The sequence below is a fragment of the Stenella coeruleoalba genome, assembly GCF_951394435.1.
Source record: "Stenella coeruleoalba genome assembly, chromosome: 9".
Lineage (NCBI taxonomy): Eukaryota > Metazoa > Chordata > Mammalia > Artiodactyla > Delphinidae > Stenella > Stenella coeruleoalba.
Window position 1 is genome coordinate 16,391,825 of NC_137155.1, and position 288,358 is coordinate 16,680,182.

The 288,358-nt window shown below is 41.2% G+C and overlaps 2 protein-coding genes, 1 long non-coding RNA gene and 2 pseudogenes across 9 annotated transcripts; 3 read left to right on the forward strand and 2 right to left on the reverse strand.

The window, feature by feature from the left end:
- Window positions 1–4,327: 4,327 nt before the first annotated feature.
- Window positions 4,328–40,776, reverse strand: PIK3CG (phosphatidylinositol-4,5-bisphosphate 3-kinase catalytic subunit gamma). Of its 4 annotated transcripts, none has more exons than XM_079931245.1 (11): window positions 40,633–40,776; window positions 36,465–38,471; window positions 33,335–33,400; window positions 32,997–33,222; window positions 31,400–31,503; window positions 28,806–28,952; window positions 27,315–27,405; window positions 26,262–26,392; window positions 25,171–25,282; window positions 23,819–23,976; window positions 4,328–8,086 (listed from the first exon to the last, which is right to left on the reverse strand). In XM_079931245.1, exons 1-11 carry the CDS (start codon window positions 40,675–40,677, stop codon window positions 7,808–7,810), a joined length of 3,366 nt encoding a protein of 1,121 aa, XP_079787371.1. In that variant the 5' UTR covers window positions 40,678–40,776; the 3' UTR covers window positions 4,328–7,807. The 4 variants fall into 4 exon arrangements, with proteins under 4 accessions (XP_079787371.1, XP_079787372.1, XP_079787373.1 ...); XM_079931246.1 differs by having other exon boundaries at window positions 40,557–40,677; XM_079931247.1 differs by lacking the exon at window positions 40,633–40,776 and adding an exon at window positions 40,191–40,246.
- On the forward strand, window positions 7,964–228,521 carry LOC307191291. Of its 2 annotated transcripts, none has more exons than XR_013829681.1 (4): window positions 7,964–8,329; window positions 33,560–33,661; window positions 66,800–66,930; window positions 228,439–228,521. It is a non-coding gene; the product is annotated as an uncharacterized lncRNA (long non-coding RNA). The 2 variants fall into 2 exon arrangements; XR_013829682.1 differs by lacking the exon at window positions 228,439–228,521 and adding an exon at window positions 151,819–152,203.
- On the forward strand, window positions 110,313–110,983 carry LOC307191469 (ret finger protein-like 4A-like protein 1; annotated as a pseudogene). Its single transcript has one exon. The product of its transcript is annotated as a ret finger protein-like 4A-like protein 1 (transcript).
- Window positions 206,509–210,896, forward strand: CCDC71L (coiled-coil domain containing 71 like). The gene has a single exon (XM_079932300.1). The coding sequence runs from the start codon at window positions 206,651–206,653 to the stop codon at window positions 207,362–207,364; it is 714 nt and encodes a 237-aa protein (XP_079788426.1). The 5' UTR covers window positions 206,509–206,650; the 3' UTR covers window positions 207,365–210,896.
- Window positions 219,566–219,967, reverse strand: LOC307191721 (large ribosomal subunit protein eL31-like; annotated as a pseudogene). Its single transcript has one exon. The product of its transcript is annotated as a large ribosomal subunit protein eL31-like (transcript).
- Window positions 228,522–288,358: the final 59,837 nt, after the last annotated feature.

Genomic DNA, 288,358 nt, shown 5'->3' on the forward strand with positions numbered 1-288,358 from the left:
AAAGATGCTATTTAGATTTCCTTGGTATCTGATGTTGGCATAGAATAGAAATTATTTCTCCTTTGAAGTCCTACTCGGAAGACACCATACTTAGAAAGTTGTTAAGATTTCCATCACTGTAAATACTCCTGAGGAGTATTTACTCCAAGGATGATGCCAATTGAACTTTTCATTTCGATTTCTCAAGATTCTTCAGCCTTCCTTGAAAAGGAGCAGAGAAAGGGCAGCTTTCATTTATTGAGCAATAACAGTAATGTAGAGCCAGACACTCTACTTAATGCTTCACTTTCATTATTTCATTTCATCTGCACAGTAATCCTGCAAATGAGGTACTGCTGTCCTCCCAGTTTACAGAGGAGAGGGCTGACATTTAGAGAGATTAGACAGTTTTTTCAAGTGACAATCAGTGCTTGAATTTGGAATGGTCTAATGCCAAAGCCACTTAACTACTCTCTTTACTGCCGCACCTACTCCAGACTTCTCCTGCAACATCTGGCACAGACTCTCGAAAGGATTACCGCCAAGGTACTGGCTAATCGTCCAGCATTTCCACTAGGAGCTCTCAAGGCTCAGACTCTTTTCAGTCTCCATAGATTAAAGGAGTCAAAAACATCTACCCAACGAAACCTGCAGAATATTCTCTGTCACCGTGAAGAATGATTGCCTAGGGCTTCCCTGGTGGCGCAGTGGTTGGGAGTCGCCCTGCCAGTGCAGGGGACACGGGTTCGTGCCCCGGTCCGGGAGGATCCCACATGCCGCGGAGCAGCTGGGCTTGTGGGCCATGGCCGCTGAGTCTGCGCGTCCGGAGCCTGTGCTCCGCAACGGGAGAGGCCACGACGGTGAGAGGCCCACGTACCGCAAAAAAAAAAAAAAAAAAAAAAAAAAAAAGATTGTCTAAGCAATTGGAGGTGCTTCCAATAATTATCTTCTCTGGTTTCCAGAACCATGAGTTGGAGAGAGGTCAGCGGTTTGGCAGTGGTTTGTGGACATGGGATTTCCCCAGTGGAAGCCCTCAGTAGCCACAGGCCGGTTGTTTTGTAGCACAGGTGCTTGGTGATGATGCAAAGGCAAGCTGCTGGGTGGGAGGCCCGACTGGTCCCTAACAGCTGGTGTTATACATCTGGCGATGGGAGGTGCTGTTCAGCCACAGACCTTGCACGTGGCTGGAAACGGTGGAGGTAATGGTGGGTGCATCTCTGCAGACAGTAGGGACCTATTTTACCTCTTCAGTGTAATCAAAAGAATTCTGAGTTTCATTCTCTGAGTATAAAACTTCTCCGATGACTGGCCATCTGCTGTGAAACACAGAGGAGTGCTTCTGAGGTGCTGCAAGGGGATTTTATGTTCCTTGGCAGGTCCCCATCCCCATTACATCCTCCAAGTTAGATCAACCCGTGCATGATGAACTCAGACTCAGAGCCCAGCTCCCAGAAGAGAAAATTCTTACCAAAACAGCAGGTAGTGAGATTTAAGCTGCACTAATAAGCAAACATGTAGGAAAAAAAAATCTGACATTCATGAGAAGTGAAAATGAGGCAGTTTGCACCTCCAAGGGGAGCCTTAACCATGAGCTAGAGAGCTCAGCATGGCCACACGGGCTGCACAGGTTTGAAGAGCTGAGAAGAACTGAGCCGGGCAAAGCATTGCTTAATGATTGAAGAGAGCAGCGCTGGAGGCCCCCCTCCAAAAGCACTGACAGCCTTAGCGTAAACAGATCACAATCAGGCAGGGTCCTGTAAGACAGGAGACTTCGCCATTGTCGTCTTGATGCCAAGAAATTCCAACAACAGCTTTGATGTCAGTGCTTGATAATTATTGACTTTACATGATTATTTTCCCTCTGAGAAACAAAATTTTCTGAGCTTTTAATGAGGCTCCATGTAAGCTAAAGGATAAGATTATCATGCAGACTGCATTTTTTCCCCAAAACTGAAAGACTTAATTTTTCATCCCTTGTTAAGAAATTCAACTAATAGAAAGTCAAATTCCCCAAAATGCAAGAGAAAAAATGAATGCAAGGTAAAAAAAAAAATCACTACTAACCGTTTGGTGTGAGTATATCCCCCAGCCTTTAATGCATGTGCAAACCTACATGTTAGCTTGAACGTAACTTTGATGTAACACTGTCCTGTAACCACCTTGTTTCACTCCTCAGCAGGTCATAGATGTACCTGGATGTCAATAGATTTTGATCTGCCTTTTCAAGGGCTTCACTGCAGTCCAGCATATGGATATGATTTAATCAGTGTGCTATTGAGGAGGGGCTTTTCAGTTGTTTCCAATTTTTGGTTATTACAAAGAGTGCAGGCAACTGTTTTTATCCATAAGTCTTTGCGTACTTGTCCAAGAATTTCTGAAGGATAAATTCTTGGATGTGGACTTGCTGGCTCAGAGAATAGATACCTTCTTCATTTTCTAAATTTTGACAAAATACCAGGCATGAATTTACCAACATACTCTGCTTTCAACAGTGTGATAGACTGCTCTTTCAAAGTATCACGATCTCTGGGCATTACCAATATTTGCTTATCTAATGGGGAAGAGGAACTTAGGTTTTAATTTGCATTTGTTTAATCAACAGTGATTTGGGGTCTGCTGTCATATGCTTAATGGCCACAATGCATTTTCTGTGTGTGAATTGAATATTTTCCAATGAGGTATTTATCTTTTACTTACTGAATTATTATAAATTTTTAATATATTAAGAATATTAGCACTCTGTTATGTATTTTGCTCACAATTCAATCTTGTTGGTAACAGCAGAAAATATCAAACAGTTTTACTTACCTAAACTGTGTGATCCCCTAACCCCCAAAAAACCCCCACAAAAATTTTCATTATTGACACTGTATTAGTTTTCTAGGGATACCATAACAAAGAATCACCAACTGAATGGCTTAAAACAATAGATATGTATTCTCTCACAGCTCTGGAGGCTAGAAAGTTTGAAACCAAGGCATTGGCAGGGCCATGCTCCCTTGGAAGCTTCTAGGGGAGGAGGCTTCCTTTCCTGTTCTACCTTCTGGTAGCCCCAGGAGTTCCTGGGGCTTGTAGACACATGATTATAATCTCTACCTCCGTCACAAGGCATTCTTCCTTCCCTTCTGTTAAGTATACCACTCATAATGGATTAGGGCCCACCTCATCTTTTTTTTATTTTCTTTGCAGTACGCGGGCCTCTCACTGCTGTGGCCTCTGCCGTTGCGGAGCACAGGCTCCGGACGCGCAGGCTCAGCGGCCATGGTTCATGGGCCCAGCCGCTCTGCGGTATGTGGAATCTTCCCAGACCGGGGCACGAACCTGTGTCCCCAGCCTCGGCAGGCGGACTCACAACCACTGTGCCACCAGGGAAGCCCCCACCTCATCTTTTTTATTTTTATTTAAAAAATTTTTACATTCTTTTTTTAATATTCTTTTCCATTATGGTTTATCACAGGATACTGAATATAGTTCCCTGTGCTATACAGTAGGACCTTGTTGTTTATCCATTCTATATATAATAGTTTGCATCTGCTAATCCCAAATTTCCAGTCCACCCCTCCCCTACACCCCTCCCCCTTGGCAACCACAAGTCTGTTCTCTATGTCTGTGAGTCTTTTTCATAGGTAAGTTCATTTGTGTCATGTTTTAGGTCCCACATATAAGTGATATAATACAGTATTTGTCTTTCTCTGTCTGACTTACTTCGCTTAGTATGAGAATCTCTAGTTGCAGCCATGTTGCTGCAAATGGCCTTATTTCATTTTTTGTGGCTGAGTAGTGTTCCATTGTATACATGTGCCACATCTTCTTTATCCATTCATCTGTCGATGGACATTTAGGTTGTTTCCATGTTTTGGCTATTGTAAATAGTGCTGCTATGGACATAGGGGTTCATGTATCTTTTTGAATTACAGTTTTGTCCAGGTATATGTAAGGCCCACTTCATCTTAATTTGATTACATCTGTAGACCTTATTTCCAAACAAGGTCACATTCACAGATACCAGGGGTTAGGACTTCAACATATGTTTTGGGGGGACGCAATGTAACCCACAGCAACCCCCATCATGAAGTGTCTACTCTCACCAGCAAATTATAAACTTTTTAAGGACTGGGACTGGGTTGGTCTAGTATTGGATATCGTTGGTCATCTCCAATACATCACACAGTGTCTAGTAAGTAGTGGGCACTCAGTAAAGATTCCTTGAAAGAAAATTTGAATTTTAGGAATATCTGAACCTTCAGACATTGAAAAATGTATGCAGAGAACACACAATGTCAGATTCCTTCTTTTATTTAAATTTACATTTAACAATTTGCAATGAAAATATAAATGCAAGTGGGGAGGATGAGACTGTCCGGAAGAGGGAGTGGCTAGCTCTCTGGGCTCACTTAAGCTAAGGTGTGTGCTTTAGTTCCCCAGCATCTGTCCTGAAGATGAGTTTTTGGCAAATGCAGACAAGCACCCAGACTAGAACCAGATTTCATGACCTGAATTATTCGGTTGGATTAAACAGAAAATAATACAGCAGAAACTTTAAAAATCCAAATTTCTTTTTTCTTTACATAGTAAAATATAATTGACAATTTATCTCACAAGTCAAAGAGAGCCTCACTTACCACATAAAGGCCAGGATTTGCTGCAGAAACTTACTTTCTAAATTATATTTCAGACTCATTTCCAAAAATAACTAATTTCCATTTATATAGCACTAACAGCCTCCAAATTGTACAGAATTCCGACATCTAACCTTTCTTTAAAAAATAATTCGACTCTTGTAAATGATATATTTAACAAAGTTAATTTTTTAAAATTAAGAGTTTGCTCTAGGAGTTGATATATTTTATTGCAGTTTCCACTTCCCCCTACTCTCACCGAAGATTCACCAAAGCCAGTCAAATGCAGTCATGTGGGACTAGGGCTACAGTATCCCCTTTGCTTTCCTTTAGTGGCCATAGTTCCAAAGCCATGGGCCTGTGTTTTAGGACTTCACGTACAGCCGTAGAGATGAGGTATTTCAATTAGAGCAGAAGCAACATTTTGATCTGGAACGTTAACCTGCACTCACACAGGCGTGGTCTAAATGTAAGCTGAGCACCAAAGCCATCGTTCACACGTGTCCAGTGTCAGCTCCATGGGCTTGTGAGCTGGGTAGTGACGCACGCTCAGAAGGTTTAGTGCTCTGCTGTTGCTGTCTTGAATTTTGTAATGATTTGTGAACCACAGCCCCTGTGTTTTCATTTTGCCCTGGGTTTGCAAATTATGTAACCCATCCTGGATACACATATAAGCTGCTTTGACCTGAACCATCTGACTTGTGATCTCTGTTTTCATCTGGCACTGAAGATAGAGTAGGCGCAGTTCCCCAACATCTCCTCCCGATAGCAAGATGACCCAGGTTCTACCACATTTTCAAAGATACAGAAGTTGTGGGTCATTGGGGATGATGAGGGAAGCACACAAAGGTGATTTTTGTTTATTTGTATGTCTACAGAGTTAAAATTGTACCTTCACTCGAATATGGAAGAATCAACCCCAATGTGATACATATATATACAAAACAGCGTAACAAAAGAACTTGTTCTTTGGAAGAGCAAATTTGTACACACATGCACCAATAGGTTAAATATAAATACAATCCTCTGTCATTCTTCTGTCGTTGAGATGATTTCTTGAGCAACTCAAATAACAAGTGGAATTTGTGCAAGGTCTGAGCTTCACTGTGCTATGTAAGAACAAAGAAACATCCTCTTCTGAATGAGAAAGCATCATTCCTTTTGTTCTTCAAAAGAATGGTGGGGGGCTTCCCTGGTGGCGCAGTGGTTGGGAGTCCGCCTGCCGATGCAGGAGACACGGGTTCGTGCCCCGGGCCGGGAAGATCCCACATGCCGCGGAGCGGCTGGGCCCGTGAGCCATGGCCGCTGAGCCTGCGCGTCCGAAGCCTGTGCTCCGCAACGGGAGAGGCCACAACAGTGAGAGGCCCGCGTACCGCAAAAAAAAAAAAAAAAAAAAGAATGGTGGGGAATAGTTGGTTTAAAAATGCTACAAAATGTCTATTCTCCATTAACACAGAGGAATAAATATTTCATTACAGGCATGGTCCTCTGTACAGAGTGATCAGTGTAATTTTAAAAGGATGAGTTGTCAAGGAAGAGGAGCTTTTTCTGGATACCTTAGGAGCTGGGAAAAGGATCAGTAGAAAAGGAAGCAGTGTCACCTGCACCTTCAAGGGTCGTGCAGGGCTTTTGAACCCTGCTTGCATATTAGAATCACCTGGAGTACTTAGGCGACCACTGATGTCTGGGCCTCATCCCAAACTAATGGATTACAAGCTGAGGTGGGTGCTCAGGCAGGGTACATTTTTAAAGTAACCCTGGTGATTCTGATTTGCAGCCAGAGTTAAGAACCACTGGGCTTTTGCATACTCAAAAGGAAAGGTTTGGGCTACACCAAAGTCCAACAGGTATCTATTTAGAAAACTTAAAAATTAAATATATATTTATATCTCATTAAACTTAAAACATAGACACCATTAACAGAGTTATTTCTAGGTCAAGTATTAACTATAGGTCATTTTAAGATATTTTATAAATAATTTAATGATCTTTCTCTGTTAACACTTCCAATAAATAGAAAATATTTAAGAGATGAAAATAGATTTTAAAGAAGACATTTGAATTACTTTTAGAAAATGTGAAGAATGTGTTGGAGTGTAAAAGTCCTTTAAACTGCAAGATGCTTAGGGCAAGTAGTGTTCTTCCTAACTTGGAGAACTGTTTTAGGTATTAAATATCTTCTTCCATTAAAAAAGAAAGAAAAAACTGCTGAGACCAAAATTTGAAATGAAGGCATTTGGAAACATCCATAATTTCAGGAATGTCTCCTTTAATAATGTACTTTTTAAAAACTCCAGCAAACATCTTTACAAATAAGTACCTAAAATTCTAGTATCCCTAGAGGAGAAATTCTTTTCAACTAATTTTGAGTTCTAGGGTAAAGGTATTCTTGAAGGTTTCACAACTCTGCATAAAGAGCTGTGAGAATGTGGAGAGTGAAGAAGAAGAGAGGCAGTGTGGGGGGGAAATATAAAGGCCCCAGATGAGTCCCTTTAGTTATTTCCTGTTTCTGTGCTGAGCAGGCTATCATAATTGCACTTGAAAGTTTGCTCTGTGGGCAGAGTTGAGACAAATTTTGCTCTTCTTAACCCTGGAACCAGACCAGCGGAGAAGGGCCAGGGCACAAAGGTTCAGATGTTCCATTTTGTGTTTGTGAGTCTCAGTGGTAAGAGAACCTAACTACAAAAGACCCTGAAAAGACTAGCTTGCTTTGCTTACTTTTAGCACATCACTAACATCTGCAGCCATGGAGGGGCTGTTCGGAAGCGTCATTTACGGAATGAGACAAAGGTTACAATGATCATATTTTTTTCTTCTGAAAAGAGTTTGAGAAACACAAGGATAACCCAAATTGAGAAGAAGCCCAGATGAAAAGAGATGTTACCAATTACTCTAAAGAATTTCCAGAAGTACTCAATAGTATGATAGTCAAAACATCAGCCACAATGAGGGAGGAATTAGGCTGTTTAAACTTAGAATGTTCTCCAACATCATGGAGACAAATGAGAAAAAAACAAACCTGCAAATAAGGCTGAAATTGAACATCACCTAAACAATCAGACGTGCCAATATTTTTCTCCAGTGAAGAGTTCAGCTAGAGAAAGAGCTATATTTCTCAAGTGGCAGCTTTCATAATGTCCTAGGACATTTTAAATCAAGTTTGATGACCGCCGTACAGATCTAAAGCTTTTAAATTCTAGCCCAAAGTATTAGGCAGAATGTTTCTCCCCTTGTTTGATGCCAAGAACAAGATGTAGGAACCAGTTAAACTGCACAGTCCATCCTTTGTCTCTGCAAACTTCAATCTGATCTAGAAAATACTTTTTAGCATCCTCCTCGCTCTTCCCCACTGTCAGGGCGTCCCGAATGTATTCGATATCTTCTTTGCTGGTTAACTGGGGCATTCCTGTCATCAACATCATGGAGAAGAGGATGATCAGTAGGTTTGTGTGATGACGAAGGGCTAGGTAAGCCTTGACGCAGACATCCTGGATAAAGGGAAAGAAAACGCTGTTAACTGTTGTTATGGCATCGAAGTAGGCTGAAGACCAGCAGGATGGTTTGCGATTTACATGACATTATCCTGTCCCTGCGAGGAAATCATCACAAGCAAGGCAGGTCCCCTGCCTCAGATGAAAAACTTGAGAACACAGACTGCTTTTATAATCTCTGAAGAAACGTAGCTTGGTTGCATACACCCAGGGTGTGCTCAAGGAAAACTAACTGATACAGTAAGTTTCATCTTATTTCTTACTCTTTTTACTTCCATCTCTTTTCTAGGCAAATGAGGGTGGAAATTTCTGTAGTCCCTGAAGAGGAATGAGTCAGTTTTTGAACACCAGCCAGGCATCACATAACTTTATGTAAGCATAAATAATGTTTGCCAAGAGCTAACGGAATCCAAAGAAGGGATGGAAATGTGGTGTTTGAGATTTAGGTAGTTTTCATCTTTATTTTCCAATGTGTCCTATACGAAGAAAACAGATGAATTAGTCTTTCATTGTCTGACTCTCAAAATTGTTGAATGACCTTTGGAAATTTAAAATAAATTCTGAATACCGAGTGAGAGAGGGCTTTCAACAATGCTATGGCTGGTGCCTTCTCTAAAAGCCTTGGAGTAGGTGACAGGTGAGTTAAGCCCACTTCTGAAGCAACAGGCATGCTCATGCCAATTAAATTGTTCCAACATGAAGAAAAAGTTGCAAGGTTCCCAATTTTACAAAATCAGAATAGTCCAACCTTAATATCATAATTTGGCGAAGATGGCATATTAAAGAAAACTGAAATGAATGATTACAGGTTTAAATATTTCAAATAAAATACTGAGTAAAATGTTAAGAGAATAACACTCCATAGGCAACTAGGGTTTATCAGAAACTTGCAAGAGTAGTTCATCGTAAGGTACTGGATAAAAACACACTTTTGATTTTTATAAAAGTAACATGTACTTTAACATGTGACAAAAATGAAATGACGTGAAGAATGATCTGACATTACCAGTCACAATCATTCTGAATAATGAGTCTGGGAAAAAGAAATGTATAAGATCAGAAGAGTGAAGGTAAAATCAGTAGTATTTACAAATAACCATTGTCTTCTAGGAACACTGAAGGGGAAGAAAATTAAAATACTATTGTAACTAGTTTTTATTAAACTAGCTTTTTATAAAATTAATAAATAGAATGCTATAAGTAGGAGCAACCAGTTAGAAAGTAAAAAGAAGGATGCTGTGAATAACGGTAACAAAACCCCCATGATTCCTGAGATAAACACCTGAGATACATAAATTCCTGAGATACACAAAACATGCAGAACCCATTTTTTAAAAACTGTAAACATTTACTGAAGTAAGTAAAAGAAAACTTGAACATGTTGAGTGACATGGCATGTTCCTCAGTGATAAAACTATTATAAAGATAAAAATTTTTCTCAGATTAATCTATAAATATAATGAAATTGAATAAAAATTCCTATTGGATATTTAAACCCAGATATGTTTTTAAGTTCATCTGGGATAAGTAGGGCCTGAGAGAACATTCTGAAAAAATATAGTAACGAAAAACAGTGCTTGCCATCCTAGATATTAAAGCACATTATAAAACTATAATATTTAAAACTGTGATATAGTACCTATTCTTCTCCAAAAAAGATAAGAAATTTTGTGGAACACAATGGAAAGTTCAGAGACATATCTAAGTACATATTAAATATATAATAAAGGTGACTCAGATTAGTGGGGGAAAAGATTATTTGATCACCAGGGGTGGTACAACTGGCTCATAATTTGGGGGGAAAATAAAGTTTCTCCCATGTGATATACCAAAATAAATTCGAAAGAAGGGAAAATATTTAAATAATCATGGAATGAGAAAGGAAGGACTTTCTGAAGCTGATTTCCAAGGTGGAATCCATAAGGAAAAGATAGATTACGGAAACTTCAAATTTTTGAGGAAAAAAAGCTATAAACAAGATTAAAAGAGGCAAATGACAACAGAAAACATTTGCAACATGACAGATCACTTCTTCATCCCTAGCCCCCGATAGCTCTTACAAAGCAATAAGAAAGAGATAAACAGTGGGCTAGAAATGTAGGCCAAAGATATAGTATATCATACTATAAGACATAAAACCAGATAGCAAACATATGAAAAAATACGCAACCTCATTAGTAATCAAATAAATGTAACTGAACATGAGATGGAAACATTCACATACCAAATTGGAAAATCTTTTTTTTTTTTTAAATGTTTAAGGATAATCTCTAATGTTCACCTTTCATAGCCTGATGGTAGATGGGACTAGATGGTAGATGGTATACTTTTCCTAGCAGATGACTGACAACATGCATCAAAAGCTTTAAAATACTTATAAATGTTATATAACTTAATTGTGGTGGTGGTTACATAACTTTGTCAAAATTCAAAGCACTGTACACCTGAAAAGGCTGAATTCCGTTCTCTCTGAATTATGCTTCAATAAACTTGACTTAAAAAATGTCAGAATCCTTTTACCCAGCAATTTCCAGGCTAGGAATTTACCTTTAAAAAATTTAGATAATTTTGCAGTGATTTATCTACAAGAATGTTCATTAGAACATGGTTTAACATTGTGGAAACTTGAAAGCAACTTAAATATCCTACACTCGGAGATCGATAAAAAGGGTTTATGAAAGTACCTACACAGCTCTGTAACTACTACAATTATCCTGTAGAAGAGTATTTAATAAGCATGTAAAAGCAAGTTTTAAAAAGCAACTATGAAACACCACATGCAGTACAATCCCATTTTGGTAAATGGGCACAAAATACTTACATAGGAATAAAGAATATAAGTTTACCAGTCAAAATTTTAATAGTGATTTTGCTTTTAGATGATCTTGTCTGTGTCATCTGCACGTGGCAGGGTAACCCCAATGATAGTGGGGGTCAGGCCTGTGTCATTCTGTATGTCAAGACTGGATTGTGTACGCATCACCCTGTCCAGGTACAAAAACCCATGGACTATTCTGGCATTTTTTAAGTCAGACAATATATATAAAATGCTCAACATAGAGGGTGGTACATAAGGAGCATTCAGTAAATGTTAGTCCTGTCCCTTCCCTACCTGGAGGGGAGATGAACTCTGCATCTCCTCCCTGCTTACTTACCACAGAGCAGGAGACTCAGCACTATTTGGGCTGTTCCTGCCTTGGTCCAGGCAACTCTTGCGCCCTGGAAGCGGCTGTGGTGCATTAGCGCCCTTGCATTCTTAATGATTCCACTTACGTCCGGAAATCATTTTCTTTTGCTCATCCCTAGGACCCACTGAGGTCTCTCTCATTTCTTGGCAATTACACAGGCTAGGGGCAGACTTCACCCCAGGCAACAGTCTCATTAATTGGCCAACTCGCACAATTTTCACAAGGGCAGATAGGGGGATGCCTTTCGATTTTGAATTAGAGGACATTCTGATTTTTAATTATTTTCTAGCCTTCTGTACACTGGGGGCTCCGGGCAGATCCCCTGCGGTCTGAGCCCACTGTGTGGTCAAACTCTTTAACAAGAACATTTTGAGGAGGAAAATTAATCTGGGGTCAAGTCATTATAACACCAATCCATGGGTGCTCAGTAAATATTTAAGTGGCAATGCCCCGATTCACCAATCGCTGTAGCCACAGAGAGACGTATGAAAGGGAAGAAACTGTCCTGTTGTTCTCCAAGGCCACCTCTCCTATATAAAGAATTTCTGCTGGCTTGAATTTATTCGGTTAATTCTAATTTTCACACCCAAGGGTCACTTCTGTGAGAACGAAATTTCACCTCCAAATTTAACCATACGCTCCATACTGGTCAGACACACTGTGTAAATTCTGTTCGGCGGTGCAGACTTAGAGACGTGGTACAGACTTAATTATGTTTTGCTTAAAGGTGTGTGGAGCAGGGGTTAAAAGCACGCAGTCACACCTCACTGCCTGGACTCAACTCGTGGCTTTATTATCGACAAGCTGGTTGTCATCAGAGAAGTTACTTAACCTCTCTGGACCTTGGTTTCCTCATCTTAAAATCAGAATAATAATAGCAGCAGTACCCGTGTCACGGGATTGTGGTGAGATTCAAGGGCTATGTAAAGGGTTGGCTATTATTATTGACAGTGTAAGAAGTCACACACTTCTCATCACTGAGGAGGTCACCTTGCCATCTAGACCACCTGTCCAAAAAGTCCCCTCAGACAGCAGAGACCTAGGGGTGGGCTGGGCCAGGGCAGGACAGAGATGAGCCCCACTCCCACCAGGGTCAATGGAGGGGGTGTCTTGACGCTGGCCCCAGGAGGTGAGGGGGATGGTGGAAGCATATAGCACACTGGCTACATAGCAGATGGTTCTCTCGCTAGGAGGGGCCCAGGTGGGCCCTTGCTCTGCCTGCTCAAGCCCCAGGGGTTTCATTTCTGCCCTTGGACTCAGCCATAGGGTCTGTCTGAGCTTCCTGACTGTGCTGCCTCAGCAGAGGCCTGTGGTTTGAGGGGCTGTGGGGATATGGCTTGGGGAACTCGGGGGGAAGCACAGAACACAGAAGTTACTGGCTGTAGCAACAGAATTTTCCCTTCTGCCGGGGCTGCCGGCCACTGACCACATGCAACCTCATCCTGTCCTTCTCAGCTGCCGGTTGCGGCTCTGTACTATGGAGCAGAGAAGAAGGGGGAAAGGAAGAACCTGATGTCCAGGACTTGGTTTAAGATACTTGTTAACTAGTGTGAATGTGGGGAACAGTGTAACATTGTTACTGTCATTGGCTGGACCACTACCCATTAGTAGCTAATAAGTAGATTGAGCCTATATAGTAGGCAATCTGCTCTTTATTTCAGAGTTGATTCAAATGCCTTAATTGCAGCAACCAGTACCAAAGGAAAGGTTGCTTTTTACAGAGCTACCCCTCTCCTAAGTCTTAAGAACAAAGGAAACTATTACCATTTCAGGGTCAACACTTTGACTTGATTCGTTCACTGTCCCAACTTATCAGTTTACTATACTGAAAACAAAGTCCTCTCTATGCATAGTCTATTAATTTTTTAACCACCAATGAACTGTGGCTGCTTTAGACAGTCCAAGGTCATGTGTAATAGTCCTACTTTTTCTTAAAACCAAACGCCTCCATTCTCATCTAGAAACAAAGTGGAAGTGAAATATTAGTGTACACAGCTACAAAAATAAGGAAGTAACCTCAGGGCCATAAAACACAAACTCCAGAAAAAGAATCCAGGCTGAGAGGAGGGAGAGACAACACTCACATATACTCATCAATGAGAAGAAATGTCCTCAGCCACCTACTTTTCCTAAATAATAATGCAGCCTCTGTCTGCCACATTACTATTACTATTAGTTTTTCTCCCCTGTCTCCTTCCTCAGAGACAGGGGAGAAAAAATAAGATTTATCAAAGAGAATTTCATTTTTTTAATAAAAATCAATGAGTTGGCTAAGCAATGCCTTTAGAAGTTATTTTGGCAAAACAGAGAAGGTCAGTGGTTAGGACCTAGTAATGCTGGAATCTGGTAAATCTGAAAGAAGAGTGTGTCTGACGCTTGGACTTGCATTTGTGGAGTTTGACTTAGGATTGCCATCTTTAAGGACTTAGAAATGATTCCCAGACTAGCTCTGTCTACCAGGGGGAAGGGCTGTACTGCCATCTTCTCAAGTGTTTAGCTAGAAGCTCATTAGAAACCTAAGGGTACAATTAAACGGTTCTACTTTAGTTAACTGTTCTAAACAGACTGTATGTATGTGTGTGTGTTTATTTGTGCCTTGTTCCAAAAAGGGTTGAAGGTGCAACATTTGGATACACAAAAGTCACAGTAACAGGGCTTCCCTGGTGGCGCAGTGGTTGAGAGTCCGCCTGCCGATGCGGGGGACACGGATTCGTGCCCCAGTCCGGGAAGATCCCACATGCCACGGAGCGGCTGGGCCCGTGAGCCATGGCCGCTGAGCCTGTGCGTCTGGAGGCTGTGCTCCGCAACGGGAGAGGCCACAACAGTGAGAGGCCCGCGTACCGGAAAAAAAAAAAAAAAAAAGTCACAGTAACATTAATTAGAAGTGGGTAGAAAAAGTAAAGGGATCCACAATGGGTTTGGAAAAGAGACTAAAGCTGTACATCACACATCCTATATTCTTGCTAAGGGTGGCCTTCAAATGTATCTTCATCCAAAAGGGAAATCGAATCAGTTACTTCATCCAATGTTCAGAAGATTTAAAAAATCTATTTGTTTAGGAGAAGCACAACTTTTCTAAGACCTGATAGAACTTTTGCAAGAAGTTCTTTATAAAAAGTACACTTTGTAACGTGGTGAATAATGTCCTCGATAATATTCTGTTACAAGACAAAACAATTCTCTAAGAGAAACTAAACACTGTGAGAAGGATGCCAGTTAGAAGGTTAATCTCGATAAATGTTTAAAAGTAACAGGGGTCTAATCTTAGGAACCGAGTGACACCGCATGCTGGTGGATTAAGGCACAAATCCAGTCCAAGGCCACGTTTCCAGTCTTGTGCTCATATGTTTTCCAGAAAAGTGATAAAATTTGGCAAGCTTATCTAAGTCCTAACAATTCTACAAGCCCACGCAAGTCTGCAGCTGGCAGAGAAATCACGCTGACATATGCAGGCTTCTACCCATGGCTGATGCGGACACTTCTCTGAAGGCATCTTCTGATGGAGAGTGTGGAGAGAGGAGGAAGTACTGGAGCCTTCAGTACTGGAACACGGGAGGCTGAGCTCGACCTCGTTAGTGGGCCAGGATGTAAATCCCAAGAGGATGCAAATCCTTTAACAACTCAATATATTAGGAACAATTCAACAAACTCATCTCCCTGTTGACTTATAATAGGCCTTCATTACATTAATTTGTGATTAATCATTTGAGCTCCAAGTGACTTTTTTGCTTGGCTCTCTACCCCCTAATGCAGCCCATGCACTGCTTCAAATTGGATCCAAATTTCCCTTCTCGCCTCAAATTCCACTCCACACGCCCACGTATACCTAGGTTCCATCCATTCTGGACGACTGTACTCTTTGTTCCTAAAATACTGATACTAAATCCTAACGTCATGCCCTCGCTCATGTTCTCCTTTCTGACTTCCTGCATCTGCCAGGAAAAATGAAGATGAACTCGGACCTTAAGGCCCCGGATAAAAACATTCCCTTCACTCCACGGCCCTCTTCTACCTTCCAGGACAGGAATCACTGCTCCCTCCGCAAACCGTTGGTGAAATCCGCACTACAGAGCTATGTGCGCATCTCTTTGGCTGAGCTCTGGGGCCACGCCCCTGCTCGCGTCACCTGGGCCCAGCAGTGTGTCTGCCACACCATAGATAATCCGCAAATGCAGGACGAATGAATGCTTCATGTGCCGAAGTCAAGGTCAATGTGGGGCAAGATTCATTGCTTTAAAATCGGTGAAGGGCTTCCGTGGTGGTGCAGTGGTTGGGAGTCCGCCTGCTGATGCAGGGGACACGGGTTCGTGTCCCAGTCTGGGAGGATCCCACATGCCGCGGAGCGGCTGGGCCCGTGAGCCATGGCCGATGAGCCTGTGCGTCCGGAGCCTGTGCATCCGGAGCCTGTGCTCCGCAGCGGGAGAGGCCACAGCAGTGAGAGGCCCGCGTGCCTCAAGAAAAAAAAAAAATCAGGGTGAATTAGGGAACAGTCATATCTGAAGGGAATTCAACTGTAAAGACATGAGCCTTCCCTGGGCTCATGTCGACTACCTCTGAGGTAGTCGTGTGTTGAATTGGCTGTGCCGTGTTGGATAGGGACAAACAGGATCTGGTGACTCAAACAGGATGGGGCAGGAGGCTGAGAAAGCCCAGCCAGGCAGGCGCCAGGTACAGGCAGTTGGAGGTATATACACGTGCAGGCGAGTAAGGGCAGTCAGAGCCTAGGACTGGGGAGTACCGCAGAAGAGTGTCAGAGGTAAAGTCTCCGTGGCCCCCCGGTCCCCGTGTCTGGGTTAGGGAGAGCACGGGAGTTTCCAGCAAGGTGAACGGCAGGAGGCAGCAGGGCCTCAGGCCTAGGGGCAGGTTAACAGGCAGGGTTAATAGGTTAATAGGAGGAACTGAGGCAGAAGTAGTTACAACAGCCTGGCATCTGAGGTGAGAGCGAGACCACTGCAGAGATGGACTCTGAATGTAGGTTTGTCGGAACCCGAGCCAGGACTCTGTGTAGAGACTGGGGGCAGGGCTGAGCCTGCTGGATGAGGGGCCTGGGGACGTCCTGCTTGGGGACAACCCTGCCCATGGTGGTGACCCGGCTGGGGCTGATGAAACTGGCCTCCTAGATTAAAGCAACACCGTGTAGGGGCTCCAGACTTCTATCAAACCCTTCTTAAGAGTGACATCACTGATGAACATAGATGCAAAAATCCTCGACAAAATACTAGCAAACAGAATCCAGCAGCACATTAAAAGGATCATACACCATGATCAAGTGGGGTTCATTCCCGGAATGCAAGGATTCTTCAATACACGCAAATCAATCAATGTGATACACCATATTAACAAATTGAAGGACAAAAATCATATGATCATCTCAATAGATGCAGAGAAAGCTTTTGACAAAATTCAACACCCATTTATGATAAAAACCCTGCAGAAAGTAGGCATAGAGGGAACTTTCCTCAACATAATAAAGGCCATATATGACAAACCCACAGCCAACATTGTCCTCAGTGGTGAAAAACTGAAAGCATTTCCACTAAGATCAGGAACAAGACAAGGTTGCCCACTCTCACCACTCTTACTCAACATAGTTTTGGAAGTTTTAACCACAGCAATCAGAGAAGAAAAGGAAATAAAAGGAATCCAGATCGGAAAAGAAGAAGTAAAGCTGTCACTGTTTGCAGATGACATGATACTATACATAGAGAATCCTAAAGATGCTACCAGAAAACTAGAGCTAATCAATGAATTTGGTAAAGTAGCAGGATACAAAATTAATGCACAGAAATCTCTGGCATTCCTATACACTAATGATGAAAAATCTGAAAGTGAAATCAAGAAAACACTCCCATTTACCATTGCAACGAAAAGCATAAAATATCTAGGAATAAACCTACCTAAGGAGACAAAAGACCTGTATACAGAAAATTATAAGACATTGATGAAAGAAATTAAAGATGATACAAATAGATGGAGAGATATACCATGTTCTTGGATTGGAAGAATCAACATTGTGAAAATGACTCTACTACCCAACCTACAGATTCAATGCAATCCCTATCAAATTACCACTGGCATTTTTCACAGAACTAGAACAAAAAATTTCACAATTTGTATTGAAACACGGAAGACCCCAAATAGCCAAAGCAGTATTGAGAAAGAAGAACGGAGTTGGAGGAATCAGGCTCCCTGACTTCAGACTATACAACAAAGGTACAGTAATCAAGACAGTATGGTACTGGCACAAAAACAGAAAGATAGATCAATGGAACAGTATAGAAAGCCCAGAGATAAACCCACGCACATATGGTCACCTTATCTTTGATAAAGGAGGCAGGAATGTAATGTGGAGAAAGGACAGCCTCTTCAATAAGTAGTGCTGGGAAAACTGGACAGCTACATGTAAAAGTATGAGATTAGAACACTCCCTAACACCATACACAAAAATAAACTCAAAATGGATTAAAGACCTAAATGTAAGGCCAGACACTATCAAACTTTTAGAGGAAAACATAGGCAGAACACTCTATGACATAAATCACAGCAAGATCCTTTTTCACCCACCTCCTAGAGAAATGGAAATAAAAACAAAAATAAACAAATGGGACATAATGAAACTTCAAAGCTTTTGCACAGCAAAGGAAACCGAAAGGCCAAAAGACAGCCCTCAGAATGTGAGAAAATATTTGCAAATGAAGCAACTGACAAAGGATGAATCTCCAAAATTTATAAGCAGCTCATGCAGCTTAATCACAAAAAAACAAACAACCCAATCCAAAAATGGGCAGAAGACCTAAATAGACATTTCTCCAAAGAAGATATACAGACTGCCAACAAACACATGAAAGAATGCTCAACATCATTAATCCTTAGAGAAATGCAAATCAAAACTACAATGAGATATCATCTCACACCAGTCAGAATGGCCATCATCAAAAAATCTAGAAACAATAAATGCTGGAGAGGGTGTGGAGAAAAGGGAACACTCTTGCACTGCTGGTGGGAAAGTGAATTGGTACAGCCACTATGGAGAACAGTATGGAGGTTCCTTAAAAAACTAAAAATAGAACTACCATATGACCCAGCAATCCCACTACTGGGCATATACCCTGAGAAAACCATAATTCAAAAAGCATCATGTACCAAAATGTTCATTGCAGCTCTATTTACAATAGCCAGGAGATGGAAGCAACCTAAGTGTCCATCATCAGATAAATGGATAAAGAAGATGTGGCACATATATACAATGGAATATTACTCAGCCATAAAAAGAAACGAAATTGAGCTATTTTTAATGAGGTGGATAGACGTAGAGTCTGTCATACAGAGTGAAGTAAGTCAGAAGGAGAAAGACAAATACTGTATGCTAACACATATATATGGAATTTAAGGAAAAAAATGTCATGAAGAACCTTGGGGTAAGACAGGAATAAAGACACAGACCTACTAGAGAATGGACTTGAGGATATGCGGAGGGGGAAAGGTAAGCTGTGACAAAGTGAGAGAGAGGCATGGAAATATATACACTACCAAACGTAAGGTAGATAGCTAGTGGGAAGCAGCCGCACCGCACAAGGAGATCAGCTCGGTGCTTTGTGACCACCTAGAGGGGTGAGATAGGGAGGGTGGAGGGGAGGGAGATGCAAGCGGGAAGAGATATGGGAACATATGTATATGTATAACTGATTCATTTTGTTGTGAAGCAGAAACTAACGCACCATTGTAAAGCAATTATACTCCAATAAAGATGTAAAAAAAAAAAATTAATAGAAACCCAAAAAACTGAAAGACTACCAAAAAAAAAAAAGAGTGACATCTAGGGGCAAGTGCCTTTTAAATACGCTCATCGCCGCCTACTGTGCAGAGCTGTGCATGCGAAGAGGTTACTTGACTCCCCTGATTTCTTCAGCTCCATCCGACAACACACATTTGCTTAGTTCCTACTGTGTGCAAAGAACATCTTCAAAATGCTTGCTTGCTTCTACAAGGCCAAGTTTCACACTCCTTGCAAACTGTCCTATGTTGAATGTACACTATAGGTTTATCCTGAATGCCCCATCGGCATGACTACTGCTCTGACTGGGGAAAAACAAGTAATGTTTATGTCACTAAGGAAATCGCCACACAAATATGACTAGGCACCAGGTGACACAGGTCTGTATTATTTACCAAAACATTAGATTTCATAATTAGACTTACTTCCTCTCTGGATGTGTGGCATTTAACCGCATCTTGAAGGCTTATTAACTAACAGCCATGCAATGGCAGCTTGTCAATCTGTGTGTGAGTTACCACTTCATAAACTCACAGAATACGATGTATTGTGGGGAAGGAAGAAACCAGAGGGGCTCTCTAGTCTCATTCATCTCCTCCCCGGGGCAGGAATTGCTCCTCTACCGACTGGTACCTACTGAGGGCATCCTAGGTCTCAGGACCCATGTGCGGGATGCAGGTCAGACATGGCCCTGCTGCCCAGAGCTGCCTCTGGGAAGGGAGAGACAAGCGGCAGATGGTGCCGAGAACTACCTGCTGTGACGGATGCTCTGAAGGCAACACGCGGCGCGCTGTGGCCAGGATAACATGAGGGGCCTCATCTAGAAGAGGGCTCTGAGGAATGACATTTGGGCAGAGGGCAGTGAAGGGCGTTCCAGGGAGGAGGCCCGGACTGGGGGCAGGTGCAGAGGAAGGCCGCCCTGACCCAGTGAGAGAAGGAAGGCTGGTGCCATGGGGAGAGGCTAGAGGGGGCAGGGGCTTGTAGGGTGAGCTTAGGTGTTCAGATATGATTCAAAACGAGATGAGAAGCCACTAAATGGTTTAAAGTAAGGGAGTAACATTGTGTCTGCTGTTTAAGTTCAGTTTTTAACCAAATTCTGATTAATTTGGTCTTTAAGGTGATAGTGGTTGAAATGGGATTAGAAGTCAGATTCAAACTCAAATTCAGAGTTTTTCCAATTATGATGTCCCCTCTTCATTCCTTTCCTAATCAAAACAACAAGTGAGAAGTACAGAGTTTGAACATTTAAAGCTACAGTGATACCACTGATGAAAGAGCTTATTTAGGTAAAAGACCAGATATTTACAGAATGAAGGAAAACCACTAAAATGTTGACCGTGTTATTTTTGGAAGTTGGGATAGTGGGTATTTTATATCCTGATAGTTTTAATATTTTGCTGGCTTTGTTTTTTAAAGGAAGCATTTGCTACTTTTAAAATTGAGGGAAAAAAACCCGCACGTTCTTACATGAAAGTAAATGAGAAGCCAAATTTCATTTGCCAATGATATCAATGTATTTGCACGTGAGTGTGTTCTATAATTGGTCAGGGACATTTCAAATAAAGTGGTTCTAAAATACATGACCAGTGGGAAAACCATTGTTTAATTTTTTCTCTCTTTAGTAAGGGAGAGATTTTTTTTCTATAGAGAATTGATTTATCAAAATCATCATCATTGCGATATGTCTGTTTAGCGCCCTGTGTCCGGGATGCTGTTCCAAAGGCAAACAGATAATCTTGGGTTCAAATAGTAGGCTTTGCTTTTATGTCTTGTTGTCTTATCATGGCTTGTTTGTGAACTCTGCCCTCTTTAGAAATAGCTCATGAATCTGGTCCTAGGCTAACCGAGCTACCTTGGAAAGAAGAGGGAGGCGGGACAGAGTCACACTTTCCTGTTTCAGTTCCCCTGACGCTATCCTCTTACCACGAGCTGGGTAGGTTTTTAAGTCTTTGTGGAGAAGGCTCCCCTCATGCTCAACAAAAAGTGGGCTGTCTCTTCTCCACCCTTCCCAACAGGTGATTCAAATATGCTGCGTGCATTCATGAACCTTATCAATGCAAAATTAGCGTTGCTGGAAACGAGGATACCTTTCATTCAAACAACATCTTCCAGCCTACCTAGAAATGGCAGCTTTGTTATCCAAGATACTGGGATGCTATTTAGGGAGTTGAGAGACGCGCTCCCTGACCTTGAAGGACTTCATCTCAAAAAGAGAGCACAAGACGAAGAAACAGAATATCTTCTGGAAGGCTTAGTAGTATGTAAAAAAAAACACAAAAAACAAAAAACTGTCAGCAGATCTGAGTCAAAAGATGAAAAAACTCGCTGCTCATCTTTGTCAAGCTAGAAACTTTAGAAATTCTGCAGATGTAGCATTGTACACATATATGTATATGTGTTCAGCCTTTTTCCTGATGTGACTGAGGAGGGTGGGAAAGGCTTGGAGACCAGCAGATAAGGGGGCAGGTGGGGGAGAAAGAGCCTGAACCCCTCACTTGCTCTTCCACGGGAACAACGCTACTTCGTTGTGTTTTATGTATTACAGACCTGCTTGAGGTCTCATTTCATAGAGGGCTTCTCAACCTAAAGGTTTTCAAAGTCTGAGGACCCCCTGTGATGGATATGACGATGGAAGCTCCGTTGATAGAGTTCCTGCTGTGGACTAGGCACTAGGCCAAGCTTTCTACATATTTCACATAAAAAATCCCTAAAAAAACCCCCACATGCGGTGGGCCTTAGAATTCCCGCCGCACAGATGAGGAAACCAAGGTTCTGAAAGGACAAGCAATTTGCATCACATCCATAGCGATTAAGCAGCAGAGCCAGGATTCAAGCTCAAGCTGATCTGCTCTGAAGCCCATCCTTTCAACTACAGTGCCGGGCTGATCTGTGTTTAAGGCTAAAGTCCGTACATTCAATCAAAGCGTATGCCAACACTGCAAAGCATAGACATATATAAGTACAATAAAATTTACCAAGGGGTGTTTTTGGCAGTACACATGCTGCCTAGATGTTGCTTTAGTGAAAGAGGTTCTAAATGCTAAAGAAACAAGCTTTGGTCACAAAAAGGATGGAGACATGCTCCCAGACGGAGAGGACAGACTCCCTGCAAAGAGTTGTTGCTTTGGGCGGAAGCTGCCCAGATGGGGAGGCCTCTGGGGGGCCTCCCCAAACCCCAATCTTTTCATTAAAGAATATTTTGAAACTTAAAATGACAACAAAAAAGACTACAGGAAAAGTACTGCTGGGATTTTAGGAGTGACACGGGTACTATAGGGTCTATGGGAATGTTGTCAACAACAGGACAGATGGGCAGTCGTTCTGGAGAAAACCACTGGCCAAAAAGACCTCGTGTCTGCCTGAATGTTCAAATGGCACTATTGCTGCTGTGTTTGTTCAAAGGAGATGAACCCCACCTCCATGAGAGGAGAATTTAGTATTTCCCACCTCCCCTTTAAATGGTAAAACTCTTCCAGGTTTGTGTGTGTGTGTGTGTGTGTGTGTGTGTGTGTGTGTGTGTGTATGTAACCATTTTTCTCTTCCAGGAAATTGTCACAATGTGTGACTTTTAACCTTAAAGAAACACAGGACTGAAACGTGTCAAATCCCTGGAAATAGTCTGAAACCCAGTTGAGTTTATGCAGAAAAACACACTAAAAATCCTAAGACCATCTGGCCACAGAGATCTCAGTTTCTCTGACAACCACCCCTGGAGCTGTGAGAGGGGAAGTGTGGTAACCACCACAACGAAAATCAGCCAGGAGAACAAACAAGCACAGATAGGTTTCAAAACAATACATCCCAGTTCCTGTTCCACTGAAGGTCAAGGCGCATGTCATCTCTCAAGGTTAACATGGTCCTCAAGTAGACACGCAGGAGGAAGAGTCAGTCCTGAAATGCTGGTACAAATCAAACCATGTTTCAGAGGCGCTAAGGGAGGGGGCTATTTAAAGGGAGCCCGAGACCAATGTGCACGTAAAGTAATCACTTGTTGCCTCGACTGATCTGTTTTGTGTTCATATGGCTCTAAAATAGGTATATTGCGGTAGCAATGGCGACTTTTCTGAGTTACGTTCATTCACAGTTATTAAATTTGCAACAGTGAACATTTTACTCCTTGGGTATTTGAAATACCATTTGATAGTCAAAAGTGAACGCAGACCAGGAAGGAATAGAAAGAGAAAGCCGAATGTGGACGCCCCCCACCCAGGGAGCTGGGAGACCAGTGGAGGAGCTGGTGGACAGGTGAGGTGGGACAAGCCAGGGCTCTCAGGACAACCTGTAGTTGAGCTAACGAGGTTTCAAATGAGAGAAGGGACCTTCCTCTACAAAAAGAGACAAGCAAGCATTTCCTGTGTCAGTAACTGATAAATACACACCTGGAGCAAAAATCAAGAGAAGCTCACCATCATTGGCGAGTCCTGAAAAATATACGTAAATTTGCATCTTCTAGGCAACGTCCTGATTAGGTAAATATTCAAAGGCTAAACCTGCCTGCCAGGAGCTCTTCCTTAAAGCCCTGTCCTTCAGGGCTGTGTCATCCTGCTGTTCTGTATTTGCCAGTCTCACTGATTATGGAATTCTTCTATTTGCTGTCTGGTTTTAGGAGAGGGGCTTACTGAGAAGCATCATTTTGCACTTGGGGAAGGAACAGAGGCGACTGGGGGCAGGGGGTGGGTCACACCCGAAGCGGGTGGGCAGAGTTGAGGGCTGCAGGCACCATCTGGTTGATGTTCCCAGTAGGTGGTCGAGAGGGAGGCCAATTACCTGAAATTTCTGGAAGTGTCGACTCGTCTTCTTTCCAGAAGTCCCCATCACAAACAGGAAGTCTGGAGTTAGCACAAATGGTACTCTCTCTTTATTAATGCCCAGGAAACTTTTGTAATTCCCAAGAATGTGCCCAAAGTCGATATGAAACAGATTTCCTTAAGAGAAGAAAATGTCTGACGTCATTATACTGGCCTCAGCAGTTGCAAACAACACCCTGGTTTGTTCACTTCTTGAAATATTTTGAAGTTGCCTGAAAATGAGCTATCTTGGGTGGGAGAGCTATTTTTACTCTTTGCTTGTGATGTATTTTGTCTTAGCAGGTGTGTGTAGTAGTGGCCACAAAGCACTCTTCGAAACAAGCGTAGTTTTGATATCCTTCTGGTGTTCTTTCAATGACAGCCAAACACCATTAAAAAAATTCTTGTCTCAGAATTATTCTTACAAATATAAACCAAAACTCTCTGGCTTATATGTCATCATTATGCCCAAGACTCTCTTAGGCTCTTTCTGTAACTCAGGAGAGACTGATGTTTTGCTCTGTTTGGGGGAGGGGCAGTCACCTTTTATTTTTGAGTAGCAGGCTAGAAATAAATCATTTTGAATCTCCTTTGGGTCAATTTCTACCACTGTCACCATCACCACCACAATTCCCTTCCTCTCTTCTCATTTACAGAGCTCTCTATCGTATGAAGGTTCCATAAATGCATTATCTCTTGATTCCCACAGAGAGTTAGCGATTTACCCCGATACGGTGTTTTTTCCAGACTCTACTCTTAAATTGGTCCAGATTTCTTAGAGGAAAATGTCATGGTATGCAACCAGTACTGACCACTGTCAGAATGGACAGTGACTCAGTGAGGAAGGCACGGCACTTCAGATTGGAGGGTATCAAGAAAAGGTGACTCTGTTTGTTGCTTCTCTGCACCATCTGGCACTGTTGATCACGCCCACCTTCCTAGCTTTCTAGCTCCTGTCTGGCTTGTCCTTCTTAATTCTCCTTTGCTGCATCTTCTTCTGTTACTCACTCCTGGGTCCTCCGTAGGGTGGTCACAGCCTCTGTGTCGCTATACAATAATGACCTCTAGATCTTTGCTCCAACCTTGAGCTCCATTTAAAAATTACTCTGTGCTGGGGAAGGCAGGGATGGGGGGTTAGTGTTTGGTGGGTACAGAGGTCCATTGGGGCAGATGAAAAAGTTCTGAAGGTGGATGGTGGTGACGGTTGTACAACAATGTGAGTGCGGTTAATGTCACTAGAGTACACACTTAAAACTGGTTAAAAGGGTAACTTTTATGTTATGCATATCTTACCACAATCAAAAAACATTACTCTATCAAAAACAAACTCACCTGTCTCTGAGATCATAATATTGTCATTGTGTCTGTCACCTATTCCAAGAACAAAGGTTGCCACACAGTAGCCAGCACAGGAATAAACGAATCTCTCCACCGCTGCCTGAAACTAGTTAAAATGCAACCAAATATTAGTCGTGTCCCAACTACAAAGAGCAGCATGAGTCTGTTACAAAGGACTCCCGAAAAGACACTGTTCTGGGAATCATTTTCAGAGAGCAAGTTAGTGGTACCTCATATCGTTAATGTTCTGTCTATTAGGAGCCAACTTGCTCATTGCTCTACTTACATGTTAGGTGAAGATACAATGAATCACAGTAGCATGAGGAGGAAACGACAGTCAAAGGACAACAGTACTTTAATCAAAGGGTTCACTGCCTTTCCATGCATCGCTTGCCAACGCCAACACAGAACCTGTAATGATTCCTCCTTCGTTGGTGAACATATGTTTTGCTTGTGACCACTTAAAAGTACGCACGGGTTCACAAATCCACATTTTAACAGACTAATAAATGCTACTAATTATATTTCCTCCCCGAAAGACTGCTACCCACGCAAATGAGAAGTGCTAATCCTCTACAACAGAATTTTAACCAGCAGCTGAACAGCTTGTGAAGGACTCAGCGGATGTACTTCCGAGGAATGGAAGTGACATTTTGAGCATCCGTAATTTACCATTTAAATTAGGGTGCAGTGGTAAATTATAAATTACTTTTTAGGGTCTGTAGTGTTTCCAGGTAGTAAAGAGTTTATCTGTGGTAACTAAATTTTTCTGCTGAACGACAGAAATAGATGGTCATAAAAAATGCTAACAAGTTATTTCCCAGAACCAAATTTTATGCAAAGCAGGCCTGATAATCAAAGGAGAAGCAAATGCTCAGCGAGGTCTGAGTGAGCACCTCTGTTTTGCACAGATCTGCTGTGTCACCAGGGGAAATTGCTTAAACCCCAAGGAGCGCAGGAGGAAGGTGCTTCACCAGTGAGTCAGGAGGCATGGCACTGGTAGACCCCTTAAAAACATGTCATTATTCTGCTGTATCATGATAACTTGTCAGGAGCCTTCAGAGTAGGGAGAAGCAGGAGCCCACCTTTTCTTCAATAGGGCATTTCTCTTTGAGCCAGTGATTCAGCACTTCATCTTTAAAGGCGCCCGTGTTGCCCACTGTGCTTTGCTGAATCTTGGCAATCGTCGTGGCGTCTTTCACGATCTCGATCATTCCTGCGGGAAGATGCAGAGTCTGATGTGAACTGGGGCTGAGTGCCTGACCCGGAGGAGGAATGGCTGTGTCTTTGTTGAGTGGAGGGCAGAGAGCTTTCTTAACCACAGGGTTATTTTCCACGTTTGTGCTGGTGGTTTTCTTAGGAGGAAGAGAAAGAAAAGGAGGCGGATAGGGAAGTTGTGTGGGACCTGCTTTCACTATCCCTGGATGAAAAGAGGAAAGGGTTGGTTTTGAATAAGCAAAAGCATTAATGTGCCGAACACATCCTTCTTCCCTTGGCAACCTTTGCCTTTTCCTTTTTTAAATTTCAGGGTCAAATGGGAATGATGTTCTCTACTTCTCAAATTGGAAACTTGACTAAAAATCGGTTTGACTGAAATTAAAATGTGAAATGTCTGTAAAAGCACCTAAGAGGAGAGTATGGAATAGCTTTGATAATGTAAAGTCTGGGATGGTGAAACAAGTGACAGATCTTTCCCTCTACTTTGAAATGTTATTTGTGAGAGAGAAGTTTACTGTGCAATGAAACGAGTGAAAATTTAGCGGTGGAGAAGTCAAGAGGAAGGAACAAGTTCTCACTAAAATCACCTCCATGTACAGTCAGTCACAAGGAGTTGAATCAGGCATTCATATATTTTCAACATGTCCGTATTAAACTGAGTCACATGCACCAGCCTTGGAACATCCTCTTCCTTTTTATATGTATTATGATTGTAAATTTTCTGTTATTAAATGCCAACACTGAAGGGATGATGGCCGCTTGGCATGCGGGATCTTAGTTCCTCAACCAGGGATCGAACCTGTGCCCCCTGCAGTGGAAGTGCAAAGTCTTAACCACTGGACTGCCAGGGAAGTCCCATGGGATGGCGGTCTTTTAAAATGAGACGAGCAGTATATTCATCTTCTGAGGTCCCCACGTACCTATTTTGTCGCCAGTTGAAATGCAACCATATGGGAGGAGGCACAGATCCAAAGATTCAGTCTCCCAAATGGACTCCATGATTCGTAGAATCTGGGCATCAAAACACAAAAACGTTTCCATTATAAATATGTATTATTCTTCTCTGTTAAAAACAACAACAGTCTTCTCTGGTAACACAAAACATTGAAGTGAACATAAAATATGTAAGTAACAAATGTACTTTTATTTATCAACCTGGTACTCTAATGTTTCCCTTCCTCGGGAGCCTGTTAATTTCGGTCCCTGAGAGGCACCTTGGGGAAGAGAATAGTTGGATTTCTCTGGGCGTAGGTTTTAGCCATGATTTATCTATTATTCAAATGTTCCTAGTTATGTGTATTTTACCACAATAGAAAAAGTTCCACTCTAACATCTTTACACATTTCTATCCATAAGGCACTCTTGGGCTACAACCAAGGCAACAGTAACGGCGATGATAATGGTAGCTGACATTCACCGAGGACTGTTTTATGTTGATCCTTTTTATTAACCCCCTAGTGTGGGTATGATTACTTTTCCCATTCTTTTTCAGATTCTTTTCCATTATAGGTTATTACAAGATATTGAGTAGAATTCCCTGTGCTGTACAGTAGGTCCTTGTTGTTAATCTATTTTATATATAGTCGTGTGTATCTGTTAATCCCAAACTCCTCATTTATCCCCCCTACCCTTTCCCCTGTGGTAACCGTAAGTTTGTTCTCTATGTCTGTGAGTTTATTTCTGTTTTGTCAATAAGTTCATTTGTATCATATTTTAGATTCCATGGTTTGCCTATTTTAAATAAATCACATGAAATATTAGAAACGGTGTTACTTCTACAGTATTAAACTAGGGTATAGAGAATATTACTTTACAAATCTGCAAAGCTAAAGTTTATGTTAGATAATATGAAAATGATCAGCATTGATACCTTCACCATCCGTCTTCTGTTCTAGTAATCTGTTCACTCTTGTTACGTAACTGCATAAATTCTCCAGTCACCTACCTGTTCACCTTCTCCCTCCTTCCTATCACATCATTCACTTCAGTTTGTGTATGTGGATGTGTACCAAAGGTGATGTATCTAAGGAGAGCATCTGAGAGTGTGTGGCTATGTCTGTGGATATGAATAAAGTGGATACTTGGGGGTAAAATAGGTTTCTATTCCATGTTGCCACACTAGGAATGCGTTGTATAAGAAAGAGCTTAGGGCAGGGAAGTGCATCTGGCTATTTGGGAATGCTGGGTATGCATCTCCTCAGGAATGGACAGAACTGTGAGGCTCACTAGATTTCGTATCTAATGGTCCACGACTATATTCCCCCAGTGAAAACTCTATTATGTCACCTTTGATCACTGTTCATCATACAAAATAGGAGAATGGAACAGGGTCAGTAGAAGGCATTTTTTTAGATCTAGTACAGAATTCTTGTTTCAGATAGCTGAAAAAAAATTCCTTAACAGCGGCACACCTGTAAAATCAGCATGTCCTGGCGCAGATCGTCGCCGTGTTTAAAGATAATTCCAATTGTTTCATTTGACAGAGCTGTAGGGTCGGCACATTTAAACTCAAGCCACAGGGGCTTTTTCTTGGAGGCCATCACCTTACATTTTTCAATCTGTAAGAAGACAGCCACATGTTTCCCACACACAATTGAAGACACATGGTGGAGATGCACACCCTCTCGCAAAGCATCTCTGTAAACATCTAGGACAAAGTCCCAGTTGGAAAAGGATTTTCAATGATTTGGGTAAAAATGCAGAAGGCATTTTCACCAAATCCAAAAATGCTAGTGAGAGCAAGTTACAACACTTAAACCAGTGGTTCTCAAAGTGTGTTGCAAGGAACCCTAAGCATCTGTGGGGGTGCCTAAGAGGTGTGGCATATCCCATCCTCTGCATACCCCCCTCCCGTAGGACTCTTGTCCCCTCTAACAAAGAGCAATTGTGCTGTTGTTTGTCTATACATATCTGGCCTCCCTCTAAGAATTAGTTTGAAAAAAGAAAAAGAGTTCTATTGCTACCATAGTGTCTAAAAATGGTTGTCAAAAATCAGATGCAGTCTAATTCCAGGCCAAATGCAACAAGATGAAATTTAACAGCAAAAGATGAGACTCTAGCACTCCGGCACAATGCCTGTCCCCTCCCCCAAACCCCCATACGTCGAAATAAATTCAAGGTGGGAGAAAGGTGGTTTAGCAGCCACTCATTCAAAAAGAGAAAATCTTAGGAGTTTTAGCCGAAAGTGAATTCACCAAGGGTCAAAAATGTGACGTGGTCTTTAAAAAAACAAACAAACACAATTTGAAGCTGTATTAATATATCATTATTCCTACCAATTTCTGACTTCAAAAGGACAGTGGATAGTGTGTGCTTTTGCTAGAGAGCGAGTTTACTGCTAATTGTATATAAAATTAAACATGGATCAAAGACTTAAATGTGAGATTAAAACTTCTAGGAAAAAATATTTGCTACATTGAATTAGGCAGTGTTTCTCAACTTTGGCACTGCTGACATTTGGGGCTGGATAACTGTTTGTTGCAGCGGGGACTGTCCTGTGTATCGCAGGATATTTAGCAGCACCCCTGGGCTCTACCCACTGGATGCTAGTAGCATTCTCCCGGTTGTAACAATCAAAAATGTCTCTCGGGCTTCCCTGGTGGCGCAGTGGTTGAGAGTCCGCCTGCCGATGCAGGGGACACGGGTTCGTGTCCCGGTCTGGGAGGATCCCACATGCCGCGGAGCGGCTGGGCCCGTGAGCCATGGCCGCTGAGCCTGCGCGTCCGGAGCCTGTGCTCCACAATGGGAGAGGCCGCAACAGTGAGAGGCCCGCGTACCGCAAACAACAAAAACAAAAACAAAAAATGTCTCTGGACGTTACCAAATACCCCTTGGTGGAGGAGGTGGAGGTCCACCCCTGGTTACTGGATGAAGCAAATATTTCTTAGGCCACGAAATTCATGAAGCATAAAAGAAAAAGTGATAAATTGGACTTAATCAGAATTAAAACCTTCTGCCGCAGACTGGGAGAAAATATTTGTAAACTATATGCCTGATAAAGGATTTGTATCCAGAATATATAAATAACTCGTAAATAAGAAGAAGGTGGTAACCTAAATTAAAAGTGAATGGAAGATATGAATAGAAACTTCTCAAAAGAAGATGGAAACTTATCAAAAGCACATGAAAAGATGCTCAGCATCACTAGGGAAATGCAAATAAAAACAACAGTGAAGTGCCACTTCATACCCATTTGAATGGCTAAAATTAAGAAGACTGATGATAACAAGTGTTCTCTAGGATGTGGAACAATCAGAACTTGCACACATTGTGGTGGGAAGATAAAATGGCACGGTTGCCATTATAAAATGGAAAACCAGTTTGGCAGTATCTTATAAACACACACGTCCCTTCTGACCCAACGATCTCACTGTTAAATATTTACTCAAAAGGTGAATGGAAAACAAATTGTGGTATAACCATATAAGGGAATATTACTCAGTCATAAAAAGGGACAGATCACTGAGACACACAGCAACATGGATGGATCTTCAGAGCATTATGCTAAGTAAAAGAATCCATATACGAAAACTACATACTGTATGATTCCACTTCATGACATTCTAGAAAGGGCAAAATTACACGATAGAAGACAGATCCGTCATCCGGGATGGAGGATGGAAGGAGGAAGGGACTAACTGCAAAGGGATATGAAAGAATTTTTTCTATAAATTTCTATGGAAATATTCTATATCTTCATTGTGGCGATATGGTTGTATACGTTTGGCAAAACTCCTTGAACTGTACACTTGCAATGGATACATTTTATTGTATACAAATGTTTTCTCAAGAAAGCTGATTTAAAACAAAATGGATGGAAGATTGCCTGGTGTTGAGGTTTTTAGTATCTAGCAATTAGGGAAGGGCTTGATGGAAGCCCATCTGGGGACTTTCCACCTTCCCTGTCTCTCTATAAACGTCAGCTTTTATCCACTAGGCCCAGGAAAGCAGGCAGAGCCATCGTCAAGACATAAAGACCAGGGAGAGACATCAACGCGATACCTACCACCAGGGCTCCTGCTTTCAGTCCAGGGTCATATGGAACTCTGAAGCTTTGGGGGAGATTCAAATTCTGTAGGATTTCAAGCTTTTGCTTAAGTTGGGAAATAACTGTAATTGTCAAATGCACACAAGAGTTACATGAGTTCAAGAAATCACCAGTATCATCTCTAACATTTCCTGAGGCCGCAGGTATTGACAACATTCTATATATTTGGTAGGGTGAGGAACAGAAGAAGAGGGGGTAGGTTTCTGTCTTTGAGGAACTAACCATTGAGGGTGGCAGGGTAAGTCAGGCTTCCTGGGAGCAACAGAGCCACGTACACACACTACAACAGGGGACAGAAATATCTGAATATATATGGGATACCCAGACAGTCAGAGGGAGAAGGATGCTTTATGGATAATGGTAAGGAATTACTGTAGTTTTCTTTCCAACGTGTGAAGCTTTAAACTGCCATCTGATTTGGGAAACAGGTATCGGAAGACCATATTAAATGGAATTCGGTTAGGGTTTGGGAAATTCTTTTCAGAAGAGGAAGTTAGGTTGTGTGGAGGCAATATGATAGTCTCAAAATTGTGAAGGCAAAATACATAAATTAAAAATTACTGCCTATTCCCAATAAAGATGTTAAAAAAGAATAAAATTACTGCCTGGGTACCAGACAGACTGGAGGCTGGTACAAATGTTGCTCTTTCTTTCTTACAATAAAAATAAAAGCAAGATTATTATTACCATTATTATTTTTAGAAGAGACCATTATTGGTTTATTGGAAAAGATTCAAAGGCAAAAATGGCAAGTCAAAATATTCAGAAGTTTAAAATACTCGCTGAGTATGTTTGTGAGTGTCCATTATGAGCCATAGTGGTGGATCGAGATATACAAACGTGAATAAGAGATAATTCCTAGCTTCAAGGCTCATACAGTTTAACAGACCAGAAAGATGTGTTAATGAGTTTAATTTAATGCAGTAACAACCAAAACCTATGGGAATACAGATAAAGAGTGATTAACTTTCCTAAAGCAGGGGCTGAGGGACAGGATTTCTTAGGGATAAGACGACAACATTGGAACACAGAGGAGGTGATATATATGTTTTTATAGAAAGTACATATATAAAAAAAATATATGTACATATAGCTATATATGATGTATATGTATACATATACACAAAAAATTTAAAATAACTTCTCAATAATTCATTACTTTAAAAGACTGAGGACTTGAAAATTAGACGCATGTATTGAAAGATGGGGAAGAAAAGATATTTGGAAATAACTAATCTTTTTTGTGTGTGTGCATAGTTGCTCTTAAAAAATACATCTTACATCTGCATAATGCTGTTTTAAGTTTTCAAAGAGTTTAACATCTATTATCATACGTACATCGTTAAAATATATATGTAGTTTTAAAAAATATTAACTTGTAAAGGGGGAACTTTAAATTTGCTGACTCCGTGAAGACAGAATATTAAAAAATGTATCCTTGGCTACCTTGAGGAAGGTGCGACTTGCGTTCCAGAAGGAAGAAGGATCACAGGAACGATGGCATTTGGAGACAAAGGCATTTGGAAAGAGAACCAAGAGAACAGAGCCACCGTACCTTGGGAACTGACGTCATACTTTTCTGCAGAGAGCGATTTAATATCCATGGTGACCTTTTGTAACATGTCAATTACTTGGACTTGCTGGGTGAAGTCGTGCAGCATGGCCGTGCCGCAGCCCCTCAGATAGGCTTCCAGGATCACTGCAAACCTCTGCTGATAGTGTCTGGACTGGGCGATCTCACTTCTCAAGAACCAAAATAAGAAGTGACCAATTCGTTTGTTCTGAGGATGAAACCAAGAAGGTTGCCATTATTATGACTAACGCTCTAGATCTATCAGCCAATTCTCTGTAACTTTTTAAACGTCACGCTCTTATCGAAATGGAAGTACTTACTCTTAAACCACGCTTCAGCAGAAATCTGGCAAGGGCACTGTCATGGTATGGTTCAAATTTCACAGCCTAAAGGAAGAACACATTGGCATTTGTGGGATTGCATTCTCCATTGATTAATCGGGAAACAGGAAAGGGAGAAAAACTGGTGCTCTGCCTTAGTGGGTTTGTATGGATAGGGCGACGAGAATCTGAGCAGTCACTTAAGTTCAATCCTTTCTTTTCAAGGACAGTTTGGGCCAGGGTGAACCACTTGCGGAAGGACCAGGATTGGAAGCCAGAACTCCTGACTCACAATCACGTGCTTTTGATGACTTCAGAGGTGAAGAGGTGAGGGCTTTTGTTCCCATGAAGGCTTACCTGATTTGTTGGAAAGATAGAAGGGAAAGATGGAGATGGCTATAACACATCTATAAAGGTGGAAGGGAAGAAAGGTTGTTGGAAAGAAAATAGACAGTGGGGATATTGTACATGCAGGGAGAGAAATGTTTGTTAGATGTGGAGATCCTAAAAATCCTATAGCTTCTCTTCTCAAGTTGTGTGGTTGGCCTCTCACTGGCAAGTCACTGTGCTGCCTCCCAGGTTCTTACTGCAACTGGTCATTACTCCCTGCCATGACGCAGTGCATACAGGGCTATTGGTCTGAAAATCTCTTGTTTTATCTGGTTCCTCAGGTTCAGCAGTGTGTAGTAGTTTTCACATCACTTGGCTAATAACAGAGATAGTCACATAGGTGGCAGCTCTGTGACTGAGGAAAAAGAACCAATGACAAGTGAAAAATAGGGGCTGGACCGAGAACAGGGCCCAGGTGGGTGGCTGTCCCCAGCTCGCCCCCCACCCCCACCCCCGCCCGCTGCAGCCTAGCCAATTAAAAATAAAAAAGAATTAAATCCTGGTGGGTGCATGGGTATTTGTTACACCGGTCTCTACTTTTCTGCAAGTCTGCAATAGTTCATCATTTTAAAAGCAGTAAGACTCACAAAAATTGATTATTAGACATGCACATGTAAAATTATAGGGTAGATGTCATGTATAAGCATAAAGAGAGGTTTAAAATTAAATATCTCAGAGTATCTCCTTTATAAATAGATACGGTCTATCCTGTTTTCCTAAGAAATAAGAGATATTCCCATTCCACTTTATGTTTTAGGGCCTGGGGGCGTTTGGGTATGATTTCCAATCCTTACTCTGGTTTTTCAGTTTGGAAATGATCAGAACAATCCTAACTGGATAATATTTCAGTTATCCCCATGCTTTCAAAGGTGAGGTGTGCTCTCATTGGTGCCACGGTAGCTGCAGCTAAGCTCTTCATTCTGAGCCTGTGGCTAGTTAGCCACCAGTAGTCACTTCAGAAATGTTAAGTTTCTAACCCAAACGTGAGCCTTTCTGACATTCTTTGTGTTTCACTTCTGTAAAGATGATGAAGATCTCAACCAGGAGACCATTTTAATTAGGAATGAATGAGTCATTTGGCCATATCTGCAGTGTCTCAAATAGTTTTACAAATGACTACTTCTTCAAATTTAGGACCACAGATTCAATGTTAATATTACTTATTGACCTCTTTCATTTAAACATTTCCAAGAAGAACACTATTCATTTTCCAACTCTGCAAAGTTTACTTGTGAAAATGACAGTGGAAAATAATTCATGATCGCCTTGGGACTTGGAACAGATCTCGTGCAAATTTGTTTCATGTTCTTTTTGTCATGGAGAGCTAGAAAACTGAGGAGACTTTGATTTTTCTAAAATTTTCAGTAGCGTTTATGCCAGCCTCTGAACTCATGGAAGATAAAAATATCGGTTCTATTTGATAGATGAAAGCAAAGGCCAAATATAACGTTTCAAGTATCTGCCTAAGGGGAAGGTGAAGATTCAAAGTTGAGAGTATCCAAAATTCGCATCAGAAAACTTCAGAAACTTCCTATAAATACAGATAATGATTAGACAGTTTGGTGTCCACCAGTCAGCCTGGCTAATCCTAACCATCTCAGATCAAACATCACCTACTCAGAACTGTCCCTGGCTTCCTCAGTCTCAATCAAGTGTCCCCAGCACCCCTGACTCTGTAGCTTTTCCCCAAAGTGTCTGTCACAACGTGTTACTCAATATCTGCCTGTATGTGTACTCATTTGGTGTCGGTCTTCATGCACCACAAGCTACACTAGGGCAGAGTCCAGCCCTGTTTTGATCACTGCTCTATATCCAGCAACCAGAACCGAGGAAGCATTCAGTCTGTGCTGTTGAATTCATGAATGAACACTTCTGCTCTCTAAAATTGAATTCCCTTCCAAGTCCTTTCCTTCCTCCTGTCAAGCAGCACAATATGATTTGAGAATGGCTATCGTGAGCAAGAGAACTCTTCCTCCTTTCTTTAACGTCCTAAGGAAACCCTTGATAATTTAGTCGAGGGTTTAGCAAATGATTTAGTCTCTCTGGACCCCAAGGAAAGGCATGTGGAGAGCAGTGGACACACAGTACCAGACCTATCTAAAGAGAGCGGCTTTCAAGGTCCCATGCAGATATGAGATGTTACTCTATGAATTGTGATAAAGACAATCAGAGAGTATGACGTTTTTCCTCTAGGACACACTATCCTGACACTGCTGGGTTGATGCCAGATATTGGGACGCAGTGAAAAGAGCAGGGCCAGGAGTCAGACCTCCTGGGTTTGAATTTAACTTTCAAAGTACGTGACCTTGGGCACATTACTTAGCCTCTCTGTGCCTCAGTTTCCTGATATATAAAATGCAAATATTAACTTGACCTCTATCATCGTTGTTGGGAGAGTTAAATGTGATAATACACGAAAAGCATGTAGGTCACCTGCAGCCTTGGCACAAGGGAGCATTCGATAAGTCAAGTCTATCATTGATACAGTAAATGAGAACAAAGTATTCCCACAGGAACGGTTCTCCTAAAAAGCAGAAATATTAATGTCATCAAAATGCTTGTCAACAAGCCCTCAAAGACAGTAAAAAAGTAAGTGGAACAGTTTACTACTTTTTGAGGTAGTTTCATTAGATCTCCTTTGACTGGTCGTGACTCTCTAGACGAGGGGCATTGGAAGACAGCTGAATGGGGCACCTGTGCATATGCAGATAAACCCCTTGAGATGAGTGCATCCCCCTACCTGGACCAGCTGCAGCAGGTAATGTAGCACGTCATCGTCTTCCAAGCTCTCCAGTTTCTGAACTGCAATGGCTCTTACGTTTTCATCCGAAAAGTTGCAGTCCAGGAGTTGCATTGTTAATCCAACATCCAAAGCACTTTGATCCCAGACCTCCCTTCTGGCTAACAGTTGATACGTTTTGGCCACAATTTCTTGCTGTCCCCATTTCACTGAGCTAAAGAGCTTAGGATACGCTTTGGGATCCTTCAGACTTTCATATCTGAAATGCCAGAGCAACTCTTTGTCTTCGGCTGTGAGAGGGTTAAGGGGATCAGTGGCTATGATCGCCTCTAGTTGCTTCCGAAGCTGATTGGGCATTTCTGCTCGAACCCGGTCCCCTTCCGGGTCAGGGGTGGGCCGATGCTTAGGCAAGGCTATGGGGTGACAGTAATTGTCCAGAAGAATGGAGATGGACATTGAGTTCTCCTTGTCCGGGTTGGTGGCAGACGTGAGCTTGTCAGCATTGATGCTGCCATGGTCTTCCGCCTTCCCGGATAGCTGCCACATGTGGAGCACGTACTCCCCGTGGCGCAGGAGGAACCGGTGGTCTATGAGCAGCAGGTTCACGTAATACAGAAGCTGAGCTTTGCCTCTGGACTCGGGACTGGGAGTCTCCGCAGAGGCCTTACCAGACAGAGCTGGGGCTTTGCCGCAGTAGATCTGGAGGTTCAGCAGAGCCCCTTTGGGTAAGTCTTTGATCTTGATACTGAACTCAAGCCACACATTCCACAGCACCTCCTCCGTGAAGGGTTTGGGGCTGGTTCTCCTTTGGCAAAGGACTTGCTGCCCATACTGGATGTTTGCCTCCACAAAAACCGTGAGGTCCGCGTTCCGGGGCAGGACAGGGATATCAATGCCTCTGATTTTTACCCTGAACTTGCGGTCACAGTCCCACAGGGACACGGTGAACACGCTCTCGTGGTCCTTCCCGTGGATGGTCAGCTGCTCGTGGTAGCCGGTGACTCCCATGCAGTCGTCCACCAGCGGCCACTCTTCCTTCCTCACCTCATCCAGGGCTGGGTCCGGCGGAGTGTCAAGCACCAGGTGAATCTCTTCCCCGTTCTTGAGGCACTGCCTCACCCACTGGAAGTTTCTGATGGGCGTCTCACCCACCAGGTACTCATCCCGGCCACAGACGCGCAGCACAAAGTCCTGTTCGTTCTGGCTTTCAGGGATATCCATCAGGGACTTCTTCTTGGCCATCTTGGTAAAGAAGCTCTGGAGGATGGTGCCCGGGGTGTCATCGGCTGAGACCTTGATGGTCTGGCTGGTGGTGCTGCGATGAATGACAATGAAGATGTAGTTGTTGGTGATCTTCTTCAGCAGGTACTCGGGGAGGGGCTTGGACGTCACCCAGGGGTGCATGGCGTAGAGCTTGGTGTCGCGGCCGGCCACCTCGGCCATGCGCGGGCTCACCAGGCGGCGGCGTGTGAACTCCAGCTCGTCGTCGTGCACGTTGCTGACGTCGGTGACGTCGTAGCCAATGAGGGCCGTGAGCTGGCGCTGGAAGGCCAGCGTCTCCTCCGAGGGCGCGAGCCTCTGCACCACGTGGATCTGCCCGGGGCTCCGGTGCAGCACCTTCCAGTAGCGCAGGCAGTCCAGGGTCTGCACCACCTGGTACTTGTCGTAGATCTCGTACCACTGCCCCTTCTTCTGGTAGAGCAGGAGGAAGTGGTCGGGGCTGAGCCGGTGGTAGAAGTCGGCGGCCACGCTGGTCTCCAGCGCGCGCAGCCACACCTGGGCCTTCATCTGCTCCACGTTGCCGTGGCCAGCCACGTGCAGCAGCGCCGTTTCGGGGGTCTTGGTGTTGCGCTGGCTGGTGGGCAGCACAAACTCAATGGGGATGAGCTCCATGGAGGACAGGCTGGCCGCCGCGCTGCGTGGCTTCATCCTCCGGCGCCTGCGGCGGTTGTCCTCTCTCAGCACCACGTGCTGTTCATGGTTCTCCAGCTCCATGCCCTCTGCGACCTGGGAGCAGAGAAACAGAGGGCTCGGTCACAGGGCAGGTACTTGCCCTTTATGGTTTCCCGCGAGCTGGCAGAAGGAGAAGGTGTAGACGAATGACAAGGACGTGCGCACGAGGATACCGGGGCTTTGGAGTCGGGGCCCAGGAATCCTGGTCCCCAACACTTAGAATCTGGGGGATGAGCCCTTTAAATAATCTCTGAGCCTGTTTCCTGTCTGTCAAATGGGGTTAGCAGTGCCTCAGAGGGGTGAGTAAGGTGACAGTTAAATGAGGTAATATACTTGTTGAGTATGGGCCATGGGTCGATGGGGATTCAATAATCATTCTCTGTGCTTTCATTGCGTTTGAAAATTGAATTTTAAAAGAGCGAGGTAAAGCACTGATCTCGCACTGTGTCTGACCTGCTGTAGTAGTTCTCAGTGGTAATTGTTGTTAAGCATGCTGAATTGCATGGATGAGTCAGATTATCCAGTTAAAGGATCATGTCCTGGTTTATAAGGTGCAATGTGAGGTGCTGAAAACCCCCCTCTGAAAAGAGGCCTTTGACTTATTTCCTCTTCGTTTAGTCTCATTTGTCTCCTAGGGGACCCAGACACCTTACCCAACTGGCCTCTCAGTCCCTTTTCAAACTTTCTGGATCAGGTATCTCCTCCCTAGTCAACTTCCTGTTTTTGTTTTCTTTTCATTTTTTTCTTTCTTGTTAGGAGAGGTAGTCATTTCATTGATAAAACTCAGAAAGATCAGAATTGGTGAAGTTGCGCTCAAGAACATTTGCAGATATTTAAAACTGTGAATCATGAAATGTGTAAGCATCGTGGCTGTCACTGCTCCGTTAGGGCAGTATCTTAGGGGAGTCCCCAGGGCTGTACTTTCCAAATATGAACATTCAGATAATTTTAACTTTGTAACCAGTTCATCCCATCTGCCTCTGGAGAAACCACAGGATGGAAGGAAGGACCTGCTTTTGGGCCCCAATCGATTATTTAACTTCTTTTTGCTCTAATATTTTCATCTCTATAACGAGAATTCACCAATTTATTCTCAACAATTTATCCACTGTACCTTCACAAAGCATTTAAGTATAAATGTGACTTATTGCAGTAAGAAACTCTCCAAATAAGGATTGACATGCTAAACATCTTAAAATTGAGATATGAGTAAGGTATTTTGACTTTACTATTTAGTATCCTTTAACATTTTGTAAGATGTTCTAAATAAGAATCAACTAGTGAAACAAAAATTAATGTTTCAGAAAATATTATTTACTTCTTAAAGGACTAATGTTAGTGACACTCATATATACTTATTTCCTTAAGAAATAGTGGAGCATTTGACACATACCAGAAAGGAGAGTTTGATTAAAGGGTAAGAAAGGCAGGTTTCATTAGATCCAAACTTCTGTACTCGGCTTAAACTTACTTTTAAAGTCAGTAGTCCCTCTCTTAAAATATTATGAAGTTACACTTAGTAAACACATGAAATCAACTGTCCCAAAGGACTGTCTCTTACAGCTTAAGACCTTCACTATTTGCTCTTTTGCTACTTTACATAATAACAAAGAAGAGAACTGTAAGTTATGTGAATATTGGCACTAACTTGAAATAAAATAGGTCCAAATTTAGGCAACATGCAAATACACAGCAATCACTTCTGCCTCCATGACATCAAGTAGACTTACAAGATACGAGGTGCAGAAGAAAACTGGCTGACTCAATACTCACTGCTTTCCTTCATGGTTGAGGCTGTGAAGCTTTCTCCTTTTACGAGAAGATGTTAGAAACACTGTTCAGTACACTAATCGCGAAGAGTGCACTTGTAAGAACGTGAAGGCTGCTGACACAGCCCCCCGTGCCCTCCCTCTTCCTCCCAAACAAAAACAAAAAAGGACCGATGCACCTGCAAAGCTATTGCCGGAACCTTGTGGATATCCACACACAAGGGTTGGACTAGACAATGAAACAGACATTCAGTGGCAGTATCATCAGATGAACGACAACAGTTCCAGATACAAATCTTCTGGCTGAGAAGGAAGTGTCACTATGCCGAGTCAGACCCAACAAAGGGCAAAAAATAGAAGGAAGCAATACCTGATAAAGCAGCGGAGGTGATGATGTTGAAGGATCATTTGTTTAATTTCTGAAAACAAAACAAATTCAAACCTACCCAGTGTGCTTCTAAACTCTTCCGCTTTTCTGGGTCTCCCTTCATATCCAGATGCAGAGGAAGTGTTGCAGTTACCAGGAAGGAAGTTTTAACCAAGTTGATTATACGTGTGATTGCTCATTTAAAAAGTGTCAGAAATGCACTTCCTGTTGAAGCACACACAGCCCAGCACGAACGTGAGCTAAGTTGACTATATATTTTTTACTCTTTGAACTAATTTTGTAAAAAGTGTGAGAGTGGAAATGAATTAAAATGATGTAGAGCTAAATCAAAAATACATTCATGAGACACAAACACACAAAATGTCTTTCTGGCTGGTTCACAGTAGAAGGAAAGGCCTCATAGCCACAATATTAGAGAAACAGCCCGGTGGGAAGATTTTTACTTATATTTTTATTTTTTAAAAACATCTTTATTGGAGTATAATTGCTTTACAATGTTGTGTTAGTCTCTGCTGTATAACAAAGTCAATCAGCTATATGCATACGTATATCCCCATATCCCCTCCCTCTTGCATCTCCTTCCCACCCTCCCTAACCCACGCCTCTAGGTGCTCACAAAGCACCGAGCTGATTCCCCGTGTGATGCAGCTGCTTCCCACTAGCTATCTATTTTACATTTGGTAGTGTACATATGTCCATGACACTCTCTCACTTCATCCCAGCTTACCCTTCCCCATACCGTGACCTCAAGTCCATTCTCTATGTCTGCATCTTTATTCCTGTCCTGCCCCAGGTTCATCAAAACCTTTTTTTTTTTTTTTACATTCCATATATGTGTTAGCGTACGGTATTTCTTTTTCTCTTTCTGACTTACTTCACTCTGTATGACAGACTCTAGGTCCATCCACCTCACCACAAATAACTCAGTTTCGTTTCTTTTTATGGCTGAGTAATATTCCATTGTATATATGTGCCACATATTCTTTATCCATTCGTCTGTCGATGGACACTTAGGTTGCTTCCATGTCCTGGCTATTGTAAATAGTGCTGCAATGAACACTGTGGCACATGACTCTTTTTGAATTATGGTTTTCTCAGGATATATGCCCAGTAGTGGGATTGCTGGGTCTTATTTTTAGTCTTTTAAGGAACCTCCATACTGTTCTCCATAGTGGCTGTATCAATTTACATTCCCACCAACAGTGCAAGAGGGTTCCCTTTTCCCCACACCCTCTCCAGCATTTATTGTTTCTAGATTTTTTAATGATGGCCATTCTGACTGGTGTGAGGTGATACCTCTTTGTAGTTTTGCTTTGCATTTCTCTAATGATTAGTGATGTTGAGCATTCTTTCATGTGTTTGTTGGCAATCTGTATATCTTCTTTGGAGAAATGTCTATTTAGGTCTTCTGCCCAAACTTGTATTGGTTGGTTGGTTTGTTTGTTTGATATTGAGCTGCACGAGCTGCTTGTATATTTTGGAGATGAATCCTTTGTCAGTTGCTTCGTCTGCAACGGTTTTCTCCCATTCTGAGGGTTGTCTTTATGTCTTCTTTATGGTTTCCTTTGCTGTGCAAAAGCTTTACATTTCATTAGGTCCCATTTGTTTGTTTTTATTTCCATTTCTGTAGGAGGTGGGTCAAAAAGGATCCTGCTGTGATATATGTCATAGAGTGTTCTGCCTGTGTTTTCCTCTAAGAGTTTTATAGTGTCTGTTCTTACATTTAGGTCTCTAATCCATTTTGAGTTTATTTTTATGTATAGTGTTAGGGAGTGTTCTAATTTCATTCTTTTACATGTAGCTGTCCAGTTTTCCCAGCACCACTTATTGAAGAGGCTGTCTTTTCTCCATTGTATATTCTTGCCTCCTTTATCAAAGATAAGGTGACCTGACGCACGGCTCGGTGGGGCTCATCATGGTGGTGGAGAACCAGCACCCCAAGTCTTACCTGCACGTGCAATGCTACTGCTCAGACAGCTTCAACGTGGTGTCCACGCGTGGCAGCCTGTGCACCCAGGACAGTGTGCCGGCTTCTCCATCACCCACCGCCTGGTGCACTGCAAGGCGGCCCAGGCCTCCCTCAGTGACTGGACGGCCTCCGAGGGCAGCCACAGCCCCCCATTCACGCCCAAGGTCGCTGGCCTGCATGGGCCCTGGCCGCTGTGACCACCCTGCCTGCCCCCATACACACTTTATGAGGGAAACCCCAACACAGGATGCTTGAACCGGAATCTCAGGATCCCCACCCCGGGAGCGCCAGCGGCATGGCGCAGCTTCTCCTGGGCCTTCCTTCCTGCCCCTCCCTCCTACCCAGGGCCTCACAGCCACCAAGCAGAATACCTCGAAGCGGCCTCTAGCTCGAGGGAGCTGTGTGCCAGCTCCTCTGACCAGCCCACCTTGAGGTCTGGCTCAGACTGCCAGGGCCAAGGTAAGACTGCCCCTTCCCATGGCCTGGGGCCTCCTGCCCGGGTGAGGCAGCCAAGAGCTCCATTCACAAAACCAAATCTGGGGGGTCAGAGGCCAGGACCCTGAGGTGAGCAGGGACCACCCCCGCACCTTGTGGGGTCAGACCAGGACCCCAGGTGAGAACAGGGACAATCCCTTTTTTGGGGGGTCAGAGGCCAGGACCCCAGGTTGAGAGCAAGGACCACCCTCTTGGGAAGGTCAGAGGCCAGAACTCCAGGTGAGAACAGGGACCACCCCCTTTGTGGGGCACGAGGTCAGGAGCCTTTTCTCCCCAGTTTGCCCCTAGGTCCCATCTCCCCCCAAGCCCTCATGAGGCAAGCAGGGGTTCCTGGAGTCCCCGCAGTGTCCCAGGAGGCAGGTGCCTGGTGACCATGGGCTCAAGCAGGGGTGGGGAGGGACACTCTGCTATTCCTGGAGCGCCAGCCAGGATGGAAGCCATGCCCCAGGCTGGGGTTGTGGCAGCGGGTCAGGTGGACCTGAGCCTGGGCCCAGCCCTGTGCTTGGTGAGGGGGTTTGTCCTCAGCATCACCTGACCTCTGCTGGGAGGAACAGAGTCCAGGAGAACTCCTTGGCCAGCCCTGTCCAGGCACATGCAGGGTGTAGCCCCTCCCAGCCCCGCCCCACCTCAGAAGCCCAGCGTCCTCCCTGTGGCTGCTCAGCCCTGAGTTCTGTGTCTGCCCCAGGATGACTGAGGCTGGCTTCCTGGGCCACCTGGCCTCACTGCCCTGCAGCCCCTAGGCAGCAGGTGGCCAAATCTATGGCCTCTGGCTTCCCATGGGGCTTGTGGGGGGGTTGGTTTACACCTGGAGAAGCACCCAAGAGCACTAGACTCCCCTTTGGGCCTCCTTTATATTCCTCCTTCTACTCTGAGCTGTGGATATTTTTAACCCTGTACATACGGCAGCTCTTCTGACACAGAGGCTATTTTATCAATTGTCAGTACCATCCCTGTAGGATGATTCTCCATGGGTGTTTCCAGACTCAGGCTCCAATGGACCAGATAAAAATGTTTTGTTTAGTTAAAAAAAAAAAAAAAAAAAAAAAAAAGGTGACCGAATGTGCATGGGTTTATCTCTTGGCTTTCTATCTTGTTCTGTATTTCTGTTTTTGTGCCAGTACCATACTGTCTTGATTACTGTAGCTTTGTAGTATAGTCTGAAGTCAGGGAGCCTGATTCCTCCAGCTCCGTTTTTCTTTCTCAAGATTGCTTTGGCTATTTGGGGTCTTTTGTGTTTCTATAAAAATTGTGAAATTTTTTGTTCTAGTTCTGTGAAAAATGCCATTGGTAGTTTGATAGGGATTGCATTGAATCTGTAGATTGCTTTAGGTGGTGTAGTCATTTTCATAATGTTGATTCTTCCAATCCAAGAACATGGTATATCTCTCCATCTATTTGTATCATCTTTAATTTCTTTCATAAGTGTCTTACAGTTTTCTGCATACAGATCGTTTGTCTCCTTAGGTAGGTTTATTCCTAGGTATTTTATTCGTTTAGTTGCAGTGGTAAATGGGAGTGTTTCCTTAACTTCTCTTTCAGATTTTTCATCGTTAGTGTTTAGGAATGCAAGAGATTTCTGTGCATTAGTTTTGTATCCTGCTACTTTACCAAATTCATTGATTAGTCCTAGTAGTTTTCTGGTAGCCTCTTTAGGCTTCTCTGTGTATAGTATCATGTCATCTGCAAACAGTGACAGTTTTACTTCTTCTTTTCCGATTTGTATTCCTTTTATTTCCTTTTCTTCTCTGATTGTGGTGACTAAAACTTCCAAAACTATGTTGAATAATAGGTCTGAGAGTGGAGAACCTTGTCTTGTTCCTGATCTTAGAGGAAATGGTTTCAGTTTTTCACCATTGAGAACGATGTTGGCTGTAGGTTTGTCATATATGGCCTTTATTATGTTGAGAAAAGTTCCCTCTATGCCTACTTTCTGGAGGGTTTTTATCATAAATGGGTGTTGAATTTTGTCAAAAGCTTTCTCTGCATCTATTGAGATGATCATATGGTTTTTCTCCTTCAGTTTGTTAATATGGTTTATCACATTGATTGATTTGCGTGTATTGAAGAATCCTTGCATTCCTGGGATAAACCCCACTTGATCATGGTGTATGATCCTTTTAATGTGCTCTTAGATTCTGTTTGCTACTGTTTTGTTGAGGATTTTTGCATCTATGTTCATCAGTGATATTGGCCTGTAGTTCTCTTTCTTTGTGACATCTTTGTCTGGTTTTGGTATCAGGGTGATGGTGGCCTCTTAGAATAAGTTTGGGAGTGTTCCTCCTTCTGCTGTATTTTGGAAGAGTTTGAGAAGGATAGGTGTTAGCTCTTCTCTAAATGTTTGATAGAATTCACCTGTGAAGCCATCTAGTCCTTGGCTTTTGTTTGTTGGAAGATTTTTAATCACAGTCTTGACGTCAGTGCTTGTGATTGGTCTGTTCCTATTTTCTCTTTCTTCCTGGTTCAGTCTCAGAAGGTTGTGCTTTTCTAAGAATTTGTCCATTTCTTCCAGGTTGTCCATTTTATTGACATATAGTTGCTTGTAGTAATCTCTCATGATGCCTTGTATTTCTGCAGTGTCCGTTGTTACTTCTCCTTTTTCATTTCTAATTCTGGTGATTTGAGTCTTCTCCCTTTTTTCCTTGATGAGTCAAGAAAATCAATTTTGTTTATCTTCTCAGAGAACCAGCTTTTATTTTTATTGATCTTTGCTCTTGTTTCCTTCATTTTGTTTTCATTTATTTCTGATCTCATCTTTATGATTTCTTTCCTTCTGCTAACATTGGGGTCTTTTTTTTTTGTTCTTTCTCTAATTGCTTTAGGGGTAAGGTTAGGTTGTTTGAGAGTTTTCTTGTTTCTTGAGGTAGGATTGTATTGCTATAAACTTCCCTCTTAGAACTGTGTTTGCTGCATCCCATAGGTTTTGGGTCATTGTGTTTTCTTTGTCATTTGTTTCTAGGTATTTTTTTATTTCCTCTTTGATTTCTTCAGCGATCTCTTGGTTATTAAGTAGTGTATTGTTTAGCCTCCATGTGTTTGTATTTTTTACAGTTTTTTTTTCCTGTAATTGATATCTAGTCTCATAGAGTTGTAGTTGGAAAAGATACTTGATATGACTTTAGTTTTCTTAAATTTACTGAGGCTTGATTTGTGACCCAAGATATGATCTACTCTGGAGAATGTTCCTTGAGCACTTGAGAAGAAAGTGTATTCTGTTGTTTTTGGGTGGAATGTCCTATAAATATCAGTTAAGTCCATCTTGTTTAATTTGTCATTTAAAGCTTGTGTTTCCTTATTTATTTTCATTTTGTGTGATCTGTCCATTGGCGAAAGTGGGGTGTTAAAGTCCCTTACTATTATTGTGTTACTGTCGATTTGCCCTTTTATGGCTGTTAGCATTTGCCTTATATATTGAGGTGCTCGTATGTTGGGTGCATATATATTTACCATTGTTATATCTTCTTCTTGGATTGATCCCTTGATCATTATGTAGTGTCCTTCTTTGTCTCTTGTAACAATCTTTGTTTTAAAGTCTATTTTGTCTGATATGAGAATTGCTACTCCAGCTTTCTTTTGATTTCCATTTTCATGGACTATCTTTTTCCATCCCCTCACTTTCAGTCTGTATGTGTCCCTACGTCTGAAGTGGGTCTCTTGTAGACAGAATATATATGGGTCTTGGTTTGTATCCATTGAGCCAGTCTATGTCTTTTGGTTGGAGCATTTAATCCATTTACATTTAAGGTAGTTATTGATATATCGTTCCTATTACCATTCTCTTTATTGTTTGAGGTTTGTTTTTGTAGGTCTTTTCCTTCTCTTGTTTCCTGCCTAGAGAAGTTCCTTTAGCATTTGTTGTAAAACTGGTTTGGTGGTGCTGAATTCTCTTCACTTTTGCTTCTCTGTAAAGATTTTAATTTCTCCGTTGAATCTGAATGAGATCCTTGCTGGGTACAGTGACCTTGGTTGTAGGTTTTTTCCTTTCATCAGTTTAAATATGTCATGCCACTCCCTTCTGGCTTGCAGAGTTTTTGCTGAAAGATCAGCTGTTATCCTTATGGGGAGGGTGTGGGAATATTTTTAAAGAGCCAAATTAAACCCATTAGTCCTGCAAAGCCCATCAATTAATTTTCCCTCATGGGAGTGCACGTGACTCCTTATTCTTCCCTGTAACAGAGGGGTAAGGGAAGAGAAACCTAGTGATCCGGGGGATTGAGTTATGAAGCTGAACGTTTTCAAATACAAAGTCTGGAAGTTCACTTCCTTAGGCTGGTGAGACAGTTCTCTATTTTTTCAAAGCATTTGGTCTCCAAAATATCACTGGCTCAGACTGAAAGTACAGTGTGCATGTGTTTGTGTGTCTGCCAGGGGTGGAGACTTACTGAGAGCAATGATTGACTGCAGACAAAATAGAAGGAGGTTTCTTGGTGTCCCGGGGATTGGGGGCTGAGCACTGCCCCACTGTCAGCCAGAGGGTCACTGGGAGATGGGATCCTGATTCCCAGGCGAGTAGAGAATCCATAGAAAAGCCATCCTCCATCACTTTTACAGCAACTCTGTATCTCCCAGGTGACCTCTCTTCCTTCTGGATCCTGAACCAGTATCCCCTCTCCTTCATCCCAGGATTTCCTATACTAGAGTTCATCCTCCAACCTAGGCTCTTATGAACTCCAGCTGAGGCCCAGGACAACAGGGAGAATGGCCTTGGCCTCACTGGTTTCTTGGAGATGGATAATTAAGAGTTCCTCTCAGTTATTCTGACATCAAGATAAATGATTGTCTCATCTGATCTATTTCCTTTCACAGTAGTCCTCTTGGATTTTAGCCTTCTACAAACAGTGCTGTAATAGTTGACATCAGCACGCAAACTATTTAACTCAAAGGCTGCCTCCCTCCCAAATATTTAGAGCGATCTTACCAGTTTCCCAAAGTATATAGGAATACACGCTCAGGAAACTGGCGGCTTTAGAAGCCTTGAAGTTGGCATTCTTGGTTGATTCAAGGAAGGGACTAGGGAGCCACACCTTAGAAGTTTGCCAAGCTGTACTTCACCCAGAATGGGAGGGATAGGTGGGCTGGGTGGGAGTTTGGGGCTGGTAGGGCTGACCACAGGACCATGAGCTTGTCCAGCTCTGTTCCACAGATCATTCAACAGATTCCTTCCCTGCCCTGGCTCTGTCACACCCAGGAGGCCAAGTCCCAACCAGACACCACATACACACACACACTAATTATTTCAGAAATGCTAGACTCCAGCTCTTGGGTCTCCTTGCCTCTGTAGGAACTAGTTAGCTAAGTCCAATTATGCAAAGATTGTCCGTTCTATGACTAAGCTTGCAGATACTTCATGCTTTTTTGGTGGTTTGAGATTAAGTACCCTGCTCTTCCCCAAATCCTAATATAGCCACTAAAATTTGACTATATGTAGTAAATGTTTCAGGGGAGAAATAATGGCCAGATTCTCATTCCTGTATGTGGATGTTTCCTCCATGCAGAAGAATTCTTTACTAGTTGGGGCCTCTTGTATCCCCAGATTTTTCAGGTTAGAAAACCCCTCAGCCTTATCACTATCTTGTTTTATTACTGTGTTTTTCTCTTTTCTTCTTTTTTTCTCTTCTGGGAATCTCCATACATCCAGCACCATGTTTTCCATGTAGTAGACATACACAACATTTTGACTGGAAATAATGCAATCAAATAGCCTGACCATCTTTATCACATCCAACCATCATGGGAACAATGAGATCAAACAGATTAGAAAATAAGAACAGAGTAAGAGGTGACAACAGTCTAGAAACAGATGAAGAATGAATTATTTGCTATGAGGAAGTCTGCTTTGTGACAGCCTTCAGAGAAAGTATTTGTGGTCTAGTTAGAGAGACAAGATATGCAGATGAAAACAATAATGTACAATGTGATAGTATGTATAGGCCGAGTGGTTTTGAAAGTGTATTATGTAACGGTCCTTACATAATACAATAGTTTACTGGAGGAGGTCACTTGGGGTGGGATTTCAAGCATTTTAAATATGCAAGGGGAGGTCCAGGATTTAAGGCAAGAGGAATCAGCGGGGAAAGTCTTCAAGCCAAAAAGTATTTGAGGGACAGTGAACTGATCAGTTCCCTGAACTGGAGGGTTTTTGAAAGACAGCATTGGGAGATATGGGAAAGACATAGGAAGGCAGGCCTGTGTTCTCAAACTTATTTCATGTCTTGGCACATGTAAATAGTAACAACATTTGTGTGGTACACTGGGTGCAGTGGATTAAATGTTTGTGTCCCCCCAACTCCCAATTTGTATGCTGAAATCCTAACCCCGCAATGTGGTGCTATTAGGAGGGGGGGGCCTTTGGGAGGTGATTAGGTCATGAGGGTTGTGCCCTTATAAAAGGGTCCCCAAAGAGCTCTCTTGCTGTGTTTCTGCCCTGTGAGGACACAAGGAGAATATAGCAGTCTGCAACCCAGAAGAGGACCCTCACTAGAACCCAGCCATTTTGGTGCCCTCATCTCAGATTCTTAGGGACTGAGATGGAGGACTATCTCAGCTGTGAGAAATAAATTTGTTGTTTATAGCCACTCAGTCTATGGGACTTTGTTATAGCAGCCAGAACTGACTGTGACACTGGGATAAAGTGAAGAGGTTTCTCAAAGCATGAGACAATGCCTGTATCTCCAAGGGCCTGGGTTGCCTTTGAGGCACACTTGTTGGGAAGCTGTTATTGGTTATTGTTCCTGGGTAGAGTAGCTATCTGACTCAGACATGTGGGTATCTCGCAGCTTGACAAAGGATTGGAATCCATCTTTTCATATTTTTTAGTTCAGCCTCAGATGTTTGAAATGAAGGAAATGATAGCAAAGATCAATAAAACTAAAAGATGATTCTTTGAGAAGATAAACAAAACTGATAAACCGTTAGCCAGGCTCATCAAGAAAAAAAGGGGGAAGACAAATCAACAGAATTAGAAATGAAAAAGGAGAAGTAACAACTGACACTGCAGAAATACAAAGGATCCTGAGAGATTACTACAAGCAACTATATGCCAATAAAATGGACAACCTGGAAGAAATGGACAAATTCTTAGAAAAGCACAACCTTCTGAGACTGAACCAGGAAGAAAGAGAAAATAGGAACAGACCAATCACAAGCACTGAAATTGAGACTGTGATTAAAAATCATAGTAAAAGTTTAGAGAAAAGAAGCCACAGGAAATCAGTCACAGTCAGTGCAACCCCAGGGATCTACAGTCAGATCCCGGTGCTTGTGGGGACATTCCATTCTTATTATCAGAAATCGACCACTGAGGGCACTTTTCTCAGTTTCCTTGTTCAGCTCAACTTGGCTGATAAAGTTTAGTAAGCGCTTGACAAATTTCCAGAAAAGATTTTTCTGTAAATTGATTTTTAGAAGCCCACATTCCTTGGCGTGATGCATCAGACCCTTTATGATCCATCCCTTAGAGTCTATCGACTGTTCTACGCCATTTTCTCTAAGGGACTTGAGCATCCCTGGAGTGCGGTATCTGCTGGGGTCCTGGAACCAGTGCCCTGAGGATACCGACAGACCACTGTATGCAGTTTGCATAACCTCCCCTGGGAGGGCTTTCTAGATTAGGGTTAGGAAAGCTTTCCTCCATTTGTGATCACCACAGAAGTAACAGTAACATCAACACTACCAAGAACAAACTCTTCCGTAGCTCTTTCCACGTGTCTTATATTATTCTAAGCACTTTAATATTAATTCATTTAATTCTCACAACATTCCAAGGAAAAGGGCGTTACTATGACGCCCACGGGCAGATGTTGAAAGTAAGGCACAGGGGAGTTCAGTGGCTTGCCCCAGGTCCCACAGCTGCTAAGAGGTCATTGTCATAGCGCTTCTCCGGGGTGACAGCTGTTTACCGGGCTGCCTCCTCCACGAGGTTGTGAGTTCTTGGGGGCTGTGAGCGCTCTGTTCACCACGGAATTCCCCAGGCCTAACATAGTGCTTGGCACATGCAAAGTGATGGCCTCAGTAACTATTTGTGGATTAGATAATCTGCACAGAATATCTCTTCTTGGAAAGTCAGTGGATTCCCTTGAATTTACAGGAAGAAACAGGGATATTGGATGATACCCCTGAAGCCTCCCAGATCAGCAGAAACCCAGGCATCCCCTCCCTCCCATGGAAACTCCTAACCCAAAGCCCTGTAATCTACCTGCTCTCAAAACCTCAGCACAGAAAACTTGCGAGGATAATGGTGTGTAGAGTATGGAACTTGGGAAGGACCCCAGTTTGACTAATGTTAATTATAAGGAACTGTTCAATACAATGCTTGAGAAATATTCCCTTTATAGCCCCTTTGCCTGATCCAGTTTATTAGTTCTCTTTGTTGTTCCCTTATTAATTGTGACAGAAATATAAGACTGAAAACTGCCTGTACCACATCCTTGTGAGCAAGAAATCCTCCCATATAATGGATACCCAGACCCATCCCTGGGACTCTGCCTTCTGAATTACCAGCAGACTGTCTATAATTTTAATCTGTCTGCCTACACACCTGTCCAATCACCTACCTCTTCTCTATCTACCTCTTAGACACGTCCCATGATCCTGACAGAGACAAAGCTGTTTGCAATAAACAGGGAGTGAAGTTTCTAAGCCAGGGACGGTTCCTTCATTCCTGGGATTTTTCCTGTTCAAGGGCAGAGCACAGAGTCCTAGGAGAGGGGAAGACTTAGTAGACCGGCTTGGATGGAGCCTGCTCTCAAAGCCCTGGTCCTGAGGCTCCAGAGGTGACCAACTATCAACAGAAGCTGCTTCTCTGGCCATTATACAGGATGTTGTTCCTTCCAAAGCCCTGGATCCTGGCATAGAGTCTGGCAGGGGTCACATCCCGCTGGAAGGAAGCACAGAGGGTGCCCTGCCTCTCCAGGTTTCGAGAAAGGGTGCAGGGGCACGGACTGGGGGTGGGAAGGGTTTGGGGGCGTGGGTCCCGAGCCAGCTTCTTCCTGGCTAGGGACACGGTGGCACGCGTTCCGTTGCTCTGTACCTGGGAGGAATCCTCTTCCTTCCAAAGCTCAGCCAGCTTTTGCTGCAGTTACCCATGTTGTGGGTATGTTTAATGCCACGACAGTTTTCAGCAGATTGGGAGAAGCCCTGATGGGTGTATCTCAGTGAGGCCGTGAGCCCCCCCCGCCAGCGTCCCCTAGGCTCCCCGCCTGCCCGCCGCAGCATTTCTCCTTTTCTTTTAAAGTGGATGCCTGGCCACCCCTCCCCTCTCTCCTTCCTTCCTTCCTTTTCTTTTAAAATAGTATTTACTGACTCGAGGGGGAGGGGCTTCTGTGCTGCTGATAATGGTCTGTTTCTTGATGAGGTGCTGGATGCATGGTGTGACCAATTTGTGAACTGTCCCCAAGCTGGCCACTTCTCTGTATGTGTGTTATACATCAGTAAAAGTTCAAAAATTAGTACTTACCAAAATTATTTTTACTTAAAAATGTATAAAGTTTAAGTGACTTCTCCTGTTTTCTTAATTACCGGGGGTTTATTTCCTTCTTTTTTCTCCACATTCTTGCAGACTCCTCTCTATCTGAATCTTGATATTTCAGCTGGAGGCCGGTGCTGGACCATCGTGTCTGCCTCTCAAAGCAGTGACCTCTGCCCAAACACTCCATCTTTTTATATAGTGGAGGGCCCTCGGGCGGGGCAGAATGTCATAAAGGAAACATGGTCCCATGTGGACTCATTTGGAGGGAAAGGGGTCTCTGATCCAAGCTGCTGTGTGGAATTCCACTTAATTATTCATTGACTTGTGCGTTCATTGCCATTTGTTCATGCGTTCATTCAACATTTATTATCGAATGTTAACCAAATGCTGGCTCATGGATTTCTGTCTGCAAGGAGCTTGCAACCTAGCAGGCAGACAGGATGTCCACCTGTCATCATCCTGCAGCGGGGAACATGAGCTGGACCCTCAGAGCTGCACAGGAAAAGGGTAATAGCAGTTGGCAGCAGGAGCCTGTCTTTTCCAACCAAGCCTTCCAAAGGGAAGGCCTCATTCGGGGTGGTAGGCAGAATGGGTAGAGCTCACAGGCAGAGGTGGGGGGTGAGAGCCGTCCGGCAGAAGGAATAATATATGGTGGTCAAAGCTCAGAAGAATGACATTTCTTCAAGTAGTCCAGAATGGGAGAAGAGGCCAAGAGAGGGTGAGTTGTGGCCAAGTCATGGTACTCTTGCCCTGGCCCTGGCAAGAAACATTCTGGAGAAGGTGTTAAAACAATTGGGAAGAGCCATATTTAACAGGGTCGGGGGAGGGGCAGGGTTAGAGTACATCTTTAGGGGCCCCTGGTCTTTCTTCTTTCGATTAACAGCTTTATTGAGGATTACTTGATTACACAGCATCCCGTTCAGTTTTAACCTTTCCCATGGTTCTCTGATGCAAATGCAGCAGTCCTGATGTATCCATGTGGGTATGATAACTGTGCTAGTCGCTATAACAAAATCTCAGTGGTTTCTTTCTTTCTCACATCATAGCCCCAAGCTGGCTGGGTGGGGCAGGTGCTATTCTAAGTATTCGTTCAGGACCCAGCTCCTTCCAGCTCATGGCTGTGCTCTCGCCTTGGGTCTTGAGTCTTCCACTGGGTCTGAGAATGGCCCGCATCTCTTGTGCCCACGTTCCATGGGCCAGCACTCTGTCATGGGAGCCACCTAACATGAAGGGTGGCTGGGACATACAGCCTATCCGTGTGCCCGGGGGGAAAGAAAGTAGGTTTGGCCAAGCCATAGCACTATGTTTGCCACAATATATTAGAGATGATAGGGCTTTGATGAGCATGATAAAATTTAAGTGCTATCGTATATCTAATTTCATGCATTATGAATGATTTCTATCATGAGACACTTAGGATATGACCCATCAGCCTTAGGCAGTCATTGATGTTGTGATTATATCTTGTTTCTATGTTGAGTGGTTAGTGATAACTAAAGGCTTTTACAGAACCAGAAACTGGCAGTTCTCTCTCTTGCTGTCTCCAAATTCCTCTATAATAATTCAGTTCCTTCTTCACTCGCTGGGAAATTCTCTTCTAATCAGACAGGGCAGTAATCCAGAGGATACACAGAGATGACTGGGGAGAGATTAGTAGAAAGCTAAGGAATTATATTAGCTGACTTTGTCATTGTCAAGGCCAACCAAAAAATTCACATTTTTGGAGTAGCGTTTTGTCCATTTATCCTACTACCCCATCACTATTAGAGTTTACTTCTCATAATAAAAGTTCATTTTCATAAACTTGAAAAAGAAAACTATTTTTAATAAAAAGTTTATATGTATCATCAACAGGGTGGGTGATTGGTGGAAGGTCTGGGTCGTGTAGTCATTTGAAGACCAGGCTGAAGGCTCTGCCGTCTCCAACATGGGGCTTTCTAGGTTGCCTCAAGCATCAACATCCAGCCAGAAGATGAGAGCAGTGGATGGGGCATGTTTATGGGTTGGACCTGAAAGTGGTAAATGGCATTTCCATCTCCATTTCATTGGTCAGAACTCAGTCATGTAACCCCACCTATTGCAAGGGTCTGAGAAATACAGGCCCTGTTGCAACTCAGCAACTCTATCCTATGTGGTGGAGGGAGGGTCATCAGTCTTTGGTGAACAAGTCACCTCTGCCACAGTGGGGCTACCAGCTTCTCTTTCTTTAAACTTACATGCAGCACCCTTGCCCTGACAAAATGAGCTGTACTAAGGATGGTGGTTTCAAGAAACAACAGAGACCTTGCTTGAATACTGTGGTTCTAAAAGAATGAAATGCTCTGTTGTCATTGGATTGACAATATAAATTTGTTGGATTGATAATATGGGTCCCAAACAGGGGGATAGATAGTGTAGATTGTTATGCGGCACAAAGGTCCAAAGGAGGTAAAAGGCAAAAGCAGATGTGATAGTCAGTCGGGCTGGTGACAAACGCTCCAGTCTCCTAGGAGGCGGCCGGTAAGATGATATTCCCCACCCCCTTTGAAGTTAGGATGATCACTGATTTGCTTTGACCAATGGAATGTGGGCAGAAGTGTGTCACAGGTTGCCATGTTTCCTTCCCTGTGCTGTGGAGAACTTGGAAGCACATGTCGAGATGGAACCTTGTCAACCCGGCCCCTGAAAGACTGGGATCAGCAGAACTCTCCAGTTCACTCGTGGTGAGTCAAGCTGCTGAAATCTCGGAGTGGTTTGTAACTGTAGTCCAACCTAGTATGTTCTGACTGTTACATCAGGTAAAGGCTCTTCTTGAAAAAATAGGCTGACATAAGATTTTGCATCAGATTTTAAAAGGTTAAACATCACCCTATGGGGTTTGAAATCTAAACTTGCTTTGGGTGGAAGACTTTGTTGATATCAACATTAAGTGGTATGAACCAGTCCTATTCATTAAAATACAATATTTAATTTTAAAATGCTTCAAAAGTGATGCTATAAACTTCATTTTTTAGTTTTTATTTATTTATTTTCCTTATTTTTTTGGCTGTGTTGGGTCTTAGTTGCGGCACACGGGATCTTCTTTGAGGCATGCAGAATCTTTTGTTATGGCACACGGGCTTCAGAGCGCGTGGGCTCTGTATTTTGCGGCACGTGTGGGCTGTCTCGTTGAGGCACACGAGCTCGATAGTTGTGGAGCAGGGGCTTAGCTGCCCCGCGGCATGTGGGATCTTAGTTCCCCGACCAGGGATCGAACCCACGTGCCCTACATTGGAAGGAGATTCTTTACCACTGCACCACCAGGGAAGTCCCCAAACTTTTTTTTTTTAATTAACTAATTTATTTATTTTTGGCTGCGTTAGGTCCTTGTTGCTGCGCATGGGCTTTCTCTAGTGGCAGCGAGCGAGGGCTACTCTTTGTTGCAGTGCACGGGCTTCTCAGTGAAGTGGCTTTTCTTGTTGCGGGGCGTGGGCTCTAGGTGTGCAGGCTTCAGCAGTTGTGGCACGCGGACTCAGTAGTTGTGGGTCACGGGCTCTAGAGCGTGGGCTCAGTAGTTGTGGGACACGGGCTTAGCTGCTCCGCAGCATGTGGGATCTTCCCGGACCAGGGCTCGAACCCGTGTCCCCTGCATTGGCAGGAGGATTCTTAACCACTGTGCCACCAGGGAGGTCCCCCTAAACTTCTTTATTATATAAAATATCAGAGAAAGAGCAAACATTTTATCTAATGTTTAAGTTACACAGTTATAGACAAAAAGTAGCTGATTTCTATTTCTAGCTGTTTTAAAATAAGATATAATCATCAGAGGTTTCAATGTAGATTTTAGTAAAAGTAGATTTCATATAATTCTGTCTTTTTTTAAGCTACTGTTCCTCTTTCTCCTCAGAGATTTTGTGTGGCTTTTCTTAGAACCTCCTCCTTCTTAATGGTATTGAAATAACTGGAATTCATACCAGAGGCTCTTCTTCTTCTTTTGTTTCCTCAATTCTACTTTAAAAATTCTATGATTACCATATGTAAATTGCAATATCAGTCTATTAGCCACCAGTGCCAAGATTCACCATGGATGCCTTATATCCTCTGCTCCAAAATGCCTCACGATAGCAGAGATGATGACAATACTAAACCATTTGCATCCACCTTAGTGTGAGGCAGTAGTTTATGAGACCTTCCTATTTTACAGGACAGCAGGAAGTTCAAAACTTGGCAGGAAACAGGGCTATGCTAGTGTTTTCCAAGGGTCAGAAAACATCAGAACCCTCTGGGAGACTTGTTCAAAATGTGGGTTCTTAGTTTCACTCCAGTCTCCGTGAACCAAAACTTCCAGAGAAAGGACCTGGGAATGTGCATTTCTAACAATCTCTCCAGTTGATTCTGGTGGACAGCTGGGTCCATCTCAGCAAAGGCCAGAGGGGACCCCAGAGGCCAGCACAGGGCAGCATGCCCTCCCTGCCCTTCCTCTGTGGTGAGGATAAGGGCACTTCCATGTGCCCATAAACCATTTGGGATGTGAGAGATGGTGAGACTCTTCAAGAGGAGAGACTCTCTGATAGGGAGTTTGAGCTTCGAGTTAACTAAATATTTACCCAAAGGAGACTTTTTACAATTGATAAGACTGAGGGACTTTAATTGGCAAGTTAGTTTTTCCCTGTTGGTGGAAGTAGACGCTCAAAGGCAAAATAATTCAGTTATAGGAACGAGATACCTTTTTTTCTTTGCACAACAGAATCATGGTCTATAAATATATTCCCGTACCTTGTAAACAACCCAGAATTTCCAAAATATATTTGACATTAAAATGTTTTTTCAAGTAAAATTTATTAAAATTCTGCAGAAACTACTGTTCTCGGCAGTACATTTTGGGAAATGTTGCCCCACATTATTTTGCATCTTCCTGTTGTTGACTCAAACTTGGGTCCACTTGCCCACGCACAATAAAGCCAATCTACTGATACCAGGTTGGGATGAAGGAAAGTACAGCATTTATTGCAAGGCGTCCAAACTGGGGCCAAAAGGAGAACGGGCAGCTTATGCTCAAAGGAGCAGAACTCTCTGATGGCTTTCAGGGAAGAGTTTTCAACACAGTGTGAGGGAGAGGGTCACAGGGTGCCTGATCAGCTCGTGGACATTCCTCTGATTGATTGGTATGAGGTAACAGGGTGATGTTTAGCAAATCTCAATTATCAGTTTTCTGGCTCAAACCAGTCTGGGGTCTACATGCTTGTGGGCAGCTAACTTCTTCCACCTGGTGGGGGCTTCAGTACCTGCCAAACAGCTCAAAGAACGTGGCTCAGAATATTATCTATAGTCCTTGAGGAGGAACTAAAGGTCCTTGACTTTTTTGCTTTTTTTTTTTGCGATACGTGGGCCTCTCACTGTTGTGGCCTCTCCCGTTGTGGAGCACAGGCTCCGGACGGGCAGGCTCAGCGGCCACGGCTCACGGGCCCCGCCGCTCTGCGGCATGTGGGATCTTCCCGGACCGGGGCACAAACCGTGTCCCCTGCATCGGCAGGCGGACTCTCAACCACTGTGCCACCAGGGAAGCCCTTGACTTTTTTTTTATGGCTAAATTATTATTATTTTGTCCTGCTTATTTTCCTTTGTTTCCGCATTTTCTTACTTCTCTGATAACATACTTTTAGAAATCAGGGAAGAAAAGCTTTAGGAGGCTAAAGCTTTTCAACAGACAAGAGGCAGGGGACACAGGGGTTTGTCCCAGGAAAGGCCCTGCGGGTCCTGCTTGGTTTCAACCTCTGTGTGTGTGCACCATGTGTAGTTTTATAATCTTACAAAACAATAGGGAGGAGCTTCAAGATGGCGGAAGAGTAAGACACGGAGATTACCTTCCTCCCCACAGATACACCAGAAATACATCTACATGTGGAACAACTCCTACAGAACACCTACTGAACGCTGGCAGAAGACCTCAGACCTCCCAAAAGGCAAGAAACTTCCCACGTAGCTCGGTGGGGCAAAAGAAAAAACAATAAACAGAGCCAAAGAATAGGGACGGGACCTGCACAAGTGGGAGGGAGCCGTGAAGGAGGAAAGGTTTTCACACACTAGAAGCCCCTTCACGGGCGGAGACCGGGGGTGGGTGGGGGGAAGCTTCAGAGCCGCGGAGGCGAGCACAGCCACAGGGGTGCGGAAGCCAAAGCGGAGAGATTCCCGTACAGGGGATCAGGGCTGACCGGCACTCACCAGCCCGAGAGGCTTGTCTGCTCACCCGCCGGGGCGGGCGGGGCTGGGAGCTGAGGCTCGGGCTTCCGTCGGCCGGCCGGAGCGCTGGGAGAGGACTGGGGTTGGCGGCGTGAACACAGCCTGCAGGGGAATAGCGCACCACGGCTAGCCGGGAGGGAGTCCGGGGAAAAGTCTGGACCTGCCGAAGAGGCAACAGACTTTTTCTTGCCTCTTTGTTTCCTGGTGCACGAGGAGAGGGGATTAAGAGCGCTGCTTAAAGGAGCTCCAGAGACGGGCGCGAGCCGCGGCTAACAGCGCGGACCCCAGAGACGGGCATGAGACGCTAAGGCTGCCGCTGCTGCCACCAAGAAGCCTGTGTGCGAGCACAGGTCACTATCCACACGCCCCTTCCGGGGAGCCTGTGCAGCCCGCCACTGCCAGGGTCCCGGAATCCAGGGACAACTTCCCCGGGAGAACACACGGCACACCTCAGGCTGGTTCAACGTCCCGCCGGCCTCTGCCGCCGCAGGCTCGCCCCGCACTCCTACCCCTCCCTCCCCCCCCCCGGCCTGAGTGAGCCAGAGCCCCCGAATCAGCGGCTTCTTTAACCCCATCCTGTCTGAGCGAAGAACAGACGCCCTCCGGTGACCTACACGCAGAGGCGGGGCCAAATCCAAAGCTGAACCCTGGGAGCTGTGCGAACAAAGAAGAGAAAGGGAAATCTCTCCCAGCAGCCTCAGGAGCAGCGGATTAAAGCTCCACAATCAACTTGATGTACCCTGCATCAGTGGAATACCTGAACAGACAACGAATTATCCCAAATTGAGGAGGTGGACTTTGGGAGCAACGATATACATATTGTTTTCCCTTTTTGTGAGTGTGTATGTGTATGTTTCTGTGTGTGATTTCGTCTGTATAGCTCTGCTTTTACCATTTGTCCTAGGGATGTCTGTCCTTTTTTTTTTTATTTAGTATAGTTTTTAGCACTTGTTATCATTGGTGGATTTGTCTTTTGGTTTGGTTGCTCTTTCTTTCTTATTATTTAAAAAATTTTTTAATAATTATTTTTTATTTTAGTAACATTTTAATTTAATTTAATTTAATTTTATCTTCTTTCTTTCTTTTTCGCCCTTTTATTCTGAGCCGTGTGGATAACACGCTCTTGGTGCTCCAGCCAGGCATCAGGGCTGTGCCTCTGAGGTGGGAGAGCCGAGTTCAGGACACTGGTCCACCAGAGACCTCCTGGCTCCACATAATATCAAATGGTGAAAATCTCCCAGAGATCTCCATCTCAACACCAGCACCCAGCTTCACTCAACGACCAGCAAGCTACAGTGCTGGACAACCTATGCCAAAAACTAGCAAGACAGGAACACAACCCCACCCATTAGCAGAGAGGCTGCCTAAAATCATAATAAGGCCACAGACACCCCAAAACACACACCAGACGTGGACCTGGCCACCAGAAAGACAAGATCCAGCCTCATCCACCAGAACACAGGCACCAGTCCCCTCCACCAAAAACAACAGGAACTATGAACATGCAGCCTGCAAAAAGGAGACCCCAAACACAGTAAGTTAAGCAAAATGAGAAAACAGAGAAACATGCAGCAGATGAAGGAGCAAGTTAAAAACGCACCAGACCTAACAAATGAAGAGGAAATAGGCATCTACCTGAAAAAGAATTCAGAGTAATGATAGTAAAGATGATCCAAAATCTTGGAAATAGATGCAGAAAATACAAGAAACGTTTAACAAGGAACTTGAAGAACTAAAGAACGAACAAGCAGTGATGAACAACACAATAAATGAAATTAAAAATTCTCTAGAAGTGATCAATAGCAGAATAACTGAGGCAGAAGAACGGATAAGTGACCTGGAAGATAAAATAGTGGAAATAACTTCTGCAGAGCAGAATAAAGAAAAAAGAATGAAAAGAATTTAAGACAGTCTCAGAGACCTCTGGGACAACATTTAATGCACCAACATTCGAATTATAGGGGTCCCAGAAGAAGAAGAGAAAAAGAAAGGGACTGAGAAAATATTTGAAGAGATTACAGTTGAAAACTTCCCTAATATGGGAAAGGAAATAGTTAATCAAGTCCAGGAAGGACAGAGAGTCCCATACAGGAAAAATCCAAGGAGAAACACGCCAAGACACATTCTAATCACACTATCAAAAATTAAATACAAGGAAAAAATATTACAAGCAGCAGGGAAAAACAACAAATAACATACAAGGGAATCCCCATAAGGTTAACGGGTGATCTTTCAGCAGAAACTCTGCAAGCCAGAAGGGAGTGGCAGGATATATTTTAAATGATGAAGGGGAAAAACCTACAACCAAGATTACCCAGCAGGGATCTCATTCAGATTTGACGGAGAAATTAAAACCTTTACAGACAAGCAAATGCTAGGAGAATTCAGCACCACCAAATCAGCTTTACAAGAAGTGCTAAAGGAACTTCTCTAGGCAGGAAACACAAGAGAAGGAAAAGACCTACAATAACAAACCCAAAACAATTAAGTAAATGGTAATAGGAACATACATGTCGATAATTACCTTAAATGTAAACGGATTAAGTGCTCCAACCAAAAGACATAGACTGGTTGAATGGATACAAACACAAGACCTGTGTAAATGCTGTCTGCAAGAGACCCACTTCAGACCTAGGGACACATACAGACTGAAAGTGAGGGGATGGAAAAAGATAGTCCATGAAAATGGAAATCAAAAGAAAGCTGGAGTAGCAATTCTCATATCAGACAAAATAGACTTTAAAATAAAGACTATTACAAGAGACAAAGGAGGACACTACATAATGATCAAGGGATCAATCCAAGAAGAAGATATAGCAATTATAAATATTTATGCACCCAACATAGGAGCACCTCAATATATAAGTCAAGTACTAACAACTATAAAAGGGGAAATCGACAGTAACACAATCATTGTAGGGGACTTTAACACCCCACTTTCACCAATGGACAGATCATACAAAATAAAAATAAATAAGGAAACACAAGCTTTAAATAATACATTAAGCAAGATGGACTTAATTAATATTTATAGGACATTCCATCCACAAAGAACAGAATACACTTTCTTCTCAAGTGCTCATGGAACATTCTCCAGTATAGATCATATCTTGGGTCACAAATCAAGCCTTGGTAAATTTAAGAAAATTGAAATTGTATCAAGTACCTTTTCCGACCACAATGCTATAAGACTAGATATCAATTACAGGAAAAAATCTGTAAAAAATACAAACACATGTAGGCTAAACAATACACTACTTAATAACCAAGAGATCGCTGAAGAAATCAAAGAGGAAATCAAAAAATACATAGAAACAAATGACAGTGAAAACACGATGACCCAAAACCTATGGGATGCAGCAAAAACAGTTCTAAGAGGGAAGTTTATAGCAATACAATCCTACCTTAAGAAACAAGAAACATCTCAAATAAACAACTTAACCTTACACCTAAAGCAATTAGAGAAAGAAGAACAAAAGAAACCCACAGTTAGCAGAAGGAAAGCAATCATAAAGATCAGATCAGAAATAAATGAAAAAGAAATGAAGGAAACAATAGCAAAGATCAATCAAACTAAAAGCTGGTTCTTTGAGAAGATAAACAAAATTGATAAACCATTAGCCAAACTCATCAAGAAAAAAAGGGAGAAGACTCAAATCAATAGAATTAGAAATGAAAAAGAAGTAACAACTAACATTGCAGAAATACAAAGCATCATGAGAGATTAATACAAGCAACTATATGCCAATAAAATGGACAACCTGGAAGAAATGGACAAATTCTTAGAAAAGCACAACCTTCAGAGACTGAGCCAGGAAGAAATAGAAAACATGAACAGATCAATAACAAGCAGTTGAAATTGAAACTGTGATTAAAAATCTTCCAACAAACAAAAGCCAAGGACCAGATGTCTTCACAGGTGAATTCTATCAAACATTTAGAGAAGAGCTAACACCTATCCTTCTCAAACTCTTCCAAAATATAGCAGAAGGAGGAACACTCCCAAACTTATTCTAAGAGGAAACCATCACCCTGATACCAAAACCAGACAAAGATGTCACAAAGAAAGAAAACTACAGGCCACTATCACTGATGAACATAGATGCAAAAATCCTCAACAAAATACTAGCAAACAGAATCCAACAGCACGTTAAAAGTATCATACACCATGATCAAGTGGGGTTTATCCCAGGAATGCAAGGATTCTTCAATATATGCAAATCAATCAATGTGATACACCGTATTAACAAATTGAAGGAGAAAAACCATATGATCATCTCAATAGATGCAGAGAAAGCTTTTGACAAAATTCAACTCCCATTTATGATAGAAACCCTCCAGAAAGTAGGCATAGAGGCAACTTACCTCAGCATAATAAAGGCATGTATGTCATATATGACAAACCCACAGCTAACATCGTCCTCAGTGGTGAAAAACTGAAACCATTTCCACTAAGATCAGGAAGAAGACAAGGTTGCCCACTCTCACCACTAATATTCAACATAGATGTGGAAGTTTTAGCCACAGCAATCAGAGAAGAAAAAGAAATAAAAGGAATCCAGATCGGAAAAGAAGAAGTGAAAGTGTCACTGTTTGCAGATGACATGATACTATACATAGAGAATCCTAAAGATGCCACGAGAAAACTACTAGGACTAATCAATGAATCTGGTAAAGTAGCAGGATACAAAATTAATGCACAGAAATCTCTTGCATTCCTATACACTAATGATGAAAAATATGAAAGAGAAATTAAGAAAACACTCCCATTTACCATTGCAACAAAAAGAATAAAATACCTAGGAATCAACCTACCTAAGGAGACAAAAGACCTGTATGCAGAAAATTATAAGGCACTGATGAAAGAAATTAAAGGTGATACAAACAGACGGAAAGGTATATCATGTTCTTGGATTGGAAGAATCAACATTATGAAAATGACTCTACTACCCAAAGCAGTCTACAGATTCAATGCAATCCCTATCAAACTACCAATGGCATTTTTCACAGAACTAGAACAAAACATTTCACAATTTGTATTGAAACACGGAAGACCCCAAATAGCCAAAGCAGTATTGAGAAAGAAGAACGGAGTTGGAGGAAGCAGACTCCCTGACTTCAGACTATACAACAAAGGTACAGTAATCAAGACAGTATGGTACTGGCACAAAAATAGAAATATACATCAATGGAACAGTATAGAAAGCCCAGAAGGAATCCCACGCACATATGGTCACCTTATCTTTGATAAAGGAGGCAAGAATATACAATGGAGAAAAGACAGCCTCTTCAATAAGTGGTGCTAGGAAAACTGGACAGCTACATGTGAAAGAATGAAATTAGAACACTCCCTAACACCATACACAAAAATAAACTCAAAATGGATTAAAGACCTAAATGTAAGGCCAGACACTGTCAAAGTCTTAGAGGAAAACATAGGCAGAACACTCTATGACATAAATCACAGCAGGATCCTTTTTGACCCACCTCCTAGAGAAATGGAAATAAAAACAAAAATAAACAAATGGGACCTAATGAAACCTAAAAGCTTTTGCACAGCAAAGGAAACCATTAACAAGACCAAAAGACAACCCTCAGAATGCGAGAAAATATTTGCAAATGAAGCAACTGACAAAGGATTAATCCCCAAAATTCATAAGCAGCTCATGCAGCTCAATATCAAAAAAAAACAAACAACCCAATCCAAAAATGGGCAGAAGACCTAAATAGACATTTCTCCTAAGAAGATATACAGATTGCCAACAAACACATGAAAGAATGCTCAACATCATTAATCATTAGAGAAATGCAAATCAAAACCACAATGAGATATCATCTCACACTGGTCAGAATGGCCATCATCAAAAAATCTACAAACAGGAAATGCTGGAGAAGGTGTTGAGAAAAGGGAACCCTCTTGCACTGTTGGTGGGAATGTAAATTGATACAGCCACTATGGAGAACAGTATGGAGGTTTCTTAAAAAACTAAAAATAGAACTACCATACAACCCAGAAATCCCACTACTGGGCATATACCGTGAGAAAACCATAATTCAAAAAGAGTTGTGTACCACAATGTTCATTGCAGCTCTATTTACAGTAGCCAGGAGATGGAAGCCACCTAAGTGTCCATCAGCAGATGAATGGATAAAGAATATGTGGCACATATATACAATGGAATATTACTCAGCCATAAAAAGAGACGCATTTGAGTTATTTGTAGTGAGATGGATGGACCTAGAGTCTGTCATACAGAGTGAAGTAAGTGAGAAAGTAAAACAAATACCGTATGCTAACACATGTATATGGAATCTAAAAAACAAACAAAATGGGCATGAAGAACCTAGGGGCAAGACGGGGATAAAGACGCAGACCTACTAGAGAATGGACTTGAGGATATGGGGAGGGGGAAGGGTAATCTGGGACGAAGTGAGAGAGTGGCATGGACATATATACACTACCAAACATAAAATAGATAGCTAGTGGGAAGCAGCTGCATAGCACAGGGAGATCAGCTCGAGTGCTTTGTGACCTCCTAGAGGAGTGGGAAAAGGAGAGTGGTAGGGAGGGAGATGCCAGAGGGAGGAGATATGGGGATATAAGTATATGTATAACTGATTCACTTTGTTATAAAGCAGAAACTAACACACCATTGTAAAGCAATTATACTCTAATGAAAATGTTAAAAAACAAAACAAAAAACCCACAAAGCATTGTCATGCACAATTGTTGGCTTCCCCAAGTGGGAGACTCAAAGGATTGACTATTAGACGGCTGCTATGGGGAGTATGATGCCATGTTGATTTGAAGATTGCAGCCTTAGAAACTGAGATAATGGAGTGAAGAAACTTGGAATGGAAGGTTCAATATCTTAACTTATGTTCCTCCAAAACTGAGACAAAGATTTGGGTGCAAATAGTTTATTTGGAAGATGATCCCAGGAAGCACGGTGAAAGAACGAGATGGGCAGGCAGAGTAGGGGGGGAAATCAGTAAGCGCTATACTGATGACCACCTTGGGCATGGGGGCTCAAACCCTCTGGGCTGCTCCAAGAAAATGTGTAGAACATGCCCCCTCGCCATCCTACTGACGGAGGAGGAAGTTGTTTATTTATCCCTCATTTGTTGAGGGTTGCTCCTGGCCGCATAAATTCTTTGGCATTTCTGGCCTATGCCATGCTTGGGGTGAGCATGTCTTTGGGCAGAGAGAGACAGGTACCTGCGGTTGGAAGCTGTTGGTGTTGGGGAACTGTTTCCTGAAGACCTCGGGGGTGGGCCAAGGGCATACGAGTGGGTCATTGACAGTGTCTGCTATATCCAAGTTAACTCCCATCTTTTAAGGTCATTGTTTCTGCTCTTATTGGCAAAAAGTTACCTCTTGTTCTGGGGTTATGCTACCAGCTGGAACTGCCTATTTTGATCCCGACTGTATGATCAGTAGTGATGCATTTTGAAAGGCTTGCTCACAGATTAATTCTAAAGACATCTGTTCATCTTGCGTTGCAGGAAACAGTCATGTTCAAAAAAATCTGAGCTGTGAGTGATTTAAAGTCTACATATAGGATGAAGCATAGAGAGGACATTTGGTGGCCAAGTCAGTCCTTGTGATTAGAACGTATCACTAGTGACCAGTAAAATGGTCTCAGTCAAATCTACTCCCTCACGCTTGTACAACGTGACAGGCCATCATGGTAATGAAATGCAAATGAACTGAAAAGTAGTTGATTCATTTAAATAAACATTTAATGAGTCCTTATTGTGGCTTATAATAAAGAGCACACTGAAGGTGATATTAGAATCATAGTGTTTTAGAGCTGCTGGGAATTATGCAATATGTATTATGAGTCTGTTTCGTGTTAGGAGCATGGACTTAGGAACCAGACTGCTTGTGTCTAAATCCCAGTTCCAGTGCTTGCAAGTCTGCCTTGGGCAAGTTACCTCCTACTTTTGAGTCTTAGTTTATTCTATATAATTGTACCTACCTCATAAAATTTTCAGGGTTCAGTGAATGAACATATGTTAAGCTCCTAGAACAGTGCCAGGCACATGGTAAGCGGTAAGTAAATTTTAGCCATTAACTAGCTCTTTCCTGTTTTACAGATGAAGGAAATCCAGCCTAGAGATGCTCGGTGACCTTCCCAAAGAGATGAGACTGGAACTCATGTCTCCTAATTTCCACAGTGACTTGTTTTAAGTTCAAGCTGCAGAATGATGGCAGACAGCCTCTAAAGGTGAGATCTTTATTATTATTTGAAAGACAACGTGGGTAACATTTTGAGAGCAATTTAAAAAATCATAAATCTAACATAACATAGTATGTCCTATTTATGAACATTAAATGTAGACGGAATTAAAAGTAACGCGTGGAGATCACCATGGCATCAAATTACCATAGAAGCTTCCTGAAAGAGAAGAGCCTTGAGCCTAGTGCCTTTAAAAAACATTGCACTTGGTTGGGAAGATAAAATGGGAAGAAAGGCCTGGTGGGAGAAGGGTACAATAGTAACAACGACCGGGTGTGTGTGAAGCAGTGGCTCCCGAGGAGATGGGCTGTGTCGTAGGAAACTGAGTTACGTGGCGGTAGCTTGCCAGTAGGGTTCATGCGTATGTTTTCTTTGGCCTATAGAGTTTGACAAAAATTTGAGTCAGTTACTTTATCTGACAAGGTTCTTCAGAGAAACTGAACCAAGAATATGTATATACTACAGGTTCTATTTCACTTCTAGTGATTGGTCTGCTCAAATTATCGGTTTCTTCTTGATTCAGTTTTGGTAGCCTGTATGTTTCTAGAAAGTTGCCCATGTCTTCCAGATTGTCAAATTTGTTGGCATATAATCGTTCATAGTATTCTCTTATTTTTTTTCTATTTCTGCAGTATCGGTTGACATTTCTCCTTTTTCATTTCTTATTTTGTTTATTTAACAATATGTGTGTGTGTGTGTGTGTGTGTATACACGTGTGTGTATCTAAAGAGACTGACTGATTTTTAAGAATTGGCTCATGTGATTGTGGGGATGGTATCTGAAATCCGTAGGGCAGGCCAGCTGACTGGAAATTCAGATGGGATTTCCATGTTACGTTTTTGAGGCAGAATTTCTCATTCTTTCTTCTCCAGGAAACTGAAGATTTTTGCTCTCAATGCCTTCCACTGATTGCATGAAGCCCTCTCACATTATTGAGAGTAATCTCTTTGCTTAAAGTCAACAGACTGTAAATGTTAATCACATCCACAAAATACCATCATGACAACACCTAGACTAGTGTTTGACTAAACAATGTGGTACCATAGCCTAGCCGAGCTGACACACAAGTTAACCATCACAGCTACCAACATCAAAAAACCCCTCTAGATTTTAAAAGGAAGAGCCAGATTTCTAGCTTCTTTGGAAAAATGGAAAGAAGTTCTTTGGATGAGGTTGGACTTCTGAGTTGTCTGAATCTCCACCCTGTCCACGGGCAGTTTGGGCTTGTGTCCTGAACGCTGAGGGGGATGGAGGAACCTGAGTTTGGTAAGGGAAGACAAGACCTTGTGACAGAGGACATTGAATCTAAGTTCAGGAGAGAATCCTAGAGCATTACAACAGCAAGAAAGGAACTTAGAGATCTTCCCGATCAGTGATTTTTCTGTGGAGGCTGCCGGGCAGGGGGAAAAAGCAGTGGTGGCAGTGGTAGGATTTTGTTCCTTTGTGTGCTTTAGTCTAAGCAGCTCTCCTTTCTTTCTTTCTTTTTTTGAAATTGGGGTATAGTTGCTTTACAATGTTGTGTTAGTTTCTGCTGTACAATGAAATGAATCAGCTATATGTATACCTATATCCCCTCCCTCTTGCACCTGCCTCCCCAACCCCCCAGCCGTCTAGGTCATCACAGAGCACTGAGCTGAGCTCCCTGTGTTAGACCACAGGTTCCCACTAGCTATCTGTTTTACACATGGTGGTGTATATATGTCAATCCTAATCTCCTAAATTCATCCCACTTTTAATCTGGTTTATGTTTTGGGCTGCTCAAAAGTTTGAAAACCACTCCTCAAGAACAACGTGGCCATTTTACAATTGAAGAAACCCTAGCCTGGATTCTCAGTGTGGGTTTCATATGACAGGCAATAGAAAGCCTCTGATCGCTCTTTTTTAAAAAAATTGAAGTATAGTTGATTTACAATGTTGTGTTAGTTTCAGGTGTACAGCAAAGTGATTCAGTTATTTATATATATATAATTTTTCAGTTTCTTTTCTATTATAAGTTACAAGATATTGAATGTAGTTCCCTATGCTATACAGCAGGATCTTGTTGCTTATCTATTTTATATATAGCAGTTTGTATCTCTTAATCTCAAACTCCTAATTTATCCCCACATCCCCTTTCGTAACCATAAATTTGTTATCTATGTCTGTGAATCTGTTTCTGTTTTGTAAATAAGTTCACTTGTGTCATATTTTAGATTCCACATATAAGTGATATCATATGGTATTTGTCTTTCTCCTTCCGACTTCTTTCATGTAGAATGATAATCTCTAAGTCCATCCATGTTGCTGCTACTGGCATTATTTCATTCCTACGTATATTCCTAATATACTTGGCTAAGTAGTGTTCCATTGTGTATGTTTTACGGCTAAGTAGTATTCCATTGTGTATGTATACCCATCTTCTTTATGAATTAGTCTGTTGATGGGCACTTGGGTTGCTTCCATGTCCTGGCTATTGTAAATAGTGCTGCTATGAACATTGGGGTGCATGTATCCTATTGAATTAGAGTTTTCTCCGGATATATGCCCAGGAGTGGGATTGCTGGGTCATACTGTAGGAAAGCCTTTGATGACTCTTAAACATGGGGAGTTATGCGATCATATGAGAGATTCACCAGGCAAGAAATAACTGGAGCAGTGGGAGACTGGGAGCAGGAGCGCTATGAAGAAGCCGTTTCACTCTCCACGTTGAAGTACACAGTCTAGATCAGGTAGTGGCTCGGAAAATAAAGAAAGAGCAGGAGTGGTAATTGGAGACAAGCCGGAGATAAGCAACAAAGGCGTGAGCAGAGGCAAAGGAATCTCCAGGGTGTCAAGCCTGAGAACCAGTCAAATCATGATACTTTTCGCAGAAATTGAAAAGTTGGAAAAGGATTCAATGGAAGGGCCAACTTCTTTCACATCACTTACTGTATTTGGGCTTCAAGTTTATTTTTAACTGGGCTCAACTGACTTCATCCATTCCTTGAAACAAATGAATGTTTCACTTTGTCTCTAGGGATTCGTTGACAGCATGTGCCGGGATCAACTTAGTATTTGATAGGAAGGATGGAAAATTTGGTAATATTATCAATGTATAATGTATACTTATACTTTAGATTCTAAAAGATTTATTGAAAGACTTAAGAATCTTAATGCTTGCGGCAAACGATAAACTTTAAATACATAGCAAAATAAGCCTATGCAGTATTAAACAAATTAAATTCTTATTAAAGAAAATGTGTGTAATAAATAATGTACCTTTAACCTCTGTGATGAATTCTATTGTAGAGATGCTTTAATTAGCTTCAATGTGACTGTCTTTTTTATATATGTCCATTAGCACCTACCATAGTGCCCCCAAATTAGCGATTTAGTCCTAATAAAATTTAATTTTAGTATAATATAATTATAATAGAATATAAATGTTTTCTTAATTGAACTAGTCTAGTCCTCAGTCTGAGTTAAACTCTGCCCAATCTCATCTTTAGATAATCCTCAGATAGCCTCTCTCAAGATGCTTTGTCTATCTATATCCTAGGTCAGCATATCCTCTTTAATTCCAATATAAAGGGATTCTCTAAACTGACCATTGACTTCAACAGGCAGCGTCCTTACCAATACATTGTGTATAATATATTGAATAACTATATGTGCTGATGTTCTGTATAACTACATCTTTCAAAGAATATATAAACTATAACACCAGGGAGAAAACTGTAGAAGAGCGAAGCAGAGGAGACAAGGATGAGTTTAGGAAAAGAATTGAAGATCGAAGACGGGATTTTAGGAAACAACTACAGTTAGGGACAGAAGAAGAAGGAAAATCCAGCCATTCACAGAAATAAAGAAGAAATATATAGAGAAACAGGAGAACCTGGTATCAGAGAAACCAGAGGAGAGCATTCTAGGAGAGGGTAAAGGTAGATGGTGGCCAAGCAGGTGAGAAGCAGACAATGAAAACTTCGAAGGGATCTTTGAATTCGGTCAGAAGTGTTTGGTTCTGATGTGGAGAGAACAGTTTCAGGGGGTGATAGATGTCACATCGAGGTGACAGTGGTTAGGAGAGGATGAAGGAGAGGGAATAAAAACATTGGCTGAAATTCCGAGAAAATTTTGAGCATCTTTAACCAAGAGTTCACTGCTGGCTCCCTTGAAATGCCTCATTTACTTCAATCAACTAATCTGTTAGTGTCAATTACAGACACTAATAGATTGAAGTCAATCTATTAGCATCTGTAATTCATACTCAAAACAAACCAAAACATTTTTTTGGTTAATTACCCAAGACAGGATTTTATTAGCCAGTGAGCGTACAGCCTAATGATCAGCTGAGGTAGTCTGTAGTTGTGGTATTATTAAAATGGCTTGGATTATTAAAATGGCTTGGATTATTAAAATCCCTTTACCATGGATTTATCTGTTCATAGAGACCACAGAGGCTGTCAACTATAGAAATAGAATTTTGGTCTTTAGATCTGTGGATCTAATTACTCTAAGGCTGGCAGAAAACAAGGACTCAAGTCATAGAAATTACAGCAAATTCTCTGAATTGTAAACACTGCTAAACATGTCACAATGGGAACATTTTAGAAACTCCTTGGGGCATCCCCTCACTAGTCCTCCTGTCACAAGCCTTCTGCTGTATCTGCATGTGTTGGCCATTCTCTCTCTTGAAAATATCCTCCCTTGGTTCATCTGACACAAGCTCTTCTCTGGTTCCCTTCTTCTCTGACTGTCCCCTAAGTCTCCTTGATTCCTTTTTCTCTGGCAGCCCTTTAAAGGGCGCTTCCTCCTCCTGGCTACAGTCACCAGCTCTCTTCTTTCTCGATGCCTTTTTGTGCAAGGTCTTGTATCCTCTCATGGCATCCGCTGTCTCCTGTGCTCAGGTGATCTCAAATCCACCTGCCCTGTTCCTTTCCCCTAAACTTCATTTTCATTCAATATATTCCCAGCTGCCTATTGAACAGCTCCTCGGAGGGGCTTCCGAGGAAGCTTGAACTCAATATGTCCAAAATCAAACTTGCATCTCTTCACCCAATGCCTCATTCCCCTCCAAACCTGGTCTTCTCCCCTTGCTTAATGGCTGCAGCATCTACCCAGCCACCTGAGCTAGAAAACTTGGAGTGATCCCTGGTGCTTTCCTCTGCCCACCTCCCACATCTAATTTGTCTCTGAATTGTGACTACTGTGCCCTTTGACATTTTTCTATTCATTCGTTCATTTGTTCAGTCAACGCATGAGTCTATTGTGTGCCAGGTACTGGGGTCACAGCAATGAACAAAACAGATAAAGCCCAAGTTCTTAGAACTTCTGTATAATAGGGGGAAATAGGCGGTGGACAAATAACTATAGCTGGTATTAAGCGCTAGGAAGAAAAGGGAAGCAGGGTAAGGGGACAAAAACTCATAGAAGGGAGCTGCCAGTTTAGATACAGTGATTAGCGAAGGCTTCTCTGATGAGGTCACAGATGAACAGACGTCTGAGCAGGTAAGGAAGTGATCCCTGTGAGTGTCTGGACATAGCCCTGCTTCTGCATTCTTAGCGGCCCTGCCTGGGTCCAGGCTTCATCACTGCTCTCCTGAAAGTTTTTGGGTTCCATGCTTCAAATTTCATATTTCTGGGTCTCATGTGACCTCTCATTCCTTCCTGGCCCTGGGACGTCCACCACATGGTCCAGTACACGGAACTCTTTCTGATGCTCTGAACATACCACGCTTTTCACTTCCTTAGACATGTTTTATGTGTGTTCTTCCTTTAGCCTGGAATGCCCCCTTCCCAACACCTCTGCTGTCCTCTCCACATCCTTAGAAACAGCCTTAAGTGCTTCCTCAAGCAAGGCAAATAAGAATAAATCATTGACTAAAAATCAGTTTAAATTTTGCCTTTTTGGTGTGACATCTTTGAGATTCCCACAAAAGTTTAATTTTCCTCTCCTCAATACTGCCAAAGCATTTTGTACTAGAATCTGCTGCAAGGGTTACCACATTTTTTTCTCTAAAGGACCAGAAAGTAAATATTTTAGGCTTTGTGGGCCATATGGTATCTGTCATAATGACTCAGCTTTGCCACTGTAGCATGAGAGCAGCTGTAGACAATCCGTAAATGAATAAGAAAGGCTGTGTGCCAATAAAGGTTTATTTACAAAAACAGGCAGTGAGCTGCAGTTTGCTGGCCTCAATCTATTGTCATCTTGTGTCATATTACAAGTATTAATTGATTTTTCTGCTTGCACAACTAAATCATGAGTAATTTGAGGATAAGGACCCAGCAACTCTGTGTTATCCATTTTTGTGTCCTAGCCTGTGGTACATTGTGTTTTCCAAAGATGGGCCACAGTGACGTCTCCCATCCCATCTTCTCTTCTGCAGTGTGACCTGCCACCAGCCTTCTAGAGGTGGGGTCTAATTTCCCTCCCTTGGATCTGGGACAGCTTGTGACTCGCTTGTCATTGTAGAACATTGTGGAAGCGAGGCTGTGCAGTATCTGAGCCTCTTGTAGCGCTCACTTTGCGGAAGCTCCCTCTGGGAGTCTAGCTGCCATTCCATCAGAAACCCAGAACACATGGTGAGGCCACGTATGGTTGCTCATCTCGGCAGTTCCAGCTGAGTCCCTATTTAAGTCATCCAAGTCCAGGTGCCAAACAGGTGAGTCCAGGAGCCTTCCTGGGATTTCAGCACCCCTCCCCCTTTCATTATTTCCGGTTCCTCAGCTGAGGCCCCAGATGTCCTATTGCAGAGGGGAATTGCAGCTCCCAACTAGCCATGACCAAACTGTAGATTTGTGAACAAAAGAATTGATTGTTATTTTACGCTTCAAGTTGTTTTAAACAGATATAATCGACACATAATATTGCGTAAGTTTAAGGTGTACAGCGTTGAACGGATACACTTACCTATTGCAAAGTGATGATGACCATGGCTTAGCTAGCACATAAATCAGGTCACATAATTACCATTTCTTTTTGTGGTGAGAACATTTAAGATCTGCTCTCTTAGCACCTTTCAAGTATACAATATGGTATTATTAATTATAATCACCATGCTGTACATGAGAGTCCATTAAGTTCTGAGATGGTCTGTTATATAGCAAAAGATAACTGGAACATAGCCCATGCTCTGATGTTTTGGGTTTATTTTTAACATCAAAGCAATAACAAAATTAAGAACCAGAATGTCATATTGTCTTTGTGTGATTTTTACTTTAAAATGTTTCAGTTTGTGATTATATATAGGTTTAAGTTAACATTAACCTAAATCTTAGGGGCCTTAAACTAACATTTGGAGAAGCTTTAACTAAAAATACACCTTCCAGGCAAGGTTGGTTAATTAGTCCTTAAAGCCCACTAACTAGGAGTCCATATTTCAAGGAGGTTCCCACTAGTGTTATATATATAGGCATCTAAGCCGCACCATGGAACTTGTTAATTAGCATAGGGGATGTTAGGAATAATATTTCATTGGTGCAATCAACAGTTTAAAAAATATGTGGTTAGTAAGAAAGATTTAATGGACCCTATCTCCCTTGAAAAAGTAAACCACAAGAATCATCAGGACCAGCAGGAAAACATGTTTGGAGTTAGAACACAAGATCTAGAACACCCTTTGTCCTGGTCTCTGCTTAATGGATGCCACCTGACAGCCCAGAAGGTTTGCTGATTTTTTTTCTTGGGTTATCATTGCCTCCACCTCAGAGGGCACCCTTCTTGCAGGGTGCTTGTTGGAGTACATTATTCAGGACAGAGAACAGGGACTTCTCTTAGAGTTATCAGGTTTTGCTCCACTGGGCATTATTTGGTCTGAGCTTTCTATTGTAACGTCCAGCTGGTAGTGAGTTTGCAGAGGTGAGAACCTTATTTCCTTCTAATCTGACAGTTGTTGATTGATCAAATTAACTTAGGTTGGTTTGCAACACTGAAATATTGATATCCCTGCCCTAGAAAGGTGATCAAAATATTTTCCGGCTTATATTCGTTTCAAATTTCAGGAGAAAAGGAGGTTCTTTTTGTCAGGCAGTGTATCAAATGCGGACAAATGCTGTTGATGATGTGATAGACGATATACTTCAATGAGTTTATTAATCAGCACCATTTCTGATTGTGTCTGTGATTTCCCCTGGAAGGTGACACAGCGCTACCTAGCCCAGGGTTGAGAATTGTGGTTAATGAGCAATGACGGAGATGCATGAATAGTGTCACTTAGCATGGAAGAATCACTTATGCACCTTTGAGTGCCATTTTGTTTCACTCTACATGTTACCAAAGTTTTGATTTTCAGATGGATAGGAAATTGGCATTGATCTTTCCAGATGTGCTATTTGTTTGAGAGCAGTGTAAATAAAGAGGGCTGCAGAGTGTGTTAACGGGCAACAGCCATTCAAGGAGATGCATGCCTCCACTCTAGTGTACATAATTACCAATCAGTTGACCCGTATGTTTTTAAAAATTTATTGAAGTATAGTTGATTTACAATGTGTTAATTTCTGCTGTACAACAAAGTGATTCAGTTATACATATATATACATTCTTTTTCATATTTTTGTCCATTATGGTTTCTCACGGGATATTGAATATAGTCCCCTGTGCTATAATGGTAGGACCTTGTTGTTTATCCATTCTCTGTATAATAGTTTGCATCTGCTAATCCCAAACTCCCAATCCTTCCCTCCCCCTGCCCCTTGGCAACCACAAGTCTGTTCTCTATGTCTGTGAGTCTGTTTCCGTTTCTTAGATAAGTTCATTTGTGTCATATTTTAGATTCCACATATAAGTGATATCATATGATATTTGCCTTTCTCTGTCTGACTTACTTTACTTAGTATGATAATCTCTAGGTCCATACATGTTGCTGCAGATGGCATTATTTCATTCTTTTTTTATGGCTGAGTAGTATTCCATTTTGTGTGTGTGTGTGTGTGTGTGTGTGTGTGTGTGTGTGTGTGTCACATCTTCTTTATCCATTCATCTGCTGATCGACATTTAGGTTGTTTCCATACCTTGGCTATTGTGAATAGTGCTACTATGAACATAGGGAAGCATGTATCTTTATTTTATTTTGTATTTTATGTTAGAGTATAGTTGATTAACAATGTTGTGCTAGTTTCAGGTGTGCAGCAAAGTGATTCAGTTATACATATACATATATCTATTGTTTTTCAAATTCTTCTCCCATTAGGTTATTACAGAATATTGAGCAGAGTTCCCTGTGCTATACAGTAGGTTCTTGTTGGCTATGTATTTTAAATATAGTAGTGTGTATATGTCCATCCCAAATTCCCAATTTATCCCTCCTCCCCACATTTCCCCTTTGGTAACTGTAAGTTTGTTTTCTAAGCCTGTGAATCTGTTTCTGTTTTGTAAATAAGTTCATTTGTATCATTTTTTTAGATTCTGCATATAGGCAATATCATATGTTATTTGTCTTTCTCTGTATGACTTACTTCATTTAGTATGATAATCTCCAGGTCTATCCATGTCACTGCAAATGGCATTATTTCATTTTTTTAATGGCTGAGTAATATTCCATTGTATATATGTACCAATCTTCTTTATCCATTCATCTGTCAGTGGACACTTAAGCTGCTTCCATGTCTTGGCTATTGTAAATAGTGCTGTGATGAACATTGGGATGCATGTATCCTTTCGAACCATGGTTTTCTCCAGATATGTGCCCAGGAGTGGGATAGTCAGTATGTTTTTAAGAGGCCTCCCTGGCTGCAGAGAACAGAGGACTGCATAGTTTGTCACTCCTGGTACAGCTGGCCGCTTCTTCCTCTGATTTGCAGCTGTGTCCTCGAAGTCTGCTGAGATGTCCCATGGGCATCTCAAAACCAATGGTCCAGAGCTGAACACATCATTCCTCATATGCAAACCTCCTCTTCTTCCTGTGTTCCCTATGTCAGTAAACGACCCTGCCATCTTCGCAGATGCATAAGCCAGAAACCTGGGGCTGCTCTTTGACCCTTCCTGCTTCTCACAAGCTGCACCCAACCAACCTCAGGTTCTGTTGATTCGAATGCCAAAATAACTTTCAGAATACATCTACTTCATTCTGCCGCACAGCCACACCCCAGTCCAGGGTGCCACCGTGTCATGTCTGGATGACCTAATACTACCTAATTTCCTGCATCCTCTTGCAGTAGGATATCATTTGGGTTAAAGACATATATTTATTTTATTCCTATATTTTTCCTTTTCCCTTTTCCCAATTTAAGTATGTACAGTAATATATACACTAAGTATCTACCATAAAGAATTGGGAAAAGTAGGTGGGAGGGAGACACAAGAAGGAGGAGATATGGGGATATATGTACATGTATAGCTGATTCACTTTGTTATAAAGCAGAAAATAACACAGCATTGTAAAGCAATTATACTTCAATAAAGATATTTTTAAAAAAAAAGAATTGGGAAAACCAGGATCTAAAAAATTCAATAGAGGGGGACCTTCAAGATGGCAGAGGAGTAAGACGTGGAAATCACCTTCCTCCCCACAAATACATCAAAAATACATCTATGGACTTCCCTAGTGGCACAGTGGTCAAGAATCTGCCTGAAGGTGCAGGGGACTTGAGTTCAATCCCTGGTCTGGGAAGATCCCACATGCCACAGAGCAACTAAGCCCATGTGCCACAGCTACTGAGCCTGTGCTCTAGAGCCCACAAGCCACAACTACTGAAGCCTGCATGGCTAGAGCCCGTGCTCCACATCAAGAAAAGCCACTGCATTGAGAAGCCCACGCACCGCAACGAAGAGTAGCCCCCACTTGCCACAACTAGAGAAAGCCCGTGTGCAGCAATGAAGACTCAGCACAGCCAAAAAAAAAAAGAAAAATACATCTACATGTGGAACAACTCCTACAGAACACCTACTGAATGCTGGCAGAAGACCTCAAAATTCCCAAAAGGCAAGAAACTCCCCATGTACCTGGGTAGGGCAAAAGAAAAAAGAAAAAACAGAGACAAAAGAATGGGGATGGGACCTGCACCTCTGGGAAGCAGCTGTGAAGGGGGAAAAGTTTCCATACACTAGGAAGCACCTTCACTGGTGGAGAACAAACAAAAGCCCAGGCCCAGATAGCTTCACAGTCAAATTCTATCAAACATTTACAGAAGAGCTAACACCTATCCTTCTTAAACTCTTCCAAAATTTAGCAGAGGGATGAACACTCCCAAACTCATTCTAAGAGGCCACCATCACCCTGATACCAAAATCAGACAAAGATGTCACAAAGAAAGAGAACTACAGGCCAATATCACTGATGAACATAGATGCAAAAATCCTCAGCAAAATAGTAGCAAATAGAATCTAACAGCACATTAAAAGGATCATACACCATGATCATGTGGGCTTTACCCCAGGAATGCAAGGATTCTTCAATATATGCAAATCAATCAATGTGATAAACCATATTAACACACTGATGGATAAAAACCATATGATAATCTCAATAGATGCAGAAAAAACTTTTGACAAATTTCAACACCCATTAATGATAAAAACTCTCCAGCAAGTGGGCTTGGAGGGAACCTACCTTAACATAATAAAGGTCATATATGACAAACCCACAGCTCAGTGGTGAAAAACTGAAACCATTTCCTCTAAGATCAGGAAAAAGACAAGGTTGCGCACTCTCACTGCTATTATTCAACATAGTTTTGGAAGTTTTAGCCACAACAATCAGAGAAGAAAGAGAAATAAAAGGAATCCATATTGGAAAAGAAGTAAAACTGTCACTGTTTGCAGATGACATGATACTATACATAGAGAATCCTAAAGATGCTACCAGAAAACTACTGGAGCTAATCAATGAATTTGGTAAAGTAGCAGGATACAAAACTAATTCACAGAAATCTCTTGCATTCCTATACACTAACGATGGAAAACCTGAAAGGGAATTTAAGTAAACACTCCCATTTACCATTGCAACAAAAAGAATAAAATACCTAGGAATAAACTTATGTAAGGAGACAAACGCTCTGTATGCAGAAAACTGTAAGACACTGATGAAAGAAATTAAAGATGATACAAACAGTTGGAGAGATACACCGTCTTCTTGGATTGGAAGAATCAACATTGTGAAAATGACTATACCACCCAAAGCAATCTACAGATTCAGTGCAATCCCTATCAAGCTACCAATGGCATTTTTCATAGAACTAGATCAAAAAATTTCACAATTTGTATGGAAACACAAAAGACACCGAATAGCCAAAGCAATCCTAAGAAAGAAAAACGGAGCTGGAGGAATCAGGGCTCCCTGACTTCGGACTATACTACAAAACTACAATAATCAAGACAGTATGGTACTGGCACAAAAATAGAAATATAGATCAATGGAACAGTATAGAAAGCCCAGAGAGAATCCCATGTACATACGGTCACCTTATCTTTCATAAAGGAGGCAGGAATATACAATGGAGAAATGAGAGCCTCTTCAGTAGGTGGTGCTTGGAAAACTGGACAGGTACATGTAAAACAGTGAAATTAGAACACTCTCTAACACTATACACAAAAATAAACTCAAAGTGGATTAAAGACCTAAATGTAAGGCCAGACACTATAAAACTCTTAGAGGAAAACATAGGCAAAACACTCTATGACATAAATCACAGCAAGATCCTTTTTGACCCACCTCCTAGAGAAATGGAAATAAAAACAAACAAATGGGACCTAATGAAACTTAAAAGCTTTTGCACAGCAAAGGAAACCATAAACAAGATGGAAAGACAACCCTCAGAATGGGAGAAAATAGTTGCAGACGAAGCAACTGACAAAGGATTAATCTCCAAAATATACAAGCAGCTCGTGCAGCTCAATGTCAAACAAACAAACAAACAAATCCAAAAATAGGCAGAAGATCTAAATAGACATTTCTCTAAGAAGATATACAGATTGCCAACAAACACATGAAAGAATGCTCAGCATCACTAATCATTAGAGAAATGCAAATCAAAACTACAAAGAGATATCACCTCACACCAATCAGAATGACCATCATTAAAAAATCTACAAACAATAAATGCTACAGAGGGTGTGGAGAAAAGGGAACCCTCTTGCACTGTTGGTGGGAATGTAAATTGATACAGCCACTATGGAGAACAGTATGGAGGTTCCTTAAAAGACTAAAAATATGACCCAGCAATCCCACTACTGGGCATATATCCTGAGAAAACCATAATTCAAAAAGAGTCATGTACTACAATGTTCATTGCAGCGCTATTTAAAATAGCCAGGACATGGAAGCAACCCAAGTGTCCAGCAGCAGATGAATGGATAAAGAGGATGTGGCACATACATACAATGGAATATTACTCAGCCATAAAAAGAAACGAAATTGACTTACTTGTAGTGAGGTGGATGGACCTAGAGTCTGTCATACAGAGTGAAGTAAGTCAGAAAGAGAAAAACAAATACCACATGCTAACACATATATATTGAATCTAAAAGAAAAAAAAATGGTTCTGATGAACCTAGGGGTAGAACAGGAATAAAGGCACAGATGTAGAGAATGGACTTGAGGACACGGGGGGCCGGGGGGGAAGGGTAAGCTGGGATGAAGTGAGAGAGTGGCATGGACATATATACACTACCAAATGTAAAATAGATAGCTAGTGGGAAATAGCTGCATCGCATGGGGAATCAGCTTGGTGGTTTGTGACCACCTAGAGGTGTGGGATAGTGAGGGTGGGAGGGAAGTGCAAGAGGGAGGGGATATGGGGATATATGTATACATATAGCTGATTGACTTTGTTATACAGCAGGAAGTAGCCCAACATTGTAAAGCAATTATACTACAAGAAAAATGTGAAAAGAAATAAAAATTTAAAAATTCAGTAACTTCAGCTGTGGAGTTAAGGTTTTTCATGAGTAGTGAAACACCTGCGGTGTGTCCAGGGAGCTAGCTGGCCAGGAGTTCCGGGGTCTGCCAGGACCATCTTGGTGGTAGTGGTTCATGATAGCTTACACATCTATGGGGAGCATTCTGTGTCCTGTGCCCAGCTAGCACTTCCAGGACTCTGTCAGTGATTGTAGAAATGTACAGGTTTGTTGGCAGAAATCTACCCTCCTCCTCCCAGCTCTCCGATCTGGGGTTGCCTGCCCTCTTCTCATCCAGCCCTGCTTGCCCTTCCTAGCATATCATTCCCCCACCCCTCCTAGGAATTTATTATGATCAACCTATCCTTGTTGGAGGATGGGGGCTGGATGGAGGACTAGAGTTTTTGGTAGTCATGTTATAGCTGAATTAGGACATCAGAGGGCGTGGGTGAGGACTGCTCCCAGGAAGCCCCAGCAATCGGTGATCAGTCTTTGGACTGATATCTTCATTGTTTGGATTTATATGATGTTAGGGAAATTTATCGATATTGACATTTATGAACAGTGTTTAATTGCACATACATACACAGTAAAACAAAGAAAAAACGAAAACTGTAAAGCTTGGTTTGGTCAAGCTAATCAGCAACTTATAAAAACTGCTTACCATTTGTGCATAATTACTATGCAGCCAAATATTAAATAGACACATTCAGCAAGGTGCCGGGTTAGCTTTTCTGCACAGTTTTGATAACACTAAACTCAGGTCACACGTGTACACAGTTACCAAAGTTTTTTGCATGGGTCACGTGGTTGTCTGCATAAAATAAATTACAGGTTGCACTCTCTGTGACTATGTTAAGTTCCTACCATTTATTATTATTTTTTTAATTTTTTAAAAAATTAATTAATTTATTATTTTTGGCTGCATTGGGTCTTCGTTGCTCCACGTGGGCTTTCTTTACTTGTGGTGAGCAGGAGCTACTCTTTGTTGCGGTGCACGGGCTTCTCATTGCGGTGGCTTCTCTTGTTGTGGAGCACGGGCTCTAGGCACGCAGGCTTCAGTAGTTGTGCATGTGGGCTCAGTAGCTGTGGCTCGCAGGCTCTAGAGCACAGGCTCAGTAGTTGTGGCACACGGGCTTAGCTGCTCCGCGGCATGTGGGATCTTGCTGGACCAAGGCTCAAACCCGTGTCCCCTGCATTGGCTGGTGGATTCCCAACCAGTGCATCACCAGGGAAGCCCTCCTAGCATTTATTTATCTTCGTAAGTATTTTGCCACAGAAATTTTGATGAGATGGTTGAGAATGGATGCTCAGCTGTGGACCAAACACATAATGCCCTGGAAGTCCAACTGGGGCCCCTTAAATGTGGGGGAAGAGCTGGGGTGAAGCCAATGGGTGGGCCCAGGGCTTCTGTAGAAAAGTAAGAATCACCCCTATTGTCTTGGGTGCCAAAAGTGGCCATGGTGAGCATGGGTCCACGCTAAGCCCACAGAAGGAAAGATCATGAAGAGTTTACAACTCTTGAGTTGTAAACCCTAAGATCAGTTAATCAGAACTAACACCAGAGAGAGCAATCCCGTGAAGATGCAGTAGTATCGTTACAGTCAGGACTATGCAGGATTTGAGAAGTGCATACCCAGTAAAATGAGACACTGTGGATTTTTTGATGATCTTGATTAATATACTTTTGGTGTCAGGAGTGACACAAAGATTTTGCTAAAGTAACAGGGAGATGACTGGAGCTGTGGAGACTACACATAGGAAAACAGAAAGTGTAAAAATGGAGGCATTCTGATTTTCTTCCTAATGCCAGCTACTGCTTACAAAAACTGTCATCTTTTATTTCCTTAAGTGTTAGTCATTATCCTAAAAGCGTTAGTGGAAAATGCCCACTGCCTGCATAGCTGCAGGATCCGTAGGGCAGGAAAATAGAAACATAAGTGGTTGTCCTTTTTATTAGAATTGATTTCAGAAAATTGTATTAACCTCTACTCCAAAATGTGGCCATTATCTATTTCTAAATCTGCCAGTTATGGTTGGGGTTTGACCTTGACGTGGTGTCCTTTTTTACCACGTGAGTCCAGGAAAATGGATTGTGGGAGACATGCAGTCTAAGTACAGGACTTTTGAAGAAGCAAACCTGGCATTTAGATATTTAGATGAAACACAATTTAATCAAAATTAGTCATGCAGATATGCTATCACTTTTGCTAATGATATTCTGAAGAATGCAGAGTAAACTTATTTTACCCATATCTCGACTGAGAAGTGAAGACATTAGCAGGAAGTTACGAGAAGCAGGCAGCATTAAAAGCAAATGAATTTTTGATTTTTCTTTGTTATAGTTCTGTTGTTTTTAAAAGAGCAGTGCTTTTCAAATCATAATAATTAATCCAAAGAAGTGTAATTCTGCCTGGTTAATGGGGACTGACTCAGCCATTTCTCATTTCCAGTGCTTATAGTTATTGTTTGTGAAATTACTTTTGAAGCTGAGCCCTTGCTAAAATGCCCCATGTAATTCATTGTACCGTAGATTCAGGTGGCAAATATCCATCCATTACTGTTTTGAGTAGAACCAAGTGAAATGTGGTCGACTTTTTTGTTACTTCGAGCATTTTAAGGAATGATTTAGTTTGTATTAGATCTTATAGCGCGTGTGTTCAGTCACTCAGAGTCTTGGGTTTGGCTCCTTAGAAACAGATACTGAGCTGAGGACTCGTGGGCAAGTGAGCTGGGCTCCCATCCTCCAGTATCAGTCAGTCATCGGCTGTGGGCTGCCCAGGGGAGATGTAAATGCCCAGGCACTCAGGTCCTCTGCATGAGGTGGCAGCTCTGGTAGCCCCAGAGCAGTGCTCTGAGTATTAGTTGGAGGCGTGGGGCTACTGGAATCAAAAGCACATAAAGGGATGCCCAGAAACAATACAGGAGTAAAAAGGATATGATCAGCAAGGAGCAGCAGTGTCCACTGCACTCAACTCATATTTATTGAGCACCTGCTTTGTGCTAATACCGTTCAAAGCTCTGAGGATTCAGTCGAGTATAAGACCATGGGGCTTCTGCGCCAGCTGGGGAGACAGATAATATGATAAGTAGGTAATAATGTAGATAATATAATAGTAACCACATGATTCATGTTATGAAGAATATAAAGCAGGGCAAGGGAATAGACAATGATTAGGGGTGCTAGATTAGATATGGTAGTCAGGGTAAATTAAATAAACACATTATATACAAAATGTACTTGAGTTTCCATGGGGCTGCGCTTCGGGAAGTACTGGCATTGTGTATTGTTTCTAGCTAGCCCTGGGAACTTCTTTCACACGGAGCTGAGAGAAGGGAAGTGAGCCTCCTATTTGAATAAAACTATCACAATAGGTATTCTTGACATGGGAACAGTAAACAAAAAAGAACTTTAAATTTTTTCTCCTTTATATTTATTTCTAAATTCTGAAGTCAAATATTTGGGAAAACAAAGCCAGTTTACTTTTTCCTTTGCATGTTAAGAATTCTGATAATGTACATTGGTAAGCATCTCAATTCTGATTAAGAGCTTAAAAAAAAATCTAAGTTGTTTGGGGGAGAATGAGTGAAAAAGGAGGAAAACACAGTCATTTGGCTTAGAACATAAAACGACCTGATGTTTAAAATGGAAGACCCTGGACAATCTAAATGACACAGTAGACTTTTGAAAGAAAGATATGTGATGAGGTCACAGTGTTGCAGAGTTGGCAATCAAAGTCAAATACTGGATCTTCTGTTTCAGAGGTGACTGGACTCTTGGTCACTGACTCAAATTAAAACTCACAAGTGACTGCCAAGCTGTTAATGTCTGGGGTTATGTCTGTGGGAGATCTCACTGGGGAGTGCCATTTTAGAAATTCTTTCCCCTGATTGTTTCATCTGAGGCAACTTCTGGTAACCTCATTTTACTGTCTTACCACCCCCCTAATTTTTCTTTGGTCTTTTGGGCCAAAGGGATAGGCAAGAGGTGATGGTGGAAGGGGCCAAATAGGAATTTGCTAGAAGAAACAGAATAGTTTTCTTTCTTACTTATTCTCCATGATAAATATTTCAGGGCTCTTCTAGTAGGAAATAGAAAAGATAGGACATAAATTATAATGGCCATATGGTATAATTTTTAGTAGGTAAAGCTTCCCAGCTTTGTTTTTTTAGGAAAATCATATACGATGTTAAGAAATTAAACAAATGTGGATTTTAGGGCTTCATCAGTGAGTATTAATATTATTATTAAAATGCCAAACTTTATTATAATTTAAAAATTAAATAGCAATTAATTTAAATAATTTAATGTAACAATATTGAAACGAGTTATATGACAACGCCCTTCAGGCACCTATTTTAAAAGCAAAAAAAGTACTATTAATGGAAAATAATGTATATTACATCAAAGAGGATCAGATACTTCCCTCCTTTGGTTATCCTAATTATAAAGCAAATCGCCTGGGGACTGTGACATTGGAATATATCAAGAGCCATTTATCGCTCGACAGTATTTATTGATCACCTACTGATCTAGGTGCTGGAGATACAACGGTGAAGACCACAGATGAATCCTGCCCTCGTGAAGCTGCCATTCCAAAGGCAGGATACACACACACACACACACGTATACACACATTATGACAAGTGTTGTCGAGAAAATAAATGGAGCAATGGGATAGAGTAAGGGTTGGCAAACTTCTGTAAAAGGCCAGATAATAAATATTTTAGGTTTGTAGGTTATACGATCTCTGTCTCAACTACTCAACTCTGCAGTTGTGGTAGGAAAGCAACCACATATAATATGTGAATGAATGGGCATGGCTGTGTTCCAATAAAACTTTATTTACAAAAACAGCAACAGGTGAATAGGTGGTGGGCCAGATTTGGCCTGAGGGATGTAGTTTAATGACTCCTGGGGCAGAGCGGCCCTTGGAGTGGGGGACGGTGACTTTAGACCAGGGAGGTTCGGGAAGACTCCTCTGAGGAGAAGCATTTGCGATGACAGTAGGATGATGAGCAGCCAGCCAGGTGAAGCTTGGGGGAAGGGCATCCCAAGCAGAGGGAATAGCTGGGTCGAAAGTCCGTGGCAGGAACAGGCGTGGTCCCCTTGATGTGGGTGTCTGTCTCATTTTTGCTGTGTGATTTTGGACAAGCCACTGAATTCCTCCAGCCCTTTTCTCATGAATAGAAATGAAGATAATAATACTCTGCTTGTAGGCTTCTTGTGAAGTAGTGTGTGTGCGTGAAAGCATTTTCTGGGCAAACATTAGGTAATATTGTTAATAACTGGGATTTAGAAAAATAGGTGTGAATAAACTTTATATATGTTTAACACATAGTTGTTGACTTACTTTTTGTTTGTAACTCAGAAGCAGAAGAATATTGTGAGACTCACAGACCTCAGAGTTTTTATTTTATTTTATTTTTGGCTTCGTGGCTTACGGGATCTTAGTTGCCTGACCAGGGATTGAATCCTTGCCCTTGGCAGTGAGAGCGCGGAGTCTTAACCGCTGGACTGCCAGGGAATTCCCTCAAAGTTTTATTTCTTTTTCTCTTTCTTTAACATCTTTATTGGAGTATAATTGCTTTACAATGGTGTGTTAGTTTCTGCTTTATAACAAAGTGAATCAGCTATACGTATACATATGTTCCCATATCTCCTCCCTCTGCGTCTCCCTCCCTCCCTCCCTATCCCACCCCTCTAGGTGGTCACAAAGCACCGAGCTGATCTCCCTGTGCTATGCGGCTGCTTCCCACTAGCTATCTATTTTACGTTTGGCAGTGTGTATACGTCCATGCCACTTCGTCCCAGCTTCCCCTTCCCCCTCCCCAAAGTTTTATTTCTGTGAAAGCCTCCTGGCCAGCTGATGAGCCAGCAATCTCACAAAACTGGGCCTCAGAATTCCTTCCCCATGCTGCCCAAGGACTTGGGAGCACCGTGGCCTGTAAGTCCGTTCACGACCTGCTCTGTCGTTACAGTTTGTTTCCCCATATTTTACCCCAGGTGTGTGTCGCCACGCTCCTCTGGTGTCGCCATGCTGTGAACCCTTCTCTGCCCCACCCCGATCCTTTAAGTGTGTGGGGAGACCAGTGGGAGGAGGGAAAAGGGTACCTGGGGAAGAATATTGTCCAGCACTTAGCATCATCAATGTAGGAAGTAGCCGAAGAGACCACTGCCTCGCTTTGCACGAGGTAAGAGCTGAGCAGAATGAGAGCAATCCCACAACAAAGGCTTGTCTCAAAGCTTCTCTTTTTTTTAATTTTATTGAAGTATAGTTGACTTACAATGTTGTGTTAATTTCTGCTGTAGAGCAAAGTGATTCAGTTATACATACGTATATTCTTTTTCATATTCTTTTCCATTATGGCTTATTACAGGATATTGAATATAGTTCCCTGTGCTGTACAGTAGGACTTTGTTGTTTATCCATTCTATAGATAATAGTTTGCATTTGTTCATCCCAAACTTCCAATCCTTCCCTCCCCTTGCCCCTTGACAACTGCAAATCTATTGTCTAGATCTGTGAGTCTGTTTCTTCTGTTTTTTTGTTTTGTTTTGTTTTCTTTTTTGCGGTACGCGGGCCTCTCACTGCTGTGGCCTCTCCCGTCGTGGAGCACAGCCTCCGGACGCACAGGCTCAGCGGCCATGGCTCACAGGCCCAGCCGCTCTGCGGCATGTGGGATCTTCCCAGACCGGGGCACGAACCCGTGTCCCCTGCATCGGCAGGTGGACTCTCAACCACTGTGCCGCCAGGGAAGCCCTATTTCTTCTGTTTTGTAGATAGGCTCATTTGGGTCTTATTTTAGATTCCACGTATAAGTGATATCATATGGTATTTGTCTTTCAATTCTGACTTACTTCACTTAGTGTAATAATCTCTAAGTCCATCCATGTTGCTGCAAATGGTATTATTTCATTCTTTTTTATGACTGATTGGAGTTCTATTGTATATATGTACCACATCTTCTTTATCCATTCATCTGTTGATGGACATTTAGGTTGCTTTCGCGTCTTGGCTGTTGTAAATAGTGCTGCTATGAACATTGCGTGTATCTCAAAGCGTTTCCTTTTAACTAGGGAAGTGTCCATCAAGAATGTGGAGTGAGAAAGAAACTAGTTTATCTTCTGTGTAGTAATGTGACTTCCTGACTCTGTGGAAGGAAAAATGATTAGTAAATATTTTCTTCCTCATTGTGGGTTTAGGCTGTTCATGAGAAATCATGCTTGTCCCTGGAGGATGTATGGATGGACGTGGTGTAATGGGTCCATCTTTGAACTAGTAGGTGTCAGTAAACAGGCGAGTGCCCTCGGCTCACCCTTGTGGGGAGCTCTCAAAAGGAGAGTGAGTGGGAAGACTGTGCTCACCCCGGACACCCCTCCCCTTCCAATCCCTGGTCGTCTAGAGGAATGTGGAGACGTCAGTGTCTAATTGTAGATGGTCTTACTGAAGACCCTGCTGAAAGGCCCGGATGTCGGATGTGCTGTAGTAGGGGGAGGGGGTTGGATTCTGGGGTGAAAATGAATCCCTCTAAGTGAGGGGCATAATTTTCCAGAAGGGGTGATTTTCCTTCTGAAAACTAGAGGCAAGAGTCTCTTTGAGGGAGATGCTTAGACACGAGGGCACTGGATTCAAGACGTGATCAGATTGGGCCTGAGCCCAAGCAGAACCCTGTTGTGAAGAGTTAACATCTTAGGTTCCCATTGCCTTTGGACTCTGAAGAAAATCAAATCTAGCCCTGAGCTTAAACTTTCCCCGCCTACACTCCCTTTAAAATTACCTTGACCCTTCAGTAAAGAAGTTGTCCCAAACAGGCTGGTGTAGGTGCACTGGGGCAGCTGGATTTCATGGTCAAGGCAGAAAAGGGAGGGTCTGTGGGACCATGAGTGGGGTCTTCAGCGGAGAGAGGGGCACGAAGGTCATCAGCCCAAAGAGGAAACTCTTTGTCTCAGGAGCTTCCCAACTCTTTGCCCTTCTGTCAAAACGTTGCGGGAACTCGGAAGGTAGGATGGGAAAATTTCAAGTGTAAAGTATAATTTATTGATAACAAGATTACTTGATTTTTTTCTTTTTTTTGGCTGTACCGTGTGGCATGTGGAGTCTTAGTTTCCTGACCAGGGATTGAACCCCCGCCCCCTGCATTGGCAGCCTGGAGTCTTAACTACGAATCACCAAGGAAGTCCCAAGATTACTTGAATTTTAATTTATGATTAATACCTTAAGCTGGAAGACTATAATTCTGGTGACATTCAGACATTAGCCAAGATGTTAGGCAGAAAAGGTTGTACACAGGGGTAAGAAACTTGATTGCACTATTGGAGTCATATCCCCTGGGCCATTATTCACTGCATCTATAATGAGGCCAGTGTTGGCGGAGGGCAATGGCAGAATTTACTACCTGAAACCCAGAAAGACAAAGATGGCTGCATCATTGGCCCACGTGGTGGATAGCCAGAGAATGTGCACGTGCTGAATAGTGTATTTCTGTCTGTGCCCCCAAAGGAGGGCCTTTGCCTTGGAGTAGATCTCCAAAGAGCACATGAATACATTTAACAGGATAAGATGTAATCAGAGATGATTAGAAGCATCGGTGATGCAGATTACTAGACAGATCAACAAAAAGAAAGTATTTTCTCTAAAATACGTGGATGTTTCTACCTTGACAGCCACGGTGTCTATTTCAGTCTGCTAATGGATTTGATATTCAGTCCACACACTATACAGCCTTATTTTGAAAACCACAGTCGCTGCAGTCAATCATTACAAACACTCCCTTGCATACGTCTTCCACTTCATGCTACCTGCTTGGCAAAACCACAGTCCTGAATCCATCCAACTCTGCCCTGCACCTGTGCAGCTAAATGTGGGAGCTGAATAACGCACCATCACCTGGATGTTAATTGAATTAATGACCATTAACCTCAAGTGGGCCTTTAATGCCACACTTCTCCATCTATTCTTCCCCTCTCCTGGGTGAGTTTTCTCCTCTCCCTGTCCCACCACCCCTCCCATCCTTGTCTTCCTCTTCTTTCTTCTCCTTCTTGTTAAATTGAGGGATAATTTAGGCTCAGTGAAATGCACAGATTACAAGTTTGATGATTTTGACAAACGCATGCAGTGTGTAACCCACATACCCATCAAGATATAGAATACTACCATCACCCCCAGAAGTTTCCCTTAAGTCCCTTCCCAGTCCATTCCTGTACCACCACCCCCAGCGGCAACCACAGTTCTGAGTAACTATTTCACACTTTTCCTTTTTGAGTAACTATTTCACACTTTTCCTTTCTCCTCAAATATCCAACTCTTCTTCCCCATTTTTACTCTCAGCTGATGATCTTGTTTCCTACTTCATAGAGAAAATGAAAGCAACAAAAAGAGAAATTTAATATGCCCGCCTCCACTTCTTCCCATCCACCAGCATTGCATCTGCATCCTTCCTCTCTCTGCCTGGATGGACCATCTCTGCTCCTGTCGAAAGCGAAGCCCTCCCATCCTGTCTCAGGTAGTCAAGAATAGCACTGCAGCAATTCTTTCCTCTTTCTCTTATCTAACTTCTGACATACTCCTGGATCCATTCCCACCAGCATTTATTTCTGTGCTATCATATGTCCCATCCTAAAAGGGAAATAAAAGAACAACACCCTTTGACCCCATCACCCCTACTATCCCCTGTTTCTTTTCTCATATTAGCAAAAATCAAAGTGTAGTTTATACTCTGGCTTTAATTCTTCCCTATTCTCTCACAAATACTTTCTATTCAGACTTCACTCCTGCCACCCCATGGAAACTGCTCTTCTCAAGGTCACCAAAGGCCCTCCACACTGTAAAATCCAATAGTAAAATTCTTAGTCTTTGATAGGCGTTGACAAGATTGGCCCATCTTTTCTCCTTTGATAAAATGTCTTCATCTGGTCTTGCAACACTTCTTTGGGTTTCCTCACTGCTCAGTTGTTCTAAGGCTCAGTTTGATCTGCTGGTTCCTTGTCTTCTTCCTTAACTCTTGATGTTGGCATGCCTCTGGCTCAGCCCTGTTGATGTACTCTTAGTGATTGCGTTGGACTTGTGGCTTTAAGTACCACCATATGATGACGTTTTCCAAATTTTTGCCTCTGGTCCAGATGTCTGACCTGAAATCCACACCTGTGTTATCCAACCTCCCACTTGACGCCTCTACTTGGGTGTCTGATGGAGAGCTCGCCCCAAACTGAACTCCTGACCTTCTACTATAAACCACTTTCCTTGTAGCTTTGCCATTTGGGTTGATGGCTGTCCATCATTGTGGTTGCTCAGACCAATATCTTCAAGTCACTCTTCACACTTTTCTTTCACTCGCACCCCACATCCAATCCAGCAGGAAATTCTGTTGGCTCTCTATGGCCAAGAGTATTACTTTTCACCCAATAATCCAGTTTCCCTTTTGGCTGTGCCCCTCCTTGCAGGATTAAATATCCCCACTCTAATGAGTTTAGGAGTGGCCGTATGACTTGCTTTAACCCAATAAGTGTGGGTAGAATCGACGGATATCATTTCCAGAGGGTGCTCTAAGACCCAGCAGGTGATGGCCCACAATGGTCCAGACAGAGGCAGCTCTGCCAGGCTGGCCCCAGAGCCAAGTCACAGGGAGGAGAGCCACAGCTGACTCACACCGGCAATCAGGTGTTGTAAGCTGCTGATTTGGGGGTGTCTTGTTAATGCAGCATAGCTACTTCTTCTGAGCAATATGCTCTCCCTTCTGTTTCTGGTGAATCTGAGGTTCTTGATGTCTTGTCGCAGAAGGAATTCAGTGAGAGACAAAGCGATAGGTAAGATGTGGATTTATTTGGAGAGCAGCAACACGTTCCACAGATGGCGGGCCATCTCAGTAGGCGAGAGGCCTTGGGAGAAGCATGCTCCACAGACAGAGCATGGGCCAGCTCAGAAGGTGAGAGGCCCCAAAATGTCGTCTGGTTACTTTTTATGGGCTGTGTAATTTCATAGGCTAATGAGTGGGAGGATTATTCCAATTATTTTGGGCAAGGGGCGGGGATTTTCAGGAACTGGGCCACTGCCCACTTTTTGACCTTTTCTGCTTAGCCTCAGAACTGTCATGGCACTGGTGGGCGTGTCACTTAGCATGCTAATGTATTACAGTGAGTGTATAATGAGGCTCGAGGTCCACTGGAAGTCAACTCTTCCGCCCTCTTGGACCTAGCTGGTTCTAACCGGTTTTCATCATGTCCTATGGCTATGTCATTCTTTTAAAGGTTGTGCCCTGCTCCATTCCCTCCTGTTTCATTTCCACAAGCATCCTGACTGATCACTTCTACTACTAGGATGGTTCAGGCCATCGTCATCTCATGCCTGGGTTACTACAATGGCCTCTTAACTGGTCTCCCTGCTTCTTTCCTCAGCCTCCTGTGGACAATTCTCAATAAAGCAGCCAGGGAGATCCTGTTAAAACCTGATTCACTTCTCTGTTCAAAGCACTGCAATGGCTCTTCGTTCCACTTAGAGTAAGAGCCAGTCCATGAGGTCTAAGCCACCCAGCAGGATTGGCAGTCCTTACCTCCCTCCTTATCCCCACATGCTCCCTTGGTTCCAATCCCACTGGCCTCCTCTCTGTTCCTCAGCTCCGCAGGCAACTTCCCACCTTAGGGTTTCTCTACGAGCTCTTCCCTCTGTCAAGAATGCTCTTCCCCAGATATCTTCACACCTAACTTCCTTGCCTCCTTCACGTTTTTGCTCAAATACCACCCTCTCAGTGTGGCCTGCCCTGACCCCCCTATCAACAGTTGTACCCCTTTCCTCTGCCACCTTGGCATCTTTGACTCCCTGCTCTGTTTCCCCATAGCACTTACCACCTTTTAACATACTATATTATTTACTTTTTACACCGTATTCTAGTTTCTTGCTGGCCTTCCCCATTTGAATGTAAACTTCACGAGGGCAGATCTTTGTCTGTGGCATTCACTGATTGTACTAGTTGACTATTTCAGTGATAGCACATGAAAGCATTGAATACTTAGGCAAATTAGAGAAAATATTCACTGTAGAAGGCAGTGAAGCTAGAAGGAGGAGATGACTATGCAAATCAGCACCGTGGGACCAGGGCCCATTCTCGCACGGCTCAGAGTGCCAGGAGATGGGGTGCTGGATGGGTAATCGGCTGTGCCAGTGGTTTTATTTATGGCTCTTCTTGTTGGGAGCAAAACAAAGAATGCTTGCTTTACCACCCACATAGGTCTTGGGTTTCTTATACTTCAGATATCCCATTTTTGGTCACATAGGATGCTGGTTTTAGAGCCAGACTTGCTTATTATATAGCAGCTTCTCATGCATGAACACACAACCCATCCCCACTTTTCCTTTCCATCCATGGCCACGGATCCATAGAGGCTGAGTCCTCCCATGATGGGTAAACAACACAGCTCACCCATCTTTTGGGCCAAGAACCTAGAATAATGCCTGGTACGTAGTAGTTGCTCAATAAATTTGTTGACTAAAGGAATTCAGGAGAACAGCCAAGTCCAGGGATAAATGAAGCATTTTCTTCAAGTAAGGCCTGTCTCTTCAAGCAGGCTGCATGCTAGCTCTGTCAGACAGGACTGGGCCATGATGATTGGGAGTGGAACCACTGTCTGACTGAGGCTTGACTGCAGGCTCATCTCCCAAGAAAACAGTCTAGAATGTTTGGGACCTTGGACAGAAGTTCAAGTGCAGTGTTACTTAAGGTCTTTAAATGACTAAAATGTTATAATTGTTGGCACACAAGTTAACTTGCAGTTAGTGGTTAAGAACATGGCCTCTGGAGCCTGATTAGGTTCGAATTCCAATTCTGCCACTTAGTAGCTGTGTGATCTTGGGCAAGTTACTTAACCTCTCTGTGACTCATTTTCCTCATTTGTGAAGTGGTGGCAGTAATAATTCCTATCTCATAGGGCTGTTGTGAAGTTAAAGTGAATGCATGTTTATGCCAGACCCCAGCACATAGGAAGTAATACATGTTTGCTATTTTATTGTCAGTATTATGCATGTTATCCTACCTTCTCTTACTCATCCACCTGTTGTGCTAAGTGGATTCTGAAAGCCAGCAAGAAGACACTGAGACCCCTAAAATGCTGTTGCCCAAACATCTGTCCTCTCCTCAGTGTGCTTGGTCAAAGTTGTCCCATTAGTTTTATATTTGTTTAATTTTTGATAGGTGGGGCTAAATTGCAGAACAAGTTTTGTTCATTTAAAACAGTCTTTAGATTCCCTGCTCCCCTCAAGTCCCCCTTCTCAATCTGTGATAATACGCCAGCCTTCTCAGGAAAGAGGGGGAGGTCCAAAGGAAAAGGAAGGCTGTTGACATAGCCCCCAGAAAGCGGGATCTTTTCAGGCGTGTGAAAAAGTGCATTGACGAGGAAATGGGGATTACAGAGAAGTTTGCTTCTTAATGCTTTTATTTTCTAAAATATGCCCAATGAACATGTATATTTTAAAAGTTAGAATAAAATATCTCTTTTATAAGATAAAGAATTTTTAAAAATCCTGCCAAAATCTCTCATTAAACAGCTGAAAGAGGAGCGGATCGCATGGGATGAAGGGCGGAGCTCAGCGGCTTAGGTAGGTCTTGGAACGTGAGGGAGCCCAGGAGGGAAATAGGGGCGCAGCAGGAGTGAGAGGTAGGCTTTCCTACAAACCTCAAATCATTTGGAAGAGTAAAAAAAAGAGAACCAGGACACCAAAAAGACTCTTAGATGGCCAACCAACAATGTTTGAGCACCCACCGTATGCAAACTGCTACCCTAGATACTGTAGGAGAGATTCCAATGGATACGGCAGGGTTTCTATCTCCTGTTGCATCTAAACATGCGCTTTAGAGGAGGAAAAGAGGATGCACAGCACGTGCATCCTCCTCTTCTTTTGGAGGGAAGAAATCTTTTAAAATAATGATGCCAGTTCTTCTCAAAGTACCCTCTGCAGACCAAGCTCATCAGGGATATCAGGGCTGATTATGAAAATGCAGACTCTCAGGCCTCTCCATCCCTGATGAATCAGCATGTCTGGAGCCCGAGCCAAGGGATCTGGCTCTTAATCAGGCACTTGGGGTGATTCTTATGCACAGTTTAAAATGTTAGAACTCCCGCTGCTTTGTGGTAGCTACCAAATGAATTAAAAGAGAAATTACTTTTGAAGGAGGATGGGAATGGATGGTTTGATGGAGGAGAATTTTTTTTTTTAATTAATTAATTTATTTATTTTTGATTGCATTGGGTCTTTGTTGCTGTGTGCGGGCTTTCTCTAGTTGCAAAGAGCAGGGGCTACTCTTCGTTGCGGTGCGTGGGCTTCTCATTGTGGTGGCTTCTCTTGTTGTGGAGCACAGGCTCTAGGCACGTGGGCTTCAGTAGTTGTGGCACGTGGGCTCAGTGGATGTGGCTCTTGGGCTCTGGAGCGCAGGCCCAGTAGTTGTGGCCCATGGGCTTTTTTGCTCCACGGCATGTGGGATCTTCCCAGACCAGGGCTCGAACCTGTGTCCCCTGCATTGGCAGGCGGATTCTTAACCACTGTGCCACCAGGGAAGTCCTGATGGAGGAGAATTTGAACCGAGGCATTGGCTGGGTTTTGCTGACTGAGGCCAAAGGGAGGTGCTGTTCCAGGGTGAGGAATGGCTCGTCCAAGGCAATGACGTGACTGTAGCACAGGGAGGAGATGACGGTGCTGAGGTTTCTGGCAGTCACAGGCCCACCAGGCAACGTGTTTCCTGTTCTGCAATCTCACCGCCTCTCTTCCACGCACAACTAGGATGACGGAGCAGAAGGATTCGCTGCGGAAAGCTGGCTTGGCTTGGTGCTCATCTGCCCCTGAGTGAGCTAAGCTCATCTGCTTTTTGCCTTCTGTCAAGTCAGCTCTTCTCTGAATTCAAGTAGAAGTATGAGAATTTCTTGCCACCTCGGGCTGGAAGTTTGCCGTTATCACCGCTTGAGATACCACAAGCAGACTATTTCCAAACGGAAAGCAGCCCTCTCAACGCCTGCCTCGCCAGGGCGGGGCAGACAGGCGCTGGGGACACCAGGGGGTTTGCCATCTCAGGTGGCGTCTGCGGAGAGTGAGTGCGAAGCAGCAGGAGCTCAGATGTCGCCACGCAGCAGAAGCGCCTGGATCAGCTGCTGGGTCTGCACGTGTGTTGATACATCCCTTCCTAGGCCACCTGGACGTTGTCAATCAACAACAAGCATTTGATGACCGACCCTACTGTGGAGTCAGCACTGTCAGCCTCTACCCCTTTCTCGTTTTCTAGCTGATGCTATTTGAGGCATATATAAGGGGTGAGAGCCTGGTGCCCATTTCCCTGGGGGGCCTGGGGCCTGAGCTCACCACTCTGCACCCCGACGATGACAACTCCATCAAAGTCGACTGCCTCCCTTCGGGACCCCACCACCGTGGTGGAGCAGAAGATACATGATTCGCTGCAGTAAAATACAGACACAGTGCGCGGGACGTGGAGATGTGCTGCCCAGACGGCCCCCCCGGGGAGGAGTGTGGACGGCAGACTGTTGTCAGCTGTTAGCCCTTCCAGGTCTGCCTCAGCTGCAGAGAGCTGCCGCCCCCCGCCGCCAAGGCCATGTCCACATCCAGTGACTGACTGAGGCAGGTGTATAAAGGCCTGGCTATCTGGCCCAGGGCCCGACAACTCAGATGGGCCTCCCAGTCTTTTGGTCTCTTTGTTCTCTTCTTTTCAGAGGTGCTAATCCTAAAGGCCTTCCCCAATAAACACCCACAGCCTTAATTCTGTTTCAGAGTCTGCTTCCTAGAGAACCCCACTTGCAACACATGAGTTTGAATTTCAGCTGGACTAATTAGGAGGTCCGTGACCTGGGGGAAGCAAGAACTTATTATCGGTAAGACATCATTTCCTTATCTGCAAAATGGGAATCATAGTAACTTCTTCATACAGTTATTGTGAGTGCATTCACATACCTGGTGCAGAGTAATCACTCATAAAATTACATATCACAACCTTGGGCTAATATATAATATTATATAATATATAACTTTAGTGAGCCTTGGATCCTTTATCTAAAAATAGGACAATACACCTCAGGATTTCTTTTTAAATTGAAGTATAGTTGATTTACAATATTGTGTTATATTCAGGTGTACAGCATAGTGATTCAGTGTATCTCAGGATTTTGGTAAGGATTGTGTGACATCCTGTGTGTGTTAGGTACTCAAGAGATACACCCTTTCCCCCTATGTTTTTCTTTGAAGTATCAGTAGTACCTTTATATTGTGAATTTGAAAAATAATTCCTCTTTATTTTCTTTCTCTTTATTGCTTACCCATTATCAGAGTGTAGTACATTTGTATTTGGAGGAGAAAAACAATGTAGAGCAGAAAGGTGGGGCTAAGGCGGAGCCCTTGTTTTGTGGCTCTCTTCTCTTCCATCACAGGTCAAAGGCCACCTCCTCCAGGAAGCTCACCCTGACCGACTCAACACATTCTGCAAACCACTCATACGACCTTTGATTCCCCTCTCTTTTTCCTTGGTTCATGTTTTTTAAGACTTTATTGAATTTGTTACGATAGTGCTTCCATTTTTATGTTTTGGGTTTTTGGCCACGAGGCATGTGGGATCTTAGCTCCCTGACAAGGATCGAACCCGAGCCCCCTGCATTGGAAGGCGAAGTCTTAACTACTGGACCGTCAGGGAATTCCCTTCCTTGGTTCATTTTTGTAATCCTTATAATGATATATTTCTGTGGATTACAATATTTCTATTTTTACATTGTAAAAGCAGGGAAGGTATCTATCTTTTAAAGAGGCAGGGAAGGTATCTATTTTTTAAAGAGGGTCCATCTACCTGAACATTGCTGTCTATGTTCCCTGGGAATGTTTATTGGTTCCTATACTAGTTAACAGTGACCACCTCTTACGGAAGTGCTGAGTCTTGCTGGACGCACGGGGGGATGCTCCAGGAATTCCTGCTGACTTGACAAGGAATATGAGAGCCAGATAGGGTCTTCCCCTCGTCCAACTCTGTCATCTCACCCATGAGGAAACTTTGTTTAGGTCAGCTCTATTTTCAAATAATGTCATTTAAAGGCTCCTGTGGAATTTCTGTAGCCCCATCTTTATTATGTCTTCTCTATTTTATAACTTGACAGTAACTTTTTTTTTTCTGATTTAAAGCTTGGTCAGTTCTAGGAACACTGTCTTATACTGACACCTACTGGGCAGGTGGGAAAATAACTGATACCTAGAACACTGGCGTTTGTTAGGACTAGAAGCAGAGGAATTATGTCTTCCCCATTACATTCATTTTTAATAAGCATCTTCCTTACAACTATTCTTGTTTTAAGCTTTCATTTCCATATTCTCCTGTTAAATCTGATGGTCCATATTAGATTTTAGATTTCTTAGGTGTGATGATTCCAATTAAGATGCTAAAAGCCCATAGTACCTTTAAGCAATGTCGTTCTGTAGATATACTTAATGTTTAATGATGAACAAGAATCACAGTCATTAACTGTGACCTTAATTCTGCAAGCACTGCGGCTCTGAACAGCTGGCATGTCAAGTGGGTCCTGTGAAAATTATGAGGCCATTATTAATCCTAGATCCACCTGTTGGTGGGAACGGCAAGAGGCCACCTGATCTGGATCAAAACCTCTCACTGATAGTAGTAAGAACCATCCAGGATGAAGGACGTAAATTCTTTCTTTGAAGGTTTCTCCAGAGCTCACAACCCTAGTGAAAATGCATTCAAGTGCTTCACTATCCTAATGTGACTTGGTTATAAAACCACCTCTCTCCTGCTTTTATATAAAGTTTCTTTGTTCTCCTAAGGTCTGGCAATGATTAAGCAAATCCTACTCATAAAAACCTTACAGGGCTTCCCTGGTGGCGCAGTGGTTAAGAATCCGCCTGCCAACGTAGGGGACACGGGTTCGAGCCCTGGTCCGGGAAGATCCCACATGCCGCGGAGCAACTAAGCCTGTGCGCCACAACTACTGAGCCTGCGCTCTAGATCCCGCAAGCCACGCCTGCTGAAGCCTGTGTGCCACAACTACTGAAGCCCTTGCGCCTAGAGCCTGAGCTCCGCAGCAAAAGAAGCCACTGCAATGAGAAGCCCAAGCACCGCAACGAAGAGTAGCTCTCGCTCACTGCAACTAGAGAAAGGCTGCGTGCAGCAACGAAGACCCAGCGCAGCCAAAAATAAATAAATTTTAAAAAATAATTTAATCTTTTAAAGTACTTTCTACTGGGTGCCATACTTTTTTTTCTTGTGGTAGATATATACAATCAAATATTATTCAGCCATTAAAAAGAAGGAAATCCTACTATTTACCATGACAACATGGATTAACTTGGAGGGCAAGGTGCTAAGTGAAATAAGCCAGACAGAGAGACAAATGTTGCATGGAATCACTTATCTATGGGATCTAAAAAAGGAAGTCAAACTCATAGAAACAGAAAGTAGAATGGCGGTTGGCAGGAGCTTAGGGTGGGGGAAATGGAGAGATATTGATTAAAGAGTACAAACGTTCAGTTATAAGATGAGTAGTTCTGAGGATCTAACGTACAGCGTGGAGACTGTAGTTAATGATGCTGTATCACATGCTTGAAATTTGAAGTCTGACTCCATCACTTATCTGTTGTGGATCTCAGGCTCCTCTTTGCCTCAGTTTCTTCATCTGTACATGGGGACAGTAAGATCATTCCGTATGGTGATTATGATAAATTAATGACACAGGGCTTGACACACAGTAGGTACCAAGTTATTTCTATCCCCTGTTTCAAAGCCGTGCGGTTTACTTATGTCTGGCTCTGTATGCCGTCTGAATATCCCCCCTGTTACCAGTTCTTTCATGTGATAGATGCCACTTCTGGAGATCCTTAGGGCTGAAGCCTTCTTCTCTTCAAGTTTTCCAGTTGCCGCAAATCATCTCTGCTTCCCTCTCAAACTTCTCAGACATCCTTTGGCCCTTGAATTGTCTGTTTTCAGACTTTAAAAAATGGCCCCAGGGATTTACTTATTTAACAAACTTTTTCTGAGCTCCTGTAAAGTAGCAGCAGCATTGGTAGAATGGTGAATGAAACATACAAAAATCCCTATCCTCACAGAGCTTTTATTCCAGAAGAGGAGGACAGAAAAGCTAGTAAAGCATATGATTTGTTAGACGATCATAAATGCTAAGTTAAAAAATAAGGCAAGACGGGTGATAGGGATTGTGTGTGTATGAGCGTGCATGTATTTGGGGTGATGGTTGCCTCGCTGCTTTTAGAGCTGTTTGGGGGACAAGGGCTGCCCTGGGAGCCCTAGGCTTCTTGTGGTGACATAAACAGGGTTAAAGTATGCTGAGGTTGGTCCTGATGGTCTCAAGGAAGATAGTGGTGTGGAGTGTAGAAGCATGAACGGTCCCCTCTTCATTTCTGCCAAAGGGGATGTGGAGGGAACATGGGGAGGGCTTCCCTGCTCTTATTTGTAACAAGAGGAATCAGTGGGATTCCCTTTGATTCCCTCCTTCATTCAGCCAGGGGAACTTCGTAAATGTTGACTTCTTGAGACTCTGACCCTGACAGGCATTAAAACAAAAAAAAAAAAAAGGAGGAAGCTCAGATGTTTTTTCTTCAAGGAGCCCATCCCAGTGCTCTGGAATGCGAGAGAGGCATGGAGGACCTGAGCTAGCCCATCAGGGAATGAGCCCTCTTTCTTGAGTGGCTATCATAAGATGTGATACCAAGAAACATCGCTAAGACAATGTTTAGCAAATGTGGCAGAATGGTGGGGGGCATCGGCTGGGAGTGGAAAGCCTGCTTTCCCCTTTCGACTGACTCTTGGCTTGCTGCACTTACCCCTCCAAGTCTGTTTCTTCTTCTTCTCTTTGACGAGGAGGCTGGCCTCTAACATCTATTTCTGATACAAAATTCCATGACTTTAAGAAGTTAGAATTTTATCTGTCAGAGTTTTGAAAAGGAAATAGAGGACTTTAGAGCATAGATAGAGTTTCCATTTCATTTCATTTCGTTTCGTTTCATTTCATTTCATTTATTTTTTCGTTCCAGTTGATTTTGGAAGTAACAGATGTAGGGAAGGCAGAACTGGCTTTTTTTTGTTGGTTTAGAGAAGCAGATTAGATTTCCTGGATAATAGCCTAACATACCAGAGTGGATCTTTCAAAGACCGGGAAGAATTTGTTTGGCAGGAGAATTGCTGATTCGTTCAAGAGGGCTTTTCCACTCAATCTTCTGGACGAGGGAGAAAAAAATCCTGGTAAATCAACTTAAATGCCCCCATTATGAAGATGCCTGGTCCCTCTAGGCTGAATTAGTTGCTCCCTCCTCTGTTTCCACAGAAAGGCAAAGAGCAAGCTGGAGCCATGGGATAGACAAAGGCAGATGGCCCCCTGCAGCAGCAGTGCATATAAGATGAATACTTAATAAGTGTGTGACAAATGAATAAATAAATGGAAGACTGTCAGGAAGTAAGACCAACCAATAGGTAGGGGAACTGGGGAAATCAGAGCAGGTGACTTCAGATTTTCATTAATCCCAGATCAACTTCAAGAATTACTAAATGTGGTTTATGAGCACATACAAAAGGAATCATCACCCAGACCCATCGTGGTCTCATCAAGGACTGGTTTTGCTAGTAATCTCACTGGTAGAGTTTCTAGACTTGTAGGTTGGGGGAAGCCCGTGGACATAGTCTATCTTAATTTCAGGAAAGCAATTAAAGTTCCCCCGATCTTTTTTGGTTAAGACGGTGAAATGAAGACTTGCTGATCATACTGTTAGAGTTACAGCTGATAGAAATATCTTTATTCAAATGGTGTTGATTACAGCATTTTTGTAACTGGAATGGGATATCTAGTGGAGTGCCTCAGGGTTAAGGTCTTGGTCTTAACTGTCCAACTTTAAAAAAATTAATTACTTTGAAGTGATTATATGTTCACAGGAAATTGTAACAAAGAATGTGTAGGGAGCTTGTATGTATGCTTTAGTCCCTTTCCCCCAAAGACAACACCTTGCATAACTATAGTATGATATCAAAACCAGAAAATTGGTATTGGGACAATTGTGTGTGTGTGTGTGTGTGTGTGTATCTTTGTGGGTATCTCTGTCTATCTCTGTGTAACTTTATTACATGTGTAAATTCATGTAACATCACCATAATCAAGGTAACACTTGACAACCACTAATCTGTTCTCCATCTCTGGAATTTTGTTATTTCAAAAATGTCGTATAAACAAAATCATACAGCATGTAATCTCTTGAGATTGGCTTTTTTCACTCTTACTAATTCTCTTGAGATCCATCCAGGTTACTGTATATATAACTTGTGTTGCTTTTTTATTTCTGAGTAGTATGGAAATTTTGTATGGAAATTGTATGGAAATTTCCATTGTATGGAAATACCACAGTTTGTTTAACCATTTACCTGCTGGAGGATAGTTAGGTTGTTTTCAGTTTTTGGCTATTATGACAAAGCTGTTATGAGCATTTTTATACAGGTTTTTGAACACAAGTTTTCATTTCTTTAGGATAAACACCCAAGAGTGCATTTGCTGGGTTATATGGTAATTATATGTTTAATTTCATAACACTTCGGCAAATTATTACCCAAAGTAGCTCTACTGTTTTACGTTCCCATCAGAAATATGTGTGATTCAGTTTCTCTGCATACATGCCAGCATTTGATGTTTTCACTATTTTTAATTTTAGTCATTCTGATATGTATATAGTAATACCTCATTGAGGTTTTAATTTGCATTTCCCTAATGGCTAAGATGTTGAACATCTTTTCACATCTGTATTTGCCCTCTGTATATCCTCTTCAATGAAATGTCTGTTCGTGTCTTTTGTGCATTTTCTAATTGGAGTGAATTGGATTATTTGTTTCTTCCTGTTGAGGTTTGAGAGCTCTTTATATTGTATATTCCAGATACAAGTCCTTTATTGAATGTAAGATTTGCAAATACTTTCTCCTGGTCTGTAATTTATCTTTATATTCCCTTAACAGGGTCCTTTGCAGAGCAAAAGTTTTACACTTTGATGAGGTCCAATTTATCAAAGTTTTCCTTAAGGGGTCATGATTTTTGGTGTCAAGTCTAAAAACTCTTCATCTAATCCTAAAGATGTTCTACTGGTTTTATTTTCTGAAAGTTTTATCATTTTATATTTTATGTTTAAGTTCATAATTCATTATAAGTTAATTTGTTTAACTTTTAAAGTCAAAGATATGGTAGGCATGTAGGTGATGCAAGCAGCTGGAATACAGTGATGAAACAAGTAAGATAGAATTTATAAGCATGCAATATCAGAGACAGTTTAGTGTGGGGATTGAGAAAGTGGGGTCTGAAGCCAGACTGCTTAGGTTCAAATGCCTGAGCTGCCCGGAAGGCCTTGGGGAAGTCCCATAACCTCTCTTGTGTCTTAGTTTCTACATCTGCAAAATGGGATTAATGTAGAGTACTTACCTTATATGGTTGTTATGCGAGCTTAATGAGAAAATACAGAGCACTTAGATCAGTACTCCAAGAAATGCCACCTATTATTATCACTGCAACTTGACATTGGTTTAAACATTGGGCAGTTACAGGGGAGACATGACCAAATAGGGAGTTTGTATGAAAAAATCCATTATATGCAAAGAAGTAGAGAGGTGAACTTAACATAGTTGAAAATTTTAACTTAACTGTCTGCCCAATTTTTGTCCAGTAGTAGATGTTTATAAATATGTATCTTCATCCAGAAATGGCAAGATTTATGCAGGATCAAAATGACAAGGCATTTAAATCCATTCAGTGGAAACCAGAGTCCACTTAGGACTGTATAGATACTCAAATGCATTTTTTCATATTCTTGTTGAGACTGTACAAAGCAAAGTCATTGTTTTAGATTATCAGATACTAGAAAATGGCCAGTCATTATTTCTGTGCAAGTATAATAAACCATCAGTAGGAACAAAAGGGCACTGACAGAGTTCATTGTCGTAGTTTGATGTGGGATCATGTAAATTCTCAGCTTCTTGCAGTGGGCACTTCTGGGTCCCCAGCCCTTGGTACCACTAACAGAATGCTGGGGCACGGATTTTAATTATGGTCTCTACCTTTGATGAAAATGAGGAATGAGGGAGATGTAGACCTAGGGGGATTGACTAGATGGAGAAGGGGTTACGGGAAGTGACAGGAAGAAGCCATTACAAATATTAGACATTAGAAGGGTGGGGCAGAGGAAGCAGAGAGTGTCTCAGATTACTAGAAAGAAGTGGGACCCCCTTGGACTGGGGTCTGTCTGGTCATTACTGTGCCAGGAAGCAGCTGAAGGCCACTGGGCAATTCACCGAGTCTCTTCAGTGCCTGGGTTTCCTTTTCTGCCACATAATAAAAATGGTATCTGTTCCACAAACTCCACGGGCTGTTATGAAGAATACATTTGCATGAAAATTTCTTTAAGCAAAACATGAAAATATGACATTGTTATTGTTTCATAGTAGATCTTTGTTCATTATTTTTATGGAATATACTCTTTTTAAAAAATTTTATTGGAGTATAATTGATTTACAATGTGTTAGTTTCTGCTGTACAGCAAAGTGAATCAGTTATACGTATACATATTATCAACTCTTTTTTTAGCTTATTTCTCCATATAGGTCATTATAGAGTATTGAGTAGAGTTCCCTGTACTATATAGTAGGTCCTTATTAGTTATCTATTTTATATACAGTAGTGTGTATATGTCAATCCCAATCTCCCAATTTATCCCTTCCTCCCCTCACCCCCTGGTAACCATAAGTTTGCTTTCTACATCTGTGACTCTATTTCTGTTTTCTAGATAAGTTCATTTGCACCCCCTTTTTTTTTTTTACATGGAATATACTCTTAAGAGCTAGCCCAATCTCTCTCTCCTTCTCTTTGCTTACTAAATTCCTTAGATTTGGGGGTTCCCCACTCTACCTCATTTAGCAGTGTCTCAGCAGTGTAGTGTAACTGGCTTTACCTGAGATGCTGTTTTGTCTCAGTGACTGCTGTATGATATTTGTAGTCTAGATCATTAAGCTGACTCTCCTCTCCTAAATCTCTAATGTAGGGAACTGACCTGCCTTTTTCACTCTATGCCTTGCCACTTCTCACATGTTTATATGCCTGAAAAAACATGGATCCCAACTCTACCCAAGAAAACAAGCTTTAATTTGTCTTAAACAATAAGTAGCTGAGGTTAGCAGATGTAAGCTTTTATATATAGAATGGATAAACAAGGTCCTACTATATAGCACAGAGAACTATATTCAATATCCTATGATAAATGATAATGGAAAAGAATATTAAACAAAGAATGTATATATATGTATAACTGAATCTCTTTGCTATACAGCAGAAATTAATACAACATTGTAAATCAACTATACTTCAATAAAAAAAGAGTAAGTAGCTAAATGTTAGTTCAGGCTCCATTATGAAATACTCAAAATTACACTGAAAATTGTGTGTGTACACGTGTGAAATAGGTTGAAGAAGAGACTATTTTTTTTTAAGTTACCATAAATTTGTCTATTTCTTTGCAGAAAGCAGTATTCTTTAGGGTTTACTATTATGGTCATCATTACCTTCAATTTTTAACTATGTGGTTAATCAATAAAGGGATTTTTAGATTCACTCACAGGTTTAGACCACAAACTGAGAATTAAAGAATTAATCCTTTGGGAGAGTATTTTGGGGGAAAAAAATCCAGTGACCACAAAGTCCCTTAATTATGAAAACATGAGGAGAGGATTGCTAACAGTGGGCAAAATAAAGACCTTGGAATAATATAAAGTTTTCTTAATTCGAATGCTTATTTGTTATTCATATTTGATTTCCCCATTGCAACCTCATTAAAATAGAGTAATATGTGTATAAAGAGAAGAGAAATATGTTTATTTAATGATTTGAGGAAGTACTGGGAAGACTGTTTTGTTGAAAATATTTCTCAAAGTTCTGCCACATGGAGAACAGTATGGAGGTTCCTTAAAAAACTAAAAATAGAACTACCATACGACCCAGAAATCCCACTACTGGGCATATACCCTGAGAAAACCATAAGTCAAAAAGAGTCATGTACCACAATGTTCATTGCAGCACTATTTACAATAGCCAGGACATGGAAGCAACCTAAGTGTCCATCGACAGACAAATGGATAAAGAAGATGTGGCACATATATACAATGGAATATTACTCAGCCATAAAAAGAAATGAAATTGAGTTATTTGTAGTGAGGTGGATGGACCTAGAGTCTGTCATACAGAGTGAAGTAAGTCAGAAAGAGAAAAACAAATACCGTATGCTAACACATATATATGGAATCTAAAAAAATGGTCCTGAAGAACCTAGGGGCAGGACAGGAATAAAGACACAAATGTAGAGAATGGACCTGAGGACATGGGGAGGGGGAAGGGTAAGCTGGGACGAAGTGAGAGAGTGGCATGGACACATATACACTACCAAATGTAAAATAGATAGCTAGTGGGAAGCAGCCGCATAGCACAGGGAGATCAGCTCGGTGCTTTGTGACCACCTAGAGGGGTGGGATAGGGAGGGTGGGAGGGAGGGAGACGCAAGAGGGAGGGGATATGCAGATATATGTATATGTATAGCTGATTCACTTTGTTATAAAGCAGAAACTAACACACCATTGTAAAGCAATTATACTACAATAGAGATGTTAAAAAAAAAAACAGCTCTGCTACATAGTTCTGAAAATCCACTGTTAGAGAATCATTCTTTGGGGAGTACCAGTTATCTAGGAGGGATACTTATTAAGCTGCTGTCAATCAAGAACACATATACAAGGCCACATAAGATTATCACAAAGTACAGGCTCTGGAGTCAGATGGACCTAGGATTGAATTTGGCTTTGGCACTTACCAGCTGTGAGACTCTGGGCAAATTACTTATCTTCTCTGAGTCCCAATTTCTTCATCTGTAAAATGGGGTTAATAATGGCTCTCACCTGATGGACACAATTTAAATGAGTTGATCTATTTGAAGAACCTAATATAATACTTACTTTAAAGTAGGCTCTTAGTACATTGCAATGAAAATTATTAGCAGTAGTAGGAATATTTCATTTGAATTGGGGTTTGCATAGCTTTGGGGGTGCATGAAGCAATTCCAAGAGGTATACAGATTCAGATAATTTCAAGGGAATCAATTTCCAAATTCTCTCTCTCTCTCTCTCTCTCTCTCTCTATATATATATATATATATTTTTTTTTTTTTTCTGTATTCATCTGCTTACAAATGCACCTGCATCAAGCTGCTTCTCCTTTTCTGTCTTGCCTTCCACAATTTCCCTTCTTCTGCCTTACAGAAGAGGTCTCATCCAACCCAAACCATGCTATGGTACTTTGGCTTGGCTATAGAAACCTCTGGGGCACTGAGCAGAGGCAACTCAAACTACAGGTATTTGAGAGCCCTCTTTAAGCAAAATGGCACCATGAACTAAAGGTAATAGGGTATCATGTCTTTCTGTGTCTTATGCTTATCTCTGTTAAGGCAAAGCATAACTCTTATGGAATGAATGTGTCCCCACACAATTCGTATGTTGAAATCTTCACTGCCAATGTGATGGTATTTGGAGGTTGGGCTTTTGTAAGGTAATTAGGTCCTGAGGGCAGTGCCCTGATGAATACAATTGATGCCTTTATAAGAAGAAACACTGGAGCCCACTCTCTCTCTCAGTCATATGGGGTTACAATGAGAAGACAGCCATCTACAAACTGGGAAGAGGAGCCTCATCAGACACCAGATCTTCTGGCCTCTTGATCTTGGACTTCCTGGGCTCCAGAACTGTGAGAAATAAGAGTTTCTTGTTTAAGCCACACAGTCTATGGTAATTTGTTATAGCAGCCTGGACAGATTGAGACAATACCTTAAACAGATAAGCTGATGTATGTTTGGATGTTTTTGATTTCAAGTCTGTAATGGAATTATGTAGTGGAGGGGAGAGGTGATGGTTTTTTGTTTGTTTGTTTTTGGTCTTCATTACTGGCAAAGAAGGTATTGTTCCTGAGGAAAGAAATCGTTGAGAACAGAGTAAAAAGAACATTTCTTGGAAATATGGAAGATAGCAGCGCGTTATTCGCCCAGGTGACAAACTCATGATGGGTTTCTGTACTTAGCTAGCTAGCTGTTTTGAAATATTCAAGATTTGAAAGCAGCATGCTGGGAAATACCAGTCTGCTATGAAGCACCCTTTCTCTGCAGTTTCACCATCTCAGTAAAGAAGATGAGTTCAGTGAATATGCTCATTTATCTGCATTTTAGTCTAGTCTTACTGGTATAATTTGCATGATATCAAGGTGAAAAGACCCACATGTTCTTCCAACATGTCAACGTTTTATTTTCTAATAAGAAACATATATTAGAGGTAAGTTAGTGTTTTGTGTTCTCTTGAATATTTATTCAAATTCATAGGAGAAACATTTTCATTAACTTTTGGTAAAAGTTAGCAAAATATGAAATCCATACTCATGTTTTATGAAAGTTAAAATGTCCTGCTCACTGTCACTCATCAACCACTTTTCTGCTCATTTATTAAATCCTACCATGTACATATTAGGTATCTTAGCTTGGGCTGCCATAACAAAATACCATAGACTGAGGGGCTTCAATGACAGAAATAGACTTTCTCATAGTTCTCGAGATGGAAGTCTGAGATCAGGGTGGCAGTATAGTCCAGTTCTAATGAGGACCCTCTTCCTGGCTCGCAGGCGGCCACCTTGTCCCTGTGTCCTCACATAGGGGAGAGAGATCTGGTGTTTCTTCCTATTGTTATATGGGCATCAGCCCTGTTGGATTAGGGACCTACTCTAATGACCTTATTTAACCTTTCTAACTTCTTCACAGGCCCTTTCTCCAAGTACAGACACACTGTGGGCAGGGGGTGGGGAGTGGTTAGGTCTTCAACCTAGGAATGTTGGGGGGACACAATTCGGTCCAAAGCATTAGGTTTAAGCAACTTAACAGGAATATGTTGCAGATTATACTTTAAATAATATTCTCAACAATACTTAATGTACATTTTGTAAGCATGTACTTATTTGCACCCGAGTTCTTTTCTCTTGCAATTTGCGTAAAATATTTAAACTATACTCCTAAGAGTAGAACATCTATTTAGTTTCAAAAGCAAATAAAAAATTTCCCCAAGTGCAAATCTAGTATAAAATGACCTAAGCAAAATATGTTACACATTAGAAAACCAGCTTGATTTAATTAGTATTAATATTTCCCTCTCAAATGTTAATATACTGATTCCAATTCTGTGAAATGTGTAATTACCTAAACATAATTGACTTCAACCTATTTTGGGAAGAAATCACTTATATACAAATAAATATCCTCCATCGTCTGTCTGTATTTCTGTCATATCTTTAGTACGCATTTTGAGATGTCCTTACAAAATGAAATATGACATTAATATATGCCTTTGCTTACAGTCAAAAAGAAAAGTTCTGGGCTTCCCTGGTGGCGTAGTTGTTAAGAATCCGCCTGCCAATGCAGGGGACCCGGGTTTGAGCCCTGGTCTGGGAAGATCCCACATGCCACAGAGCAGCTAAGCCCGTGCGCCACAACTACTGAGCCTGTGCTCTAGAGCCCGTGAGCCACAACTACTGAGACCGCGTGCTGCAACTACTGAAGCCTGCGTGCCTAGGGCCTGTGCTACGCAACAAGAGAAACCACAGCAATGAGAAGCCCGCGCACCGCAACGAAGAGTAACCCCCTGCTCTCCACAACTAGAGAAAGCCTGCGCACAGCAACGAAGACCCAACCCAGCCAAAAATGAATAAATTAAATAAATTAAAAAAAAAAGAAAAGTTCTAAAATACACAATTTCAATTTTGCTTTTAACCCAGTTTCATCTATTTTAGCTCCATAAGAAAAAGGCCTCTGAGAAAAAGTTGAACAGTATAATCAGTAGCATGTGATAAGCTTTTTGGGGTCATATTTCCTAGAAAGTGAAGAACTCTAATGACTGGGTAAAAAAAAATTTTTTTTGGTAAATTAGGTCATTTTCAATTCTTTGCTTTCAATAAAATAAAAGAAGGACCTAACCAAGTTGTCAATAGGTAGATAATTAAAAATATTTCGGGGAGCTTCCCTGGTGGCACAGTGGTTGAGAATCTGCCTGCTAATGCAGGGGACACGGGTTCGAGCTCTGGTCTGGGAGGATCCCACATGCCGTGGAGCAACTAGGCCCGTGAGCCTGTTGACTACTGACAACTACTGAGCCTGCACGTCTGGAGCCTGTGCTCCGCAACAAGAGAGGCCGCGACAGTGAGAGCCCTGCGCACCACGATGAAGAGTGGCCCCGGCTTGCCACAACTAGAGAAAGCCCTCACACAGAAACGAAGACCCAACACAGCAAAAATAAATAAATTAATTAATAAACTCCTACCCCCAACATCTTCTTTAAAAAAAAAAAAATATTTTTTTTGATAATAGATCACTGCTCTTTTTGACTTGTAATTAAGAAGGCATTCAAATAGCACAGTGGCATTTCCATAGGAAAATGCCTAGAACTGAGCTGTCAGGGGAAGCAGCTGGACCTAGTTGAGCAGAGAGGACCCATGGCTGAACACTTTAAAGAAGCAAGTAAATGTATGGTTTGCCTGACTTATCCTGAAAACCGCGTGTACCTGAAATGTGAATATGTCTGCTGCTTCCAGTGCTTCGATTCACTGCAGAAGGAGCCTGATGGGGAGGGTTTATTGTGCCCCAACTGCTCTGTGGTCTCAAAAAGAATGACCTCAGGTGTGCTCTCAAGCTCTGAGCTCTGGTTTCAAAGGTTAAGGAGTCAGGGCCCCAGCTGAGAGCTGTCCTCCAGATGAACCCAAGGATGCGGAAGTTCCAAGTGGATGTGACCTTGGATGTTGACACAGCCGACAAGTACCTCATCATTTCTGAGGACCTGAAAACTGTCTGTTGTGGGTTTTTCAAGCAGAAGAAAAGGTCCTGACCTGAGAGATTCAACCATACAACTTGTGTCCTGGGATTCCCTCTGTTCACCTCTGGCCGCCATTACTGGGAGGTGGACGTGGGGTCCAGCCAAGAATGGGATGTGGGCATTTGGAAAGAATCTGTGCATTGACAAGGGAAGACTCAACTGACTCCAGATCTTGGCTTCTGGACTGTGAGCTTGAGAAATGGAGATGTCTTCTCTGCCCACACTGTGCCTTCTGCTGTCCTCAAAGAATGGTTCTTTCTGGCAATAACTGCCCAGAACACAAGGACAGGCTGATGGTCCAATGAGAGACTCAAGGAGAGAGATCCGTGTGTGTCTTAGAACAAATTATGATCTCCTTACAGAGTCATGTGGACACAACAGAGACCTGAGGATTTTGAGGAAGGAAACACTGGCTTCAAAGGAGGTATTTTCCAGATTAAACAGACCTGAGACCATAAATATCAAGGGTTGTGGAACTTAATCTCAGGGGAAAGTCCAGCCTTTGGATGGTGTGCTAATGATCAGGGTGAAGAGACTTTGGAACAGTTTGGAAAAGTGAGACCATGGAGGAAAACGCCCAACGGGAAACACAGTGAAGGGAGCCCCTGGTGCACTTTGAGTGTCCCCTCCCCCAAGTTATGACTTTCGTTCTAAACCTGGATTCTCCAACTGGGAGCATAAAATACTTTCTGTGCCCTCTGCTCAGCTGCTCACGTAGATCTTCTCAATAATTGCCAGGAGTTGTCGCTAATCCAGACATGGATGAGGGTGATTTGCACTGGGGAAAAGATTTGCTCCTCATTGGAGATGCCCCAGACTCTCCATGCAGACAGTGTCACCTATACTACAGATGATGTGATAATGGCACCTCTGTGGGGAGATGAGGTCCAGGGACCCTGTCCCTATAACTGTGGCCCATCCTGATTGACACTTCCCTGTACAAAGCTCTGGAGCCAAGTCCAGGCAGGTGAATGCTTCCTTCTGTTCAACCTCAGGGCAGAAAACAGGAGAGAAGGGCTCCCCAGCAGGAGAGGAACTCAGAGCTGTGTTAGCACCATTAGGCAGGACAGGTACTCACCCTGCCTTGTCCTGAGCTGCCCCATTCATGCCCTGGCTGGACAGGTAGAAGGTGGGAATGTTCTGGGCTGTGTATCTGAGTGGGACCAGACCCATGAGGTTCACTGCAAATCCCTGTGCCCTGGAGTCTCTGACAAAGATGGAAAGAGGGATGGGGTCACTGTGGAATCTGTGATGACCCTTTTATGGCCGGAGTCACTGAGCTTCTCAATCATGTAAAAAAGGGTCTACTGATTTTTTAGGACCTAACATATTAGGGTTGGGTGTACAATTTCTGCCAAGATATTCTGTCACCATTCTGGGTGTTCTTAAGTGGTGTGTGTAGGTGTTGCTCATATTTTTATCTAATTGAATGGGGAAATGCCTCATTGTCCTACTTTAACCTGGAGCAAGAGGAGGAAGAGAAAAGAATTTGCAGTGAGATGAAATCCAGTTAATTGTCTAGTCTGCCAAAATGGTGTGAATGTTGGAAAATAACCAGTGTATGACCTTTTTTAAAAACTGGAAATAGGATTAGAATAATGCTGTCTGTGGTAATTCAACACTGCATTTTATATTTTGAAGTACAGTGGAATGTACCTTGGGCCATGGTATTGTCTGAATGTTTCTTTCCCCCCAGATTAGTATATTGATATGTAACCCCCAGAGATGACAGTATTAGGATGTGGACTTTTGGGAGGTGATTATGTCATGAGGGTGGAGACCTCATGAACTGTATAAGTGCCCTTATAAAAGAGTCCTCAGAGAGCTCCATAGCCCTTTCCCTCATGTAAAGACACAGTGAGAAGGCGCCAGCCACAAATCAGGAAGGGAACTCTTTCCAGAAGGGGACAATGCTGGTGCCTTGATTTGGACTGCCAGCCTCCAGAACTGTGAGCAATAAATTTCTGTTGTTTATAACCCACCCAGTGGGTGATATTTTGTTCTAGCAGCTCAGACAGACTAAGGCCAGTATTGAAAAGGACTCCAGGTGGTCGTCACGGCTAAGACAGAGAGGCAACGTCTGAGAAAATGTTTAGAGATTCTTTCCTGGAAGCAACGTGTCCCCACCCTCCCCAACTCTCCCTGTGTCCTTCTATCCAGGGCCGTGTGCCTGACCCCTTTTTCCATTGTCCTGGGCACACAATGAGCTCTCTTAGAAGGATGTTCTCATTCTCTTAGGAGGTCTCCATAAACCAGCTCTGATTTCTGTGCTGACCTGGGATGAGATGAGTTACACACTCCTCTGCTGACTCAGCATCACATGAATTCCTACTCCTTCCACTGTATTGTGTGCATTTTTAGTCACAGCAGATATAAAACCCAGAAAGTATGAGGAAGCTAGTGGGGCAAGAAGTGCTCAGGCACCAGAGAGAGAAACAACTCCTTAAATTTTGTTTCAGTGAAAACAGTGCTGGGTCATCAGAAATGTTGTTGGAAAATAGGGCTTCTGAGTCACTCCTTTCGTCTTTTTCGAATGCTTTGTATCTGCTTGTCTTATCACCTGGAAACTGACCTGCCCACACTGATCCTCCCACATCTGTGGGTGAAGAGAGGCTCAGGAGGCGACAGGCACTGGGATGTGTGTTCCTGTCACAGCACAAGGGCACCTTCTGTGGCTTCGTTTGTGACTGGCTGTGGTGGTGCCTCGTGTGTGGCTGTGTGAGGCTGGGGGTCCTGGATTGTGTGGGGACAGGTGTGTCCTTTTGCGTTCTGGGTCATGATTGATGGTGTCAGGGAGGCACCTCCTCTGTGGGGTTGGTCTCTGTGTGTCCCGGGAAATGTACAGCCAGGAGGTTTGACCACATCGCTCACCCCAGTAAACTCTCAGCCCCATAGGAAGGAGGTCATGGGCCGTGTTTGTGGGAGGAGAGATGCAAGGGAATGAGGGGACCTGCATGCACTTAGGAGTCACTGGGAGGTGTGATGTAGGGAGAAATGAATGGGGTTTCAGGGGGTTATACGAGGATTTACTGGGCATGAGATCCAAGTCAGATCTTTTGCCAACAAACAGTGTTTGGTTGGATTCGTTGAGACTAAAGTTTTAACAAACTATAGAAATATGGAATTGTACAAGTAATTGTTACTCAAAGGAGATTTCTGTAAAATTAAAGTTAAATTAGAGTCTTGTATAGTACAGGTTTATCAAAGAAACTGCAGGGAAGGGATTGCTCTGTGGTGATGAATCAAGGGTAGAGTGGGATTATATATAAGGATACATTAAAAAATATATATATATCAATTTAAAAAAAGGAAAGAAAATGCCTAAAATTCTCATTACTTATTTAATTTAACAAGTTTTTCAGGACATATGTCTATAAAAATGCAAAATAGGAGTAGAATGGATGCTGAATCCTGTGTCACTCTATCAGTAACAGCCAAAGGTATGGGAACTTGTTAAAAAGAGCCATCTATTCATTTAGAACAATTGTCCAATAAAGCCTTACTTGCTATGCTTTATAATTCTCAAAATATGTTATACATTCATATTTCTTTGGTCAATTTTATACTAAAAATCATTGTAAAGATAGCTCAATCCAGAAGACTTTACAAATACAAAATTACAATGTTTAAACTTCCACCTATGGACAATTATTTCTGTTATTGTAGAGAAGTTAATAGAGTGATCATATAAAATCTTTCAAATATAAAAATATATTACATTAGTAAGATTCTTTTGGGAAAATATGAGATCAAGGAGAAAAAGGTATGATACAAAATTTCCAGTTGTCAAAAAACAGCTTCTCTGTGAATTTTTTTTTTTTTTTGGTCTGTGAATTTTTAAGTGAGTGAGGATGGTTATCAAATTGCTTTGGCCTTTAGGGTCTATTGGATACAAGGTATGACACAAGTTTTACTTAAAAGTCAATATTTACAATATGCTAGAAAGTACATTTTTGGAAGCTGTTCAAATTGTTTTAGATTTTTTTTTGAAGTATAGTTGATTTACAATGTTGTGTTAATTTCTTCTGTACAGAAAAGCAACTCAGTTATTCACACATATATACATATTCTTTTTAATATCCTTTTCCATTATGAAGCTGTTCAAATTTATGGTGAAATATTTTAGGTGTCTACTTGAAAATGTAGGGGATACATAGCTTTTCAAAATTCTTTTAGGGAGTATGAGAGAAAAAAGTTTGAAGACGAATAATTTAATGTGTCAAATCTTTACAGTTTTTTTTTGCATTTTATTTTTTTTAAACATCTTTATTGGGGTATAATTGCTTACAATGGTGTGTTAGTTTCTGCTTTAACAGTTGTTGATGATGGACTTAATGGGGATAAAAGTGGACAGGAAAATTTAGAGCATAGAGAAGGGCAGACGTGGGTGTGCTGTTGATATGAGCTCTTGTGACCGAAAAGTAGAGCAGGAGAAATAGTAACAAAAAAGAACAAAATTGTACACAGTTCTCAAAATTCTCAATTTTTGGCCAGCGCCTTGAGACATGGCCTCATCTGTTATTTATGAACTTTACAAAGCAGATTTATGTTGAAGTTGGTTCTCTCTTCGGATGGGTTTAATTATGTTGGATACCAAGACTCCATTATCATTCCTATGATTACTATGTTCCTGGAACTGTGCTGAGATGCAAAGATGAACATGCAAACAAGATTCCCTCAAGGAGTTTACAGCACAGAATAAAGCTAGAGCTTAATATAATCTTAAATCGAAAGTCAGTGATCATCTCCTCTATTTTTCATCTATATCCCATGTTTCTCTGCACAAAAATTAGAAGTAGATGTCATTTGAATTATTTTTAAAGAAGGTGGTGATGGATTTGTGATAATTGTAACAATTCCTTAGTGTATATAGTATTTTAGAGTTTATAAGGTGATTTCACACAAAGTAGCTCATTTGGTCTTAATAACAACCATTTGTGGTGGGCAAGACATGTGTGATTACTGTTGACTTAGAGATGAGAATGCTATGGCCTAGAAGGATTAGGTTTTGACCACATCATATGGCCACTAAATGGCAGAACGGATAGAGCCCAGGTCCTTCAGGCTCCTAGTTTGCAACTTTGCCCATACTACCATGTTGTGTCCTGAGTCACTAGGTTTCCTCTCCTGTATGTTGGGAAAGACCGTTCTCTTTGGGCCTCTTCTATTCCTACACATCATGCTGGGTATACCAAGTCTGCAAGGCCCTGACCACTCTTTTACCTGGACCATTTCTCAGGGTTGTGTATGCAGCTGGTAACTTTGAGAGATCAGGTAAAAAGCCCCCAAGCAGTAAGTCTTGCTTACTGTTTGCTATAAAAATATGGAGTTTTCAAACTCGGTTGTGACACAAACCTACTGCGTATTATCTATCAAGGACCATCATATTGCCTCTGTGGATCTTGAGGGCAATGGGAACCGAGGCAAATATACTGATACTCATGCTTCTTACTGTGCTGTGAGTAACAAAGCCCTTTGTCTTTGACCCAGGAGCCCCTTGTTTTCTGCCAGCAGCCATGAAATAGTAACAGGTCAACTTATTCGCTTGTAGGCAGGGTAAAATCAAATCTCAGCCCTGACACGGCAAGGACACATACTTGCAAGATGTTTGAGGGCTATGTGTAAGGATGTGGAAGGTATGACAAGCCTCAAATAGGGCTTCAAATGGGGTATAGCCCCAGAATCTGGATTCAGGAATCTGAGGGTCCAGAAATAGTTCTTCTCAAAAGGAAGCTGGTAAAAATGGACACCCACTGGTCTGGAAATAGCCAAACACAGAACAGACTAGGTCCAAGGGATTTGTTGCTTATGTGGAAGGTTGGATATTTTATCTATGTTACAGTGTCAGACTGTGTAAGCCAGGTGTGCAGATATGTAGTCTGTTTCTCTGTAATGAAATTTAACTTTGCCTTCTAGTTCTAATGGCAGTAATAGAAGCTTAATAATATGATTCATTTGCTTCAAGTTTGAAACTTAGATTCCCTCAATCCTCATTCTTCTTTTCTCCCAGCTATACCAAGGGGGTGGGGTGGGATGAAGTCGTTTCTGTCCCTGCTGGCCTCTGCTGAGGTGCGGCTTGTCCCACCCAGTCTTGGGCATCTCATCTCTTCCTGCTGCATGAACGGTGTTGTCTCTGGCCCCATCATGGCCTTCAGTTGTCACATTCATATATCCTGAGTTCCCTACCAATCAGGGACCTCTTCTGTGCCGAGTGCCCTTTCCAGGCATGTAGCACCTCTTAGTTCCACCTCTTGTGCCCTGCTGGGGTGTGCGGGGCTCTCTGAGGCCCATCTGCTTGGCTGTTTGCCTTGACCATTGCTCATCTCTCACTCAGGTGCCATGTTGGACATAGGGTTTTTCTATGAAGCTTGCAGACTCTCAGGAAGCATGCATCTCACTAGGAAGCCAGGCTCTGGTCCTTCTCCTTCAGAGCCCTCCATGGACCCATCTGGGCTTCTATCTGGATATCTAACCTGTTGTTCCCCATGTCTTCTTCAGAACTTGGTGTTGGGGATGGAGAGCTGGGGACTTTCTCAGGGACTTACCAGTGTCTGAATCCCAGTCATATCCGCTATGATTTCCCCCCCCCCCCATTCATTACATTTCTACTTACTTTTAGTCAGCATTTACATTCTTCTCCCATCAGTGGTTTATGTATAAGGTTCTCTGAATCCATGGGCTTTGGATCTTGATATTTAAATTAAGCCTCTAGTATTTAAAATATTTTAAAAAGGAGAAAGCCTCTTTTCCTCTCTCAGACACATGCCACTTACTATAGAAAGCCATGCCCTGCAGACCGCAGTCTCTGCTATAGATGAACCAAAGTCTTCCTGGTAGCTCATAACCCATGGCTTTTGTTCTGCCTGGATGATTCTACCCTGAGGGTGATGTACACAGAAAGTGCCCAATGACTGCTGAATGGTGGGTGAAAAGAAAGGGTGACAGGAATTAAAACGCACAGAGTTTAATGATAATTTAAAAATTGCCCCACTACCACTGGGAAACCATGCATGTTTCCAGGATCCTCATCAAGAGATCATGGTTCCCAGGAAGCTGGCTAGAAGGAAATTGCAGCCTACTCAATCACATTGCAACTTGCCAGGAATTAGGTCATGGTGTTCTTGGAACTGGAGAGTACAGTGTGGGCAGTGTTTATGTAACGCCGTAATGAAGAGTCTGGCCTTAGCTTCTGAAGACCAACAGGGTTATCTAGATGGTAACGTCTCTAGAATGGAGAGCAGTTCATCAGCTCCTTCAGGGGCCCAGCTTTTGGGGGATAGAGTTGATGGATTCCATGTGAAAGGCAGGGCCCTTGTTGTTTGATAGCGGTTCTCAACTTTCAAGAGTCATTTAGGAAGAGTGTTTTAAAATGTTGATTCCTGGAAACAACGTCCAGATAATCTGATTCATAGGTCTGGGTTAAGGCTCAGGAATTTACGTTTTAACAGGCTTCTTCTGGACCACACTTTGAGAAGATTAGATGCACAATTGAAGTGGCTAGGATGAAAATTAGTCAGTGACAATACCACCTTGAGATCCAGGCCAAAGGGCTCCTGCTTTCGGGTCCTTGGTCTAGAGGACCCTGTTCTGGCCATGTGATGGGGAATCAGTGAGCTTAAGGGGATATACCAGCTGGAGCCTAGGACAAACTTTCTAGACCATGATCTGGGAACTGGGCCCCTGGAATTTTCTGCCCAAATGGCACTGAGCCAGCTCCCAGGCTCTACACAAGCTTCCTCCCTGGTCTGAGCTCCAGAGGGCGCACCCTGCTGTAGGCAGCCTTCGGCCTTACTGGTGGCTGGGGGCAGCTCTTGGTGGGGCTGTGGATGGAGCTTGGCTGTGTGAGCTGCCACACCCGCTAGTGGCTGGAGGAAGCCCGCATGGAGGGCTAGCTGTGGGACGGTGTGGGCTGTGGGCTGGGAGCTGGCCCTCCCTGTACTGCTGCATTCCTATGCCTGGCATTCAGCTTCCCTTTGAAGGTGCATTTATCAGGAAGAATAATAGAACATGTTTCATTCAACAGCTTGTTAGCATGGATTATAACTTCTAAATATGTAGAAGTTTTACGTTTGTAGGTCTTCATCGGATTCTTGCCTCACGTCCCATGAACGTTAAGGGCAGACCTGATCAATGTTTTCAAATGATTATCGCCTTAGAATCGATTTCTTCTGATCAAGAAACTGTCCTTCAAGCCAAGGACCGGGGAAGGAGGACAAATGGAGGAGAAAGGAAAGGAAATGTGACCTTGGGCTTGGCCACCCTGCGGGCCCAGTCAGGGAGCGGGTCAGACCTGTGAGACAGGACGAAACTTGATGCAGCCCTTCCGAGCCTGCCCGCTGCGGGTCCTCTGACTGGGTGGGGGATCGGTGAGGCCTAATTCTATTGGCAGGGGGGGGCAAACCCAGGCTATCTAATCTCTTTCTCTCTGGGATTCTAGCCTCTCCCACAGAAGTGAAGTTGCCTGAACTTTTTCTTGCAGTGAGATAGAGTGTGGAAATGTGAACACTTTCCAGAATGGCTTTAAAATATTTTCAACCATTTAAAAAAAAAAAAGGCCTGTTCACAGTTGGATCAATTATTTTATAAGTAGATTAGGGAAAGAAACATTGACTTTTTACGTGTTTCACACAGGCTGGCAGGTGTAAAAGGGATCATTTCATGACATTCACTCTTCTTGATACCCCATACCACATACTTTAACGGAAATATTCCTTAAGATACCCAACTACTTTTGTTTTAATTTACTGCTTCCATTTGGTCTGCTATATACAGTTGTCCAGGTTGTATACTGCACAACAACACCTACCCTAAAAAATGAGTCGGGGCTGAAATCTAGCCCACCTTCTCCTTGTCAACCTAATGTGGGCCTGCATCCACCAGAAGGAAGGGTGCCTTTTCCTAATCACACAAAATCACAGTCTGCTCTTCTAATCACACACCTCCAGGCCCAGGTCCATGCAGGAGGGTCCCTATGGGTTGTCATGGTAATCAAACATTTGAATACAGCATAATGTGTTTTTCTAAGAGGATTTCCCTGCTAGAAAGACATACCTGAGCAAAGAGCAGAGCCTGCCTTCTGGTCAGATATGGTGCCTATTATAGATCAAGAAATTAATGTTCTGATTTAAAGAAGTGTCTCCTTTTGTATGATTAGCTGGAAACAGCTCCCCAGAGTCTGATCCGCCTTGGGTGAATGGGCAGAGTTGGATTTCTAGATCAACAAAGCTGAAGAGGCTACACTTGTGGTGGTGACTTTTTACAGCCTCTGATGTCCCAGACAGAACAACAAGCCAGCTGCACGAAATCCTCTGAAATCATTTGAAATCGGTTGCAGTGCGATAGGGGTTTACCATGTAGACGTGAAGAAAGGAACACTGACTGGTACCAACATATTACTCCCTGCATGTATTTTCTACCCTCTTATTCTGCTTTATCTTTCTTCATCTTACTTGTCACTACTGGATCTTATATTACATATCAGTTTGTTTATTGACACCATGCTTAATGATTTCCTGCCACTGTCTAGTAAATATTTGTTGAATGAATAAATGAATGACCCATAAAGACGCAACCCTCAGCTTTTTTAAAGTTTCTGTGAGGTTTTGTAAATTAGGTATAAAGTCTGCCCTTTCGTGGTCCATCCTAAGTGGGCATGAAATCAATCAATTCTGAGCTATTGTGGGAAAGGACATGTCAGTGCAGAGATCCCCAAAATAACTACAGAGTAGAGGATGCCAGGATGATGCCTATGTTAGAGGATGGTAGGAGTCTCTTAGGAGACACTCACCTGGGAGTTTGGTTTCTTCTTCCTCTGAACCCCATCTCCATTGCAGCAAAGAGAAAGAATGCTTTTCAGGGAAGGAACAGGCAGCCGCAGCAGCCGTGATTTCTATGAGTCCCAGAAAAGAAGCCAAGCTTCACTACTGCTTCTAGCTGTGTAAGAAACAGGTACTGGCCTTCCCTGGTGACGCAGTGGTTAAGAATCCGCCTGCCAATGCAGGAGACACGGGTTCGAGCCCTGGTCCAGGAAGAACCCACATACCACGGAGCAACTAAGCCCGTGCGCCACAACTACTGAAGCCCGTGCACCTAGAGCCCATGCTCTGCAACAAGAGAAGCCACCGAAGTGAGAAGTCCGCACACTGCAACGAAGCCCCCGCTCGTTCCAACTAGAGACAGCTCACATGCAGCAACAAAGACCCAACGCAGCCAAAAGTTAAAAAAAAAAAAAGGAAGTAGGTACTGGAACAGAATTAGCTACAGCCAGAACATGGAGGTGATGAGGGTTCTCTGAGAAAAAGTGTTTGAGTAATTACAGCTGGAAACTGGATATTTATTATATTGGCTTTTTATTACATTTAACATGCTGGCAAGTATACAGGTTTCAGACAAAGGAAGTAATTAGTCCAACTGGATCAGCATTAGTCATGAACATAGAGGAGGACATCTCCTACCCTCCCTCAACCCTGCCGTCTTCGGGGCCTGCTGAAGCTCACGGTCCGTTCTTAGCAAAAGCCGATAGCCTCCACCTCATCCCTGGAGGTTCCCGCCACCGTCTTGCTCTGATGGAGACCTGACTCTTTGCTGAAAACATTGTCTTCCTGTTCTCCTGCACTCCTGTCACGTGGTGACCCTGGTTTTCTCCACCACAGTTTTGTGCCATGAGACTTAGAGGTGGGATGCATTTCCTTTTCACTCCTCATTGCCAATTCTGGATCATTCTCTTTCCTCCCTAAAAACGTTTTGCCTTGAATGTCAGGTCGTCAGGTAATGTCACCCGTTCCTCTCGTTTTGCTGACATCCGCCACCTCAAGGTCCTTCCTCTGTGCTCCTGCCTGGTGGCCACAGTCCTATTCCTGTCTTGATTCTTGGCAGTTTCAATATGCACATAGATCATCTCGCCATTCCCCTGGCCCTTCACCTTTCGTCACTCCCATGGTCCCTCCAGACCCTGTCCTTGCCCATCCCCGTATGCCCTCCACAATTGCCATACATGCACCCCACTCTCTGGCCCCACCTCCTCTCTTCCCAGGGCACACCCTCTAGCACCCTATTTGCCAGGGCTGTGTAACAAGTCACCACAAACAGGGTGGCTTAAACAATAGACATTTCTTCTCACACAGTTCGAGGGGTTGGAAGTCCAAGATCAAGGCGTCAGCAGGTGGATTCCTTCTGCGGGCTGTGAGGGAGAATCTGTTCCATGCCTCTTCCCTTGGCTTCTGGTGTTTTGCTGGCAATCCTCGGTCTTCCTTGCCTTACAGACACATCACTCTAGTCTCTGCCTTCATGTTCACGTGGCGTTCTCCCTGTGTGTGTCTGTGTCCAAACCTTCATTTCTGTGAAGACACCAGTCATGTTGGATTTAGGGGCTTACCTTATTCCAATACGACCTCACCTTAATGTAATTAATGACATTGGCTGTGACGCTATTTCCAAATAAGGTCACATTCTGAGATACTAGGACTTCACCATATAGAATCTGAGAGGACACAAATGTAACCTATACATCCCATCTCCAGCAATCCTTCACTTCCACCAGGACCTGTAATCTTATCCTGTGTGCTCGCCGATGCCCTCCGCCCTCCGGACCCAGCTCCAATGCCACGGTATCTCACTAGAATCGCTCCCTTGCCCGCTCGTCGCAACTCTCACTTTGTTGAACTTTCTTGGTTAAGCCACACCCTGGGGAAATCAAGCTCTCCACCTACTTAGTGCTTGAACCCGGGCAGCCAAATGTGGCTGGAGAAAAATAGCCACGTGGACTCTTCTCATTTAAAATTCATGAACGTAGACGCTGGGTGGACTCCTAATGCTGCTGGGAAACACTCTCTCCTCTGTCATCATTTTCCTCTTCGCTATTGGATCATTGTTGTCACCGTGCAAACAGATTCGTATTTCTCTTCTATTAATTATATAAAAAACCTTTCTAGGCACCACATCCACTAGTGGCTCTCTCCATGGAGCTCTACTATCTCTGCTGCTTCCCACAGCACAGTGCTTCCAGAATTGTCTATGCATCTCTCTCCAGTTCCTCTCTCTGCCTGCTCTTAAATCCTTTCCAGTCAAGTTTTTGACCCCTCTCCCCAAAGTTCTCATGTCAAGGTTACCAAAACCTTTAAGATGTGATGGCTGATGGTCAGTTGTGGTATCCATTTCATACGATCTGTTAGTGACATTTGACGCAGTTGATCACTCTCCTTCTAGAAACAACTTCCTTCACTCATCTTCCAGGATGCTGCACTGTTTTCCTTTTATCTCACTGATTCATTTTTCTCAGTCTCCTTGGCTGGTACCTCCTCTTCTCCCAGCCTCTGGGATGCCCAGGGCTTTGGACTTTAGACCTCTTGTCTTCTCCATCTACACTCGCTCCCTGCGTGATCTCAGCCAGGCTCATGGATTTAAGTATGACCCAGACCTCACGTTGATGTCTCCAGCCTGGATCTTTCCCTTGAAGGATAAGCTGATATCCACTTGCTTCCTCAGTCTCTTCACTTGGCTCTCTAGGATGTCTCTACTTGACATAGCCAAACCTGAACTCTTGCTGTCACCTCTGCACCTGCTCCCCCATCCTCACCTGCTCAGGCCAATACCCTGGTGTCAGCCTGTCTTTCTCTCACAGTCCTCAGGGATTGGTGTTGACTCTCCCTTCAGAAGGTATTTGGAGTCTGAGCCCTTCTTTCCACCCCCACTGCGACCACTGGTCCACACCACACTGCCCAGATGATGGCTCAGTCTCTGCCTACTCGCCCATCCCTGCAGCCTGTTTCTAAGGCAGCAGCTGAGTGGTCCATGTGACACGTCAGCCAGATCAGGTCCTTCTTCTCCTTGAACCCTACAGAGGCTCTCTGCTTCACTCAGAGAAAAAGCCAAAGTCCTTATGTGGCCCTGCTGAGTCCGGGAACCACCGTGGCCACCTTCCTGGCTGTTCCATCTTCCTCTCCCCTCCTTTTCCCTCTCCTCTTCCTTGAACACAGCCCCCTCATAACCTCAGCCTGACCTGATGCTCCCTCTGCCTGACCTGCCCTTTTCTCAAGTCACCCCATGTCTTCTTCCCTCCTTGCCTTCAAATCTTTGCTTAAATGTCATCTTCTCAGTGAGGCCTCCCTGACCACCCTGTTTAAAATTCCAGACCCTGTCTAGCATCTTGGATCTTTCTCACCCTACTAGATTTTTTTAGAGCATGTTTTAGATTCTCACATGCTCTATGATGTACTTATTTATTACGTTCATGGGTTATTCTGTATGTCACCCTGGTAGAATGCAAGTTCCATGGTTTGTATTGGTGCTTACATTCTTTCCTGAGCCTAGAACAGTGTCGATACCTAGTATATGCTCAGTAAATATTTGGGGAGTGAATGAACGGAGGGTTACCTAGCACTTGGCAACAAAAGAAAATGGATTTGCAAAAGGAGGAGAACATGCTTGGCTGGGAGTGTTGTGAAGAAAGATAGTTAATTAATGCCAGAATCACTCTGCAGTTTTATCTGGACACCATTTGAAACCTGTGGTGCAAAGGTCAACAGGGAATTTAATTGTTCTCAACTGAGCGTGGTTCAGTCCTAAGCACAAGTCAGTGAAAAATCCTCAGTCGCTGTTGTAGAGTACTGAACCACAGAAGCCGCCTTCTTCCGCACGGAGCCCAGTCACAGAGAGGAACCAGGGTACGCTGAGCTACAGCATCTGCAGGGCAGGCAGACCCGATGATTTCACCCTCCACGTCGGTGCCTGATCGGGATCTGTTAGAGTCAGGATCTGCCCATGTTAAAAATGGGCTTTTGAAAAGCATGGGTGCCCTCGTCCCTTGATGAAAACAGAGGGCTGCTGTAACGTGAAGTGACTGTGGTGACAGGCCTCCCCTGTGATGTTATTCTAGTGTCTCTCCTGCCTTGGGAACTGATCACTTTTCCACAGAATCATAAGCCACCATTTAGGGTGAGAGCAAAGCAAAAACTGCTTGTTTCATTTACCTGTTATAGAAGCACTTCTTGGGAAGAATGAGCTGTTGCTTTATTATTTTTTAAAATTACTTTATTTACTTTTGGCTGTGTTGGGTCTTCATTGCTGCACGCGGGCTTTCTCTAGTTGCGGCGAGAGGGGGCTGCTCTTCATTGCGGTGCACGGGCTTCTCATTGTGGTGGCTTCTGTTGTTGCGGAGCACGGGCTGTAGGCGCATGGGTTTCAGTAGTTGCGGCACGTGGGCTCTAGCGCGCAGGCTCAGTAGTTGTGGTGCACGGGCTTAGTTGCTCCATGGCTTGTGGGATTCTCCCGGACCAGGGCTCGAACCTGTGTCCCCCGCATTGGCAGGCGGATTCCTAACCTCTGTGCCACCAGGGAAGTCCCTGTTGCTGCTTTTTGCATTTATAAATCATGATTTAGGTCTATGCATGTTGTTTCAAGTTCCAGAAAAGTCCATACTGGTACCAGGTGACATGTAAAATAAGATGTGGGCACGTACATCAGCAGTAAAGAGGAACGAGGCCCCTAGGCTGTGCAGCTGTATCACACCATCTGGTTGTGGAATCTCCCTCTGTTGGCTTGGGTTTTCTGATTAGCAGTAGATCTGTTAAAAGTTTGTTTTCTAGTGTTAGTGAATTTCTTCTTTTATCTTGGTGATCCCCAGCACATACAAAGATGAACAATGGAATTTACTCCAATTTTTTTGGATGTGTTGAGCGATGAGGGCTGGCCAAAGCTCAGGGAAATAACAACGGAAAGATGAAATCGTGAACAATGGAAAGATTGGCAGGACAATATGGAGTGAACAAATTGTTGAAAAGAAGGTAGTTCTTCTAGAGAATTGGCTGCTTGGGAGAGATGTGAATTTTAGCACTTTCCATTTACACTTGTTAGCCACTTTCTTACCTATTTGGAGCCCATGGATGGATTCACATGAACTACTCTGTCTTCCCCGGTTCTCTGTGTAAGGCTTTCCTGACCCCCTTAAACTTGCAATCCCAGGAGCTTTCTCGGATTATGACAGCCCTGGGGCAGCCCTCTCTAGGGCTGAGTGGTAGAGGGGGAAGATGTGGAGGGTTGGTGATGATGGGGAGGGAGCTGTATAAGCGAGTACTGGGGTCCAGTTAGTGGAGCAAAGGGATGAGAGAAGAGGAAATCAGAAAAAAAAAAACACCCCACCAGACTCAGGTAACATGTGCTGGGTTAACAATATGGTTAATAAACTCTGAATTTAAGGGAATTCCCTGGCGGTCCAGTGGTTAGGACTTGGTGCTTTCACGGCTGGGGCCTGGGTTCGATCCCTGTTCAGGGAACTAAGATTCCGCAAGCCACACGGCCAAAAAAAAAAAAAAAGAAAGAAAGAAAAGAAAACTATGCAGTTAATAAAATAATAATAAACTTAATAAAGTGTTTTCTGCAGCTGTTTGTTGGAAGTAAATTTTAAAAACACGCCTCCTTTTTAAATTTTAGTGAGCAAACTGCTCTGAAGGTGGTTGATTTTATAATTTCTAACGTGTTGTAGGGAAGAAAAAGTCCATTTAAGTACTTCGTAGGCACACTTTGCATTCAGATCTCTACAATTCTTCAGAAACAGCCGATAGCATAAAAAAGAACTCTTGGGTGGCTCTCACTTCCCTGCCCTGTGATTCACTGTGCTGAGTCACAAATGCTGGATGTGTGGCTAAGATGGAATGACTTTTGAATTTGAGGATTCATGAGCTGATTCAGTCCTGCGTGTCATTATGTTTTGACACCATTCGAATCAAAGCTTTGGGGTGTTTTGACATCACAAAGCAGCAGAGAGGTGAGGGATCAAAGGAGGAAAAATGCGAGCATGTATGAGTTTGTTATCTAAAAACATCCATTTCCTGCATAACATCAGAAAGCAAGATTAGGTAGCTACTGATAGGATGGTGATGGAGAAACCAAAACTACTTTCTGCTTTTAAACCCAAAAAGATCCAACCACTTGCTGTCATATGACAATTCTTTGAACTGATATATTTCAGTGACTACACAATGACAGCAAAATAAACATTCTTGGACTCCTCACGGGTCCAAGGTCTCTCCAAAAAAACCTTGTCATTGACAGTTGTTAAAATTCATCCAAAGAAACACTAATATTTTCCTGTTTATTTAGAAAATTTTATAAACAAATATATTAAACAAGTTATATAGTAATTGGTCACTTTATTTTAAAGTGATGAAAATTTCTGACCACTTCATTTCTCCCTGTATTTATGGCAAGAAATCAAAATGTGCAAAAAATTTAACTCTCCCAAGTCATGACATTCTGGAAATTTTCCTTAGAAAGATGTCCTAATTTGAGTCCCCAGCCTGATAGTAAAACTTGAACATTCTTCTTAGTGGAGAATGAGATATAATGAGTGAGATGGAATCACCATTTTTTTTTTTTAGTTTGTTTTTCCTTTAAAAAATTAATAGTTTGGGGGCCCAGGTTCGATCCCTGTTCGGGGAACTAAGATTTCATAAGCCGTGTGGTGCAGCCAGAAAAAAAGGAAAAGGAAATGAAAAGCTCAAGGTTATTAGCTTATACTTGATGTCTTTTTGTTTATTTGTTTTTGTGAACCAACACTTTTATTGTCAACAGAACCCCCCTGGAGGAGGTGTCTGGACAATGGGTGTCTGAGGATAGATAGGTCAGTGCAGTGAGAACAGTTCTGGGCACCACGGGGGCCTGGGTGTTTAGAGTCAGGGTCGGGGGGCCAGCAGGGCCTTGGGAGCCCTCAGGAGACCGAGGAGTGGCGTGTCAGCTCCCCCGGCTCACCTGCGGGAGGCCAGCGCGGGCCGTAAGCTCAGGCCTACTGAGCCAGGCAGTGAAGCAGCCAGGGTATGAGGTAGGGAGGACCCGGGGGACACGATACGGAGGGGGTTTTTATTTTCCTCTAGGTTATTTTGTTTCAGCTCTGCCCATTATTTCATACCATTTCCCAGGAGTTATCCTCACTAGAAATCTACTCATGGGCTTGGTAATGAGTGTGAAGGGGCTGTGTGAAGTGGAGGTGCTTGAGCAACTACCAGTCAATATATGGACTGGAGGGCCATGGAGATAGTCTCAGATTGGAAGAGTGGGTGACTGTGTATGGGTGGCAAAGTATGGAATTTGCTATTAAATCCCCCATGAGTCTTTTCTATTTCATTAAAAATTTTTTATTGGTATATAGTTGATTTACAATGTTGTGTTAGTTTCAGGTGTACAGCAAAGTGATTCAGTTATACATATATACATATATTCATTCTTTTTCAGATTCTTTTCTCATATAGGTTATCACAGAATACTGAGCAGAGTTCCCTGTGCTATACAGTAGGTCCTTGCTGGTTATCTATCTTCTATACAGTAATGTGTGTATGTTAATCCCAAGCTCCTGATTTATCCCCTCCCCCATGTTTCCCCTTTGGTAACCAGAAGTTTGTTTTCGATATCTGTAAGTCTGTTTCTATTTTGCAAATAAGTTCATTTGTACCATTTTTTTAAAAAAATTAGATTCCACGTATGAGTGATAGCATATGATATTTGTCTTTCTCTGCCTGACTTACTTCATTTAATATGATCATCTCTAGGTCCATCCATGTTGCTGCAAATGGCATTATTTTGTTCTCTTTTATGGCTAATATTCCATTGTATATATGTACCACATTATCTTTATCCATTCCTCTGTCAATAGACATTTAGGTTGCTTCCATATCCTGGCTATTGTAAATGGTGCTGCAGTGAACACTGGGGTGCACATATCTTTTCAAATTACTGTTTTCTCCAGATATACACCCAGGAGTGAGATTGCTGGATGATATGGTAGTTCTATTTTTGTTTTTATTAAGGAACTTCCGTCCTGTTCTGCACAGTGGCTGTTTCTAATTTACATTCCCACCAACAGTGCAAGAGGGTTCCCTTTTCTCCACACCCTTTTCAGCATTTATTGTTTGTAGACTTTTTGATGATGGCCATTCTGACAAGTGTGAGGTGATAACCTCATTATTGTTATGATATGCATTTCTCTGATAACTAGTGATGTTGAGCATTTTTCATGTGCTTTTTGGCTATCTGTATGTCTTCTTTGGAAGAGTGTCTATTTAGGACTTCTGCCCATTTTTTGATTGGGTCGTTTGTTTTTTTGATATAGAGCTGCATGAGCTGTTTGTATGTTTTGGAGGTTAATCCCTTGTCAGTCGCTTTGTTTGCAAATATTTGCTCCCATTCTGTGGGTTGTCTTTTCGTTTTGTTGATGGTTTCCTTTGCTGTGCAGAAGCTTTAAGTTTCTTTAGGTCCCATTTGTTTATTTTTGTTTTTATTTTCATTACTCTAGGAGGTGGGTCAAAGAAGATACTGCTGCGATTTATGTCAGAGAGTGTTGTGCCCCCATAAGTCTTTTGTGTAACAGCATATTTTAATGTTGTTGAATTCTTTGGGCAGCAGGGAAGCAAACTGCTAAATCAAAATACATGAATACAATTTAAAAGTTATAAAATTATATTCCTATTTTTAAATTTATTCCAACCAAAAACAATTACTTGGTTAAGTTTATTAGAGAAAAATATTGCTAAAATCAGACTCAGTATGCATGTGGAGTTTCTGCTGGTGGGACCTGGGTATGAATTATTAAAAATCAGTAGACAGGAACTTTCCTGGTGGTGCAGTGGTTAAGAATCTGCCTGCCAATGCGGGGGACACAAGTTCGAGCCCTGGTCCGGGAAGATCCCACATGCTGCAGAGCAACTAAGCCCATGCGCCACAACTACTGAGCGTGCGCTCTAGAGCCCGTAAGCCACAACTACTGAGCACAACTGCTGTGGCATGCGGGTGCCACAACTACTGAAGCCTGCGTGCCTTGAGCCTGTGCTCCGCAACAAGGAAAGCCACCGCATTGAGAAGCCCGTGCACTGCAACAAAGAGTAGCCCCTGATCTCCACAACTAGAGAAAGCCTGTGGGCAGCAACAAAGACCCAATGCATCCATAAATAAATAAATTAATTTAAAAAATCAATAGACAGATATCATATGATATCGCTTGTATGTGGAATCTAAAAAATGGTACAAATGAATTTATTTACAGAACAGAAATAGAGTCACAGATGTAGAAAACGAACTTATGGTTACCAGGGGGGAGAGGGGGGAGGGAGGGATAAGTTGGGAAATTGTGACTGACATATATACACTACTATATATAAAATAGATAACTAATAAGGACCTACTATATAGTACCTGGAACTCTACTCAATACTCTGTAATGACCTATATGGGAAAAGAATCTAAAAAAGAGTGGATACATGTATATGTATAGCTGATTCACTTTGCTGTACACCTAAAACTAACACAACATAATATCACCAATACTCCAATAGAATTTTAAAAACATCAGCAGGATTTTAAACTAAACCAGTTCCTCTGTGAAAGAGGAAATGCCATCACAAGTAAGCTAGGGTTCCTGATAGACAATGACTTAGAGGTGTTACAAGTTGGAGGAAACATTAGAGATCAATGTAGTTCAAGCTCTTTATAAATGATAGAATCCAAGAAATTGAGGTGCAGAGTGGTTACTTGACATGCCCAAGGTCACATGGCCCAGTGGCAGGGCCAGGTTAGAATACAACCCTGGATTTCTAGTACGAAGCTCCTTTACTATGCCATGCCGTGCCCACACCAGCATCCCAGGACTGCCTTTGCAAAACTGCATTTCAACACGGCTCTTATTTACTAGTTGCAGATGAATTTGCACAGAACCACGTTGATGGAGGTCCAAATCACGTGATTACATGTTTGACAAAATGGTGCTGAATGACTGAAATCCTGAAATAAATATGACTCCGGTCTTTTTGAAATTGTAACTCCCTATCAAGTTTTTTCTTGAATATGTTTTCTTATAAATATCATATATATATATGATATATAATCAATAATATCATATATATATATATCTGATTCTCTCAAAGAGAGAACCAAAATTAACTTTTGTTTTGTTTATTTGGTCTTTAAAAATCTTGGCAAGACCTGTTGAGATAATTGGTGCTGGGAAAGCAGTGAGGTCATAGAAAGATTACCGGATGCCTGCAGGAACTGCCTTTCCATCCTGCCTGGCCACGCATGGGCTATGGAATCGCTCCCATTTTCCAGTCAAATTAAGAAGGGATACTGATGACTGCTCTACCTCCAAGAAACACTCTAAGGATAAATGAAAGACAGTAAGTGAAGTGCTCCAAGGGTTTCATGCTCCCCTGATAGAGTTAGAATAGGAGAATTAGGCTTTAGACTACAACTTCCTTAGCTTGGAATTTCTTTATTGAATCTTGGCTTCAGAAGACTCTGAGAAGTCACCTAGTGATTTCTCCTCCTGCCTCAAGCACCCCTTCTCAGACAGTCCTGAGAAAGGCTGATAAGGACTCACTCCAGGGCAAGGTGGTTTGTTCCACAGCTGAGCAGACCCAACAGACAAAAAGGTTCATCTTATCGAACAATAATCTGTCTCTGTGTAATTTTGAATGATAGTCCTAGTTTTTCATTTTGAGCTACATGGATTTCACCAATTCTTAAAATATTATTCTTAAAATATTCTCCTAAATTTTCAATACTATGGAAAGAAAGAAGATAACATTATTGAGTGGCTACTAGGCAATATTAGATACTTTTTGTCTAGGTGTTTTCACTTAAAACTCAAAAAAGTCTATACCACATTTCCTCCGTTCCTGCCTTGATGAGAATAGGAAAGTGGGTCACAGACTCTGAAGTTAGACAGACCTGGATTTGAGACCTGGCTCTACCACTTGCTTGCTATATAACTTGCAAAAGTTATTTAGCCTTTCTGAGCCTTGACCTCTGTGAATGATAATGATTATAACTATTCTAATTATAATATGGTTATTGTGAGGTTAAACAAATATACTGCATGTGAAGTTATAATGCATAGCAACTGCTCAATACATGTTAGCTCCTGGTATTATTCTCTTTATTTTTTTGGCTTAAGAAGAGGACCTCACATTTATTCCAAATATCTTACATTTTCTTTGTTTGGCTCCTGGTTTCTACATGAAGAGATATTTTTGAATTATCTCCTGGTATATTAGCTTTCTCTACCAAATATTTTGTCTTCCAGGTATTCATAAACATGCATGCATTCTTTGATCTCCGTGTTTTTGACTACTATGTTGAACAGGAATGAGCAAATCACAAATTCTTGGAGTTCCCTTTCAAGGTTGAAGCCAAGCCTTTGACTAGCACCCTTTGGGTGATGTTAGTTGCCTAACTATGAAGCAAGCCACCCAGTCATCTTCCTAACCCTCGACCTACATTTCTTCATTTTAATAATGAAAGGAACACACCATAAGACTTGGTAAATGCTGTGTTAAAACCAGGACATTCTGTGCTCATGCCTTCCTCTGACACACCGGCAAACCAAATCAAAGAAAGGAAACGAGATTAGGTTGGCATAACTGGTTCTTAGTGAATTCACACTCATTGCCAGTGGTCAGTATTTCCTTACCATGTACTGCTTACAGATCATGCATTCTAGAATTTTGCTTGGAATCTACATGAGGCTCACTAATTTATATACAAATCTCACCCTTTCACCCGTTTGGGAGCTGAAACATTTTCCAGCCGCTGCGCACCTCTTATACTGTTCATTCTCAACAGCAGTTGTCTGATCTCATCTGCACATTCTTTCCATAGTTTGGGATAGAATTTGTAACTGAAGTTTTGAACTCATTTAAAATGGGTGAAGAGTCTCTTACTATCTCTTTTCCTATTGTACATTTTAATTATCTCGAGAATGTTTGTTCCATAACGGATGTTCATTCTCCATGAGAGAGATTACACAGAAAATCGATAAAGCAGAAAATTGATTGGGTCTTTGGTTGTGCTGTTATTTGTTAAGTTTATATTGCTTGAGATAGAGCATGGCTATTCCTTCTCTGATCTTTTCCTGGCTACAGAGATTACAAAGAAAAATGGGTTTCTTGTTGTCTTTAGTGTTTATCTCAGTCCTAACCTGCGGGCCTCTCACTGCTGTGGCCTCTCCCGTTGCGGAGCACAGGCTCCGGACGCGCAGGCTCCGCGGCATGTGGGATCTTCCTGGACCGGGGCACGAACCCATGTCCCCTGCATCGGCAGGCGGACTCTCAACCACTGCGCCACCAGGGAAGCCCAGTCCTAGCTTACTTTGACCTTTTACGTTTTCATATTATGTACTCTAAACAGTTCTTTTTTCCTTTCTCTTCTCGCACCCATGACTCTGTCCACTTCTATCCATCTTTCTGAACTCATCAAAGAACCCTCTGGGCCATAGGAACTTCAGGTATTGTGACTCCAGATCCAGTGCTTCTAATTCGTCTCTGAAAGCTGTCTGTTCAAAGGCCACCTTTATATTTATGCTGTTTATTTTTTCAGTTCCAGCTCAGGACCTCACTTACGGTCAGTTATGAGAGACTATTGATCCTTATTACATTTGCTTTCCAGGCCGCATAGTTTTCTTTCTCAACAGTATCCATTTTCTGTAATGCTGAAGGGATCTCATTTTTTAAAGTCTACATCCCTCTTGTAAATATATTCCCTTGGGCAGTGTTATTTTATTTATCTTTTTCGAAGCCCCCTTTCTGAAGGGCTGACCATTACCTTTTTCACTGTTGTGAGATATCAAGGCCGCGTTCTCCCAAGGCTTCCTTGTTTCTACATTTGACGCCTTATTCTTTCTTGTTGGTCAAATTGGAATCCAGAACAGAAGTTTAAAAACATTTCTTCCTTTCCCTTCCGAGGGAAAATTGTCAGCAACACAAGCTGAGAACAGGGCACTCGTTCTGCTGTGTTTTGGCTTGAACGTGTGTCCCCCAATTCACATGTATCTGGAACCTGTGGATAGGACCTTATTGAAAAATAGGGTCTTTGCAGATATAATCAAATTAAGTCATACTGGGCTGGGGTAGGGTGGGGGGACTAAATGCAGTATGATTGGTGTCCCTATGAGAAGAGGAAAATTTGGACCCAGGGAGAAACACACAGGGAGAATGCCACGTGGAGACGGAGGCAGAGATTGGAGCCATGTGTCTACAAGCCAAAGAATGCCAAGGATTGCAAGCAAACACCGGAAGCTAGGAAGAGACAGGAAAGATTCCTCCCCAGAGTCTACAACACCTTGATTTTAGACTTTTAGCTGCCAAACTGTGAGACAATACATTCCTGTTGTTTTAAGCCACCCAGTTTGTGGTGATGTACATGGCAACCTTTGGAAATTAAAGATGCTGTGAACAGCATAGGACCACCAACAGAGTCCAGATGGCCAGTGCTTCAGTAGTTTTGCTGTGTGTGTGTTAGAAGCCATCACGGTGAGGTGGCAAGAGCATAGACTTTAGAGTTGGAAGACGCGTGCTCAAGCCTTGGATCTGCCACTTAGGAGTTGGTTGATTTGGAAATGGTCAGTCCATCACACATAACTTCCATAAAATGGTGATAACACGTTACACATCTGCTACGGTTACTGTGAGTGTGTTAGAAGTAAAAGAACATGTGAGAAAGCACATTTTCAACTATAAGGCACCCACAAATGCTGTTCAGAATTTGTAAACCTCATTTCTTTCATCTGGCTGGGTATCAATATCGTATTCCCTTAAAGATAGTGCTTTTATTTCAGAATTTATTCTCTCTTAAGTGCTTCTACCCTCAGATTTTGAACTTCCATAGGAATGTATACTTTTTTTTTTTAATGCAATGTATGCCTGGAATAGAACAATGTACTCCGATGTAGACATTCTGACACATAATTTTCCTATATTATCCCTTCAGTGAAACATTTTTCCTTTGAACAAGTCATATTCCTTTATTGTATTTCAGGCATGCAACTCATCAATAAGTCTTTAAACATTTTAAAAAACATTTTATTGAAGTATAGTTGATTTATAATGTTGTGCTAATTTCTGCTGTACACCAAAGTGATTCAGTTATACATATTCTTTTTCATATTCTTTCCTATTATGGTTTATCACAGGATATAGAATATAGTTCCCTGTGCTATAGGATAGCACATAGCTATAGTAGGATCTTGTTGTTTATCCATCTTATATACACTAGTTTGCATCTGCTAATTCCAGACTTCCAATCCTTCCCTCCCCCACCCCTTGGCATCCATAAGTCTGTTCTCTGTGTCTGTGAGTCTATTTCTGTTTCATAGGTACGTTCATTTGTGTCATATTTTAGATTTCATGTATAAGTGATATCGTATGGTATTTGTCTTTCTCTTTCTGACTTACTTTGCTTAGAATGATAATCCCTAGGTCCATCTATGTTGCTGCAAATTACATTATTTCATTCTTTTTTATGGCTGAGTAATATACTATTATACACACACACACACACACACACACACACACACACACACACCCCACATCTTCTTTATCCATTGAACTGTCGATGGACATTTAGGTTGTTTGCATTTCTTGGCTAATGTGAATAGTGCTGCTATGAACATAGGGGTCCATGTATCTTTTCGAGTATAGTTTTATCTGGGTATATGCCCAAGAATGGGATTGCTGGATCATTTGGTCATTCTGTTTTTAGTTTAGTAGAACCTCCAAACTGTTCTTCATAGTGGCTGCATCAATTTACATTCCCATCAGCAGTGTAAGAGGGTTCCCTTTTCTCCACACCTTCTCCAGCATTTACTATTTGTAGACTTTTTAACTATGGCCACTCTGACCGGTGTGAGGTGGTACCGCATGGTAGTTTTGTTTTGCATTTCTCTAATAATTAACAATGTTGAGAATCTTTTCATGTGCCTATTGCCTATTTGTATGTCTTCTTTGGAGAAATGTCTATTTACATCTTCTGCCCATTTTTTGATTGGGTCATTTGGTTTTTTGTTATTGAGTTGTATGAGCTGTTTGTTTAGTTTGGAAATTAAGCCCTTGCTGCTCACATCATTTGCAGCTATTTTCTCCCAGTCCATAGGTTGTCTTTTTGTTTTGTTTATGGTTTCATTTGCTGTGCAAAAGCTTATAAGTTTGATTAGGTCCCATTTGTTTATCTTTTGCTTTTATTTCTATTGTTTTGGGAGACTGACCTAAGAAAATATTGGTATGATTCATGTCAGAGAATGTTTTTCCTATGTTCTCTTCTAGGAGTTTTATGGTGTCATGTCTTATATTTAAGTCTTTACGCCATTTTGAGTTTATTTTTGTGTATGGTATGAGGGTATGTTCTAACTTCATTGATTTACATGTGGCTGTTCAGCTTTCCCAATATCTCTTGCTGAAGAGACTGTCTTTTCCCTGTTCATTAGTAAGTCTTGATGATTCTGCAACAGTATTTACCATTACTTATCTAAAAATCTTAAGTGTATACATGCTGTGTACATTGACACATTTGAGTTCTAGAGTTTCTGCCTGACCTACTTCTATGACATCTTCTCCTGAGAATTATAAGATGTCTCTTCCATGGGATTCTTGCAGCCACTCATTGTGTCTGGTTTTAAGTAGTTTCTGTCTGATTTTTTTTTTTTTTTGAGATTTGATCTCCTCCTCACTTCTATACTGGGTTCTTCTCCCCCAACCCACACTTCCCCAGGGGATTTGAATGTAGCCTTCTTCAAATGATCTTCTGGTTGACGTTCCATTGTTCTGCTCCATGCAGTTTTGTTATCAGACATTATCCTGAGTCTGTGATGTTTAAAAAAATTTCTTTTTTACCCTCACGGTCTAGAAAAAAAGATTTAAGGAAGACATAATGTCCTTCCTCCCCTCAAATAGCTGAGGGGCTGTCATGTGGATAAGGGTTGAGACTAATTCTACAGGGAAACATGGGTGGAAATTACAGAGGCAGATGTGACCTTAATACAATAATAATTTTTTAAAAAATCCTGTCTAACGATCAGAGCTGTCCCAAGACAGAATGGCATGGCTTCTAGGGGTGTCAGGTCTATTTTTGAAAATGAGAGTCTTAGGTCATGTTCTCTGGAAGTGGAGCCTGAAACGGGGATTCTTGTGCAAGAGATTCATTGAGAGCATGCTCTCCGGAGAGACCTGTTGAAGCAGGATAGGGCAGGAGAAGAAGCTGGGCAAAGGTATGAATTCAGCTAAAGTCTAACCTCAGCCTGACCCCACAGGGAGTTCTGAAGCTCTTACATCAGTCAGTCATTGCCTGTGGGCTGCCCATGGAGGAGAGGGGAGAGGCATAATCCTCATGGACATTTCCAGGCAACTCAGCTCTGCTGAAGGCAACTCTCAGGTGAAGGGTACAACTGTGAGCTGTTAGCAGCCAACACTCACAGCAGTTTTGGAAGATGGAGGCACTGGCCAGGTAAATGGGGTCTGGGTAGGGCACCCATAGCATCTACTACAAAGGGGATGATTGGCCATATTCCAGACTAGCAATGAATAAGGAATCAGGACACCTGAGTTCTAGCTTTAGTTTTGCTACTGATAATTTTCTAATACTCCATAGCTAATATCCTGTAAAATAAGGGTACTGGAAATTATATTCATTAAAGTCCCTTTATCTCTAAAATTATTCTGTGGTGGCAGGTTGTAGAGGAGTAGTTCTTGACATATGGGCTGAAGCCCACTGGGGTGGGGTTGGTGAGAGGACAAAGACACTGGTTCCTGCAGTGGGTCTGTAAGATAATATATACCCCAAGCATTGTCTTCACATTAGTGATGTGAATTGTTTATTATTTTTCAGATACATGTGATAAATGAAATAGATTTTCATTTTAAAAGTATTATGGAATTCATACTGGTTGTTTTGTATTAAGTGTGTTCTCACTCACTGGATTCTGAAGGGACGCTTCTGGGGGCAAGTTGGAGAATTCTCTAAAGTTATATTGACAGAAAGAGAATACACATACAGCACTAAACTAGATAACCTCTAAGAATTCAAGTGAATTTGTTCACATTTTCTGTGTTTCACCAATTTAAGTCATGATTTTCTTCCTGGTAATTTTTCAGGCATGCATGGTCCATTCTGGATATGCATATTCAGCAATTAATAATGGGGATAATAAGGAAATAAATTAAATGCACTTCTCTGAAGGGTATATAGCATTTGAGAGCTGGAAAGCATGTGTGCCGCCTCATTTTACTGATGAGGAAGCGAAGGCCCAAGGTCATGCTGAGGAGATATACAATAATGTCCCTGACGCTCGGTTTGATTATTATGACTGTTATACCATGAAGGCAACGAATAATTCAAACTGTGAAAAATTAGAGGTAATTGGTCAGAACCATATGTAATTGTTTAAAAGCAGAATTAACTGATGACATATGGCATCTTGAATTTTAGGAAACAGTTTTTATATGGATCCCTGAAACCCATTTTCATAGTAAAATTTACCATACTGTAGTTCTCTCTCTCCCTCTCCCTCTCCCTCACCCTCTCCCTTTTTTAGATTTCTGTTTTTCATTGATACATTCTTCCATTCAATATAGTTTCATCTAACCCATTTCTCACTACTTTCTAGCAAAGATACATAACTTGTACTTTCATTTTTAACCTTTTTCTAATACTTTCCCCCAGGGGGTTACAACATTCAAGAACCAAATAAATATAGTAGTATGCTGTTGCTAATCATTTCTATAATAATCATGTGAACACTGCCATAGAAATAATGCTAATATTTTTATTTTCACACTTTCTGTGGCTCAGGTGACTGCATCTGGTTAACAGCTGGGCTTGTAGTGTTGCAAGGCCCTGAGATGGAGAATGGTAAAAAAGAATAGTACACGCAAGAGGGAGGAGATACAGGGATATATGTATATGTATAGCTGATTCACTTTGTTATAAAGCAGAAACTAACACACCATTGTAAAGCAATTATGCTCCAATAAAGATGTTTAAAAAAAAAGAATAGTACACTGCTGGTATCATGTTTCTTATTCCCTTCCAAATCAAAACTTCCAAATGGTTCTCTTTCGAAACTCTTACTAAGAGGGAGAACACACTGCCTTCTTTATACCATTCAATGTGAGATAAGATACCACTGGGGAGTCTGTAGATTGTGGTCTTGCTGAGGGCTTGATAAATAGAGCTGGGTTGGGAGACAGTTCTTCATGGGTCTTTCTATAGGCTGAATATTTGTGTCCCTACCCCCTGCCCCCGAAAAACATTTGTATGTTGAAACCTAATCCCCAGTGTGATGGTATTTGGAAGTGGGGTCTTTAGGAGGTGATTTGATCATTAAGGTGGAGCCTTCATGAATGAGATTAGTGCCCTTATAAAAGGGACCCCAGAAAACTCTTTCCCTCCTTCTGCCATGTGAGGACAGAGTAAAAGGCCGGCTATCTATAAAAGAGGAAGTGAGCTTTCAACAGACACTGAATTTGTGAGTGCCTTGATCTTGGACTTCCCAGCCTCCAGAACTGTGAGAAATAAATGTTTGTTGTTTAAGCTACCCAGTCTATGGTATTTTTGTAATAGCAGCTCAGGTAGACTTAGACTAAGGTCTTTTACGTATCTGCAGTTTTGCGTGCAAAGGCACTGGCTGCCTTTTTTCCAGATTATCTTTTCAAGGATGTTTACATAGTGAACAGCCTTGGAACACAGAGATAGTGTCTTTCTATGGAATAGAGGGCAGATTTGTTTGCCGTCCAATATAATAAAGATAATGTCTCCTTGGGGGCAAAGATGGGACAGGATTGCTTGCAGCCCATTATAAAAGATTGGAGTTCCTTAAACTTGGAGTTTCTCAGCTCTAAGGCACATCTACTGCGTGTGCAGCATCCACCCAGGTTGCTGTGTGGGACTGTGGGGTAAGGGGAGTTAATGTGAACCTGAGGCTCATGCTGCCTTCTGTGCTCTGAGTGATAAAGTCCTTTGTCTCTGATCCATAAGACTTGCGCCTTCTGCCAGCAGCCATAAAACAGTAACAGACTCATTTGTTCATTTGCAAGTAGCGCATAATCTCAGACTCTTCACAGTTCTTGACAGATTGACCATTTACCATTAAGGAATCATACTTCCCAAGGTGACTGGCTCTAATCACAGAAGGAAACATGTTCTTGTTTTCCAGAGAAATAAAAGAACTTTAATTCCATTGATGAAAGGCTAAAATTTATTGTATTTGGGGGTGCCATGACCAACGACTGAAAGCAGGGCAACATGGAGATTGGCCATCACGCTGTAGGCAGCCATCTTTTCTACCTTCCTAGGAGATAAAACCTGCATCTAAATCCAGATGCTATTTTGTGCCTGGGCAGAGCTGAGGCAACCAAGGACTGAATGTCCATCAGAGCTTCAGTGAGATGACATAGCTCACAGCTCAGAGGTCCATCGAGATCAATCACAGACCTCACTCTCCCTGGGCAGGGGACTGCCAACTCCCACTGACCCCGTTTGGACGGAGAACATTGCCCTCCAAACCAGTTTAATCTCTACCTCCTACACCGGGAGCTGCCTGCCTTCCTATCACAAATCAATTGGCATCTGGGAGAAAAGAGCACAAGGAGGAGAGGTGAGGGACATGGGGTGGGCTGAAGGTGTCACATGGGTCTCTGATTGCTCCAGACAAAGAGCAAAGTAGATAAATTGAAGCCACCTTTAATAGAATCAGAGTGTTTTCCCACCTCCACACCCACCTCATAGAGTAACTTCAGCACTGAAGAATAAAAATGTGTTTGAAATATTTGCCAGTGTACCACATACTCATTTGAAAAGCTCTTTAATCCACTGTCTACAGGCTCAGTAAAGATGAGTGCTCATTTTATAGCAGTTATGTGGCCAATCACATGATTTAAAAAAAAAAAAAAGAGAACTCCAGTCCTGAATAACTAGTGACTCGAAATCATGACATTCTCATGCTCTTTGTAACTTGAGTTGTGGTGATCTGATTCTCTCTTGAATAATGACTCAAGTAGTCAACATGTTGTATGGCAAGTGAAAAAGTTCTGGTTGGACTTTTGTATTTACAAGTTATTTCCTGATTATCCACAATAATTTGATTTTATTCTAAAATGCATTTTAAAGTTATTGAAATATTTTCTGGAATTTTGGGGTGAGGAATTACTCTCACAAAACAAAAGATCAGGAAATGCTGATTTGTACATCGTTTGCCCTGTATGATCTTGATTAAGCAATCTGCAGAAAGTGTCTAACCACAATTTGAACAGTTTGGGAAACTCTCTCTGGTTCCTATTTAATGTATGCAAGTGGTTATTATAGGTCCTGGGAGATTTTATTCGTTAGATATATTGTTGTGTTTGGCCATCATGGTTTGAAATATTTGTGACTCTCCTGTTTTTAGGATCCCCCAACTTGGGCCCTAGCTTAGCACTCAAATGAATACAAACATACCCAGTATTCCATCATGAGATCCAACAGATTAATATGTTAGTCTTTTTCTATGTAAAGCTAACTTTACCTGTGTAGTCAGTGCTTTTTGCTGGAATATGTTCTTGGAAACCAAAGTAAAGTGGATGGTCAAAAAGCAGGCTGTACTTTTCCATAGAAACATTCTGTGTGAGGATTATGTTTATGAGCTAGCATTTAGCATCAAATACATTTAGGTTCAATTAATAATTTGTCATGAAAACAATGATACAACCATTATAAGATCTATGATTATTTTGAATATGAAATTTATATGACAAGTTTTATACATATGCATAAAATGATCATACCTAATAAGGGTATAGGAATGTAATGTTCAATATACAGTACTACATATACTACAACTTGAAAATAACATAAACCAGCAAAAACAGTCATGTATTAAATATTTAGCTAACAGTTGAACTTGCCTCCTTAGAGATGGGAAAACTTCGGGGGCTAATTTAGTTGAACCATATATCATTTACAAAAACACTTTAATTGTTCTTGAAGCTCTGGCCAATATAAGGCCCAAAGTAAAATATAGTAAATAAGGTAAGTATAGGAAAGATAAAATTATTATCGTGCAATCTATATGATTGTCTAAATAACAGAAGGGAAGAACACAAAAACTAATAAAAGCATTCAGTAAAGCAGACAGACTATAAATACTAAAATATTAATGTTTTCTCTATTAACAATAACTAATTAAATAATATAATGAGAAATAAGCTAGACAAGAAGATAAAATATATAGAATATCTAGGAACAAACTTAATAAGGACTATGCAGGGCTTATATAACAAAACTATAAATCCTACTGAGGAAAATAAAGACTTGATTAAAGGACAAAAATATCTTGTCCTTGAAAGAAAGTTTCCATAGTATCCATGGGTTAACTTAGTGGAAATTCTCATAATAATTTAATGCAATCTCATAACAATCCTAATGGACATTTTGTAACTTGAAAAAAATCATTTAAAAAATCAATCTGGAAGAATATGCATATAAGATTAGCTAGGAATCTTTGAAGAAGAATTATGAAGAGAGACTAATCTTACCAAATATTGAAATATATTTTAAAGCATTGGAAATGAGAACTGAGGTAGAGAGCTAGAAAGAGCAATGATATTAAATGGCCCAGAAATGGTTTGATATATTTCAATTACCTAATCTCTGTGTGTATTAATTTCCTCATCTGTAAAATGGGCATAGCATGCCTATTTCATAGGCTTATTATGAGGCATTTAATACATGCAAAGTTACTAGAACAGTGCCTGGCATTCAGTAAGTGTTATGGAATTATTTGCCATATTGTTAAACAGTGATACCTTACCGACCAAAACTGATTTGGTTTAAAATTGGATTCTATTTTCTAGACTATTTATTTATTGCAATTTTTAATTTTTAATGTATTTATTTATTTGGCTGCATTGGGTCTTCGTTGCTGCATGTGGGCTTTCTTTTTTCTTTTCTTTTTTTTTTTAAATTTTATTTATTTTTGGCTGCGTTGGTCTTTGTTGCTGCACACGGGCTTGCTTTCTCTAGTTGCAGCGAGCAGGGGCTACTCTTCTTTGTGGTGCGAGGGCTTCTCATTGCGGTGGCTTCTCTTGTCGTGGAGCATTGGCTCTAGGTGCATAGGCTGAGTAGTTGTGGCTCACAGGCTCTAGAGCGCAGGCTCAGTAGTTGTGCTGCACGGGCTTACTTGCTCCTTGACATGTGGGATCTTCCCAGACCAGGGCTTGAACCCGTGTTCCCTGCATTGGCAGGCGGATTCTTAACCACTGCGCCACCAGGGAAGTCCGGGCTTTCTTTCTAGTTGCAGCGAGCGGGAGCTACTCTTCATTGCGGTGTGCAGGCTTCTCATTATGGTGGCTTGTCGCGGAGCACGGGCTCTAGGTACACGGGCTTCAGTAGTTGTGGCATGTGGGTTCAGTAGTTGCAGCTCATGGGCTCTAGAGCGCAGACTCAGTAGTTGTGGCACACGGGCTTAATTGCTCCGTGGCATGTGGTATCTTCCTGGACCAGGGCTTGAACCCGTGTCCCCTGCATTGGCAGGCGGATTCTTAACCACTGCGCCACCAGGGAAGTCCTGGAATATTTTTCTAATGTCATGTTTCCCCAGGAAATTCCCTATTTTCTATGAGATCCTGCTCTTGATAACTGTGATTTGGTCAATCACGGAATTCTCAGGAATATAAATACTGTGATATAAATACTATGTCTGGTGAGAAGTTGTTCTATATAGGTTACTTAGTAAATGGTGCTGGGATAACTGGATAGCTATTTGAATAAAAACAGAGTTAATCATCTTCCTCACATATGATACCAAAGTAAATTCCAGATAAATTTGGATACTGAAATGTTAAAAAAAAGAAAAGGAAAAAACAATATGTGATCTAAAAGAAAATATAGAACTTCTTCAACTCTTTAGTGTTTATAAAACACTCTGGCACTTTCATACACTGTTAGTTGAAGAATAAATTGGCATAATCTTTTTGGAGGAAAATTTGACAATACCTATCAAATGTATTTGGTGGGAAATTTGCGTATTAATGCATACGGAATATGCTTACCTTTGGCCCAGTAGCTCTACTTATAGTTATTTGTTTTGAGGAAATAATTAGACAAGTATGCAAAGATAAGTGTTTTAGAGTGTCGGTTGCAGTACTGTTTATAATAGCAAAAATTTAGAAATAACCTTAATATTTACCAGTAAAAGATTAGTTAATTAAACTGTGATAGTTTCAAACAATGTCGTGGAATACATTGTAGCAATTCAAATGATTTATTATTAAACTAAAAAGCAGGTTAAACAGATTAAATATAGATATTAATAGAAAACTTGAAAAATAAATATGAATGTTAAAAATTTAGAGAAACTTGTAGAACAGTGATTCTCAAAGTGTGATCCTCTGGACCAGTAGTAGCATATCATCTGAGACTGTGGTAGAAATGTAAATTCTTGGATGCCACCTTGGACTTACTGAATCAGTAAATTTGGGTGTGGGAGTTGCAATGTGTGTTTTAATAATCTTGTCCCATGATTCTGATGCACAGTTTAGAACCATAGCTTTAGAACCATAGCTTTAGATTTCAAAAGAACAGAAATAGACTATACAACTTTCAAATCATTAAGGGGAAAAATGTGTTACAAAGAAAATGCAACACCAAGTCAAAAAATGGCAGGGAGGAATAGAACAAAACAAAACAAAACAAACAAGGAACCATGGTGAATAGGAAATATAAAATAATATGGCAGAAATAAGTGTGACAATATTAATAGTTTAATAAATATTATAAGGATATACATGCCTATTAAGTAACAAAGTCTCATATCAGGTATCTTTCATATTGTCAATCTAAACTTTGACTTAAAAATAAATGAACACAGATGAGTTGAAAATAAAGAAGGAAAAAGAAGTACTAGGCAAATAAAAATTAAAGAAAGACTGTTTGGTAATACTAATTCAAGACCCAATAGAAATAAAGACAAAAAAAGCATTATACAGAATAACACATACAGAATAAAATGATTATTTTATGTTGATAAAAAGTTTAAACCACCCGACTCATTTATTTCATAAATAAATCATGAAACTTTATATACAACATGCTTATTAGAAATTGACAGATTAAGCAGATAGAAGTAAGTGAGAATAGGGAAATTTTTAATACCATAGTTTGCAAGCAATCTAATAGACATATCAAAAACTTTATCCAACAGGCAGAGACTACACATTTTGTACACACACAGAAACTCTCATTAGGTCCTCAGAAGTGGAAACCGCATAGGCCACAATCACTGATGACACTGATACAGTCAGAAATTAACAAAAAGATAGCCAAACAACAACAGCAACAACAAAAGCAAAAACAAAACCTTACAGACCTGGAAATTTAAGAAATAAATCATATTTAGAACAAAGCAAATAAGAACTGAAATTATAACCTCTTTAGAATTGAGTAAAAATAAGAGGGTGAACTGTTCCCTGTGGAATACACCCAAAGTAGAACCCAGAGGAAAATTTATATTGATAGTTTAAATTCATTATTAGAAAACAAGAGAGACAGAAAGTAAATGATAACCTGTGTAGCTCCAAAAGCTGGGGAAAAAACAAAATAAACTCAAAGTACATTTAAGGAAGAAAGCATAACGAGAAAAACATGAAATACTAATTTAAAAAATAACAAGCGAAGTCCTTCCAAGATTGTAATCTTGATCAATAAAACCCAAATATGGTTCTTTGAAAGACCAGTAATATAGACAACCCCATGACAAATATGATAAAGCAAGGGAAGAGAGAAATAACTAACAAATATTAGGAATGACAAAAGATAAATAATTCTAAATACAAAGGAATTTTTAAAGTTGCAAGAGATTACCTAACACATCATACGGCAACCAGTCTAAAAATTTAGACAAAATGGGATGTTTTCTTGAAAAAAATATGGATAATAAAAATTGACTGAAGAACTAAAAGTGGAATAGATCAAGAACTATAAAAGAAATTGAAAATACAGTCACAGATAGTTGAATTGTAGAGTTCCCATATACCTATAAGAGAGAGAAACTTCTTACAGTGGGTTGTCCAAAAAGGTCGTTTGGGTTTTGCCATAAGAGCATAGGAAAAACCCGAACGAACTTTTTGGCCAACCCACTATGGAAGCTTTCCCAGATCATATAAAATGTGGAGATGCTTTCTCACTCGTTCCACACTACCATAGTCTCAATAGCAAAACTATGCCATGAATACAATCTATTCTCATTTATGAAAAAAATATCTCAAATAAAATTTTAGAAAATAGAATCCAGTAGACTATCAAAAAGAGAGTAAATTGTAACTTAATAGGATTTATCACACTACACATGGGCAATTTACTATTAATTTGTCTACAAATATAAACATAGATTAAAGGAAAAATATGATTTTCTGAATAGATGCCCAAAAAAGAATGTGAGAAAAATCCAACATGAATTCATAATGATAATTGTAACAACAATAAAAATAACCACTTGTAAGCTAGGAATAGAAGGAAATTCCTCAACTTGGTAAATGTCTACTAGAAAAGTGCAGTGAATCAGTCTTCATTGTGAAGCACTTCATTATTTCCATCAGAGTCACAAGAAGCTTACTATTTCTGCTTCTAATTAACATTATGTTGGGGTTCTTAGTGTCATAAAACACAAATAGAAGAGGAATAAATATTGGAAAGATGGTTACTATTTGCAGGTGATATTTTCCTATCTAGAAAGTTCAAGAGACTCGGTGGCAAAACTATTTGAACTAATATGAGAGTTGAAGGTAAGAGAGAAAGATTCAGGATCAAGGTACAAAACTCAATAATTTCCCTATGCATTAGCAATAAAAAATCAGAAAAATGTGAAGGATAAAAGATACCACAATGACATTAAGCCCCAGAAAAGACCTAGAAGTACATTTAATAAGAAATATTCAGGACTTTTATGAAGAGAACTATGAAACTTTTCTGGAAGATATGGAAAAAACCCTGAATAAATGGAGAAACATAACCATGTTCCCTGATGGGAAGACCCAATGTTGTATAGTTGTCCAATATCTTGAATTTAATCTCTAAAGTCAATATAATCTCCATTCTAATTCCAATAAGATTCTTTATGGAACTTGAAAAGTGAATTTTGAACTTCATAAAATGGGCATAAATTGCTAAGAAACTGTTGGGGGGAAAAGTGAGCTTTAGTGGAAGACTTGCTCTATTAAATAGCAAAATATATTACAAAATAATATGTATTAGTCATCTATTGCTGTGTAACAAAGTACACCAAGATTTGGCATCTTAAGATAACAAATATATATTGTCTCACACAGTTTCTGAGGATCAGGAATCTGGGAGTGGTTTAGTTGGCTTAGGGTCTCTCATGAAGTTGCCGTCAAGATGTTGGCCAGTGCTGCAGTGATCTGAAGGGGCTGGAGAATCCATTTCCAAGCTCACTCATGTGGCTCTTGGCAAGAAGCTTCCGTTATTTGCCATAGTGGCCTCTCTATAGTGTTGCTTATGGGACATGGCATCTGGTTTCCCCCAGAGCAAGTGATGAGAGCAAGAGAGAGAAATCCAACATGGAAGTGACATACCATCACTTCTGTCATATGCTATTGGTCACACAGACCAACCTTAGTACAATATGGGAGGGAACCACAGGAGAGAGTGAATACCAGGAGGCGGGAATCTTTGGGATCCGTCTTAGCAGCAGCCCACCACACAATACTCATATAAACAGTGTGGTGTTGGCACAGGAAGAGACAAACAGACCGAAATAAGCAGATCAGAAGAGCACAGAGATTTAGAAACTAACTGGGTATATATGGCAATTTAGTTTATGTTAAAGGTGTAAGTTTAAGTCAGTGAGAAGAATTGACAATTCAATACATGATGTCATGAAATTCACTATCCATTTATAAAAAGTATTATATTAGACTCATACCTCATACAATACACCCAAGTAAATTTCAGAAAAGTTAAGGAACCAAAAAAAAATCCATACGCATATGTATTTGAAACAAAGATAGGAGGATATTTTTAATCAGCTAAGGGTGGGGATGACCTTTCTAAGTAATGTACAAAAATCTTAAGTTTTAAAGCAATATATTGACATATATGAGTTCACATTAAAAACAATTATTAAAAACAAATAACCCCCCCAAAATATCTTTAAAACAAAATTATAGAATAAACAAATTTAAAGATAGGTGGAAGCTGTTAAAAATAGTTATCATGCATTTTATAGAAAACATATTACCCAGATGATATACATAGATCCTATAAGCAATAAAGTATAAGGACAGTGTCATTAGCAAAACCAGCAAAAAACAAAAACAATTTGTGGAAGTAGACCTATAAATGGCAATGAACAGAAGATATACATTTCATTAGCAATCAGGGCAGTACAACTTTAAAAGTGGCATATATACACTACCAAATGTAAAATAGATAGCTAGTGGGAAGCAGCCACATAGTATAGGGAAATCAGCTTGGTGCGTTGTGACTACCTAGAGGGGTGGGATAGGGAGGGTGGGAGGGAGACGCAAGAGGGAGCGGATATGGGATATATGTATACGTATAGCTGATTCACTTTGTTATACAGCAGCAACTAACACAACATTGTAAAGCAATTATACTCCAATAAAGATGTTAAAAAAACAAGTGTAAAAAAAAAACAGAAAAACAAGTGTTACCTCTAAGAATGGCAACAATTCGAATATGATCAAGAGTTGATAGGATACAGGGAAATGAGCATTCATATTATTGGAGGGGTATATGTTAATGAGATCTTTTTGGAAGGCAGTTTGGTAAGATCTATTAAAATTTTAAATGTGACTAACTCTGAGGCAGCATTATATATCTAGGAATTGATCCTATGGAAGTACTTACATGTGGAAAAAAGTGTATGTGCAAATATGTACATTGTAACATTGTTTTAATTCAATAACAAAATAATTGGAAATACACAATATAGGCATGGCTTAATGAATTATAGGAAGTTTATGCTATGGAATACTACGTAGTCATTTTTAAAAATGAGCTAAACATATCCACTGAATGGAATATCTATTAGAAATATTGTAATTGAAAACTGTGTCACAAAACAGAACTTACGGTATGTTCCCTCTTACTACCTACAAATGTGTAATGTGTATGTGCAGAGAAAAAGAAATAAAAGGCTGCCCACTGAACTTTAAAAATAGTAATCTGCTAAGAAGGGTTTGGGAGTGAGGATGAGTAGGCAAAGCGACATGTTCATGTTTTAGTCTGTATAGTTACATATTTTAAAAGTTTTATGATAAGAACATTCATATTTTATTTATGTATTTTGAAGATACAATTTAAAAAATCAATAGCTATTAGCACATCAAATTCAAGGTAGCAGACTAAGCATATTCATCAACTACCCATTCTCTCTTGACCCTATTAAAAGTACAGTAAAACTCATTTTTTAAAGGAATGAAATCGTAATAGAGAACATGCCATTGGCAAGAGACATGCCATTGGCAAGAGACATGCCATTGGCAAGAGAACAGAAAACTTGAGGAACTCAAGAAGATAAAACTTAGAGAGGATCACTATATAAATTGACAGAGAAGCCAGAACAACAACAAAAACACCAAAACCAAAACATCAGATATGTTCTTTCCAAGGGACACCAAGGAAGCTCACTTATGAAAGTGAATATGAAAAGCAAGGATGGCTTATAAAGTGGTAAACAGGGCAATGAAGTGGTATGAACAGGACACTAGGAACACAGACTCAACCAGATTCTAGACCTTCTTTGCACAGGGCATATGGAAGTCTAGCCCTATGGCCAAACCTTAAGAACAATACTCCCTTCTAGAGAAAATGAGGGATTTGTCTGGAGAGGAGAGGGCTCTGGGATGGGTGATGTTGGGCCTGATAAATAAACAGAACTGAGCTTAAGCTGATACGAGGCATCCATAACAGGAACTAAGGGAAAGAACAGTTGAGTGCAAAGAAGGCTTGCCCAACGTTCTCCCAATATTAGCTGTTCCCTGACCATGAACCTCAGCAGTGTCAGCCTAACGAAGTACCTGTCTACTAACATGGAGCCTTCAGGGGAAACAGGACTCCCTGACTCCAGGGAAACCCAGACCACCTGTTTGTATGAATTCACCTCTCTCTTCACTCACAAACAGCAATAGACAAACAGGAGCTCTCAAGCTGGTGTTTGAAGTGTGGGTGCGGGGCTGGTCACTGCAGCATTATTTTTAATAGGAAAATGAATAAACAGATGAAGGAGGGACAAGGGGAAGACAACAAAAATCTGCAATGGGGAATGCTTATATTACCGAACCAAACCTGGGTCTACTTGCCTGTGCACAGTAAAGCCAATCTACTGACACCGGATTGTGGTGAAGGAAGTGCAGCGTTTATTGTAGGGTGCTGTACGAGGAGTGGGGAAAGCGAGCGCTCAAAAAACCCAAGCTCCCCGATGGCTTTCAGGGAAAGGTTTTTAAAAGACAGGATGAGGGAGAGGGTTGCCGGGTGCATGACCAGCTCGTGGACGTTCTTCTGATTGCTCAGTGCTGAGGGAATCAGGAGTCAACACCATCAGCCTGGTTCCAGTCAGTCTGGGGTCTACGTGCTTGTGGGCAGCCTGCAGTTAACTTCTCCCACCTGGTGCGGGTTTCAGTATCTGCAGAGCAGCTCAAAGGACATGGCTCAGAATATTATCTATAGTCCTTGAGGAGGAACTAAAGGTCCTTGACTTTGTTTAATGGCTACATTTTGTCTTGCTTGACTGTTTTCTTTCTGCATTTTCTCACTTCTCTGATTAAATTTATTCTTTGACTAAAGTTTCTCTACAGACAAGAGGCAGGCAGAGGACGTTGCGGGGGTGTCCTGTTCTGGGAAGACCCCATGGGGTCCTGCTTAGTTACACTTAGATAAGATGTAGTGTGCTCATGTTATGAAACTCTACAGTAATTAAAAGACCCAGACAAATCTGTATGTATTGATATGGAAAGATATCAGTACTATTTTACTGAGTGAAAACCAGGTTGTGAAACAGTATTTATATAGGATGCAGTCTTTTCTTTTTTTAAGGTCTAATCATCTGGGAAGGGTCTAGAATATTCCACAGACCATGCACAATGAGCACACTGGGAAGTAGGGGTTTGAAGGTGAGAAGAGTTGAGTGTGGGTCTTTCACTTTTTTTTTTTTTTTTTTTTTTTGCGGTACGCGGGCCTCTCACTGTTGTGGCCTCTCCCGTTGCGGAGCACAGGCTCTGGACGCGCAGGCTCAGCGGCCATGGCTCACGGGCCCAGCCGCTCTGCTGCATGTGGGATCTTCCCGGACCGGGGCACGAACCCGCGTCCCCTGCATCGGCAGGCGGACTCTCAACCACTGCGCCACCAGGGAAGCCCGTCTTTCACTTTTTATGTCAATGATATTGCTTGAAATTTGTGTCGACGAGGAAGCATTGTTTTGTAAATAAATATTTACAAATAAGTATTTAAAATAAGCAAAAAATAATTCTTTTACAATTATTTTGCAAAAATAATAATTGCACTTGGAAAAGGTGGTGCAAAGCACAGACACACACACGCCTGGAAAGATCTATATAAAAACAGCAGCAGTGTTTATTCCTAAAGCAGTAAGCTTACAGTAAAAATTTTTACATTCTTTATACTTTTCTGTATTTTCCCAGAGATATCACAATCAAACCAATAAAAATGATTTCAATTAAAAAAGCAAAATTTTTTAAAGTGGAGTTTCCCTCTTGCTACTTTTTTGCGACATTAGACAGAAAGACCAAAAAGTCGTATGGTGGGGACCACCAGACTTGCATTCGGGCTTGTGCTTTCAGACATAGCTATCAGGGCATCTAGACATTTGAGACACCCAGGCAAATGTTAGGGTTGAGAGCAATGAAGTGCTGCTAAGTGTTTCACAATGGTTTGCCCCAAAGAACCTGCGCCTGATTTGTGACGTTTGCCGATTTCCCTACAAACTCTCCCACCTTCCAGCTGCTGGCTCCCCTTGTGATCACGGTGCCTGGAGCTGGGAAGGGATGCTCTCACCAGCGGTACCAGCCAGCTCCAACACACCATTGATGGAGAGAGTCTGGTGAGCTGGGATTTCTTGACCTGGATCCTCTGGCTTGATTTTCTTCCCTTGTCCCCTCTCATTGGGCACAGAGAGGCCCAAAGAAGAAGCAGAGTTGGAGCGGGCCGCTGCAAGATGAGTGTAGAGGAGTCCAGAAGCGACAGAAGTGGGGTGTGTGTGTGTGTGTGTGTGTGTGTGTGTGTGTGTGTGTGTGTGTGTGTTTCACAGACCTAGTGCAGTTTTGAGCCTCCATCTTGTTGGTTTTTTTTTTTAACAGAACAGTTAGAGTGATTTCCATTCACCCCACACCCCGACTTCGAAGCTTTGGCACCTTGAGGGCCTGTTGCAGACGCAGGTTGGGTCAAGGTACTTGGGAAGCAGAAGTGTGGATTTGCGGAGCAGACAGATGAAACGAATAAAAGCCAATTCGAGGACCAACTGTATTCAATTCCAGTAAAGTCTGGCTGTTCAGAATCAATGTCTCAGTTGCCCCCTCTTTTACCATTACCGTAAGTGTCCCAGTGCTCGCGGTCATGTTCTGGCCATGCTTATCTTTGGTGCTGCCTTTTAATTAGAAAGAAAAGGAAAAGAGGCTGAGCTGGAAGTCAGGTTGTCTGTGCCTTCAAAACTGTAAAAGCAGGAAAGAGAAATTTCAGGCAATTCCCCTTTCCCTGCACCCTGAACATCTGTTTATTTATTGCCCTCCCCTGCCCCCCTCCAGTGGAAAGGAGTTACGTGCACACTTGATGTGCACTGACTTACCACCTCACATGACATCCTCTCCATGGAGGAAAATAGGAGTCATCTCTTCTTTTCTGAACAAATCAGACTCTCTCCTGCCCCCTCCCCCATCCCCAGGCCATTTACCTCTATTCCCTCCCCGAATAAAATACAGTGCATTTGTTCCTGTGGTCACTGTTTTTAGTTCTCCTGTCCTTTCTGCATGTAGCCAAAAGGTGGGAGATGAAATGGTCCGGTCCTGGTCACAAAGCAGCAGTGGGGAGGGGTAGCCAGGACTTCGATTATTTCGTGTAAAGAAACCACAGGGGAAAAAAGTGTCTTTGGTTAATTTCCGGGGGATTGTTGCTCTAGACTAGGATGAACCCCACACTTAAAAGAAAGCTTTGCGTTCTGAAACATCCGGGTTACATTTTAAAATGCTTTCTTTGGTGTTAACAGTTGTTGTTAATTTTTATAGCTTTGGTTTTTTTTTTAAGGGAAACATATATGCAAAGTTGATGGGTTGATGGACATGCATATGCACTCACATAAGTAGAAACATTTTTTCCTGCACACATGTTATATACCAATATGAATATGTTTACATATAAAGGTGATTTTTTTTCCTTCACTTTTAATTCAGATGTGAATAAATTTATCATTACTGAATGGTGGCGGCGGGGGAGGGTGGGAGTAGTCAAAATGTTTTTGTGGTTTAAAAATAGAATTCTAGAGAGCAGCTGTATTTCTTTGATGGACACAGGAGACCATTTCTGAAATGTTATGGTGAAAAATAACAGAGTAGGTTCTGAACCAGTGGTTCTCATCCAATTTTTCTCCTGAGCATGTGGGAAAAGTATGACAGCAGCCCTCCAGAATGGTGGGTCACCATAAGGGACTGTCACAGGGTGGTGCATGATGAGGTGGGCACAGTGATCCAGCTTAAGGAAGCTTAACAGAATAAGGCGGTGGGGGGATGAGGAGAAAGACGAGTCATAGAACTTAATTTTATCCTAAAATAAAGAAATAAAGATGATCAATCCTGTATATATGGATTGATAGGAATGCGTAAAAATAACTTATAAATAAGTGTGCATATATTAATTGAAGATATATTTCTGGAGGGCCTACTGCATAGCAGGTGGTGGGGATACATTTTTACATCAGTAGACAGAAAGGCAGATGAGGTGCCGTAAGGTTGCACTCCAGTTGGGTGGAGATGCGAGGAAAGCGAGGACGAAGTTCATTGGATGATGATACGCTCATGGAGGACAACATATCAGGATAAAAGTGACCATTCTTTTAGGTAGAATGGTCAGGGAGGGCCCATGGCATGTTCTCTGATAACAGAATGAATTTGAGCAAAGATGTAAAGAAAGGGGCCAAAGCATGCAGATACCTGGAGGAAGAGCATCCCGGGCAGAGGAAGTAGCAAAGGCAAAGTCTGGCTCTGAGGCCGACTCCATGCATTCAAGGACCAGCGGGGAGGCCGTGGCAGGAGCTGAGATCAGAGGAGTCGCTGGCCTCCAGGTCACGTCGGGCCTTCAGGCCATTGCCGGAACTTTGACTTTTGCTCTGAGTGGAGGGCAAGTCATGGGAGGGTTCTGAGTGAAGAGTGGCCTCATCTGACTCGCACTAGGGAGGAACTGGGATTGCTGAGTTGAGAGTAGACGACAAGGGTGGTGAGGCAGAAAGACCAGCTAGTTTACCAGGGATAGGAGCAGCTGTCCTGGTTTAAACCAGGTGGAGGCCGGCCTCAGCAGAGATGGTGAGAAGTGGTCGGACGCTGGGTACATTTTTAAGGCAGCGCTAGGGGGCACAGCCAGGACTCGGTGAGGCAAGCAAGGCACCTAGGGCGCAAAATTTAAGAAGGCCCTCACCTGGAGACATGTCATGGGGTAGGTGAGAGGGGACCAGTTGGCTTCTCAGAGCAGAGACAGTTCCTTCATAATAACTGGAGGGAAAGCCGAGTATAGGGCACAGAGCGGGTGGCTTGGTAGATGTCGGGATGGCCGAAGTGGAGTTTCTCTTTTGACGACTGTATTTTATCAATGATTAAAGGGCAAGGTCGTTAGCCGAGCAAGCCTGGGGAGAAGTAGAGGTTTGAGGAGAGTGAAGAGGGGACGAAGTAATCCTTAGGAGAGTAAAAGCGAAGGAACCAAGGATCTGTAGTCGGATTGCCAAGGCTTACTCAAGGCTCTCCACCACCTCCCCTGAAGTTAGCAGTATCGGGTCTGCATGGGCTGTTTGCTTAGATTGATTGATTGATAAGGAAGTCTGAAGAACACAGCTCTAGATCATGTAATATCTGCTACATTGGCTTTAAAATCCAAACTTGGAAATCACATTTTTAAAAATGTAACAGTAGCTTCCGCTCTACCAGATTAATCACGGCCCAGAATAATCGTTTAAAAATTATTAGTCAGCACTAATGACATCTCTATACAAATTTGGGCTTCTGATGAAAATGAATCACAGGATTCCTGAAGATACTGTTCTTTCTGTCACTAAGACAGCCTTCTGAAGGCTTTTATAAGTTCCCAGCAGCTCTTCCCTTCCTTTGGGACCGAGACTTGCCCAGAGGAGCTCTGTCAGCATATTTACCCTGAGTCTTCCAACGTGTCCAATTAACGTACAATTAAGAATCATCATATTTTTACTGAATGTGTGAGATTCAGGCTGTTATTAGGTTCTTGTGTATCAGCGAAGAATGACTGTACTCTGCCCGTCTCGGGCGTGTAATGTTCTCCTTCATTACTAATCTTAATCTTACATCAAGCTCCCATTTCTACTGATGGCAAAAATGTGACCTAGTTATTTCCAGTCAAATTGAGTCACTTCAGAGTTTTCTTATTTAATTTGGAAAAACTGTCTCTTCTTGTCTTCCTGAAGTTCTGTTTCTATGTAGTGGTGGAAGGGTGGGAGTTGGGAGGGGGGAGTGGACAGGTGAGAGGAGGAGAGGAGATTAAGGCATATGTGGGAAGAGACGTCAAATCCTGGATGGTTCTCTGTCCTCTCCAGCCTCCTCTGAGATGTAATTGTCTGGTCTTTGGCCAGCAGGGTCTGTTGTGCTAGAGAAACCAGGGGTCTGGCTGTGGACTCCAGCCTGTGTCATCCAGGCCACTCCTTCGGATGGCATCCTCTCCTAGGGGCCACAGAGCCCCTTCCCATCCATCATCCCTCTTTCTGCCTTGCTGCAACCCTTCTGGTGGCATGGGAAACCTTGGCAAGTCTTCTTGTCCCTCTGGGTCTAAGGGAGACTTAGAAGACGGGCATGTGTCCCTTGGCTGACACAGCTTGATGCCATTTCTGTCACTCAGCTACTGCTCCTGCACATTGCCGAAGCCAGGGGCATCTTGGGGAAGCCTGATGCCTCCCTGGGTTTTACTGGGATGCGACTTGGGTCCCCTCTCATGGCTGTGCTGAGTGGGGATGCAGCACAAAATCCAAGACTAAATCTCCTCCGTCCTTTGTTGCTGGACCTACTTTAAGTCTTTAATCAAGGAATCGTCCCAGCTTTTCTGCTTACGGCATAAAGTTTATGCACCAAGTTCTTTGCTTTTTGGATCTGAATAGACGCCCAAAGAATAGACTCTTGCTATTGAATTCCTTGGCTTTCCAATCTGTTCTCTCTGGCATAAATTGCAAGAATATTTTTTAGAAATTTAAGAGCCAAAAATCTGTCTTTTGTCCTTCATGATCTGTTTTTCTTAGGGTCACTAATCCTGAGTCCCATAGTCTAGTTTTAATGGTGGAAGGGCCATGGGGTAAAAAGAAGTTACCCCAAATTTAAATGAAACATTATTTTATTATACTTGCCCCTATATACAGGAAGACTGTAATTTCAGGGGCTCTAAGGGGATGAGAGAGCAGAGGGGTTCTGAAGGCCAATCAGGGAAAGGATGAAGGTTGGAACATGGGTTTCCAGCTCCATTCATGTCATCAGAATTCCCTGGGGTCCTTTGGAAAAGACACACTCATGAGCCCCACTCCTAGAACTGCTATTTCACAAGCCATCCGTATATTTAAAAACATTCCAGATATTCACACTGATGATTCATACCTATCACTGGAAGCCATGGATTAGGAAACAGCTGTGGCCTCCAGACCAATCAGGAAGAAGTGGTTTAGGAAAGGAGCTAGAAGTCTACTGTCTAGGGGTGTAATCTAGAATGGAGATTCACCCATTACCACTGCTCACAGCAGAGTGTGCAAAGAACCCCAAGCAGAGGATCAGGACACAAAGGGGAAACGAAGCAGGAAATAAGCCAGAGCAAGGGGGCAGGTGACAGCAGTCACGAGAACTGAGAGGGTGCAGAGAACTTGGCGGGCAAAAGAATGGAGATGAGGAAGCTGGAAGAAGGAGCCCTTGATTCTCTTGAACCTTCTGCCCCCAATGAGAAAGATTCTAATATTCTTGTCTGCTAAATCAAAATGAGTTCTAGGAGATTTTAGAGAGTCACCAACTCCATACCTCTTGAAAGGCATTGGCATAAACACCGTCCTAGCCCATACCTGGCATGCTGTCCAAGACAAGAGGGAGAAAGCGCAGTTGTGGCAAGGAAACAGAGGGATGGGAAGCTAAGCTAGATCGGGGTCGGTTGACAGGTGGAAAGGACCATTTTAAGCCATAAGGATTCTGGAGTCGCCTATTAGGCTAAGTGAAATCAGTAAGACAGAAAAAGACAAATAGCGTATGACATCGCTTGTATGTGGAATCTAAAAGATACAACAAACTAGTGAATAAAACAAAAAGGAAGCAGACTCACAGATATAGAGAACAAACTGGTGGTTACCAGTGGGGGCAGTGAGGGGGGAGGGGCAAGATGGGGGAAAGGGTTATTATGGGATTATATGATATCACGTATGTGAGACTTTTGAAAATTGTAAAGCACTATAGAATTTAAAGAATTTTTCATTCAATAAAAAGAAAAATCCTAGGCCTGTATAAGGGAGCCAAGTACGGCACTTCCCACCTTCTACCTCTGCCCCAGAAACGAAACACTCGTTTTGAGTGCATTTGTCAATATTTCCTGGATGCTAATGGTATTGCAAATATGTTAAAAAGAAACCTCCCTAGAAAACATTAAGTCTAACAGATAGCACATGCTGCATACCATTCTGACTTTTAAAATGAACACAAAGCTACTGTGAACTAGTAGAAGGGCCTGCAATTAACATCTTTCTTTTTTAAGTAACAGTTATGCCAGTGAACCAGGGATCGATCACCCCAACTCTGGCCAATGTATATGGATTTGTTATTTATTTCATTTTTTTTTAATTTTTTAAAAATTTTTTATTATTTATTATTATTTTCTTTTGGCGGTACACGGGGCTCTCACCACTGCGGCCTCTCCCGCTGCAGAGCACGGGCTCCAGACGCGCAGGCCCAGCGGCCATGGCCCACGGGCCCAGCCGCTCTGCGGCACGCGGGACCCTCCCAGACGGGGGCACGAACCCGCGTCCCCTGCATCGGCAGGTGGACCCCCAACGACTGCGCCACCAGGGAAGCCCTATTTTATTTTTAATTGTAGTAAAATAAACATAAAATTTACCATTTTTAAGTGTATGATTCACAAATGTTAGGTGTGTTCACATTGTTGTACAAAATATCTCCAGAATTTTTCATCTTGCAAAAGCTGAAACTCTGTACCCAGTGAACAACCCCATTTCCCCCTCTCCTTCCAACCCCTGGCAACTACCAGTCCAGGGGCTGGAACTACTTTCTGTCTCTATGAATTCAGTGACTCTAGATACCTTATACAAGTAGAATAATAGTATACTTCATTTTGTGAGTGGCTTATTTTACTTAGTGTAATGTCCTCAAAGTTCAATTATGTTATAGCATGTGTCAGAATCTCCTTCCTTTTTAAGGCTGAATGATATTCCACTGTATGTATATACCACATTTTGTTTATCCATTCATCTGTTGATGAGAATCTGGGTCACTTCCACTTGTGGCAACTGTGAATATAACACTGCTATGAACATGTGTGTGCAAATATTTCTTCAAGAGTTTGCTTTAAATTCTTTTGGATATATATCCATAAGTACTATTGCCGGGTGATACGGTAATTCTATTTTAAACTTTTTGAGGAACTGCCATACTGTTTTCCATAGCAGCTGTATACCTTTTTCCATTCCCACCAAGAGTGCAAAAGGGTTCCGTTTTCTCTGCATCCTTACCAACACTTGTTATTTTCTGCCTTTTTTTTTGGTGGGGTAGCAGTTCTCCTAATGGGTATGAGGTGGTATCTCATTGTGGTTTTGATTTGCATTTCCCTAATGATTAGTGATGTTGAGCATCTTTTCATATGCTTTTTGGTCATTTGTTATCTTCTTTGGAGAGGTCTTTATTCAAGTCCTTTGCCCACTTTTAAATTGGGTTATTTTTTATTTTATATAGTCTGGATGTTAACCCCTTATCAGATATATGATTTGCATATAGTTTTCTCCTATTCTGAAGGTTGCTTTGTCACTCTGTTGATTATGTCCTTTGATGTACATAAGTTTTAAATTTTGATGTAGTGCAGTTCATCTATATTCATTTTTGTTGCCTTTTCTTTTAGTGTCATATCCAAGAAATCATTGCCAAATCCAATGCAGTGAAGCCTTCCCCCTATGTTTTCTTCTAAGAGTTTTATGGTTTCAGATCTTTGATCTATTTTGAGTTACTTTTTGTATATGGTGTAAGGTAAGGGTCCAAATTCATTGTTTTGCATATGGGTATCTAGTTTCCCCAACAAAATTTATTGAAAAGATGGTCCTTTCCCCCATTGAATGGGCCTGACACTGTTGTTGAAAATCATTTGACTATATATGCAATGGCTCATATATAGGTTTTAAAAAGAGCTTTATTGAGATATAATTCACATACCATGTAATTCACCCATTTAAAGTGTACAATTCAATGTACACTTTACGTTGAATATAATTTTTAGTATATTAATTAAATACTGGATGGAGTTGTGTATCCATCATCCCAGTCAGTTTTAGAATATTTTCATCACCTCAAAAAGAGACCCAGGATCCCTTAGCTGTTACCCTCTACCTGCAAACTATCTCCACTTCAGTCCTCAGCAACCATTAATAGAGAATTTTTATTTCTGTAGATTTACCTGTTATGGGCATCTCCTATAAATGAAATCATACAATATGTGGTCTTTTGTAGCTGCCTTCTATAACTTACCATAATGTTGTCAAGTTTCATCCATATTGTAGTATGTATTAGTACTTCATTTCTTTTTATGGCTGAATAGTATTCCATTGTATGGATATACCACTTTATTTATCCATTCATCTCTTTTTAAATTTTTTTTAACATCTTTATTGGAGTATAATTGCTTTACAATGGTGTGTTAGTTTCTGCTTCACAACAAAATGAATCAGTTATATATATACATATGTTCCCATATCTCTTCCCTCTTGCATCTCCCTCTCTCCCACCCTCCCTATGCCACCACTCCAGGCGGTCACAAAGCACTGAGCTGATCTCCCTGTGCTATGTGGCTGCTTCCCACTAGCTATCTACCTTATGTTTGGTAGTGTATAAATGTCCATGCCTCTCTCTCGCTTTGTCACAGCTTACCCTTCCCCCTCCCCACGTCCTCAAGTCCATTCTCTAGTAGGTCTGTGTCTTTATTCCTGTTTTACCCCTAGGTTCTTCATGACATTTTTTTCCCCTTAAATTCCATATATATGTGTTAGCATACGGTATTTTTCTTTCTCTTTTTGACTTACTTCACTCTGTATGACAGACTCTAGGTCTATCCACCTCATTACAAATAGCTCAATTTCGTTTCTTTTTTGCTGAGTAATATTCCATTGTATATATGTGCCACATCTTTTTATCCATTCATCCGATGATGGACACTTAGGTTGTTTCCATCTCCGGGCTATTGTAAATAGAGCTGCAATGAACATTTTGGTACATGACTCTTTCTGAATTATGGTTTTCTCAGGGTATATGCCCAGTAGTGAGATTGCTGGGTCTTATGGTAGTTCTATTTGTAGTTTTTTAAGGAACCTCCATACTGTTCTCCACAGTGGCTATATCAATTTACATTCCCACCAACAGTGCAAGAGGGTTCCCTTTTCTCCACACCCTCTCCAGCATTTATTGTTTCTAGACTTTTTGATGATGGCCATTCTGACTGGTGTGAGATGATATCTCATTGTAGTTTTGATTTGCATTTCTCTAACGATTAGTGATGTTGAGCATTCTTTCATGTGTTTGTCGGCAGTCTGTGTATCTTCTTTGGAGAAATGTCTATTTAGGTCTTCTGCCCATTTTTGGATTGGGTTGTTTGTTTTTTTGTTATTAAGCTGCATGAGCTGCTTATAAATTTTGGAGATTAATCCTTTGTCAGTTACTTCATTTGCAAATATTTTCTCCCATTCTGAGGGTTGTCTTTTGGTCTTGTTTATGGTTTCCTTTGCTGTGCAAAAGCTTTGAAGTTTCATTAGGTTCCATTTGTTTATTTTTGTTTTTATTTCCATTTCTCTCAGAGGTGGGTCAAAAAGGATCTTCCTGTGATTTATGTCATAGAGTGTCCTGCCTATGTTTTCCTGTAAGAGTTTGATAGTTTCTGGGCTTACATTTAGGTATTTAATCCATTTTGAGGTTATTTTTGTGTATGGTGTTAGGGAGTGAGCTAATCTCATACTTTCATATGTAGCTGTCCAGTTTTCCCAGCACCACTTATTGAAGAGGCTGTCCTTTCTCCACTGTACATTCCTGCCTCCTTTATCAAAGATAAGGTGACCATATGTGCATGGGTTTATCTCTGGGCTTTCTATCCTGTTCCATTGATCTATCTTTCTGTTTTTGTGCCAGTACCATACTGTCTTGATTACTGTAGCTTTGTAGTATAGTCTGAAGTCAGGGAGCCTCATTCTTCCAGCTCTGTTTTTCGTTCTCAAGATTGCTTTGGCTATTTGGGGTCTTTTGCATTTCCATACAAATTGTGCAATATTTTGTTCTACTTCTGTGAAAAATGCCAGTGGTAGTTTGATAGGGATTGCATTGACTCTGTAGATTGTTTTGGGTAGTAGAGTCATTTTCACAACGTTGATTCTTCCAATCCAAGAACATGGTTTATCTCTCCATCTATTTGTATCATCTTTAATTTCTTTCATCAGTGTCTTATAATTTTCTGCATATAGGTCTTTTGTCTCCTTGGGTAGGTTTATTCCTAGATATTTTATTCTTTTTGTTGCAATGGTAAATGGGAGTGTTTTCTTGAATTCACTTTCAGATTTTTCATCATTAGTGTATAGGAATGCCAGAGATTTCTGTGCATTAATTTTGTATCCTGCTACGTTACCAAATTCATTGATTAGCTCTAGAAGTTTTCTGGTAGCATCTTTAGGATTCTCTGTGTGTAGTATCAGTTCATCTGCAAACAGTGACAGCTTTACTTCTTCTTTTCCGATTTGGATTCCTTTTATTTCCTTTTCTTCTCTAATTGCTGTGGCTAAAACTTCCAAAACTATGTTGAATAAGAGTGGTGAGAGTGGGCAAACTAGTCTTGTTCCTGATCTTAGTGGAAATGCTTTCAGTTTTTCACCATTGAGGACGATGTTGGCTGTGGGTTTGTCATATATGGCCTTTATTATGTTGAGAAAAGTTCCCTCTATGCCTACTTTCTGCAGGGTTTTTATCATAAATGGGTGTTGAATTTTGTCGAAAGCTTTTTCTGCATCTATTGAGATGATCATATGGTTTTTCTCCTTCAATTTGTTAATATGGTGTATCAAGTTGATTGATTTGCATATATTGAAGAATCCTTGCATTCCTGGAATAAACCCCACTTGATCATGGTGTATGATCCGTTTAATGTGCTGTTGGATTCTGTTTGCTAGTATTTTGTTGAGGATTTTTACATCTATGTTCATCAGTGATATTGGCCTGTAGTTTTCTCTCTTTGTGACGTCTTTGTCTGGTTTTGGTATCAGGGTGATGGTGGCCTCATAGAATGAGTTTGGGAGTGTTCCTCCCTCTGCTATATTTTGGACGAGTTTGAGAAAGATAGGTGTTAGCTCTTCTCTAAATGTTTGATAGAATTCGCCTGTGAAGCCATCTGGTCCTGGGCTTTTGTTTCTTGGAAGATTTTTAATCACATTTTCAATTTCAGTGCTTGTGATTGGTCTGTTCATATTTTCTATTTCTTCCTGATTTAGTCTTGGCAGTTTGTGCCTTTCTAAGAATTTGTCCATTTCTTCCAGGTTGTCCATTTTATTAGCATAGAGTTGCTTGTAGTAGTTTCTCATGATCTTTTGTATTTCTGCAGTATCAGTTGTTACTTCTCCTTTTTCATTTCTAATTCTATTGATTTGAGTCTTCTTCCTTTTTTTCTTGATGAGTCTGGCTAATGGTTTATCAATTTTGTTTATCTTCTCAAAGAACCAGCTTTTAGTTTTATTGATCTTTGCTATCGTTTCCTTCATTTCTTTTTCATTTATTTCTGATCTGATCTTTATGATTTCTTTCCTTCTGCTAACTTTGGGATTTTTTAATTCTCCTTTCTCTAATTGCTGTAGGTGCAAGATTAGGTTGTTTATTTGAGATGTTTCCTGTTTCTTAAGGTAGGATTGTATTGCTATAAACTTCCCTCTTAAACTTCCCTCTGCTTTTGCTGCACCCCATAGATTTTGGGTCGTCGTGTCTCCATTGTCATTTGTTTCTATGTATTTTTTGATTTCCTCTTTGATTTCTTCAGTGATCACTTCGTTATTTAGTAGTGTATTGTTTAGCCTCCATGTGTTTATATTTTTTACAGATATTTTCCTGTAATTGATATCTAGTTTCGTAGCGTTGTGGTCGGAAAAAGATACTTGATATGATTTCAATTTTCTTAAATTTACCAAGGCTTGATTTGTGATGCAAAGTATGATCTATCCTGGAGAATGTTCCATGAGCACTAAAGAAAAATGTGTATTCTGTTGTTTTTGGATGGAATGTCCTATAAATATCAATTAAGTCCATCTTGTTTAATATATCATTTAAAGCTTGTGTTTCCTTATTTATTTTCATTTTGGATGATCTGTCCATTGGTGAAAGTGGGGTGTTAATGTCCCCTACTATGAATGTGTTACTGTCAATTTCCCCTTTTATGGCTGTTAGTATTTGCCTTATGTATTGAGGTGCTCGTATGTTGGGTGCATAAATATTTACAATTGTTATATCTTTTTCTTGGATCAATCCCTTGATCATTATGTAGTGTCCTTCTTTGTCTCTTCCAATAGTCTTTATTTTAAAGTCTATTTTGTCTGATATGAGAATTGCTACTCCAGCTTTCTTTTGGTTTCCATTTGCATGAAATATCTTTTTCCATCCCCTTACTTTCGGTCTGTATGTGTCTCTAGGTCTGAAATGGGTCTCTTGTAGAAAGCAAATATACGGGTCTTGCTTTCGTATCCATTCAGCCAATCTGTGTCTTTTGGTTGGTGCATTTAATACATTCACATTTAAGGTAATTATCGATATGTATGTTCCTATTACCATTTTCTAAACTGTTTTGGGTTCGTTATCATAGGTCTTTTCCTTCTCTTGTGTTTGCTGCCTAGAGAAGTTCCTTTAGCATTTGTTGTAGAGCTAGTTTGGTGGTGCTGAATTCTCTTAGCTTTTGCTTGTCTCTAAAGGTTTTAATTTCTCCATCAAATCTGAATGAGATCCTTGCTGGGTAGAGTAATCTTGGTTGCAGGTTTTTCTCCTTCATCACTTTAAATTTGTCCTGCCAGTCCCTTCTGGCCTGCAGAGTTTCTGCTGAAAGATCAGCTGTTAACCTTATGGGGATTCCCTTGTGTGTTATTTGTTGTTTTTCTCTTGCTGCTTTTAATATGTTTTCTTAGTATTTAATTTTTGACTATTTGATTAATATGTGTCTTGGCGTATTTCTCCTTGGATTTATCCTGTATGGGACTCTCTGTGCTTCCTGGACTTGATTAACTATTTCCTTTCCCATATTAGGGAAGTTCTCAACTATAATCTCTTCAAATATTTTCTCAGTCCCTTTCTTTTTCTCTTCTTCTTCTGGAACCCCTGTAATTCGAATGTTGGTGTGTTTAATGTTGTCCCAGAGGTCTCTGAGACTGTCCTCAGTTCTGTTCATTCTTTTTTCTTTATTTGGCTCTGCAGTAGTTATTTCCACAATTTTATCTTCCAGGTCACTTATCCGTTCTTCTGCCTCAGTTATTCTGCTATTGATCCCATCTAGACTATTTTTCATTTCATTTATTTTGTTGTTCATCATTGTTTGTTTCATCTTTAGTTCTTCTAGGTCATTGTTAAATGTTTCTTGCATTTTGTCTATTCTATTTCCAAGATTTTGGATCAGCTTTACTATCATTATTCTGAATTCTTTTTCAGGTAGACTGCCTATTTCCTCTTCATTTGTTAGGTCTGGTGGGTTTTTATCTTGCTCCTTCATCTGCAATGTGTTTTTATGTCTTCTCATTTTGCTTATCTTACTGTGTTTGGGGTCTCCTTTTTGCAGGCTGCAGGTTCGTAGTTCCCGTTGTTTTTGGTGTCTGTGCCCAGTGGCTAAGGTTGGTTCAGTGGGTTGTGTAGGCTTCCTGGTGGAGGGGACTAGTGCCTGTGTTCTGGTGGATGAGGCTGGATCTTGTCTTTCTGGTGGGCAGGTCCATGTTTGGTGGTGTGTTTTGGGGTGTCTGTGGACTTATTATGATTTTGGGCAGCCTCTCTGCTAATGGTTGGGGTTGTGTTCCTGTCTGCTAGTTGTTTGGAATAGGATGTCCAGCACTGTAGCTTGCTGGTCGTTGAGTGAAGCTGGGTGCTGGTGTTGAGATGGAGATCTCTGGGAGATTTGCACTGTTTGATATTATGTGGAGCTGGGAGGTCTCTTGTGTACCAGTGTCCTGAAGTTGGCTCTCCCACCTCAGAGGCACAGCACTGACTCCTGGCTGCAGCACCAAGAGCCTTTCATCCACACGGCTCCTTAATTTCGGATGATTCGTTGTCTATTCATGTATTCCACAGATGCAGGGTACATCAAGTTGATTGTGGAGCTTTAATCTGCTGCTTCTGAGGCTGCTGGGAGAGATTCCCTTTCTCTTCTTTGTTCTCACAGCTCCCTGCGGCTCCGCTTTGGATTTGGCCCCGCCTTTGTGTGTAGGTCGCTGGAGGGCGTCTGTTCTTAGCTCAGACAGGACGGGGTTAAAGAAGCCGCTAATTCGGGAGCTCTGGCTCACTCAGGCCGGGGACTAGGGAGGGGCATGGAGTGCGGGGCCAGCCTGCGGAGGCAGAGGGCGGCGTGACGTTGCACCAGCCTGAGGCGTGCCGTGTGTTCTCTCGGGAAAGTTGTCCCTGGATCCTGGGACCCTGGCAGTGGCGGGCTGCACAGGCTCCCCGGAAGTGGGGTGTGGATAGTGACCTGTGCTCGCACGCAGGCTTCTTGGTGGCGGCAGCAGCAGCCTTAGCGTCTCATGCCTGTCTCAGGGGTCCACGCTTTTAGCCGCGGCTCGCGGCCGTCTCTGGAGCTCCTTTAAGTAGCGTTCTTAATCCCCTCTCCTCGTGCACCAGGAAACAGAGAGGGAAGAAAATATCTGTTGCCTCTTCGGCAGGTCCAGACTTTTCCCCGGACTCCCTCCCGGCTAGGCCAGCCGTGGCGCACTAACCCCCTTCAGGCTGTGTTCACGCTGCCAGCCCCAGTCCCCTCCCTGCGCTGCGACCGAAGCCCGAGCCTCAGCTCCCAGCCCCGCCCAGCCCGGCGGGTGAGCAGACAAGCCTCTCGTCCTGGTGAGTGCCGGTCGGCACCGGTCCTCTGTGCGGGAATCTCTCCGCTTTGACCTCTGCACCCCTGTGGCTGTGCTCTCTTCCGTAGCTCCGAAGCTCCCCCCTCCGCCCCCCGCAGTTTCCGCCCGCGAAGGGGCTTCCTGGTGTGTGGAAACCTTTCCTCCTTCCCAACTCCCTCCCACTGGTGCGGGTCCCGTCCCTATCCTTTTGTCTCTGCTTATTCTTTTTTCTTTGCCCTACCCAGGTACGTGGGGGGTTTCTTGCCTTTTGGGAGGTCTGAGGTCTTCTGCCAGCGTTCAGTAGGTGTTCTGTAGGATTTGTTCCACGTGTAGATGTATTTCTGGTGTATCTGTGGGGAGGAAGGTGTTCTCCGCATCTTACTCTTCTGCCGTCTTCCCGGAAGCCTCTTATCCATTCATCTCTTGATGGACATTTGGGTTATTTTCACCTTTTGACTATCATAATGCTGCTATAAACATTTGTATACAGGTTTTTACATGGACATATTTTCATTCCTGTTGGGTATATACCTAGGAGTAGAATTGCTGGCTCATATGGTAATACTATGCTTCTTGTGTGGATTTTTTTTCTTGATTTGCCAGGTTTTTTTTTTTTTTTGAAATATAGTTTATTTACAATATTATGTTAGTTTCATGTGTACAACATAGTGATTCAATATTTTTATAGATTCTACTCCAATTGAAGTTATTATTAAAAATTGGCTATGTTCCCTGGTCTGTACAATATATCCTTGTAGCTTATTTATTTTATACATAGTAGTCTGTACCTCTTAATCCCCTACCCCTATCTTGCCCCTCCCCCCTCCTTCTCCCCACTGGTAACCGCTACTTTATTCTCTATATCTGTGAGTCTGTTTCTGATTTGTTATTGCTATTCATTTGTTTTATTGTATAGGTTCCACATATAAGTGATATCATATAGTATTTGTCATTTGTTTTACTAAACATAATACTCTCCAGGTCCAACCATGTTGTTGCAAGTGACAAAATTTCATTCATTTTTATGGCATATATGTATTATATATACATAATATATATATATATATATATATATATATATATATATATATATATATATGACATCTCTCCATGTGCCTGTAGCCATCTGTGTGTTTTCTTTGGAAAAATGTCTATTTGGGTCTTCTGCCCATTTTTAAATGAGGTGTGTTTTTTTTTGATATTGAGTTGTATGAGCTGTTTATAAAGTATGGATATTACCCCTTATTGTCCATATTGTTAGCAGGAATTTTATCCCATTCAGTAGATTGTCTTTTTGTTTTGTTGATGCTTTCCTTTGCTGTGCAAAAAGTTTTAATTAGATCCCATTTGGTTGTTTTTTCTTTTGTTACTTTTGCCTGAGGAAACAGATCCAAACAAATATTGCTATGATTATTGTCAAAGAGTGTTCTGCCCGTGTTTTCTTCTAAGAGTTTTATGGTTTTCAGGTCTTACATGTAGGTCTTTAATTCATTTTGAGTTTATTTTTGTATATGGTGTGAGAAAATGTTCTATTCTCATTCTTTTATATGTAGCTGTCCAGTTTTTCTACCTCCAGTTATCGAAGAGACTGTCTTTCCCCCACTGTGTATTCTTGCCTCCTCCGTTATAGATTTATTGACTACATGTGCATAGGTTTATTTCTGAGCTCTCTATTTTGTTCCATTGATTGTTCTGTCTGTTTTTGTGCCAGTACCATACTGTCTGGTTTCTGTAGCTTTGTGGTATAGTCTGAAGTCAGGGAGCTTTGTTTTTTACTCAAGATTGCTTTGGCTATTTGGGGTCTTTTGTGGTTCTATATAAATTTTAGGATTATTCTAGTTCTGTAGAAAATGTTATGGGTATTTTGCATTAAATCTATATATTGCTTTGGGCACAATGGACATTTTAACAATATTAATTCTTCTAGTCTGTGAACATGGGATATCTTCCATTTCTCTGTATCATCTTCAGTTTGCTTCACCAGTGTTTTATAGTTTTCAGAGTATAGGTCTTTCAACTCCTTGGTTAACTATATTCCTAGTTATTTTTTTCTTTTTGATGTGATTTTTAAATGGTATTGTTTTCTTGCTTTCTTTCTGAGAGTTCATTATTAGTATAAAGGAATGCAACAGATTTCTATATATTAATCTTGTATCCTACAACTTTGCTGAATTCATTGATTAGTTCTAAAAGTTTTTTGGTGGGGTTGTTAGGGTTTTCTATATATAGTATCATATCATCTGCAAATAGTGACATTGTACTTCTTCCCTTTCAATTTTGATGCGTTTTTTTTTTTTCTTTTTCTTGCCTGATTTCTTTGGCTAGGACTTTCAGTACTGTGGCAAGAGTGACCATTTTTGTTTTGTTCCTGATTTTAGAGGAAAAGCTTTCAGCTTTTTACCATTGAGTATGATTTAGCTGTGGGTTTGTCGTAAATGGCCTTTATTATGTTGTGATATGTTCCTTCTATGCCAACTTTGGTGGGTTTTTTTTTTTTTTATCATGAGTGGATGTTGAATTTTGTCAAATGCTTTTTCTGTGTATATTGAGATGATTGTGTGATTCTTATCCTTGGTTTTGTTAATGTGGTGATTGGTTTGTGGATATTGAACTATTCTTGTATCCCTGGAATAAATCCCACTTGATCATGGTGTATGATCCTTTTAGTGTATTGTTGGGTTTGTTTTGCTAATATTTTGTTGAGAATTTTTGCCTCCATATTCACCAGAGATGGAGGTCTGTAATTTTCTTGTTTTGTAGTGTCTTTGTCTGGTTTTGGTATCAGGGTAATGGTGGCCTCATAAAATGAATTTGAGAGTATTCCCTGTTCTTTGGTTTTGGGGAATAATTTAAGAAAGATAGATATTAACTCTTCTTTGTATGTTTGGTAGAATTCCCCTGTGAAGCTATCTGGTCCTAAACTTTGTTTGCTGGAAGTTTTTGATTACTAATTCAATTTCAATGCTAGTGATTATTCTGTTCAGATTGTCTGTTTCTTCCTGATTCAGTATTGGAAGATTGTAAGTTTCTAGAAATTTATCCAATTTCTTTTAGGTGGTCCAATTTGTTGGCATATAACTAGTGATAGTACTCTCTTATGATTTTTTGTGTCCCTGTGGTATTAGTTATAATTTCTCCTCTTTCCTTATTTTTTAGTTTACTTGGGTCCTCTCTCTCTCTCTCTCTCTCTCTCTTTTATTTTACTGATGAGCTGGTTAAAGACTTATCAATTTTGTTTATCTTTTCAAAATACCAGCTATTGGTTTCATTGACCTTTTCTGCTACATTTGGTCTCTATTTATTTCTTCTCTGATCTTTATTATTTCCTTCCTTCTGCTGACTTTGGGCTTTGTTTTTTATTCTATTTCTAATTCCTTTAGATGGAATAGCCTGTATTGCTATATACTTCCCTCTTAGAACTGCTTTTGCTGGGTCCCATACATTTTGGACAGCTGTGTTTTATTTTCATTTGTCTTGAGGTATTTTCTGATCTCCTCTTTGATTTCTTCATTGATGCATAAATATTTAGTAGCATGTTGTTTAGTTTCCATGTGTTCTTGTTTTTCCCATTTTTCTTCCTGTAATTGATATCTAGTTTCATACTCCTGTGGCCAGAAAAAATGCTCGATATAATTTCTGTCCTCTTAAATTTGTTGAGACTTGTTTTGGGCCTAGCATGTGATGTATTCTACAGAACGTTACATGTGCACTTGAAAAGAATCTGTATTCTGCTGTTTGTGGATGGAATGTCCTGTAGATATTGATTAAGTCCAACTTGTCTAATGTGTCATGTAAGGCTTGTGTTTCCTTATTGATTTTCTGTCCGGATGATCTGTCCATTGATGTAAGTGGGGTATTAAAGGGCCCTACTATTATTGTATTATTATCAATTTCTCCCTTATGTCTGTTAAGGTTTGCTTTATATATTTAGCTGGTTCTATATTAGGTACATATATGTTAATGAATATTATGGCCTTTTCTTGTATTGATCCCTTTATAATTATATAATGCCCTTCTTTGTCTTTTGTTATAGACTGTGTTTTAAAGTCTATTTTGTCTGATAATGAGTATTTCTATCCCAGCTTTCTTGTCGTTCCCATTTTCATGAAATAAAATTTATTCCATCTTCTCACTTTCAGTCTGTGTGTGACTTTAACTCTGAAGTGAGTCTCTTGTAAGCAGCATCTAGGTGGGTCTTAAATATTTTTTCCAATCAGCCACCCTATGTCTTTTGATTGGAGCATTTCGTCTTTTGACATTTAAAGTGATTATTGATAGGTATGTACTTATTGCCATTTTGTTAACTTTTTTCTGGTTGTTTTTATAGTTCGTCTCTATTCTTCTTCTTTTAGTTTCTTCCCTCTGGTTTGATAATTGTATTCATATGCTTGTGTCCTTTCTCTCTAGTTCTTCTGTATCTATTTTAGGTTTTAGATTTTGTGTCTACCATGGGGGTCATATATGTTGACCTATACCTATATATACTTGTTTTAAACTGATAGTCATATAAATTCAAACACATTCTACAAGATCTACATTTTTTACCCCTCTTCCCCACATTTGTGTTTTTGATTCCATATTTTACACCTTCATGTTTATCCCTTAACTGTTTATTGTAGTTATAGTTGATTTTACACTTTTTGTCTCTTAATCTTTATACTAGCTTATTTAAGTAGTTGATCCACAGCCTTTACTATACATTTCTCTTTACTGGGGGGATTTTTTCTTTCCTATAAATTCTTACTTCCTGTTTTAGCCTTATCTTTTTCACTTGAAGAAGACACTTTAACATTTTTTTAGGGTAAGTTTAGTATTGGCAAACTCTTTTAGTTTTTGCTTGTCTGAGTTTTTGCTTGTCTTTATCTCTCCTTCAATTCTGCCCTTGCTGGGCAGAGTATCTTAGGTTGCAGGTTTTCCCCTTTGGGCACTTTAAATATATCATGCCACTCCCTTCTGGCCTGCAAAGTTTCTGCAGAAAAATCAGCTGATAGCCTTATGGGGCTTCCCTTGTATGTGCCTCTTTGTTTTTCTCTTGCTGCCTTTAGAATTCTCTCTTTAATTTTTGCCATTATAATTATGGTATGTCTTGGTGTGGGTTTCTTTTGGCTCATCCCGTCTGGGACTCTCTGTGCTCCCTGTATCTTGATATCTGTTTCCTTCTTCAGGTTTAGAAAGTTTTCAGCCATAATTTCATCAAATACATTTTCAACCCCTTTCTCTCTATGTTCTCCTTCTGGGACCCCTATAATGTGAATGTTAGTACACTTGATGTTGTCTCAGAGGTCCCTTAATCTGTTCTCATTTTTTAATTTGTTTTTCTTTTTGCTGTTTTCATTGGGTGGTTTCCATTATTCTACCTTCCTGATCACTTATGCGTTCTTCTGTACCACCTGGTCTGCTGTTCATTCCTTCTAATGTGTTTTTCGTTTCAGTTATTGTATTCTTCATCTCTCACTGGTTCTTTTTTAGTTCCTTGTTACATTTCTCACTGTACTCATCTCTTCTTTTCCCTACTTCAGTTAGCATTCTTACTACTAATGCTTTGAACTCTTTAACTGTCAGTTATTTATCTCTGTTCCGTTAGTTGTTTTTGCAGGTTTTTTTTTTCTTCTTGTTCTTTCATTCTAATCAAATTCCCCTGTCTTCTAATTTTGCTTAACTTTCTCTGTCTCTATAAAATTAGGTGAAACAGTTACCTGTCCTACTCTTGAAGGGGTGTCTTTGTGTGGCAGTGTCCCTGTGCAGTTTGTGCCCAGTGGCTTTGGTGAGAGAGCTGGATCTGGAGTGAGCACAGTCTTGTCTTGCCTCAGTTTGTATGGGTAGCTATCACCTTTGTGGGAGGTGGGGCTTGAAATGGAGGGGCTAGAGTCAGAGGTAGGTGTGAGCCCAGGCTTCTCCTATGCTCAGTGGCCGACAGCACCCTATCAGGGGCAGGGTTGGGTCCCAAGGTGCTGGAGCAGAAGCTCTGAGGATTAGATGCTAGCTGGTTCTGTTCCCTCTCAGTGTACTTTCTCACCCCTCGCCGCATCAGCACCTTTGCTCCAGAGTGGAACAGTGCTGGAACAAGAGTGGGTGCCTGGTGTGGGCTGTGGGGCATGCTGAGCGGTCCAGACACACCAGTCAGAGTTTCAGGCTGCTCCCTCTGTTATCTCCACGAGAGCCAACAGTGGCTGCCCCGCCCCCTTCAGGTGCAGTGCCATGTCTGAGCCAGCTCCATCCCCCACAACTATGCACTTTCCTCAGTAACAGCAGCCTTTGCCCTAGTGGGGAGCTGTGACGAACTAGAGTGGTTCAGAGCAGGTGCTTGACGTGGTCCGGGGCACAGGCAGGGGCAGTTGTGGAAGACTGGCCAGAGTCCCAGACAGTTTCAGTCTGCTTCTTCTGACTTGTTCCTGCGAGTAAGCAGCATGTGCACACTATCCATGAGCAAAATCTAGGTTTCTTACAGCCCTCCTGTTAGTCCCGCTGGTTTTCAACCCACCTAAGGGGACTCATCTTCCTGGTGTCAGAGCCTAGAGCTGGGCTGCCCAATATGTGTTGAACTGCTCATACCACAGGGAGGATCTCTGAGCCTGTGTATTCCCCCTCTTCTTCTGTGTCTCCTCCTAGCTGCCCAGGTCCTGACCTGATCACTTCACTTCCTTTCCTACCTGACTCTGTGTGGATCTTTCTTTTTTTTTTTGTGGTACGCGGGCCTCTCACTGTTGTGGCCTCTCCCGTTGTGTAGCACAGGCTCCGGACGCGCAGGCTCAGCGCTCAACCACTGCGCCACCAGGGAAGCCCTGTGTGGATCTTTCTTTACAGACTTGGTTGTATAAGAGTCTTTCTGCCAGTCTCCACTTTTCAGTGAGACTTGATCCACATGTAGATGCATTTTTGATGTGCTTATGGTAGGCGGTGGGCTCAGCATCCTCCTACTCCGCCATTTTGATCTCCTTCTTGTGTGAAGTTTTAGTATAAGAGGAGAACTGATTTCCAGGAAAATGAAGAACAATCTCCTAATAAATTATGGTGAAGAAGATAATGCAACTGTGGGTATCATTAGATCAGTGATGACTGAAACTGCGTAAGGTGCCAGGAATGATTAGTTACAAACTCTTTTACAATTCATATCCAATCGTACCAGTTTTTCAGGTTCACATTCCCAGGACATGGTACAATGTAAAGAGACCAGGCTAGAGGTGATATAATATGACAGTTTCATTGAGAGAAAGGAAATAACTAATGTCAGGAATCCCATAATAAAAATGAGGGAAATAAATGAAAAGGACTTGGTCAATAGCAGTACTTTGAATCCCTTTATAGTGAGGGCTGGTAAACTCTTCAACTCTGAATTCTTCCTGCAGGGAGAAGAAAAAGGAGCATTGCTTGATTCACTAATTCAAATGGGGAGTAATGTAAATTAATGAGTCAGGCTGGGCTGGGTGCAAGACTGGTAGGGATTGGTAGGGAATGTGTGGTGTCAAGAGTACATGCTTATCTAAAGCCATTCAAATTCAGATTTTCTTAAACTACTATGGCAGCCAATCAAAACACGTGAACCTAGACCCTGGACAACTAGTTGCAACCCCTGAAATAAAGAAAAATGGAGAGAAGAGAGCAAGAGAGAAAGGGTGAGGGAAAGGGAAGGGAGTCAGAGAAACAGATGAAATCATGCTAGTTGATAAAAATTACAGAGAAGGCTAGTGGAGTAAGCACAGAAAAAAAAAAAAAACCAAACTGGAATTGAACCCTAGCAAATTCCAGTGACACCTCATTATCTTATGTTGCTGTTTTCCCCACAAGAGGATCTTCCAGTAAATTGACTCTACCAAGAAACTGCATCCCCGAAGCCCCCTTAGAGAGTAGGGTGAGTTGAATAGGGGTGAGGATAAGACTGCTGCTTCTTCACCTAATTCAAGGTCTGGAAGTAGAACTCTGACTTCTGAACCAGTATTTCTTTTCTTTTCTTTTTTTTTTTTTTGCGCGGTACGCAGGCCTCCCACTGCCGTGGCCTCTCCTGTCGCGGAGCACAGGCTCCGGACGCAGAGGCCCAGCGGCCACGGCCCACGGGCCCAGCCGCTCCATGGCACGCAGGATCCTCCCGGACTGGGGCACGAACCTGCGTCCCCCGCATCGGCAGGTGGACTCTCAACCACTGCGCCACCAGGGAAGCCCTGAACCAGTATTTCTTGTTAAAATGTGGATTCTGATTCAGTAGGTGTCTGAGGTTGGGCCTGAGATCTTGCATTTCAGTAAGCTCCCAGGTGACGCTTGTGGTGTTGATCCCTGTAGAGCACATTTTGAATAGCAAGGTAGCAAATAACTCTTGGATAAACGAAGCAATGCAAACTACTACCTCAACGTATTTAGCACATCATAAGCAGTAAGGATATGGCACAATTTCCCCTTTCTGGGTCAGGACACTCTTTGAATTTTGTAAACCTAATGAGATGTTCAAGACATGAAGAGGCAGAGACCAGTCAAAAAGAGGTCACTGTTCCTAGCAGCCAAGTGTGGCCATGATTCAGTTCTGGCCAATGGGATATGAGCCTCAGTCACCTATGCAACTTTTGGGTTATGCCTTTGAAGGGAAGGATGTTCCCTCTGCCTCTTTCCAGCTGGAATGCGGAAACAGTGGTGAGCTATTTTGGAGCATGTGGGCAATAGCCGAGGGATATCAGAACAAACAGATAGAAAGGGCCTAAACTTTGCAGAGCGGAACAGCCATGCCAGCTCAGATGTTTCTATTAGAAACACAGTTCTAACTTTTTAAAGCCAGTGCTTATTTTGGGTCTGTCAAGGGCAACCAACCCTGTATCATAAGTAGTATGGAACCACACTGCTAATTTCACTTATTATATTAGTCATGGTTCAGTTACAGAGAACAGAATTCATTCTGGCCAGTTTAGGGAGATTAGTATAGGGAATTAAATGGCTTTTAGTAATGCTAAGAGTGTGCTGAAGACCAGATGCTAGGTTGAGCTTTCAGAAACGACTCTGAAAACCACACTGCAAATGGTGTCACCAAAACAGCTGCTGTGTCTTCCACCCCATAAAAGATGCTGCTACAGAAACAGACTATCCTGGGGAGAATGCCACCACAAACAGGAAACTGTCTTTGCTACTGGGGACTCCAGAGCCACACAGCCTCAGCTGTGGTCTGTACCAGTACAATGATGCCCTGTGCCTGCCGTACGGCATCCCTAAAACTAGTGACTGGCACTGGGACCTCTGCCAATTCAGCTACAGAAAAATTAATACTATGCCCAACTGCAGAAGCAGCAGAAGCGCTGCCTCTGCCTCTCTCCTGCTTTCCAAAATTTGCATGGCTGCATCTGATTGGCCAAATCTAAATCTCTTTCAAAACCCTATCTGCTAGGGAATCTGGGAAATGTAGTTTTTAGCTTTCCAGGCTCTGCAGTTCAGGAAGGCACAACAGAAGCGCAATAGAATGATTATTAAGTACTAATCTACCACATGCACTGTAGCCTCTCACATGTAGAAAATGGTGCCTGTCAAAACTTATGGGATACACCAAAACTGTACTTGAAGGGAAATTCATAGCCTTAAATGCTTTAATTAGTAACCAGGAAAAGAAAATAAATTAACTCTTCAACTCAAGAAGCCGTACAAAGAACAACAAAATTGACCTAAAAGATACAAACAGAATGAATTATTTTTTAGATAAAAACTTAAGTTACTCACTTTTAAAGCAAAATAGTTAGTAAATAAATTTAAAAGCTTGTTTTCTAAGACAAAAATATCTCCAGAAGGTTAATCTAGAATAAATGGAGAAAATATAAATAACATTCAGAATGATAAAAGGGATAACCCATAAAGAAGAGGGAAAAATTTTAGACATCTCAAATATTTTAAATAATACAATGCATTCCCATGTACTGTCAGTCAGCTTCAACAGTTATCAACATTTTGCCATTTTTGTTATTTTATTCCTCTGTTTTTTACTCTCTCCACTCCCCACTTCTTTTTCCCTTGGAGTATTTTAAGGAAATCCATATACCATAGGCTTTTACCTATAAATACTTTATATCACTAACAAATTAGGACTTTGAAAATGTAAACCTTAACCATAATATCATTACACTGAATAAATTAACAATAATTTTTAATATCATCTAATATCCAGTATGTGTTCAACTTTCCCTGATGATATCAAACTCTTTTTTTTAACAATTGTTTTATTCAAATAAGTGTCCAAAGAAGGTCTACACATTGCATTTAGTTAACGTGTTGCTTTAAGTATCTTTAGTCTATAACAGCTATCCCACCCCTTATTTCCCACGTGCCATTTATTTGTTAAAAAAACAAAGTTATATGTCCCTAGAATTTTCCACATTCTTAATTTGACTGATCGCATCCTCAAGAAAAAGACAATTTTTAAAGTGAGAAAATATGAGATACGTTCTATAATGATAAATTTGAATATCCTAAGAAAATTCAGGATTTTCGAAGAAAATATTTCCAAATTTACTAAAAAAGCAAGTGAAAAGCATGAATAAATTCAGAATAGACATTGAAAAAAATGTAAAGAGCTATCCCAAACCTCCATACCCAGAAGGTTTTACAGGTATATTGTTCCAAATATTCAAGGAGCAAATTTTTTTTTTTCATTTTTAGGCTATTTAAGAGCATGGAGTATAGAAATCTTTCCAATTTATTTTACAAAATTACCACGGAAACGATTCAAAAATTAAAAAAACAGCATAAAGACAAAACTACACAAAACTTTCTTTCTTTCTCTTTCTTTGTTTTTGGCTGTGCCGCAGCATGCAGGATCTTAGTTCCCCAACCAGGTATTGAACCTGTGCCCCCTGCAGTGGAAGCGTGGAGTCCTAACCACTGGACCTCCAGGGAAGTCCCCACACAACATTCTTATGGAACTATATATATGACTTAAAAATTGGAGAAGAGAATAATAGCGAAATATTAAAAGAACTATACAACCTAAGCAAATAAGTTTTATTCTAACAGTTTAGAGATGGTTCAGTATTAGCATAACATCCTCAAGCCTCATCCATGTGGTACTGTGTGACAAGATTTCCTTCTTTTTTAAAGGATGAATATTGGATTGCACACTACATTCTACTGTATACCTCATTCTATTGTATACCGCATTTTCTTTATCCATTCCTCTGTTGATGGACATTTGGGTTGCTTCCACCTCTAGGCTATTGTGAATAATGCTGCAGTATACATGAGTGTGCAAATATCTCTTTGAGATCCTGCTTGGAATTCTTTTGGGAAATTTTTGTTTTTTTTATGGAAAAAAACCCCCTCTGAAAGCCAAATAAAATATAGCTTCCAGCCAGAATCAGACTATAAGCTGCCAATTTGCAATCCCTCTCATCTTTTATTTATTTACCTTTACAGTGGGGACAATGGAAGGGCAATCTTAGCCCTGGCAGAGAAGAGAAAGCTCTAAACAGAGTCTAGTAGCATGAGAAGGCGTTATCCGGATGAAGATCTTAAAGGTAGTCTATTCCAGGCAAAATGAGCAGTATTAAGAAGAAACTATGGGAGAAGACGGTGGCTGGAGAGGTCTGAATCTGGACTGGCAGTGAAGGATAACCATGATGAAAGGCAGGATTTTTGTTTACAAGTAAATATCATTGGCCTCTGAACTTTGAGGATAGTACCTCTCGTGCTCCCAGGTTAAAAGAGTCTTGAGGTGAAGTAAGGTACTAAGCCAGGCATCTAACTCCTAAAGAACATAGCAGAGGGATGAGTGGACACAGATGACAGCGGCAAGTGATTATGGATGAAATAATCCAGTAAGAGAGTTTCATGTGGGCATGAGGCATTAATCTGGATTTGGCAATGGGGAGAAAGGTGAATGTGGTCCCTGGGAGGAAGTGCTCTGAGAAGAACATTCTTGGGCAAAGCAGAGCCCTCGTTAATTGGGCTTCACCCAATCTTATTCCGCAGAGAGGCCAACTGCCCACTCAGGACAAAGGAATATAATTCTGCTTTGACGGTGTCTGTAGGTAGGGAACAGGGACCAACTGGAAGCAAGATGGAGTCAGAGATGTATGGTGTGGGGGGCTATGGGGTGGAGTATCTTGTGGGCATTCCTCAGGGGCAAGATGGATGTTCCATTTTGTGGTTCGTATGTCAAGACTGATGTTGCCACGTGGACCGAGAGGATATGCAAGGTTTATCACTCACACAATAAGGCTTTCTTGGGAAAGTAGGGCAACTCCCAAGTGGGTCTGAAAATAGCTTGAGACATCAGGGAGGGGAGACTGGCTTGGGCTTTTATAATTGTTAGAAGGTGGGGCTTGGGTGAGGGTTCCCTCATGCTGGCAAAGATTTGAACTTCCTACCACTGCCAAAGTTGGGAGCATGTGGGCTTTCTTATCAGCTTGCCCAGATGGGGGGCATAGGGGGAGGGGGAGAGTTGCAAGGTCTGAAAACTGTCAGCCATCAAATATCAAAAATGGAATCAGACTCTTTACTGTAGAGTACCAGAGAACATGGGTGAGCCTGGACCTCAAGAGAATTGAAAGCACAGAGCTGCCCATCAGACATATACTTAATCTCTTACAGGACGTCAGTAACCAGGAACTCTAGAGGCCAAAACTATAGCCCGTGTGAAATGTGGAACTTTTATTATAACTTTCCATTTTTCTCATTGATATTATTTCCAGCCTGTGTTCTGTAATGGTTAGCAGAAAATTCACATAACAAGAAGGGCCAGTCATCTTGTCGTCATGGATTGTGTGTGTGTGTGTATGTTGGATATAGCTGATTGGTACTCAGCATCCACTTCCGTCTTGTTTAGGTGGTTTCCTATAGTGCAGAGGCTGGAAAGCAGGAAACCACATTGCCTGACTCTTTTGGATGAATTTTATTGTGTACATATTGCTTTACATGTAGAAAGCAGAAGTGAAGCAGAAGCCATCTTCCTTCTATTTTTTGGCTGATTTTTGGCTAGTGAGCAAAGACCTTGGTGTTCTCTTCTGAAGTGGTTCTAGTGTCCAGCCACTAGCTTTATGGGTGTGGACAGGCAGTTGTGTGGCAGCAGTAGCTTCCTCATCCTTTCTGATCCCTGCATCACAGCTATGGTTGTGAACCACATGATTTATGAACTCAGTAGTTCATAAATAAATCTCTGGAAGCTTATGTTACAGAGTCCAAGCTTGTACTGTTCATTGCATGACAGGCCAATAAATGGAGAGATGAGGTGCTGGGGCAGGGAATAGAGACTTTATTTGGAAAGTCAGCAGACCAAGAAGATGGCAGACTAGCATCCCAAAGAACCACCTTACCTGAGTTAGAATTCAGGCTTCTTTTATACTAAAAGGGGAGGACGAGTGATTGGTTGTTGCATATTTCTTGGTTCTGGCCAGACCCCAAAGTGGATGTAATAATCCCTTGTTCTTACAGCTGTCCAAGTAGGTCAGGTGACAGTGTTCTTGTAAACCTCCAACAAGACCAATGTTATTCTCTGTTCTGCAACTTTTTATCTCTATATGAATGAAAAGTGTTATACCTTAACAGGTCAAGGATATGGGAGGCAGAGTCTTGAGAAAGGACTATTATGTATATTTCAGGCTCTAGGCAATATTCCTTTTCAAAGGTGCAGAGCCAGAATGACTAAGCAGGGCAACAGAGCACAAAGGTTAGGGCTAAAGGAATAGATCCAATATTGAGTCAGGTTTGTTCTCTGTTACACGTATTCTTCTGAGTAGTGTTAATATTCTTAGTGTAATCACAGTGTACTTGAAAACCTCCTTTTTCTTTTTCTCCTCCATAGATGAGAGGTAACTTGAGTATGGTCTCCATTTGAACTCATACAACCATCCCTGAATTGAGTAGAATAAAAATGGGGCTTCCCTGGTGGCGCAGTGGTTGAGAGTCTGCCTGCTGATGCAGGGGACACAGGTTTGTGACCCGGTCCAGGAAGATCCCACAAGCAGCAGAGCGGCTGGGCCCATGAGCCATGGCCGCTGAGCCTGCGCGTCCGGAGCCTGTGCTCCGCAACGGGAGAGGCCGCAGCGGTAAGAGGCCAGCATGCGGCAATAAAAAAGAAAGAAGAATAGACTAGAGGAGAGGTCCACCCTAGCCATGCTCTGCTTCCACCATGCATGGATTATGATGTGGAAGCCATCTTGTTTGTGGGCAGTGAGAGATACCCTCAACCCTTAGATAGGGAGAACCCCTCTCTTCCCCTCTGTGGTTTCTACAAACACGTTCATGCCCTTGAGAAGTACCATGGAGGAAACATCCATCGTTCTCTCCATCCCTTTCTTGGCTCTTCCTCATTTTTTCCTACCAGACAGGGCCTTATCTCCTGGTTCTTGATCTGCAGCTACTTGCCTCAAAGATGGGTAAGGGCTATGGCTCTTTCTCATGTTTATCTCCCACATGGTGAGCAGGTGGGGCAGGGTCTAGCTGGGAGTGCAAGTTCAATTCAGCCTCAGGCCCAAGCTGTTTTCTTCATGTCTGTTTTACCATTAATAAAACGGATACTTTGATATCCATAGGTATCATGAGTAGGTACTTAACTTGGAAGGAGCTGGAAGTGATGAGGGGGTGAACGATTCAGTCGCCCTAAACCCCAACAGCCAGGAGGTGCTTAGGGAGACCCCAGGTGCAACAATGAGGTTAATATTTAAATTAACCCTCTACTCTGGTGGTAAAGGCCTGGCCACACTAAGTTACACTTACAACAAACCTACAGGGTATATATAAATCCATCTCACCAGATGAGGACACTCAGGCTCTTAGAGGTTACTTTACATTTAAGATGAGGCTAAACTCTTTGAAATCACAGTCTATGCTTCCCGTTCGCTTTTTAATCCATTTCAAACATTCTCCTTAGTCACTTCTCTGAAATTGCCTTTGCCAAGGTCACCAAAGGGTATTGTTTTTGATGACTCTATCAGACACTCTTTAAATCTTACCTAGCTGTTCAAACTTTTACTTCTTAGCAGCTTCTAATGCTGCTTTACCACTCATTTTTTCTTCTAAAAATTCCTTTTTCTACTGGCTTTCCTTGTAGTGTGCTCACCGTGGTGCTTACCATTCTGACCATGCCTTCTCTTCCCCTGATTGATTTATCACACTTTCAATGTTCATTTTCCCCAGTGTTCTGTTTTTATCCTTATGATAGGTAACGTGGTTTGGCTCATTCATCATGCATTTCAGCCCAGCCTCCTTCTAACACATGGAAGCCAGAAAGGCAAATAAACCCCCCCAGATCCCCACCACCCACCAAACAACAACAACAACAAAAGTTTTCTAGATATCCTAGAATATATTTAGGATATCTAGAAAATTTAAATATATATTTAAATATAAATATATTTATATCCTGGATATAATTTAAGTTCTGCCAGTCAGGTAGATACATTTGTGCAAGACTTAGATTTGAAGTTAATTTGAGAGGAGGGACTCAGGGCATGAGGCTTTTTAATTTTTATTTTTTGCTGGTGCAGATTTTAGTGGACATTATGGGGTTCTGGAGCAGGTGGCTGTAACAATAGTTTCTGATGTGGCAGACAGTTTCCTGATTTTACAGATGTCTGATCATTTTAAAGGCAGCAGCTTCTTCAGCTGCCCAGTTCTGCAGTGTGCCTTTGGGAATTGTTTCTAAAAGCTTAGGAGAGAGTCTTTTTCATTAGTTTTCCTAAGTAAGCCACTTAATATTCTGTAATAAATCTGTTTCCTTTTAAACTAGTCACAGTAGATTCTCTTCTTTGTATGTACTTTGTAAATACTAACCAATACAGTACTGGTTGTTGGGGGTTTTTTGTTGTTGTTTGTTTGTGTTGATTTGGTTTCCGGCTGTCCATGGGCAATATGATCCAGTACCATAGATTGATGTCTCCTAATTTTATATCTGCAGACTAAGCAACTTTATTAAGCTCCAGATTTATACATCCAACTGCCTACTGGACAACTCTGTCTGGATGTCAAATGAAACCTCAAATTCACTGTATCCAAAAATTGAACTAATTTTCCCCCTAATACTTTCTTTGCTCCCTATCCAGATATATAACCTAGAAGTCCTACAGTCATCCTCTGCTCCTTTTCTGCCCTCATCCTCAAACTTTCTATCAATACCAAGACCTGTTGATTGTAATTTCTAAATATGCCTAGTGTCCATTTTCTTCTCTGCATCCTCACTGCTTGTGCCTTAGTTCTTGTCTGGATTATTAGAATAATCTTTCTCTTCTCTTTTTCTTCATCCTCCTCCTATTCTTCTAGGGTTTAAAGTCTGTATTGAAGATAATTATGGAGCTTCTTTGGTTTTATATTTAACATGTCTGAAGTTGGGATACACTTATAATTGATGGTGTCTTCCACTTGCTATCAGCCAGAAAGTCATTCTAACATAGTGATTATTATCTGCTTGCACAAACTTGATTATTATTTAGGGTGATATGACTGGACAACTGCAACTCTCTGGTGTTTTATTCAATAATCACTGAAGGACCATTTGAGGAAGGAATATAATCAACTTTTATTGACATCTTCTGGTAAAATTAAATTATGACAGTATGAAAAGCTGCAGAGTGGGTGTCAGCAGCCTGGAAGAAAGCCCAAACGCAATATTAAAATATTAAGTGGCTTACTTAGGAAGGCTAAGTAAGCACTCTTTTAGTAGATGCTGTATATTGCTAATACTCTGGTAGCACAGAGATCAATACTGTCTGGAAAAATATGGAGATCAATAACTTTGAGTCCAAGACAACTCAGAAGAGTTGGACTCTCTAAGGAAGTTTTAGAAATACTGTGGTTAATTTATTTAATTTACATGTTCTTTTTTATGTATGTACAATAGTGAGATATGAGAAGAAATCTAAGCCAAAATAGCTCTTTCAATCAATATAAAAAATTCTAAGCTATAGGATGGCATTTTGTCCTAATTTTTCAGCATTATTTTTCTTTGTGGTACATAAAATAATAGTGCATCTTAGTACATTGAAATTCAGTGAAGTATGGTAATTCTCCAAGTTTTCTTTTTTTTTTTTTTTTTAAATAGAAGTCAGGTTTCTTGTAGGCACATACCCCCATTTCTGCTTCTTGGAGGCAACTACTTTCTAATATTTTAGATGTTTCTCCTGGTATTTGCTCCTTTTTTTCTAAGTAGCATCCTTATACTGCTCTCTTCTGATTTTCTTTTCCAGTTAGACCTATCTGTTAAACTCTCATTATAGAAAACAAGTGTTTAATAAGTATTTCATGCTCTCACCCTTCAAGACATCTTACACATCCTCCTCACTTTCCTTTTCCTCCCAGTATGGTTATAATTCTTAGTTAGATTAGTATTCACCATTTTCAATATTGTGGTTGTGTATTCCCACCTGAGCCATGTAGTGTACTATTAATTCATTTCTTTTCTTGTATAATTTTTTGATTTCCTTAACTAATAATCTCCTTCACTTGTTGGTTTAGTTTTCTATTTCTCTCACTATTTCATTTTCAAATTGTTTGGAAAATCTGTATTTTTCCTCAATACATTTAAACACTAAGATATCCTATTAATTTTATTTTGGGGATAATATTTCTTTGAGTGTGATTTGTTTTGTTCCCATCTGGACTGGGTGTTCTCTAGGCCTGTATTAACTGCCATCCTGGCATTTCCATTTGCTATCACCCTGTGGTTTCCCTCACAACTCTCCTCTGTTAGATCTCAAAATTCTTGTTTTGCATGCTTTCCTCTTTCTTGCCTTACTCTCTAGTTTTGGTGAAGTGCATATTCCAGTAGCAATCTCAGAAAGGATGGTGGAGAAGTAAATGTTTTGAGACCTTGTATGTCTTAAAATGACTCTAGGGCTTCCCTGGTGGCGCAGTGGTTGGGAGTCCGCCTGCCGATGCAGGGGACATGGGTTCGTGCCCCGGTCTGGGAGGATCCCACATGCTGCGGAGTGGCTGGGCCCGTGAGCCATGGCCGCTGAGCCTGCGCGTCCGGAGCCTGTGCTCCGCAGCAGGAGATGCCACAGCAGTGAGAGGCCCGCGTACCGCAAAAAACAAAAAAGACTCTAGTCCCCTCTACCACTTGATTGATAGTTTTTCTGAGTATAGAATTCTAGGTTGAAGTAAATTTTCCTCCAAAATTTGGGAGCAGTGTTCATTAATTAACTTTTTGCTACCAGTTTTGCAATGGAAGTCTGATGCCATCTTGATTCTAGATTATTCAAATGTAATCCTCCCCCCTCCCCAACCCCTACCCCAGGGACTTTAGAGATTCTCTTTTCTTCTGGACTCTGAAATTTTGTGATGCTGTGCTAGGCCCTCAGTGGACTCTCATAATTTCAAAACTTTTATCTTTAAATTCTGAAAAGTATTCCATTGATTGTTTCCTTCCTTTGTTTATTCTGTTCTCTTTTTCTGGAACTCTTGTGATTTGAATGCTGGATCGTCTAGAGTCCAACATCTAGAGTTTTACTTTCTAGAATATTTCCTCACTTTTGTCATTTAAGTCTTCTACTGAGTTTTGTATTTCTAGTATCACATTAAATTTCTTTTGCTCTCTGAATGTCCTTCTTCATAGCTCTCCATCCCTACTTGTGAATACATCATCTTTTCTTATTTGTCCTAAGAATATCAGTTATGATATCTAGACATTATTTCTCTTTAAATTGTGCTTTTTCCCAATTTGCTCTTGGGTTGTTGTTGTTTGTTTTGGATTCTGTCTTTCACATTGGAAGCTCTCCTCAGATATTTGGTGATCCTTGGCTTTCTGCCCATATTTATAAGCAGGCACTAAATGCTGATTCGAGGCTCTGTGTAGGGAGGCTGGGCTTTTTCATGGAGGGCTTTGCTGTAGGGCCATCAGGCAGAGCCCAGACAGTTTTATTGTGGAATGCTCAACTATCTCATTATCTAGATGTCTCTTCTCTTGGTCTGATCACTTTCCCCAGTGACACCTCTTGTAAAGTCCTTTGTGACCCATTGAACCCATTGGACATTTCAGCATAGTTGGCACTCTGTATATTTTACCAATTTCTGATGCAACATCTATAAAATCTAGGTGTTAATGTATAGAGCACATCATTAAACTGTTTATTTATAGATTTTTTTTTGGTGTTAGTCTTTATACTCTCCAACAGAAAGTAGATACCTTCTTACTCATTCCCGTGTCCCTATCCCCTAACAAATGCCTGGTACACATTTGTCCTCAATAAATATTTCTTGAATACATATGCATCAGGCACTGTATTAAGTTGTGGAGTGGGTTAGATGGGGTGGAAGTGGAATTTAAAAAGTTGGCCAAAAACCCTTTACTCTCAGAAAGATTGTCTATTCATACCCAAAGGATTCTTAAGACCAAAATTTTTATCTCATGTTAGCTTTGGCTTTTGCTTGTATTTTTACAATTTAAATTCTTAATTTTTTTCTTTAAGTTAATTTTTAAAGTAATTTAAATTTTACACCCTTCAAATTTTTCAAGAATGTTCTCAAGTATTCAGAAAGGCAGGCTATCTCCAAATTGATGAACATATCCTTATTTGAGATTTTTTCAGTAATGGTGGTTTTGTTTTCTTTATCTCCAATAGACTAGACATGGCACTCAACAACTTGAGTTGTAAAATTTTAAAAATGATAATGGAATGGTAGTATGCCCTTACAGAACAAAGGCAGAGGGTGTTAAATATTTTTAAGTGTTGCAGAAGTGTTTATCACCAATTGCCTACACTCATGTTTGGTAATTTCCTCCCTGCTCTTAGTCTGCTCAGATATCATTAAAGGAATGTAGCAAATTTCATAACCCATTATGAAACTGAACATGTTACAGCATAAAAAAAATAAATGCTACTTTCTAAATCATAATACAAGGTGTTTTTTAAAATTACTTGCTTATCTTTTTCTTTCATCTCCTACCCAGTCCCACACCCTTCCCCCACACATGACTACTAACTAAGTCAGAATGCTCCTGTTGCTTCCTGCTCAGCTGAATCAACACTCCTGGAGGCTGTGACTAATAAAAGCCACAGCCCATGGTTACACTTGACTTTTGAAAATCCTCATTTGCTTTAAGGACATAATTATAAGTGTCCATACTTACAGAATGAGTAAGTTGACACAAAAACAAGCTAGACTTCATTCAATGATTGTTAACTTATTTGGCTTTATTTTTTGGTATTGACTGATTACTTAGCTATTCTGAGGTCATGAGGGTGTAAACAAAAGTATTTGGCTTATAAGCTCCTTCATGGCCCTTTTCTTTCCTATTCATGGCTCAAAATAATGAGGAATATAGAAAAGGGAAAATGTGATTTCTGAAAGGCAGCCTAGCAGAGAGCATGTCTCTGAACATTATTTCAACAGCTAAATTATTGGGGAGATACATTAATCTCCAAGAAAAAGGGGAATGTTTCCTCCATCGAAAAATATAAAATCTCTTCCAATAGTGTCACTGTGCTTCTGTCACTGAACCATGAATAGACTTTTAATTTCCCGCAAGAAGAGGTTCCACCAAGAGCAAGTCAACGTTATTACTTTAGCTGTCCCACCTTGATTGATATCTGTGCCCATAAAGTTCACTTCCCTTTTCTAGTGCCCACCCCACTCCAATAAGCAAGGCAGGGTCCCTGTACACTGGCCACTCATGGAGGCCCTGGGCCTGGTGGAGGTGATAGGTTTAGTGAATTGACTTATTTTCTTCTACCACGGGCAAGTGTCTTGACAACGTAATCTTAAACTTTCGGTTTTCGGTTCCCCATATTCCCTTCAGATCTCGGCGCCTTGCACTCTTGCTTCTGCCTTCAATACGCAATTGACTTGCTCTCCAAAAGCCATTCTTGATGTCCTAGTTGACAAACACAGCAGAATACTTTCTGCCCTTATGTTTCATGAGTTTTTAAAAGCAATTGGTATAGTGGACAACCTTCCCTTCCCTTAGACCTCTCTGTTGGTTTTCCTTCTGATGCCTCAGTCACTTCTTCTTAACCTCTTCTCTTTCCCATTTTTTCAATTTCTCTATCACTGTTTTCTCCATAGCCTTTTACTATGCTAAAGTTTCTACCATATTAAAGGAAAATTCTCTCCCCCAAACTTGTAATCCCTCTTAGAGATCACCTTATATTTTATCCACTTCATTATTTAACCCCATAAAAGGATATAAAACATTCCCTCACTTCTTCATTGCTCATTCACTTTATAGCTCCCCAGAATAAAGCTTATAACCCATCAATCTGGTGAAATGCCTCTGGCAAAGTCCCTAATGACTTTCTAACTCTTTAAAATCCTCACCTTATTTAACTTCTCTTTCCAGCACTTGACCATATTGACGACTTCCTTCTAGAAGCTCTCTCTTCCTTGGCTTCCATGCCATTGCTCTTTGCTGGTCTCTTCTTGTGTCTCTGGGCATTCTTTTTTCAGACTCCTTCTGTTCTACTGTCAAACCCTAAACACTGATGTTTCCCATCATCTTGGCCCTTTTCTCCTCTTACCTTATAAGCAACCCTAGAGTAAGTTCGCCCTTCCCCATGGCTTTAACCACCCTACACATGCTGATGACCAGTATGTAATCTACAGAGCTCAGACTCTTATACTTTTGTTCTCTGCTATGCAGTCTTGCTTTTGACTACTGCCAGCCACTCTGAGAGACATATAGCAATGCCCGTCCTAGCATCCCTCTTTGTTTTGCAGATTTTTTTTCTCAGAGGGCCCTTTTCCTACTCTCAAAGGCTGTGACACTTCCTTTTTATTTCCTCTCTCAATCCCCAGGGTCCCTTTGTCCCTTTAGAAATATAGCTCTGTTGTTCCTATGGATTAAGGTTTGAAAACAAAATCCTCTTCACTCTTTTCTAAGGCAAGGAAATATTAAACCTAGGGATACACTACTTGGATTCTGGGATAGGTTTTTGAGGCTAGGGAAGGAAAAATGTCTATCTAATTGGATGCTCTCCCATCACTTCAAATATAACATGTCCAAGGGCTTCCCAGGTGGCGCAGTTGTTGAGAGTCTGCCTGCCGATGCAGGGGACACGGGTTCGTGCCCCGGTCCGGGAAGATCCCACATGCCGCGGAGCGGCTGGGTCCGTGAGCCATGGCCGCTGAGCCTGCGCGTCCGGAGTCTGTGCTCCGCAACGAGGAGAGGCCACAGCAGTGAGAGGCCCGCGTACCGCAAAACAAAAAAACAAAAAAACAAATATAACATGTCCAAAATGAATTTTGCTACCCTCTCCCATCATATCCTAGGCTGTATCTGCTTCTTTTCCTTTATTTGCCAGGCTGGTAAATATCATCACCATCTATTTCATTACCAAGCCAGAATCCCGTGTGCCATCTGGGGCTCTGCACTCCGTCTCACCTGCCTTGTCCAGTCAATCCTGCTAATTCTGTTGTCTAAATGTCTCTTAAACCACTTCTTTGCATGGTCCTTGGTATCACTGCCTCTATCCAGGCTCTCTTTGTCTCCTTCCCTAGCTGTTTCCTCTAGTAGTGTGTCCTCCCATCTGTCCTGCACACTGTTGTCAGAGGGATCATTTAACTACAGGTCTGGTTATATTTATCTCCTACTTAAAAATCTTTTTTTTTTTTTTTTGCGGTACGCGGGCCTCTTACTGTTGTGGCCTCTCCCGTTGCGGAACACAGGCTCCGGACGCGCAGGCTTAGCGGCCATGGCTCACGGGTGCAGCCGCTCCGCGGCATGTGGGATCTTCCCGGACCGGGGCACGAACCTGTGTCCCCTGCATCAGCAGGCGGACTCTTAACCACTGCGCCACCAGGGAAGCCCTTAAAAATCTTTTGATGGTTTAACTTTCCAGTGATTTTTATGGGAAGTTCGACCTTTGTGTGCTGTGCTAAGACTTTTATACTCCTAGACTCCTCTGTTGTCTCATCTCTTACCATTCTCTGTACCTCTCATATCCTTCATTATCTCTAGCCTCTGAGTCTTCCTCTTTATGTTGGTTTCCCTGTCTGTAATGACCTCCCACCCTTCCACACCTGTTGCCTCCACCAATATCTACTCATCAGGAAAATGCAAATTAAAACCAGAATGAGATACCATGATATATGACATACCTACCAGAATGGCTAAAGGAAGGACACTTACAATAGTAAGTGTTGGTGAGGATGTGGAATCACTAAAATACAAATACGTGGCTGGTAAGAGCAGAGTTCCCAACCACTTTGGGAAACTGGTATTTATGAAAGCTAAACATATTCAAAAACATTCAAGAATCAGTTCCTGTTAGAAAGAGTTGACTTCAACTCCATGATCCCATAGCAGTTTACTGCAGCATTTATCATACTTTATTGTACTTGTTCATTTTTTTTATTAGTCTTTCCCACTGGACTGCCAGATATTTCAAGAACAAGATCTGTCTTTTCATGTCTGTGTTCCGAGAGACAGGGACAGGTCTGACACATAACAGATACTCAATAAATGCTTGCTCAATGGATTGCATGTATACTTAAAAGAAATAGGATCTAATGCTCGCTTGGCAGTTCTAAGTAAAATTCCTTAGTTTATGAACTTGTATGTTTTCTGATAGGAAGTGAAAACTGTAGCTCCAAACACCTCCCCCTTTACATTAATTTTCAGAAAACTCTACAACTTTAAAAACCAGGCTTTTAAATAATCAGTACCAACTCACCTTTCTATAAAAGGAGCAAATAGGGCTTCCCTGGTGGCGCAGTGGTTGAGAGTCCGCCTGCCGATGCAGGGGACGTGGGTTCGTGCCCCGGTCCGGGAAGATCCCACATGCCGCGGAGCGGCTGGGCCCGTGAGCCATGGCCGCTGAGCCTGCGCGTCCGGAGCCTGTGCTCCGCAACGGGAGAGGCCACAACAGTAAGAGGCCTGCGTACCGCAAAAAAAAAAAAAAAGGAGCAAATAAAATGAACTGAAATCAGCATGTCACACCACTCACCCGGCAAAAGTCATCAGATGGAGAGCAAAGTGGCATCAAGAGCCGTGCAGAGAAAGGTCAGCCTTGATTAGTGACATCAACAGAAGCATCAATACGTAAAAAGTGTTTTAGGTTCATACGTGATGACTTTATCTGGTTTACAACAGACAGAAATATAACATGAGACACTGACAATCAAACACAGTAAAGATCATCGTGGGAAACAAAGGGAAAAGACTCTACCAGCTCCCTGAAATGAGTCATCTGGTACAACAGAGTGATGGTTGAGCTCCCAATTTTCTGGAAACTAAGGGGAAGAAAAGAAGCAATGAAGTTACATAGCTTTCAGTTTCTGTTGAAAGGACACGTAAATTCACACACAAAGAAAATCAACCGGCTCATAAATGACAGAGCCAGAGTTTGAACTTACCTGCTCCCAGAGCTGGTGTTCCGTCCAGCACTCCAGGCTGCCTTGTCCTCCACAGTGGGAGGTGTGTCTGCACTGGTCACAGTGCATCTAATCTGGGGAGCAAGGCTGCGTCCCAGAATAGCGAGGTTGGTTATGTAAATTTCAGACGTTATCAGTGACAAGGATGTATGATGAAAAGCGTAAAGGACTCTCATAAATGAAGACTGAAGTATATCAAGTTTACCTAAATTACATCTATTAGTTTTGATAAAAGAGTGGAATCATAAAATTCATAATCTCTTGGTGTTCTGTGACATTTCTAAGAGTGAATGAAAGATCTGGGTGGGAGACCTTGACGCATGACTGCACTGAAGAACTTTTCTCTCCCTAGTCACTGCACCTGTATCTGAAAAGAGGAAAGGAAAGAGAAAGAAGATTTGACAAGAGATGTGTCTCATCCCATTCTTCCTTATGGAAAACTCTTTTCTACTTCAGTCACCGGTGTTTTGCCCACATCTTTCCTCTGCTTCCAGGTTGCATTTAGTAAGATAGTACAGACATCGAGTCAGGAAATTCCTTCTTTTTTTAATTTTTAAATTTACTTTCAGCCACGCCATGCAGTGTGTGGGATCTTGGTTCCCTGCCCAAGGATCGAACCTGTGTCCCCTGCAGTGGAAGTGCGGAGTCCTAACCACTGGACCGCCAGGGAATTCCTTGAAAGTCCTTCTTTCCACCCTGCTTCCTCATTTTCTTGCATTGCACCCTGCACCTGATGGCAACTAATCTAAGTACAGTGAGGAAAGAAAGCCAGTAAAGCAACCACAAGTTCACTTCTGATACAAAAAGGACATACACATTGAGTGCAAGGCAGACACTGCTAGACCAATGCATTAGATAAATTGATTTCTACTTTGCTGTCTGCATTCTCTTTCAGATCCCATGTTATGCTTGGGAATAGCATATCTGTGTGCTGTATTGAGGGCACAAAGCCATGGGGAGGGAGTGGGGAGGAAAGGAGGAATATACCCTCCAATGCAATCCTGCTTTCTCACTGTTGAGAATCAAGCAGAATTTAACTGAATTAAAACCAGTTGTCTAATGAATTAGACAAAAATGCTGTATTGATAATTCAGTACCAAACTGCATTTAAAAATACCACCTGTATGAAACATCACGCCAACTTAAGCAGCTACCCACCCTAAATTTATTGCACAGCATTGGAATTGAGGATTGAAAATTCATTTGTGAAAAATCATACATAAAAGGTGGCATTAAATATAATCGTTTTAAAAGCTTAAAAAACATGGCATCTATTAACCTCTCCACCAAAATAAAACTCCACCAAAATAAAAATTTAAAGGCCCAAATCCCCAAAAGACAAGGAGAATTGAAGAGAAGGTGATTACAACAACATTTTGGGAGGGAAAAACAAATAGTGGGACGACAGAAAGCTAAAGACTAATTTTATAGTGAAGAGTGCCCAGGAGCAGGTAAACTTTTATTGAGGAACCTCCAAAACACCCAGAAATTGAATCTGAAAGTGAATTGGTTTGAAACTCCAAATGGGGATTACTTAGGGCCTCTTCCCATACTCCATACCAGGCAACTACTCCTCTCTTAGCCTGGCAGAAGATGGAAGGTGACCCTTTGAATCAGGACTCTGGCCTCAAGGACAGTAGACACACCTGTAGGCAGAGCACTGCCCTGAAAACAGGGTAAATCTATGTATTAAATGGATGCAATTCCTTCTTCCTGCAGACTACACGGCTCCAAACAATGTTGAGAGAGAGGCTTGCACACCCTAGGCAGGAATTTGGAGAATTCCTCTTCGGGGGGTACTGATCAACCCAAGAGAAAAACCAACAGATACTGATGGTTTGGGATTCCCAACAAATGGCTGCATCCCTTTCCAGTCAGTGAAGTCTGAAAGCCCTATCCACTCACTATCCATTTTTCAGTGCTTCATCTTTAAATATGATCAAAGATCCAAGGGTCACCAGAAAACTGAGGAAAAAAACCGTTTAACATGAAATAGTGTGTACAGAACTGAAGGGGAAATTTAAAAAAAAAAAAAGGAATTTAGAAGGTACACAGGCAAGGCAGGGAGCAGAAAACACTAGAAAATTATAATTAAAATTTGAAAGGTAAGAGAAAATAATACGTACTTGAAACATTCAGAAGATGACAACGACAATATCTTAAAAATGAAGTATGTGATAGCAGAGGTGAAAAATATAACAGAAGAGTTATAAGATGGGGAAATATTTCAGTATGTAGGAAAGTAATAGAGATAGAAAGAAAGGAGAGAATAGTATGAAAAATAGCCAAAGGAAAAAGTTCCAGAAATAGAGAGGTAGGAAAATATGAGGGAGAAACTTAACTAAGAAATAGCACAAAAATTTCTCAGAATGGAAAGGTTTGAGTTTCCATATTAAGTACCCAGCATGAATAATGGGGAAAAAAAAAAAACACAGCAAAACAATAATCATTAATTTTCAGGCCTCTGAGAACAAAATAAAGATGCTAACGCTTCTGGAAAGAAAGGACAGGTCATACACAAAGGTTTAGGAATCAGAATGACGTTCAGTTTCTCAATAGTAACACCGGAAACGAGAAGAAAATAGAACAATCTCCCTAAAATGCAGAGGGAAAGTGGTTACCAACCCAGAATTCCATTCCCAGTCAAACTTTTAATCAATTGTGAGACTTAGGTACAAAGTTCTCCAAATCTTTGACCCACATGCACATTTTTTTCAAGAAACTACTGGAGGAGGTGTTCCACTAATAGAAGAAGTAAGCCAAGAAAGAAGATGATGACGTAGGATTCAGATATCCAAAGAGATCCAACACAGGAGAAAGATGAAGGGGATTCCCACAATGGTGGTAAAGAGGGAACCCAGAATGACAGCAGAGATTCAGGTCAAGAGAAACACTAATTCAGTTTGGCATGAAAGGGCTGAGGAAATCAAGAGGGAAGTCTCTAAGAAGTAATGAAACTGACATTCTGCCAGATGTGTTTAACAGTTTTGAGAGAGTATTTATAGTTCTGTTGAAAGTCTGTATATGAATAAGAGGTATACATGGAAACTAAAGAAATGAAAAAGAAGCTATTAATAACTCCAGGAATAACAAAAAATAAGCAAGCAAAAATATATAATCGTATTACCCTACATGTTCAGCTGGAAATAATAGTCATATAGTCATTTAATGTAAATAGCAATAGTTGATTTAAATAATTTTAATACTAATGGGATTAGATGTTAGAGTAGGGTGTGTATGTGTGTGTGTGTGTGTGTGTGTGTGTGTGTGTGTGTGTGTGTGTGAGAGGTAAGAGAGCTAAGTACTCAACTTTCATTAAAAAAACCCAATAGATAATATTTAAGATAAAAAAGTCAAGAAACAGTATAAGCACGCTATTTTGAAATATGGAGCTAACTATGAATAACAACTATAAACAGAATGAACGATCTCTTACCTCTAAATTAATGTAAGCATTTACTATTTCCCTTAGGGCATGGAAATTGGAAAGGGAAGAGGTAACATTTGGAATTTTGATCTTTTTTAAAAAAAATTGTAGAATTATTTGTTTTAAAACTGTATACAAGTATAACTGATACAAGGTAATTTAAAAATCATGTAGAAATTAGAAAATTTGAGAACTGTGGAATCTCAGTATTGGAAAAGATTTTAGTAGATCATTTGTTCAGTGGATTTCAAACTTTTTGGACCCCTACTCACCATTAGAATCTATTCACGTAACAACCTAGGACACACACACACACACACACACACACACACACACACACACACACACACGCTCATCCTGCCTCTCTTCCCACACTAGTACATATTTCATGAAACAGTGCTTTGGCTTACTATTTGTAATATGCTGACACCCCCCCGTCCTCTATTCTATTCTATGTTTTTAAAAAATGTGTTGGGTTGAGACATTAATTGATATTGTAACCTGCAATTTGAAAAACACCGATCTAGCCAGATCATTTGATGTTGTGGACCCTGCCCCTCACACAAAACTTACTGATTCCCACTTAGTACCGATCTTTTGGCCAGTTGTTCCAATCAGACTTTTATGGATTGGGCTTGGGCAGGGTCCAATCGGACCATCTCACATTGGACCAGACAACTCTCCTTCAGGTCCTCTGGAGACAAGCCTGGAGGTTGGGGTATGTCTCAGTGAATGGAATAGCTTTCTGGGTCTTACAGTAATATAAACATTTTCATTAATGCTTTCGCACACAGAAGGTGCTCAATAAACATTTGCTGAGTTAGCTTGGCTTGTTCTGAAGACCCACTGCAACCTCATCATGAGCATGCGTTCATTCTCCTCCTTTCTTCTCCGGCCGCGTAGCCAGAGGTGATAGTTTATGTTTGCATTGCCTTTTGACTTGGCAGAGACTGTTCCACTGCATCTTGAAGGGTTTGATGCTTAGAGTGGAGCTGAAGCTCCATCACCAGTGCCTTTCTTTTTAAGGGTATTCATGCATCGTTGCTCAGTCAAGTGCATTCAACTTCATTCACAGGGGATGGACTCTGGCAGACCAACCATGTGGGGCTTTATGTTCAGCATACCCAAAGGATGCACATTTCAAACATCTTAATGAACCAGATCCTCACAAAAGAATGAAAAGCATTTGAAAACAGGAAACACAGAAGCATAGAAGAATTTGGTTTAATGAAAATATAGGCTTCTGGAAACGACTCTGCCTTTAATTCTCATACTTCTAATATTACAAGTGAAGGCTGAACCCCTAATGCTTTAAAAATTAGAGCCTGTCTTTGATTGGAGAGTGGGTATAGCTGCAAAGTAATCAAAGACCTATGGGAAGCCTGCCTGCTATGCAGTGAACCTAGGATATAATCTTAGCTGACTTACGCTGTTGTCACCTGTGAATTTTCTTGGAAGTTTTGTAGAGGGAAACACTGATCACGAGTTTTTAAGTATTTATTTTAAATTAGGCAGACATTCATAAATGTGTATTACATTATGAAGTTGTCAACCATTCTGTTTCTCCTTTTCTGTTCAAGGTTGTGGAAACTGTACATATTTTGTATGTCTCCAAATAAAGTACATATCAAAGGAAAACATTTCTTTACATATGAACAATTTAAAATCCGTTAGAAAAGCTTTATACAATCCTGAATTTCCATGGAGCATAGCACAAAAACTTCTGATCTAGAGGAAAGCATATGGGAGACATTTAAAAACAGAAGGGTAATCGCTATATGTCTGTGCCTAGATTATATAGAAAACTAAGTTACAACCAAAGAAGATCCTAAAGAACGTGTGGAGATCTGGGAAAAGGGAGGGAAGATTGCTAGTGGATTGCTGCCATAGAAAAGGTGCATAATAAAGAATAATTTAGTCTCAAATGAAGAGTTTCTCAAAGTGTTCTCTGTGGGCCACTTTCATCAGAGTCCCTTGAGGTGCTTCTTTTTTTAAAAATTTTTTAATTTATTTGTTTATTTATCTTTGGTCGCGTAGTTGCGGTGAGCGGGGGCTACTCTTTGTTGCCGTGCGTGGGCTTCTCATTGTGGTGGCTTCTCTTGTTGTGGAGCACAGGCTCTAGGCACGTGGGCTTCAGTAGTTGTGGCATGCGGGCTCAGTAGTTGCGGCTCACGGGCTCTAGAGTGCAGGCTCAGTAGTTGCGGCACATGGGCTTAGTTGCTCCGCGGCATGTGGGATCTTCCAAGACCAGGGATTGAACCTGTGTCCTCTGCATTGGCAGGCAGATTCTTATCCACTGCACCACCAGGGAAGCCCTTGAGGTGCTTCTTAAAATCAGAGGTGAACTGGATCCATCCTGTACTTACTAAGTTAGAATATCTGGGAGCAGGGTCCAGGGATATATGTTGGACAAGTTTCTCAGGCAATTCTGATGAACACTAAGTGAAAGAACCATTCTGATGATGGGTTGTGCCCACAGACTGGTCAGTGTGACAAATGCAGCTAGAGTACTTCACGCCTGGTCACTGTTATATAGCAGGTTGACGATGTAGCAGGAAGGTCCTGGTGGCGCAGCAAGAAATAGAGTCGGCCATCTAAATGGCAGATCCAGGGGAGTTGGCCTGTGAGAAGCAGCTTTTTATTGACTCAGGCCAGTTAAGGTAATTATGCTGGAATTTCAGAGTGACATGATTGCAGGGTACTAAAGTCTTGATTAGGTTCAAGTGCTTCCTGCACCTGGTAGGACCTTACCTCGGAGAAGCAGGTTGTTACGGCCATCAACTGAAGTCTCCCACTGTAAGACTGAAAAAACCACACTGAAATACTAGTGTTCTTGGCTAAGAATCTACCTTTCATGCTTATTGCAGTGAACTGTAACTTCCCTAAGCTTCTTGGGCCAGGCTGGGCATTTTGTCAAGCCTAAGGCCCAGTCGTCGGTGGGATGATGTCAGCCGCATAAACATCTCTAGAGGATGCCAAGTGAAAGGAGATGGTAGAAAACATGCGCACGCACACAGACATACACACGTGCATGCGCGAGCAAGCGCAGACTTGAAATTAAGGAAGAGACCAATGATTTAGATTGTTTTACGATCCAAGTTTTGAAATTTGAACATTTGAGTAGTAATAGTTAATTACCTCAAAAGTTGCCTGTTGTATGATTAATGAATTGATATATTCATCCTTTCAACAAATATTTCCTGAACACCCAAATACCAAATACTGTGTTAAGAGCTGGGGATTCAAAGGAAACTGGACTGGATTATGTGTTCAAGACTTTTAGGAAAGAGAAACATGGAAGCAAACTAAAAAATATTGTGTTAAGTGCTAAAATGCAGATATGGATAAAAAATTACATGAGGAGTAATGCTAATAGTCTTAACAAAACAAGATAAGACAGTTCCCTCTTTACTATATTCTACCTATTTCTGGTGGGTAGTAATGCTTAATTTTCTCTTTAGCATTTAAAATATATTAAAGAACAACCTCTACCGACCCGTATTCAGATTGTTCACTGGACATCCTGAGTTCAAGGGTGGATGGGAAGTATCAACACACTGTTATCGACAGACTCTGCATTGAAGTTTCTGGTTTTCAGATCAAGGCCTGGGTTTTTTTTTTAGTGATTTTCAAAGATCCTCAGGGAATTCAGGGAAATGCTGTCCTGTGGTTTTAATCATGTACTATGGTAATACTTTTTCTAACATTAATCATTTACTTAATATATTCCTCATTGGTATCCTATCAAAAGAATATTTTCTCCATTGAGTTTCTGCCCTACCTTTTTAATAGAATCTATGCCCCATTGGGGCTTTTTCCTCATAAATATAGTCCAAACATTCTGCAAATAAGCAAATAAATGAAAATGGAAGACCAATTTCAAGAAGATGGGAGTTAAAAAAGTGAATTGCTGGACATCATCACGACAAAGCTGTGTCCATCGCAGTGTGTTAAAGTCTTCTCTATTATTATTATTATTCCTAAATACATGCCCTGTTTCTCAAAGCATCAAAACGTAACTTCCACTCCCTGAAGCTACCCTAAGTAGTGAAGTGGGAACAAATAGTACCACCAGTATTAAGACCATAAACTTCGATCTGATAATCTTGAGATTTCATAGAGCCCAAGGATTGCAGACCCACACGTTACTGACGGCACACAGATTACAAAACCTTCTCAGCTCCAGCCCTTGTGACCATGTTGAATGAGGACCCATTAGTGACAGAAGTAACATTTTTCAAGAACAGCAAGAGAACCGTAATTCTTTTAAACTTTCATGGTTATTGAAATTCTGTGCATGTTCAGTTGAAGCACTTTTGTAGGTTTGCAACCCCTGACCAAGGCTATAGTCCTGTAACAGAATAGGAATTAGTCTTATACAAGATCTTGGGAGAGTCCATGTCTTGTCACTGAAAAATAATCCTATAGCTCAAAGTTAAGAAAATTTCTGATTGTCTTTTTCTTGGTTTTCATGGTATATTACTTAAATTCATGTGGTAAAACATCTTACTCAGAGGCTGGCACTGTGTTGAATAAAAAATAACACCCTCTCCTCCTCCCCCATTTTATACTGAGAGACAAATTGTTAGACTAAATAATTGTAATTTCGAGTAAATGAAAGAGTCATCATTACTACAAAGTAAAATAAAATAATGATTATAAAATCCCAGTAAAAAAGCTTACTGAAAAGGTGGTCATGCTGTAGGTCAAGATATTATTTTGAAAGTTACATAAAGGCCCTGGCTTGATTCTGCTATAGCTCTTAGTTACATAAAATTTCCTCTGGTTCTACACAGAATCCCATTTCCTGCTCTGCTCCAAGTTCCGTCTGAACATTAGTAGAAATCCAGGCATTCTGTTAGATTTATATGGCATTCCAATAGATAGAAGTGAAAATGTCCTGAATCTAAGTGAGACATCCTCTCTTCACTTGCATCCAAGCCACCATATCCGTGCGCCGTGACACATGGGTGCTATATCCATCCACACATTCAGGACCTTGGGATGCCCTTTGGAAGCCTGAGGCGCTGGAGAGTTTGTACAGCTCTTCCTCTTTTCTACCACTCTCTATAATCTCAAGTCACAATAACACTAAATTGCTAACTAAGAGTCAGGAAACCTAACAGAATTCTGATTCTTTTTTTCCCCATGAGGCTACTTTGATGCTTTCTTGGGAAATAGTAAGTACCAGACTCTTTCACAATAAACATTCCCATTTAAAGATTACCTCACATATACTGGCACTGTAGAAGGTACTGGAGATGCAAAGATAAATAAGAAAATATCTGTCTTCCAGGATTTGCAGGAAGTTATTTACAGGAACACACTAACCTTACAAGATATTTTTCTATTTTTGGAAGGCTTTAGTGGTTAGAAAGTTTGCTCTGTTTACATAGTCATGGCATTGTAAACGCCAGATACAGATTTGGCAAAAATATGTGATATAAATACGTTAAGAGGTAGAGCAAAGGAGAATCCACATCTGGCATAGTAAGAAATACATGAATAATATTTAAAACTGAAGAATCAAGAAATAGCAGTATAAGCATGTTATTTCGAAACATGGACAGGAGAAATGCCAGAAGTGTTGAAAATGGTTGCTTCTGGGAAATGAAAATCAAAGAGTGAATTTTTTTTTCCAAAATCTGCTTCTTTAAAATGAGCGCTCACTCTTTAAATCCCTAATTGCCCCCCCCAGATCCTGGTATTTGTGAGCAGAAGAAAATTAAGGTAAATGGACTTATTTTAGTGATTATTTCATGATGTGTGAAAATATCGAATCTATGTTGTACACCTGAAACGAATATAATATTGTATGTCAAGTATAACAATAATTTTTTTTTTAAAAGCGTTGTAGGTCAGGAGTTAGTAAACTTTTTCTGTAAAGAGCCGAACAGTAAATAATTGATGCTATGGAGGCCATACAGCCCCGTTGGCACTGGTCAGCTCTGCCATTATAGTGGGAAAGCAGACATAGACAATGCAGACGAGTGTAGCTGTCTTCAACAATATTTTATTTACGAAAACAGCCCATAGGCTGGGTTCAATCCATGATCATATTTTACTGACCCTACCATGGAGCTAGGGCCACTGCATAAAGTTGAACAATCTGTGCACAAAAATAAGTGACCGAGGGGATAAGCGGGGTCTGAAATGCAGCTGTACTCCCTTTGCCATATTCTGTACCAAAGTGTGACAGTCTATTTGCCCAGAGACAGGAACGCTTTTTTCTAATTCATTTGCCCAGTGGAAATGCTTTTTACTAATCATACAGTAGCGCTCCATGGCTAGTTGGTTCCGTTTAGAACCTTAGAGAATATGCAAATATTAAAATGCTTGCAAGTCCTTAATAATATCCTACATGAGACTTCTATTCTCCAAGGAAAATAATCCAAGCCATCTGTCCATTCTTCCCATGCCCCAGTGTTGAGTCACTTTCTCTTCCACATCGTTCTTCTGGGGAATAAGCTCCCACGTGCCAATGTCCCAGGACTACGCATAATACTCCAGGAACGGTCTGAAGAGTGCAGAGCAATAGTGATTATGACTGATACAGTTGTAGGATCACATAAGGTCTTGGGCAAAATGTCTACCATGGACTCGTATTAAGCTTGCTACCAACTGAACCCTCTTGGTCTTATAAACATGTGTTGCTATTAAGTATAGTTCTTTTCGGTTATACTTCTACGGTTGAGTTGACAGACTCCTGGTTTAGACTTTATACTTGCTTCTATGAAATTACATTTTTAAAGAATTCGTTCACTGTTTTAGATGGTTTAGAAGGAGGTATCAGCTCTCTCCTATCTCTCCATGGAATCTCTAAGTTTGATAAGCCCACCCACCACTCATCATCTTATCTAAAGCACAGATCAAAATGTTGAAAATGGTAAAAGACAGAGCATAGGAAATTGCTTGTTCTCATCCTAAACAGAAACTTGTAATTTAAAGCAAGGTATATGCCTACATAAGTGCAATTATAAGAAACTACCCTTTAAAGAAAATACTGCCGCTCTAGGTCTTGATTCCAGATTTCAACGAATATAGACAAGATATGTCATAAAAGAATTATTTTAAGAGCACACTAGACCAATATATTTTTTTAAGTGTTTACCACCAAGAGACCACAATAAATAATTGTTAGAGACCATGAAGGGATAGTTCAAATAACAGTAAATATAAGTTAAGAAGTGTAAGAGAAAATGTTCACTCTCACTAGTAATAGAAGAAATGCAAGTTGAATAATAATTAATAACTAAAGACAGGCAAAAATGCTTAAAATATATAAAACAATTCTGGAAAGGTTGGGGTGAAACACATACTCATATTGCTGGAAGTATTGTAACTTGGTTGTGATCTTCTTAGAAATCAATATAACAATATGTATTAAGAAGTCTCAAATTTTTTCTTACTTCTTGACCAAGGAAATTTATCCTAGGGAAGTAATGAAAAGAAGAAAAAAATGCTGAAGGGGTGCATTTGAACATTGTTTATAATCCTGAAAAACTGAAAACAGTGTCCTTATGGCCTAAATATTCCACAAGTATTATATTTGAACATCTTGGTAGAAGAAATATTATATTATGATGAAGAAGTAGAAGTATGGTGTATTAAGATTGTGTAAAAATACAAAGAAATATTTATATGTTAAGTGAAGAAAACTATGACATATAAAATTAGAACTAATGAAACATGAAAATAAGTATTTGAATATGGATATTACGGAGTGGGTTTTTTATTTACATTTAAAAAATCAATGTTAATGTAATATCGTTTTCACAATAAACGTATTTTATGTTAAAGTTTACTACCATATAAAATATATCCTACTGTCTGATTAGTTTGAAAAATCATTGGTGGGGACAGTGCAATAAAAGCTGGAAAACCCGTTTGGGAGAGGATCCTTAATTCTCTTTATCTGTATAGAAGGGTAGAGTCACTGAGCTACAGTCTAGGTACTAAACAGAGAGTGGGAGCAGGTTGATGAGATAGTGGAAATATCTTCCTGGCCACAATTTGGGGAAAACAGTTCCAGTAAATCTAGCTACAAATCTTCAAAACAAAGAGTTAAGTAACTTAAATGGAAATATTTTACAAATGACATAACCCTGTGGTCTTTTGGTCTTGTCCAACATATTTTTGTAAATTAATCGTGTTTTGCTTGAGACAGTGATTATTTATTATGAGCTTCTGCTTGAATGTGGGGGAATTTGTCAGGAAATATTTTGAAATCTAAAATAGTTTTGGCAAAATCTCTAACACTGGTAGTCAATGGGGGCAGGGGCATAAGGGGGCATCTATTGGGGGCGGTGTGCAGTGCATGTCACAATCGCCTGGGGTCTGTATCAGTTACGGTGTGTTTGGCTCCAAGTAACAGTTTAAGTCATAGTGACAGTTACTGATTCCTTACCTTAGATGCCCAGAGGTGGGCAGTCTCAGGGTTGGTTTGATGGTTCAACAATGTCGTTGAAGATCTAGACTCTTTTATTCTCGTCCCCACCGCCCCATCCTCAACTTGAATTTTATCCTTGGGATTTTGCCGAGAGAACTGCTTCTTCACTGCCCAGCAGGGATGAGATTTGTGGTTCCCTATTTGGCCTTCTCTGACATCACCCCAAAAGGAGTGGTGGGGTGCCTAGTTATAGCCTGGTGAGGGTACAAGCCATAGTGTTTTTTTTGGGGGGGGGGTGTTTTGCTGCAGTAGATCAATAATTTTCTAAAAGTTTCTGTCTTGCTAGGCTACTCCTTTCTTGGTCCTAAAGCTAGAGAGAACAAGGTTTTTGTTGGCACTTTTATGTCTTTTATGTCTGTTGGCATTTCTTGGTTGCTGGCTTCTCCAGCACTCAGTCTGAGATGTGTGCAGAAAAGAGAAAAAAAAAAGAGAACGCAGGGAACTCACTGCTGTGTTGTTCTTTGGGTTCTGAGATCCTTAGCCTGTCTGCTTTCTCTTCTCCCTTCTTCAGTCTTCTTATGTTCATTTTATATATAATGTCCAGCGTTTTAAATTGAAAGTAGCAAGACGAATAGGAAAGGTACAGGTATTTCATCTTCCTGGAAGTGGAAGTTCTGGCCTCTCAGTTTAAGTGTGTATTTTGTGTATTTTACATTAAGCAGTTTTAGAGCATATCAGAGCTTCGAGATAACTTTTATAGAAAGATCTAAATTACTTTATAATGATTCTAATGAAAAGGCTGAAATGGATGAATCATGTCCTATGTAATTTCACTTGAACTAAAAATTAATGCTATCTCCTTGGATTAAATACAAGAAAGTTAGAAACAACTCTGGATTAACAGTTGGAGACGTAGGTTCTGGTTCAGAGTATTCTACCATTCAGCTGTGTGAACTTGGGCATATCTCTTGGCATCTCAATATTCTCATCTGAATTAAGAATGTTGGACTCATTACATGATCTCTAAATTTCCTTCTCGCTCTAACATTTTGATTTTCCCCTCATCAATCTATTACTTAAAAAAAATCTGTAGACTCCCACTGTAATATAGGATTTGAAATGCATAGATTAAACCAAGTAAAATCCTCAATTAGATAAGACAAAGATAACTATTATTTATTGGATGCCTGCTGTGACCTGGGCACTCTAGAAAAAGTTTTACTAATGTTCACTCACCCAATCCTCAAGACAATCTATTGTAGTAGAGATTATGCCCATTTTATAGATGAGGAGATACGCTCAGAAAGATAAAAAAATGTATCTAAGGGGATTTTGTTATAAAGATCTGTTTGATTCCAAGTCTGTTTGATTCCAGAGTGGATGCTCCCAGCCACTTACAGATACTTTTTTATTTTTCGGCCACTTTGCAAGAAGCAAATTATTTCGTAGAAGTGGAATCTTAAGGCACAAGTTCTGGATAGCTAAGAGATAAATGTTATTTTCAATTTCTCCAATCACTGCTTGGTTTCATTCTTAAACTACAGAAATTATAAATTCAGAAAATATACACATAGAGGTAGTTTTTTGTTCTGTTTATTCTTATTATCCACTACTTATCAGATATATAGGAAGCATCATTCTCCTTGAGAGGTAAAGGAATAAACTCAGCATTTTAAACAATGTTTCCTCAAGAAAAAAATTTCAATTTGCCAACTTTCCATAAACCTTATAGTGTCTTAGGAGTGTCCCAGGAACTAGAAGAAATATATTATCTTTATGTGTAAATTTTACTCACTTATGGAGAATGGATAAGAAACATTTGTAGGACTATTTAAGCTAATCAAAAAGTAGAGATCAAGAAGAAATATAAAAATAAGAAACAGTGAAAACGGAAGAATAGAGAACTCAAACAATGCCAAATTTAAAATTATACAATAATTTAAGTAGTTTGACATGATATTAATTCCTAAAAATATTTCATAAAGATATTGTTTGGTTTTAAGTAAATTAAATGAGTATGTATTATAAAATGTACTTTTGAATGCTCTGCAATTTGTTGAGACCTTATGTTTTCTTAGAATAAGAATGGTCTTATAAAAAGATTATCCTTTTAACTGAAATCAATTCGCTAAGTTTGTGTAGATGCCTGGTATGTATTTATGTGGCAAAAGACCCTAAACATTTCCATAGTTAAGAACCCTAAGTACTTATCATATGATTAACATGGAAGGGAGGAAATAACAATATGAGAAGTCAGGAGTACATAAATCCTTATTCTACCCTTTTCTTTCACTATGAAGTCCCCTTACTACTCTGCTGGCTTACTCTGTGAGATTTTCTATGTCTATCTTGCAGGGGCATTCCAATGGAAGTTATACAAATTTCACATTCGTGTGTGTTCCCAGAATTACCCAGAGAACTAATGGTGATATAAAGAGTTGTTGTAATGACATTTCTTTGTAAGGACTTAGGAAGCTGGTACCTGGCTCCATAATCTTGTCCTGAGATCAGGGTGTGCTTTTCTAGGAAAATGATTTTCTCTTCAGAAAGTTACCATGATTTTGGTAGGTTGAGAACTGGTCTCCTGGTAGGATGTTTGGTTTTTACCATAAACCCAGTGTGTGGAGAGGGTGCTCTGGTGTAGAGAAGCAACTTTCAAAATATTTTGGTTTTATTTTATTTATTGTTCATTTTATTTACTTTATTCCTTTGTTTTGAAACTAAACGAACAAAATCTAGTTCTAAGAAAATATCTGTAAGTCCAATATAGGGCAGATAAAAACTGCTCAATTCTGGGAGGAGTGGAATTGGAAATACTCTGTCCCTTAGTCACTCCACTCTTGCATAAAGCATTTGCTATTTAACCTCTTTTAGTCTGAGCAGTACAATTTGAAAAAACTCCAGTGAAATATAAAGATCACTAGATGAGAAATCCAAAGACCTAAACTATAGTCCTAGTCTTGCTATCAAGAAGCTGTATTACTGAACCTCTGTGGGTCCAAATTTCCTCATCTGTGAAATAAGGAGATTGAACTAGGTGTCTTTCAGCTCAAATATTCGAGGGAACCATTAGCAGTATGTGCAAATCACAAAACTCTGCTTTATTAGTTCTCTGCTGCAAATAAGGTGCTCACTTAAGGGTAAAATTTGCATGCCTACCTTAAAGTTCTAAGTATTAGGAGATTTTTTTAACCTTAAAACTTTAATGCAGTTAAGAGAAAACTGCAATGTAAAATATAAAATTGTCCTGTTCTTAGCGATTTCAAGTGTGTCTTTCTCACATCATTTTAAATTATCAGTGGTATTTCATCGATTCACTCAACAAACATAGAGTGCCCACTATCTGACAGGTGCTGAACTAAGTACTGAGGATAGAAAAGATGACTGAAGACTGTCCATTACTCTATAAACCTTCATAGTCCCCTCCTCTCAAATACAAAAGGTGATGGGTTCTTAACAGTGTGTTCTCTTCAGCAGAACGTTTTTGATTGTGAAGCTGCATCCTTTCTCAATGATAGAGATGGTGCTGCAAAGGGACATATTAAAACTAAATGAAAAGTGAAGTGCATTCATTTAAAAAACAATTATATATTCAAAAATGCTATTTTCCGTAAGGAGAATGGCTTTGTCGTAATTGATCTTTGATCAACTTGAGCAGAGTATTTAGTTCTACGGGTATAAAAGGCTTTGCTTTCCCGATAAGCAGAGTATCTCTTAAAGGTGAAGATGGTTCCATTGTCTAGAAGGAGACAATGCCACTGATGCCGTCCATATTACCTGAATGATTCTGGATTACTAGTGTTGTTTGACATGGATTGGGGTCAAAAGCGGGAAGAGTTGGATGAAGATGCAAAAGAGGCCTCTGAAGGTTTAGAAGGGAATGGTGAAAGGCCCATTCCCCCTGGACTTAGACCCAAATTCCCCTTCTGTGATACAAACCACAGCCTTTGGGCACGTCTCTCTTTGTTATTCAGACTGGTAGACCTCCAAGCTCAGTCTTCAAATGCACACCCACTCACTCCGAGAGTGACTCTCCCCAAGGTGGAGCTGATGTCCACCCCTTACTGTAGACAAGGCACCCTCCCCATATACCCACCTAACTGTTGACTCGCGTTCAAGGGCCACCACCATCACCCACCCCAGCACCATCTACCAGGAACTGGCCTCTCCCCCATTAGTCCCCGCCCCTCTTCTGAGAGCACCCAATGGGTGGAGTCGGGGCTGCGGTGGGAGGGGCCTGAGGCGGGCACATTTAAAGAAAGGCAGAGGGCGAAAGGAGGCAAGAGAGGAGAAGAAAGAGAAACCAGGGGGGCGAGGCGCCGTCCAATGACAAAGCCCAGGGGTGGGCGCCGGCCGCCATCTTGTACCGGTCTGCAGGATCTTCACCCGCGTCCTCCGCCCTCGGAGGGGGAGGGGCGGCGGCGGCGGAGGCGAGAAAAGTAGCTAGAGACGCGCCGGGCGGGAGGCGCCAGCAGCTGCTGCTGCCGCGGAGCCGAAGGCGGGCGGGGACGGCGGCGGCGGGACCCGGCGAGCGCGGGCGGCCCCGAGCGGCCTCCGATGCGGCGCAGCGTGAAGAGGCGGCGGCGCCGGTCCCCGGCCGCCCGGGCCGCGGCCGCCCGGGGCGTCGGCTTTAGGGCGGGAGGAGGGGCCGCGCTGGAGGCGCGGGAGGAGAAGGTGGTGTACTCGCGGTCGCAACTCTCGCTGGCCGACAGCACCAAGGCGCTGGGCGACGCCTTCAAGCTGTTCATGCCACGCAGCACGGAGTTCATGAGCTCGGATGCGGAGCTCTGGAGCTTCCTCTGCAGCCTCAAGCACCAGTTCTCCCCGCATATCCTGCGCAGCAAGGACGTCTACGGCTACTCTTCCTGCCGGGCCCTGGTCCCCGACCCCCCGGGACCCCTTGCCGCCCGCGGCCCGACGCGCAGGCCGACCTCGAGCGCGGCGGCCAGGAGGAGGCGCCGCGGAGCCCGGGCGCCCGCCGCCCGCCGGAGGAAGCCCCAGCCGCCGCCGCCGCCGCCGCCGCCGGCGGACCCCGGGGAGAGCTGCCCCGCCAAGCCCGCGGCGCCCGAGCCCTGCTTCGGGGGCCGCACCCTGGAGGAGATCTGGAGGGCGGCCACCCCGACGCTGACCACCTTCCCCACCATCCGCGTCGGCGACGACGTGTGGGGCGAGCGCAGCCTGGCGGCGGCGCGGCGTAAAGCGCACCAAGTCCTGCAAGTGAACCTGGAACCCGTGGTGAGGCTCCGCCGCTTCCCGGTGCCTCGGGCGTGAGACGCGGCCCGCGTCGCCCTCCCAGCCGGCGACGGAGCTTCCGCCCGGAGGGATGGACAAGTGTCAGTCGAGTGTTTACAGATCCGGCCTGGACCCCGTCCCCTCGTGCACTTTACGGGCGAAGAACTCACTGGCTGGTGTTCCCGGCCCGGCGCCCCGGACTCGCGGCGGCGCCGCCGTCTGGGACTCCGGGGCAGGTGCGCCCTCCGCCCCTTCCCGGCTCGGGGCTGCGGAGGAGGAGGCCGCCGGACCCGTGGGGGAGGGCCCTTTGCTTCCGTACCCCGGACTGAGACGTCTCCAGGACTGGAGGGGCAGATCCGTTTTCTCCCTTTGGACTCTACCTCACTGGTCTGGAAGTCCTCCGAAGAAGTCGTTATTTTTTCCAAAGGAATTTGGTTTCATGCTTGTGTAATAACGCCAGAATCTACTTGCTTTTCACCCCGCTCCTCTACCCCTACCCCCGTTTTCCTTTTCGACTGCCACCCCTCTTTCTGGACGAAAGATCGAACCTGTTTTGTGCTGTTGCACCCGTTTGTGCTCAGGGTATTCTGAATCCCACTCGTTTCCTAATTTTAACCGGATTCCAAAGCTTTGACCAAGGATATTTTTCTAAGAGATTCAAGCTTATGACTGTTAATAGTGCAAGGATTTGTATGCTGTGAATTCCATGGGCTCAGTGATTGCAAACAAAGAGATGCAAACTACAACTGTTAAACATTTTTGAGGTGTTTCTAAAGATTTTATATTGAGATTTAATGTTTATATTTGCTGAGCTCCTAAAGAAAATGGTTGAAACTCATATAAAGTTCTGTTTAGGAAAAGTTTAGTTGTTAAATCTTTTTGATTAAATAAAAATTAAAGTGCATTGAAACCACATGGCTTGTGATAAAGAAAAAAAGAGTTATAAAGAACTGGTGTTGGTTAAAGAGATGGATGGAATCCTATTGGAAGTGATTTGGTCTCCTTGTACTAGTCTAACATACAAATCCAGGTATAGTTCAAGGATAACCTATTTTAAATTGGGAATCACATAGGAGAAATAAATGTGTGTAAACCTTGTGATTAAAATGATAAACAGAATACCCATTAGAATTCTCAGAACTATTAGTGATTTCGAGGGGGTGGGGACATTTCTTGGTATCATGTAACCGGTTGAAGTTACTTTGGGCAAAATAGGTCTTTCTTTACTTTTTGTTGTTGGATAGCAAGAAATGTCCAAACTAATATCCATCACTTTTATATACATCATGACAATGAGTTGTCTCTTTTGCTCCATGAGTTTCCTTTTTTATCTTAATTCCATTCATAATTATGTTTGCAGTTACCGGTCTTTGTTGACAGCTGAAGACCACAGGAATCGAACAGGCGAGTCACACAGAGTACTGACCCTTCTTTTACACTTTTATGATAGCATTTATATCATACGGCCCGGTGTGGAATTCTTGATTATCCAAGTGCCTTTGGTCATTGGTGGCAGCAAGACTTAATGGTTTTTAGCCGGTGGTGCCACAGCCAGATTTTACTGCAATATCTAAAGGGTCAAGTGGTGTTTTTGTACCACTGTTTTTCAAATTTAAGTATTCTGCCATGGAACGATTCATACTGGCTGGAAGTCGACATATGAAATCCTCAATATTAAGGTTTATCTCTGCTTGGCAGCTTCGTAGGAGAATAATAAGAGTTGAAGTTTTGACTCTTGTGTTCTTAGAATTCAAATGGCATAGCTTTCTGGATTGAGTTTTTCAAGTTTAATAGTCCGTAAGTAGGAGTTTTGTGACTTTAATTTCAGTGTTCTTGTTTTGTAGAAAAAAGAAAATTATATATATATATATCTACGACTTGATGCCAGTTTCCCAGTATGCCTCATATTCTTTTATTCACTACTTAATAATAATGCGTTGTTACAAACACTGTCACATGAGTAAATAAAAGTGAATCATCACTTAGTTGATGGAGAGTGTTAAATTTTATTTGTGTGATAGGAAGCTTATATATATTCTTTTGGTTATTAGCTTATTGCCAGTTGTATTTCAGATACATAGGGTTTCCCCTCCCACCCCCAAATTGTTAAAATTTTTTAGCTAACTAGCCCCTGAGGAAAAAATATGTATTGGTACCACTCACTATTGTATATAGTTTTATAATAATTAAAAAATAAATTCAGTGGCCATATTAGAATGTAATTTTAACGTACAGTTTATCTAGATAGTTTCCCAGAGGATTTTGAAATTAGACTTAGCTGGGAGGATAACTCTGCTCAGTTCAAAACTGAAACAACCATTTGACACCATGCATTTATTTTAACTGAGTTTCTTAACATTTTTTCCTCATGCCTTGTTACTTTAGTGCACTTGAACTAGCAAAAATGCTTCTTTGGATTATCTGGGCTGTCTGATTTCAGTTAGGATCTGATTGTCCATCTTGAATTCAATATGTTATTTATCTGGTCTATTTAAAAATCATGCCATTTCTAGTTTGTGAAATAAGATGTCGAAAAATCTTTATTTCTGCCAGCTGTTCTTTAGCAAAGCCTATGTTACATCTTCTAAAACGTGAAGAAACAACTAATATAGTTGGTTAGTATATTAACAGGAAAGTGAAAGTATTTTATGGGTACATTGGGCAGAATGTGAAGAGGAACTGGCAAGGTGGCCTTTATGGTGAGGAATCCATTTCCTGTCCTCTAAGTCTGTAGCTTAGCTTGTATATAGTTTTTTAAAAGAAAACTCATGATTTTATTCATTCTCTTATAAGATTACCTTATATCTCATATGGCGCAAGTAGAGGGGGAAGCTAGGAGGAAGTTGATCACCTTGCTATGCTTTTATTTCATTTTTAACTTTAGAGTGCCTAAATGTGGTGACTGGCATCTCCGCTAACCTTTGGGGATTCCTGATGTCATTTTTTATCCTCCTTCCTGTCAACCAGCAACTTATTTTCCCTTCCAGAAACCAGGAATGTCATGATCGTTGAGGGCAAGCTCCGTTGTTGATAGTGCAAAGGGTTGCTGTTGTGGTGTGTATTTATTTTGTTGAAGTTCGAGTACCCCGTTGGACACGTGTAACTAAGCTGGTGGCTGACACTTATTGATTTGCTACGTGCAAATGATAGTACTATTTTTCTGAAAACTCTTCAATAAAGAAACATTAAAAATATTTGAATACAAAAAAAATCAGCAATTTTGAACTGAAAGCTTTTGGTTTTAAGGGCTGCCACAGCACTCTTTAAATTGGTGGTTTTTAGTGGACGTATATACATAATATTTACTTTATTATAATACTTTATTGGTGTGTTTTGAATCATTTTCTGATAGACTGTTACGTCTTAAGTGCAGTAGAAGGCAATTGTTTGTAATGGAACCGAATTGTTTCCTCGGACAGTTTGATGTGCATATGATTAAGATTTACAATCTGGTTGTACTTTGCTTTTTAACTTATTAACTGTAAATAAATTTTAGAGAATACACAGTGACTGGTTTTTCTAATGATGTTGAAAGTTTTTGAAATGGGATTTTATGTTTGCATGTGAGTTGGAAAACATCATAATTAACAGTGGGATCAATTTTGACTTTTTTTTTTTTGTGAACTTGAGATCTGTGTCTTGTGCTGTCTTGGGACTCTATGTGACATCAACTCTTGAATGATCTAGTGAGTCTCCAGAATAGTACTTCATGGCCAATCCCAAGTCATTACCAAGTTTGCCAGCAAAAAGGACTTTAAAAAGGCATCAAAATTCAGTTTTGAGCCCTAGCCCCATGTCCTCCTGTGGTGGTGATAAAAAGTCTGAAGCTCACATTCTTTCATGCTAGGAAAGAAAGTCCAAATGCTTCATGTGAGTAGCAGAAGTAAGATCTGTTCCACAGAATGAGTAAAGCCAGAATTTTCATTACAGTCTAGAAGGTAGGAGTGGAGTATTAGCAAGGGCAGGATTCATAGTACTACTATGTGGCCTGAAGTTCCTATCAATAATTAGAGGCAGCATAGTGTAATAACTGAATCCCAGTGCCTGGAATGGAATTAAGGTTTCACCACTTTTAAGCATTAGAACTTGAGGTAAGTTATGTAAACTGTGCTTTAGCTCCCTCAAGTATCAAATATGCTTAGTAAAAGAAGTGATGGGGCTATTGAAAGGGCTAAAGGGGATGTAAATGGTAGACACATAGAAAATACTTAATAAATGCTATTAATTGGAGGCATATGTGCTGAGAGTAGAACAGCTGAGAGTGGGGTCCTCTGGGAATTTAGCATCCTGAGAATAGAGTGTGGTCTGGGAAAGCTAAAAGACGAATTAAGAGATGGTAATTTGTGGGTGAATTAAATCGAAGACAGAGAAATCTCGACATGTTTTTAGCCTGTTGACAAACCGGCAGGAGGTTGGAGTAAGTTGATTTTAAAAAGTTTTTACTGTTGGAGTTTTAGGCTTTCTTAAAATTTGGGAGTCTTCTTTTATCATCGTGGTATCTCTGAAAGATATTTAAAATGTACTGTTACATGTTTTAAACTATCTGAGAATTTATAAAAGTAATAGATTACTATTGTTGATCCCATAACTTGCCAACTTTCCACACTAAGTTTTCCCTTGGTGTAAGTTCAGGAAGGGCTGCTTGAGAACCATATTAATTTGCATGTACAGACTAAATTAGAATTAATTTCTGTGAAGTTTGTACTTCCGGTGTTCAAGGAAACAAATGAGTATGATAGTTATGTTTGAACAGCAGAACGTTATTACTAAAAGTAAAACAATCCTCATCTATGAAGCAGTGACACACTTATTTTCAGATTTTGGGTCTAAAGCCTGTAGTTTAGTTCTAATTCCTCTTAGCACAAAGAATAACAGAGCATATTCTAACTTGGTGAGCAAGCTGAGGTTTCAGTATCTAAAGCTGACACAAAAGAATTTCATTAGATGGAAGTTATCCCGTAGTAAGAAGCTCAAAATGGAGCCTGATTGCCGATTTGATTTCACAAGAGCGATGACTTCTCGCTGTCAATGCTCACTTGTCTTGGTAAATGTCACCCTAAACCATGATCTGTAACATGATAAGCATATCCAGAAACCAACTGGAAGGTAACAATCATAACAACAGCAAACACTATGGCTAGCCCAGCAAGTTTGAATAAATATTCTGTTGGACTCAAAATTGGACTTCTTCTGCTTCTGAAAGTATTCATAGAAATGTTACACTGAGATTCTTCCAAGTACTGAAATTAACTGTAAAATGTATGTGTGTATATATATATATATATATATATATATATACACGGAATTTTTTCAAGTACATATTCTGTGTTTAAATATTTAGTGGCGAGAGTATAGAAAAAAAGTGTGGCTTAGGGGTCAAAACTCTCAGGTTAAAAATAAATTATTGATGCATAATACACATACTAAAAAGTACATATATTAGAAGTATTATAAGCACAGCTTGATACAGTTTCATAAATTCAATATACTCGTGGAACTAGCACACAGATTGAAAAAACAGAATCTGGCCAGTACCCGCAGAGGACTCCCTTATGCCCCTTTCAATCACTCCCCATCTCTCCTCCAAGATAATCTTTATTTTGACTTCTTACAGCATAGATAATTTTGCCTCTTTTTGGACTTTATATAAATGGAATTAAGTGTCACATGCCTAGCTTCTTTCACTCAAAATTATCTGTGAGATTCCTTCATATTATTACATGTTGTTATAAGTCATTTTTTCTCGGTGGTGTATGGAATTCCATTGTGTGAATATTCTACAATGTTTCTGCAACTCTTGATGGGCATTTAGGTAGATTTCAGTTTAGGGCAATTATGCATAAAGCTTCAGTGCACACAGAGAACAAACATGTCCTGTGGTGAAATTTTTGTTTTTTTGGAATATTTGTCTAGGAGTGAATTTGCTGGGTCACATGCTATGCAAATTATCAGCTTCGTTGGACGCTGCCAGTTTTCTAAAGTGGATATACCAATTTACATGAACTTTCATAGTAGTGTTCTGGATACTTCATATCCTTGCCAACACTTGGTAGCTTTGGTCTTTTTCATTTCCTGGTGGGTAAACAGATTTTTAAAAAAATTAAAAATATTTTAACCCAAATAATTTATACACAGTTAAAAAAAAAACACCTTAAAAAGCACGTGAGGGCTAACAATAATAAGCCCCGCCTCACCCACAAACACCCCTTCCCTACATTTTTTTTAAAAGTTAGGGTTTTTTTTTTAAATAGGCTATTTTTTTAGGGCAGTTTTAGGTTTACAGGGAAATTCCATAGAAAGTACAGAATCCCCCCCCCAAGTTTCTACAGTTATTAATATCTTGCATTAATATGAGTACATTTATTATAATTGATGGATGAACCAATTTTTAATTAAAAATTTTTTAATTAATTTTTTTTCTGCCAGTTCTATTGAGATGTAATTGACATATAGCACTGTATAAGCTTAAGATGTATAGCAAAATGATTTGACTTACATACATCATGAAATGATTATCACAGTAACTTTAGTGAACATTCATCATCTCATAGAGATACAAAATTAAAAGAATAGAAAAAATTATTTTTTCCTTGTGATGAGAACGCTTAGGATTTATTCTATTAATAACTTTCGTATATAACGTATAGCAGTGTTAATTATATTTATCACAGTGTACATTACATCCCTAGTAATACCATAACTAGACGTTGGTACCTTTTGACTGCCTTTATCCAATTCCCCCTCCCTCCACCCCCCCCCCCCGTCTGGTAACCACAAATCTGATCTCTTTTGCTATGAGTTTGTTTGTTTTTGAAGTATAATTGATCTACAACACTATGTTAGTTCCTATTACACACAGTGATTCAATATTTCTATATATTTCAAAATGATCACCATGATAAATCTAATTGCCATCTGTCACCATACAAAGATATTATATAATTATTGACTCTATTCCCCACACTGTACATTTCATACCTGTGACTAATTCATTTTACAACTGGAAGTTTGTACCTCTTAATCTCCCTCACCTATTTCTCCCTTCCACCCACCCCCCTCCCCTCTGGCAACCACTTGTTTGTTCTCTGTATCTGTAAGTCTCTTTCTATATTGTTATATTTGTTCATTTGTTTTATTTTTTAGATTTCAGAGATAAGTGAAATTGTATTTGTCTTTCTGTTTAACTTATTTCACTTAGCATATATCCTCTAGGGTGTGTTGTCGCAAATGGAGAGAATTAATTCTTTTTCATAGCTGAGTAATATTCCATTGTATGTCTATGTACATATATATACATATATATATGTATATATATACCCCACTTACTTTATTCATCTATTGATGGACACAGGCTACTTCCATATCTTGGGTATTGTAAATAATGCAACAATGAACATAGGGGTGCATATATCTTTTCTAATTAGTGTTTTTGTTTTCTTTGGATAAATAGTCAAGAGTAGAATTGCTGGATCATGTGGTAGTTCTGTATTTAATTTTTTGAGAATATCCATATTGTTTTCCATAGCAGCTGCACCAACTTACATTCCCACCAAGAGTACACCTTTTCTCCACATCATTGCCAACACTTGTTATTTGTTGTCTTTTTGATAATAGCCATTCTGACAGGTGTGAGGTGATAGCTCATTGTGGTTTTGATTTGTATTTCCCTGATGATGAGTCATGTTGAGCATCTTTTCATGTTCCTGTTGGCCATCTCTGTGTTTTTGGAAAAATGTCTAGGTTCTCTGCCCATTTTTTAATTGGTTTTTTTTTTTAATGTTGAGTTGCATGAGTTCTTTACATATTTTGTATATTAACCCCTTATTGGATGTATTGTTTGCAAATAGCTTCTCCCATTCAGTAAGTGGCCTTTTCATTTTGTTGATAGTTTTTCACTGTGCAAAAGTTTTTAGTTTGATGTAGTCCCATTTGTTTTTTAGCTTTTGTTGCCCTTGCCTGAGGAGACATATCCAAAAAGATATTACTAAGACTGATGTCAAAGAGCATACTACCTATGTTATCTTCTATAAATTTTATGGTTTTAAGTCTTACATTTAAGTCTTTAAACTATTTGAATTTATTTTTGTGTATGGTGTGAGAAACCAGTCCAGTTTGATTCTTTTCATGTAGCTGTCCAGTTTTCCCAGTGACATTTATTAAAGAAGCTGCCTTTCCCTCATTGTATTTTCTTGCCTCCTTTGTCATAGATGAATTGCTCATTTAAGTGTGGGTACATTTCTGGGCTCTCCATTTTGTTCCATAGATCTATGTGTCAGGGTTTTTTTTTTTTTTTTCGCCAATACCATACCATTTGATTACTGTAGCATTGTATTATCATTTGCAATCAGGGAGCACGATACCTCCAGCTTTGTTCTTCTTTCTCCAGATTGTTTTGACTATTCAGAGTCTTTTGCGTTTCCATACAAACTTTAGAATTATTTATTCTAGTTCTGTGAAAAACGCCATTGGTATTTTGATAGGGGTTTCTTTGTAGATTGCTTTGGGTAGTATGGTCATTTTAACAATTTTAATCCTTCCAATCCTTGAACACAGTAGAGCTTTCCATCTGTGCCATCTTCAGTTTCTTTAATCAATGTCTTATAGTTTTCTGAGTACAGGTGTTTTGCCTCCTTAATTAGATTTATTCCTAGGTATTTTATTCTTCTTGATGCGATTGTAAATGGGATTGTTTTCTTAATTTCTCTTTCTGATAGTTTGTTGTTAGTATATAGAAATGCAACAGATTTCTGTATATTAATTTTGTATCCTGCAACTTTGCCAAATTCATTGATGAGCTCTAGTAGTTTACTGGTGTTGTCTTTAGGATTTTCTAAGTATAGTATTATGTCGTCTGCAAACAGTGATAGTTTTACTTCTTTCTTTCCAATTTGGGGTCCTTCTATTTCTTTTTCTTGTCTTATTGCTGTGGCTAGGACTGGATGAGCCATTACTGACATTTTATTATTAACTAACACTAGGGTTCACTTTTTCTGTTGCACAGTTTCATATGTTTTGACAAATGCATAATGTCATGTATCCACCATTACAGTATCATACAAAATAGTTTCGCTGCCCTAAAAAGGCACTGTGCTCCACCTAGGCATCACTTCCTCTCTCCCCCTCAATGCTTGGCAACCACTGTTTTTTGTTTTTTGTTTTTTGTTTTTTGTTTTTTACTGTTTCTATAGTTTTGCCTTTTTCAGAATGTCATATAATTGGAATAATAAAGTACATAGCTTTGTCAGATTGCCTTCTTTCAGTTTGAAATGTGTATTTAAGTTTCCTTCATGTCTTTTAGATAGCTTCCACCCTCCCTCCTACCCTCCCTCCCTTCTTTTTTTTTCACTGATGGAGTTTATTTTTAAAAACAGATTTAGGTTTACAGAAAAATTGACTGGGAAGTACAGGGAGTTTCCATGTACCTCCCCATCCCTGCCACCACACACACACACACACACACACACACACACACACACACACACACACAGTTTCCCCTGTTATTAACATCTTGCATTAGTGTGGTGCATTTGTTACAGTTGATGAGCCAATATTGATTCTACTGAAGTCCATAGTTTATCTTAGAGTTTATTTTTTGTTTTGTATAGTTTTATAAGTTTTACAAATATATAATGCCATGCATTCACCATTGCCATAAAGTAGTTTCACTGCCATGAAATCCCCTATATTCCATCTATTCATCTCTCTCTTTCTCCCCTGAGTCCTTGGCAACCACAGGTCTTTTACTGACTCAATAGTTTGAGGCAACAGTTTGAACTGTTTCAGGTTTTTATTCTTTTGTTTGTTATCTTCATAATTCTAAATAATATACTGTAGCACTGCTTATTGATTTATCATTTTAGGTACCATCTACTGACTTGCTATATGAAGATGAGATGTAGTTCCCTTATACCACCTTTCTTCTCTCTGCTCTCCTCCAAGTATACTTACATTGCTGAATTCCTATCTTTATTACTGTTTCAGTCAGGGTCCAGCCAGAAAATTATTCACTATAGGTATTTTAAATAGTTACATAGGTGATGGGAGATCCCAGGAGGCAAAAAAATGATGATGACCAGGAATAAGTATCATCAGAAAGTGTTTCTATGCCAGGGCTAGAGAAACACAGAACTGTGCCTAGTAGGAGCAGGGATCACAGGAGAAGGGGCTGCCCAGAAAGGAGATAGAATCTGGGCTTATACCTCCCTTCCTTTCTGCAGTCAAGCTACTATTGGTCAAGCCACTCTGGAAGCCAGCTGGCAAAGAACCTAGGAAATGTAGTTTGTAGGAGAAATGCAGAAACCAGATCTGAGGGCAAAAAGGCATAATGGATGAAGTTTATAAGTGTATTAGTCAGGGTTCTACAAAGGAACAGTATCAGTAGGAACTGGCTCACATGATTATGAAAGCTGAGAAGTCCAGACCCAGGAAAACCAATGGTATAGTTCTGGTCTGAGTCTGAAGGCCTGAGAAGCAGGAGAGCTGATGGTTTAAGTTCCATTTCAAGTCTCAGTCTGAAGGCAGGAGAAGACCAGTACCTTGAAGACAGTCAGGCAGAGAGAGTGAATTCTTTCTTACTCAGTCTTTTAGTCTGCTCAAGCCTTCAACAGTTTAGATTGCCTCTGACATTTGGGAGGGCAATCTGCTTTACTCAGTCTACTGATTCAAATGTTAATCTTGGGTTTCCCTGGTGGCGCAGTGGTTGAGAGTCCACCTGCTGATGCAGGAGACGCGGTTCGTGCCCCGGTCCGGGAAGATCTCACATGCCGCGGAGCGGCTGGGCCCGTGAGCCATGGCCACTGAGCCTGCACGTCCGGAGTCTGTGCTCTGCAACGGGAGAGGCCATAACGGTGAGAGGCCCATGTACCGCAAAAAAAAAAAACAAAACAAAAAAAATGTTAATCTTACCCAGAAACATCATCACAGACGTACTGGAAATAATGTTTAACCAAATATCTGGGCACCCTGTGGCCCAGCCAAGTTGAAACATAAAATTAACCATCACGTTATGTAATTTTAAACTAGATACTTGTCTCTTTTGCTTGTTTTATCAATTTTCACTTCCTACATTGTAAGATGAATGTCTCCCTTATCCTTTGTGCATTTTTTCTTTTCCACCTACTATCAGCTTTGTACTTTTATTTTGGCATTGCTATTAACATTTTTATTCTTCCCTGCAATTGAGTCCTTTGAAAATTGTGAAAAGTTTGATTCTAAAACTTGAAAACCAAAAAATGGTTTATGTTCTTATGACTATGTAGATGATATTCAAATCTTAGAATTACTGATCCTTCTTTGCAACACTTGGACCTCTTGAATGAGGACATCCCTAGTATCAAGGCGAAATGGATTCTTTTTCTCTATACTCCATCAGTGCTTTAAACCATGCCACATTTTGGTTGGTGCATTCAGACTAAGACCATCTTATGGACATTTTTTTTTGGTCTCCAGATTTTTTTAATAAGGAATTTTTGTATTGACTTGGTCTGTTTCAGTGTCTAAGGTCTGGACTGTGCCAGGGAATGGATAACCTGGAGATGCTCCCCCACCCACCATGTTCACAGTGTACATTACACTCCAGGTGGCCCCCAACCCCACTACCGTCATCAGTAGGGCTTCAAAAGGGGACTGCTTTATGGCATTTAATTCACATCAGTGGTGTAAACACTAATGAGACATAATCGCTGCAACACCTTGCTTTCAGGTTGAAACAAGCAGATTTTGTTAGTAACCTTTAAAAAAGGTTACCCTTGAGCTTTAGCTCCACATAAACCAGGACTAAAAACACCTCATGGGGCCACTACAAATAAGTGAGCTGAAAAGGAACTGTACATATTTCATTAAATCTAAGACTATCAAGTGTATCACTTTAGTTTGTTAAAATGTGAAAAATGTCAATTAAGTTCTACATGCCAGTTTCTGGAAAAATGTGTATCTTAGAATCAACAAAACCTGCATTTAAAAACATTAGCATTATACCCACAATGTGCCAACTACCTAAATAGTCATTCTCAATCCAGGTTGCGCTTCAAAACCACCTTAGAACACCTGCCTAGACCCTGTCCAAATATTCAAAAACTGCAGGGACTGGGGAGAAGGGACCCAAGCATAGTACTTAGGAAATGCTCTCCAAATGATCCTGTAGTTGGGAACTGCTTAAAGATATACAAGACTTTAGCTGCAACTAGAAAAGGAAGATTAAGATGTGAAGGCAGTTCTATACCTTTATTCAACAATCAGCAATTAGTTCTCATCCACATTAGCTGTCTGTAGATTTTTTAAAGTGGTGACAGGTACATAGGTAACAAACATATAGAGCTTGTTTGGTGAGTCTTCGTTACGTTTTCTGGACAACCGCTCACGGATATGGTGTGGGACATTCCTTATTCCTTTGGCCCAGACAGCTTTGTTGAGCCTGGTATCAATGTGTACATCTGGAGTTCCCATCTCCTTCGTGGCAAATTTCTGGATTTCTTAGAGCGTCCGAGGGGCATGCTTCTCAAAACCCACTCCATGGACGTGCTTGTGAACGTTGATAGTGTATTCTCTGGTCACCAACTCGTTGATGGTGGACCGGCCCTTCTTCCTCTCGCCACCTTTCTTTGCGGGAGCCATCCTGCCAGGCCCTGGTTGGAAAGGAAGGGCTCGAGGGATTGTCCATCTTATGGATATTTTTTGATTTTCTTTGATTTTCTAACTGCTCTTTGTTTTCTTGCGCTCTTTTAATGTTCCCAAATCATGCCATCTATGAGGTCATCTTCTTTTTCTCCTAGAGTTGTCTCATTGAATCCTTCTCCTCTCCTGCCCCAGTTTATTATACTGACGACTCAATAGTCCTGCTTTATAGCTTTCATCCTGAGGTTTTCCTTTGCTGCTGTCCTGATTTGGTTCCACAGTTTCATTGGTAACATAGCTATCTGGGAAGATAGGGAGTATTTAAGATCAGGGACTCTGGAGCCAGACTGCCCAGGGTTAGATCTTAGTTCTACAACTTACCAATAACTTAGGTAACTTATTTGGCCCCTTTATAACTCAGTCTTCTATTCTATAAGATAATAATAGCAATAGTATATACTTCATAGGATTGTTGTGTGGTTAAATGTAATAATACATGAAAAACACACACAGCACAGTGCCTGGCACAAAATAAGCACTCAGCAAATGCTATAGCTATTGTCAGTTATCTTCTTTCTTTATTTCTCTTCTCCTTGTTTTGCGGGAGTACATCCTCAGATGACTTCCTAATAAAGAGTGAATAGATCAGATATTCTGAGGCTTTGCATCTCTGAAAATGTCTTTATTCTGCTCTCACACTTAATTGACAGTTTTGACAGGTTTAGAATTCTAGATTTTGATGACTCATTGCCCCTTCCCTTAAATGACCTCAGACTATAACACTGTTAGTACTATCATATCTACTTTCTATAGTGTTTCTGACTCATATTGTCACTTTTATCTTATTTTATTCTTTTGAAATGATTCACTAAGTCCAAATCACACTGAAGGCAAGGGGAACTAGGCTCCACTTTTAGAGGTCCTAAAAAAGAATTTATGAACATATTTTAAGCCAACATGGTCTGCCCTCTGGGGTCAAATTATTTGCATTCATCTCACATACAAAATATCCTCACCCCATACAGAGAATCTCTCCTCAAAGTCCCAGCCCTTTATAACATCAGCTCAACGTCCAGGGTGTTTCATCTAAATTAGGTCCAGGTGTGGATGAAGCTCCTCAGATGCAGTTTCTTAAGCACAGGTTCTTGAGTACACTTCCCCTCAATTCGAATACCTGTGACTTAAAGGTACGATCAACACTCCATGATGGGACAGGCGTAGGATAATCAGAATAGACACTGCTCTTCAAAAAGTAGGAAACAAGGAGGTACACAAGGGCCACTGGTCCATTGCAATTCTGAAATTCAGCTGGACGCAGCTTGGCTGTTCCTTCATTGGGATGCAAAGCCTGGGAATAATTTTCCATGCCTCCAGTTCAACCCTGTGGACTCTTGATTTCATGCTTTGAGTCATTCTTCCTTTTTTATGAAAGATAGCCTGTGTCTGCAGCGGCACAGTTGTCTCAGTCTTCTTACTGATTATAGTAGTTTGTGGGTCCAAAGCACTCTTTCACTGTATTGTCTCCATTCTTTGAAGAAAACACTTCTCTGTGTTGGGCTTCTGCTGAGATTCAGGAGTAAAACACTCTTCAACTTCCAGTTATGTCGTAACAAAGAGAACCTGTAGGTCCTACAGTTTACTTTGCTTTATGAGGGTATGCTTATAGTGCAGAATACTGGGATTCTCCAAGACTCTACTTGTTTTACGAAACTTTTCTGGCATCTTTTCTCAAATGTCATCTGTTCAGTTTTGTTCTTAATAATTTCACCTTTCATAAGGCCTGCATCATTAATGTTATCTGTGCCAATAAAATATGAAACTATATTTCAGTGGTATTGACAATGTATCAGTTAGGAATGCATTCAGCTGTAAGTAACAGAAAGCTTGCCACCAGTGGCTTAAACAAAGAGAGAGATTTGCTCCCAAAGCAGGGTGCAGGCTGCACTCCTTTAAGGCAGTAGTGTCATCTAAAGCAAGCTGCACGGAATGGCAGAGCTGCCGATTTCTTTATAACCTACTTTAAAACACTGTAAGAAATGTCAGCAATCATTAATACTGATAATATCTTTTTTTACTGATCACTTGCCCTCTTCAAAGTACTTTACACCGATGAGCATTTCAGGCTCACAACAGATCTATGAGGTGGAATGGTTGATGTCATTGAACGTCATTCCTTTTCTTCTTCTCCAAGTCACAAACTGGCTGTGACATTTCCAGGGTATGTGGCTTCACCAAAATTCCTCCACAGCCTCCCTTTGCTTATCAGTGCATCAAGCAAACTTAGAGGAATTCTAGACTCCAAGGCTTTTGGTTTCGGAGAAATCAGTCGGTCTAGCCTTTTCAAATCCATGTGCTTCAGTATTCTTTCAGGATGAACCCTCTGATGGTGCTCCTGTGGGTGGATTGACTTTGTGCTTCTGTTGACAAGAACCTTGCCTCCCAGGAGGCACTGCAACTTTTGTATCTATTATAATTATGGATTCAAATGAAAACAAAGGATTTTACTTTGTCTTCTTGTTGATGTTTTCTAACTTACGCTGTTACTAGATTTCGTTTTATTTAATTCTTATCATCATACAACTACTCTAACATCATTACAGAGCAATGGTGGACCGAGGTATAGCCTCAGCTGCGGTAACTTAAGATGAGGCAGTAGCAACAGTTAGCTTGGACTCCATCCAGTCCTTGGCCACGTGGGTTTGTCTGCTTTCCATTTTTCTCACCTCCCAGCCCCATCAGTGGTGAGAATCTGATTAGTAAGTGAGTGTAGCCAATATGAATATAGACCATCTCACTGGTAAACCTTTGTGTTTAGCCAGGGTAGCAGGGTTAGTTCTGACAGAAGCACCTGGTTTGGGGAGGCCATAGAGCAGTGTCTGTGCTCCTCCTTAGAAAGGGGCAGGATAAATTTTAAGCGCTTAGGGGATTCACTGCTTCCCAAGGGCTGATGTGTTTTTGTCACCTTCATCCATTTACCAAACTAACATAAGCTTTATGATAAAGAAAGTGGGGTTTGTGCATCCTTTGCAGAGTGGAATCCTTGTCCTAGTTTTGGGTATCTTACCAATAAGTGGTAGATTTCCTAAAAATATAGGAGTAGGACCTTAGAATCCGAGCACTTTATGGTTCTGATGGGGGGAAGGGGTGGAAGGGTCAGATCATATTATGAGAAATTCTGCTTTAGAAAGTTATAGCCCTTTAGATTTTCAAAGCACTGTATACGACCTGGTTAGCAAAGCTCTGAAAAGTATTCGTCAGTATAAATTTAGAGCTTTTTTGAGATCTGGATCTTAGTCTCCCCTTTTTTCATTACGTTTCAGTGCTTTTTCCTCCAGAGCTTCCTTTACTTCCTTTGCATTATTCCATTATGTATTTGACCAAACTTGTCAAATAAACTTTTCCTAAAATTGAATACGAACATTTGGAAGAACACTGACATGTTCGATACCCACGTATTTTATTATCTCTGGTAGGAGCTGGTATTTTCTGTGGAGCGTGAATAAATAAACTCGTGTCTTTTTTGGTCCCAAATGAAAATATCTTCTTTATTGATCAGCAAATGTATGTGCAAGGAAACATCCTAGGTACTACAAGGAAGAACAAGAAGACTTGGTGTATAAATTATATTCCATTTGTGTCATCAAAAAAAAGATAAACTATTTTTATCTGATTAATGAGGATAAGCTGTGCTTTAAAAAATAAAAGGAAAGATAGCCATGAAATCAGATAAAAGTTAAATAAAATATTTTTTCCCTAGGGCAGCAAGGAGTTATGAGAAATACCATAATCTGTAAATTTTGTACTAAAAAAGTTGCTGCTATATAAGACTTATCTTTAAAAAGTTTGCTTTCTGTAGTGCTATTATTCCTTGTTCTTCAGAGCTGAAGACTTTTTTTTTACTTCTGCTTTTAACATGAAAACAAAAGACATTTTCCCCCTATATTTTCTTTTTGCCATCTTAAAGCTAAGCATCTAAAAGTGTGTTTTGTATATTAATTCTTTTCTCTCCATCCTTCGAACAAAACCAGGTCTGAGATTGGGAATAGTGTTGACAATTGTTAACCCAAGCCCAGTGAATTTCAATTGTCATAAAAGCAAGCATTTGAGGAGACTTTGACTTCATCTCTCAGAGCTCCTTTTCTAGCCCTTGGACAGGATTCCATTGAAATCATCCATAACATAGTGGAGACCCTGTCTCTGGAAGGAACTGTCTGATTTGACCTCATATATTTATTTTTCTAGAAACCTAGGCATTGAGAGGGCTGGGGATTGGGTGGTGGGAGACAGAGACTGCAGAAGTGCAGAATATTCCGGTTTACTTGAAGCCAACTGAGCTGAGGGAAGTTCTGTCTTGGAAGGGCTGGGCTCAGCAGGGCTCAGCCCTCACATGTGTGGAATTAGTGAAAAATATACTTATGAGAACCCACGTGAAGGGTGCCTCCAGAAGTCTAAAAGGGACTTGTTCTTTTTTATTATTATTATTAAATAAAGGGTCTTGGGGAGGATGTTTACTTTACCCTTGTGTGTCTGCAGTACTTCTTCACACCAGTGATGGTGTAATTACCTCCTTGCTAAGTCTCTTTCTCCCCTTCTGGGCCACAAATTCCTCATTGGCAGGGCTAAGCTTTTTATCATTAGCGTAGCGCCAGTCATGTGCAAAGTGCTCGGTAGATACTGAATGAATGCATTGTGTTTACAGAGTTCAGACAAACCCAGACACAGGCTCCCAAATTTTACAGAAGAACTAGCTGTGTCGATTCAATTTATGTATAACAGAAACAATCTATAATGTAAAAAATATATATATGTGTATATATATATATATACACACATATATATATTTGACCTCATTCTCCCAAATGTTTGATATATATATATATATATATATTTTTTTTTTTTTTTTTTTTTTTGCGGCACGCTGGCCTCTCACCGCTGCGGCCTCTCTCATTGCGGAGCACAGGCTCCGGACGCGCAGGCTCAGCGGCCATGGCTCACGGGACCAGCCGCTCCGCGGCATGTGGGATCTTCCCCAACTGGGGCATGAACCCACGTACCCTGCATTGGCAGGCGGACTCTCAACCACTGCGCCACCAGGGAAGCCCTATATATATGTATTTTTGACATACAAAATACATAATGTGTATTTTGACATAGATTTTTTTTTTTTTACAGAAACCTATGTAATAAACTTCTGATGAATTCCTAGCATTTTGTGATCAAACTAATTGGCTGAAAACTTTGATCTCTCTTACGATCTTACTTGCAACCCAATGCTACCTAATAATCACTACATTACAGCCCCTTAGCAAGAGGTTAAGAGGGTGGCCTCTGGAGCCAGGCTGCCTGGGTTCAAGAATCCTAACTTCCAGTCTGACCAGCAGCAGACCTTTGGGCAAGCTAGTTAATCTCCCTGTTCCTCAGCTGTAAAAACAGGTGCAACATAGCACCTACTTCACAGAGCTCTTATTAAGAATTAAGCGAGGTGACGCAGGTAAAACACTGAATTGTGCCTGCAACTTGGCTGGCTTTGAGTTAATACATGTTAGCTTTCATTAGTACTAATGTAAAAAGCATTATAAAGCCTCAGTTTGCTCATTTGAAATTTTCATATCAGCATGTGCTGAAAGCAAAGAACAGCTGCAGTACATAAAACGGCATATTAGAGTCAAGCTTCTTTGGGAGAGGAGGTCAAATTCACTAAAAGTACTAAGAGTACAAACCGAGGGAAAAATGGTCAGAAATACAGAGGATAATTCCATACACCAGGTACTACTGTGTGCATTTTATGCTTGCTTTTCTTTCAAGCAAAAATAACAATCCTATGAGATAGGCATTATCATTCCCACTTAATAGATGAATGAATAAACTAAAGCTTAGAAAGGTTAAGAAATTTGTCAAATGTCACACATCTCTGTAGCAGAGCCAGGATTTGAACCTACACCTGTTGTATCCCGCTTTCTCCACTAATCTTTATAAACACATTTGGAGGAAGTTAATTAGTCACCCCTGGAGGAAACTATCCTAGGATTGTGAAGTCCCAAGGTGGAAAAAAAATCAATTTAAGAACCCTGTTTCGTTCACCTTTGTATTTCTCCTGGTGTACAGCAGAGATGTTCAATCTTTGTGAAATGAATAAGTTTATGAATGAATGAACTAAGGCAGGAATTCCTTTACTCCTGTGATAAGATTGTTTAGATCGGCTGAGGATCTCAGGGCAACCTGCTGACATCTAAAGCCGCTGTATGTGCCTCCTCTTCTAAATGCCATCAGCAGGTGAAAGAGAAGGTTATCTATTATAACTGTTGTCTGAAATTACTTGTAAGCCGGTTAAAAAACAGACTTCATGAATGCAACCACGGGCAGTCATTCAGAGTTTTAAACCCTTCCTCCACCCGCCCTAGAGACTTGGCTTCCTAGAGTCTCTCTGTATTGGAGTCCTGCGGGCCAACTGCAGACACCTCTTCCAATTTATAATGGTATCAGCTATGTTGGACTGCTACAACATGACGATATGGGTGGGGTTCTAAAAATTATATATTCAAATTCCCTTTTATCTCCTAAACACCTTCATAAGGTTTAAGTCTGAGGTTTCACTTAGATAAATTGCAGAGCTGAAAAACAAAACAAGGCAAAATGGAATAACGGACACAGAATCAGAGATAATACTGAAATAAGGACAGGATAGGTGGGAGAAAAATGGGGGAGATAAGAAACGGGGGGAAGCACCCAGAGTCTTTAAATGGAAGTTCAGATTCTAGCAAAGGTGGAGAGTTGGCCCTTGCTTCCTTTGTACCAGAACTCGTGGTAGCCGGGCACTTTCTGCTTCCCAGCTGTAGGATGGATCAGCTGCTCCTGCAGTCACGGGGGAAAACACCACTAAGAGAATTTGCTCATTCTCTTGCCCTGTAATGCTTACCCCCTGGCTGGTATTGCTAAAAACACCTACTTTTCTCATGATAGAACAGGTAGGTTTACCTCTGCCGGACTTTGCTTGCTTTCTTCTTCTCAGTTCATTGATCCACCCATGGCTTTATTCAGACGTTCAACAAAAATTTATCGAGGACCTCTTTGTGCCAGGATCTGTTCTAGAGGTAAACCCTGCCTCCCCGTACTGACAGGTTGGTGGGTGATGCTTATGTTCTGTGCTTGCAGCTACTACATCAGGGGGTCACTCCGTAGCCTTCTGTTGCTTTTTCATTGTCATTTGGCAGGTATCTGCCTGAGGCTTTTCTCTCATTACGTGCAGGGTGGAATTCAGTGCTTTGCAGATATGAATGATTATAGTGAACGGACTGCTGGATGTTTCTGTTATCTTGGTGAATTGTACGTATTTTTTTCAAAAGCTAGTTTACTTTTGAGCTAGATTTTTTTTTTTTTTTCTTTTTTTAAATCCCACAACGTCCTTGTGGAGCACGCCAATGCCCGGGATGGCTGGAGCCAGAGCCCTGCCCACTCAACTCCCCGTCACACTCCCCTGTGTCGAGCTAGATATTTTAAACAAGGCAAAACAAACCAGAAGGGGCTCATCAAAATTCCCAACGGATCGACGAACGTTTAGTGGCTTTTTGTGGAAAGCACTGGTCAAGCGACACAGTTGTGGGGTGAGTCCCCATGCTGCTGGGCTCTTTATTCCTATTAAAATGCAGCCAACCTGGACCTTGAAAGGTGTGGCTTAGAGCAAGCTCTGAGAACACCCCAGCCCAGCCTCCTAATTTTCCTGTTTTGCCCCAGAGAGCCACAGCGCCTTCCCAGGGTTGTTCAGCTAATGAGTAGGTACAGCTGGGAGGAGAATTCTCATAGTCTGTCGTCTGTCCAGCGTTGTTTTCTGCAGATCCATTTGCTTGGGAGGGCTTAGCCCTTCTTGGGCTTTTATTGGGTTTTGCTGTAGGAATCTAACGCTAGGTAGGTTTCTCAGGTAGTTGGAGCTGGGGGAGCAGCCATGACAACGGGGTAGGGTGAGAGGCAGGGAGACGTGGAAGGAGAGAGGACCCTGAAGGACCAGGACAGTGGGCCTAGGGGGTACTCTGCCTCCTTCCACTTTACTCCAGGCTGGTCTTAGTGAGGTTTTCGGGGCAGCCTGGTCCTGAGTGCAGAGGGTAGGGGACGCCTTGGGTGGGTACCTGGCAGTCTGTGGGAAATGTGTGTGTGCATGTGTGTGCGTGTGTGTGTGTGTGTGTGTGTGTCTGAGGGAGGGGAAGAGGCTCACAGTGGAGGGATGTGACATTTATTCTGATTCCCATTCAAGTCATTTGCAAATATTTCAAATTATAGAGCATTTTTCTTAAAAAGAAGTAAGTCCTAAGTAATAATAATAATAACAATAATAAATAACACTGGATCTAGGAATTGATGTTCATTGTTTACAGCAATTCCTTCTAAATATGTTTCTTTGATGTTAGAAGTTGGCTTTGGTCTCCTCTGAATCCTGGAAGATGTAATGGAATGTTAAAGATGGTTTGGAATGGAACCTTTATTGGTGTGATTTTTGATTCGTTTCACAGGTCGAACATTCTGGCCGGAGACATCTGAAATGTACAGTCAAGTGAGTTATGCCAGCCAACGTGGGATAGAGAGCAAGGTGGAGAGGGGTGAGTACGAGAGTGCAAGGTTTAGACGCTGAGTTCACAGCACAACTACCAACCTACTGTGAGGCTTTGGGCAAATCAGGGTTCTTTCTATTCTGAAGTTTCATGATGCAAGTTCTACATGAATTCTGTACCATCAAAATTCATGCCTGCTTGAATAATTCAGAAAAGAGGGTTTCAGGTGGAGCTATTCAGACAGACATTCTTCATCTTTCAAGTCAGTGATGGAAAATGATCAGAACTCCAGGATCAGATGGCTGAGGTTCAGAAATTTTATTCATTCACCATGAAGACATTTTGATATTGAATTTAATGTTGTCCAGGCTTAGTTTTTCTATTTTTGTCACTTTTTAGTTAAAACGTTAGTTAGATTAGCAATGCGTTTACCTTAGCTATAGCAGAGCTAACATCTGAATAGAGACGTCATCAGAAAATTAATAAGGCTTTTCTGTTTCTTTGGTAAAGAATAGTCATCGATTTGCATAAAATATGTCTTGATTATAGTGACCAGCACCTGAAAGAATATTGTGAGCCTAGGATTCTATTGTGGAATACAGGGTTTTTTACATTGAAACATGATTATGAAAATTCCAACATTCTTACTCCTGATGGTTAAAAGGAGAGGGATAACAGTTGAAATAAATTATTGCTGTTGAAAATTTAAGTGTAAATCAGATTCTAATGCATTAGTGTGCTAGTTGTCTTCATTATGCAAAGTATTGTGTTATAGATGGAAAAATGAATCTCTCTTCTTGAGAAGAAATATTATTCAAGAGTTCTTTGATCATAAAGGGCCCCTGGAAATGTCACAGAAAATCCTCTTTTCTGTAGATTTGTTCGTTGTCTCACTATCCCATAGACCTTTTTCTCACATTTTAGCTTGGTGTTCTAGATCTGAGAGTTAGGGTGCTGCCTCCTTAAAATACTTTGAAGAAGTCTTTTCCTGTATGATTGTTCCCTATTGAGAAAAAAGAGATGTATTTAAGATTTCTATTTTAGACCCACTGTTATGATGATCGGCACATGTAAGCTGTGTTTACCTTTTCTGGAGAGCAAATTGGCAGTAAATATCCAGAACCTTAAACTGCTTGCTTATACCCTTTGGCTCCGTAATTTCACGTCTAGAATTTTCTCCTAATGCCATAATCAGAGATGACAGATGAAATTGGTGTGCAGAGATGCTTGTGTAAGAAATATATGTAAGAAAATTGGAAATAAATGATGTCCAATAATGGGATGGTAACTGAGTTACAACACACCCACACAGTGAAATTTTATGTAGTCATTTAAGTCATGTTTTCATAGCATGTTTAGTGCTCTGAGGTTAAATGAAAAAGAGCAGCAGTATGTAAAGTTATATAGAAGATATATTCCCAGTTTTATTTATGTATTCAATCAAATACCTCAAAGTATTTTGAGGTATAATTTACATACAGTAAGATTTTCCCTTTTCAGGTATATATGTATACATATATATATATATATATATATGTATATATATATTTTTTTTTTGCGGTACACGGGCCTCTCACTGTTGTGGCCTCTCCCGTTGAGGAGCACAGTTTCCGGACGTGCAGGCTTAGCGGCCATGGTTCACAGGCCCACCTGCTCCGCAGCGTGTGGAATCTTTCCGGACAGGGGCACGAACTCGTGTCCCCTGCATCGGCAGGCGGACTCTCAACCACTGCGCCACCAGGGAAGCCCTCATGTCTATATTTTGATTAGTTTTGACAAATGTATGTGGTCGTGTGATAACCACCACAATCAAGATATAGACTCTTCTACCCCAAGCAGTTTCTCTTGCCCCTTGGTACTCGGTCCTCTCCCTCTACTCCCAGTCCCTGCAAACTATAGTTTTGCATTTTCCAGAAAGTCAGCTAAATGGATTCACCCAGTGTGTTGCCTTTTGCATCTGCCGCTTTCACGTCTGAGACGCGTTTATGTTGTGTACATCAGTGCTTCACTCCTTTTATTGTGGAGCAACATTACAGTGTATGGACGCATCACAGTTCGTTCATTCACCAGTCCATAGACATTTGGATTGTTTCCAGTTCCTGATGATTATGGATGATTTGTGTACGGGACATAATGTTTTTACTTCTCTTGGGTAAACATTTTAGAAGGGTTACTGGGTTGTATGATGAGTGTATGCTTAAGAAATTGCCAATGTCTTTTTCAAAGTGTCTGTACCATCTTGCATTCCTACCAGCAATGAGAAGTCCAATTCCTTTGAATCCTCGAAGCTCATGGTATTGCCCATTTAAAAATTTCAGCTGTTCTAATAGGTGTGCAATGGTTTCTCATTTTCCTAGTGAGTAATGTCAAGCATCTTTTCGTGTACTTATAAGCCATCCATGTATCTTCCCTAGTAAAATTTAAATCTTTTAAATTTATTTAAATCTTTTAAAATTAGTTGTTTCCTTATTACTGAGTTTTGAGAGTTCTTTATATATGCTGTATACAATTCCTTTGTCAGATATGTGATTTGAAAATATTTTTACCAGTTTATAACTTATCTTTTCACTTTCATAATAATGTCTTTTAAAGAACAAAAGTTTTAAATTTATCAACTTAGCTGTTTTAAATTTTATGTTCCATGCTTTTTTATAGTACATTTTTTGTTTAGAATAGTTTTAGATTTATACAAAAAATTGCAAAAACAGCACAGAGAGCTCCCATAAACCCCACACCCAGCTTTCCCTCTTATAAATGTTCATATGATTTATTTGTTACAACCAATGAATATGGCTTCTAGGAAGTCTTTGCCTGTCCCAAAGTCACAATGATTTTCTGTTTTATGTAGAAATTTTATAGTTTTATTTTTTCACTGTAGAGCTATGATACATTTTGAGTTATTTTTTGTGTATGATCTGAAGGAATGTTGAGGTTCGTTTTTTTTTTTTTTTTCTTTTCTGTGTGGGCATTCAGTTGTTGCAGCACTATTTGCTCAATGGAACTTTTAATTTTAAAATATACATATATGTATATATATAAAATGTATGTACATACATGTGTGTATATAGTAATGTATATATTACTGAAAGATATGCTGGAATGGTGGTTTCATTTCATCTTTTACCTTGGATGTCTTCCGTATGTCTCTACAATTCTACGAGCATAAGTTTTGAGTGAGCAGACACAGTGTAGGGCAAAGTGATAGTGAAGGTAAACGAAGTAGAAGCAGAGACTGAGAGAAGCTGGCCTCTGAAGGAGGGGTACCCAGTCACCCGCTTGTCAGTTTCTGAACTACCCTGCAGAGCCTGCAAGGCCTGCCTCTGCTGTGGTTCCCCTTTTCCTCTGTAGTCTAGTCAGTCCAGTGGCTGAGAATCCTGTGGTTTTTACTTCCGCTTCCACCCTTACGATAAATACCCACTACTCTGTTTATTGCAACCTAAAGGAAACATACCAGCCAACCTAGGCACATAGAAATCCAGCACCTCTTTACGGGGTAAGGATGAATGACTAAAGAAAAACACGTACCCCCCCCCAACAAACAAACAGACAAAGAGTTTGGCCTCCATTGTGAAATTAGAGCTATGTCTTTTATTACAATATTGAATTTCTGATACTTGTAAGTATATTGCTAAGATCAAGGGATAACATATTCATATATTAACCATTTATTTATTTTTTAATTTGTTTTTCATATTATTCCAGCTCAGACACCAGAGATCTGGAAACAAGGGAATTGCGGTTGGGGGTAGAGAGAGGGTTGCAGGTAGAACATTTCTGAACATAGGCCAAAACTCGTACTTGTGACACTGATTATCATCAGAGATGGCAAAAGCGTCGCCAAAGCTGAGTCTGTGTACGTGAGACATAGCATGTCATGGCTAAGATCGTGGGCTGGGTCTAAAGGCCATCTCTGGGACTTTCTTAGGTGTGTGACCTTGAGCAGGTTCCAAAGTCCCCTTAAGCCTCAGTTCCTCCTTGTGCACACGGGGGTGATTGGGAGGCGTCTATCAGGTAGTGTGCCTGGCACAGAGGAAGGGCCACTTCATGTCCTTGCTCCCTAATAGTCCCCAGCGCTCATGCCAGGCACCCAGAGGCCTTGTGTTCATGCCTGAACTTTCAGGCTAATTGTTCACTTTGCAATGAAGGCCTCCCCTTTCACTGAGCCCTTGAGCCACACCATCTGTCTGGCCATCTCTGTCTCCCTGTGTGGGTTCCTGCCTCCTTTTTAAGACCCTTAATTAGGTTTGGGTGATCGAATGATCAGTACCACCTGAGCATCAGTTACTAGCAATAAATGTGGCCCCTCTGAGTAACTATGGCATACTAATTGTTTCCACATAAAAGTAGTTTTCTGCAGCTTTGATTATACCTAAAATAATGCTAAATTATACCCAGGGCATATTTAACATTTTTTGGTTTGAAATCATTCTCCTCAGGTTCATGTGGTCAATCCAGAAACATCTGCAGTGACATTGGGGATAAAATTCTTTCGTTCTATTTGTTTTTCCAGTTTTTAACTCCAGTGCCTTTTTTTTAGCATCCCATTGGGAAGTTTAACGTCCCATTGTCTCTTCTGTTTTCTGGCTCATGTTTCCTAAATAGCCAATTAATTGTCTAATAGGCACTATCTCTGGGAGGTTGTGGCTCTTTGCCAGGCATTAGTACTGTCATGCCAGGCCTAGCGTGTTAATTCTTTCACTGACTTTCCCTCCAGGTCCACAGGACAGAGGCAACAGGCCAAAGAAGCTACTGAGTTGAAACAGCTACAAATTCAATTCAACTAGGATTAGGTTAGCACCTGCTAGAGGCAGTGTGCCTAGTGGTTAGGGCAAGAGGCCCGGAAATGAACCACAAATAAGCACAATGGATTGGGTATGAGAAAAAAATCCCACTATTTCCAGCACTATAATCAAACTTTTCTTATTTTCGTTATACGATGGTATATGTAACATGCTACAAATACATAATCTTTTGGAGGCTTATTTTAATTTTCACATTGGGTCTCAGTGTTGGGGATACCATAGGCAGAGGTGTACATGCCCAGTCTAAAGGGAGGAGAGCTATTTAGATCTGACTGATTTTTTTAATAAGGTTTTGTATAATAGAAATATCTCATAATTAATTAATTTTAAGAATATATTTAAAGATTGTAATTGGGAGGAAAGCTAGTCAGGAGTCACTACAATAGTCCAGGAGAGGGGAAAGTGACAGGGATTAGAGTGGGGGGAGGAGATGGAGAGATGAGGACAGATTTGGGGTTTTTTTAAAATGCTTTTTGTTGGACTTCCCTGGTGGTGCAGTGGTTAAGAATCCACCTGCCAATGCAGGGGACCCAGGTTCGAAGCCTGGTCCTGGAAGATCCTACATGCTGCAGAGCAACTAAGCCCATGCGCCACAGCTACTGAGCCTGCGCTCTAGAGCCTGTGCTCCGCAACAAGGGAAGCCACTGCAATAAGTCTGCGCACTGCAATGAGGCAGCTAGAGAAAGTCCGTGCACAGCAACAAAGACCCAAAGCACCCAAAAATAAACAAATAAGTAACTAAATTTTAAAAAATGCTTTTTGTTGTTTAATTCACAGACTGTAAAAAGAACAGCTCTTGGTGTATAGTGCTATGAGCCTTAACAAATGTAGAGGGTCATGTAAATCACCCCCCATCATGATGTAGAATAGTTCCATCTCCCCTCCCCCAAGAAACCCCTCATGTTGTAGTCACCCCTCCCCCACCTCTAAGCCCTGACAACCACTCATCTTCATCCCCGTAGCTTTGCCATATCTAGAATATCAGAGAAGTGGAGCCTTATTGTATTTAAATTTTCGAGGCAGGTTTCCTTCATTTAGCATAATGCGTTTGAGATATAGCCATGTTATTCACATATCAATAGTTCGTTCTCGTTTTTTCCAAGTAGTATTCCATTGTAGAGATACAGCAGTTTGTTTAATCATTCACCTCCTAAAGAATATTTGTGTTGTCCCCAGTTTTTGTCAGCTATGAATAGAACTACTATATACATTTATGTACAGGTTTTTATATGAATATAAATTTCACGTCTCTAGAAAAAACACGTAGGTGTAGGAGTAACGGGTCACATGACAAGTGTCTGTTGAGCTTTATAAGAAACTGCCGAATTATTTTCCAAGGTGGATGTACCATTTCGCATTTTTACTAGTGATGCGTGAGCATTGCAATTGCTCCGCCTCCTTTCAAGTATTTGGTATTGTCTTTTAAAAAATCATTTTAATGGGTGTGTAGCAATACCTCATTGTGGTTTTTTTTTTGTTGTTGTTGTTGTGTTTGCGATACGCGGGCCTCTCACTGTTGTGGCCTCTCCCGTTGTGGAGCACAGGCTCCGGACACGCACGCTCTGCGGCCATGGCTCACGGGCCCAGCCGCTCCACGGCATGTGGGATCTTCCCGGACCAGGGCACGAACCCGTGTCCCCTGCATCGGCAGGCGGACTCTCAACCACTGCGCCACCAGGGAAGCCCCCTTCATTGTGGTTTTAATTTGCATTTCCCTAAAGCCTAATGATGTGGAGCATCTTTTCACGTACTTAAATGTGTGATATTCTGGATATGAGACCTTTGCTGTGTATATGATTTGCAAACATTTTCTCCCAGTCTGTAGCTTGTCTTTTTGTTCTGTTAGTGTCTTTGATGCAACAAAAGTTTTAGTTTTGATGAAGTCCAGCTTATTGAAGTCTGCTTTTAAACAAACCCAATTAAAGCTTTTAACTTCAGACATAAAATCTATGCTCTTTGTGGCATGCATTTGCTATTATATATATTTAGCATCAGAATGTTTTCAGGCTTATGGTTGCACAAGTTGTGCACTGCACAACTCTAGGAGGTATGATTGTTATGGACCACAATGTATGGCAACCCCAAGAGCCATAAAGTGTGCAACCTTTACAGCCATCCATTATCTCTGCAGTGTCTTCTTTACTGCACAGATTGCCGTCATTGCTGTGGTTCTGTTTTACTTCTCCTGTCATTTATTTGTTATCATGTGGAATGTATATTGGAGGTATGTTTAAGAAGCTCCTCTATATGAACCATCTAAAGCTAACTTCTTCATACTGACTCTTCCTCTCCTTGGGGTTCCAGCAACATCATGCTTTCAGGATGGCTTCCTCAGCTGACTCTTTCCATCAGTTCACATTTATGGAAATTGGAAACTCCCTGCGCTTAGCCAGTTTCCACTGTCTAGACAGCCATGGTTTTGAAACTCACATCTAAACAAATGACTAAAAACCTAAGATTTGTAGCATCATCCGTTACACTACTCTGGATTTGCATTTTTAAAAAGCAACAGAATATATAAAAGGGAGAAAAAGCAACAGACTGTAAAGACAGAGATGCCATTTGCAGGTAATATTTTGGCTATGAGTAATACATTATTAACTCCAAGTAGCTCTGAGTAAACTGTGAGGTGGCACATGACTTCCCCCGACCATATGAGGTACCATTCAGTGGTAGAGATTTTTATATTCTGAGTAGTTGAATGGTTGTACTTTCTTGCTCCCAGTTAAAGATGGGATCACAAGCTGGTAGTTGGTCAACAGTGAGTGTCAGGGCAGAACCAGAAAAGCTTCAACAGAACAGAATTGTTCTCACTGTCCTGCTATGTCATCATCTTCATCAATTAATACAGGCTCTAAAATGCTGCACTGTGTGAGGCAGGGTTAGGGAAGGAGGAACAGACGTCCTATTTATGAGTTGTTTTTACTCAAAATCAGGCTGATTATGTTTTCATCTAGGGAAAGTGCAGAATCTGATTGTATCTTGGGAATGAAGATAAGTTAAATGGGGAAATTGTTAAGGAGGGTATCTTGGAAGGTGTGGACTTTGAAGGCGGAAGGTTTGGGAGGAGTGGGTGTGTGCATGGCCAGGCCACTCAAGATGGCTGTTCTCTTGCTCCCTGTACATCCCCTGCTCAGCCAGTCCCTACTTCACTTATACCCTACTCACATGACTATCCAATCCTCTTAATCATAGGGCTTAATCAGTAACTACCTACGTGATTGCCCCCCCCCCGCCCCCGCCCCAGCCGCTGGTTTCCCTGGTGACTGATGAGCCAAGCTGATGTCAATTCCCCCTATAAATGGTAGCCTCCTTCCCCCCTGAATAGCAAGGGGGGCTGCCTAGCCTTGCCCACTGTCTGCCGTACATGGTGGCATGTTGCTCCAGGGCTTTGCTTCGGACTTGTAAGATTCCCTGTCCATTAAACCACTGCTGTCTTTGTCTCTGTTGCTGTCTCTGGGCTCTTTCTTCTGTCTCATGGCTGGGCAACTACAAGGCTTGTAAGACTGGGAAGTGCAGCCCAACAGTGTGTAATATCACAGGTAGGTAAGAAGATCATGTAAGAAGGGATTACTGCTTGGAGGATCCAAAGAAATGGCTAGAGGAATAAGGGAAGGGAATAATTTATTTGAGGGGCCCTTGATCCTGCTTTAAGTAGTGATGAAATAAGAAAAGGTAAAACCAGTAGGTCTTCTGTTTTGTAAGTAAGCCCCTGAAGATACTATAGGGAAGGTGATCTTCCCTGGATGTCTTCTACCTACCTGGCTTCTTCATAATAAGCTACAGAATGATTTCAGAAAGCATCCAGTTTTCCACCATGATATATAATGCTAGTTGTAGGGTTTTTGTTTTGTTTTATAGAAGTTCTTTATCAAGTTGATTAAGTCTCAACTTAATGATTTTTTTTTATGAACGGGTGTTGGATTTTGCCAAATGCTTTTTTTTTTTTTGCATCTGTTGTTAAGATCGTATGATTTTTCTTCTTTAGCCTTTAGATGTGATGGATTACTTTAATTGATTTTTAAATCTTGAAGCAGTCTTAAATACCTGTAATAAACCCCACTTAGTCATGATATATAATTTTTTTATATATTATTGGATTGATTTGCTAACCTTTTATTAAGGATTTTTGTATCTATATAAATGAAAGATAGTAGTCTGTAAATCTCCTTTCTTATAATGTCTTGATCTCATTTTGTTCTTAGCTGGTTTTATTAATGCTGGCCTAATAGAATGAGTTAGGAAATATTCCCTTAGCTTTATTTTCAGGAAGAGATTGTAGACAATTAGCATCATTTTTCCTTTAAACGTTTGGTAAAATTCACCAGTGAAACCATCTAGGCCTGATGCTTTCTTTTTTGGAAGGTTATTAATTCTTGATTAAATTTATGTAGTAAGTATAGGCTTATCCAGATAATCTGTTTCTCCTTGTGTAAGTTTTAGTAGGGAGTGTCTCTTAAAGAATTGGTCCATTTCATTTAAGTTATCAAAGTTTTGGATATAGAGTTGTTCATAACATTCTGCTATTATTCTGTTGATGTTCATGGAATCAGTAGCGATCCTTTTTTTTGTTGTGGTTCAATTTTTTTTAAATGTGTCTTTATTATTGGAGTATAATTGCTTTACAATGTTGTATTGGTTTCTGTTGTACAACAAAGTGAATCAGCTATAAGTATACATATATCCCCTCCCTCTTGAACCTCTCTCCCATCCTCCCTGTCCCACCCCTCTAGGTGGTCACAAAGCATCAAGCTGATCTCGCTGTGCTATGCAGCAGCTTCCCACTAGCTATCTATTTTACATTTGGTAGTGTATATATGTCAGTGCTACACTCTCACTTCGTCCCAGCTTCCCCTTCCCCTTCGTGTCCTCAAGTCCTTTCTCTGTGTCTGCCTCTTTATTCCTGCCCTGCCACTAGGTTCATCAGTACCGTTTTTTTAGATTCCAGATATGGAATCCTTTCATTTCTGATGTTAGCAATTTGTGCCTTTGTTTTTTTTTTTCTTATACAGCCTGGCTATAAGTTTAACAGTTTTATTGATCTTTTCAAAGAACCAGCTTTTGGTTTCTCTATTGATTTCCTTTTTATTTTTTAATTTCATTGATCTCTGCTCTAACATTTATTTCTTTTCTTCTGCTTGCTTTAGTGTTCATTTATACTTTTTCTCTAGTTTCCTAAAGTGAAAATGTAGGCTACTAATTTTAGATCTTTTCTAGTGTATGCATTCAGTGCTATAAGTTTCATTCTAAGCAATCCTTTCACTGAATCCCACACATTTTGATAGGTTGTATTTTCAGTTTCATTTAGTTAAATACTTTTAAATTTCTCTCGAGACTTCTTCTATGACTCATGTGTTATTTAGAAGTATGATGTTTAATCTCCAAATATTTGGGGATTTTTCTAGCTGTCTTTCTGTTACTGATTTCTAGTTTAATTCCATACTATGGCCTAAGACCATAGTATGATTTCTATTGTTTTAAATTTGTAAAGATGTGTTTTATGGCTCAGAATGTGGTTCTTATTTTGAACAAATATTTACCTATTAGATCAATTAAGACTAAGAAAAATACAAGATTTTATTTTACCTTCATTTATTCCTTCTCCAGTACTTTTCCTTTCTTTATGTAGATCTGAATTTCTGTCTGTTGCCTTTTGGTGTTACAAGTTATTATGTGATCTCAATTTTCTGATGGATCTAAGAAAAGTCACTGATTTTCAGTCTGTTCAGTTTTTATCTTGTTGTGAGGATAGGAGTGATGACTTCCAAGTTCTTTACATGTTAGATCTGACGATAAAAGACCACATTGTATTTTTTTATGACTCACTTTTTAAATTTACATACAGAAAAATTCACTCTTTTGGTATAAAGTTCTGTGGTACAAACAGATACAAAGGTTCTGTGTCCAAATCTCTCTTTTTATAAGGATACTAGTCATACTGGATTTAGGACTCACCCTAATCCAGTATGACTTCATCTTAATTTAAAATCGCATCTGCAAAGATCCTATTTCCAAAACAGGTGACCTTCTGAGGTTCCAAGGACATGAATTTGGTGGTGGTAGTGAGGGGGGCACAATTCAACTGAATGCATTTTAACACTGAAAGGAGGAAGTGATTGAAATGGTGCTTGGCCAGAAAGCTTCAGGACATGTGATAGACAGAATGTCCCCTCTCCTCCTCTGCCCCAGCAAAAGTGTTCACATCCTAATCCCCGAAATATGTGTATATGTTGCTTTACATGCCAAAAAACAAGGACTTTGCTGATATAACTGAGTTAAGGATTTTGAGATGGAGTGATTCTCCTGGGTAATCTCTGGAGATATGCAGTGCAATCACAAGGGTCCTTATAAGAGGGAAGCAGGAGAGTCTAAGGCAAAAGGAGATGGAATGATAGAAGTTGGAATGATGAGCTCTGGAGATGAAGCAAAGGGCAATGGGCCAAGGAATGCCAGCAGCAGCCTCTGGAAGCTGGAAGAGAAAAGGAAGTTGATTCTTTCTGGAGCTTCCAGAAAGAACACAGCCCTCCTGACACCTGGATTTTAGCCTCCTAAGAGTCATTTCGGACTTCTGACCCCCAGAACTGTAAGAGAATACATTTGTATTGTTTTAAAGCACAAAGTCTGTGGTCATTTGTTATAGCAGCAGTGGAAAGAGAGCTCGTTCAGCTGGTTCCTAGAGATAGAGTGAGTCCTGGCTGTGGATGAAGAAGAGGTAACAGTGGAGAAATGGAGGAAAGGACTGAAGAAGAATCAGGCAAGAACTAGTGAGTGTGCATCTGGGGCAAATGAGAAGTCAAAGAAAGCATGTGTGCTTCTGCCCTGTTAAACAGACATGTCTTCTAATTTGGGAGATGATTTTAAAGAAATTTTTTTAAATTGAAGTATAGTTGATTTACAATGTTGTGTTAATTTCTGCTATACAGCAAAGTGATTCAGTTATACATATATACATACATTCTTTTTTTAATATTCTTTTCCATTGTGCTTTATCATAGGATATTGAATATAGTTCTCTGTGCTATACGGTAGGACCTTGTTGTTTATGCATTTTATATATGAAAGCTCACATCTGCTAACCCCAGCCTCCCACTCCATCCTCCCCCAACCCCCTCCCCCTTGGCAACCACCTGTCTGTTTTCTATGTCCATGAGTCTGTTTTCTGTTTCATAGATATGTTCATTTGTATCAGATTTTAGATTTCTTGAGGATGTGATTCAAAAAGGCAGGCAGATTCTGTTTAGGCCTGAAATTTTAAATAAAAATGATATAAGTTTATAGAAGAGGTGGTGTTTTCTTAAATTAATGACTGAACTTAGGATGGACATGCAGTTTTTCAGATTCACAACACTCCCAAGTGATCTTCATAATCATGTTCCTTCCAGATGGCCTCCCACAGATGCCCTTGTTCACTTTACAAAACACCAGCATGTTGAAAGGACCTCTCAACATTTGGTATTGAGGGGTGTTAAAGGCTCACTTTGACCTGGAGAGCTAAGAAATATCTGTAGCCAAGCAGACACTTCATAGGTGGGATGATCCCTGAAAAGGACTATTTACCCAGGAGCATAGAGAAATGTCAGGGCAGGAAAAAGTAGTTGGACATTACCACTCATTATCGAGTTTGGATCAGACTCTTGGTTAAAAATAAAGTCGCTGCTGGCCAGCTCATTCTGTCATGACCCCAGACTTCTTAGGAAACAGTAATGCTGGAACTCTTTTCTCAAAGACATAGCAAATTATGAGAACATCATGCCAAACGGGATAAGAGATCAGATGCCCAGCAAAGGACTTCAAAACCATTTAAAAATTATTAAAACAATCTTTTATTTGAAAAATAAATGGTGATAGCTACAAGTTTCTTTTAACACTTGATTTTATTTATTTTAAAGAGGAACACTATTTTAAAAGGCAAGGGAGATTCTAGAATTGTGTCCCCAGAGATTCTTGAAAAAATAAAAATGAGACATTTATCTGCCTGGGATGGATGCAGGAAGTCACTGCCCACTCAGGTAAATAGGTGAGATCAGAGCAAAACTTGGCAGTCAATGGTTTTGAAGTCTTTTTCTCCAGTTAGAGACCTTCAAAAAATGCTGATGCCCAAGCCCCAAACCCTGATATTCTGATATAACTGTTTGAGAAACAAGACTAAATGGGTCTGGAGTTCCGAGAAAATTCCTTGATTGACAGAAATTTTCTAGTTACGGTGACTTAATTTTAATAAAATGATCATATTTATGATCACTTTAATTTTAATAAAATTATCACATTTTATAATTATTGTCAAAATCTTATCAGTGTGACCACTTGAGTGAGACAAATTCTTTAACAGATTTCACGTAGCCAGAGTTCATCACATACTAAATATGCAGGCTTACCCTTAAGAAACTGCAGTTCAGTAGAGAAGTGAGGCATGTAAAAAAGGGAAGAGTTCTCACGCCCTGAGATATATACCGGCATAGAATTATGTTTAAATTAAAGGAGTAGGAGACAGGGAGGAGAGGTTAGATTTATTCAAGGTCGGGTTGGGGTGATGTTGAGATAAGAGAGGCTTTTGGTCGTAGCTGAGTTTGGAAAGCCAACTAGGGTTTGTGAGGTCGACAAACAAAGAGGGCATTTCCAGACCCAGGGAAAGCAGGTGAAAAAGCATAGACCTGAGACAGCATGTTTAGCAGATGATTATTCATCTGGCTGGAGGGCGACATTTGGGAGACACAGCAGGATTTGGGGTTGGCAGAAGGTAGGAAGTGAGGCTGGAGAGTCAAGCTGGACCCAAGGATAAGGCTCCCTTTCAACCTTTCAACAGGGGCCACATCCTAGAACCGATGGCCAACAGTTGGAGGGTTCTAAGACATGGGACGTGAACATACTTGCTTTTTTGCAGGATCCCTCTGGCAGTCCTGGGGAGGAGTCTAGGAGGAGTGAGACTGGAGGCAGGGAGAGAAGTAATGAGGGTGCTGCCAAACCCAGGCAGAAGAGTTGAACTAAAGTGACTAGAGAGCAAGGGCTAGATCTAAACTATATCAGGGAGGCAGGATAAACAAGACCTGGCCAAAGGGCGATGGATACAAAGGAGACGGGGAGGCAGGCTGACTTCCAGATTCTTTATCTGACCAGCCAGATGACTTATGATACCCATTACGCACTAAACACCATTGACTTTATAGACTCAGTACTACAGGAACAGATATCTTCCGCTTAGCTCAGCAGCATGGAGAGGGAACAGTGTTTCTGCAGGTCTCCCCAGCCTCCAGTGTTTGGATGGGGGTACAGGGGTGTGGGGTTTGTGTGCAGGTGTTCAGGGTAGCATATTGGAATGAAGTAACGCCGTCTGCTTTAGTTGTGGTAAAATAAAACAACATAAAATTTACCATTTAACCATTTTTAAATGTACAGTTCAGTGGATATATACCACTTCAGGGGTATATAATGTTGTTATACAACATATATACCACTGTAGTGTGTGTGTATATACAGATACACAGTGTATATATACGCTGCATATGCAGTGGTATGTACACCATTGATATATTAAGCATATTTACATTGTTGTGTAAATATTACCACCATCCATCTCCAGAACTCTTTGCATCTTGCAAAAATGAAACTCTATACCCATTAAATAAAAATTCCTCATTCCCCTCCCCTCCAAGACCTGGCAGACATCATTTTACTTTCTGTCTCTCTGAATTCGATGCTTTAGGGTCTCATATAAGTGGAAATATATAGCATTTGTCTTTTTATGACAAGCTTATTTCATTTAGTATAGTAACCTCAAGGGTCATTCATGTTATAGCATATGTCAGAATTTCCTTCCTTTTATGGCTGAATAATATTCCATTGTCTTGTAGACCACATTTTGTTTACCCATTCATCCATCGATGGACACTTGGGTTGCTTCCACTTTTTGGCCATTATGAATAATGCTGCTTGACCAATACCTCTTCAACACCTTGCTTCCAGTTCTTTTGGATGTATATCCAGATGTATTATTGCTGGATCATATGGTAATTCTACTTTTAATTTTTTGTGGAACCACCATACTGTTTTCCACAGTGGCTGCACCATTTTATTACATCTCACACGGTACACAGGGGTTTCAGTTTCTCCACATACTCACCAATACTTGTTATTTTCTGTTTTTTTTTTTTTTTTTTTAAATGACGGTAACCATCCAATGGGTGTGAGGTGGGATCTCATTGTGGTTTAGCAGTGGCCTTTTGCTCCCACTTCTTCTAGCTAAAGCAGCTACAACCTCAGCCCTCAAATTATCCCTATAGTTTAGGGGTCCATGGGGTTTTCTGATGTGGCTTATACCATCGTTCTTGCCCTTGCTTTTTCCAACAGCCATTAAGCCCAGTGGGGACAACCACCCCCCTCCCACTGGCCATGAGTCCCAACTGAGCCTTGAACTCGAAGCCTCTTTTCCCCCAGTGGCCTGAACCAATCATTTGACTTGGTCAGTCCATTGCTGCCCCATCTCTAACTACCTGACACAGAGGGAAGGGCCAAAACATAAGGCGGAAAGTACAAAACTGGGCATCCCTCCAACATTGTCCCCATTTGCAGGCTAAGCCTGTTTCCATCACTCCCTCCACCTCCCCAGGTGCACATCCCCTCCCCAGCCTGGATATTGTCCTGGAGAGGAAGGCGCCCCTGGTCTCTACCCACATAGAGCCTTGGCCCTGCAGGAAGGCTACCAACCCCAGAGGATCCAACCACTGTCCACATGAGGCTCATGGGGTTTTCCTGAAAATAAAACCCTGGTAGGCCTACTCAGGCATCCTGAATTCAACCAAAGGTACACATATAGGTCTTCCCTCTGGCCTCTCCCTTTATTGTCGTAGAGATTTCAGGCAAATTGCTAGAATGTTAACCTAGTCTTTTGTCTAATATAGAAATTACTCAATTGTATGTGTTGTATAAATCCTGGCAAAACAAATTCTTGCAGTAGCTCAAAGTAATACTTCCTGTAAGTCGTTTCTGTTCACTCTTATGCTTAGACCTGAGGCTTGGGGCCTGTATTTGTTTCCAAGGGCTGCTGCCACAAATGACCACAAACGAGGTGGCTTAAAACAACAGACATTGATTCTCTTACAGTTCTAGAGGCCTTCAGTCGAAATCACAGTGTCAGCAGTTAGTTCTTTCTGGAGGCTCTGAGGAAGTATCTGTTCCACGCTTCTAGGTTCTGGTGGCCGCTGGCAACCCTTGGCATCCCTGGGCTTGGGGCAGCGTGACTCCGGTATCTACCTCTGTCTCCATGTGTTCTGCTTCTCTGTGTCCCTATGTGAAGTCTCCCCCTCCTTTCTCCTATAAGGACATCAGTCATTGGATTGGGGGTCACCCAAAATCCGGGATGACCTCATTTCAAGATCCTTAACTACATCTGTATGACTCTATTTCCAAGTAATGTCATATTCACAGGTTTTGTTACAAAGTCCAAGCTCATACTGCTTGCCATAGGACAGGCCAGTAAATCGAGAGATGAGCTGTTGGGGCAAGGAATAGCAACTTTATTTGGAAAGCCAGCAGACTGAGAAGATGGCGGACTAGTGTCCCAAAGAACCGTCTTACCCTAGTTAGAATTCAGGCTTCTTTTATACTGAAAGGGGAGGGGGCGCAGTTGGTTGTTGCACACTTCTTGGTGTTGGAATCCTTTGTTCTTGCAGCTGTCCACATAGGTCAGGTCACAGTGTTCTTGTAAACCTCCAACAAGACAAACGTTATTCTCTGTTCTGCAACTTTTTATCTCTGTATGGATGGGAAAGTGTTATCATTTAAGGTCAGAGCCTTGAGAATGGGCTATCCTGTATATTTTAGGCTATAGGCAAAATTCTTAACTTGTAGCAAAAGAAATAGAATACAAAGGCTAAAGTAAAAGAAACAGATTCAATATGGAGTCAGATTTGTTCTTCCCTACTATAATATAAGGGGTTAGGACTTGGCTATATCTTTTGGGGGCTACTATTCATCCTACTACAGGGCCCAATGTCATTTCTGCATCAGTCATTCCACCAAGGTAATGACCTAGAAAAAAGATTTATCTGATAATTGGCTGTTTGGAATAAGCTGGGAGATATCTCCCTTCTGCCTTTAAGGTTATGAAGATTATATTTGGTGCTCTGAAGAGCATTTGTTATTAACGGGGATTTAGAGTCACACACACAAACACACAGACACACACACAGACACAGACACACACACACACACACAGACACACACACAGACACACACTCTCCCGAAACAATTTTATGGTAATTTTCTACTTTAATTATTTTAAATTTTAATTATATTTCCCACTTTCTGAGGTGAATTTCCCTCTCAGTTTTCGGAACTTCCATCCTCTACCCTCACCCAGAGTTGGATAAGTGATTTAGCTTTTCAGAGAGTGTCTCACACCTGTATTCCTTAAGGCACAGGCAGCCCCCAAATAGGGAATGCCTCTTCTCAGCACGTTCCTCCCCTGACTTGGATGGTGAAAGGATTGCTGCCTGCCCCGCCCTCCTCCAGAGCCCGGCTGGCACGGCCACGTGCTCCTCCCACTCAGAACGGTGTAGAGTGCTGTGCTTAGCGCTCATGTCCCTGGACCCACAGCTTTGTCATTTGATGAACTTATAGCACTGATTGCAAATATCAGTTTCCATTTGGCAGCCAAGACTAATCACTGTGTGCGCCATCTCAGATGGATGGCTTGGAACTTCTTAAGAAAAAAAGACTCAGATAAGATTTATTGCCATTCTCAGGCACTTCCTGAGTTGAATCTACTGCTCACTCCAGGCAAAGATTGTGAAATAAGACCCTCCCTGGCCAAGAGAGAAAAATCTAAAGTCCACAGAGAACAGACACAAGTACCAAGCAAGGAAAGAAAGTCTCCTGAGAGGAATATGAAGACGGAGTTTATCTAATGAAGGCCTCATTTCCTGTTCCTTTCCCCCAACCCTTGTACCCAGTCCATGTTAGACAATGCCAAGACTAGGGAAACAAATACTGGCAAAAAAGGGATGAGGCCAGAAAGGGAAGTGAAACACTTTCAAGAGATACAGTACTCCCTGCATTCACAGGACTGAAGCAGCTACCAATAAGATGTATTTCACCTCCTTAAATTGAGGTGGTGAGCTGTTCCTTATCTTCACAGGACCAAAACAGCTACAATAGCCTACACATGTATTTAACTTCCAAGAAAAGTGGCTAAAAAATTAGTGGCAAATTGTTACATAACCTTTTTCCATTTTACCTGCCAGAGCTCACCCAGAGGAGGAGACACAATATTGAACAATTGGCTGCTCTCACCTGTCCTCTGAGAAACAGTCTTTTAATATGGAAAAGACAGTAACTCTGAATGGCCCAGGAATAAGGTGATTCATCCATCCATTCATCCATCCTTCCATCCATCCATCATCCTACCAACACACTGAGCACCTATGACATAGAGGGCACTGTAAGAAATGGAAAGGTGAAGAAGACATGGTGCTGAAATCACATGTCTTTCAACCTCAGGCTGCTGTGATTCTGTAGTTTTCTTCATTAGATGAGAAATCCACCAATCTTCCTTTATCCACACCAAACAGTAGACTACTAGGGAAAGAGGTATCTGAAGCCAAAGTTTAGGTTCAGATCCCAGCCCCATCACAGGTGTGTGATTATGGGTTAATTGGTTAAACTCTCTGGACCATAATTTCCTCATCTGTAAGTGAGAAATACTTCCAACTTCAAGGAGTTATATGGAATACATAAAATATAGAGAAGTCCTGTACATAGTAGTTCTTTTTCTCCTAACTCTCATAGGAAGATGTTTCCCTCTAACAGGGATGTGGCATTTCTCTCCAAAATAGTCTGTGGTGTTTAAAACTTTGGTTTAAGGCCCATAAAGAAAGGAATTTAACTGTATACCCCAAGTCAGGATTACCTGGCAGGTCTAGTTTTTTCATAACGTCTTCCTTTCAGGATACTTAGAATATCCAGGTTTGAAGAAGTTTCAAATCTCTCAAGTAGTCTCCTGCTTCATGCCAGGTCAATTTGGAATTTTGCTCCCTGGCGGTCCTCCATCTCCTAGAATATTTAAGGTTTTAGTACATGCAAGTGCAGTGGAGATTTCCACAGGAGCTGTTATTGCTCTTACAAATACTTAAGTATTTGCTCAACCAGCCTACGGATTCACCGACGTATAGCGGGGAGTCACGTACATTTCCCAAGTATGTGGGTCAAAAGCCGCTTGTTATCATTTGGGTCAGGCCCATACTCTGTATAATCTTATCTTAATTTGATTTTAGTTTTTCTTAATCCTAAAGTCTCTCCAACCAAAACCTTAGGATGAGAAAATGTTTATTTCTGAATGGTATTCTTTACGATTCAAAATGCACGTATGGTTCTTTGGAAAAATAAGATGAATATTGGTAAATGTCCTGTCAACCAATATGGAAAATATCAATAGAGGTGGAGATTCTACAATGTTTTGCTAATTTCACAGAGATTACATGGTGTAAATTGTAGACTTTTTGAAGACCTGGCTCCATCGATCCCTCCTACCAACTAGTTCTGTGATTATGGAAAACAATCTTTTACTTTTCTCATTTGTAAATGGAAGCTATAATGCCTATCTATGTTCAGGGTAGTTGTAAGATTACAGATAATGCCTGTAAAAAGTGTAGCAGAAAGCCTGGCACATCACACTCAGTAAACATTGTATTATTATTACGATTTCCTTTCCATAATCGCCACTGCTTCTAAATGAACTGCATCTCAAGGGCGGGACCTTTGGTTGGTCAAAATGGTATCCATACAGGCTTAAGCTATCAAAAATGCAATATTTTTCTTCTATGCTTGAGAGATGTGACCCTTCCTTTGTTTATACATGAATAAAGCCTACTTATAAGTAATTAATCAAATGAGTTACTAACTTTGGTGGTAGAGATTATTGAGGACTTGAATCTAGCACACAGAGGTCGTTGGAATTCCCTCCATTTCAGGCACTGTAGATATATTTACGGCAAACCTTAGGTGTCAGGCTGCTAGGCTCAGGTACACAGTGACGAATCACATATGTGGTCCATATTTTCATGATGCTTCAAGCCTTAAACACAAAAGTTACACGTATAAATACAAACTGTGCTAAGTAAGTGCCATGAAATAAAAGGCTAAAGGCCATGAGAGTGAATAACTTGGGGGACAAAATTTAGATTGCGAGATTGGTTGAAGCAGGCCCCTGTGGAGACATGACCTTTAAACTTTGACCTATAATACCTAGCCCGGAAAAGAATGGATGCCTAGTACATCCTAGGAGGAGTCTGGAAAAAGTAGATCTAGTTTGAGGAACCAGGAGAGAGCAGGTCTCAATCACCTACCGAAGGGGCATGGGAGGAAAGATGGCATTAGAGAGGGGACAGGGCAGGGTCCCTCCAGGGTCTTGTGGGCGTGTTACAGATTCTATATTTTATCCTGGGTACACTGGAGACCATAGGTGTGTTTTAAGAGGAGGGGTTATCTGCTCAGATTGAGGATTTTTAGATGACATTCTAGCTTCTTGTGTGAAGAATCAATTGGGATTGGGGTGGGAAGGATGAGGAGGGTACAGAAGTTAAGAAATAAATCAGGGAGACCAGTTGGAAAGTGGTGAGAGATGGGCTGCTGGATGGATCATAGAGAAGAGGTTGATGAGGGAAGGATGGAAGATGAGGTTTCCTGCTTGAGCAGCTGGGAAGAATGCCCTGAACAGAGCATCGTGAGATCGTTAAGTCGTTTGTGGATTTCAATTGCTGCTCTTTGGAGGATTAATTCATATATGTAGAGAATTTTGCTCAGGATTTTTGCTCTTGATTGTTTTGTTTCTATCAAATTGCTGGCTTGTCACCATCTTGTCTACTTGATCATCCCCAATTTTTTTGGCATCTTCTAACACAGGGATAGGGAATTGGTAGATTATAAATATACATCATCTTCTGCTCTGCCTCAGTCCCGATCGCAAAACTTTAATAACCACTGCTTTCGAAGACTCTCAGATTCCAACAGGATTGCCCTCACTGTTCTCTGAACATCTGCCCCTTTCTTTTGTTGCACCTTTGCTCTTATCTGAAGTGCCCTCCTCCTTCCTGCCTGTCCATGAGAAGCCCGACTATCCTTTAAGATTCAGTTCATGTCTGCTGCTTCAGAGAGGCCTGTATTGATCACTCAGCTCACGGGTGACACATCAGACTTGAAGTTTTAGTTTTCTTTGTATGAGGATGGCCTTCCCGCCCCCCAAAACATGATAAGTTCTTTGAAGGCAAGGATGGGGTCTTTATGTGCCTCCAGAACCTTTCATGCATCCTGACAGCAGGTCAAAGTTGAAATAATGTTTCTTGGTCAAGGGGTTGAGTTCATGCCAAGTCAGGCAGGAGGGGAGGCTGGTGAAGGAGTTATTCTTGGTCCGGTGGGAACTTAAAACCACTCTCCCACTACAAATTGAAGGCATCGAACTACCTGACAATGCATGAACAATATTAAGTTTCTAACACATTCCGCACGTATCACAAAAGAATTGAGTTTATGGCCTCTCTTCTCTCCTATCTTCCAATGCGTATTGGAGACTGATCCCGAAGAGGAGCGTATTTTTAGAGATTTGTGATAGTTCAGTGCTTTCTGTTGCTCTATTTTCTAGAGCCACATTATTCATTTCTGTTTTTTCCCTTCTCTGAAATACATTCATCAAGACAGCTCCTGGGCATGGGTCCAAAAAGCAGTTTCAAGAAACCAGGAAATTAAACAGTGCCAACCAAACTCTCAGTTGCAACAATGATTATTAAGCATATTTCATTTAATTCCAGGCTGACCTGGACCACAGAAAATTAACTCTTGCCTTTTTGAAGTCTCCCTGCTTATGGAGCTGGGACAGCTAACTAGTGTCTGTCTAAATTTTTGAAAGCCTAATCCCCCACCCAGAGTATGCCAAATCATGACACATGTTGTTTTTTTAAATTGAAGTAGAGTTGACTTACAATGTTGTGCCAGTCTCTGCTGTACAGCAAAGTGACTGAGTTTTACACATATAGACATTCTTTTTTTAATATTCTTTTCCATTATGGTGTATCTCAGGAGACTGGATAGAGTTCCTGTGCTCTACAGTAGGACCTTGTTGTTTATCCATTCTATATATAACAGTTTGCATCTGCTAATCCCAAACCCCCAATCCATCACTCTCTCTCCCCTACCCCATTGGCAACCACAAGTCTGATCTCTAAGTCTGATGACACATGTATCTTTAACACATGTCTAAAATAACTTTGCTTTGAGAATCTGGGGAAGTTTTGAAATCATTTGGAGGCCACTTATAGTATCATAAACCCAGTCCATGTAGTCTTTTGGTTTAGGAACTCGAAGGGGAAAAAAAGGGGAGACAAAGTCAAAATGGGCACAGCTTATTTTTTCCATTGGATTTTATAGTCCTCTTTCTGGAAACAATTCATTCAAAATCCGCTGAACTGGATTCCTCTCCTCCTTTTGTCTGGGAGTTTCAACATCTAGCTCATTGGTTCTTAATCCCAGCTCAGGTTAGAGTTCCCTGTGGAACTGGCACCCAGGCACCAGGGAGATGCCAATCTACAGTTAAGATTTAGGACCAAAGTGGCTAAACATTAACACACTGTAGTGGATATGCCTCTATCCAAGCACATGGAACAGGAATGTCCACAGCAGCCTTCATTATAACAATGCCAGGGCTTCCCTGGTGGCGCAGTGGTTGAGAGTCCGCCTGCCAATGCAGGGGACGCGGGTTCGTGCCCCGGTCCGGGAAGATCCCACATGCCGCGGAGCGGCTGGGCCCGGGAGCCATGGCTGCTGAGCCTGCACATCCGGAGCCTGTGCTCCACAACGGGAGAGGCCACAACAGTGAGAGGCCCGCGTACCGCAAAAAAAACCCAAAACAATACCAGGCAGGGTGAAACCACATACAAGCCCCTGTCCCTGTCCTTTGAAGTAAAAGGCTTTTGCTTTAGTCTCCCAGGCCGCCCCTGAGTCTCAAAAGGCTGGCTCAAGAGTTAATGATTAGGAAATGTGAAGATGTAAAAACAGAGAATATCTATTTGACAAGGAGACTGGTAACACTTTAGATCATAAACCTGCCACACAGCAGAGTCTCCGAACTCCCAGTTCCCTAAAAGATACAGATAAAGGTCTGACACACATTCCTAAGTTATTTTTACAGGAAACAGACCCACACCAATTGAAAACTGCTGGCCACAAGCATGTAGACCCCAGACAGTTTGAAACCAGAAGATAGGTGATGCTCGAAACTTCACCTTGATGCCAACCAGTCTGAGAACTGCCCATGAGCTGCCCTGCAGCCCCACCCTGCACGATGCCTTTAAAAGCCCTCTGCCTGCACCGACGTGTTAAGATGTTTTGTTTTGTTTTGTTTAACATCTTTATTGGAGTATAATTGCTTTACAATGGTGTGTTGAATTCTTTTTCAGGTAGACTGCCTATTTCCTCTTCATTTGTTAGGTCTGGTGGGTTTTTGCCTTGCTTCTTCATCTGCTGTGTGTTTCTCTGTCTTCTCATTTTGCTTAACTTACTGTGTTTGGGGTCTCCTTTTTGCACGCTTCAGGTTCATAGTTTCCGTTGTTTTTGGTGTCTGTCCCCAGTGGCTAAGGTTGGTTCAGTGGGTTGTGTAGGCTTCCTGGTGGAGGGGACTAGTGCCTGTGTTCTGGTGGATGAGGCTAGATCCTGTCTTTCTGTTGGGCAGGTCCACATCTGGTGGTGTGTTTTGGGGTGTCTGTGGCCTTATTATGATTTTAGGCAGCCTCTCTGCTATCAGGTGGGGTTGTGTTCCTGTCTTGCTAGTTGTTTGGCATAGGGTGTCCAGCACGGTAGCTTGCTGGTCGTTGAGTGGAGCTGGGTCCTGACATTGAGATGGAGATCTCTGGGAGATTTTCGCCGTTTGATATTATGTGGAGTTGGGAGGTCTCTTGTGGACCAGTGTCCTAAACTCGGCTCTCCCACCTCAGAGGCACAGCCCTTACGCCTGGCTGGAGCACCAAGAGCCTGTCATCCACATGGCTCAGAATAAAAGGGAGGGGAAAAGAAAGAAGGAAAGAAAGAAGAAGATAAAGTAAAATAAAGTTATTAAAATAAAAAATAACGTTTAAGAAAGAAAAATTTTTAAGTAGGAAAAAAAAAAACGGACAGACAGAACTCTAGGACAAATGGCAAAAGCAGTGCTGTACAGACAAAATCACACACAGAAGCATACGCATACACACTCACAAAAAGAGAAAAAGGGAAAAAAAGATGTATATCTTGCTCTCAAAGTCCACCTCCTCAATTTGGGATGATTCATTGTCTATTCAGGTATTCCACAGATGCAGGGTATATCAAGTTGATTGCGGAGCTTTAATCCGCTGCTCCTGAGGCTGCTGGGAGAGATTTCCCTTTCTCTTCTTTGTTCGCACAGCTCCCGGGGTTCAGCTTTGGATTTGGCCCCGCCTCTGCGTGTAGGTCGCCGGAGGGCGTCTGTTCTTCGCTCAGACAGGGCGGGGTTAAAGGAGCAGCTGATTCGGGGGCCCTGGCTCACTCAGGCCAGGGGGAGGGAGGGGTACGGATGTGGGGCGGGCCTGCGGCGGCAGAGGCCGGCGTGACGTTGCACCAGCCTGAGGTGCGCCGTGCGTTCTCCCGGGGGAGTTGTCCCTGGATCACGGGACCCTGGCAGTGGCGGGCTGCACAGGCTCCCCGGAAGGGGTGTGTGGATAGTGACCTGTGCTCACACACAGGCTTCTTGGTGGCGGCAGCAGCAGCCTTAGCGTCTCATGCCCGTCTCTGGGGTGCGCGCTGTTAGCCGCGGCTCGCGCCCGTCTCTGGAGCTCCTTTAAGCAGCGCTCTTAAACCCCTCTCCTCGCGCACCAGGAAACAAAGAGGGAAGAAAAAGTCTCTTGCCTCTTCGGCAGGTCCAGACTTTTCCGGGACTCCTTCCCGGTTAGCTGTGGTGCACTAACGCCCTGCAGGCTGTGTTCACGCCGCCAACCCCAGTCCTCTCCCTGTGCTTCGACTGAAGCCCGAGCCTCAGCTCTGAGCCCCGCCCGCCCCGGCAGGTGAGCAGACAAGCCTCTTGGGCTGGTGAGTGCCAGTCGGCACCGATCCTCTGTGTGGGAATCTCTCCACTTTACCCTCTGCACCCCTGTTGCTGTGCTTTCCTCTGCGGCTCCGAAGCTTCCCCCTCCGCCACCAGCAGTCTGCCCCCGTGAAGGGGCTTCCTAGTGTGTGGAAACGTTTCCTCCTTCACAGCTCCCTCCCACTGGTGCAGGTCCCCTACCTATTCTTTTGTCTCTGTTTTTTCTGTTTTCTTTTGCCCTACCCAGGTACGTGGGGAGTTTCTTGCCTTTTGGGAAGTCTGAGGTCTTCTGCCAGCGTTCAGTAGGTGTTCTATAGGAGTTGTTTCACGTGTAGATGTATTTCTGATGTATTTGTGGGGAGGAAGGTGATCTCTGCGTCTTACTCTTCTGCCATCTTGAAGCTCTCTCCACCATACTGTCTTGATTACTGTAGCTTTATAGTAAGTCTTAAAATTGGGTAGTATGAGTTTTCGAACTTTGTTCTCTTTCACAACTGTTTTGGCTATTCTTGTTCCTTTGTCTTTCCATACACCTTTTAGAATCAGCTTTAGAATCTATAAAAATCCTGGAATTTTGATTGGGATTATGTTGAATCTGTAATTCAGTTGGAGGAGAATTGATATCTTAAGAATATTGAGGCTTCCATCTATGAACATGACAGATATCTGCATTTATTTATATCTTCCCTGATTTCTTTCATCAGTAGCTTTCAGCTACAGATCCTGTACATGTTTTGTTAGATTTAAATCTAAGTGTTATATTATTTTGGTGTGATTTTAAATGGTACTTTAATTTTTTTTCATTTTCTAATTATTCATTCCTTGTATATAAAAATGAAACTGATTTTCATATACTGACCTTATATTCTAAGGCCTTATGAAACTATTCATTAGTTCTTGAAACCTTTTGTCTTTCTCCCTTAGGATTTTTTCATGTAGATCATCATGCTATTTGGTAGTTGAGATAATATTATTTTTTCTTTCCAATTTGTAAGCCGTTTCTATGTTGCTTTGGGTCCATCCCATATAAGTGCTCAGGGGAAGTGCTGGGAGTTGTGTTGGTTCATGCATAGAATTTGGGGATTCCCTTCTTTGATTCTCTCCTTTCTTGGGTTTCCCCACACTGTCCACACTCAAAGGACCCTTATGGTTGGTCTTTGCCCAGAAAGCTAGGATGTCTTTTGGAGTTTTAGCTGAACTGCAGTTGCACATTTCTGCTGCATTCAGCTGCCCTTGGCGCAATTGGCAAGAAAATAGAGAACAAAAAATTAATGGGGTTCCCCCTTCATACTCTTGGCACTGCAGGACTACTTTTCTTGGTTCTTCTGGCCAGAAAGGTGGGTTTTCTCTTGGGGTTTTAGGTGTCATTTCACTGCAGAGTAGCTCTGCAACTGAGACTATTCTTGGGGCAGGGCAAAGAGAGGACAAAAGAGTGGGAAAAAAAAACCCCAGCAGATTTCCTCTACATTTTTTAGATAATAGGAACTCCTTTTCCCAGTCCTCTGGCCAGGAAGACAGGCTTTCTCTTTATTTTGTAGCACATTCCCACTTCAGAGTTTCACACTAGGGCCACCCTCAGGTCAACCATGGGAGACAAGAGAGGAAAAAATACAAACTTTTCATATAAGAGTCTGTTCTCCAGATAAACAGAAATAGTAGGAGATTGACTGATTGATTAATTATGAGGAGTTAGCTCATGCAGTTATGGAAGCTGAGAAGTCCCTTGATCTGTGGTCTGTCAGTGAGAGACCCAGGAAAGCCAGTGTATGATTCAGTCTGAGTCTGAAGGCATGAGAACCAGAGGAGCCAATGGTGTAAATCCAAGAGGTCAGGAAAAGACTGATGTCCCAGCTCAACAGTGAGGCAGGAAAAAAGGGTCAAATTCCCCTCCTTCTGCCTTTTGTTCTATTCAGGCTCTCAACAGATTGGACAATGCCCACCCACACTGGGGAGGGCAATCTGCTTTACTGAGTCCACTGAATCCAATGCTAATCTCATCCAGAAACACTCTCATGGACACGCCCAGAAATAAGGTTAATCTGCTCCACAACGGGAGAGGCCACAACAGTGAGAGGCCCGTGTACCGCAAAAAAAAAAAAAAAGAAAAAAAAAGTGGTAGAGTCATAGTTTGGATGTGGCGGCAGAATCCTGTGTGAGGTCCACCTCACCTTCTATGGATTGGGAGATAGGTAGGTTATGTGAGAATGAACAGCCTTTGCTTTGAGGAGGATTTGAGGGAAGTCATGGTGCATCACGAGTGAGGTTTCAGGTAGTATGAAAATGTTCTGGGTGAGGGAAGGGAAGGAGAACTCAGTGAGGGCATAAATATGCCGCATACAACCTTAACACTTAGAGCCCTGGGCTCAGTGGATTCTTAGCATGCAGGTGAGAAGGCAGGATAAGACTGTGATTGAGAGCATGCACATAGAAGCCGAGTTGGTGCCCTTCCCAGCTGTACCCCTTGTGTTGTGTGTGATCTTGGACAAGTTACTTAAAATCTCCGAGTCTCAGTTGCCTCATCTATAAAATGGAGGTAATAACAAAGGATCATGAAGATTCAATGACAGTATGGGCAAAGTGTTAATGCAGTACCTGACAACACAGAGCAAGTGCTCAATAAATGATAGCTGTTATTATGCTCATTTTTAACCCATTTCCCCCACTCCCTACCCCCTACCTCTGGGAACCACCAGTCTGTCCTCTGTTTCTTTGAGTTTTGTCTTTTTCAGATTTTACATATAAGTGGGATCATTTGTCTTTCTCTATCTGACTTATTTCACTTAGCATAATGACCTCAAGTTTCATCCGTGTTGGCACAAACAGCAGGATTTCCTTCTTTTTTATGGCTGCATAATATTTTATTCTGTATGTATACCATATGTCCTTTATCCATTCATCTGACAGTGGACACTCTGGTTGTTTCCATGTCTTGGCTGTCGTAAATCATGATGCAGTGAACATGGGGGTGCAGATCTCTCTTTAAGACAGTGATATTTCTTTCAAATATATACACCCAGAAGTGGAATTGCTGGATCATATGGTGGCTCTATTTTTAACTTTTTGAGGTAACTCCATACTGTTTTCCATAGTGACTGTACCAAATGACATTCTTATCAAGAGTGTACAAGTGTTCTCCTTTCTCCATATCCTTGCCAGTATTTCTTACCTGTCATTTTGATAACAGCCATCCTTACAGGTTTGAGGTGATATCTCACTGAGGTTTGACTTGCATTTCCTTGATGATTGGTGATATTGAGCACCTTTTCATGTACCCTCTTGGCCATTTGAATATCTTCTTTGGAAAACTGTCTATTCAGATCTTTTGCCCATTTCATAATTGGATTATTTGTTGTGTTTTAGGGTTTTAGGGGTGTTTTTATGAGTTTTGTTTGTTTTTGTTTTTTTGCTACTGAGTTGTATGAGTTCCATATATATTTAAAATATTAACCCTTATCAGATATGTGGTTTGTCTTTATCCTCATTTTAACAGCTAAGAGGGGCTAAATAATCTGTCTGAGGTCAGATACCTAAGAGGTGAGCTTCAGGTCTTCTGATTTCAATTCTTTGATATGGAGGGAGCCCAGGGCAGGGATGGCCTGATGAGTAGAAGTAAGTGGGCCAGTAAGCCAGTCCTCTCCCCAGCTTTTATTTGACAGTCCCTAGTGGCAGATTCATCTCTTTGTATTTAAGACATCCCTCCATTAAAAAACAATGCAGATCTCTCTAGAGGAGATAATACAGGGAAACTTACATATAGTATTAAGTGTCAGGCACTGTGTTTAACTGGACATGCATCGTCTCATTTAACCCTGGCAGGGACCCCTCATGCTGGAGTTTTTATTCAGGTTTGCAGTTGAGGAAACAGACCTGGAGAAGTGAACTCAAGGTCACATAGCTCATTAGTGACAGTGTTAAACTGCAACCCTAGACTCCTACCCTAAGTCTCGTGTGTTTTCCTCTGTGCCACAGCTACTCCCTCCCAAGGTGAATGATGCTAGATAACCATTTGAACAAAGTAGTAAAAAGACATACTTAAGACTACTAGCTCTCAGCCAGGCACTGTTCTCTGGGTGACTTTGAGTTTGTTACTTACTCAGTAGGTTTGGAGTTTTTCTCTCTGGGGAACAGAGATGACAAATTCCTAGGCTTTGCCTTTGTTAGTCTGCTGTGAACACCACTAAAAATTATTAAATCTCACTGACAGATTAATGTTTCTAAGTTGAAGAGAGTAGTTTGAATCATTCTGCAGCCATGTATTAGGTCTGTTAAAGGTGAGAGTTGGGCTTTCAAACAGCTTTGATAATCTCCATCAATTCCTTTCTCCAGGATTTGACTGCTTGTTCACATTCCATTTCTAATTTTTTCCCTTTTTTCTTTTTAAACTATACTTCCCATCTGTCAGCTCATTCCCTCTAATTTCTCCCCATGTCTAGTGATTGTCATTCCCCATATGTCTACAGGAAATCTACCATCTAAGAAGAAAAAAATTAGAAAACAAAACCAAGAAAGTAAAACTCAATGTTAAAATGTAATTTGGAGTTAACACCTCTACTTCTAGCCAAAATGTAATAACATGGACCATATTTATACTTCTGCTGGAAACAGCTAAGAAGCGGACAAAGTATACAAAACAACTCTCCTCAAGACATCAGGTGTCAGTCAATGAAGGACAGTGATCCCTGAAACTGGGAAATAAATGAAGTGATCTCTACTGTGCCTTAGCTTCCTGACTGGATGGGGTTTCAAAGCTGTGGTGTAGAGAGGAAGAAACCAGGTAGAGCCCCGCAGTTTTCCAGAATTTTGGAGATGGAGTCAGTAGTTCAGGGATGCTGCTAGATTTCACAGGGCAGAGTATCAGAGAAGAAAAAGTTGCACAGAGAGAGAAATCCAGAGATCAACAGAGTGTCTGCCTTGAGTATTCAACTGAGTATTGATCAGCTCATGTATATAAGGAAACCATTAAAGGACAGGGGAAGAAATAATCAAAAGGATTAGAGGGAACAACACCCAGGGTCACATAAGGCCAGGAATAATACATGTGCCCTACAGTCAGTGTGGAAGACCTCATAATTTACACACCATTGGTGGAGTTCTAAAGAGAATCTTGCATCAGTAGTGGGGAAAAATTATCCTTTAACTGAATGCTGCTCTTGTTGTGCCTAGAAAAGCTTAGCAGCAAGATCTGAAATAATCAGACTATTTCTAAGTAACTTAACTGTACCCCAGAACAAAGCTCAAACATATTTAGAGGAATACAAAAATATCCAGAACCCAATAAGGTAGAATTCACAACTTTGGCATCCAATCAAAAATTGCTAGACATGAAAAGAAGCAGGAATATACAGCCCATAATGAGGGAGAAAATCAATCGATCAAAACTGATCCAGAAATTACACAGATGATAGAATTAATAGACAAGAGCATTAAAATGGTTATTATAACTGTATTCCATATATTCAAGAAATTAGAGGGCAGATTGAGCATGTTAAATAGAGACGTGCAAGTAATAAATAAGGCCCAAGTCAAACTTCTAGAGATGAAAATGATAATGACTAAAATGAAAAACCCAGTCTAAGATTGCTAGATGGGATTAGTGGCATATAGACATTGCACAAGAAAAGATTAGTGAACTTGAAGACATAGCAATGAAAACCATCTAAAATGAAACACACAGAGAAGACTTCACATGGCCATATATACATGTAATTGGGTTCTCAAGGGGGAGGGCAGGCAGGAAAACAAATTGAATAAACAATGGATAAGAATTTTCAAAGTTGATGAGAACTGTAAAAACAGATATCCAATAAGCTCAATCGACCCCAAACACTGTAAAGATGAGGAAAACTACACCAAGGAACACCATAATCAAATTGTTTCAATCAACAGATGAAGAGAAAATCTTGAAAAGAAGCCAGAGGAAAAAGATAAAAATGAAAGTAGATCTTCCATCAAAACCAATGCAATCTAGAATACAGTGGAACAACATTTTTAAAGTACCTGAAGAAAAAATCATTCTGATTTTGCATTAGGCAAAGATTTGTTAGCTACAAGACCTAAAGCATAATTCATTAAAAGAAAAAAATAATTAGACTTTATCTAACTAAGCACTTATGTTTTTCAAAACCCTGTTAAGAGTATGGGATAAGGCAGAGACTGGAAGAAAATATTTACAAATCATATATGTAACACAGGACTTGTATCTAGAACATATAAAGAACTCTCAAGACTCAATATCATAAAAATTATAAACAATCCAGTAGAAGATGGGCAAAGATTTAAAAAGACACATTATCAACGATGATATATGAATGGCAAATAAGCACATAAAAAGCTATTCAACATCATAAGGCAAAATGCAAATAAAAACTATTACACCACACATTGATTAGAATGTCTAAAATTACAAGATTGCCCTACCAAGTGTTAGCTAGGATATGAAACAATTGGAACTCTCATACACTGCTGATGGGAATGTAAAATGGCACAACTACTTTGGACAGCAGTTCAGCAATTTCTCAAAAAGTTAAACATACACCTGGTATATGACCCAGCCAATCTACTTTCATATATTTTCCCAAAAGAGATCAAAGTCTGTATCAATACAAAGAATTTTACATAAATGTTTATTTATAATAAAGCCAAATGTGGAAAGAACCCAAATGGTCTTTGACATGTTAATGGATAAACAAAAAAGTAAAGAACTATGGGTACAATAACAGGGATAAAATTAAAAATAATTATTCTGCGTGAAAGAAGCCAGAGACCCCTTCCCCCACCAAAAGAGAGAGAGTATGTCTTTATGATTTCATTTATATAATATTCTAGAAAATGCAAGATAATCTATGGTGACAGAAAATAGACCAGTGATTTCCTAGGGATGGAGGTTGGAGAGATGTGGGATGGAGGGATAACTGAGCACCAGGACATTTTTGGAGGCGATGGATATGTTCCTTGCCTTGATGTAGTGATATGTACATGGGTGTATACTTACGTCAAAACCTATCAACTTGTATACTTTAAATATGTGCAGTTTTTTTATGTCAGTTATACCCCAATAAAGCTGTATATAAAGAACACATGATTACACGTCCTGCCTCTCGACCTCCAGAGCTACTATTTCAAACCTGGTCCTCCAGCATCTACTGATTCTCTGAATCCTCAGTATCCTTTCAATGAATCACACCATGTCTTAAAAATAAATGTAATTAGAAGAAAGGGGAAACACCCTGGCAGTTATAATGTGTAGCAATTAGAGATGTCTCATAGCTTTTGGAAGTGTGGTCCATAGATGGGATGGGCAACATATTATATGTTTGCTTTAAGCAACTCAGATCTGATGACAGGTCCCAGATGCTGAGTCTCAGTATACCCTTTACCTTGCCATTCATTAGTTACTTGTTTACCAGTTAGTTATCCTCTGCTTCTTCCTACTTGGTCTGTTTTGATCACTTCTGCAGATACAGTAGAACTATAAACACCACACAATAGGTACTCATTGAATCTTCTTTTTCTTAAATTTTTATTGGAGTATAGTTGATTTACAATGTTGTGTTAGTTTCAGATGTACAGCAAAGTGAATCTGTTATACATATACATATAGTCGCTCTTTTTTAGATTCTTTTCCCATATAGACCATTACAGAGTGTTGAGTAGAGTTCCCTGTGCTATACAGTAGGTCCTTATTAGTTATCTATTTTATATATAGTAGTGTGTATATGTCAATCCTAATCTTCCAATTTATCCCTCCCCCTGCCTTACCCCCTGGTAACCATAAGTTTTTTTCTATTAAATCTATATTAAATGAATAATTGCATTTTATTGCTTCTGTATAGAATGTATGTCCAGATATTTGACAATCCTAATGATAAAGATCCTCAAATCATCAGAGTTTCACTGGTTTCAAGGTTTTCTAGTCTTTAAGCCATTTTTAGGTTTTGTAACAACCACCACAAGGTAGCCCTAAAGCTTCACTCCCTGGATCACACAATGCCCCTCTTTCCCCTCTTTGTTTACACCTGCTGCAACTGAATGATGAAGACTCTATAATATGATACTTGTTTAAAGCGACCAGATTACTATTTTTTTTTTTAAGTCAGACAGAATTAAATCTGACTGTGTAAAACTCTGCCAATGCTGTGGCAGCAAGAGATAAAGAGGATCAGTTCAAGTTGAACTCTCTGGACTGATCCTCGTGAGCTGCCTGGGGCATGAGTGCAGTTAAATAGAAACGGTGCATTCATAAGTATGTCTACTGCTTATCCAAATAACAAAAATCAAGCATTTAAACAAGTAATTCATTTCACTGGAGAACACTTTTCTAAGAGAGCTTGAGTGATGGAAAATGGATGAATTCTTCTTTGGGGCCTTTCCTATTGCAGAAGGACAGTACACCATGAAGGGCGTGTAACAGAAATATGAAACCCGACACAGTTGTTGAAAGGTCAGTGTTGTCTGAATAACAACATTGTCTAAATTTTGTCTTACCTTGTGACATGATAATCCACATCAGTCATTAAGCACTTATTATAAGTAGGACAGAAGTTGACAATTTCTACATGCTTCAACACCTATTGATAATATTATATTTAGTCATGTCTGCACTTTGCATGTGAACATCCATTGATAGTCATTCTTCTCCCTGAAAAATAGGCCTCATATATTCCAGTGGATTTACAAATTTAGCTTTCCTGAATTGGGATAGGGAACAGCAAAAGGGCATCACTTGATACCCATTGTTTGATTTTATTGGATAGTTATGGACCTATCCCTATATAAGGATTCAGACTTTTCTCAATCTTCTCCAAATTGAATTAACAGCTATTGTCTATATTCAATTCCACTGAACAAACATGGTGTTGCATACTGGACATTATGAAACATATAACTGAAGGAAAATTGCTTCCCAAAGTTTACTTGTAATGGATACAGTAGATGGACCCTCAAAATCAGTCCACCTTCCTAATGATGCCTTGTTTTTGGAAGGTTATGAAACCACTCAGTGGATCAAGATCTGTGGTTAAAATGAAATAGAACCATAGAGAAAATATCAGAGTACATTACACTTAGTAAGGATAAATAATGTTTCATGGAATTTTGTTTCATTTATTTATTTGTATAGATGCATGTTTCCATAGGGTTGTAATGAATTATGTGTTTCTTAAGGTAGGTTGGGGTCAAGATGTTGAAAGGCACTATTCTAATGCACCTTTCTGAACTGTCTGCCTCTCTGAAGCTACGGTTCTGGTTGGGACTTAGGTTCATCCATTTGGATGTACTTGCCCAAGATTTGGAAAGTGTGACAGTTAATTTTATGCGTCAACTTGACTGGGTCACAGGGTGCCCAGGTATTTGCTTAAACATTATTCTAAGTGTCTGTGAGGGTGTTTTGGATGAGATTAACATTTGAATTGGTAGACTGAGTAAAGCAGATTGCCCTCCGTAAAGTAGGTGGGCCTCATCCAATCAGTTAAAGACCTGAATAGAATAAAAATGCTGACCCTCCCACAAGTAAGAGCTGTCTGCCTTCAAACTGGAATATTGGTTTCTTTCTGCTTTCAGACTCAAACTGAAACATCAGCTCTTCCTGCGTCTCAAGGCTGTGAGTTCTTCAGACTAGAACTATACCATCAGCTCTCCTGGGTGTCCAGCTTACTAGCTCACCCTGCAGACCTTGGGACTTTTCAGCCCCTACAATCATGTGAGCCAATTCTTTATAATAAATCCCTGTCTACCCGAATAGCCAAAGCAATCTTGAGAAGGAAAAATGGAGCTGGAGGAATCAGGCTCCCTGACTTCAGACTATACTACAAAGCAACAGTAATCAAGACAGTATGGTACTGGCACAAAAAACAGAAATATAGATCAATGAAACAGGATAGAAAGCCCAGAGATAAGCCCCACACACCTATAGTCACCTAGTCACCTTATCTTTTTTTTTTTTTTTTTTTTTGTGGTACACGGGCCTCTCACTGCTGTGGCCTCTCCTGTTGCGGAGCACAGGCTCCGGACACGCAGGCTCAGCGGCCATGGCTCACAGGCCCAGCTGCTCCACGGCATGTGGGATCTTCCTGGACCAGGACACAAACCCATGTCCCCTGCATCGGCAGGCAGACTCTCAACCACTGCACCACCAGGGAAGCCCTGGTCACCTTATCTTTGATAAAGGAGGCAAGAATATACAATGGAGAAAAGACAGCCTCTTGCTGGGAAAACTGGACAGCTGCATGTAAAAGAATGAAATTAGAACACTCCCTAACACCATATACAAAAATAAACTCAAAATGGATTAAAGACCTAAATGTAAGGCCAGACACTATCAAACTCTTAGAGGAAAACATAGGCAGAACACTCTATGACATACATCACAGCAAGATCCTTTTTGACCCACCTCCTAGAGAAATAGAAATAAAAATAAACAAATGGGACCTAATGAAACTTCAAAGCTTTTGCACAGCAAAGGAAACCATAAACAAGATGAAAATACAACCCTCAGAATGGGAGAAAATATTTGCAAATGAAGCAACTGACAAAGGATTAATCTCCAAAATATACAGGCAGCTCATGCAGCTCAACATCAAAGAAAGAAACAACCCAATCCAAAAATGGGCAGAAGATCTAAATAGACATTTCTCTAAAGAAGATATACTGATTGCCAGCAAACACATGAAAGGATGTTCAACATCATTAATCTTTAGAGAAATGCAAATCAAAACTACAATGAGATATCATCTCACACTGGTCAGAATGACCATCATCAAAAAATCTATAAACAATAAATGCTGGAGAGGGTGTGGAGAAAAGGGAACCCTCTTGAACTGTTGGTGGGAATGGAAATTGATACAGCCACTATGGAGAACAGTATGGAGGTTCCTTGAAAAACTAAAAATAGAACTACTATCCGACCCAGCAATCCCACTACTGGGCATATACCCTGAGTAAACCATAATTCAAAAAGAGTCATGTACCACAATGTTCATTGCAGCTCTATTTACAATAGCCAGGACATAGAAGCAACCTAAGTGTCCATCAACAGATGAATGGATAAAGAAGATGTGGCACATATATACAATGGAATATTACTCAGCCATAAAAAGAAACGAAATTGAGTTATTTGTAGTGAGATGGATGGACCTAGAGTCTGTCATACAGAGTGAAGTAAGTCAGAAAGAGAAAAACAAATACTGTATGCTAACACATATATATGGAATCTAAAAAAAAAAAAGGTTCTGAAGAACCTAGGGGCAGGACAGGAATAAAGATGCAGATGTAAAGAATGGACTTGAGGATACGGGGCGGGGGAAGGGTAAGCTGGGATGAAGTGAGAGAGTGGCATTGACGTATATACACTACCAAATGTAAAATAGATAGCTAGTGGGAAGCAACCACATAGCACAGGGAGATCAGCTCGGTGCTTTGTGTCCACCTAGAAGGGTGGGATAGGGAGGATGAGAGGGAGATGCAAGAGGGAGGAAATCCTCTGTTTCTGTATAGCTGATTCACTTTGTTATACAGCAGAAACTAACACACCATTGTAAGGCAATTATACTCCAGTAAAGATGTTAAAAAATAAGTAAATAAATCCCTGTCTATATAGATATACATCTTTTTGGTTTTGTTTCTCTGGAGAATCCCAACTAATTCAGAAGCTGAAAGATGCATCTATTTGTTCTACTGCTTTTTCTGGCAAACACAATGTGGTGAGCAGATTCTAAAAATAGCCCCCAAGTTTCCATACCCGAATCCTGGGAACCTGTGAAAATGGTGAGATACCACTCCATGATTATGTTATGTTATATGGCACAGTTGATCTTAAAATAGAGAGATTATCTGGATGGGCCTAATCTCATCACGTAAGCCCATCTAAAAGCAGAGAGTTTTCTGTGGCCGGCAGTAATGGAAGTCAGAGGGATTAGTGTGAGGGGGATTCCATTTGAGGGATATTGCTGCCAGCTATGGTGTTGTGAGAGAGCCTGTAACGAGGCCCATGGAAGGAGCTGTGTATGGCTTCTAGAAGTTAAGAGTCACTTCTGGCCAATAGTCAGGAAACAAAGACCTCAGTCCTACAACCATAGGAACTGAATTCTGCCAAACCCAGATGAGCTTGGAAGGAGATTCTTCCTCAGAGCCTCCAGATGGGAATCCAGTCTGCTGACACCTTGACTTCTGCCTGGTGAGATCCAAGCAGAGAACCCTGCCTGGACTTTGGACCTATCAAATTGGGATAATAGTTGAGTTTGGGGTAAAAAGTTTATGGTAGGTTGTTATACAGCAGTAGAAATATACATAGTCATGGAGATGTATTTTCCTCAGCAGCCTTAGCAGGGATTTAGGGGCAGTCATTGGTATCCAGAGGCAGGATGTAGGATGTCTGTTTTGGTTGGTGCAGACCTAGCACGTGCACTAGCTCTGGAGACAGCAGTTCCGGTGGTAGCCTTCTTGTTTTCAGCTTTCCCATTGTGGCAGAGGTTGGAGCCACTCTGGCAGAACAGAAATCCTGCCGTGTTGTCCTGGAGTCTAGACCCCACTTATCCAGCCCTTCTAATGTTCCTCCTATTAAATCACTGCTTACATATAAGATAATTTCTGTTATATGCTACTGAACCTTGACTATTATGTCTCTAAATCTCCTTAAATATAATGACAGCTGTCAGCTTATTTAAATCTCTCAAGTACTCCTTACTCCTTGAAAATCCTTTTGGTTTTAAAGACAACTCACTCTCCTGGTTTCTCTTATATATTTTTTCTACTAATTTTCATTCCATTTTGCTGGCTCCTTTTCATTCAACAAACAGGCATTGAACATCTACTAGATTGAAGACACGGTGTGTGCAAAGTGCAGGGGTCCCATCAAGAATTGATCATGCACAGATGTAGAGAACAAACATATGGACACCAACGGGGGAAAGTGGCGGGGGGGTTGGTGGTGGTGGGATGAATTGGGAGATTGGGATTGACATATATACACTAATATGTATAAAGTAGATAACTAATAAGAACCTGCTGTAAAAAAAAAATAAATAAAATTCAAAAAAAAAAAAAAGAATTGGTCATGGACCCTGTCCTCCAGGGACTTGACAATATGTAAAAGATAACTATAGAAGGTGATAAAATCTATAGTAGAGGTGGGTAGAATATACTCTGGAAGCCCCAAGAAGAAAATATATCACTCTCTGGAGTGGTCAGGGAGTAATTCAGAAAGATGACGGCACTTGAGCTGAGTCCAGAAGGTTGAGTAGACCTGTTTCAGACAGACAAAGTAAGGAAGGGCATTCCAGGCAGAAAGAACAGAGAGGGCAAAGGCATGGAACTTTGAAAATGTGACATATCACAGGAGCAGCAAGGAGTTTGCTGTGGCTGGATTTCTGGGTGCAGATGGGAGATTAGTAGAGAAAAAAAGTCAGGATTTGTATAAAATGTGACATGTGAATTGGATCCTAAAACAGAGAGTTTATTGGAGATAGTTATCATAGGAAACTTCTTCAACTTTGAGGACTACCCATTGTATTCAAATAAAGTCTGAACTCCTTGGCTTTGTTAAAAAAGTTGTTCATCACCTGACTCACTCTCTAGTGTCACGCTCAAACCAGCTTCCTCTCGCCTAACATACACCCATTTACTCCTTTACTCATTCGTTTATTTTATTTTTTATTTTTTTGGCCATGCCACATGACTTGCAGGATCTTAGTTCCCTGACCGGGGTGGAATCTGGGCCCTGGCAGTGAGAGCACCAAGTCTTAACCACTGGGGACTTCCTTGCTCATCCATTTCTTTAGTCAGAGAGCTTGGGTGGCTGGGGGATGGATGGGAGAGGCAGATGGCTGGGAGGCACAGGTCATTGAAAGGACTTTGGCTTTTATCCTAGGCGACATGGAAAGGCCATTGAGGGCCCTGATCTATTTTACATTTTAAAAGAATCGCACTGGCTACTCTCTGGAGAGTTGAATGGGTTGAGAGGCAGAGGGTAAGCAAAGAAACAAAGAAGGAAGTATTGTAATAATCCAGAAATGACTGTGGCTTAGACCAGGATGAGACTGGTAGAGTCAGTGAGAAGGGTTATGATTCTGTGTGTATTTTAAAGGCGGAGATGATAGGATTTGCCAGTAGATTGAATGTGGTGTATGAGAAAACAAGAGGCGTCAAGGATGACCCCAAGGTTTTTGACCTGAACTACAGGTTGGAGACCGTTTCAATTTGCATTAGATAGAGATCGTGGCAAGGGTGGGTTTTAGAGTAAATAGCAGTTGTTTTTTTAACATGGTGATTTTGAGATGCCTGTCAGGCATCCAAGATTACGTTTTGAGTATGCCGTTCGTGTCTGGAGTTAAAGGAGATGTTCGGATGGGACTCATGAATGGTTTACTTGGTATTTAAAGCTATGAGGGAAAAAAAGTAAAAATAAATAAATAAAGCTGTGAGATTGGATGAGGTCACCTAGGCAGTCCGAGTAAATGAGGAAGACAAGTACAAGGACCGAACTCTGGAGGTTCTAGCTCTTAAAGTTCTGGCTGATGCGGAGGAACAAGCCAAGGAACCCGGAGGGAGTGGCCACCGAAGGAGGAGGAGCGATCTCAGGAGGATGTCAATTCCTGGAAGCCAAGTGAAGAATGTGTTTCAAGGAGGGAGAGAGCAAATGGGTCAAGTGCTGATGGCAGGTCAAGTAGGATGCGAGGTCAAAGAAATGATCATTGGATTTTGCAAAGTGGAGACCATCGCCACAGGGCAAGAGCAGTTCCCGTGGCATTGGGGAAAAGCCTGATTGGAGTGGGTCCTACAGAGAATTGGAGGAGACAATGGATAGGCAGCTCTTTCAAGGAGTTTTGTTACAAAGTGAAGGAGAAAAATGAGGCAGTGGTGGGTGGGAAGGGAAGGAAGTGGGGTCAAAAGAGGGCTTTTTTCTCTTTAAGACTGGAGAAGTAACCAGCCTTTTCATACTGTCCATTTTGCTGATGGAAATGATGATGTGGGAGAGGGGGGAGAATTGCTGGCAGCAGTGTCCTTGAGAAGGCAAGAGTGCCTCAAGTTCGGTGTCCAAAGAAGAGTTGGCTCAGACAGGGATGAACAGGTCATCCGTACTAATGCTGGTGAGAGAAGAGGACATGGGAATAGTTACAGGTAAGAAGGTAAATGTGGTAGCAGGTGATTTTGCAAGTTTTCTTCTCGCCGGTTCCATTTTCTCAGTGCAGTAGGAAGCAAAGGTACAAGAAGAGAGTGAACAGTTGGAGGTCTGCAGAGAAAGGAGTTGGGAAGTAGGGGGTTGGGCAGAAAGTTCGTTCGGGTTTTTCCCTAACATCCCAGTAGTAGTCTAGAGGTGAAAGTGAGTAGCCCCGTGACCTTACTTGAGGTCAGTGGGCCTGAGATAACTTGTGTGTCTTTCTCCAATGACATTGGGTGTTGATATACATAAGAGGTGAATTAAATTGAATTTCTTGCAGTTCCCTACCCCTTTACCTTTTCACGGACTGTTCCATCTGCCTGGAATGTCCTCTCTACCCTGTTTAGTCATCTTCCAACTTCTGGCTCAACTGCCACTTACTTAAGCCTACCAGGCAGAGTTCATTACTGCCTTCTTTGAGCTATCGTGGTATCTGTGCATCCCTCTCTTGTAATAGCTGCCGTATTGCACTGATATATTTCCCTGTCTTCCTAGTTAGTTTGGCTGTTCCTCGAGGGTGTCGATTTAGTAATCTGAAATCCTAGTATTGTATTTGGCCCATGGTTGGCATTCAGTAATCGCCTATTAAACTGCATTGAATTCCAGGGAGAGAATCAGCAGAAAGGGTGGGCAGGTAAGAGAGGTAGGGTCTAGAGATAGAAAGAGTGGTGACATTTAGAACCAGGCTCAGCTGCTCTACAAGGAGGGGAACTCCTGCCCCTGAGGATGAGTAAGATAACTGCTTCCTCAGCTTTCGTGGTGGAGTGAAACTGAAACCCATGTCAATTGGTTCAATAATACTTCTGCGGAGTTTGCTTTGAGGATCAAATGACTTCGTACGTGTTGAAGAATCTTGTAAATGAACTACACAATGTAAGATGTTATTTCTTACAACGCTCTATGTCAAGGTAGTAGAAATATGTTGAATTTGTACATTTTACTAGCATATAGGCTGTATAACAAAGGAAGAGCAGAATGGGTTAAAGGTGAAAACTGTGATGATAGTTGGAATCTTCTTTTGGCCTTCTTACTCATAAAAGTCTCTACGGAAGATACTGCACGCGGTCCCTTTCACTTACAGCATGTTCCCGGGCCGCTCCCTGTCTCTGAGCCAGAAGCCCTGGTGTGACCTACTTTGGTAAGCCAAGTGGTGTCACAGACAGACAGATGTGGCAGCTCATCGCGCAAGAAGCGGGGGATGAAGAGCCTGCTGCTCTGACTGGCTGGCGTCACGATGCACAGGTTTGGGACGTGTCTGTGCTCAGCAAAGGCCAACCTTCTACAGCATTCCAGCACTCGAGGGAACTTTCTAACGCATGAGCAATATTAACAATTCCAAAGCAGTAAAGTGTTTAATCCTTGATGCTGGCAGGAAGTAGTATTACTTTAACACAGGTTCTGACTTTTATGGTTCGTTAATTGTTCATGTCTGTTTGTCTTAGGTTTCCCTTAAGTTTCATGTTTCTTAAAGCAGGGACCATATTTTATACTTCATATCCTCTGCTTACACATGCCTGCCACAGTATTTTTTGGGTATTCAACTTCCATCTGTTATAGATTGGGTTGTTTTAGTAGGTGTCCAGCAGTTTTCATGGTGACCAGGTACAGACAGCATGAAGAGGAAGGCAAGGCTGGTGCCTTTCTACTGTGTAAAGCACATGTTGTTTAACCTGAAATCCTGGGAACTTATGATGTCCTGCGTGAATGACTGTGGGTTTAGGACATTGTTATTCTACCCCTTCTTCCTGTCGACTTAAAATATCTTTCTTGCAGTTTATCTTTCTTTCACTCCCTAACTTAAAATAAATTACAGCATTGTCTTTGAGCTACCTGCTCATGTGGGATTTAAATTCATAAAAGAAGAAACTCTAGAGCCCAGAGAGCTTTGTGTTTTTAGGTACACCAGGAAGGCTGCCTTCTTGCTGACTTCGTAGGGTGGGTTGGGTTATGTTGTTATATTTCTGGGAGGATCTTCCAAGATGCAAATATATTTATTGGGAAGAGTAGCATGTCAGTCCATGATTGACTAACAGGAAACTCAACTTACTTCCCGTAGACTTGATGCTACCAGTCACAGTAAGGAGTGAAAAACAGGACAGATGAGTTTTGATGAGAAAATGCATCATAACTTTCTTAGAACATGGAGTTATGCCCATAGAAAAACAAAATAAGAGCATGAGATTGGGGACCCAAAAGTTGATTCTGAAAGCGGAATCCTGATGCCAGAGTGAAGAGCAAAGATAAAGGCTGTCTAATCTCTTTAAGTTGAAGAGTTGGCTCCAGGAGGGAAAAAAACACCTTTAGAGTTAGGAGAGAGGCTGGTCAGTGTTCCGCAGTCTCCCCGTGACCGCCTCCTGACACTGACCTTTCAACTCTGCAGAAATCCTTTCTACTCTCTCTTGAATTTCTTGCCTCCATCCTTCTCACTCCACCTATTTAATCCCTGAGCACCATCTGCTTTCCTTTGAACTTTCTGGAATCCTGTTCTTGCTCTTCTTTTCACCTTGTTCCTGCTTCTATTATGGGCAATTTCAGAGTTCTGGGACAGTCGGTCCCAGAACGTAGCTTCAAAGTTCTCTGACTGTTCAGATGCCCACAACCTTACTCGCCAGGTCCCTTTAGCAGCTAACTTCCATGGCCACAGTCTGGGCTCTGTTACCACCCAGACATCCAACTCTGGAATCCCCTCCCCTGACCGGGTGTCCCACTAACTTACCCACAACTTCTCTTCTTCAGCCTGAGGGAGACTTGTAGTCCTCACTCCCTCACCCTGGTTTGTCCGTCTCTTGTCCATCATGGCTGCACTTCCCTTCTTCATCCAGTCTACACTCCACTTTGCTTCAGAGCCTCTCGTCCTCTGACGAATCTGCCTTGCTGGGCTTGAACCTCGGATGAGTTTCACTTTCAGTCCCCTCCTCTCATACTCAACCCACCGAGCTGCTGGAGGGAATCACAAAGTCTTCGGGGTCACTGCCACTATCACTTTATTGCTGCCAATGTCAGCTGGACCCTTCGGGCTCCTTGACAGTCTTAAATAGGTCTGGTCACCTTCCATTCCCACTCCTTACAGAAGCTGTTCCAAACCTCCATCATTTTCCTCTAGATGTCTTTCTCACCCTTCTTTGGGGAAATGATTCTTACTTCATAGATAGAAGTTAGATCATGGACACTTTCAGGCTCTCACTGAGCTGCCTACACCTACTACCTTCAACATCCTCCAACCTCCACTCCAGTCTCAGAGAAAGAAATGTTCCTTCTCCTACTCAAGACATTCATTCAACAACCACTGAGAGCCTACTCCATCTTAATATGCACCCACTGTGCTGTATATTGGGGATATTAGACATGTGGATGTAGACCCTACCAACAAGGAAATTAAAATCACGTGGGGGAGACAGACCTGTAAATGAACTATAATTCCGTGTACATTATGGTGTAATGATACAAACAAGCGTAGAGCATTTTAAGAGCATGAGGGCAAAAACACCTACCTCGGCTTTGTGAGAAGGAGATGATGTGTCATGAGGGACTTTTTGGATGGCATGTTACTTGAGCTAATCCTTAAAGAGTAGGAGTTAACTATGCAAAACAGGAGTGGGAAGGAGACAGGTGGGTCAAAGGTTAGAGGGCAGGGAAAAGAGAGATTGAGTAGAGGAAGAAGATACAAGTAAAAGCGTGAAATGAAGTTATTCTCATTCTTGACTGTGTCCTAGATTTCGTTATGTGACCATCCCACAAATAACCTCAAACTCAACATATTTTCCCCAAATTTCCTTCTCTGTCTTTATTCTTTATTATAGCATATGACACCTCCACCTGTTGGGTCACCAGAAAACTAGGAGATTTCTTCAGTTCTTCCCATTCTCTCTCTCCCATCATTTAAACAGTAACTAGTTGATTCTACTGCATTAACATTCCTTGCATGCCTCTCCCTTCTCCAGCTTTGCTTAGTATCAATGCAGTAGTCTCATATTTGACCTCACCCTCCATACCCCAACTAGAGTGATCTTTCTAACATGCAGTGGTTACATCACTGCCCGGCTGAACCATGGTTCCCCACACTTTCAGCATGATAGCAAAGGCCTTTCCCATACAGCTGCACCCTCCCACTTTTTCTTCAAATTGCATTCATGCACATTTTAAACTAAATTCTTCCAATACCCCAGTAGGTGAGTCCAATATTTCCCAGAGCCAACAGTAACATGACATATTCAAAGACATCTAGAAGCCCGGAGTACAAGTGAGCTGGAACTCTCCTTACCGTGGAGCCCCCAGTTCAGTGACTTCATCCTTATCATTCCCTGGCCATTTGTCCATGCCTGTAGGCTCTAGCCCCATCAACGATCAGCAGTTTCTTTAATATGCCCTATTATTTCATGCCTAGATGTCATTACCCACCCCCCCGCAACAAGAATGTTAAGGCAGCATCTTAATATGAACACATTTTAATGCAGTCTAAAACAACAGCCAAATATTTATTCTTTTTTTTTCTTTCCTGAATAATGACTGTGATAGGCACTCTTAACCCATTCCCCATCTTTCCCTTTTGATTCTCTCTAGGATGAGGATGACACCAATGACCTTCAACATATTGACTTCCTGTGTTAATCTTCCATCAACAGTTTTAAGTGACCTTAAATGTCCTGCTTCAAGTTGTATCGCTTCTGCTGTTTTACATACTCTTCCCTTTCACTTGTCCTCCTAGGACACCCTCACCACCTTTTATTACCACCACCCCTACCTCTCATACTCTTAGGTAGTCCTTCTAGTCACCCATCCTGGTTCCCGAGTACGATCAACCACTCTCTCTCTGAGTCCTGACTCTAATCTCTGTATTGACTTCTGTTGGCACCTCTTACACTTTTGTGTCCCCTCCGTAAGAATTAATCTTTCAAGGACAGGGTTCACTCATTTTCTTTTTATTTTTTTTAACATCTTTATTGGGGTATAATTGCTTTAAAATGGTGTGTTAGTTTCTGCTTTATAACAAAGTGAATCATTTTTACATATACATATGTTCCCATATCTCTTCCCTCTTGCGTCTCCCTCCCTCCCACCCTCCCTATCCCACCCCTCCAGGCGGTCACAAAGCACCAAGCTGATATCCCTGTGCTATGCGGCTGCTTCCAACCAGCTATCTACCTTACGTTTGTTAGTGTATATATGTCCATGCCTCTCTCGCGCTTTGTCACAGCTCACCCTTCCCCCTCCTCATATCCTCAAGTCCGTTCTCCAGTAGGTCTGTTTCTTTATTCCTGTCTTACCCCTAGGTTCTTCATGACATTTTTTTTTCTTAAATTCCATATATATGTGTTAGCATACGGTATTTGTCTTTCTCTTTCTGACTTACTTCACTCTGTATGACAGACTCTAGGTCTATCCACCTCATTACAAATAGCTCAATTTCGTTTCTTTTTATGGCTGAGTAATATTCCATCGTATATATGTGCCACATCTTCTTTATCCATTCATCCGATGATGGGCTCTTAGGTTGTTTCCATCTCTGGGCTATTGTAAATAGAGCTGCAATGAACGTTTTGCTACATGACTCTTTTTGAATTATGGTTTTCTCAGGGTATATGCCCAGTAGTGGGATTGCTGGGTCGTATGGTAGTTCTATTTGTAGTTTTTTAAGGAACCTCCATACTGTTCTCCATAGTGGCTGAACTAATTCACATTCCCACCAGCAGTGCAAGAGTGCTCCCTTTTCTCCACACCCTCTCCAGCATTTATTGTTTCTAGATTTTTTGATGATGGCCATTCTGACTGGTGTGAGATGATATCTCATTGTAGTTTTGATTTGCATTTCTCTAATGATTAATGATGTTGAGCATTCTTTCATGTGTTTATTGGCAATCTGTATATCTTCTTTGAAGAAATGTCTATTTAGGTCTTCTGCCCATTTTTGGTTTGGGTTGTTTGTTTATTGTTATTGAGCTGCATGAGCTGCTTGTAAATTTTGGATATTAATCCTTTGTCAGTTGCTTCATTTGCAAATATTTTCTCCCATTCTGAGGGTTGTCTTTTGGTCTTGTTTATGGTTTCCTTTGCTGTGCAAAAGCTTTGAAGTTTCATTAAGTCCCATTTGTTTATTTTTGTTTTGATTTCCATCTCTCTAGGAGGTGGGTCAAAAAGGATCTTGCTGTGATTTATGTCATAGAGTGTTCTGCCTATCTTTTCCTCTAAGAGTTTGATAGTTTCTGGCCTTACATTTAGGTCTTTAATCCATTTTGAGCTTATTTTTGTGTTTGGTGTTAGGGAGTGATCTAATCTCATACTTTTACATATAGCTGGCCAGTTTTCTGAGCAAAACTTATTGAAGAGGCTGTCCTTTCTCCACTGTACATTCCTGCCTCCTTTATCAAAGATACGGTGACCATATGTGCGTGGGTTTATCTCTGGGCTTTCTATCCTGTTCCATTGATCTATCTTTCTGTTTTTGTGCCAGTACCATACTGTCTTGATTACTGTAGCTTTGTAGTATAGTCTGAAGTCAGGGAGCCTGATTCCTCCAGCTCCGTTTTTCGTTCTCAAGATTGCTTTGGCTATTCGGGGTCTTTTGTTTTTCCATACAAATTGTGAAATTTTTTGTTCTAGTTCTGTGAAAAATGCCAGTGGTAGTTTGATAGGGATTGCATTGAATCTATAGATTGCTTTGGGTAGTAGAGTCATTTTCACAATGTTGATTCTTCCAATCCAAGAACATGGTATATCTCTCCATCTATTTGTATCATCTTTAATTTCTTTCATCCGTGTCTTATAATTTTCTGCATATAGGTCTTTTCTCTCCTTAGGTAGGTTTATTCCTACATATTTTATTCTTTTTGTTGCAATGGTAAATGGGAGTGTTTTCTTGATTTCACTTCCAGATTTTTCATCATTAGTGTATAGGAATGCCAGACATTTCTGTGCATTAATTTTGTATCCTGCTACTTTACCAAATTCGTTGATTAGCTCTAGTAGTTTTCTGGTAGCATCTTTAGGATTCTCTATGTATAGTATCATGCCATCTGCAAACAGTGACAGCTTTACTTCTTCTTTTCTGATTTGGATTCCTTTTATTTCCTTTTCTTCTCTGATTGCTGTGGCTAAAACTTCCAAAACTATGTTGAATAAGAGTGGTGAGAGTGGACAGTCTTGTCTTGTTCCTGATCTTAGTGGAAATGCTTTCAGTTTTCACCACTGAGGATGATGTTGGCTGTGGGCTTGCCTTTATTATGTTGAGGAAATTTCCCTCTATGCCTACTTTCTGCTGGGTTTTTATCATAAATGGGTATTGAATTTTGTCAAAAGCTTTCTCTGCATCTATTGAGATGATCATATGGTTTTTCTCCTTCAATTTGTTAATATGGTTTATCACATTGATAGATTTGTGTATATTGAAGAATCCTTGCATTCCTGGGATAAACCCCACTTGATCATGGTGTATGATCCTTTTAATGTGCTTTTGGATTCTGTTTGCTAGTATTTTGTTGAGGATTTTTGCATCTATGTTCATCAGTGATATTGGCCTGTAGTTTTATTTCTTTGTGACATCCTTGTCTGGTTTTGGTATCAAGGTGATGGTGGCCTCGTAGAAGGAATTTGGGAGTGTTCCTCCCTCTGGTATATTTTGGAAGAGTTTGAGAAGGATAGGTGTTAGCTCTTCTCTAAATGTTTGATAGAATTCGCCTGTGAAGCCGTCTGGTCCTGGGCTTTTGTTTCTTGGAAGATTTTTAATCACAGTTTCAATTTCAGTGCTTGTGATTGGGCTGTTCGTATTTTCCATTTCTTCCTGATTCAGTCTTGGCAGTTTGTGCATTTCTAAGAATTTGTCCATTTCTTCCAGGTTGTCCATTTTATTGGCATAGAGTTTCTTGTAGTAATCTCTCATGATCTTTTTTATTTCTGCAGTGTCAGTTGTCACTTCTCCTTTTTCATTTCTAATTCTATTGATTTGAGTCTTCTCCCTTTTTTTCTTGATGAGTCTGGCTAATGGTTTATCTGTTTTGTTTATCTTCTCAAAGAACCAGCTTTTAGTTTGATTGATCTTTGCTATTGTTTCCTTCATTTCTTTTTCATTTATTTTTGATCTGATTTTTATGATTTCTTTCCCTCGCTAACTTTGGGTTTTTTTGTTCTTCTTTCTCTAATTGCTTTAGATGCAGGGTTAGGTTGTTTATTCGAGATGTTTCCTGCTTCTTAAGGTGGGCTTGTATTGCTATAAACTTCCCTCTTAGAACTGCTTTTGCTGCATCCCATAGGCTTTGGGTCGTTGTGTCTGCATTGTCATTTGTTTCTAGGTATTTTTTTTATTTCCTCTTTGATTTCTTCAGTGATCGCTTCGTTAATAAGTGGTGTATTGTTTAGCCTCCATGTCTTTGTATTTTTTACAGATCTTTTCCTGTAATTGATATCTAGTCTCATGGCGTTGTGGTCAGAAGAGATACTTGATACGATTTCAATTTTCTTAAATTTACCAAGGCTTGATTTGTGACCCAAGATATGATCTATCCTGGAGAATTTTCCATAATCACTTGAGAAAAATGTGTATTCTGTTGTTTTTGGATGGAGTGTCCTATAAATATCAATTAAGTCCATCTTGTTTAATGTATCATTTAAAGCTTGTGTTTCCTTATTTATTTTCATTTTGGATGATCTGTCCATTGGCGAAAGTGGGGTGTTAAACTCCTCTACTATGATTGTGTTACTGTTGATTTGCCCTTTTATGGCTGTTAGTATTTGCCTTATGTATTGAGGTGCTCCTATGTTGGTTACATAAATATTTACGAATGTTATATCTTCTTCTTGGATTGATCCCTTGATCATTATGTAGTGTCCTTCTTTGTCTCTGCTAATAGTCTTTATTTAAAATCTATTTTGTCTGATATGAGAATTGCTACTCCAGCTTTCTTTTGATTTCCATTTGCATGAAATATCTTTTTCCATCCCCTTACTTTCGGTCTGTATGTGTCTCTAGGTCTGAAGTGGGTCTCTTGTAGACAGCATATATATGGGTCTTGTTTTTGTATCCATTCAGCCAATCTGTGTCTTTTGGTGGGAGCAATTAGTCCATTTATATTTAATGTAATTATCGATATGTATGTTCCTATTCCCATTTTCTAAACTGTTTTGGGTTCCTTATCATAGGTCTTTTCCTTCTCTTGTGTTTGCTGCCTAGAGAAGTTCCTTTAGCATTTGTTGTGAAGCTGGTTTGGTGGTGCTGAACTCTCTCAGCTTTTGCTTGTCTGTAAAGGTTTTAATTTCTCCATTAAATCTGAATGAGATCCTTGCTGGGTAGAGTAATCTTGGTTGCAGGTTTTCTCCTTCATCACTTTCAGTATGTCCTGCCACTACCTTCTGGCTTGCAGAGCTTCTGCTGAAAGATCAGCTGTTAACCTTATGGGGATTCCCTTGTGTGTTATTTGTTGTTTTTCCCTTGCTGCTTTTAATATGCTTTCTTTGTATTTAATTTTTGACAGTTTGATTAATATGTGTCTTGGTGTATTTCTCCTTGGATTTATCCTGTATGGGACTCTCTGTGCTTCCTGGACTTGATTAACTCTTTCCTTTCCCATATTAGGGAAGTTTTCAACTATAGTCTCTTCAAATATTTTCTCAATCCCTTTCTTTTTCTCTTCTTCTTCTGGAACCCCTGTAATTGAAATGTTGATGTGTTTAATGTTGTCCCAGAGGTCTCTGAGACTGTCCTCAGTTCTGTTCATTCTTTTCTCTTTATTCTGCTCTGCAGTAGATATTTCCACTATTTTATCTTCCAGGTCACTTATCCGTTCTTCTGCCTCAGTTATTCTGCTATTGATCCCCTCTAGAGTCTTTTTCATTTCATTTATTGTGTTGTTCATCATTGTTTGTTTCATCTTTAGTTTTTCTAGGTCCTTGTTAAATGTTTCTTGCATTTTGTCCATTCTATTTCCAAGATTTTGGATCAGCTTTACTATCATTATTTTGAATTCTTTTTCAGGTAGACTGCCTATTTCCTCTTCATTTGTTAGGTCTGGTGGGTTTTTATCTTGCTCCTTCATCTGCTGTGTGATTCTCTGTCTTCTCATTTTGCTTATCTTACTGTGTTTGGGGTCTCCTTTTTGCAGGCTGCAGGTTTGTAGTTCCCGTTGTTTTTGATGTCTGTCCCCAGTGGCTAAGGTTGGTTCAGTGGGTTGCATAGGCTTCCTGGTGGAGGGGACTAGTGCCTGTGTTCTGGTGGATGAGGCTGGATCTTGTCTCTGTAGTGGGCAGGTCCACGTCTGGTGGTGTGTTTTGGGGTGTCTGTGGACTTATTACGATTTTAGGCAGCCTCTCTGCTAATGTGTGGGGTTGTGTTCCTGTTTTGCTAGGTGTTTGGCATAGGTTGTCCAGCACTGTAGCTTGCTGGTCATTGAGTGAAGCTGGGTGCTGGTGTTGAGATGGAGATCTCTGGGAAATTTTCACCATTTGATATTATGTGGAGCTGGGAGGACTCTTGCTGATCAGTGTCCTGAAGTTGCCTCTCCCACCTCAGGGGCACAGCACTGACTCCTGGCTGCAGCACCAAGAGCCTTTCATCCACACGGCTCAGAATAAAAGGGAGAAAAAGTAGAGAGAAAGAATTAGTAGAAGTAGGAAGAAAGAAAGAAAGAAAGGAGGGAAGGAAGGCAGCAAGGAAGGAAGGAAGAAAGAAGGAAAGAAAGGAGAAAAGAAGGAAAGTAGGAAAGAAAGGAGGGAGGGAGGGAGGGATGGTGGGAGGAAGGAAGGAAGGATGGAAGGAAGGAAAAAAGAAAGAAGATACAGTAAAATAAAATAAAGTAAAGTATAATAAAGTTATTAAATTAAAATATAATTATTTAGGGAAAAAAAAAGGGATGGATAGAACCTTAGGACAAATGGTGGAAGCAAAGCTATACAGACAAACTCTTACACAGAAGCATACACATACACCCTCACCAAAAGAGGTAAAGGGGAAAAAATCATAAATCTTGCTCTCAAAGTCCACCTCCTCAATTTGGGATGATTTGTTGTCTAAAGGAAGGTAGGAAGGAAAGAAAGAAAGAAAGGAAGAAAGAAAGGAAGAAAGAAAGGAAGAAAGAAAGGAAGAAAGAAAGGAAGAAAGAAAGAAAGAAAGAAAGAAAGAAAGAAAGAAAGAAAGAAAGAAAGAGAAAGGAAGGAAGGAAGGTAGGAAGGAAGGAAGAAAGAAAGGGAGAGAGAGAGAGAAAGAAAGAAAGAAGGTAAAGTATAATAAAGTTATTAAAATTAATTATTAAGAAAACAAAAAACTGACAGATAGAACCCTAGGACAAATGGTGGAAGCAAAGCTATACAGACAAAATCTCACACAGAAGCATACACATACACACTCACAAAACGAGGAAAAGGGGAAAAAATCATAAATCTTGCTCTCAAAGTCCACCACCTCAATATGGGATGATTCGTTGTCTATTCATGTATTCCACAGATGCAGGGTACGTCAAGTTGATTGTGGAGCTTCAGTCCACTGCTTCTGAGGCAGCTGGGAGAGATTTCCCTTTCTCTTCTTTGTTCTCACAGCTCACAGAGGCTCAGCTTTGGATTTGGCCCCGCCTCTGCGTGTAGGTCGCTGGAGGGTGTCTGTTTTTTGCTCAGACAGGACGGGGTTAAAGGAGCCGCTGATTCAGGGGCTCTGACTCACTCAGGCCGGGGGAAGGGAGGGGCACGGAGTGCGGGGCGAGCCTGCGGCGGCAGAGGCCGGCGTGACGTTGAACCAGCCTGAGGTGCGCCGTGTGTTCTCCCGGGGAAGTTGTCCCTGGATCCCGGGAACCTGGCAGTGGCGGGCTGCACAGGCTCCCCGGAAGGGGGTGTGGATAGTGACCTGTGCTCGCACACAGGCCCCTTGGTGGCGGCAGCAGCAGCTTTAGCGTCTCCCGCGCATCTCTGGGGTCCATGCTTTTAGCCACGGCTCGCGCCCGTCTCCGGGGTCCACGTTTTTAGCCGCGGCTTGCTCGCGTCTCTGGAGTTCTTTTTTTTTTTTTTTTTTTTTGCGGTACTTGGGCCTCTCTCTTTGCGGAGCACAGGCTCTGGACGCGCAGGCTCAGCGGCCATGGCTCACTGGCCCAGCCGCTCCACGGCATGTGGGATCCTCCCAGACCGGGGCACGAACTCACGTCCCCTGCATCGGCAGGCGGACTCTCAACCACTGCGCCACCAGGGAAGCCCCTGGAATTCTTTTAAGCAGCGCACTTAAACCCCTTTCCTCGCGCACCAGGAAACAAAGAGGGAAGAAAAAGTCTCTTGCCTCTTCGGCCGCTCCAGACCTTTTCCCGGACTCCCTCCTGGCTAGCTGTGGTGCACTAACCCCTTCAGGCTGTGTTCACGCAGCCAACCCCAGTCCTCTCCCTGCGCTCCGACCAAAGCCCGAGCCTCAGCTCGCAGCCCCGCCCGCCCCGGCGGGTGAGCAGACAAGCCTCTCGGGCTGGTGAGTGCCGGTCGGCACCGATCCTCTGTGTGGGAATCTCTCCGCTTTGCCTCTGCACCCCTGTTGCTGCGCTCTCCTCCCTGGCTCCGAAGCTTACCCCCTCCACCGCCCACAGTCTCTGCCCGCGTAGGGGCTTCCTAGTGTGTGGAAACCTTTCCTCCTTCACAGCTCCATGCCACTGGTGCAGGTCCCGTCCCTATCCTTTTGTCTCTGTTTATTCTTTTTCCTTTTGCCCTACCCAGGTACGTGGGGAGTTTCTTGCCTTTTGGGAGGTCTGAGGTCTTCTGCCTGCATTCAGTAGGTGTTCTGTAGGAGTTGTTCCACGTGTAGATGTATTTCTGGTGTATCTGTGGGGAGGAAGGTGATCTCCGCGTCTTACTCTTCCGCCATCTTCCCCTCCTGTCTCATTTTCTTAATTTCTGGTACCTCCTAGAGTTTTGGAACAGGGCAGGTATAAGCAGACAGGGTAGGGGGTCCCTGGAGGAAAAGAACCAGATATAGCTTTTTCACCTTAGAGAAGCCATTTTAGGCCTGAGCCATTTTGTGATCTGAGCCTGGCTACAATGCTCGCCCTTTGACAGGTCTCAGTAATAATGATCCTAAAGCAACAAAAGAATAAACCACTGTTATCAGGCAAGAGAAGGAGCAATAGCAAAGATAACGAATGAGTTGTAAAGACTCCCCTTTCTGTTTCAACGGTAAGGTTTAGCCTGAAGCACTTTCCTGAGCTGTTTTGCAGAAATTAAATCCCCCGTGAGAAGTCAACAACCAGATCAACTGGAACCTAAGGGATGGTGATGTTGACCTTTTCTGACCCTCATGGCTTTAGTCATTTAAAACTTGGACTCTGTCGACCTTTGCCCCAACTCTATGCGGCATTCTATTCTGCTCAAGCCCCTTCATGAATATGCCTACACTCCTCAAATCCCTTCATGAATATGCATGTGGCCTTAGCTTAAAATCTCCCCCCTTTTGCTGTTTGAGGCGACACTGCTTTGGGAAATCTCCCCGGTGTTCTCCTTACTTGCTCAAGTAATAAATCCTTCCTTCTCCTGGTCTTTGGCTTGGTTGTGTCTTTTGGCTTGATACTCACCAAGAGGTGAACCCAGTTTTTCAGGTTACACAGGTACTCCATATATTGATGCTAAGTCAATAACTGAAGGAAGAAATGGGATCCAAAGACAAAAGCCACACCAAGACTCCGGTGCTTTTGAATTCAACCAGAGGGTCCTTTTGGTCAATCCTAGCAGAATTCACCATGTTCCAAGAGCTGTAAACCAAGAGTAAGATTTCTTTTCAGAAACCTGAAAGGTAGTTTAATTTCCTCAGAGGCCGGTCCTTGAAAGGTTAATGGTAAGAACTATAAGCAGGTAAGAAGATTCTGGATCATGGAAAAGCTCGAATGTGGTGAGAGCAATGGCCACCTGGGGAGGGCCACATTAAGAACTACACTAGCTTCAAGGGGATGAGGTGCTGCCCTTTCTTAAAAGGAGGATTCTCGGTGTGGCCCTGTATAGGGGAAGAAGACAAAGGGAGGACAGAGAGTGGAGAGGAGAGGAAGTTGGAATCCCGATTAAGTAATGGAGTATCAAAGGGATGTTATCATCCTATTCCTACATTTCCCTGTATGTGTCCTGAGGAAAGCAATCTTTTTTTCCCTAACTACTTTTGTTTTTTAGGGTAATAATACATGGTAAAAATTCATATAGTATAAAAGGATATTCAATGAAAGTAAATCTCTGTCCTGGCCTGGGCCTCCATTATTCTTCCCCAGAGGTAACCACTATTATCACTTTCTAGTTTTTTCCCGCAAACCTCTAAGTATATAAATGCATATTATGTATAAAACACACATCTTAGTATATAAAGGCATATATATAAAACACACATGTACACCTTTCTAAATATACATTTATATCTATATTTTAAAACTAGTCGGTAGCATCCTACCATCAAGAGCTCTCCATTTCAGCTCCTGGAGACCTACTTTTTAATTGTGGTAAGAACATATAACATGAGAATGACCCTCTTAAAATGTTAAGTGTATAGTACAGTGAGACATTATTTTTCAAACCGCTACATAGTATTTCTACTCTGATTATATTATATGTATTTCATCAGACCCCTATTGATGAATATTTAATTTGTTTCTAATCTACTGCGATTTCAAGCAATGCTGCAGTAAAAATCCTTGTACATATGTGTATCAGCCAGAGTCCAGGGGGAAGCAGGTGGTACCTCCAAAGCTTAACTGAAGAGAGTTTAATGAGGGACTGTTGATACAGGTGCTGGCAGGATTAATGAACCAAACATTACATGGTTAAGTGGTCAGGAACTCGCGACAGTGAGAAGCCCTCACCTCCCCTAGGCTCAAAAGGACACGGGGAGGGAGCAGTGTTGGTAGACGCCAGTGAGCCCTTTGCCCTACGAGAGGGGTTACCCAACAGGAGCTGTGGCCATAGATTGAAAAGTGTAGCCACTGCCAAAACTGTAGCCATCAGAGTAAATATCCTGACTGCGTTCTCCTCTTGCTCTCTGGTTTCCTGCTGGTACGTCTGCTGAATACAAGTGGAATCCAGAAGACAAGAAAGCCCGAATGATGCTGATCCGTGGAGGTCAAGTCCCAGGGCACAGGCTGGCAGAGCAGGGTCAAAAATATATCTGGATAAATGGAGAATAATCAGTATAATATATTTTTGTACAAATGTGCCATTCGTCTGTGCCATTCGTCTGTTGGAAATTTTCCTAGAACTGGAATTGTGGTGTCAGTAGGAAGGACAGAGACCCCTCAATATCCATTCCCCTCCTCTTCCTTGGTTATTATTGATGCTTAGCTGTGCCTATGGCTGCTCAGAATTAAGACATTTCCCAGCCTCCCTTGCAGCCAAAGCAATGTGGCAGCTTCTGAGAAACTTCTTTGAGACAACTGATGCATGCCTTTGTCCTTTATTATTTATTCCTTCCTGTAATTCACCTGCTGCCTTGGACTATGAGCTCTAGGGCCACACCGTTTGGATGGTGAGTGGTGAGCTGGAAAGAACCAGATTCCTAAGCACTTCATATAATCAAGCTGTTCTACCAGTTCTGGACTGGACTTTATTTACATGGGAGAGAAATACACTTTTACCTCAATAGTTATTTTCTTTTCTGTGTTGTGTAGCCAAGCCTAATTCTAATGAATGGGTATAGATAATAAGTGTAAACATTTTAAATTTTTATGGACATTGTTAAGCTTGGCATTTTAAACTGAACTTTTCAGACTGTTTGAGTTTGAATCCAGCTTCTCGATTTACTGGACATGTGATCTTGAACAAGCTTCTTGATCTTTTTTCTCCCCTTCCAGTATGATTCATTTATTTTTTTCACATTAAAAAAAATTTTATTGAAATATAGTTGATTTACAATGTTGTGTTAATTTCTTCTTACAGCAAAGTGACTCATTTATACTTATATATATATTGTTTTTCATATTCTTTTCCATTATGATTTGTCACAGGATATTGAATATAGTTCCCAGTGCTATACAGTAGGACCTTGTTCATCAAGTTTCTTAATCTTTACGTGCCTCAGTTTTCTCATAGGGATAACAATAGAAACCACTTCATTTGGTTGTTATGAGGAGTGCATGAATTAAAGTATCTAAACACATAGACCATTGTCTGTCCAACATGGCAAATACTCAATAAATGTAAGCTGTAGAAAAAAAAGAACAAGAAGTGTCACTCATCACCCAGTTAAGGGTTAAGTCACAACCCACTGCAGTCACCCAGGACAGTGCACCTGCACCTGATTGGAATTCAGGATGAAAAACAGGATAGGGCACTCTGTGCTTTAGATAAGGGGGTCCCTAGATAGTTAAGATGCATACCTCAGGAAGACTTTCAATGACCTCAGATTCTTGCATCTTCCCATATATAGAAAAGCACTTGAGATATGTTGTTTGTGATTAGCAATAATCTTTTACTACGATGTATGCTTGACAGCATGTATTTTCTAGCCAAAAAATTCATATCTACTTGTTCCTCCCCTACTTCTCTGGAGCAATTTACTCAGAGCTACTGAGTGGCTGTCTCCTGGGCTATAGTCCTCACTAAGACCCTGAATGGAACTTAAACTCACAACTCTCATGTTGGGCATTTTTCTTTCAGTCGACAAAGCTATTGCTATTATTATTATTACTATTATCATGTTTAATTGCCCTCCAAAAAAGAGGTACTAGTTAATCTACTCAGTGTGTGAAAGTGTCTCTTCCCTCACCAATATTGTGCATTAGCAAAGATTTTTGTCCAATAGATGAATAGTGGTGTTTCATTTTTATTTTAAATTGCTTTCTAAAATTATGAGGTTGACCATCTTCTCATATTTGTTAAGCCATTTATATTTCTTTTCTAGTGTGCTTCTTGTTTGGGTCCTCTGTTCATTCCATTGTTTTGGTTTTTTTTTATTATTGTTTTGTATTGCATTTTGTTTTTGTAAAGTTCTTAATGTATTATGGAAATTAGCCTTTTGTCTGCTCTGGGTGGTACAGATGTTTTCTCTAATTTTCATTTGCCTTTTGACTTTATTTTTTCTATACAAAAATTTTAAATTTTAATAAAGTAAAAACGATCCCTCTTTTCCCTCATAACATCTGAACTTAATGTTCAAGTTTAGGAAAGATCTATTTCACTCTGGATATTAAGAATAATTTCACCATGTTTTCTCCCAGACCTTTGTAGATTGATTTATATAAAAAATCTTTTTTCCATCGGGAATTTAATTTGGGGTAGGCAGTAAGATAAGTAATTCTGCAGAGGACTGGGTTGGAGGGTTGACAAAAATGAGCCCCCTGATACATAAACCCTACTTTATGTTTAGTTTACTTTTGTTGTAAACTATTGTTAAAAAACAATTCAGCTGAGTTAATTTGAAGATCTAATTGGCTTTATTAGGGGACTCATGAATCAGGTAGCATCCCACCTAGGAAACAGTAGGACTCCTAGGAGGAATACAAAATGGAAGACTTTTATAGAAAGGCGGGTGAGGCAAGGAAGTCAGCAGCAAAAGAAAAGAAAGGGTAATTTTGGACCAGGACTTCTTTTTGGGAGGAAGGACCATGATTTTTTCATGAAGATTGTCTCTTCTTTTTCTGGAATGGGATGGAGAGGGCCAGCTGATGTGACAGATTACCTCATTGGTGCTGACCAGAAAACTCCAAACTGGTTGATTTAGAGTACATTTCTGGGGAAGGTTGAAGTTGCAGTTAGTTTAGGTATTAAGTCTAGGTTTTGGTATCATAGACTTGAACACAACAAATCCATGTAGTTTTTCTCTTTAACACAATGACCCACACAATAGACAGGCTTTAAACAAAGCATGCCAGGCACCATCAGGCATGAGATGTTGGGTATGCTTGCTCTTCTTCTTTGTGGGAAACACATGGGTTGTTTATGATGGGATTTTGTATTTCCAAGGTAAGGTCCTGCCAGGTCCAGCATAATGACTTTACCAGATCGTAAAACTGCTTTTCTCACATTGTATCACCTGATTCTTCCTTCCTGCTTGTGGGCGGTTTCCCTCCAGCAGGGCCATCCTGCTCCCTGTTTTCACAGGTTAGATAATAATGCCAAGGGGGCTTCCCTGGTGGCGCACTGGTTAGGAATCCGCCTGCCAACGCAGGGGACACGGGTTCGAGCCCTGGTCCGGGAAGATGCCCTTGCGCCACAACTACTGAGCCTGCGTGCCACAACTACTGAAGCCCGCACACCTAGAGCCTGTGCTCTGCAACAAAGAGAAGCCACTGCAATGAGAAGCCTGTGCACCGCAACGAAGAGTAGCCCCTGCTCACCGCAACTAGAGGAAACCCACATGCAGCAACAAAGACCCAATGCAGCCAAAACTAAAGAAATAAAAAAACAAAAAATATTTTTTAAAAAAGATAATAATGCCAAGACATTTTATACCTGTGCTAACAGTGACTCATCTGTGAACATATGCGGTCAGATATTGCCCATGTTTCAAGGTCAAGGACAGATTAAGCCCAGCAAGCTGTACCATCACTGGGCTCCATCTTTGTTTGTTTGTTTTCCAGGTCGTTTGTCGGTTGCTTACACAGCTAGCTTATCATGATGGTCGAGAACACAAGCTTCAGAGTAAAACTAACTAGTTGTGTACTTCCGCTCTGCCACTTTGCGGTACGCGGGCCTCTCACTGTTGTGGCCTCTCCCGTTGCGGAGCACAGGCTCCGGACGCGCAGGCTCAGCGGCCATGGCTCACGGGCCCAGCCGCTCCGCGGCATGAGGGATCTTCCTGGATCGGGGCACGAACCCGTGTCCCCTGCATCGGCAGGGGGACTCTCAACCACTGCACCACCAGGGAAGCCCTCACTCTGCCACTTTTGAGCCATGGGGTCAAGAGCCAACTTTCCTTCAGCTTCTCATGCTTTGCTTTCTCCTTTGTCAAATGGGGATGATAACATAGTGTGGGGATCAAATAAATAAATATATGTAAAGTGTTTAAAAAGTTCTTGAAGTCCTTGGCAACAAGTGCTCAGTAAATATTAAAAAGGCTTTACCCAATCCATAATATAAAAGTAATTTCCATTTTCTCCTAGGAATTTACAGATTCTTTTATACAAACATGTGTAACATTGATAACAAATGTTACAACATATAATAAATACATAACATTATAACAAAAATGAAAACATTCATAAGAAAAAGGTATTATAACTGTATGAAGAGTTTTATTATTACTATTATTTGAATAATGCATTTGCTTTGAAATGTCGCCTTTGTCATATACTAAATTTGCATATGCATTTGAGTCCAGTTCTGGATTGTCTCTCATGATTCATTCATCTGGCGTAATCACATTTGCTTTGTAATCTGTTTCATTATCTGGTAGAACTTGGCCTAAATTCTTCATGTGCCCTTTTCAGAAATTTTTTTCTGGCTGAGCTTGAATTTTGATATTTACACAAAAAGCTTAGAACCAGCTACTCTGATTTTAAAAATCAATTAATATTTTCTTGGGCTTGCAACAAATTTACATATTAATTTAGAGAGAATTGACATTCTTACAATATTAGCTTTTCCTATTCCGATACAAGGAATAGCTCTCCATTTATATTCAAGCTGTTTTTCCTTTTTAAATGTCTCTCAAGATTTCTAGTTTTGTGAAAGTCTTCTTTATATAGTTCCTGCATGTTTCTTAAGTTTATTCCCTCCTTCCCTCCTTTCCTTCCTCCCTCCCTCCCTCCCTCCCTCCTTCTTTCCTTCCCTCCCTCCTCCTTTTTCTCCTGCTAGGGTAAATGACACCAGCTCTTTCATTATATTTTCTAGTTACTTCTTGTTTGTATGGGAGAACTATCAGTTGTCCCTTTGGGAGCCTGGATCATGTAACCGGTTCAGAAAAATGAATGAAAAATCTAATCTCCCCTCCATCACTGTAAT

Coding starts and splice junctions, on each gene's coding strand:
- PIK3CG (XM_079931245.1), bottom strand. CDS start 40,677: ATGAAGGGAGACCCAGAAAAGCGGAAGAGTTTAGAAGCACACTGG. Junction 31,504..32,996: donor GTATGACGTCAGTTCCCAAG/GTACGGTGGCTC, acceptor TGACAATTACAG/TTATTTCCCAACTTAAGCAA. Junction 23,977..25,170: donor TATTATGATCTCAGAGACAG/GTGAGTTTGTTT, acceptor TCTTCTCTTAAG/GAAATCTGTTTCATATCGAC.
- CCDC71L (XM_079932300.1), top strand. CDS start 206,651: ATGCGGCGCAGCGTGAAGAGGCGGCGGCGCCGGTCCCCGGCCGCCCGG.